Below are 280,376 nucleotides of genomic sequence, written 5' to 3'. Positions count from 1 at the left end.
GCCCAGCGTGGCTGGGACATCTGTCCCCAGCTGAGGCCTCAGTGACACTGAGCCTAACAGAGACATCACCCGCTTGCCTCTGAGAGAGAGAGAGAGAGTGTGTGTGTGTGTGTGTGTGTGTGTGATCACATGCTGTAGGGGTTGTTTTCATGAGGTCCTGGGAGCCCTTGTGAACATCTGTGATCATGTGTGTGTGTCCACCCATCGGATCCAAGCACGGACGTGTGCCTGTGGTGCGCGTGCTTATCCAATTTGGTAGGGGGCATATGTGCGTGACCATGGATGGCACGTCATGAATGAGGACATGTGTCACGGGCCTGTGACCCGTGTGACACTGCCCACTGAGCATGGACCCAGGCCCCAGCACCCACAGGGATGAGGGAGAGGCCCATGCCCACCTCCCCCTACACCTGGAGGCAGGGAGTAGGGACCGCTTTGGAACTGCACCAGCACGAGGCCCACCCTTGTCTCCGCCCGGGTGAGCCCCCTCCCGGCTGTATCTCAGGTCTGCGCCCTCCCTCTAGCTGGTGAGGGGCCGCCTGCAGCCTCCACCTGGCTCCCACCGCTGCTTCGACAGGAAAACAGGGTTCCCGGCCAGCCCCTCTGGCCACCTACCGTGTAGGCATCACTGCAGAGTATGCCAGGTGCCCTCAGCTGGGCTTGGCTGCCTGGTCAGGGGCCAGGGGCCATGAACTTCCCTCTGGGCTCTGATGCCCCTCCCTGGCCCAGGGCTCCTCACTTGGAAGACCCTCTGCCAACTTCTCACTGCCCGGCCCTGGCCTGTGTCCCCATCCTAGGATCAGGGGCCATAAGATCCCAGCTTTTCATCCCCCTGTCCACCCCCTCATAGCACCTGGGGAGACCAAGGCCTAGAGGGGGGTTGTGCCTTGTCCAAGGTCACACAGCAACCAAGTTTCAGAGCTGAGGCCACCTGCCTCCCAGCCCAGCGCTCTACCCCCCCACCCCCCCATCTCACACTGACAGCCGTGGGTGAGAGGGGGCTTCAGGAGCTCCCCCATCCCCAAACTGACCCTCCCCTTTACGGCCCACCAGGGTATGTAAATATCTTTTTTCTACCATGTCAGAATATTTTTTCCTCACTCCTGACAATGCAAAAATGGTCTTCAAAGCACATAAAAAGCACCCAGGGTGAGAAAGCACCATCCCAGGGGAAGCTTGGCGGGCAGGGCCCAAGGAACCCCACCAGGCAGGATGCCTTGGGCCCCCTGCCGGCCCCAGAGGGAGGGGCAAACCCAGCTCCCCACCCCAGCCCAGCCCTCCCCCTAGCCAGCACAGCTGTTCCGCAGAGACACCAGCACTGAGTCCCCCCTCCCTCCTGCAATAATTTGGGGAGTCTCAGCCCCGCCTAGGTGCCGCGGCCAGCTCTCTGCACCACTATATATTATATTACTATATAGCCGAGCTGTTCTTTCTTCCTATGGAAGTCGGAAACATGGTCAGAACACGATCCGGGGAGGACCCTGTCTTCCTCCCACCCCCAGCCCACTCTCACCCAGGTCCTGGGCTCTGATCCTCACCGTCGAGGGGGACACAGTGAGCCTGGCACTTGCAAAAGTGTGGCCCCTGCCCCGAGCGTGAGGTAGCCTTGGGGTCCCAGGATCTGCTTCTCTGTGGTCTTCATCCTGAGTCTTGAACGTACCCACAATGAGAATAAATTCTGCCTCATCTTTGCCTGTGTCCCCCACTTTTTTCCGTCCTTTCAACCTTGACGCCACCTGGTGAAGAGCAGCCTACGCTATGCACCTAGTGTATGCAGTCCATACGTTTTTTTCTGTTCTGGTCTTACCTATTTTGGGAGGTAGGATTCATGCACCCATTTTAGATATAGGGAGACTGAGCCTTACAGAAGTCAACTCGCCTATAAAGTCAAGTTTGTGGGGAGCTGAGTCGGAACCCTGGCTTGTCCAACTCCAAAGCCCATGCTCTTCTAGGAAGCACCCCTACAGGCCCCAAATTCTCCCTCCCAAGATGTGCGGATGGTGCTTAACACTGGAGCACAATCCCTTGCAGGCAGGCATTGCCCTTGCCTCAAGCTCTTTTGTGCAAGAAAGACATTCTCTGGAGGAGGAACACATAAGGCAGGAACATTTCATGGGAACGACTTCTTTGGGACCAAGGGGTCCCTTGAGAGACCTGGGTGCCACAGGGCAGGGAAGGGACAATAGGATGAAAACATCTGCTTTAGTTACATCAGGGGCTGAGGACCCACCTCTGATCCAGGAAAGAAGGGAGAGCAGCAGAGCCAGGACAGTGGCATCTGAGGCAGAGCAGAGCCCAACTATGTCCATTTGGGGAAGATGCCTCTGGGGGTCCTATTGATGAGCAAGCCCTCAAGCTGAAGGAAGATCTTCATTCCTGCACCTCCCTCGAATTGGAAACGTAGGACCGGGGAGAAAACACGTTTGCTGTGTTTCCTATGTTATCTCACTAATAATCACAGTAGCCCTATGAGATTGGTAGTATTGTCTCCATCTTACAGTTGGGCACAGCATGCTCAGAGAGGCCAGTGTCCCAACTGGCAGAACAACCGTGTAAAACTAGACCCGTCTGATTTCTAGCCAGGTGTGTTTTTCCTGAAACTCTACAAGTAAACTCTGTTCCGGGCCTCCCTGACCCCGCCGCCCCAGGACCAGCCATTTCCTATGAGGAAGAACCTGTTACCACATACTTCCTTCCCTAAGGGCTAATCATCAGAGCCTATGGAGCACCTACTATGTGCTGGGTGCCACTGGGAGATACAAAAGTGAAGGCAGACCCTATGCTAAGTGTCCGGGAAAGGGGGCATGCAGAAGGGTTGGAGGAGGTCAGAGGAGAGAAAGCCTGGAGGGCCAAGATTGTCACCAAGGGCTTCTTGGAGGAGGAAGCATTCAGCTGGGCATTGAAGGATGAGAAGGGTTTGGAGGTTCATTTCCCCTGTGTGAGTATGGATGCAGAGAAGAGGAAGAAAGAATAACAGCCACAGAAAAAACAAACAGGGTTCATGCATAGGAAGTCTCGCTGTCATGAAATCAGCTAGTCCCTTCCAGTTTAATCTATATATTTTGTTTCCAATAAACTTCACAAGGGGTTTTCTCTGCAACTTGACAAGGTCATCCCCCAATGTATATGGAATAATAACCTAGAAGAGCCTAGACAATTTTGAAGAAGAGGAGGAAGAGAATGGGAGCCTCACCCTACCAGATATCAATAATTACTATAAAGCTCCAATAATTAAGATAGTTTTATTTGGTTCTGGGAATACAGAAACAGAGAAAAAGAACAGAGAATAATAATGCCTATGGACGGATCCAAATGTATTTGAGAGTTTGAAACATGACAGGGGTAAAGGATAGTCTAGTTAATGGGTGACATTAGGACAATTAAATACCCACATAGAAAAAGATAAAATTAGATCCCTGCTGGTACTATTCACAAAATAAATTCCAGGCTGATTAAAGTTTAAATGTAAAAAGCAGACTATAAAACTTTTAAAAGAAAAAAATAAGACTTTAAAAAAAACCAGGAAGATCACTTTATGACCTTAGAGCAGAAAATAAAAGCACAAATGATAAAGGAAGACACTAAGAAACCTTATTTCAATAAAATTGAGAACTTTTCCATGACATACACACAAAAATAGACTTGTTAGAGCCATGGCTGGGAGAATATTTGCAAGCTGTATACTCAACCAAGAGAGAATTAGCTTCCAAAATAAATTTTTTAACTTCAAAAAATCAATTTACCAAAACATTTAGAAACTTAAGAAAGTGGGAAAAAGATATGAACAGACAAAGAAACAGAGAAAGAAATGTGGATGGCCAATAAAGATATAAATAAGATTCTCAACATCACTGGTTAACATGGAAATGCAAGTTAACAATAACGAGATAGGTATTGCACCAATTTGACTGGCAAACTTAGTCTCTAATGCTGGTATTGATGAAGAAGGTGTTGGGGGAATAGGAATGTTTGTAAACCACTAGTGGGAATGTAAATTGGTGCAACTACTTTGGAGAGCAATTTGGAAACAGTAAATTTTAAGATGAGCAAATCTAAGACCACACAGCTCCACCTTAGTGTGTGCTCAGATTAGGTTCCCGAAGCAGTGCCTGAGATTCTTGTGCAGGTGATTTATCGAGGGAGAACTCCCAGGTGAAAGAGACAGGGGAAGGCAGAGAGGGTGGGAGGAAATGCTAGGCAACGATATGTTCTCACTGGAGATTATCTTCAATCTGATGCCACAGGGAACTCTGGAGCATTAATAATACCACAGAGTGGATCTGCCTTAAAGCAAGGAGGTCAGACTTGTACCCCGTGTCAGTCATTGATTGCCTATAGGCTGCCCCGTTGCGGGAAAGTGGGTGGTGTTGTATATCTTATTGGGTGAGGACGTTCCCAAGAAGGGAGCAGCTATGAGCTCTTGGCAGCTAACTCTTACAGCACTTGCAGGTCAAAGGAATCAGGGCAGGGCACCCACAGTGTTTTCTACACACCCTAGAGAAATTCATACCCACATGCAAAAGGATACATGTCCAAGGATATTCATTGCACCTTGGTATATAATAGAAAAATGAGAAGCAGCCTAACTGCTCTCAGCAGGGAAACAGGAAAATAAGCTGTTTTATAAGTACAATGAAATCATCTACCATAGTTAAAATGAACAAAGTAGATCAACATGTACCGATAGGGATAAGGATAACACAGTATGGAGTGAAAAAATAAATGGCAACCGCATATATACAGTATTATACCATTTTTGTAAACGTTAACATTTTTTTATTACGTTTCTTTATTTTTGAGAGGCAGAGAGAAACAGAGCGTGAGTGGCGGAGGGGCAGAGAGGAAGACACAGAATCCGAGCAGGCTCCAGGCTCTGAGCTGTCAGCCCAGAGCCCAACACGGGGCTCGAACCCACGAACCGTGAGATCATGACCTGAGCCGAAGGCGGACACTCAACCGACTGAGCCACCCACGCGCCCCATGTAAACTTTAAAAACATGTGTAACAATAGAATTACAGGTTTCTAATCCGTAACTAGATAATGACAATACAACAGATAAACATAAACACCAACTTCAACTTAGTTACCTCTGGGGAAGAAGGGCAAGGAAGGAAGGGGTACTGAGCTGTATTGACAGTGTTTTACTTATTTTCCTTTTTAAAATAGATTTCTAGCTGGTGTGTTTCTCCTGAAAGTCTAAAAATAGACTCTGCAAATTTGGTAAAATGTTAACACCCATTTAATCTTGGTGGGCACATCCGTGTCTGTTACATTACTTTATGAATTTTCTGTATATTGAAATGTTTTATGATCAAAAATAAAGATTAAAAACCTCAAGGGTAGAGGTCTGAGAGTCGCCCTCAGGACGCTCAGTGTCTCCTGAGAAACAGGAACGGACTTTGGGTGAACACGCAGGTGTGCGCTGTCCGTGGTGCTGAACCTCAATGGCAGCAGCTGGTGTGCTGCAAAAAAAAAAAAAAAAAAAAATCAGCAGGTCTTGTCAGCTCTCTCTCCAAACTGTGTTCCAGATGTAACCATTTATCCCCACCTACCACTGGTCTGAGACGCCGCCACCACCTCTCCCCTGGACATCTTAAGGGGATGGTCTCCCTGCTTCCTCTCTCACCCCCATAATGAAGGAATCTTTTAAAAACCAGACCATGCCACTTCCCTAATTACAACCTTCCAAAAGTTTCCTATCAAGTTTGTAATAACATCGAAAATCGTGGGGTGTCTGGGTGACTCAGTTGATTGATCAGTCGACTATTGACTTCAGCTCAGGTCATGATCTCACAGATCTCACGGCACGGAGACTGCTTCAAATCCTCTGTCTCCCTCTCTCTGCCCCTCCCTGACTTGTTTCTCTCTCTCTCTCTCTCTCTCAAAAATAAGTAAATGTTAAAAATTTTTAAAATAATAAAATAAGATCCTCACCTGGCCTACAATATCCTACATGATCTGCTCCTTCTGGCCTCCCTGATCTGCCTCCAACCTTCCTCTCCCTCCCTCTAATCATCCTCTCCCTCACTCCTTTTATGTCTTGAACATACCAGGCCTTGGCATTAGCCCTGCCTTTTGCCTGGGATGTTCTTCCATGTCTACAAAAGGTTCAGCCTGAGTGTGGCCACCTTCCACCTGAGTCACATTCTACTATGTTACCTAATATTATTATATTTACAGCGTTTACAGCCAGTTGAAGTTATTTATCATTTATTTACTTGCTTATTTTCTGCTCCCATAATTCAGTAGGATCTGAAGAAGCAGGTACTGCATCTAATTTACTCAGTGCTTTACCAACAGTACACAGCACAGTGATGGCCCTCATTAGTGTGCAACAGATATTTATTGAATGAATGAATGTATATCTTCCGAGCACCTGTTCTGTGACAGACCCTGTATTTGGCAGAGGATATGAAGTCTAGAATAAATAAGATCACTCTTGCCCTCAAGATGCTCATAGACTGAAGAAAACATAGAAGCCAAATCACAGGATCATGGAATGTTGGAATAAGTCCCTTTGCTCTTATTATAGATTAGAGGACTTTAGGGGAATCAGCTTGGTAATTCTCCACACACCACTTCTTTCTTTTTTTTTTTTTCAACGTTTATTTATTTTTTTTGGGACAGAGAGAGACAGAGCATGAGCAGGGGAGGGGCAGAGAGAGAGGGAGACACAGAATCGGAAACAGGCTCCAGGCTCTGAGCCATCAGCCCAGAGCCCGACGCGGGGCTCGAACTCACGGACCGTGAGATCGTGACCTGGCTGAAGTCGGACGCTCAACCGACTGCGCCACCCAGGCGCCCCCACACTTCTTCTTTCTTAAGTAAAGAAATCCAGCCTTGCCCAGGGAGGGAAATGGACTCACTCAAATTCACATGGCATCAGAAGCATAATCTGGCTCTGAGATTCTTCACCTAACTTCCTATAGTTTGTGTTTAAAGAAAGGTCCCCCAAAGCAGTTTCAGACACTCTTCTACTTTCTGGCTATTGGTTGCCCTTCTAGGCACCACCTGCAGAAGAGAAACAAATTCCCATAAGAGTGATTTGAGGAGTAACAGGAAGTCCTCAGGCAGATGGACGCCTTACCTTTTGATCAAACATAACGCCTAGATTTTCACCATTAGGATCTCATCTCTTTGAAGAAGACTTGCTGTCTTTGGATTTCCATGAGAAAATGCAAAATCCCCCTAGAAGAACAACTCTCTGAGCCCCAAGTGTGGACAAGTCCAGCCAAACCTTCTTATCCCTATGAGGGGACTCACTGCGAGAAGAGAATAGATAATATGGTTGGGGGTTAGAAGAAGTGTGGAAAGAGATGCCAAGCAAAACTGGTGCCACCCATGTCTCTTGTCTCATCCCCTGTTCTTACTCCCCCACAAACCCACAGAGGGCCTTCCAGCCATGAGGAAATACCTGCAGACTCATAAATACTCTTGGCCCTCTCCCATGACTGTGCCATGTGCCTCTTCCACTAGAGGAATGTTCCTCCTCTCTTCTCACCCTAGGTAATTCCTATTCATGCTGCAGCTCTCAACCTCTGGGGCCTCTCCCTAATTTAGGGTTGGATTTCTCTCCTTTTGAGGTCCCACAGACCCCAGGATTCCACATTAAAGCACTTATGCTGCACTGTAATAGATCTTCCACCTTCACTGTTGACTGATTAAGGTCAGAACTGTCCCTATTTAGCCAGAGAACCCCAGTGCCCAGCCGAGGGCTGGATCATGGTAAGGATTCAGTGACTGATAAAGGCACAGGCAAATAATCCTTCCTGGATTCTTGGGTATCTGCCTTATTGTCAGGCCAGTTTCTTTCTCCTTCCCTACCATGTGACTTTGAGCATGTCACTTGCCTCTTTGAGCTTCATTTAATCACTCCTCACCTGTAAAATGAGGTCAGTGCTTAAACACACTGCACAGGCTTGTCTTGAGGATTAGAGGATAATATGAAGGTAAGACAGAGGGATAGTGCCTAGTGTTGGTCACTACAGCAAGAGGAGGGGTGACTGGGTGTCTCTGGGATGGTGTAAGGGCAAGGCTGTTGGTGAGTGCGGGTGAAGTCTTGGAAGCAGGAAGGGGTGGAGAGCCCCAGTAGCTTAGCGTCCTGCCTTCCAGGACAGCCCTCACTGTGTGGTTCCTCTATCTCTCACATCACCCAGGGGGTGATGACCTAGACCCATGGTCACCTCTCATACTCCACCCCCAATGCCCAGGCACCTCATTAGAGACACCTCCATCTCCCCCACCTCAGGCTTCTGGAGAAGGGTCAGCTGCTGGTGTGAAATTCACAGTCCTTGGAGAGTTTGTATTTCCATGTCTCCTGTGTTGGGGCTGGTGGAAGGTGATGAATAAAAGATGGGAATGGGGGGAGGTCCTGTGGCTTTAAGAGAAATGTGACGAGCATTTAGAGTGGAGAGATTAGCACAAGAGCTCCTCTCTGAATACCAAAAATAAGGGGTCCAGTATCAAATGCAAAATAAACCAAAATAAACCAGAAAGCCACCATTCTGCTTTGATATGTCAGGGCCCCAACAGAAGAAGGGGACCTGGGGACCTTGGGTAAATGTAGAGAGTCAGGTGAAGGAAGCTGGGAACCATCAGGAAAGAAGTTCAGGAGGACCATGGCCAAGGTGACCTAAGGGCTGAGAACGGGACAGTGAGGGGAGGAGATTCCGGGTGCAGCTCCCTCCCTCCCAATGCTGACATTCTTTTGGGATGCTGAATGTAACAATCACCCCCAACACACACACACACACACACACACACACACACACTCCTGTGAAAAGGACTGTGAAGAGAAGGTTGTCTGTATGGCATTTAATGGGAGCCTAAGTGGGTGGCTTATTGTTATTAATAATAATGAATCACTATTTACTGCACTTTTGTCATGTACCAGACAGTGCAAGTGCTTTCCGTGCATTACACCTTCCAGTCCTCACAGCAGCCTTATGAGAGTGTTATTATTACTATTCCCTTTTCATTAATAAGGAAACCGAGGCACTGAGAGGTTATGTAACATGCTCCGTGTTACAGAGATAATGAATGGTGTCTAGGGATTTAAATGCAGGTCAGCCTGACTCCCTGGGGAGTGGTAATGGTGGGTTGTGCTGAAGGGAATGGTTAAAAATGTGGGCTTTGTCCTAAGCTCAGGAGTCACTAGCAGTTCACTCCTGTATCTGTCTTCTGGACAGTTGCTCCTGGGGGAAAGCATCTAAGTCTCCAAGACCTCATTGGCCATAGAGGATGAGTGATGGGATAAAGGGGTGAAATCTGTTGCTGTATGTTTTTGCTTTGATGTAAGTGGATGACCATGAGAGGTTGTGTGGACATTTTTGTTCACTTGGTGGCATATGGCTGTAGAAAAGGGCACATGTGGCTTTGTCTTCAAGTGTGTGTATGACTGTTGGTATACGACTGCATGTGCATGTGTCTGTGTGAGTATGACTGTGATGGGTAATCATATGCTATGAAACTGAGGATGGCTGAGGTTTACAGATATGTTTTTGTATGTAGAATTCAGTGATTAACATACATAAAATGCACAAATACATGTGATTGGTATAGATATATTATTGTATATATGCTTGTGTGTGTGTGAAGTGTATAAGCATTTCCATGACTGTAACATGAGCCAGTGTGTGACATATGAGTGGTGTGCCTGTGTGTAGAGGGAGGTAGGATCATGTGTGTATGTGTGTGTGTGCCAAGACCAGATGGTCACCTCTGATACCCTCCTCCCCCAGTCTCTTCCCCAGTGACAGAATTGAATGTCTGTCAAAATGCTCAAAATAGAAGTCATTTTGCCTCAGTATAAGGATTCTCAGGAGGGCATTCTGGACATGGAATTTTTAACTGCAGATGCACAGCAGAGTCCCAAAGCCCTGCTTAACCCATGCATTTGGCTCTTCCCTTGAGGTCCTCCCAGTGTCCCTCCCAGGCAAGGCAGACACTCCTGGCTCTATTCTCAAGAAAGACCAAGGCTTGGGGCACCTGGGTGGCTTAGTCAGTTAAATCCTACTGGCTCAGGTCACGATCTCACAGTTTATGAGTTCAAGCCTTGTGTTGGGCTCTGGGCTGACAGCCCAGAGCTCAGAGGCTGCAGCCTGCTGCAGATTCTGTGTCTCCCTCTCTCTCTCTGCCCCTGCCCCACTTGTGCTCTCTCTCTCTCTCTCTCAAAAATAAACATTAAAAAACATTTTAAAAAAAGGCAAGTCTCAGAAGGATTGTGTGTGTGTGTGTGTGTGTGTGTATTCTTCTTCTTATCCTTTCATAGCTGGAGAAACTGAGGCTCAGACAAATTAAGACTCTTGCCTGCAACTTTAGGTCTAAGTTGCTTTCCCCAAAATTAGCTTCCCTAATTTTCTGAGCTTTATGCTCCATAATTTCGCCTAACTCTTGTCCTGGTGAAATGAAGACAACCACTTACTCATTCAACAGTTATTCAACACTTCCACCATGTGACCAGACGTCAGGGTCTGTCAAACTATAACCAACTCTTTGAGGACTAGGCAGTCATCTTCCCCAGACTCTCTTGAGCCTCAAATCCAAGGGGGTACTCTCGCAGCCCCGCAATGGCACGGAGCTGTCCTTGGTACTGAAGCTTCACATCGGGCGTCTTCCAAGGCCTGATCTGGGATCACCTCTGGATTTGGGGAGGATCTGAAGCTGAACTATTGGAAGCATAGAGTCATGATCAGGACAGGTGATTTTCCTGCCATGCACCATTCTGGCCTGGCACATCTAGAGCCTCATCTCTCTTCTTGTCTGAACATTTCTCATGGAGCTTCTTAAAGGCTGGGTAAGGCTGATGCAACCCACATCTTGGTTCAATAGTATTTGCTGGACTGTGCTAAAGGAAAAACAAAACAAAATAAAACAAAACAAAAACCAGGCCCTTGAGTGGGCCCATGGGAGGATACCATGGTGGAGGTGGTCTGGGAGCCATATCAAGGGGAGACCCTAGTGAGGATGTTGGAGCATCACCAATCAATTGTCTTTAGATCCTGGAGAGACCGGCCTGGGAAAGAGACTCCAGACTAGCTCTTCCAAGAACCAGACAGTGGTGACTTCAGGAAGAGATGAGCTTCCCAAAGGTGAGAAAAACAAAACATTCAGTTTTTCTGGGGTAATCATGACAGCAGACCAGCCCTTAGGCACAACGATTACCATTTATTGAACACCTATCATATGCCTGCCACGACCTAGAGAAATATATACCATTAGCCCCGTGTTACAGATAAGGAAACTGAGGTCCAGAGAGGGGAGGTAACTTGTTCATGATCATGTGGCTGGCAAGTAATTGGGCTGAAATGACATCCAGGCACGTGATCCCAACCCTGTGCTGCTAACCTCTGTGCTACAAAGGCTCCCTGAACCTATCCAGAAGGTGTGGAGTTCCTACCTTCTCCCTCATGTCTCCCCACAGCCTTCTCTCAACTCCTTCTCCTCCTTCTCCCCTTGGGTTGAGTTTTAAAGATGAATAAATTCAAAAGGGATGAGGCACCCAGCCCAGAGTGTGGGGCCTGATCAGATTAACACTGATGTTTCTTTCATGAGGGAGGGGACAGTGTTTCTCACCTCCAGCCCAGGGCAGTAGAAGAAGCTGCCTGCAAATCATTAAGGCCTCCTGGCTCTGCAGGCCCTCCGAGCCACCCTGTCCCACCACCTGCCATCACCTTCCCCTCCTCCCATGTTCCCCATGGCCCAGCCACAGCTCTCAGAAGCTCCACCAAGCTCCAGCTGCAACTCCCAGACATCCTGGGGCAGCAAACCAAGCCCATACTTGGGATCAGACCAGAGTCTAGGAGATCCTGGATCTGCCTGTTCCTAGGAGACCTCAGAGAAGCCACATAAGCTTTGGCTTCTCCTCCAGTAAAATGGGGAAGATGCCTGCCTCACAGAGCCTTGGCAAGAGGAGTTAATATATCTAGGGCTTCGAACATAGCTTATCTTCTCTTGGTTAATGATCAACAAATGGTCATTACTGCTACTACTATCATTGGATGGATGAATGGAAGCATTTCTTACCCTGAGTACTGATGACCAAAACAGGACATGGATGAAAATTAAGGTGGTTGGAGGTGAGGCCTATCCATAGAGGAGATGTGTACTCCTAAGGGAAGCCCCCAATTTCTCTCCACCAGTCATGTTTGCCAGGGGCACCAGGGGGTGAGCAGCAGAGATTCTGATGGACCAGGCCCCAGTTACTGGGGATTTTCCCAGTTATTGGCCTGACCTTGTACCTGATATAAGTGGGAATCCCTCAGATGGAGACCAAAGGCATCTTGATCACTGGAAAAGCTGATGCCGGACAATGAGGCTTACATCTTAGGACTAGTAGGTTTCCTATGGTGAACCCCAGGGTCCCACAGACTCAAGGGCACTGACCCTAGCAGCCCAACCAACCACAGAGGAGCAGGGCACACATGGGCTTCCTGTTGGCAGCCTGGCTCCCAGAAGAAAAGATCCCACCACCCTCCTGCTGAGAGCCCTTGGCTTGAGCACTTCCCCTCTCTGAGCCCCTGTTGGCTACTCTGTGAAATGGGGACAATAACAGAACCTATCACATAGGGCTGTAGCCAAGGTGACAGGGTGCAAATGAGACAGGGGAGTAGCAAGACAGACAGCTCCCTCCAAGTCTTCCCGACCCCCACCTTCCCAGGGGTAGGGCCTTTCACTGGGTCTGAACCTCCCACAGACACCTGGGCACAGGTGACCCACAGAGGGGTCCAGGAGTTGCCCCCACTCCCCAACCATGGAGCAGCTCTCAGCAGTGGCTCTGAACCTCCCTGCATCGCGTGCCAGACAATGCATGGGGCTGTGAGGAGGAGGAGGAGGAGGGGAAGAAGCCGGGAAGCCCGAGGCCCAGGGGAGCACCCCGCACGCCAGTCTCCCTCACGTAAGGGGCTTGACATGCAATATGAAGGCATCTATTAGGCCTCTTCCTCCCTCTTCCCCCTCCCCCTAAGCACACCCAGGGAAGCTCCCCAGCCTCTGCTCCAACCCCAGCCTCCCTTCCCTGATGGTCCATCTGTCCATCTGTCCTCTCAGTGGGTAGACTGGTTGCCTGCTCCTCCTTTGCTCTGCTTCCTAGACTGTCACTACACGTGTCAGTCTGCCTGTTGGTTGTCAGGCTTCTTGTGGGTCGGACTGGCTGTCAGTCTGTCTTTCTGTTCGTCTTCCTCTCTGTTTTCCCATTAAGTTTGTCCTGTCAATGGCCGGACTGGCCTCCCATTTCTCAGTCTACCTGTAGCCTGTCATCACAACTGTCAGTCTGTCTGCTTATTAGCTATTCTTTTATTGGCTAGCCTGGTTGCCCATCTGTCTGTCAGTTTGTGTTTTCCTCTGTCTAGGCAGTTGCTGTGTCCTGTCTTCCTATCTGTCTACCTGTATCCACCTTGTGATCTCCACCCCCATTTCTCTCCCATGTGTGGAGCTGGGTTCACTCATCACCAAAAGCCACCTCGCTTGGCCACAAACCAGGGCTGGCTGTCCCCAGAAGAGCAGAACAGGCAGGATGGCACGCCCGGAGCCCCCTCCAGCCCTCCAGCCCTGGCTTGCCCCTCCCCCAGCCTCCATGGCACAGCCTCTCCCTTCAGCCCCACCCTCCTCTCTCCAGCCCTGGGGTGTTAACAGATTTATTGAAAGGTATTTGGGGAAGACTCGGTTCAAATTAATGGCGAAAATAAGGTTTTATGATTCCATTTCAGCTTTATTCCTCTACTGATTTTCTCCATTATCATTGAGCATCAATTGAGAATGGCTGTTCTCTGCAGTATTTATGGTAATACAGGTTAATGTCTGAGTTCGAGGAGCTCAATTAGCAAATTCATGGACAAGGGGGCCCATTTGCGTTTCTCTTATGAGCCCGATGATTCATTAGCCACAGGGAGATGCTGGGTTTCATGTCCGCATACAAAACGCCAGCCTCTATTCTCTCCCAGGCATGTGGTGCCTGGCTCAGAGCTGGTGTTCAGGGAACAAGCGGGTCTTTGTTCCCTGTACCCATCATAGGCCTTGGCACAGAGTAGGCCCTCAATATTTGTTTGGCACTCAGCCCAGAGCACATGGCAGACATCTCTAAACATTAAATAAACCAATTAATCACTTTCTCCCCCGTGCCAGGCCTAGAGCCTAGAACAAAAGAGGTGCTTACTATTTGCTAAAGAAATTGATACACCCCAATCTCCTGTGCCTAACATAGGGTTGCCAAATGGTAAATGCTGGATGAATGTTTGTTGACTGACCAACTGATTGACAATGAATGAATGAATGAATGAATGTCACTGGTCTTTTCCAGCAGCATGGCTGCCTAGATTCCCAGAATCGTATCCTGAGAGTAACTAGAAGAAACAGAACTTCAAGGAGGGCGTCCTAGTATGGAAGATCTAGGGCTGGAGGAGACATGTGGAGTTCCTGTTCCTTCCCTAGGGCCAGACTTCAGGAGGTGGAGCAGCGACTGCCAGGTTTATAGCTTCCGGGTTTGCTGGGCTGGGGCGTCCAGGCTGAGCAGAAGTGTCGCAGGTGGCACCCGCCCATCCTCAGCTAGTTGCCCAGGCCTGATCCTCAGGGCGGGCAAGCTGCACAGAGAGAGAAACCTGGTTCCTGTAGTGCCTTCCCAAGACTGCTCTTGGTGGAGACTCATCTCTTGGTGATGTGGGGCTGGGTGATTGGTCTCATTTTTGCAGATGTGGACACGAAAGCCCAGAGAGGGCAAGTGCTTGTTCCAAAGTCACTCAGCAAGTTAGTGGCTGAGTCAGAATTTGAGCACAGGTCTTGTGTGTTCTTTCCTCTGCTTCCTGCTGCTCCCAGGCCCCACCCCTTGTCCTCTCTGAGCCCCTGATTTTCCACACCCTCCCCTACTAGAATGTCAAGTCAATGAGGGCAGGGATCCTTTCTGTGTTCACTGATGTCTCCCCCATGCCTGGCACTGGGCGAGCGAATTATAGTAAGTGTGCAATAAAGCCTTACTGAATAAGGAGTGAATGGTGAGCCCCATGCCAACCTGTGAGGGCAAGAGCGTAACAACATTCATAGCACCTCCCACTTACGATGTTCCTCCTGTATGTGTTAGACACTGGCATTACTCCAGCCTTCTCTGTGGGGAGAGTGTGAATCCTGTCCTTGTTCTCAAAGAATCTGAGTTTAGAGCGGTGACTCAGCTTGCGCCAAATCGCACAGCTAGTGAGTGGTAGAGTCAGGGACAGGATTCCGACACAGTGCGTTCTGTACCTGAGCCCTGAACCCGTACCCACCGACCACCCGCCCTCTGCACCCCTTGCTTGAAGCTGAGCCCACCCAGCTGCCCACTCACCAGCTCCAGTTGAGGCCGGCCCCTGGAATGACGGCTCCCTGGCCCCAGGCAACCTTCGGGGTGGCCTCCTGGGGCTGAAGCCAGAGCTGTGACAGGGAGACCAAGAAAGGGCAGGCCCAGGGGGGGCGAGGCGAGGCCCTGGGCCGCTCCCTGCCCACACCGCCTGCCTGGGGTCTCATCAGTGTCAGCAGAGGCCTCTCCATGAGATGAGGTTGACACTTCCTGCCATGGGCTGCCTGTCTCTCTCAGGAAGGGGGCTCTAGTGGGAGGGGGTGTGGCGTGAAAGGCAGGCATGACAGCCAGGCCCCGGAGACCGGCCCAGCGTGCCCTCCTTCTCCAAGTGCTTACCGAAGGAAACAGATGCAGTTCCCGCCCCACGCTAAAGGCTCACAAGAGTAGCTGCCAGCATTTAGGGCTTGTGCGTGCCAGGCAGCATGCTGAGCACTTCACGCACATCCTATCCTTTGCCCTCACAGCTATGCATAAAGAAGTCCTGAGGAATAGCCCCATTTTACAGTTAGGGAAACTGAGACTCAGAGACGTGAAATCCATCGCCTAAGGTCACACAAACAGAGCAGTGGATGCAAGCCCAAGTTCTGTTTGGCTCCAAGCTCTCGCCCTTAAACTCCACTCTCAAGAGCGTCAGTTGAAAAATGTAAGTCACATAAACACGGCCTCTGGTCTCTGGAAACCTTCTCCTGCAGCTTAATGAGATTGGGGAGTTAGAAGAAACAGATTCAATCCTGTTTCTACCACAGACTCCCTTGCTGTGTGACCTTGGGCAAGCCACTTAACCCCTCTGATCCCCAGCTGTGACATCCTTAAAATGGAGATCTGTGCACCGAGACGTCTGAGGGATCATCCTGTTCGCCTGATCCCCGGAGGCTCCGCCACCCGTCTCTCTGACTTCCCCGGGCTGAGGAGGACTTTTATATTGAGAAGGAGGAGGTGGCCCGTGGCAGTGAGTCTCAGAGAAAACAAACAGCACAGCCTGTGAGAAGGTCCCAAATTGTGGAGTGGGACAGAACCAGGTCCTCATTAGGGATCTGAGGACCAGAGAGAAGTGACTTGCCCAAGGTCACACCGCACATTAGCATCCAGGAAAGGATTCCCAGGCCAGCACCTTCCCCCACACGGCTGCCACAGCAGCAAAAATGTTCAAAGAAATTTAAAAGCTTTACCTTTGGCCCTTAGTTTTTTTCTTTTTAAAAATCTTTACTCCTTTATCTTTGAAGAGAATAAAACATTGGGGTTCTTGAAAACTCTTTTTTTTTCCGTCCTTTTAAACAAAAAATAAGCAAACTCACTCTAGAAGACCCTGAAGACAGAAATGGCATGTGGGCTTCCTCTTGCCCACCCCCTTCCCCCCCGAGACCGGGCGGCTGTCTCTCGGAGTCCCTGGCGGCTGGCACCGTCATGGAAAGGCCCGGCAGGGGGACTTTCTGGACCAGCTGCTGCATAAGCAGCTAGCGACTTCAGACAGACTGGAAAATCAGGCGCCACTTCAAAGGCTCAATGACAGGCGGCAGCGGAGGTAGGAGCACGGAGGTGGCCTCCCCTGACGACCAGCCATGGAGGGGAGGCACGGAGAAGCAGCCAACAGAAGGACAGGCACCACCTCTCCCCACCAGCGAGGGAGCTCTTACAATATTTGTCCACCCCGAGTTCCAGCGGGTGGATGCGCCCGCTTGGGGGCCGCGGGAGAATAGAGTTCAGGCCTGGCGTCCGGGACAAGGGGGGCCTGACCCCTCCCAGAGCCAAGCTGCGCCTGCGGAGCTGTGGGTCTCTGGCCGAGGGAGGGCGGCTGGGAGCCCTGCGTGCCCCCGCCAGGCGGAGCCAGAGGGTGGGAAAGACCCGGGTCCAAGTGCCACGCCCCCCGCCACGCGTGCCAGGCCCGGCCACAGCCAAGCTTGAGGCCCCACGGTTCCTCTCTCACTTTGCAGAGGAGGGGAAGCTGGATTCACCGACACCATTGAGGCAGGAGGAAGCCCCGCTAGAAGGGGGCGGGGGGCACAGGTGCGTGTGCGCGCGTGCACGTATGTGAGTGTGCGTGCGTGTGCGCGCACGCTCTCACACGCAAGTCTTTAGCGCCACGTCCTTCATACCGCACCTTGCTAGTACTGCCCCATAGCTCATCGCACCCCTGGGCCCCTTTCCCCCTCACTTTCCTCTGTCTCCCTCCCAGCCATCCCAGGCCATGCGACCTCAGACAAGGGACCCCATCTCTCCAAGCCTCAGCTTCCTGTCTGTGAAATGGGACACGTCCCTCTGCCTTCAGGGGGCCGTGGAGATTAGCGAGGCGCGGGAGCTCGTGCTGGCACACACAAGCCCCCTGGTGTCCACAGGCCCTTCCCCTCCACCCTCCACCCTCTCCTCTCCTCCTCTCTCCTTGGTTCCCTCCCAAGGCCTCTCTGTGCCTCTGTTTCCCCATCTGTAAAACAGGGATAATGCTACCTAGCTCCAAGGCTTGTGAGGAAGATTAGGAAAGATGTAGCATTAGGGGCTGTATTCCTAGTCATCCCAATGTCTTAATACTGGCATATAAATGTGAGTAGTTGTTACTGAGTGGGAGAGGGGCATTTGTGTGTGTGTGTGTGTGTGTGTGTGTGTGTGTGTAAGGGTTTGCACCGATCTTAGTGTACTGCAAAATGACTTATTACATACACCTATGAAAACACCACTCAAAATAAAATGTAGAGCATTCCCAGAATCCCAGAATGTTCTGTCTCCCGGTTAATACCTCCCCCTACCACCAGAGGCAAACACTATTCTGTTTGGATACAGCCCGAGTTTTAGTCTAGAAAATCTGCAGGATCAGACTGCACACAGGAGAATGGATTGGACAGGCACAGGTGAGGCAGGGGCGGGGGGAGGAGGGGTGGGTGGAGAAGGGACTAGGGAGCAGGTATCTGGGCAGGGATATAGCAGAGATTGCATTCGAGGTGGGGTGGGAGGAAAACGCTAGCTGCCAGAGAAGGCCCCTAAGCCTGGGGTCTCAGGGGACCCCTTCTCCAGGAGCCTCCCGCTGCCTGAGGGAGAGAGGAAGTGTGCACAGTGGCTCGCAGTCACGTGCCTCTGGGGATTCTGGGCGGGGCTGGCCCAGCAGAGCCAGAAACGTGGGCAGCTGCTGCCCCTGGGCCTTTGATGTGACAGAGATGGAGACACACACACGCCCGACAATTAATTAATTGTGACTTTCACCGTGCAGCGGCCGCTTCCTATTGATCTCCGCCCGTCTGGAGTGAGAGAGACAATTAGGAGGGAGCACAGCGGCGGCAGCTAATTACCCACAGAATGAAAACCGTGCCTTTCAATTTATTAAACTTTTATCACAAAAATAACCGAGCCGCCCCCTCCTGCCGAGAAGCAGAGCGGGGGTGCTGTGGAGTGGCACCCCCAGTTAGCCTTTCACGGATATTAAAGGGCTGGAGAATTGTGACCACCTCATTGCCACAGAAGACGCCACGCACACGTGGGCTCTGGGAAGCAGCCAGGAGAGAGGGGCTGTCATGTCCCCAAAACCAGCCCAAGGCCTGCGGCCTGGGTTCTGAGCAAAATCAGACAGCAGGGTCACGTGAAACCGGGCAGAGGCCTTCGAGGAACCCCGAGGCTCAGATGAGGCTTGGGAATGTCCCGATCAAGCTGCAAAGGCTCTTGGAGTCCAACCGGTCCCACCTCTCCGGTGACAGAGGCAGCCTGGTGTGCAAGTGCCAAGGAGGCATGCAGCCCCTGGTTCAAACCTCAGCCAGGCCTCCTGGGACTTTTAATGCCTACCACTATTTAGCGTCTGCCCGGGAGAGACTACCAGTCCCATTTGACAGATCCAGAAACCGAAGCTCCGAGAGGCAGAGTGCTTGCTCAAGGCCATACACCTGTATGGGCTAAAGCGTAGCTGGAAGCTCTACTCGCTTAGTCTTCCAGCCCGTGGCCTGGGGCAAGTGACACCGTCTCCCAGAGCCCCCATTTTCTTGTCTGTAAACTGGGAGTGATTATATCTACCGTGCACAAAAGTTGTGAACATTTAGATGTTAGAAAAACAGGGGCGCCTGGGTGGCGCAGTCGGTTAAGCGTCCGACTTCAGCCAGGTCACGATCTCGCGGTCCGGGAGTTTGAGCCCCGCGTCGGGCTCTGGGCTGATGGCTCAGAGCCTGGAGCCTGTTTCCCATTCTGTGTCTCCCTCTCTCTCTGCCCCTCCCCCGTTCATGCTCTGTCTCTCTCTGTCCCAAAAATAAATTAAAAAAAAATGTTAAAAAAAAAAAAAAAAAAAAAAAGAAAAACAACCCAACAGGGCACCTGGGTGGCTCAGTCAGTTAAGCGTCCAACTCTTAATTTCAGCTCATGGTTCATGAGTGTGAACCCCGAGTCAGGCTCTGTGATGACGGCGTGGAGCCTGCTCAGGAATCCCTCTCTCTCTGCCCCTCTCTCTCTCTGCCCCTCCCCAGCACGCTCCTTCTCTCTCAAAACAAATAAACTTTTTAAAAAAAGAATAAATAAAAAACAAACAAAAAGCCTGCCCTCCTTGCAGCATGGCCAGCTGCCATTGCCATCAACAACAGGGAAACTGAGGCTGAGATGGTCACTGACCCCAGGCCAGCAGACGGGCTGTAGAGGGAGCAGAGGATTGCCGGCCACAAACACCTCTAAGTCCAGACCTGCCTCTGCCTTTGGCTGACGTCTGTGGGGGACCCTGAGCAAGTTACACACTGGCCAGACTCTGATGCGCTTGGATCTGTCTGGCTTTGGGACGCTCCTTGATAAGCGTCCTCCCACGGAGCCCCACGAGGCAGGTGGGATAGTGCATGTTACAGATGAGGATGCCAACACCATGAGAAGGCGAGGAGGAGGCTGGGCATAAACAGAGCCAGGCGGAGCACCTGCCCTCCAAGCTCCCAAGCCAGGGCCCTTTCTGGCCACAGCTGCTACCCTGGCCTGGCTCTAATAGCAGACCCCATGCCCAGGCTGACCCCAGAGGCCAACCCATGAGCTTTGCTTCCTCTCCTCCCCACCAGGTCTGGCCAGCCTCTGGAGAGCCCCCTGCAGACTCACTCCTACAGGAGGCATGGGAAAAAAGAGAGGGGTACTTACCTCCCTGCCCCAGTACGTGCCCACTCCCCACCCAGGGCATCCCAGCAACAACGGCCTATCTGCCCGGAGCCGTGCAGGTGGAGAAATCAAGCAGGGGCCTCAGAAAGGGCTCCTCAGGAGCCCCTTTTGCAGGGGAGCCAAGGGCTGAGCCAGGGGCTGCTTGTCTCATCTCCCCATCCCTGTGCCTGCACCTCAAGCCCCCCACTAATGCCCATGACAGTCTCGCAGTGTAGGCAACAGGAATCGTGTTCTTCGTATTGCGGAGGAGACAGGGAGACTCCCAGGAACGAAGCAGCTCTCTCAAGGCAACCCGGGTACCTGCTGACTTTGAACGCAAGCTCCTTCTGCAGGCTCAGCCTTCCCATTAATTTGGCCACGCTTCCCTGAGCAAGCACTATATATTTCTTGAATAAATAAAATCTGGTATTTTGTAAGCACTTGCTATGTGCTTGGCGCTATTCTAAAGACATTACCATATTGACTGCGTTCCTCCTCACCGTAATCATGTGAAGTGGCTTCTGTTACTATCCCCATTTTACAGATGGAGTTACTGAGGTGCAGGAGAGTGAGGAATAAAGTAACTTACCGGGTATCACACAGCTAGGGAGGGGCGGGGGTAGGATTTGAACCCAGGTGTCTAGGCTGCTTCTGTGGCAAGTGAGTGGGGGTGAGGAAGTGAGAGGAAAGAGATGGTGGGGGAGGTGCCCTTTATATACCACGAATTGCTTGGGGGAGGAGGAGGGGAGGGTGTGGCAGGGAGGTGATCTGACCGGCCCTACCCTCCAGGATTCACAGTCTGCTGAGGTTTCTATTGGATCAAGGAATTCAATGTCCATTATGACCCTTCCTGAACTGTCATGGGGTCTAGTCACAAGGATCCTCCTTTCCAGGCATCTCAAACAAAATAAGAGTCTCTTACCTGGGGATCATGGGCTAGGCCAGAGAAAAAGGGGAGCCTGTGTCCCCTGTCCCCCTACCGCTGCTCTCCCCCATTTTTTCTCTTGGGGAGGACATAGCTAACAGGCTCTCTTGATGGGAACTTGGTTATGCCTGGGCCCCATTTTCAATCACGCCTTATGGACCAGCTCCTGGGGTGGAGCCAGGGCTCAGATCCCCATCAACGAAGCAAGATGAGGCCACCTGAGCTCTCACCCACCATTTCCTCCCTGCTCACCTCCCTTCACTCTGGCCTTCTGTGCTGGGCCAGCTCCCAGGGCGCTCCCACCTTTACTTCCCCAGGGCTTGTTCAGTTCTAAGCCCCATTCAGAAGAGGAGTACTTAACTCTTGGCTCTGCTGCCTTTTCTAGCTTGAAAAGTCAGAGTGTGGCAAGACCCAGGAAACCACATTACTTCTAATTTGTCGCAGTGGTACAATAAACCAAAGATTCTTTGGTCACCTACACTGGACACATTTTGGTGGGGGGAACTCTCATTTTTGCTTTGCTTCAAGGGGAAATCATCTCAACAATATTTAAAGGAAATTCCCAATTCTGGAAGGGAGGCTGTAGGTGAGATCAGGCACAGATAACAACAGTCTAAGGTTTAAAGTATTCAGGGACTCAAGCAAGGGATAGATGGAGGGTTGCGTACTATAGGGACGGGAGAGGGCAACGGAGGGCAGAGAATGCTTCCCGGAAGGGTGGTTAATTCGAGATGAGCCTTGGGGAATGGGTGGAGAAGGGCAGGTCAGGCAGAGAGGAACCATGACCGCAAAGGCATGGAGCTGACAGGACAGCAAGTGTGTGGTGGGCGGGGTGGGGGTCTGGTTCCTGGGTCCCTGGCAACCGTGGATCCTGGCAAAGCACTGAGGTGGTGGCTATAGTGGGGTCTCACGTGAGGGGTCACTCTAGTAGATACACCCACATTCGTGGCAGCATTATTCAATAGCCAAAAGGCAGAAGCAACCCAAGTGCCCATCAGTGAATGAATGGATAAAATATGAAATATACACACAAAGGAATATTATTCACCTTTAAAACGGAAGGAATTTCCGGCTCCTGCTACAACATGGAGGAAACTTGAGGACGTTAAGGGAGACAAGCCTGACGAAAAAGGACAAATGTTGTATGATTTTGTTTACATGAGGTCCCTAGAGTAGTCAGATTCATAGAGACAGGAAGTAGAATAGTAGTTGCCAGGGGCTGGGGGAGGGGAGGAGAGGAGTTAGTGTTTAATGAGGACGGAGTCTCAGTTTGGGAGGGAGGGAGCAGTGAGGCTCCAGGTCGGAGGATACAAATTCCAACCCCAGACGGGCTCTGGTTAAAGGCAGCCCCAGCATCCAGTCCATGCTCAGGCACTTCTTAGCTGTGGGTTTTAGACAAGTCATTTGCCCTCTCTGAGCCTCTTTTTCCCATCTGCAAAGCAGATAATCCTAGTTATTTCTATTCTTTTTCAGGGTTGTTGCAAGGGCCCAATGAGGTTGTAATAACGGCTGTTTATTGAACAATTGCTATATGCCAGGCACTGAGTAAAGCACTCTATGTATATTAACTTGTTCAATTCTCATGACAACCCTATGAGATGTACTTCTATTGTCCCCATTTTACAGATGAGAAAACCAAGGCTTTAGGAGGGAAAATGCCTGCTTGGCATCATATGATGGGAAGTGGAAGAACTAGGACTCAGACCTGAGTCATGATGAGATCCTATGAATACCCACGAAGGGAGTCACTGCTGCCACCTTCTTCCTCCAACCCTTCCTCCTCCTCCAAGGAGTTTCCCAAGATCCGGCACTAGGGTGGCTCTTGTCTTACCCATTGGGAGCTCCCACCTCTGGTTTCTAGGTGTCTCTGGCACCCCATGACCTGCTCACTTTGGGAGTTATTCATGTATGCCTCCCCCAACAGAATGTAAGCTCTCCAAAGGTGGGTCTGGGTATTTTTCATTGTAGAATCCCGGTGCCCAGCCTGGATGGCGTAGAACTGATGAAAGTCCGGGCAGTGGTGGGGGCTCAGGCCATGGACAGGACCCTGGACAGCTCAGCAGAGATCAGCCACCTGAAGCATTCTATAACCGTGTTGTTATGACAATGACAGTCCTAAACATGAAAAGGAAGAGGGCAATGGCTAAGACTATGAGCTCAGCAACAATATCAATGTCACGCCATTCTACGTTGGGTCCATCGGTCAGGATAAGTAAGTTACGCTGTAGTGACAACCCACACCTCAGTGGCTTGACACCAGCAACGTTTGCTCATCACTCCTGCAACGCCTGCTCTGGTCGAGATGACTCTCCAGGATAGTTGTCCTCCATGAAGACACTCAGCAAGCCAGGACACATGGGTCCTGTGGCTCCACCCTTGCAACACGAGGGCTCTACAACAGCGGCAGGGCAAGAGCATGTTGGAGGATTTGTATCACGGATGTCTCTCTGCTCGATGTCATTGCACAGAACTAGCCCAGACCCTACCTGGCCACTAGCATGGGCTGGGGAAGTGCAATTCACCTGTGTCTCCAGATGTGCAGGAGCTCTTAATATCTCTCCACAAGTGACAGGCATTTCAGACATCACACCTATGACAATTCCAGAACACACACAGTCCTAGGAGAGTAAGTAGAGTCGACACCAAGGCCTTGGACCCTGGAGTCAGATCTGGGTTCAAATCCCAATCCCACTGCCAAACAAGTGATGCCTTGGCTCCGTTAGGTGGTGAGCTCCCCATCACAAGAGGTATACAACAGAAGCTGGACGACCACTTTGGTCATCAGCATCATCATTGTACATTAATGTGTGGTATCTCCCAGAAGATACCTATGTTTTATTTACTTCTAAATTATGTTTTATTGAGGTAAAATTTACATACATTGAAATGCGTATAACTTAAATGTACCATTTGATGAATTTTGGCAAAGGTATACATTCATGCAACTGACACTTTGGTTAGGATATAAAATATTTCTATGACCCAGAAAATATCCTCATGCCCCCTATGCCTGCAATGTTAAAGGGCAATGCTTAATGCTGAGAGATGATGGAGATTCAGCAGGACCTAGACAAGCCGGAAGTGAGCGAGATGCCTGGAGCATAGCATTTTAAGCAGGTGCTCACTCTTGGGGTCGATTCTGCACTTGCACGATCCTGAGAGAGAATGCCTCCGGAAATTTTGGTTTCAGGGAGCTTCACTCTCTTACCGTAGGCCCAGTGCAGAATTTCAGCCAAGACAGGAGACCTACGTGCCTGGGAGAAAGAGGGCCATTCCTGAAGGCTTTCAAGTCATATATCACAAGGCCGACCATGCCCCCAAAACGAGCCCCCAGGGGGACTGGGCCCTGACTAGGCAGCACATGGCCACAGGGATGCTATGGGCATATATATCTTGATGCTTTCTGAAAAGAGTTCCTATTTACTAAACACCTACTAAGTACCAATCATGTTAGGCACTTTATGTATTGTCCAGTTGTCAGTACAAGCCTAAAAGGTATGCGTTTTTATCCCCATCTTTCAACAAGGAAACTGAGGCTCAGGAATGTGGAAGTGACTTGGCCAAGTCACATAGGTGAGGACCAGCGGGACCCAGATTGAAAGCCAGTCCTCTCTGAGCTCTGAGCCCGTTTCCCCTCCAGCCCCCCGCCGCCCCGCAGTGCTCCAGACACAGGGGTGCTGGGAACCACGAAGGTGAACCCCCACTCCTACTCTGACCCCTTCAGCCCCCCTAAACCTGAAGGATGAGGTCCCCAGCCGCTCGGGCCACGGGCCACCGTTCCCAGAGCCTCTCCTCTGCAGCCAGGGGTTGAGGCTCTGGCGGCCTTTCCCAGGAGCCCAGAGAGGTTGGTTTGCATACTACTTAGGAAACGCCTTCGCTTTTCCCACCTGCAGCAAACTCCAGACTGATTAGTTCTCCCCACATTGGAGAGTTAATTACTCTCCCGCGTAGACCGGGTGTTTATTTGTAATCAGCAGAGGGCTGGAAGAGGGGGAGGAAACAGGGCAGAAGCAGCTGTCGTTAGCCTAAATTCTGGAGCAGCTCTGCAGGTGGAAAAATGAGTGTGAGGAGCTGGAGCACCCCAGACCTGCACCCGTCCCGGCTCTGCGTGGGGGCTCGCCATGTGACCCTGGGCATGCCCCGGGTCAGGGAAAGGAGACAGGGTGATTGGTGGTTGGACCTGAGCTCAGGGGGGTGTGGGACACAGTGAGCTGCCGGAGGGACAAGAGTCGGGCCTCAGAACATCACAGTGAAGAAAGCAGTGCCCAGAACCCAGGAGCCTGGGGAGGGAAGGGACTGAAACAGGACACTGTCTATTCCAGAGACCTTCCATCTGGAAGGCGGGGCTCGTGGGTGGAGTCCTGGTCCCAGAGACCAGAACAGTAGACCAGCTCTGCTGTGTGACACGGGGAACCCACTGCCCTCCCTGAGCCTTGGTCTTCCCATCAGTGGGGCTAACAACCTGGCAGGGAATCATATGAGCCAGGCAGGGGCTGCGAAAAACATAAATCTCTACTCAAATGTAAGAAATATTTCTGGATTCCCAGGCTGGAAATGTCTCATCCCCAGGGGAGATTTAGTGACCTTCCCTCCCTCATGCCCCCAACCAGTATATCTGGACTTGCCCCCCTCTCCTGCTTCATCGAGGCCCTTCTAGACCCTTCAGCCCTCGATCTCTGCTTGTCAGATGCAGAAAGGTCATGTCCAAAGGTGGACCCAGCCAATGTGTCAAGGTTGGAAAGATCCTCAGTTGCAGTCAGAGCTCCAGAAAGGTGCTGACCTGCCTGCCTGGGTCACCTGGGGTACCCATGATAAACGCGGAAGCCAGAGGTTCTGAAGCAGTAGGGAGGGGTGCAGTTCAGGCAACGGTATCCATAACCGGCTCCTTGATTCTGACCGGAGAGAACCACTGCTTTGGTTCAACTCCACCTTCCTTTTTTTTTTAAAAATTTTTTAATGTTTATTTTTGAGGGAGGGGGGAGAGGGGCAGAGAGGGAGAAGGAGACAGAACCCAAAGCAGGTTCCAGGCTCTGAGCTATCAGCACAGACCCCGAGGCAGGGCTCAAACCCATGAACTGCGGGGCTCAAACCCCCAAACGACCTGAGCCTAAATCAGAAACTCAACCCACTGAGCCACCCAGGCACCCCTCCTCCCTCTTTTTTACAGATGGAAAGACAGGCCCAGAAGGGTGGTTTGTCCGATTGCACCCAGCAGAGCTGGAAATAGAACCCAAGCCCCCTGCCTCCAGCCCACTGTGGCCTCTCCTGATGAAAGTCTGGGGCAGGAAGAGAGACCCCAGAGGACAGCCTGCTATAGCAATGATGTAGGGGTCACGGTGGAGAAACCTGGCTGGGGTCCTTGGCTGGCCCACAACGGCAGTAACGGGGACCCTAGGCAGGGACAAAGGCTCATGTTCACCTGGGAGGCAGAGAGGAGCCATTCCTTCAGTCCACACTTCTTTCCCAAGATTGGCTTCCTAGTGATTCTGGGAGATGCAGGACAATGGCCACCAGGCTGTGGACCTCTGTAGCTGCCAGAGAAAATATAGGACAAATAGTTTTTAGTACAGGTATATCCTATGCATCCTGGTATTTATGTGAATTCAAATTTAATTGAACATCCAGTATTTTTATTTGTTAAAATCTGGCAACCCTGGACTCATGAGCGAGTCACTTCACCAGTTTCTTCACCTTTGAAAAAGAATCGAAATGCTACCCTGTTAGGATACTGTGCAAATTAAGTGGGATGATATACGTAAAATGCCCATCCCAGGGGAGGTAAATTTGTGACAAGGCAAATCTTGCCTTCAGAGTGCCCCTACCCAATCCCCTTCTCCTCCATGCTCCTCTCCCTTTCAGAGTCTCTGCTGTAAAGCCCCGATCCCTAGGGTGCCAGTGGAACATTTTCAAAAAGGTTTCTGATGTGGTAGAAATAACTCTCCACCTACTGGCTGTGTGACCTTATAAGAATCACTTACCCTCTCTGAGCCGTGGTCGCCTCATCTATAAAAGGCGCTTGTCCTAGTACTAGCTGCCTGGAGTTGTCTCTGCAAGCCTAGTGGTTGGGCTTACTAAGGAGTGACAGTTAACGCCTTGCAAACACACCAAGATACAGCTCCAATTTCAAAACACCCCAAGACTGATAATTGCAGAATGGGTAACGTTGGATGGGGGAGATCACTTCTGCATGGTTGGGGGGGGGCACTTTCCTTGGCCAGTCTCATGCAACCCTTGCATCTATGTGAGCTCCTTGGGAGTGGGCATCCCTCTGGCCTTCTAGGTGCCAAGTCCCCCTGCGGTGGGTCCCCATGGCCCTCAGGACCCAGGGCCAGACCACCAGAAGGCAGAGGCTCTAAGTCCCACAGCCTGCTCTGTTTGTGTCCCACACTCTCTTAATCCCCTTAATCTTGTCACCTCTCACCTACCTGCATGCTTGGTGGCTTCCATTAACAGCTTTCCTGCCTGTCCCTGTTAGATCTTCCTGTCGTGGGGAGCTTCTCCCAGGGTTCCCCCGGGCCCCTCCGGGCGTCCAGGATGCTGGGCTCCAGCTGGTACCAGCGTTGGAGGGGGCTTGTTTTCTCCCTGTTTTTCTTCACCCTTCCCCAACAAAATTGCTTCTGCCTTGTTTTGGCTCCCTTTCACATTTTCTTTCCCAAACTTCTCAACTGGCCACTGCGCCCCAGCCCCCTGACTGGCAGGTAGGGGAAGAAGGAGACAGGACTTTTGCTAAGTGCCTGCCCCACACCAGGGACAAGCTACACCTGTCCCAGTTTTGAGGGGCCAATTGCCACCCCAGACACAGGAGTTCTCTCATGCAAAAGCACATACCAAAAAGAGGGCAGATGCTGAATTTGAACCCATGCTGCCTCTCATCCCCCCAACAAATTATTTGTTGTTTACAATCCCCTCCGTTTTTCAGAAGACAATCCCCCAAAGCGCTTTTATCTGCCGAGAGAGGCAAAGAATAAAGAGTGGGCACTGGAGAGGAGTGTCAGCCTCTGACAGCTCTCCCTCCCCAATTCCCAACCCTCCCCCCAACCTCGCCAAGGAGAAGCCTGATCTTATTGGGTGGGCAAGAAGGAGAACACGAGGAGAGACCCGGGAAGGCCCAGGAGGAGGGGAAGGAGTTAGCCCCCCACAAAGAGGTGATTAAGGCCATCTCCATAATAAAGAGCAAGGGGAGTAGAGGGGGAGAAGGAGAAAAAGAAATTCGGGCGAAGAGGGTCCAGGAGGTTTGTGTTTTTTTGAGGGAGGGGGTGTTGAAGAGAGAGGTGTGAGGCAGGGGAAGGGGAAGATATGGGCGTAAACGCAATGCCTCCTTCGTGGTGCTCGAACGGCACAGCAGAGTGGATGGCTTGTAGGCTCAGGGGCTGGACAGGCGGGGGGAGACTTGTACCAGCAGGTTCTCCTGCAGCTTTAGTCATCATGACCAAAAATACCCACCAATGGAGAAGGGTCAGATAAGGTGTGATAAATGCATACAATGGAAGAACACTATTCGGCAATAAGAAACGAACAGACCCGCCACCACACGGATGAGTCTCCCAAGCATATGACAAGAGAGGAGCCAGCACGAAAGGACACACACTGAATGATTTCTCTTTACATGAAGTTCAAGAACAGGGAGAAGTGACCAGTGGCGACAGAAGTCAGAATGCCCTTCGCTTTGGCGGTAGGGGGCGCCCTAGGCAACCTGCTTGGGTGAAGGATGTGTTCGTATCTTGATCTGGGTGGTGGTAAAGGGTATGTATTCCTGCGCACGGAAAGCCGCTGAGCAGTGCGCTTAAGATTTCTGCATTTTACTCTATGTAAATGATACCTCAAATTTTTTTAATGAAAAAAAAAAAAAAAGAAATACAAGGACTTCAGAGCCACGTTTTATAACAGCTGACTGTCTGCATTTTGCCTAATAAGATTCAGAGAGAGAGAGTTACAAATACCAATTTAAATAAGGTAGAGGGGGTACCGCCCTCACTTTACGTCCTCAAGGGGCCTATTTCTGGAATGAGCGTGGACAGGGAGACCCGAATGGACCCGCCGTCCCCAAGTGTGTCCCAGATCCCATGAGCACCCCCCTCACCCTCCCCACCATGGTCGAAACACGTCAGCACTGTATGATTCCAGTCTTCAAAGATTCAATTCCTGCTCTGGGGCGGGGGGTGAGGGGGATATACATTAGCCAGCTGGTACCCAACTGAAGAAAGAGAACTCTGTTCTAAGGTCAAAGCCAAAACTGACAGCATAGGGCTATAGAGAAGTGATCATATGGTCTCCCACATGCTGCATTCCCAAGATCGTTTTCTCCAGTGGTAATACTGACCATTTACAATTTTTGCCTTATATGCTGATTTTTGGAACCCAAGCAACTCTCGGGTGAGAAGTGACTCTACCATAAAGAAATGGAGATTTTGGTTCTTACTCGAACTCCTAACTAGACCTGGGCCTCATGGATTGTGACTCCACAGGCATTACAGGGCGGGGGCTCTCATCCCTCCCTCTCCTGCCTCCCCTCCAGGAGTCCGAGCTCCGGGAAAAGAGGAGGAATACCATCCATCCCCTCTGGTTGAAGGTGTCCCTGTTGTGACATTCACAGGGCTATCGCTGACCTGTTTACTTTCACACTAATGATATGTTCATTACTATCGATGACTTTTATTTTTTTGGCAGTGTTTATACTCTTGCAACAGCCTGATAAGTAAAATCATCCAACACTTGGAAATAAGGCAAATAGATAACCAGCATCCTTTCAAAGTCAAATTAAAACATTGTCTAACAAGTCCTCCTAAGGGTCATCTCACACTCTAGGGGAATGTCACTTCACTTGACTTATTATTTACTATTGATCAGGGTCCAGGCTCTGTAAAGATCGCTGTTGGCTGGTAGAAGACTGATAAGTTACAAATCATTTTTGGCCAGTGAAGAAATCATGCAAATGATTTCTTTCCAATAGAGAAGACAACCCCCCAATGTTACGATTTTATTTTCCTATAAACATTAACCAGTTTTGCATCTAACTTAGCAAGCTTATGAATATTCCAGAATTCTAGTTTTGGGGTTATTGTTGGTTTTGTTTTTACTGAATCTCTCTTTTCTCTCTCTCCATATATAGGTACATATAAATATTTTCTGCTCACATCCTTCATTGAACTAGTTTTGTTGTCCTGCCGTTTCCTTCATTAATAAGCTGGGGAAAAAAATCCATTCACGTGTGCTCACTATGTGTTTCTCTAAGGATGGTGTATTTAAAGTTTTGAAAACTATGCTGTGAGAAGCCTTTCGCAGTGTTTGGTTTTTCCTCATACCAACTCTGCTACTTTCTTTGTGACCTTGGGCAAGTGTATCCGTCTCTGGTCTTTATGTGACGTGTGATATTTCTTTTTTTCGAATTGCTTTTTATTTAAAAAAATTTTTTTAAGTTTATTTTTGAGAGAGAGAGAGAACAGAGCACTAGCGAGGGGGGCAGAGAGAAAGAAGGAGAGAGAGATACAAAATCTGAAGCAGGCTCCAGGCTCCGAGCTCCGAGATGTCAGCACAGAGCCCCATTTGGGGCTCGAACTCATGAGCCATGAGATCACGACCTGAGCTGAAGTCAGACGTTCAACCGACTAAGCCACACAGGTGCCCCTCTTTTTAATTTTTTTAATGTTTATTTACTTTTGAGAGAGAGAGAGAGAGAGAACACGCGGGGGAGGGACAGAAAGAAAGGGGCCAGAGGGTCTGAAGCAGGCTCTGTGCTGATAGAAGAGAGACCGATGTGGGGCTCGAATTCTCGAGCCGTGAGACCATGACCTGAGCCGAAGCCGGACACTTATCTGAGCCACCCAGGCGCCCTGACATGTGATATTTCTGACTCCTCTTGCAGGAAAGCAAGGCTGACACACTATGATCAAAGAAGATGGTGCTGGATCAGGTGTCACAGACCACCTGGCGCAATCTTCCTGCCTCCCGCCACTCCCTCGCCTTGCTAGATGGAGAAGATGAGGCTCAGACTGGTTAGGTAACTTGCCCAAGGTCACACAGGTATTGTTCATGATGATGACTTATTTTAATGTGGTGTTTGATAGCATCAGCTTCCCCAGAGGATCCTCAGCCACCCAATGAGGAGCCTGTATCATCCCTGTTTTACAGATAGAGACACTGAGGTCTAGAGAAATGATGTGGTTTGCCTAAGGTCACACGGTGATTATATGTGGGCATGGCCCATGAGATTCCGTCTCTCCTAACTTCCTGAATCCGTGGGGGCAAGAGAGGGGCTGGCAGGAGTTGCTCTGGGCCCCCACACTCTTATCCAGAGAACCCCCATTTGTAGCTATCGAATACATACTGGGGGTGCCACTCAAGATTGCAAATGAAAAAGGAGTCCCAGAAGCTTGAAAATGCCGGCCCTAGCCCATCTGCCCAGGTCAATAGCCTTCCATTTTCTCCTCTTCCTCTTCCTCTTCCTCCCCTCTTCCCTTTGGTAAAATACTCAGGAAAGAAAACACACACACACACACACACACACACACACACACAAACCCAAAAACCAAACATGATCATGGGAAGAAGCAGAAAGACATGGTCAGCCGAGGACTGAACACATCGGTCTCCAGTCTAGGAGAGACAGAGTAGCTCAATCCAAAGAAGAGTGTTCCCAGGTCCAAGCTGGTGAAGTGAGATGGGCTGACAGGTGGTGAGCACCCTGTCAGCATAAGTAAGTAAGGCTAGATGATCTGGCCAAAAGGTAACAGTAATTCTCTAGATGGTAGAATTCATGGGCTTTGTTGCTGTTTTGTTTTAAATTTTTTAAGTGTTTATTTACTTTTGAGAGAGAGAGGTAGAGTGTGAGTGGGAAAGGGGCAGAGAGAGAGGGAGACACAGAATCGAAGCAGGCTCCAGGCCCTGAGCTGTCAGCACAGAGCCCAATGTGGGGCTTGAACTCACAGACCGCGAGATCATGACCTGAGCCGAAGTCGGAGGCTCAACGGACTGAGACACCCAGACACCCCTGTTGCTGTTTTTTAAATGTCGATAAAAGCTAATTATTAAATGTTCACCATGTGCCAAGTTTTGTATGTACTTTATGTCATTAAAATGTTATAATAATCTGATCACGTAGAATCCGTCGTTCCCAGTTTATGATTAAGAAAACTAAGGCCCCGTTGGGGTGCCTGGGCGGCTCAGTCAGTTAAGCCCCCGACTTCAGCTCAGGTCATGATCTCACGGTTTGTGGGTTTGAGCCCCACGTCGGGCTCTGTGCTGACAGCTCGGAGCCTGGAGCCTGCTTGGGATTCTGTGTCTCCCTTTCTCTCTGCCCCTCCCCTGCTCATGCTCGGTCTCTCAAAAATAAATAAATGTTAAAAAAAAAAAAAAGTTTAAAAGAAAAAAGAAAACTGAGGCCCCGGGAGGTTAAGTAACTCCCCAAGGGCAGCTAGGAAGTGGCAGGTCTAGGAAGCTGATTACTGAGCTTCCCATCACTACCACACTGCCCTTTGTATTTTTCTGTATTTTCCAAGCTTTTGACGATCAGTCCAAGTTCCTGACTTTTTAAAAAATTCCTTCAGCCCTGATGTTCTCTGCCTCTCTGGTTCTCACATCCCCCCAGTACCCCCCCCCCCCCACACCGTCTCCATCCCTGCAGACTCCTGCCTTGCAGTCCCTGCCCCCATGCCAGCTGCGGCTGGGGTAGGACATTCAGTGTCCCAGTCTTGCTGAGGTCTGCTCAAAATGTCCCTGGTAGGCTTCTGACCCCTGGGGCAATGCTGGGGGCAGGTCCAGGGAAGGAGAAGGGGAAGTCAGAAGGGATGTGAAACTTGGCCACAGCCGGACAGGCGCCACCCCTGCTGGGTGTCCCACAGGGGTCCCTGGGTGGAGGACAGGAGCATCCAGTTGAACTGACTGCCAGCTGAGGCAGGTGAGGCCCTCGCCTGAGGGGGTGGGGGCCCGGGGAGCTGACCTAGGAGGCTGGACAATCGAGGCGGGAGGGAGGGAGAACACTGCCAGCCGGTTCTGTGCCAGGACAGAGTTGCAAGGGGCACTGATCCAAGATCTGGAATAAGTGAGTGGGGGGCCCTTTATTCCTTGGGTTGGGGAGATGGTGGGAGGTGGAAATATAGACACATCAGCTCTAGCCAGAGTTCCTAGGTTTCGGCCCCCCCAGAACACAGGAAGCTGGGGAGAGGCTAGGGGTGTCGGAGCCAGGAGAGGGGTCCCCGTAGAGGGTACAGAGGGTGCTGAAAGGGGCCGAATGTGTAGGGGAGTGAGCACATGTGTTGTGTCAGGGGGTTGTGAATCCTCGTGTGTATGCACAGCTCTGCCATCTGGGTGAGAGAGTGTGAATTAAATAAGGCGTAGGCGCTCAATAAATATTTGTTCAATGGGATTGATCATCGGTAGGAGTATATGAATGTGTGTGTCTGGGGGAGTGAGAGGTGGAGTCTATTTGGGTGTCGGTTTGGGCTTCCAGGAGCGTGCAGTGGATTTTGAGTTCGCTCGCCGTGGTGTGCAGGTGTGGGATGAGAGGCTGTGTTTGTGTGTTTGAGTATGTAACTGTGTGGGTGTGCTCAGCTATGTGTGTGTGTGTGTGTGTGTGTGTATCTGGGCAAATTTCTGGTTCTGCGTATATGTGCGGGGTCCCTGGAGCTGGGTGGAAGGCAGACTTCGGAGGCCCTCGAGGGAGCGTATGTGCCTCGGTGGTGGGGGGATGTGTACAGAACATTGTGGGCGTAGGGTTCAAGTGTATGAGTTGGGTGTGTGTGAGGGTGTGACGCCCACTCTGGCCCATGTCTCCACAGTGGCATCATGGAGGCCCCATGGGGCTGGCTGGTGGTCTGCGTGCTGGCCACATCCCTGACCTTTACAGTGACCCAGGATGTGTGCCGAGCACCAGATGGGAAGGCCGGGGCCCCAGGAGCGCCTGGCCGACCCGGACGGCCAGGCCTCAAGGGGGAGCAAGGGGAGCCAGGTGAGTACCTCCCTCTGGACCCCAGCCCCTCCTCCCTTGGCCTGGCCTGGCCTCCAGGGTGGAGACTTGGGGGTGGCACCAAGAAGCAGGAATCCACCTGGGCCCCCATGTGATGCCTGTGCACTCTGCACTTGGTCCCAGAGGCTGAGGGAGCCTAGTCTTCTCTCTGGACATGTCCCCAGGCTGCCAGCCCCTCCATATCCCCCTCACTGCCTGGGTCCTCTTTCTTTCTTTTTTTTTTCTTTTTTTAATGTTTATTTATTTTTGAAGGAGAGAGAGACAGAGAGTGAGCAGGGGAGGAGCAGAGAGAGAGAGAGAGGGAGACACAGAATCCGAAGCAGCCTCCAGGCTCTGAGCTGTCAGCACAGAGCCAGATGTGGGACTTGAACTCATAAACCGTGAGATCATGACCCAAGCCGAAGTCAGACGCTTAACTGAGCCCCTCAGGCGCCTGAGTCCTCTTTCTTTGGCCTCACCTTCCTTCCCTGGAGGATGGACCACTACAGGCGATGAATGAGAAAGGTCTTGGAAAAGTGCACACTCCTGGGCTGTTGTTAAGTTACCAGAATGAATAAGGTGCTAGCCTTTAGACTCAGGAGACTTTTCTTGCTATGTAACCTCGGGCAAGTTACTGGCCCTCTCTGAGCCTCAGTTTCCTCATCTGTAAACCGAAGAAATAACCCCACCTGGCACACAGAGAGGATCGACGAATGGCAACTATCCTTTCGGCTTCCTTCCAGCCCCCCACACCCAACTCTGTCCCTGCTTCCCCATTGCCAGCCCCTTTTGGCATCAGAAACTCACAGTCTAGAAAACAGGTTGGGGGTGAAGGAGAAGGGAGAGGAGGACGTGCCCAGAGTGGGAGAAGGAAGTCTCAGGGAATTCTCTTGAGCCTCCCAGTCGGCACCAGCCCAGAAAGATCTGCAGAGACACTTGCAAGCATTTGCATCCAGGCGTCCTAACCCTAAAGGGATCGGGGTCAGTGGCCTGGCAGGATGTGGAGTTCACGGCCGGCCAGAAGCACAGTGGACGAGCCAGTGTCCTGCTTTTGCCAGGACCTGACAACTTCCCAAGTGCCTGTTTGCACTTCTTTCCACTTGATAGATAAAGAAGCTGCAGCTCAGAGGTTGGAACATTTGCCCAAGGTCACACAGCCAGCCAGAGTCAAGGTCTTAAAGGCCCAGGCACTCCCCCATCCTCCACTGCACAGCAGCCGGGCCATCTCCCAGCTCCCATCTCCCTGAGGACTAGGGAACACTGGACTCTCACTCCAGATCTGGCCTTTCTCCCCCACAGGGGCACCTGGCATCCGGACGGGCATCCAGGGCCTTAAAGGAGACCAAGGGGACCCTGGGCCCCCTGGAAACCCTGGCAACATGGGCTTCCCTGGGCCCAGTGGCTCCCTGGGTCTCCCTGGCATCCCGGGAGTGAAAGGCATCAAGGGCAACCCGGGCAACATCAAGGACCAGCCACGGCCAGCCTTCTCGGCCATCAGGCGGAACCCACCAATGAGTGGCAACATCGTCATCTTCGACACGGTCGTCACCAACCAGGAAGGCCCGTACCACAATAACACGGGCCAGTTCATCTGTGCTGTGTCGGGCTACTACTATTTCACTTTCCAGGTGGTGTCCAAGTGGGACATCTGCCTGTCCATCGTGTCCTCTGGGAGGGACCAGGCCCAGCGCTCCTTGGGCTTCTGTGACGCCAACGGCAAGGGAATCTTCCAGATGGTGTCCGGGAGCACGATTCTCAAGTTACAGCGCGGCGATCGGGTCTGGATCGAAAGAGACCCCGCCCAGGGCCGGATTTACCAGGGCCCTGAGGTGGACAGCGTCTTCAGTGGCTTCCTCGTCTTCCCATCCATCTGAACCAGGGAGGGAGCCTCCCGACCCTGGCCTCACATGCTTCCTTTTCTGTGTGACTCTGGCCCATTCACTCCACCTCTCTGGTTGCTATGGTCTGCTCTGCCTGGGGGTGCTGTTGCTCGAGCTGCCTGAAGGGAGAGGGCTGGCTCCCGGGGCCCCTAGAACTCGCCGCTGGCTGCACGCTGTAAGGAGACTGATCTCTTCGAACCCTTCCTACAATAAATACCCGAGGCCGTGTCTGTTGAGCGTCTGTTGAGTTGCTACACTGGGCACTGGGAGGGAGCATAAGGGCGACGGTTACGGAGTGCTTACGAGGCAGGCCTGTGTTTTGTATTTTACAGCAGGTATTTAGCAGGTCCTGGGAGTCCTAGGACCTAGGGCCACCACTTACTGGTTGTCCAACCACGTGCATATTATATAACTTCAGTGAACTCAGTTTCCTTGTCTGTAAAATAGGAATAACAACAGCACCTACTTCAAAGGGTTGTTGAGAGGATTGAGTGACTTAATATATGAAAATTGCAGAGCCGTTCCTGAGTCAGAGTAAGGGCTGAGTAAGTCCTAGGTATTATTATGCTTTGTTTAATCTGTACAGCTGAGGGGTGAGGTGGGTATCACGACCCCATTTTACAGATAACGAAGCAGGTTGGAGTCTGGGGCTGGATATAAGGCCCAAGGTCAGCGTTTAAGTAGAGGAGCTGGGGTCTGAACCCAAGTCTTACTAGCCAAGTGAGGCTAGTAAGGCTTACTTACCCTAGCCTGCGTGTTTAACCGCGACCCTTGCCAGCCTCCACAGCCACAGCCTGACACGTGCTTTCCAACCTTGAACCAGAAAAACATGGGCAAGACTCAGAGAGGGGTGGTAATCGGCCCAAGGGCAGCCAGCAGTCCTCCCCAAAGCCAGGTTTCCTGAGTCCGGCCCTGGGCTTCCACTCAGGCAGGCATGTGAGGCTGGGGCTGCTGCTCGCTGGGCATCCCTCCCGGGCTGCAACTGAGAAGGTCTGGAATTCTCATGGTGCCTTCCCAGGGTCCCACTTAGCCTGTCCAGGAACACTCGGAAGCGAGAAGCCTCGCTATGTCCTCCGTATGTGAAGACAATAAGGAGACCGGGAGTTCAGTCCTAGGCTGTCCAATGCCCTGCACATTTTCTCAAAGGAAGCCATCTGTGCTTTGTGCTGTGCGCACATCACACACCTGCACACCACGCACACCGCACACCTGCAACCCATCTTCCTCAGGTTGCACGTGACCCACATTCCCCCATGGAGACCTACTTCCCACTGAAACACGGGCACAGGGATCCTCTTCTTCGGTGCACACCAACCCAGGCCCTTAGATACACTGTGCACACCCCTGGACGTGCACACTAGTTACACCCTCAAACCCACAGTCGTACTTGGGATACAGGCGACACGCAGGGGTGCACGTCCTCCTCACTCTCCAACACGCACATGCCTTAGAAATGCCCCGGTTCTCCCACCTGCTGACCCTGTCACACTCACACTGGGCCATCCTCTGAGCCACGGGGGCCATGTCTCCCACCCACTAAATGACACACAAGCAGCCTGGGAGTCCTCACATGCCACCCCCTCCCCAGCACCCTGACCTCTGACATACACCCAAGACCCTCTCCTGGGGCTGCCCTGCCCTGCCCCGACCGACAGCCTCTGGGGTTTGGGGAGAAGAGAGTGACCCCTCTGTAGCCCCAGCATAGTGCTGGACTCCTCACGGCCTCTCTGCCTCCTTCAGGCCTCCACTCTGCCCCAGCTCTCTGCCTCCTTGCCCAGAACACACTCTCCCACGGACTGGGAAAAGAAGCCCATCTTTGTGTATCTACGATGGGCTGGACATTTCCTAGCCATTGATGCATCTAATCTCAGCAATCCCTCTTCACTGGTTCGGAGAAAGGAGATCCCTATCCAAGGTCACACTGCCAGAAAGCGGCAGGACCTAGATTTGAACCAGCTCTGCCTGACCCCAAAGTGGAGACCTCCTTTCCTTGCAACGGGACTCAGAGATGTCAGGAGTGCGGGCCCTGTAAGTGGTGGAAGAGACCCGGCTACAGAAATGTGAGTGCAGGGAGTCTGGCTGCTCCTTATTCTAAATTCCACCCACACACTGCACACCCTGCCCGCCCTCCCCCTCACTGGGCAAATCACTGGCCAGGCTGGATGGAGGAACGGGCAGAGCTAGGCTGGGCCTGGCTGCTGGGGCAAGGGCGGGCTGAGCGTGGGCTGAGGCTGCCACCTGCTGGACAAGACAGACCCAGGCGCAAACGAGATGAGAACTGAAGATGGGAGCCCCAGGTGCCATTCGGGTCCCCCTCCCCGCCCCCCTGCCAGTGCTGTGTCTATCATTTATGCTTTTCCCAGCCCTCCACCTGCTGGGGACTTTCAGGGTCAAGGACATTCACATCCTTGTGCTCATCCCACACTCTGCAGCCCTGTGCCACAGGGTAGAGGGACAGACTGGGAAACTGAGGCCCTGAGGGTCAGTTGGTGAGGCAGGGACAGAGCTCTGAACTCCTGCTCATGCCCGGCACCAGCCTAAGCCCTGTACATGCATCATACACTGGGTCCTCACCACTGCCCTGCATGGGAGCTATTGGAACCCCTCATTCACAGAGGGGGACCTGATGCTCAGGAAGGTCAAACCCCTCACCCCGAGTGACACGGGTGGCAAGTGTGGGGTCAGGGCTGGAGCCCTCTACTGCTCGATAGCCCCTTCCTCTTCTGAATCTCATAGGAGGAGAAGAGGAAGAGAGGAGAGGCGCCTCTCTCGGCTCTGCCCAAACTGGCCCCAACCAGCAACGCCTCACCAGCTCCCACAGGCTCCAAGACCAGATGCAGGGGTGCCAGAGGCGGTGCGGGCAGGGAGGCTGGGATCGTCAAGGGCCCCAGCAAAGGAAGAGGCACTGACATGCGAAGCCTGGGCCTCCCCCACCACCCAGTATACAGATGGGAAGGCTAAGGCCTGGAGGAGCCAGTGGTTTGCTGAGGGCCTCAGAGCAAGGGAGTGGCAGGGCTGGAAGATCTGAGGCCACTGACTCTGTAGCCAGAGTCCCACCACAGCAGGCTGCTTGCCATCAAAGCTTGTCCATCCTGGGTGTCCACCTCCAAGTATAACCAATGGAAGGGGCAAATGGAAGTTTCTAGAATAAGGCCTGCCACTTGACAAGTGCATATGAGGCTAAGCAGAGGCTAAGCAGAGCAAGACTTTGGACCCCAAGAATGGATTTGCTGTGTGACCTCTGGTAAGGGCTTTCACCTCCCTGGGCCTCAGTTTCCTCATCTGTAAAGGGGGAATTATAACTTCCTCCTAGGAATATTGTAAAATAGCTGAGTCTCAGGCACTGTAAATGCCAACATATAGGGATGGGCTGAACTGGACACACACACACACACACACACACATGCTTCAGCAGATCCGGGGGAGGGGACATTTCCCCTTTTCAGACGCTCATGATCCGGGGCGGGGGGGACACAGGGTCAGCCTAGCTCAGTACCGAAAAGAAAGTATTGAGTCAGGAAAAATGATGGGAAAGGGGATGTGGGACTGGGGGCAGGGTGAGCAGAGGGGAGGGGGCCGCCCAGCCTGCTCTGGGCCCTCTCTGCTGTGTCCGCTCTGACACCGTGTCCTCCAGTCGGGGAGAGGGGAAGCAGATTTGAGGATACCTCTGTGACCAGACCAGAATCCTGCCACCCCCAGGTGAGGCCAAGACCCCGGCTGAGAGGGAGCAAATGGCAGTTTCTCCCTGCTACCTCCCTGAAACATGGGGACAGCTTGATTTGTGAGAGGAAGGAGGGTCCCCATCACTGCTGAGCTAAAGGCCCCGGCTCAGAGAAGAGGCCCCATCCTCCATCCATCCTGTGGTCCCAGGACCCAAGGGGCAAGAGGCCTGGGGAAGGGACCTATAGGCTCCTGAGGGCTATCAAAAGACCAGCGAGGAGGGTGAGTGAGGGGCCAGGGGGCCAACTCAGCTCTCTCCCTACCCAGATCCTTCCCCAGGATGGACACGGTGTCCAGCTCCCGGCCCCCCCTTGGACTAAACCTGCTGGTGCTCTTGCTGGTGTTGCCACTTGGGGGCCAGGCCAGCACAGGCTGCTACGGGATCCCCGGGATGCCAGGCCTGCCGGGGGCCCCAGGGAAGGACGGACACGATGGCCTGCCGGGGCCCAAGGGTGAGCCAGGTGAGTCTGCTGGGCTTCTGGGGAGGGGTCACCTAAGACCTGGGGGCAGCAGGCACAGTGTGCATCTGACGCTAACCTGGGGGAGAAGGGCAGCGACTTGTTGGCGAGAAGTACAGTCCCTACGGACGCACCTGCTCCCAGGACAGAGTCCAGCTTTCCCAGCAGGTGTAACCCCTCTTTTCTCAGAGCCCAGGCCTTGGTCCTCCATATTCCCCTCTCTGTGCCTCAGTTTCTCATCTGACAACAGGGAGAGAACAAAAGCACCTGCCCCAGAAGGTGGCAGGGAGGATCACAGGAGATGACCCACCTGAAGACCTTTGACAAACTCTAAAGTGCTGTGCTGTTTATTACAGCTCCTCCATCCATCACCTGCCCTGCAACACGGACCCCTGGGGGGGGGGGGGGCGGGGCCCACGTAGAGAACGTCCACAATACACAGAGGGCCGGGCTTCAGTTCCCAGCCCTACCACTTCCCTGTGCAGAGCGCCTCAGTCTCCTCATCTATAAAATGGGGAGATAGTACCTACTGCACGGGGTGCTGTAAAGGGAGGATTAAGTGAGTTGCTACTAAAGCAGCATCCAGCACATGGTAGGTCTCAGTAAGTGTAGGCTCTGCGTGGTATAGCTGTTGTCCTCACTGTTTTTATGGGAGATCTTTGCTCACCCGTCACCCTGGGATCCTGGATAGTTGGGCCATGGGGAGTGAGAAGTCAGGATTGCAGATTGATGGGCAAGCCCTAGCATGAGCCAAGGGGGCTGAGAACACGAAGGGGCCCTGGTGCTGAGCAAGCACCAGAGTCTGGGGGCGACTTGTTTGTCAGAAGGTGCGTATCCAGGATGCAGCGTGTCTGGAGCCAGCGTGGGTGAGACTGGGGTGAGGTTGGACAGAAGTGATGGGGGGGGGCGGTTGGCAGAGGCAGCGGGGGTGTGGGAGGCCGGTGGCAAGGAACGTCCTTAGGGATTTCCCCACTGTCACCTTCTCTCCTGGCAATAGAATGGGATTTGGCCAACATTCCAGAAGGAATTCTCTAATTCAAGGTGAGCCGGATAAGGCTCTCGGTTCTGCCGTCTTTTGAGATCCCACACCGCACGCTGCCTCTGGTCATCTCACAGCTCAGTGGCGGATGGCCACCAATTATTGGGCACCTACTACATACCAGCCATGGTTCCAAATGCTCAGCACATGCTTACCTTACAGGGTAGATAAAATTGTTAACTCTGTTTTGCAAGTGAGAAAACTGAGGCCAAAATCCTTTTTAAAAGTGCCTGACTGCCATTTTACAAATGTCAAACTTGAGGTTCAGAGAGTTGGAGGAACTTGCCCAAGTCACACTGTGGAATCCTGTCCTGCTCCAAAGTGCCTTTAGTCACTACCTTCCCCTGCCTCTCAGGCCCCTCCCCAGTGCATGTCCTCCCCGTCCCAATCAGTTGTCTGGAGGGATGAGACATGGCCCTGCATCACTGACAACCGTCACCAGGAGCTGACCCTATGGAGCACTTCCTACGAGGTGCCCAGCACATGCCTTCTCCCACTCCAAGCTCCCAGAAGCTCTCTGGGATCTCTATTATATCCTTTCCTCAATTAGGCAAGCAGAGGCCTGGGGAGGGGAGGTCACCTGCCCAGGGTCACACAGCTTTAGCCTGGATCTGTTGGATCCTCATCCCCCTCTCCTAACCCCGGGACCGAACAGGCTCACAAGCCATAGAAGATCTGTCACAAATAGGTCTACACAGACACCCAACCCTAAGGAAGTAGGAAGCGGCCATGAGGGCTGGCAGAGTCGGCCAAAGAGGGCTTCCTGGAGGAGGAGACTAGAGCCAGGCCCTAAAAGATGAGTACAGTTTGGAAAGGGGAGAAAAATCTCACAGAGGCTCAGATAATCAGGGCTGTCACAAGAATCACATCCTCTGACTGGGACTCAGCCAGACTTGATTTTCGATCCTGACTCTACCTCCTCCTGGCTGCGTGGCCTTGAGCAAGTCTTTGGCCTCAGTTTCCTCATCTGTAATATGAGAGAAATGGAACCAGCCCAGGCGTCATAGGGGCTCCAGTGGGCTGAATGGGGCCGGGGGAGCTGGAGAAATCAACCCCCTTGGTGGGGGCCACTTCTGTTTGGGCTCCATCCAGTGATTCCCATGTGCTAAGCCGGCCTGGGGTGGTTCCATCTCAGGAAGGGATACAGGTTTTGTGGGGCTCTGAACCTTATAAAATATTGAGGCCTCTCTTTAAAAAATAATACAAAATTATAGGTACATTTGACTGCGGGGAAGGGGGTGGTGACACAAATCTACACGTGCTACAAGATTGTACTAGAACTATACACACACACGTGCAAATGAATGCACGTGCAAAGTGGATCGTCCAAAGGTGAGTTTTCCCGTTTTGATATCGTACTTTAGTTATGCAAGATGTGCCGCTGGGGAAAACTAAGCAAAGAATACATGGGCTCTTCTTGCCCCCCCCTTTTTCTTGGCAACTTCCTGTGAATCTATAATTATTTCAACATAAAAAGTCGACAAAATTTTAAGAGTAATGTTAGGCAAAGGGCCTCGAAGGGGCCAGCGCAAGTTAATGCGGCCTAAAGAATAAGTTTCATGAGCTTTCCAGGAAATGGGCCTCCGACCAATCTTCTGATTTTTGTCAAGAAACACTCAGAAGCAAAACTGTCAGGTGAGGTTTGGATTTGTTAACGTTGGGCTCTAAATAAAACGTTTAAGAAAACACCGTGCAGGCCACACAGAAGCTCTCTGAGGCCACACGCTGGCTGTGGGTTGACAGTCAAGGCCTCTGACGTGCTCTCTGAGACCCTGCCCGGTTCTGACACCTCCTGAGGCTGGCGAGTCCCACCCTCTCCACCGTAAATGTGGAAACTGAAGCCAAGAGACAGGGGAGCGTCTTAGCGCTCGGAGAACAAGTCCATGGGGGAGGCCGGACCCCAACCAGGGCCTCCTTCCAACTCTCTGCACGCTTACCCCCAGGTGATCCAGTCCATCTGGAGAAGGACGTTCCAGAGACCAAACTCTGGTGGCACGTCCCCTGGAGGACACCCAGGGTCCCTGTTCCTGTCCCCTGCCCCATCACTTCCTTCCCACCTACTCTCTCCCCAGGAATCCCAGCTATCCCTGGAACTCAAGGACCCAAGGGTCAGAAGGGAGAACGCGGCACACCTGGGCATCCCGGGAAAAATGGCCCCACGGGAACGGCTGGTAGTCCAGGGGTTCCCGGCCTCATGGGACCCCCTGGAGAGCCGGGCGAGGAGGGCAGATACAAGCAGAAGCACCAGTCTGTCTTCACGGTCACACGGCAGACATCCCAGTACCCCACGGCCAACAGCCTGGTCAAGTTCAACGTAGCCATCACCAACCCGCAGGGCGATTATGACACAAGCACCGGCAAGTTCACCTGCAGAGTCCCGGGTCTTTACTACTTTGTGTACCACACGTCGCAGACGGCCAACCTGTGCGTGCTGCTGTACCGGAGTGGTGTCAGGGTGACCACCTTCTGTGACCACCTGTCCAACAGGAAGCAGGTCAGCTCGGGCGGTGTGCTGCTGCAGCTACAGGCGGGTGAGCAGGTGTGGCTGGCGGTCAATGACTACAACGGCATGGTGGGCACCGAAGGCTCGGACAGCGTCTTCTCTGGCTTCCTGCTCTTTCCTGACTAGGGCAGCCAGGCCCGCTCCAGGCCCGGGGCCGCCCCGCTCCCCTCAGCTTCCCTGCAAGAACCGCTGTGCCCAGGCCCTTCTCCCCACCTGATGGACTCCTCCTCCAGGAAGCCCGCCCTGACGCCCTTGCCCCAACTTCTCTCCCTCCTCCGAACTCCTTCAGGAGTCACTGCTTTGAGACTTAACCAGCACCCTCTAACACTGTCAATGGTTTTTTTTTTTTTTTCCAAGTCTCCGGAAAGGCAAGGTGATATATAAATAAATAAATAAATGGAAAAATGTGGCACGGTTCAGGCTTCTCACTGCCAAGTCCTCAACGGAGCAGGCCTCTTCATCCTCAGCTTTGCACCTGTCACAGCCACCCATGGGCTCTAGACTCAGACAGAGCGTCCAGTTGGTGTTCAGTTAAAGGTTGGTGCCAGTGTTAAGACACTCAGCGTCCTGTGGCCATTTCAGAGAGGGATGCTCCAGTGTGATTAAAGGCTGCAAGAGGTCCCCAATGTGCCATCTGTTGTCACTTGTTTGGGTGACGTGCTACTGTCATTAAAGGTATCTGTGCTCACAGGCAAACAGGAGTGTTTGAATTCCCAGGCCTATGTTGACCTATGCTGAAGTTTGGAAGCACCTGTGGGCTCAGGTAAGCCCAATGTAGACAAAGAACAGATCTGTAATGGATTTGTGCCCAATGAATGAGTTAATGGGGGTGAATGAATGAATGAACAGTGGGGAAATGAGTTACTAAAAGCAGAGCAAATGAATGAGTGAATTTAAAAAATCTTAATAGCTTGTATTTATTGAGCACTTACTATACCCCAGGCATGATGCTAACGGATCTATTAAGTCATTAATATTCATCACCGTGCTCTGAGATGGGCATGAACCAGCAAGAGAGTGAGACTCTGTCCCCAGTTTCACCCCGAATACTGGCAAATTCTGGGAGCCTCCAGGAGATCAACTAACACCACTGCTGCCCACAAGCCACCAGGCTTCCCCTGCAAGGTTCCTGACGGTTGGGCCCAGCAAGTATGATCCTTGCCGGAGGACCGGGAGGTTAGACACTAGCCACAGCACTTCCACTGTGGTGACCACGAGAAGGGCTGACAGTTCAAATTCAAAAATGATAGAAAGCATAACGTTCCTGTGCAGACTGCCAGTCCAGCCTCGGAGCCCAGGGAGACCCAAAGTTCGCTCAGGCGTAGGAGAACCTGCCTGGACCTAGCTGGGATCTCAGCTTGGTTCCACAAGGCCCCGTGGAGCTCACAGAGGCACCAGCCCACTGAGGTGGACTGAACAACAGGCGGCTGTGGCCTAATTCCATGACTACCTCCGTCCACTTTGGCTCCTTTGGTCGTGAGAGGAGGCATTTCACACCCCCCACGCCTTTGCCATGATCCTGCACAGCCCCCCCCCCCCCGCCCTCACACGAATCCTCATCCACCTGGACAATACACACTCAACTGTCAGGGTTCAACACAAAGATCACCCCTCCTCCACGGAACCTTCCCCAATTTCCCATTTGTGTCCCCACAGTGACCTCCAGAGCCTTGGATCACAAACTCCTGTCTTTTTAGAGCCTCGGTTCTCCAATCTGGTGGCACAGCAAAATCATCTGCAGATTTGTTTACAAGAAAAAAAAAAAAGATTTCTGGAATCAAGGCTTTTTTTCATAAAAGTTTGCAGAGGACGGGGATATGGGTGAGTAGGTCGTTGGCCAGGTGAAGTCAAAGCACATAGTTCTCGGGGCGCCTGGGTGGCTCAGTCAATTAAGCATCCGACTTTGGCTCAGGTCATCATCTCTGGGTTTGTGAGTTCGAGTCCCACGTGGGCTCTCGGCTGTCAACGCAGAGCCTGCTTTGGATCCTCTGTCCTCCTCTCTCTGCCCCTCCCCCACTCTCAAAAATAAATAAACATTAAAAAAAAATAAAGCACATGATCCTCTAGCTGGTTTTCAGACACTCACTCACTGACACGTCTGCCCTCTCCGCTGGACGGTGAGTATCCTTGAGGTCACTTTGATAGACGCCTAGCACATAGGAGGGGCATGGGAAATACCCCAGATGGGAAGGAAGAAGGGCTACACACACACACACACACACACACACACACGAGAGGGAACAGAGGCAAAGGCCTAGGAACCCAACCTGGTTCACGGGGTGCCTCTGGCCGGGTCGCAGGGCCACTCTCTTCATGACTCTCCTCCATCAACCACTTAGCAGTCTGCCCAGCAGTGCCCTGAGTGATACATCTTTCCTCTCATTTCTCTTTTGTTTAAAAAATCAATACACCGTTTATGTGGGCCACAGTGTCAGATCAGAAACCTGTACTTTGGAAGCGACAATTTTTTTTTTTTTTTGCCATTTTTGTTTTCCATAATTGTTTCCTTGTTGTTCTCTCTTTGTCAGGAGATACAGGCCTTTGAAAATGCCAGCTTGTCTGCTGGGCTGAGGGAAACCTGGCGAGGGTTTCTAAGGGGGGCAGGCAAGGGAGGTTGGGACAGGGACAGGAAAAAGACACGCCAAGCTGCAAGGAATGCCTTTTTGACCACAAGATGTGGAGGGTTTATAAGTTTCTTCTTCCACCCTGGGTAGGGATCATCCCCCCCCTATATCAGGGATGCGAGCAATGATTTCACAGATACAGAGACCAGCTGGCTCCTACTCAGGGGCCACGGTCAAGGGACCCCTCTGCGCCTGGTCCCTGATCCACACTTGGCTCCCCATGCTCCCAGGCTCCAAGAACTCGGCCTTCTCTTCATAAATATAACACTGTCCCCAGGTTTGCATTGGGGGCCTACCAAAAGCTGAGCCCTGGACATGCCAGGTTACCTCACTGGCCCCCCACAACCCATGCCCCCACATTCATATTTGGGAAACTGAGGCCAATAAATGTGCCTGAGGCCACATAGCTGGAAAAAGGCAAAGCTGGATTTAAACTTGGCAGGGGCTGATTCCAAAAGCCCATGCCCATACTCTGCTCCCTGCTTCTTTCTGTTCTTAGTCTCAAACTGTCTACCCCAAGTTCAAGCTCACCTATTCCCATTGCCATTGGGAACCCACAGAAGGACCCCGGACCCGCAACCTACGAATCTACAATTTTCTAGGTTCAGAGACCAGCTGGTACAGAGTTCCACCCTTCTCCCTGCCCAGAATACATTGCCTTTCCCTCCTCATCCAGCCCTAGTCCCTTCCCGTCTATAGTTGGCTGAGCCCAGAGACCCTTTGGTTTTATCAAATAAGTCTTTTCCTTCCCTAACACCCACTGCAGGTAACACTTAATTTCCATCAATCAGCATCCACAAGCCCAAAGATATTCTATCTCCAAGCACAAGTAGGGCCCTCCTGACCTATGGCAGTTCCTGGTGCCAGCTGGGCAACCATCCCTGTGAGGGGCATCACGGTGCCTTAGATGCAGCCTCTGCAAACAGGCTGAGAGTCTGGGGCCAGGGGTGCCTTGCTCTGAGGCCTGCACCTGCCCCTAGTATGAGGTGTGGGCTCCGGCAGTCCCCTCCTTTTTCTGACATTTGTCACAGAAGCCATGAAACCACTGTGTCATTCAATGTTGAACACCAGTCTCCCCAAGTAGAAGCCATTCCCCCTGGGGACAGGAGCCATGGCTGGTTTGCTTGTGGGTCTGTCTCCAGCACCTAGCACAGAGAGGCTCGTGGTAACTATTTATTCTTTCTCCCCTCCGAGCCTCAGTTTCCCATACATAAGGTGAAGGGAAGGAGCTGGGTGACCTCCAAGCCCCTCTCCAGCCCTGCCTTGGTGTGATTCCAGGATCAACAAGCAATAAGCCCCTGCCTCTGTCCATTATTGTCATCAGCGTCGAGCCCTGCTGGAAGCAGAGGAAGGGCTATAAATAAATAATAACCACATTTAAAATTCATTATTAGATAATTTTCTGAGAACAGGGCAAGAGCAGAAGTACAGAATGGGAAGAGGCAGAGAAGATGAACCCAGAAAAGGGAAGCCTGAGACATGGCGTGATATTAACAACTGACATGTGTGCTGCACTTTACGCTTTACTCTCCACGATCCCAGATGAGCTCCCCAGTGCCCCATGCCGTCTATAGAGCAGGTATAGTCCCACCACAGAGCAGAGGAAATGGGGGCTCCCTTGGGTTCTCTTGGCTGAGAACATTTAGACCCCCGTTTGAGACCTTAGGAATCACACTCTGATGAGTGGCAGAGCCAGATCACGGATCCAGGTTCCTGACTCCAAATCCAGTGCTCAGGCACCAGGCCAGCCTTGTTCTCGTTTCAATGAGGAACAGCTACGTCTGCTGTAGGGGATCACAAGGTCAGGGGCCTTGGCACGCAAGCCACCGGTTGTGGACATTCTCCCAGGACAGACTGTTCCCCCAACAGCTGCTGAGCTGGCGAAACCAAAGTGGCCACCTACCCACCACATTTACAGTAAACCCCTCCACATTGCAGAAATGCGGCCTGAAACTGCCGGATGGGCTGAGAGTGGAGGGGGCCGTCCTGCTGGGCCCATGGGAGGGGGCCCTCAGGGGAAGGCCCTTCCTGTCTCTGGGGAATGGAACTTCCCCTTTGGACCGAGAGCAGCAGGCTCCTGGCTCCCAGCCCCACTGCTGCCCAGCCGAGCGGCCCCACAGGACACGAGGTTCCCAGGTGAGGACGGGGCTCAGGACCTGGGGGGACTGGCCAGCCGGACAATATGGCGGAGGGTGATGATTCCCAAAGTGTAGACTTTGAATCTCTGCCTTGGGCGATTAACAGTGTGGACCCCCAGGCCCAACCCCAGACCTGGGGAGCCAAACTTCCCGTGGGTGCACTTGGGCATCTACTATTGCCCGGGACCCCAGGTGATGGGAGCAGCCTAAAATGGGAGCCACCAACATAAGGGCTTTGGAATCACCAAGACTCAAGCTGAGTCCTGCTTCTGTGTCTTAGATGCTGGTGACCTGGGGCAAGTCATGTAACCTCTCTCGTCCTAGACCCTCTCTGGGAATGATGGAACCTCCTAGGGGCCCTAGGAGCCCTGAAGGAGATTAAGCTCACCCAGTGCTTAGCGAACTACCTGGTTCAAGATATGTCAGAGGCCGAGGTGGAATTAGAACCCAGGCCCCCCTTCACCCAGCCCAGCACTTTTCCAGCACCTGCCTTCTCTCATTCGCTCTCCGTCTGCTGAGAATAGCTCAGCTTGACTCTCTCAAGGAACGAATTTGCCTCGTAGGTGGAGCTGCGATTAGTGGTTAGTTGGTCTGATAACTAATTGCATGTTTCTAAAGGCGGGCGTGGGATCAGACACCACACTAGAGACCCCATTCCTCTCAGATGCCATCTCTTGCCATCCTCTGGCGGTCCTGTGGGTAGCAGTTAACTCTGCCAAAGAGGCCCAGAGAGGTTAAGGCACTTGTCTCAGGCCATACAGCGAGGTGGCAGTTTGAGGTCTCGTCGGTCTGACTCCAAGTCGGGGAAAAGGAGCTGTCGGGGCTGGAAGGAGAGGGGAGGGCTGGCGACATGGGAAAGATGTGAGGGGCAAGGCCGATGGTGGTGACGGATGGCGAGGGCAGGGCTCGGACCAGATGCCCAGCTCTGAGACTCAGCGGCCCCTGAGATGCATCTTCCCACTCCCCCTGCCACCTTCTGCTTCCCTAGGAAGCCTGGGTCTCACCGTGGGTCTGGACCCGCTGTCCCCATCGCCCCGACCCCCTGTTTGCCGCTCTCCACCCCTGGGCTGTACCCACCTGAGATCTCCTCTCCCTGAGCCCTATCTCCCACAGGGGCTGGCCCCTGCTTTACTTTTCCAACCATCCTCCGTCATATCCCAACGCTTGGGGATTCCTGGATGGCAGGGATAATACAAAAATAGCGAATATTCCTTTAGCATTTCTGGCGTGCCAGGGCCTACATCATCTATCCTCCCACCAACCCTATGTGGCAAGGATTAGTATTATCCCCATTTCACGGAAGGGGAAACTCGCCAGAGAGGAGAAGCGATTTGCCTGGGGCCCTCCCCTGCGAGTGGACCCTGATTTGGACCCTGGAAGCCCGGCTGTCCTTCTGACCCCAGAGACCTCTCACCACCGCCTCTGACACATCCTGCTCTCTGGGCAGCAACAGCAGCAGGAACAGTAACCATAAAATAGCCTCCTTCACCGAGCGCCAGCCCCGTACCCAGTGCTGCTCAAAACACAGCCACTCATGAGCCCCCGTCAGGCTGTCTGGCTCCAAAGCCCACGTTTTAAACCACCAGGCTTAACAGCCTCCTAGCAGAACACCCTGTGAGTTTTAAGGTCTAGTGGACGTGGTAGGTGCTCGGAAAGGCTGGTTGGAATCCCAGCCACGAGGCAGCTGTGTGACCTTGATGGAGGTTCCTGCCCTCTCCAGCACCCAGTTTCCCCATCTGTAGAAGGAGAGAGCCGGGGGCTTTATTGGGGCGGGAGGGGCTGTTGTAAAGACCACATTAAATGAGATAGTAGCACATAAAGTATTTGGCCCAGAGCCTGGCTAAGTGCCCAATGCATGGATTACTGAAGTTGTCAAATCTGTCATTTTGTAAAACCTCCAGGAACGGGTACTTATGCAAAGATAATCGTTTTAGGTTAAATTTATATTATGTGAATGTCACCTCAATTTTTCAAAAAACTTTGGACTAGAATGTTAAGAGCCCTTCCGTCTTGAGAATCCATGCTGAGGGGCTCTGGCTGTGCCGACCAACTCGGTTCTTCCTAGTTCCCTGGTATTCGGGAGGGGCCGGCCCTTCCCACTCGCCGGGGCCTGCGGAGGGACCTGAGAACATCCCATCAGCAGAGATGGCCTGGGGTGCTGGCAGGGATACCTGCTTCAGAGCCAGACGGGCCTGGGTTTGAATCCTGGCTACCGTCCTTCCCGTGTGACCGTGAGCCAGTGTCTTAGCCTCTTTGAGCTTCAGGGTCCTTGTCGGTATGAAAATAATAGATTTTTCCAGGCAGGGCCGCTCTGAGGATGTCAAGTGGCCCAAAGCCCGCAAATCACAGCCTTGACCTCCCATCCCTCTGACCCCTCACTCCCCTCCAGCCTCACTGGCCTCCCAGCTGGCCCTCGACACTCCAGGCTCTCTGTCCTCCCTCTAGGCCTTCGCCCCCACTTCCTTTCCTCCCAGAACACTCTTGCCCCAGCCCTTTCTGAACCTCTGGGTCCTGGCCTGAACACCACTTCTCGGAGACGCTGCCCCCATCTAGAAGACTTTCCTAATAGGAGGACTTCTTCTCCCAGAAAACCATCCACTGCCCCTCAAGCCTGGTTACTCTGCCTCCAGGCACCCCTACGTTTCTCACAGATCGCTCTGCACTGTCTCTCTTTCCATTTACTTGAATGTTGACCTGTTTACTGCCTGCCTTCCCCTCGAAGGCCAGCTCCGTGAAGGCAGGGGCCGTATCCGTCTTACCCCAGCACCCAGCGCGGGGTCCGGTCTGGTAGCTGGGACACGCTCGGTGAACGCACGGACGAGCGGATGCATGAGTGAAGAAACGCGAGGAGTCTCCATGGTGGTAAAACCCACTCCACCTTCTCCCCCCACCCCTGCAGGAGGTAGCTGAGTCGGGCCAGTGATGAAGACCGTGAGGGATGGCGTCTTAGCATCCCTGCTGCTGCTGCTGCTGCTGTTCCTGTTTCTGCTTGAGGTCTCTTGGGCCCAAAGCAGCTGCACCGGGCACCCGGCCATCCCCGGCATCCCGGGCATTCCCGGGGCACCGGGCTCTCCTGGCACACCCGGGACCCCAGGGATAAAAGGAGAGAAAGGTACTGCAGGCTTTGGGGTTACTCCCATGTCATCGAGCCAGGCCCTGTCTCCTGCCCCCCCAGTCACAGCTGCCTACCTGAGAGATCGCACAAGCCCCCACAAATCCATCGGCTTGCCAAGGCCCACCCCCCACCCCGACCCGTGCAATGACTCCGCAGGGAGGGGGTTCTGATTCCTATTTTACAGCCGGAAAAACTGATGCCCACGAAGGCTACCAACATGCCCGAGGGAGCCCAGTAAATGTTGAGGCTGAGATCAGGCCATGGCTCTCTTACCCTTAACTCCGGGTAGAGAGACAGAAAACCACTTCCGTGGCTGTCTCCCCGGGAAGTGGCTACCCAGCTCTCAACTATTTCCTCACCCATACAATGCAGGCAGATACTTTGTGGGGTTGTCACAGGGTTCAAAGGAGACTTCCTGCCATGAAACCCCACCCCCACCCCCACCCCCAGAAAATGCCGTTCATCCGTTCACTTAACCAAAACCAACCACCGTCCTCACATAACCGCGTGTAACCCACACAATCTCGCAAACTACCATCATCCCCATTGTACAGAGGAGGACGCTGAGTCCCGGAGAACGTGCCTCCGTCAAGGTGACCCGATGAATAATGGCAGGTGGGGCAGGAGGACATCCGTCTGTCCCCTGGGCCTGTGCTCTCAGCCACTATACTCCACCACTTTACTGGAAAAGAGGTTTTATCTCGCGCTGTGCCGAACCAAGGGGCAGCGGCTGCTTGGAGTGGCCGTGAGAAGGCTTCCAAGCCCCCCTGGAAGCCCACTGCACAGGAAAGAATGCTGGGATTGATTAAAGATGTCTGCCCTGGGGGAGCGAGTGGAGAGGGATAGCACATGTGCCAAGAATTCATTATCCCCGCTCCAGGCATTAAGCCCGAACAAGGGAGCCTGGATGAGCTGGTGAGGAGGGCAGGCCCAGCACTTTCCCTAAGGAGACACCACCCTCCACACCTCGGGCGTCAGTTCCCATTGCTGCCAGGCACATCGCAGACTCAGAAAGCTGGGCTGGAAGGAGAACCCCCACCGCCAGGGAAGCTGAGGCCCAGAGAGAAGCAGGGACATGTCAGAAGTTACACGGCCAGGCTCCCTGCCTCCCAGCCCGGGGCTCCTTCCGTGGTTCTCTGGCCCATCATTTCTCCCGTCTCTCCTTTTCCAGGGCTGCCAGGGCTGGCTGGAGACCATGGCGAGTTTGGGGAGAAGGGAGACCCAGGGATTCCTGGGAATCCAGGAAAAGTAGGCCCCAAGGGCCCCGTTGGCCCCAAAGGTGCCCCAGGGCCCCCCGGAGCCCGCGGCCCCAAGGGTGAATCGGGAGACTACAAGGCCACACAGAAAATCGCCTTCTGTGCCAAGAGGACCATCAACAGTGCCCTTCGGCGGGACCAGGCCATCCGCTTCGACCAGGTGATCACCAACCTGAACAACAACTACGAATCTCGAAGCGGCAAGTTCACCTGCAGGGTGCCCGGCATTTACTACTTCACCTACCATGCCAGCTCGCGAGGAAACCTCTGCGTGAACCTCATGCGGGGCCGGGAGCAAATGCAGAAGGTGGTTACCTTCTGCGACTACGTCCACAACACCTTCCAGGTCTCCACGGGCAGCATGGTCCTCAAGCTGAAGCAGGGGGAGAACGTCTTCCTGCAGGCCACTGACAAGAACTCCCTGGTGGGCATAGAAGGTGCCAACAGCATCTTCTCTGGGTTCCTGCTCTTCCCAGATGTGGAGGCATGAGCTGTGGGGCTGACTGCCTCCCTCCCCAACCCCGCCCCCACCAGCAACGCTCACGTTACCCCCACCACTCCCCCACCCAGCCAAAACACACAGAAGGGCTCCATGGATGTTCCTGAAAGAATGAGTAAATAAAATTTTCAAAGGCCAAGGAAGTGGTCTAATTCAACTCTGCGTCCCAGCAGCCGGCACATAGTAAGTGCCCAGAAATGCTGCTTAAATGCTGGTTGGACGACTGTACAACCAATAATGAATGAATGAATGAATGACCTCTGAAAACAGAAACTGTATCTGACTGGAGGTGACTAGAGAGCCAGATTCTGTGCCCAGCTCTGTGACAGCCACATAGTGGAAGACGGGGAGGGAACACCAGCTAGGGAGCAACTTCTATGCTCCAAGCACTGGGCTAGACCTTTTCACTCTCTCATGAACCCTCACCCTCATCCCGGGAGACAGGTTGCATTGCACCCAGTTTACGGAGGAGAAAACTGAGCACCGGAGGGATGAAGGGACCGTCCTCAATCGCACAAGCAGACCTGGCTCTGTCCACTGATGACCCGAGACCTCTTTCGAGGCAACATATCGAGTCAGCCACTATAAGCTTCCTGCTTACAACGTCACATACCTCGCCCCCGCCAAGGGATCCAGGGGTCTTCCTCCAATGTCTTAACTCACCGTGAAACCAAGACCCTTCCCTCTTGATCCTTCCCACATGCACCCCCCCCCCAAACCTTCCCAGCCTGGCATGAGCTCAGCCATCCCGTTAGAACCAACGCCCTAACTTTCAATAACCTGCTCAGTGACCTTCAGCGGTTCTCCACTGCCAACCGGATATAGTCCCAGCCCCTGAGCCTGACCTTCGAGGCTCTCCACGGACTGGCTTTCCAGTCTCATTCCCTCTCCCGGACAATCTGACTCCAGACCCCTGGGCCCTCTGTCTCCCAGGAAAATCGTCCCACCTCAGTGCCCTTACACTCCACGGTTCCATTCTCCTCTGCCTATCTTACCATCCTCCACAGTCTCACTCAAGCCACATCATCTCCCTGAAGCCGGGCCATCCCCGCCCTCACTCTTATCTCTCCTCTGACCTCACCCAACCCCATTCTTTATGTGTGCAGGTCTGAGCACATACGGCCTGCATCTGGTTTTCACGAGTGCCCACGCCTTCTGCCCCGCTAGGCGGGAGGCTCCTCACCCTGTCCACCTCTCAACCTCACAGAGCCCGATGTGCACGGCGGCCACTCCATAAAGAAGCGGTGCCTCGTTGGCCAAGTACACGGGCAGAGGCCGCTCCAGAGTTCCGACCCCCACCTGCTCGCTGCAGCCCCTCCTACTAGCCCCAATCCGCCAAGACCAATCCTGACCTGGGGTAGGAGGGATTTAAGGCACCCTGGCCTATCACACAGGGTCACGGCAACCAGCCGGCTCGGAGGCTGGCCTGTTTCTCAGGACGCCGATCATTGGGTGCAGCTCCAGCCTATCTCCTGGGCCTCAGGCCTGGCCTTGATGACTCGTTCTAACCCCAGACTCTCCAACAGGGACCAGGAGCCTCTACTCCAGGGCCTGGGCCTTCTTTCTGCTGTTCAATCCTTTCGGTACAAACCATCGTCTTGGCCTCTGACTCGACTCTATAATAACCACACCGCAGCCGAGTAACCGTGCCCTGCTGCATCGCGTACATCAATTCATCCAGTTTCCCCCGCAGACCCTAGGAGGTACAAAGTACTGTCGCCATTTCACAGGTGGGAATTTCACAGAGAGAGCAAGTGACTTGCTCAGGGTCAGTAGCTGCAGGTACACAGCGGGGATCGGAGTCTGCTTCTGTTTGTCTCAAAGCTCCTGCTGGACCTGTAGACCCCCGGCCTCCTTGGCGACCCGCAGCTGTTGGGATCCCCTTCACGGAGTGAAGCGTCCTCAGTCCCCCAAGGCCCTCGCCCAAACCCATCGGACCTTAGGGATTCTCGAGCCTTGGCAGTTGGCTCTGTCTGTACGGCCCTTGCTTCACCCCACGGGCGGACCTGCCTGCTGGTCAAGCTGGTCTTGTTGCAGGGACCCAGGCAAAGCCGGCCTTGGCCAAGAAATAAGCGTCTGTCTCCGGTGGTGCCTCAAGCCAGCTGGCCCTCCCGCAGCACCTACTCTCCTCTGACTCCTGACCCTGCCGCCCTTCCCCCACCGGAGCCACCCCCTCCCCAGGCAGGACCTTTTTAACAGGGGCCCCTTTTGTGCCCTCCTGCTCCCAGATCTGCCAGAAATCCAGGGCTCCTGCAAGTCCAGCCGAGGACATGTTAGCCGGCCATACCTTACTTCACCCAAACGTGAGCCACAATGCTCTGAGCCGGCTAAGAGGAAAGGGGGAGGGGGTAACGGGCAAAGAAGAAGGAAGGTGGGGGCTTTGCGAGCAACAGTCATCACCGCCCACGCGGCACACTCACGTTAACTCTTGTAAGCTTTACAATTATGTTCCCCTTTCACAGATAAGAACACTGACACACACAGCAGGTAAGTGACTTTCCCCACATGGCGCAGCTAGTAAGTGATAGAACCAGGATTCAACGCAGGGCAATTCAGCCCCAGAGGCCGCGGTGTCGGTCGCTGCTCTGCTGCAGCAGGTGGGAAGCATCCTGGCGGGTTGTGTAGAATAGCAGGAGCGCCAGCTCTTGAATCAGACAGACGCAAGTTCAAGTCCCGCCTGGGCTTACAGCTAGGTGACCCCGCCAAGTGATTGTCCCAGTTTCCTAATACGCTCTTACAAACAAACAATGTGGCCAAGAGCATCCTCACACGCATCCTTGATTCTTTTCTCAGATTAAATTCCTAGAAGTGGACTCCCTAAGGGCAGGGCTGTGCAAACTTTGAAAGCTTTGAAATGTGTTTCCAAATGGAGGGACGGGCAGGCAGTTAAGGCTGAACATGCCAGGCCGGCTTCAGGCCTGCTGCCACCAGGGGGGAGCAGACACGGAGAGAGGGGCAGCCTGGAAGAGGACAGGCGCACCCCGCTCTCAGCCTGGGCTATGGGTTTCCAAGGTGGGGCAGAAGGTCGGCTTTGAAGACCCGTGTCCTCAAAGTGGTTCCAGCACCAGCATCAGCTGGGGGCTTGTGAGAAATGCAGATTCCCGAGCCCCAAGCCGGCTGACTCGGAAACTCCGGGGATGAGGCTTGCAGTCTGTGTTTCCACAGCCCTCCCTCCAGGTGATCTTGATGGCGCTAAAGCGTGAGAATTACTGCTGCAGACCAGGGGTGGCCAAACTTTTTCTGTAAAGAGTCGCACAGGCACTATCCCAAGCGTTGTGGGCCATATAGTCTCTGTTGCAACTACTCAGCCCTGCTTCTGCCTGGAAACGGCCACAGATAACATATAAACAAATGAGGGCGGCTACGTTCCAATAAATCGTTACATACACTGGCATTAGAATTTCACATTATTTTCACATGTCACGATCTTCTGATTTCTCTTCATCCATTTAGGGATGCAAAAGCCATTCTTCGGTAGCAAATTGCACACAGTCTGTGGGCTAGATTTGCCAACCTGCTCTAGACCCAGGTATGGTTCTAGGCTTAGAAGAAGAGGAACAGAAACTCGAACCCACAACTCCCTGACTCCCAAGCCGGTGCACCTTCCATGAGGCTAGTCTGCAGAATTCCAGCCTTGCGACATTGACAGAAAAACTCTCTGGGTCTTCTTGCCCTTGTCTGTAAAATGTGCATTGCAAACCCCTGTTCTCCGGCGAATTACTTAACCTTTCTGGGTACAGTTTCCTCATCTGTAACATGGGGGTGATCATCATATCCACCCCAAAAAGCTGATAAGGGTTGAAATGAGATTCTATGTGCAAAGCCCACGGCACACAGGAAGTCCTGCACAAGTATTCGCTCCTGGTGGGTTGTGATGGGAACTGAGGTGCTGGAAGGGGCAGGGTTCCTCAAACTTTAATGCGCACCTGGAGGCAGTAAAACGCGTATTCTAATTCGGGAGTCCTGGGAGCACTCTGGAAGTGGCCAGGGCTCGGAACACTGGTTCAGCTCGCTGATAGCCACGAACTGGAATTCTTTCACACATGGGCAAGCACTTGGTGATTAACCTCTTACGGTTATTGCTGCCACTGTGGTCGTGGTGATTATGTTCTGATGGTGGTGGTGACCGAGTTCACAGGCAGACAAAGGAAAGGACAAAGGGTGGGCAGTCGGCTTCCTGCCACCGAGCGCTGCGGGCCTCGCCCCGTTTCTCCTCCACATCCTCGCCTCTCTGGTCTCCTGCTGGCAACAGGGCACCAGGTGCCCTGCCTTAAACCACCCCTCACCCAACGCACACACAAACACATGCCCTCCTTATAGAGCAAGCTGCAAGCTGCGTTTATTTTTGCACGTAGCCAGGAGGCGTTCTCAGAGACAACCCTGTTGGCCAGATGCAAGAGAAAAGGGGGGTGTTTGTTCAAGAAATCCAGCAGGGCCCACCCACAGAGGGACACCCACAGCGAGGGGACCCGGTAGAGCCGGAAGCATCCCGGATGGCTAGTCAAGAGCTCCCACTTCTGGGCTGGCCTCAGAACCTGACTTACTGTGTGACCTCAGATGAGTTGCTACCCCTCTCTGAGGCTCAGACTTCCCCACAGAAGAGCAGGGTGAACTAGATCAGCAGTATTGGGCTCGCTTGAGACAACACAGCTCCTCAGGCCCCCCGCCCCAAACCTATGGATCAGAAACCTAGCGGAGCTCGTGATACCCTTAGGACAAGGGGGAAGAGCTCTGACAGGGTCACGCCCAGGGAGGAAGCTGGGGCCACGTCCCCCAACACACCTCACTTATCCGACAGCCCCACCTATGCAGAACACAGCGAGGCCACAGGAGGGAACAGAGGAGGCCAGACAGGGACATGTCACAGCCCAGAGAGCCCAGAAGATTGATGTTTATCGGATGGATGAATGAAAAGCATGGGCGTATGGATTCATTAATTGATTGATGAATCTTTCTTACTCCAGAGCATACAGGACTCGAAGACAGATATACATAATATATGTTCAGTAAATAGTCCAGTGGAAGGAAGAAAGGCAAAATGGGAGGAATGTCAAAATTTTGTCCTGCCTGGAAGGAGAGGCCATGTAATAATGTTTCGTGGGCCCTTGGCACAATTTGGATGGGAAGGCTTGGCCTCTCCAGGGGAAGCAAAGGCAGGCAGGGAGAAAAGTAACCGAGGTCATGAACGGGCCCATTAAATTCTCACAACAACCCCCACCCCGACATGGGTGCCGTTGCCCCCATTCAGAGACAAGGAGACTACGGCTTATTCCCCAACCCCGAGGCAGCAAACGGAGGCTTGAGAAACCTCCAGAGGGATGCACCTGCCGCAGGCATGCAGGTCTGTATGGAACACAGTTTCCTGAGGGCCTCCTTCCTCGCTTCCGTTCTTGACCTTCCTGCCTCCCCCACCTTGTGTTCCCGCTGTCTGTCCCAGAGTCTCCTCCTCTGTGCCATCCTGTCTGTGTTGGCCCCTGTGAGCTCTCACAGCATCTGGGGAGCAGGAGGGACGTGAACAGGCTGACGGCAGAATGAGGGCAGAAGAACCAAAGCACCTGCCGTGTGCCGGGCCCCGGGGCCCTGTGCTCTGTGTACCTTCCCTCACTGGCTTCTCACGGGGGCCCCACCAGGTTCAAACCCAGCCTTGCTGATGGACCTTGGGCACGGAAGTTACCCGAGCTCTGAGTTGTTGCTTCCTCAGCTGTAAAATGGAGCCGGATTAGCTAATATTGGTGCGAGCACTAACGAGCCAACGTTTGTAAAGTGCCTACCTGGCCCATAGTAGGCACACAGCCAAGAGAGGCTGTGACAAAGAACCACGTGGCACACCTAATACATAGTAGGTCCTCAACAAACGTTAGCACGGTCACCTGTAAAGTGAGACTGGTGGTTTTTGTGAGGTTCCTGTGGGTGAGCTGCAAGAAACAAAAAGCTCCACAAACGGGAAGGTTCTGAGTCGGCCGGTGGCTAGGGAGTGTGGGCTGCACCCGCCGTGGTGCAGGCCTGTCTGTGGGCTTTGGTTCCTGAGTCAGCACCTCTGGGGCCACTCTCCCTACAGGCCCGGGTGTCCCTGAGAGAAACAGCTGGGCCCTTGTTAAAAAGGAGTCTGCACACCTTGTTAGGAACACGGCCGCTAATGTGACTAAAGACGGTACATAAATGTCAGCTCTGCCGGGACCCACCCCGGCTGGTTTCCCGGGGAAGGAGACCTGAAAAATAGGTCTTCGTTCCTAAGTCCGTCATGGCTTAAGCCGTGGACAGCTCGTACACAGCGGTTTGTAGGGAGAGGAGCTGGTGCAGAGCCTGTGAGGAGCAGTGAGCAGGGCGGTCTGCCTCCAGCCAGGAGATAAGAGCGTGAGTTGGAGTCACCTCTCCCCTTAGAGCCTATGTCCTCATCGCTCAGATGGGGACAATTAAAAAGATAAAAGAAATTAAGAAGATAAAAATTACGGTTATAAGGTACCCAGGGTAGTGCCTGGCACAAAGGAAGGGCTCACTGCAAATCAGAAAAACAAAAACACGGACGCTGGGAAATCAAGCTGCACGCTTTGTATGCAGAGGTGCTCAGTGAATATCCGTTTAATTGGATCCAAACTAGTAAGGACTTTGAGATCCTCATGAAATGACATTAAAAACAGGTCATGGGAGGGAGGGGGCTCCTGGGTGGCTCAGATGGTCGAGCATCGGACTCTGGATTTAGGCTCAGGTCATGATCTCATGGTTTGTGAGATTGAGCCCTGAGTTGGGCTCTGTGCTCACAGCATGGAGCCTGCTTGGGATTCTCTCTCTCCCTCTCTCTGTTCCTCCCCTGCTCACGCTCTCTATCCCTCTCTCTCAAAATAAATAAATAAAGTTAAAAAAAAAAAACAGGTAATGGGGGCAGATAAGGTTCAGAAGCACTGGTCCCAGAGTCATTGACTTGCTGTGTGACCTCTGGTAAGTGACTCTACCCTCTGGGACTCAGCTTCCTCATCTGTAAAATGGGGGGCTTATCCCTGGCCTGCTGGACTCTTTTGGAGCACTGTGATTAAGCCAAAGACTGGCCTGCCAGGTCCTTCCTGGCCCTGATGAACAGGGCATAGAGCGTGCTTGGATTTTGGTGCTCCCCAGGTCTGGGTTTGAATCCTGACCCCCTTCCATGGGCCACGGGACTATGAGCCAGTCCCCTCACATCTCTGGGCCTCCATATTTGCATCAGCAGGACTGGGCATTTAGATATTGCCAGGCCCCCAGAGACAGCCTGGTGTAGAAAAAGAGCACTGGACTGGCAGTCAGAGACCTGGGTTCAAGTTCTGACCTGGGCATCTACTTGGCATGTGGCTTTGTGAACCACCCTTCCCCTCTCGAGCCCCAGTTTCCCAATCCGCAACACAAGGAGGCTAGCCCAGATGATCTCTAGGTCACCTGAGCTCGGGCACATCAAATTTCTTCCAGGACGTGAAATTATGGTTGGGATCGGGCTATGGGGAAAAGGCAGTTTAATGATTAACCAAAGGGCAGAAATGCGTGGCAGGAGAAGCCCCCGGATGTGTTTGGAGTTCCCCCAGCAGCGCTGAAAGACACACCCAGAGCAAGGAGTGAGCTCCCTGTGGTACAAGCCCAAGTTCCAGATAAAGGAGGAAAAAAGCTCCAGATGAAGGAAGAAACCTGTATCCCCGACCCAGGAATGGCGGGATGAGGGGAGGGGAGGGGAGTGAAGATTCCATTCACAAACTGCTTCTTAATTTCAGAAGAGACAGCTAGCATTGTCTGGCTCCTCCTTTGTTCCAGGCTCTGTTTTCAGCACTTTCTATATCTTTGCTTATTTAATTCCCATGCGGCACTCACTGGTATTGTGTCCATTTCACAGCTATGGAAACTGAGGTAGAGGGAGACTGTGTAACTTGGCCAAGACCTCATAGCTAGTACGTGGCAGCTGCGACATGGACTAAAACAGTGTGGCCCCTGAGCTGCTCTCCAGAAGTATTGATGATGAATCATTTAATGAGCACCTACTGTGTAACAGGCTCTAAATATTCATCGTCATAGAATGATCTCTAGTCATTGTAATTGTAAGAGCATCCTTATGAAGATGGCGTTCCGTTAATCAAATTTTGCCGACGAGGAAATGAAGGCCGAGAGCGATGAAGTGTCTGCCCCTCATCAACAAGCTGGAATGTGGCTGAACCGGGATTCTGACCCAGATCTGTTTGTGTCCAGGGCCTGTGTCCCTTCAACGCCACCAGGCTGGACAAGACGCCTCCCCAGAAAGCCTGAGGGGGTGCTAAAGCAGGTATCAGGAGAGACACAGCCATGGCTGTGTAGAATGTGATGAATGCCCTTCAAGCCTTACCCCAGGGCCAGAGAGGAGGGCCCGGGGCACAGCCAGGTGATGGGGAGACCCCCACAAAGGAAGTTGGGAACTTTGAAGAGCTGCTGTGAGGTTCACACAGCATCAGTCATGATGGCAGGTGTCTTCATTGAGTGCCTGCTGTGTCCTGGGATCACACTACATTCTTTGTATTTGTTGTCACTGAGTTCTTATCTGTGATGTATTATCATCCCCATTTTATGGGTAAGAAAACTGAGGTGTAGGTGGAGTCGTTAGTCCAGGGGCACACACTTAGCAGAAAGCAAACTCAGGTCCCTGTGTCACAAAGCCAGTGTGTTTCAACAGGGCAAATCTTCCCTCCCAAGTTCAAGTGTTCATCAAAAGCACAAAGAATCTGGGGCATGGCCAGTACCCCACAACGTGGGAGCCCATCCTGCCCCCTTCTGGCTCTCTCTCAGGGCCGTCAAAGGGTTAACTTCCCTACAGCCCCTCATCATCTCTGTCAGACCCATCCTCTCCCCCTGCATTATGAGGACCAGACCAGCTCCTTGCTCCCGGCAGCTGATGGGTTCTCTGCTCAGTGGTTCGCGCTCCAGATATTAAATTACTCATAAAATATTTGGCCTGTCCCCAAAGTGGCTGCTGCCTCCTCCCTGCGCCTGCCACTCACCCCCCCCCCCCCCCGCCCAATCCGACCAGGTCAAGTTCTTCAGTGTGGGGAGGAGGCTCAGAATATGAACCGAACGTCACACAGAATCAGTCTATGCTGGGAAATCGGGGAGCCCAGGAGGGAGGAGGCTCTGGCAGGGCTGGGTATTTTCAGGGGCTGGAATCTTGTCTGTGACCCTCATTCTGGGTTCCCCAGGCCTGGCCTGAACAGGCCGCTCCCCCAAATCCTCATACTGAAGGGTATGAAGAACCCCGAACTCCTGACCACCCCAAGTCCCTCAAGGCAAGGCCAAGGGTGACCTAGAATAGGCTCCCATTGTCTGAGGGGCAAGTGGTCTCGCCTCTTCTCCTCCCTCCCCCACTCGGTTGTCATGGCAACCACTGTGGGGGGTGGGAGGCTGGACCGCTCATCTCCTGGCCAGGCTACCCAGCATGCTCTGCTTTCACCCAGTTTTCTCCCTCGCTGCCCTTCGGCAGGCAGGGGGGTGGGGTCAATCCTGCCCTGTCACCAGCCTACGGAGGGTTCACATCCCAGGGTCACCACCTCCAGTCCTCTGCCTTTAGGCGGGAGGTTTTCCTGCACAGCCCTCAGGAATGGGACTTTTGTGAATGTGGTTTGACAGAGAATGATTTGGGGGGTCTCTTTCGAGCCCCCTGGAGTTAATGAAGTCAGTTAAGCCCTGGGATTAGAAGGTCGGGGTCATGGGTACAGCCCATGTTTGCAAAGTAACACCCCACCCCACCCCTAGCTCCCACCAGCTGTTTCAGAAATGCCTGATGCTGGTTGTCTAGGGAACTGGCGAAGGAGTGTGGATGGGGCCTGGCAACCCCATCCCAAGTACCACAGTCATAGTCCCGTAGAGCACACACCCTGCGGCCTGGCCATTGGGAGCCTCACCTCTTTCTTCCTGTCCAGCGGAAGACATATTTTCGTAATAGTAGCACCTGTATCAGCAAGTTCTCATCACCCCGGCTTAGGGTTTCATAAATTTGACACCCAAATAAAATTGGGCTTTGGCCTGTATCACAGCTCCTCGTTTCGGGGTACACCGCCACCAGGTGGCAGTAGTCACTGCCGAGGTGTAAGGTTTCCCTGGGATTCCAGAAGGTGATTTTCCAGTTTATATTCCTCCACCGCAACCTATAAAATATAATGCTGTTGCTTTTTTTTTTTAACCTTTATATTAAGGTTACAGGATTTTATAAGTAGCCGAAGTGAAGCAGACTTTAAACAAACTACATTTTGGCATTTAACAGCAGAGAGCACAGACTCAGGAACCAGACTGCCTGACTTCCAACCCTGGCTCAGCCACTTGCTAGCTGTGTGCTTGGGCAAGTTGCTTACTCTCTCTGTGCCTCAGCGTCTTTCTCTGCAAAATGCAGATGATAAAAAGTATCTCCCTCATAGGGTTGTTGTGAGGACTTAACAAGTTAATGCACGAAGTGCTTAGAACGGTGCCTGGCCCCGCATTAAACTCTTAAAAAAACGTTGGCTATTAATATTTAAAGATGATGCATGAGAGCAAAGTTTCAAAAATAATTTGTATTCTGAGATTCATAGGCATACCGTTCTCTATTCGGTCTTTTATCTGGTGATGTGTTGCAGGGTGGCACTCCCAGGCGTCCACACTCTGCCTGGATCCTGCCTCCAGCTGGCTCAGCCCCACATTCAAGACCATAGCCTAATGCTTTCACCTCCTAAGTGTCTGTGAGACCCGGCCTGTCCGCTCCAGACTCCCTGACACCCTAATCTCACTCCCGAACCTCTGCCACCACCCCCTGCCTCTCGCCCTGCTCCGTGCAGAACCCTACCTCCTCACTGTGGCCACAGTGATTTTTCTAAAATAAAAGTACTCCCCTGCTCAAATACCCTGCATGGCTCCCCAGCACCTCAAGAATAGAAGCCCAGGCTCTGTAGCTAAGTCTCGCTCTACTCCCCTTCCCATTCCAGCCTCATCTGCCTCCCTTTGCTGTGCTCCTGCTCCAGCAGCCTCCTTGCAGTCTCCCAAAGCCTCGGGCTCTCTCCAGCTCTGCAGCCTATGCGGGCACGGCTCCCTCTTCCCCCATCTCCTCTCTCTCTCCCCTGCTCGCTCAACTTCAAGACCTGGCTCCTCTCTCTGCTTCTCTGGGCAGTCTTTCCTGATCCCTCTGCAGCCTCCAGACAGGGTGAAGACCCTTCTTTGCCTGTCCTGACCTGTCTGCCTACCAGAAAGGGCCCGTCTTAGTCCATCTGTGCCCTCGGACATGCCCTGCACACAGCAGGCCCTCCGTGAAGCTCGGGGGAACAAACCCAGGATGGCCAACCCATCCTATTCAACCTAAAATGTCCTCTTTCCCATTTTCTCTGTCCTAGTACCTTCCGTTCATCCCCCCGGGCCTGGCTGAACATCACCTCCCGGAGCCTTTTGGTAACACTGGTCCACAATTTTATCCCCGCGTGGAATATTTTACTCCCTCCTCCAGCAGGCAGAGGCAATAGGCATGAACTCAACACCTATAACTCCATAGCTGAACCCCCAGGCCCTAGAAGACTGCCCGGCACACACTTGGGGCTCAGGAAACTTATGTCAAACAAACGACCAGACAAATGACAGGATTATAGACTAGACCAATGATTTTCAACTGAGGTGATTTTGCCCCCCAAGGGGCCATTTGGCAATGTCTGGAGACACTTTTGTCACAGCAGTTGGGGGCGGCGGGTGCTGCTGAGATCTAGTGGGGAGAGGCCAAGGATATGGTTAGTCCTCCCACAATGCACAGGACGGCCCCCACAGCAAGGCATTATCTGCCCCAAAGCGTCAGTAGTGTTGAGACTGAGAAACTCTAGTCTGGAGCCTGTTACATTCCAGTCTCTCCCCCTTGCACACGGAGGGCCCTTTCTCTGTTTCCTCAGCATCCACCAGAAAGTAGGGGCTCAACAACTTTCTTAAATAAAAATTTTAGGGGCACCTGGGTGGCGCAGTCGGTTAAGCGTCCGACTTCAGCCAGGTCACGATCTCGCGGTCCGTGAGTTCGAGCCCCGCGTCGGGCTCTGGGCTGATGGCTCGGAGCCTGGAGCCTGTTTCCGATTCTGCGTCTCCCTCGCTCTCTGCCCCTCCCCCGTTCATGCTCTGTCTCTCTCTGTCCCAAAAATAAATAAACATTGAAAAAAAAATTAAAAAAAAAATAATAAATAAAAATTTTAAATACATTCTCTCCTCAGTGAGATACTTCCTGTCCCTTTCCTCTCCCCAGCTGCCACCTCTCGCGTGGAGCCTGGTCTCAAACGCGGTCGTCAGGTGCCCCTTTCTGGGGCCCCTCCCTGGTCTCCAGGCTTCAGCTTCCCAAGTGCCTCCAGCCTCTGCTGGCCCCAATCTTTCTTTTCGGAGGTTCCCCTGATCCCCACACCCAGGAGGAATGAGCCCGCGGAAAAGGGAGAGCCCATTTCCGTGACAGAAGGGAGCTTTGCTGGGTGCTGGGGGCCCTGGGAGCAAGAACCGGTAGGGCACTGGCTTGCTGCGAGACTTGGCTAAGTCCTAACCGCTCCGGGCCTCAAACTCTCAGCGAGGGGACGAGAGGGGACGCGGGCCCTCTCTGGACCTGCCCTAGGCATCTTCGTACTCCCTGCGTGGGAGAGTGCTTTCCGCTAACCGCGGGGTGTAGCCCAGGACTTCTGGTCCTTCCCAGAGCCTGGGTGCTCCGGCGCACATGGGGTGCCGCCGCCGTCTCCAAGGGCGCCGCTGTCAGCTGTGACCCCTGCGCCCCGAGAGGCAGTCAGACAAGCGGCCTTTGTGGTCCGGGCGCGGGCGGTCGCAGGGAGCCGCACAAAGGGTGGGAAGAAAGACGCCAATCCTCTTAAGGCCGGCGCTGCGCTTTCCCACTGCGGCCCATCTGCTCCCGGGGAGCCGGGCAGAGCCTGCCGGCCCCACGGCAGAAAGCAAGCAAAAGCTGCCCAGGAATGAAAGACGGGCCTGGGCGGCCCAGATCCCCACGGCAAACACAGGCCTGGCCCGGGGCCTGGGAGGGGGCAGGGCCGAGCCGAGAGGAGAACGTGCTTAAAAGCACCGCCCCAGGAGGGGGACCCGGGGCTAATCCCCGCCTGCCCTGTGCCTTCCCTTCCCACACCCGCGCACCGCGCTGCGGCCAGGGACAGGGGTGGGGGGAGGGGCTGCGATCCGAGGTCCTCCCTCCCGTGCCAGGCTCCCAGTGGGGGCCTTTAAATGCATCCCTCGCGTTTTCCTTGCAGCACCCTGGCCTCAGCAAGGCTGCGCTGGCCCCACGTCACCCGGCTGCTACGCGGCGGGAGCTGGGATCTCAGCTCGGGGCTGATTCTATGTAAATTCAGTTATACGGGCTCTCCAACAGGGGCTCAGCCAGAGCTCTCCAACCACCTCCGGTTCTCACGGCAACCCTTAGACAGACGGGGAAACTGAGGCCCAGGGGAGGAAGGTGATTTGCCCAGCGTCACAGACCTGATGAAGTCCTGGCTCTGCCCTGCCCTCTGGTCTCAGCCCCCATAACTCCATGTGCAACCTTGGGCAAGTTGGCATCTATGAGCCTTACCCATAAAGCGGGGATAGGGTTAACCGCCTCATAGGGCTGTTTCGAGCCTTAAATTAATTAAACCGTTAGTTACAGTCGCTTAGGATGGTGTCTGGTTCACGTTTAAGTGTCCCACAGTGTTAGCTATTATTGGTTGTGTTCGCAACAGTTTTGAGGAATGGACAGCTGTTATTATTTGCCCCGTTTTGTTGATGAAGCAGTTGAGGTTCAGAGGGGGAGGGGGGGATGAACTTGAGGGTAGGAACAAAACCCGGACCCGAGGTCACCTCTCTGGCTGCTTGTGCAGAGCCCCCCAGAGTTGGGGTGGTGCTGGGGGGAGCCCCGGCTTCAGACCCGACCCGGCCCTGCTGTCTCTGGCTTACATCCTCAGGCTGGTCGCTGCACTCCGCCAGCCCCGCTCTCCTCAAACGTGAAGTGGGCACCTGCGGAGAGGGTCGTTCTGAGGGCTCGGTGAGACGGTGTCTTCAAGACTTTAGTTCCAGGCCTGGCACACAGTAGGTGCTCAATACTGGCAGCCACTGTGGGTATTAAACGGCCCAGAGCAGGATGGATCCCAGAATGGGAAGAAAAGAAAACGAGCTTCTGCCTGTTGATGGCTCGCCCCAAACATTCATCTTTCCCACGGTTGGGATTTGTCTGCGGCAGTGAGGGCGGAGCCGGGAGAGGGGGAAGGAGGCAGCCGCTGAGGCCCAGACTGAATCCCTTCCGGGAGGGGGGGCCTGTGGACCAGATGCCCCCACGTCCCACTTCCCACCCGGGTGAGGCCCTGAGCCCAGAAGCAGTGGACTCCAGGATATCAGAGGCCAGATGCTATCCTCTACACAAACGCACACCCCCAGCCCCACTCTGACCGTTTTACAGATGCTAAAACTGAGGCTCAGGGAAGGGGCCATGCCTCTTGGAAGATCACGCAGCTCCTGAGCGCAGCCCAGGCCTCCAGCCGGCCTCTCCCCTCCCAGAGGGGATCTGGCTCTGGATCCGCAAGCCTCCCTCCATGCCTTGCCCACTGGGGAGCCACCCGGGGCTCTGGTTGAAACTGGCTGAGAATGCTGTCCCAGCCTGTCCACTCCCCAGCTCCAGAAGTGGGCTCTGCTAGAGGATGGAACCGAGTCCGTGGTTCTCTCCTCTCTCTCTCCTCTCTGCCTCCCCTCCTGCTTTCTTTCCTACCATTTTTTTTTTAATTTTTTACATTTATTTATTTTTGAGAGAGAGAGAGAGAGACAGACAGAGCACAAGTGGGGGAGGGGCAGAGAGAGAAGGAGACACAGAATCCAAAGCAGGCTCCGGGCTCTGAGCTGTCAGCACAGAGCCTGACGCGGGGCTCGAACTCACGGACTGTGAGGTCATGACCCGAGCCAAAGTCAGACGCTCAACCGAGTCAGCCACCCAAGCGCCCTTCTTTCCTACCATTTTGCGGCTTGCTTTCCACTTCTCTTTCTCCTCTCGCACACCGTCTCTCCTGTCTCTCACGCTGTTGTCCTCTCTCTTTCTCGCCCTGCCCCACGCCTACCCATGGCACACTTTCCCCAGGGAACCTGGCTGTGTGTCCCTTTCCCTGCACCAGGGGCTCTCCTGAGAGCTCCCCAGACTGGTCGTGTCCCTCTGGGTCATGGTTTGAGGCCAGTTCCAGCCTGCCACCAGCCCCAGGCAGCTCTTTGCTCTTCTCATAGGCTCTCTTCCTCTGAGCACCCAGCTGGAGTGCGTGGCCTCGCAAACATTTTGCCCCCAACAACCGAGGCCACTGAGTCATTTGAGACGTTGGATAAGAGCTCTATTCACCCTTGGCAATGGTTCTTCCTCCAAATCCTGGTGTCTCTTCCAGCCCTCTCTGGACAAACCTCCCGTGCCCTGTGCCCCCAGGAATGCCCATCTCACTCACCCAACCTGACCTCCTGCCCAAAGCTCTCAGACTTCCCCTTCCCAGAGTACGGTGAGCCTTTGGGTCCTCACTCTGATTCACCCCAAGATGTCACCAGCTGACCACAGCATTCTCCGTTAACCTTGGCCTTGGGGGTCACGGGAATAAGGGAGACTAAGAATTAAGCAACCGAGGTTCAAATCCCGCCTCTATCCCATACCTGGTTTAGGGGATGAGACAAGATACTTAAGTCTCCTAGCCTCATTGTTCCTCCTCAGTAATGTGGGGATAATTGCTGATTTGTAGCTGAAATTTAAGGAGCAGATATTGCAAAAGAAGCCGGGGCTAAGGGGACACTTCGCTGACTCCATGGATTCGCTAATTTACATACAACAGAGTGTCTGCTTAGCATGAACCCTTTATACTTATGGAGAAACTGAGGCCGGGAGAAGGAAGGCCACCTGCCAAGGGTCCAACAGCGAGCAACAGCAGTGCCCAGACTTGAATCCTGGCCTGGCTCTTAGCAGTGACTCAGTGCAGACTATCAAAGACAGCCAATTCCAGAAGGGAGATCAAAGGCCTGCTTCTTTATTCACAAAGAGAAATCCTCATTAAAACATGGCCAACGGCTGAGGCAGCCAGGGAGACGGGCCACGTATGCACAAAAAGAGAATTAATGATCCCAGGCAGCCCGTGCTGAGCGGCAAGGGAGCCATTCAGAGAGTCTGAGCTGCAGAGAGCCAGGGTCAGGGTGGGGGTGGTCTGGGAGGGCTTCCTGCAGGAGGAAAAGACTCAGGCCAGCCTCATGGGGAAAATAGGATGTATGAGAAGAGGTGGCTAGAGCCACCGTTTATTGAACACCTACTGTGTTCTAAGCACGGAAAGGATGTGGAGCCTATCCGCATTTCCAGAGGAAAGCACTGAGAGTTGGGGGATTGGTCTGAGTGACATCATTGGGCAAAGCCAGGGCCAGACTTTAAAACAGGTCTGGGGTCCCCCACACTTTTGAGCTGTCACCACTAGACTGTGCCGCCCGTGTAGGCATAGTGGGTGCATCTAAGGATGAGAAGGGGATGGGAACATGGCCTGTCACCACAGCAATTTGTCAACGCAAAATGCCTGGGAAGGGCCTGGCTGGAATGGCAGGTTGGTGCCAGGCTGCGAAAATGTTCTCCGAGAATGCCAGGTGGGGGATTTGTGCATTCACCCGTTCTTTGATTTGACCAAATGTTTCATGAGCATCTACTATGCAACAGGCACTGTTCCAGATCCTAGGGACACAGCAGTGACAAAAACAGATGATGCCTGGCCTCACGGAGCTGACCCCTTGGAGAGAAGCAGGGAGAATGAACACACAAATAAGTAAAATCACTTCAGATACTGTATTGATCTCCTAGAGCTGCTGCAACAAACTGCTGCTGACGGGGTGACTTTGAACAGCCAGAGCATATCAACCCCCGGTCCCCAAGGCCCAGAGTCTGGAACTGAAGTGTGGCGGGTCGTGCTCCCTCTGAAGACCAGGGAGGAGCCCCTCCTTGCCCCTTCCAGCTTGTGGAAGGCTCCTGGCCTTTCTGGGCTTGTGACAGCCAATCCCTTCATCTCTCTCCAAGCCATCCCTCAAACGTCCGCCTCTGTCTTCACACGGGCTCTTCTCGGTGTCCTCGCCTCTTCTTATAAAGATTCACTCCCTTTCACAGAGGAGGAAACCGAGGCTCAGAGAGAAGAAATGACTCACTCCGGGTCACACAGCCAGGAGATTGGGGCCAAGGTGGAAGCCAAGTCCGATGGATCCCCAAGTGCAACGTGGGTACCCTGGCTCTACCCTGCGTGTCAGGGGGGATGGACATTTGTTACTTCCGGGCGGGGAAGGCCTTGGGCTCCACGGGCTTCAGCCTGAGGGAATGGCTGTCACCCGCCTGGGGTCTAGCCCCTTCTCCTGGCAGCAGCCTCCGGGTTTTCCTTGGGGGAACTCCTGCCCCTACTGGCAGTCCATGTAGTTTGGGAGGGGCTGACATTGCTGCCCCCACCCATCCCCCCTCCTGCTCCAAAACTGAGCGCGCATCCCGGGCCGGGCCAATCAGCACAGTCCATTATTCTTGGGCCATGCTCTCCTGTTCAAGACTTGACTCATGTCAAGGCAACAACAACAGTCTGTCCAGAGTTTTGTGCACAAATATTGAGAAAAGGGAGTCCTCTTTTCACTTGGCTCACTAGGGAGGACGCCATCTTGCCAACACATGGGAAGACACTGTGTGAGGACAAAGCCCTCGGGGAGGAAAATTGAGGCAAGGTGGCTGCTGATGTCACGTGAGGGCCTGGGTCCAGCTGCGTCAGCGTGGGGCTAGCGCACGGGCAGAGCGTGCCCCGTTGCCTGAGGAAGGACCAGGGCAGCCTGGGGTTGGCATTCTTATGACCCAACGCAACCGTAAGAGACCCCACAGAACAGTATCCGAGCGGAGAGCTGAGGTCAGGCGCACAGCTTCATGCTGGAAGGGCCCACGCTGGGGGTAGCTGGCCCAGCTCCTGCCTCCACCTGGCAAGGTGTCCACATCCTCAAAACGCAGCAGCGATTCAAAGATGAGGAGAACCGGGGCGCCTGGGTGGCTCAGTCGGTTAAGCGTCCGACTTCAGCCAGGTCACGATCTCGCGGTCCGGGAGTTCAAGCCCCGCGTCGGGCTCTGGGCTGATGGCTCAGAGCCTGGAGCTTGCTTCCGACTCTGTGTCTCCCTCTCTCTCTATCCCTCCCCCGTTCATGCTGTGTCTCTCTCTGTCTCAAAAATAAATAAACGTTAAAAAAAAATTAAAAAAAAAAAAAAGATGAGGAGAACCGTCTCTAGTCTCTTCATCACCGAAGGCCTGAACGTGCTCCTCTCCTGAATCTCCCCCATCCCTGGACACATCGGGCACCCCGTCAGAACCCCCACCCAGCTTCTGGACCCCCAGCTCACCCTTCACTGTGTCCCCTCTGAGCCCTCACTAAGCCTCTCCTTGGCTGTCCCGCGGTGGAGTTGGTTTGGATTATGCATTGCTTGCTCAGCAAAGCTGGGAGGAGACAGACCCCCACAGCCACCCCCCATGGTGGTGCTGGCAGGCTGGGGAACAGGATCCAGGCCACACCCCCCTTACCACCCCCTCCCCTTGGTCCCAAAACAGCAGTGGGTGCATCCCAGCTTGGAGACCGTCCCCCTGGTCCTCGGTGACACTTTTGCTCCCACACCAACCCATCCCCTCCAAGGCCCAGGTGCCAGTCTGTGGATACTGCACGTGGGGAACCACACTCAGAGCCCCAAAAGTTCCAAACACGATTTATCATCTCCTCCCCAAACTTGCTTGTCCACCAGAGCCCGGCTCAGCAGCCAGCACCCCAGCACCTAAGCAGGTGCCCAGACTATGCATGCCAGCCCCAGGAACACCTGTCAGCCCCACCTCTTCCTCCCTGTCCCCCGGGGCCCTCAGCCACTGCTCTGCCTCAGCTCCCGGGAGTGGGGGGATGGGATACAAAAGCCACCTCCTCACTGGCCCCTCTGCCTCCAGGATGCCCTCATCCATTCATCTGCCTCAGAGTGTGGATCCCCAAGACCCCTTCAGGGAGTTTGTGAGATCAAAAGCTTTTCATGATAATAAGCCAGACATCAAAGAGATCCGCAAGAATGTAAAACTATGCCGCTCTGCCCACTAAATACTTTTATATTGGAAAGGACAGTTACTTTTAATTAAAATATATATATTATTGGGACTCCTGGGTGGCTCAGTGGGTTAAGTGTCTGGCTCTTGGTTTCGGCTCAGGTCGTGATCTCACGGTTCGTGGGTTCAAGCCCCACGTCAAGGCTCTACACTCTCAGCACGGAACCTGCTTGGGATTCTCTCCCCCTTTCTCTCTGCCCCCCCCCCCAAATAAAGAAACCTTAAATATATATATTATTTATTTTAATGTGTAATGGGTTTGTTATTGCTACTTTGAAGTGGATGAATAAGTAAATATTTCTAAGTTTTCTCAGTTACTAGATTGACCCAAGCCCCCTGACCTTTTTAAAATTCCTCAAAGGTACCATTCCCTCTTTTGTCTTTCGATCTCTGCCCACACTATTCTCTCTGCCCCCAGTACCCTCTTTGTCTTTCATCTGGCTATCACCTACTCCCTCTTCAAGATTAGAGTCAGGCATCACTTCCTCCAGGAAGGCTGCCCTGATATCTCTCATCTCCGCTGGTGGGCTTCCACTACCCTCACGCTGCCTTCTTTCTTTTTCTTCTTTTTCTTTTTCTTTTTTAATTTTCTTTTTTCTTTTTTAAAATTTACATCCAAATGAGTTAGCATATAGTGCAACAATGATTTCGGGAATAGATTCCTTAGTTCCCCTTAGCCATTTAGCCCAGCCCCCCTCCCACAACCCCTCCAGTAACCCTCAGTTTGTTCTCCATATTTATGAGTCTCTTCTGTTTTGTCCCCCTCCCTGTTTTTAGATTATTTTTGTTTCCCTTCCCTTATGTTCATCTGTTTTGTCTCTTAAAGTCCTCAGATGAGTGAAGTCGTATGATTTTTGTCTTTCTCCAACTAATTTTGCTTAGCATAATACCCTCCACTTCCATCCACGTAGTTGCAAATGACAAGATTTCATTCTTTTTGATTGCCGAGTAATACTCCATTGTATATATATCCCACATCTTCTTTATCCATTCATCCGTCGATGGACATTTGGGCTCTTTCCATACTTTGGCTATTGTTGATAGTGTGGCCATAAACATGTGGGTGCACGTGTCCCTTCGAAACAGCACACCTGTATCCCGTGGGTAAATGCCTAGTAGTGCAATTGCTGGGTCGTAGGGTAGTTCCATTTTTAGTTTTTTGAGGAACCTCCAGACTGTTTTCCAGAGTGGCTGCACCAGCTTGCATTCCCGTCACGCTGCCTTCTTTCAAGGTACCTGTCACCCTTTATTGAAAGGGTCTGTTTTGGGGGCACCTGGGTGGCTCAGTCAGTTGAGTGTCCAACTCTCGATTTTGGCTCCGGTTGTGATCTCACGGTGGTGGGATCAAGCCCCGAGTCGGGCTCTGGGCTGAGCGTAGAGCCTGCTTGGGATTCTCTCTCTCCCTCTCTCTCTGCCCCTCCCCCACTCGCACGAGCGCACTCTCTCCCTCTCCCTCTCTCTCAAAATAAATAAGTAAACATCAAAAAAAAAGAAAAAGAAAGAAAGGGTCTGTTTCAGTGCAGTCTCACTCCCCAGATTACGAGCTCCTTGCTCATCTCTGTACCCCTAACCCCTGGCACCGGGCCTGGCACTCGATGGGTTCTCAGTGAATCCTGCAGCTGAATGAATATCAGAGTCAGGTGGATAGATATCGGTGGATTCAGATTTTCTAAACCTGTAAAGTCATTATGACTATTAGCAATGGGAAGAAACGTGGCGATGATAGGATAGACTTAATCTCAGAGCTGAAAAGAGCTGCATAACTGACTCATCCAGCCTCCCCATTTTACAGGTGAGAAACTGAGGCTCAGACAGGAGGAGTTACTTACTTCGTGTCACATGGTGGCATGAAACACAAGGAACCTTTTTATTCTTGACTCATAGCCCTGCATCTCTCTCTGTCGACTCACGGGACCCCAGGATCATGGGAAACCTCCCTCACTTGAACATCAGAAAACTTGGTGTCCATTCTTGGCTGTCCCTAACTTGCTTGGGGAAGAAGCTCCCCACCTCTGTGCACAATAAAGGGCTGGATAGATAAGCTCCAAAATATTTTCCAGTAGAACTGACCAATAAGCCTAATAACATGTCCAACATCCTACAAAGAGATACAAACTAAAACAACAATGAAACAAAAAGCAGTAATACCCAGTGTTGGCAGGCATGAGCTGAAATTGGCACTCTTGATATTTTGAAGGTGGTGTTCGTCAATACCGTCGAATCCTGTAGCCATAGTCTTTTAAATATGGTATGCATATCCTTTGGCCTCAAGACTTCACTTCTTGAAGGTTATTCTGAGGAAATAATGAAAAAATTGACTTCAAGAATGTTTTTTATTGTTTATAACAGTGAGGCGGCAAATAAGAGAGAGAGAAGAAGTGTCCAATCAAAGGACATTGGTCCTGTCAATGGCCAAACATATACACCATGGAATACTCTCCAGCCACTTGCACTGATGATGTAGCAATATATGTATGCATATATGTATATGTATATGCATATATGTACCCATATATGTATGCATATATGGATGTAGAAAAAATGTCGACTGGAAAAAGCAGATTATAAACAACACAGGTAACACATTGCTGTTAATGTTGTTGTTTTAAAATGTATGTTTGAAAACAACAGGCAAAATATTCACTAAAACGTTAAAGGTGGTTATCATTGGATTCTGGGAGTATGGGTGGTTTTTAAAAATATATGTATACTGGGGGGCACGTGGGTGGCTCAGTCAGTTAAGTGTCTGCTCTTGATGGCTCAGGTCATGATCTCAGTTTGTGAGTTCAAGCCCCACGTCGGGCTCTGCGCTGACAGCTCAGAGCCTGCTTGGGATTCTCTCTCTCTCTCCCTTTCTCTGTCCCTCTCCCTCTCACACATGCACACATGCTCTTCCTCTCAAATAAATAAATAATTATTTAAAAAAAAATATATGTATACATATACTGTCTTTCGGAGTTGTTTTGCAGTGGTTGTGTATTAGTTGTGAAATAAGAGAAAAAATAGAATCGCGTCCCTTTCACCTCCGAAATTCTAGGATGGGGGCCCCTCCTTGGCTGCACCCTCATTAACCTCAGCTCCTCCCTTCCAGCCCTCCTGTGAATCAGGCCAACAGAAGTCATAGTCGACCAAAGAGGAATGTGGATTTGGTGGGGGGAGTGCTGTGAACCTTTGGCCTGGACGTGAGCAGTGGAGGCTGTGGTGTGTGTCATATATGAGAAGGCCCTTCTGTGACGCCAGAGGCAGGAAACCAGGTGTCAGCGGAGACAAAGGAGTCTTCAGTGAGTGAAATGGGACTTGGAGCAAAGCCCACTGGGAGGGATCGGAGGGGGGCCGCCCATCTAGTCAGCCGGTCCGAGAGGGGGAATTCCAATGTCGGGAGCATCCTAGGGTGATTTGGCTGTAAGGGCTTCAGAGCACTGCTGTTCAGCACCCATTTTTTGCACTCGGGAAACCGAGGTGCAGTAAAGTAAGTCTGAGATACCTTTCGACCTGCCTGGGCAAGAGGGGCCCCGTCCTACACCCTGTGAGCAGTGTTCCTCAAACTACTATTACAAAGGACCGTTACGCTTTTTAATGATTCTTTTAATATTTTTTTAAGCTTTATTTATTTTGAGAGAGAGAGATAGAGAGAGAGCACAAGCAGGGGCAGGGGAGGGGCAGAGAGAGAGAGAATCCCAAGCAGGCTCTGCACTGTCAGCACAGAGCCTGACGTGGGGCTGGAACTCATTGTGAGGTCATGACCTGAGCCAAGATCAAGAGTCAGATGCAAAACTGACTGAGCCACCCATGCGCCCCAAGGTGGTCAATTTTATGTTATGTTTTCTACCACACACAAAAAAATGTTTTATAAATCGCAATGATATAGATGCACTTTATATAGATATATAAAGTACTCTTTTGAAATGACAAGGGAAGCCTGGGTGGCTCAGTCGGTTAAGCATCCACCGTCAGCTCAGGTCATGATCTCGCAGTTCGTGGGCTTGATCCCCACATTGGGCTCTATGCTGACATCCAGAGCCTGGAACCTGCTTCAGATTCTGTGTCTCCCTCTCCCTCTGTGCCTCCCCTGCTCACACTCTCTCTCTCTCTCTCTCAAAAACAAATAAACATTTTTTAAAAATTAAAAAAAAAAGAAAAAGAAATGACAGTCGATGCTTCACAAAGCTATGGCACTAAAATTGGGCAAGAAATGAAAGAAACATATCTGTCTTGGAACATTTTATAAAATAATTATAAGAAGAGGGATTAGTAGAACCATCAGCGTGAACTTGGAGGGAGCACCCCTGCTACATGGCTAGGGAAGTTTTTAAACAGTCCGGGCTCCTGCCCGGCGCCTGCACCAGCCACAGTCTACCAGACCACATGGGAGTAGCACAGAGTCCCCTATGTCGCAAATGCAAACGATTGATTAAGGAGCACGTGGAGCCTGGGTCACTTGGCACTCCGCGCCCCCCATCGCCATCCACATCCGCTCTGGTGACTGATGCTGCTCAGGCCCCAGGGAGGTGAGAGAAACGCTCTCTGCTCGTCTCTCGCTCTGTGTCCTCGACACAAAGGATGGCGGCATCCAGATGCTACCAACGCTTGTGGGTTGTGGGGCGGCCGACGTTGCAGGGGGACGCTACGGTGGAGAGCAGGGAGGCTTTCGGCAGTGTGAGGAAAGCCTTTGCTCTTAGGGAAGAGAAAAGATCAAACAATTAACTCGTTAAGTCCTTCCTCTTAGCACAGATGCCATCAACTTTCAGTGGGACCAAGCGTGATTTCCTTGCTTCTCTTCGTGTTCCCAGTTGTGGTTCGAGAGGTAGTCAAGAAGGGGCCCGGTATCTGCCAGAGTTGCACAGGGCAGCTGAAGAACATTTTACAATATCACAATATTAAGTAATTCCTAATACTCTTTTTTTTAATGTTTATTTTTGAGAGAGAGACAGAGAGTGAGCAGGAGAGGGACAAAGAGGGAGAGAAGGAGACACAGAATCCGAAGCAGGCTCCAGGCTCCGAGCTGTCAGACTCACGAGCCATGAGATCATGACCTGAGCCGAAGTCGGACGCTTAACCGACTGAGCCACTCAGGCGCCCCGATTCATGATACTCTTAAATTTGGATATCTGCAGGTCCAGATGTAACATGCTTAAAGCATGACACCAACTGCCTTACATGATTATTGGGTCTAGATGTTGCTTTGACAGAGAGTAAAAATCAAGATGCACTTGATAGGATTTATATGAAGAACTTCAACTGTTTGTAATATTTTCCACAATAATCATAACTTCGGCAAGCCCATTACAACATTTAAGCTTGCCATGCAAAACTCACGGCTCATTTCCTAATCTAAATATTGCTTCAAGAATAGTATTGACTATGACAATTCGTTGCTACCTTCTCAATGGAGCAAGTGTTTCCCAACTGAAATTAATTAAAAACCATCTAAGAAAGACAATGACTTGAGAAATGTTGTCTAATTTCACAGGACTATCGACAGAACAGAAATCATGTGAAAATCTTGATTGTAACAACACAGTTACTGACTTTTCTGAAATAAAGGCAAGAAAAGCAAAACTGATAGAATAAATATATAATTTATGAATCATGTATTTTTTTTTTTGTTATCACTCATTCAAATATCATCAGCCCCTCCTCGAGAGACAACCCAGACATGTGCGGTAATAAGTCGGTCCAGTAATCTTTGAGATTTTGCTGACTTTCAGTCATATAGCTTTACACATATTTTATATTTTGTTGTAATGAAGGTATGTTTGTCATAACTCATTTACAGTTGATTGGTTTGATTTCCAGCTTTTCAATGTTCAGATATATGGTAGGAGGAACTCCACTGGTATCTTGCCCTGGACCCCGCGAATGTCTGGATGAGTTCAGCCAAGGGAAGGCTCTGGCCCACACATGAGCCAAATGCGTCGTCTCTCACTCAAACGTGCATTTAATGAGCACCTGCTTGTTGCTAGGTAGGGTGATTAGGCCAAGGTGTGCAGGTTCTAGCCCCTGTTCTCGGGAGTACAGTGGCCTATCGTGGAGCCCAGAAGGACCTGCGTTCAGTCATTGGAGCACCTGTAGGAGATATACGGCATATGGTTCCACACACAGCAGATTTTCATTCAAATGGACCAGGGCTGAGGTCACGTCCATCACCTCCTTGCTGAGTGGCCTTAGGCCAGCGTCTCCTCCTCTCTGAGCTTCGGTTCTCTCCTCTGTAAAATGGGGATAATGACACCTACATCCTTAAGTTACAAAAGTTAGATGAGATTCTATGTGTGTTTTCATTATTACTGTGTGACAAATTATCCCCCGATCTTCATGGCTGAAGATAACAAACAGTTAATACATGGCAGTTTCTGCGGGTCAGGAACTCAGGAGTGGTTTCGCTGTGTGGTTCCATCTCAGGGTCTCACCAGGTCAAGGTCAGAACATTGGCAGCGCGGGTGGTATCACCGCAGGCGGCCAATGGCTGGACCCTCAGTTCCTCACCACCCGGGTCCCTGATATGTACCTGAGTGTCCTCGGACATGGCGGCTACCTTCCCCCAGAATGAGTGATCCGAGCAGGAGGAGAAAGCCAATGACCCAGTCTCCAGAGTCACCGGGCATCACTTCTGCTTTGCTCTAGGAGTTAGAAGCAGATCACTAAGTCCTAAACCACCCTCAAGGGGAGGGAATTAGCCTCCACCTCCTGAAGGGAGGAAGACCTAAGAATCTGGGGACATATTTCTAAGCCACAACAGCGTGAAAATGCTTAGCAGGGGATCTGTGAGTTCTGTTCGCCGTGAATGCCATAATCCTTTGCCGTGTTTATATTTCATTTTACAGTTAACAACAGGGCTCCTCGCATCCCTTACGATAGTTAATGTTCAGAAGAACCTTTGGTGCCATTATTTCCATTTCACAGGTGAGGAAACCGAGGCTCAGGGAGACGTGATTTGCCTAGAGCCACACAGACTTCTGCGGCAGAGCTGGGGTTGGAGCCCAGCCCACGGTCAGCCTGGGAGGACAGCAGCAAGCCCGGCTGCTGCTTCTGTTGCTGCTTCCCCACAGGACAGAGTTCGAGGTCTGTATTCTGAAGTATGTGGGGATGTTTGAGAAGCCACAGAAATCTGGCCAGCTGCGGGCAAGGCAGTGACTCTTCCAAGGAGAAGAGGATGGCAGGGGTCTGGTGAGCACGCAGGAGGAACAGGACGAGACAGGGTGTGGCTGGCACAGAGAAGCTGCCATTAGAGCATGAGGTGCTGAGGGATGCGGGCGGGAAGGGGTGACCAAGAGAGGTCTTGGCAGGTGTCAGCAGCACTTGAGGGCAGACGGATGCAAGTGATCACATGTGAGGGTTTGCAGCAGGCTGAGGGGAGGCTGGGCAGGCTCTGGGGTGGGGCGGTCCAGGCCACTGCCCTAGGAGACAGTCCTCCCAGCAAAGGAGGGGACAGACCTTGAGGACAAGCCTGGGGCTTGGAGTGAGGCTCACCGGAGCTGTGTGCCCTTGGGCAACCTCTAAACCTCCCTGAGACTCCATTTCCACAACTACGCGGAGACAGTGACATCCCCTGAGCCCCTCCTGGTGTCCCATCCCCAGAATAAACACATCTATCAGGAAGCCTGTAACACACTGCGATGCTTGCTTTCACGGGGCGGGAAAGCCTAATTGTCTGGAGCCGCGCTGTCTGTAGGTAGCTACTAGCCACATAGGGCTACTTAAATTCAAATATAGGGGCGCCTGGGTGGCTCAGTCGGTTAAGCATCCGACTTCGGCTCAGGTCATGATCTCACGGTCCGGGAGTTCGAGCCCCGCATCAGGCTCTGGGCTGATGGCTCAGAGCCTGGAGCCTGTTTCCGATTCTGTGTCTCCCTCTCTCTCTGCCCCTCCCCTGTTCACGCTCTGTCTCTCTCTGTCTCAAAAATAAATAAATGTTAATAAATAAATAAATAAATAAATAAATTCAAATATAAATTCGGTGAAATAAAATTAAAAATTCACTTTCTCCGTCGCAATCTTCCTACTTCAAACTCTTGATAGCCACATGTGACTTAGTAGTACCATACTGGACCGTGCAGAACGGGACATTTCGTTACTGCAGAAAGTTCTATCGGGATAGGTCTAGAGCATCAGTGTCCACGCCACGTATGTGATTTTAAATTTTCTGGTGGCCACGTTAAAAAAAAAAAGCTCAAGCAGGTGAAACGGAATTCTAATAACATTTTATTTAAACCAGTATATCTTGAATATTATTGCAACATGTCACCAAAATTTTAAAAAACTATTAATCAATGAGGTATCTTACATTCTTTCTTTCTTACCAACTCTTGGAGATTCAGTGTATATTTACCTTTATGGCCTATCTCAATTCATACCAGCCACATATCAATTGCTCAATAGCTCGGGTCACCTGGGGGGCTCAGTCGGTTAAGCGTGTGACTTTGGCTCAAGTCAGGATCTCGCGGTTCGTGGGTTCGAGCCCCGCGTCGGGCTCTGTGCTGACAGCTTGGAGCCTGGAGCCTGTTTCAGATTCTGTGTCTCCCTCTCTGCCCCTCCCCGGCTTGCATGCATATGCTCTCTCTCTCTCTCTCTCTCTCTCTCTCTCAAAAATAAACAAACATTAAAAGAAATTTTGCAAAAATAGTTCATGTGGCCTGTGGCCACCACGTTGGACAAAGTAGCAGGAGCACACAGGCCCTGGGGACCTGCAGAAGCATCTGCTGCAGTGCTGGGTGACCTTGGGCAAGTAATTCAGTCTCTCTGGGCCTCAATGCCTTCATCTGTAAAACGGCGGTGATATTCTATATGTGATATTATTACATGGGTGATATTATATTCTATATGTGATACTATTGCATTATTATTATATCATTATTTTAGGTATAATTATTACACCAGCCAGTGATTGTTGGGAAGACTGTTGAAGAGCATAAAGCCTGTAGCACAATGCACGCTACAGGGTAAGCTTTTGATAAATGCCGCTTGTGGTGGTGGTGGGGATACTGTCACAGTTCTGACTATCCCCCCAGGCTACGTGTTGCTGGAGGGCAGGACCCAGGGTCTGTTCAGCCTCCCTCCCCACCCCCCAGCCCCCCAACAGCCTACCCCTTGTCCCGGCACCTGACCCAGAGCTCCCCTCTCTGTCTGGGCCTCTCTCCGTGGTCAGACAAGTGTGAAGGCCGTTTGGCTTTCGTGCCTGTCCCCACCCCAGGGTCTAGCTCGGAGCTCATGACTCAAGCTCAGCAAACATTCTCAGCCCGTGAGGCAGTTAGTGGTTCGGAAATATGTTCCCCTGTGTGAGTGGGGGCTGGGAGGGAAGAAAGTTCTGGGCTGGCAGACACGAGACCTGCTGGTAACCCCAGTTGCTACCTTGGATGGGTTATTTTCTCTCCCTGGGCCTCAGTTTCTCAACTGTAAAATGGGCAGTTCAAACCTGATGAATGTTAGGGCCCTTCTGTGGCATCCAAACAGTTGGTAATGAGGGCCCCTGACCAGCCAAGCTCTCCTCAGAGGTGAGAGCATAACAGATGTGTCCCTCCTTACATATACACTCCTGGGGATGCCAGATTAGGACACCCAGTCCCTGCACTCTGAGGGAAAGCCGAGCCCAGACCCCAGGTCTCCTGACCTCATGGTATCTGCCACCCCCTCCCTTGACTGAGGAGGGTGAGAGAAACGTGATTGCACGGCCCACACTCAGAAATCTGCTGGTCATTTCAGTTTGGCCGCTCACCAGCTACGTGATTTTAGCAAGTTTCTTAACTTGCCTCAGTTTCCTTATCCATAAAATGGGTGCATTAATACACTAATGGTGTATTAAGACTTACCTCACAGGACTGCTATGACCTTTAAATGAGCTAATGTACGTAAAGAGCTCAGAACAGTCTCAAGCTCCTACAAGTACTCTTCAAGCGTTCACCGTTACATTATTGATCACTGTTACGTGCGTGTATGTGTGTGCATATAGTTTGCTGTCATGTTATTGTATTATTTATACTACTGCTGTTATTATATTACAAGAATTATTGTGGCATTCACTCCACAGGGAACAGGTGGAAGAGGAGAGGCAGAACTGGCACTATTTAATGCACTTTGTATCTTTCGATGCGCACATCAACTCCATGATGGTGCTGTCCCTGCCCCCATTGCATAGATGATGCTAGACTTTGAGGAGTGAAATGGCACAGCCAGGGCCACACCGCCAGCAGGGTGCAGAGCAGGGATTCGAACCCAGTTCTGACTCCAAGGGCTTCACCCTTTCTCCTCTGCTTCTGTCTGCTTGAAGAAGAACTAAGCTCTGAGTTCTCTGGCTGTGCTCCTGTAAGGATGATCAGTCCAAACTCCTGTCTGCCGGGAAAACCTGCCTCCAGATTCCCTCTAGAATTTCTGGCCCTTGGCTGGGCTCTGTTAAGTCAGGGTCCCTCCAACTGCCTCCCCAGGGTCCCAGTCCCAGCCGTGGCTGAGTTGGGTGTTTTCTGGACAGGACTTTACTGCAGCCAGAACCACCAGGAGCTCAGAAAGCTCCCTTTCTATGGCCTCATTTGCATAATCCCCACAATCCAATGCAGACTCAGCTTCTCTTTGTGATATTAATTATGTGGAGGAAAATGTCCTGGGCAGGGAGGACTGGCTCCTGATTTTCAACCATTGTCCCCTTATGCTCGCCCCTCCCAAATGTGCCATGGGTATGGTGCAGAATCGGAATTCAGGAACAAGAGGTTTGAACCTGCAGCCATGTGTCCCTTAATTGTGTGTTCCCCTGGGGCTGCTTGGGCCTATGGAGCCACTGGAGGAAGGAAGGCCTGGCCCCTGCTCAAAGATCAGCGATCGGTGGATGTTAAATGTTCAAATGTGTGATAAAACATACCGTTTGCATTTACAAATTAATCCCAGAGGAAAATAATAGACTATTAGTTAATAGGTAGACTCGACAAGCTGGCTGCTTTCCAATGCTATCTCGGGCAGTTACAGTGCTGAACTTCACTCAGCCTTCACAATGGTCCTAGAAAGATGAGAACCACCTGCCTGGTCTCCTTGCCCCCCGCCCCAGCCCCCCGCCTTGAGCTCCTTGTCCCGGCCCCGTGGTTGGAAGTCTGAAGCCAATTGCTAATTCTATTCCATAACCCAGGGAACATCTTATCACTAACTTGCTGTGTGACCTTGAGTGAATCACTCTCCTTCTCTGAGATTCAGTTCCTTCATTTATAAAATGAGAGGGGTGGAGAGGCTGATGCCAGGCTCTCCTGAATTTAGAAATTCTCCAGTTCTAGGGGTGCTTGGGTGGCTCAGTTGGTTAAGCATCCAACTTTGACCCAGGTCATGATCTCACGGCTCAGGGGTCTAAGCCTTGTGTCAGGCTCTGTGCTAAAAGCTCAGAGCCTGGAGCCTGCTTTGGATTCTGTGTCTCCCTCTCTCTCTACCCCTCCCCAGCTCGCTCTCTGCCTCTCTCTCAAAAAATAAATTAAATAAAATTAAAAAAAAAAAAAAAGAAATTCTCCAGTTCTATCCTCATCCCCGCTTGTCCTGAGGCCCATCATGAGAACCGTGTCTCAGTGTCTGTCCATGGGAAGTCTGGGAAGGCTGAGAAGTTTGGGCCCCAGATGCCTGTTTCTATTTGGGCTCAGAGAAAAGCACCGGGAGATCCAAGTTCTGGTCCTGACCCTGCTCCAACCCACCTGAGACCCCGGACAGCATGAGACCCAAGGGCAGCAGGACTTTGAACTGGCCAGGGGCCTGTGAGGTGGCATGGGTACTCTGCCCATACTGGGCTGGAGGGCTGGCTGGGCCAATCTCAGACTCTCCCAAGAAGCGTGGAGTCGGGCAGTCAGGGTGGGTGTAGAGGGGGACAACTTGCAGAGAGAAGGAAAGGCACAGAAGCCTCAGGCAAGCACCCTGAGAGAATTCTTTGAGGGGCGAATGGGATAACATTTGCAAAATGCCCAGCACAGCCCTTGGCAGCTATTGTCGTTATTCTCATCATCTCAATGGTTAGAGACGCCTTAGATTCTGAATAATCACAAATCATGTTCAGGCCTCCTGAGGCTTTTGCTAGGTTCTATTAAATCCTGATCACAGAGGAGAGATGCCTGGTTTTTGATTGCCAGATGTGTCCTGAGTCAATTTCTTGCAATCCACGGAATTGTCACAGCTCATATGTCGTCACCACCTCCTGGAAGCATACCTGCTTGTCATCATCCTCCCTCCTCTTCAGCCAGCCACCCACCCACCCATCCACACGTCCATCCATCCATCCATCCATCCATCCATCCATCCACTCTCTTGGTTGGTAAATACTTCTTTAACACCTCCTTGTGCCTGGTCCTGTTTCACTGTGAACCAAGTATAATCTTTGCCCTGCTGGGGCTCTACTCTTCCCCAGGAACCTTTCCAGAGAGCTGGGCTACACCTGGTTCTATGACTTCTTCTGTTCACGTACAATGGTTCTTAAAGAATGCCTGAGCCTTCTCTGTGCTCCCCCAACCCTAGTGCACAGCCCAGTCTGGGTCTTTTCTGATTCTACCTGGAGGAGAGCAGCTCTCCTGGCCTTCAGTGGCTCCACGCCCAGTGCCCAGCTCACCGGCCCAGCAACCCCACCCTGCTGCACCTCTGTTTCCAGGCACCCACCCAAACAGCCCTTTCAAACTCTAAGAAAAAGGTAAATTGGGAAACGGCCGGCCAGGTGAGCTGCGATAAAAACCCTGTGTAGTCTTGAGTGGCGCAGAGATCAAAGCGTCCTATATCAGGCACGATGGGCAACTGTAACAGCCTTTTGCTTGGATATGGCATCCAGGTGAAGGCGGTTTCCATCTCCTGGAGCCTTTTATGTCCCAACAGGGCCCCTGCCACAAGGACACTGAGGCCCAGGATGTGACAACCACCCAAAGTCATGCAGAAAGTAAACGGCGGCACCAAGACTTGAACTCAGGTCTCCTAATATTTAACGTGATGCCTTTTCAAAAGGGCTTCAAAAGGGCCTTAATCTGGGGGTCAGGAAACCTGGCTCCCAGCCCAGCATTCATGAATCTGTTGAGTGACCGTAGCTAAGTCACTTCCTCTCCTGGCTGCTGTTTCCTCCACCATGAAATGGGGAAGGCTGCCAGGCTTGCCAGATTGTCGTGGGGATCAAAGCAGATGATGGGTGGGAACAGGCTTGCTGGGACGGGCTGACCACTGCAAGCCATAGCCACCTACCCGTACCAGTATCCTGGGCTATGAACTGGATGAACTGGGTGATTCCTCCCCCCACCCCCCAGCTCCCGGGATGAAATGTCTCTGGCTCTAAGCAGTAACTCCTGAGGCTCTTGGGTACTGAGTAGCATTTTGCCACCTGCTCCCAAGGCCAAGCAGGTTCTTTCTGCTGCTGGGAGAGAAGCTTCAACTCACCATAGCAAGCAAAACTACTCAGTACTCGTGTGCCAGGCCCTCTGGGGTTCAAAGGTGAACAGAATGCAGTCCACCCCCAAGGGGCTTCCTGCCTAGAGGTAGTATGAATTAGCAGGGGAAGGAAAGTCATGTCCTACAGGTACCGGACAGTGGCAGGCATTTTGCATTACGCCCTCTCATTCTGTCCTCATAACAGCCCTGTAAGGATTAGGCCCACGTTGCAAATAAAGATACTGAGGCTCAAAGGGGTTAAGATTACACAGTGTTTGAACACATACCTCCCCCAGCTCCAAAGTCCAGACTCTTCCTAGCCCATGAGGCTGCAAGGATGAATGCAAACGGGTGTGTGCGATCAGCACACACACTGGGGGGAGTTGACCTGTGGAAGGGTTCCTAGAGGAGGTGGTGTGTGACCAGGCCTTTGGAAGACGAGTAAGATTCGGAAGACAGGATGGAGAGAACGTGGTCCGGTGCGAAGCTGTGTATGAGAAGAGCCCGGAGGGGGGCAAATGGAGGGTGATCCTGGAGCACTGCCGACCTACGGTGTGAAGACTGGGAGACAAGACTGGGGAGGTGGACTGGGTCCTGTCTCCCAGGGACCTTAAATATCAAGCTGCAGAGTTTGTGTTTACTTCAGGAAGCAATGGGGAACCTTTGAGGACTTTTGAGCAGGAAAGTGGCTCCACTGAAAACTTAGAGTTTTAGGAAAGCCTTCCAGGGGCTGGAGGCCTATGAACAGAGACCTGGAGAGAGGGGATGAGGCTAAATAAGCTCCACCCCCTACACTTTGCATTTAGCTTCCCTCTGATGTCAAATATTTATTTATTGATTTTTTAGTTTATTTATCTACTGTGAGAGAGAGAGCTGGGGAGGGGCAGAGAGAGGGAGAGAAAGAATCCCAAGCAAGCTCCATGCTGCCAGCCCGGAGCCCAGTGCGGGATTCAAACTCATGAACCATGAGATCATGACCTGAGCCGAAATCTAGAGTCGGACGCTTAACTGACTGAGCCACCCAGGTGCCCCTGATGTCAAATAATTTAAAACACTGACTTCTTTCTGTGGACTAGGCTCTGTGGCATTTCGTGTGATGTCTCATTTCACAACTCTAAGAGATATATACTATTATTAGCGTATGCTACAGATGAGGAAACTGAGGCACAGAAAAGTGGAGTGGCTAGCCCAAGGTCACAGGGTTCATCAAAGGGGGAGCTGGGTTCGAACACTGGCCGTCCCTCTCCCAAAACTACGGCCCTTCAGAATGAGAGCAAGACGGAGGTTCTTCTCCAGAATAGATATTCAGATGACCTGTACTGTGAAAGGTTGGTCACAAAGTCTGGTGGAGACCCAGGAGCCAGAAGGGGACCCCCCAGGACCCCCGCACCTCCTGCCTGGGCCCTACCCTCTGCTGGTGCTCCTGGAAGGTGCATTAACTTCCAAGGCCGCCAGGTGGCAGTGGAGAGACTGGCTGCTGGGAGCCTCAGCCCAGCCCAGCCTCCTCCAGCTCCAAGTCACAAAGACCCTTGGGCAGGCGGTGAGGAGGGAAACACGGCGAGACTTTCAGGGGACCCTGCCCTCCTGGTTGCTCCTCGCCACAAAGCTGCAGCCTCTGTGCTCAGAGGGGCATCCAAAGCGGAGCTGGGTTTGCTGGTACCTTTAGGTGACGTGGAAAGACACAAAAGGTTGCTAGATTTATGGCCAATCCCTTCCCTGGAATAGTACACAGCTGATAGCAATACTGTCGCATGAGCCTTTCTCACAACCCAGGGAAATGCTCGCTGCACAGTACCGAGTGGGTAAAAATTAGGACACAGCCCTGTGCATACAGTAAGATTATAGTTATGTGCAAAATACTTGTGTCTAGAAAAACGCCTGAAAACATTATCAGTGGCTCTCAGGCTGGGAAAATAACGGGTGGTTCTTTGTTTTCCTTCTTAACTCTTTCATGTCTTCTTTATTTTTACCAATGGGTATGTTCCACTTTTATCATGAGGTAGAAAAAGTGTTCTTAAAAGAGAGAGGAAAGACATTAGCCATCATTAAGATTTTTTTTTTTTTTTTTTGTCTTTCAATTGGCACCTCCTACAGGAAGCCTTCCTCCTCTGGGAAGAGGTAGTGACTTCCTCCTCTATGCCCCTTGAGTGTTTGGACAGCCTGTATTAAGGAGCACTTTTTACTCCATAGGGTTATTATTGATGTCAGGGTCTAAATCTATGCTATTCAATATGGTAACCACGAACCACTAGCCACATGTGGCTAAGAGCAGGGCACTTGAAATGTGGCTGGTGCAAACTGAGAGATACTGCAGTATAAAGTATGAAAAAAAAAGTAAAATAGTTCATTAATTGCATGTTGAAATGAGAATATTTTGGATATACTGGGTTAAATAAATATATTAAAATAAACTTCACCTGTTTCTTTTTTTTTTTTTTTTAATGTGTCTACTAGCAAATAAAAATTACATATGGGGCTTGTATTATACCCTGTTGGACTGTACTGGTCTGTGAGTTTCATGAGGAAAGATCTGTGACTCTGTCGGCTCAGGCCCAGGGAGGGGAAAGGCCCTGTCCAAGGTCTCAAACTAGGGGCAGAACCAAAACTTGAACTCCCTGCCCACCCCCACCCCCCGGCACTCGCTCCAGCTGTGGTCTGACCCACAACTGGCCATGTCTCCCATCGGTCCTGCATCTGGGCAGAGAAGGGGCATTAGGATGGGAGTCAGAGACCCAGTTATAATGTCAGATAACCTCTGTCACTCAGCATAGCATGTTTTCTTTTCAGAAAGCCTCAGGGAGAACTGAGGGGCCCAGAACTCGGTGGCATCCCCTGGTATCGGGGAGATGAGGACACAGGCCTTGCTCTTCCCTAAAGAGAAGGGAATCCACAGTCAATCCACAACAATGGAGGATCATAGCTGAAAGTGGCCTCAGAAAACGCACCTCAGCCAGTGCTCTCATTCTGCATTCCTGGCAAGTGGGGCCCAGAGAGGGCAAGTGCGTTGCCCAAGGTCACACAGAGATTCTCTCCTCATAATCCTCAATGGTGCCTCATCGTGCTTAAAATACAATCTATATTCTTTCTCCCTGACCTAATCTCCTCCACACTCCAGTTGCTTGCCATGCTTCAGCTACTCTTCCTAGAAGTTACCCAGTATATTCTCACCTCAGGGCCTTTGCACGTGCAGTTCCCACCTAGTAGACCCCTCATCATCCCGGTTTCAGCTGTCATGTTTATGTTTCAGTCTTCAAAGAGGACTTCTCTGATTCCCCTGGCTAGAGTAGCCCCCTTCCCTCAGTCACCTGAGGTCCCATCCTGGTTTAGTGTCTTCCTGGCATTTATCATTATCTTAATTATCTTGCCCATATGTATGTCTTATACATCAGAAGGTAGGTTCTAGAAGTTCATGGCAGTCCCTACCTCCCCAATGTCCGGCATATAGGAAGTGCCCGATTAATGTTTATTAATCAAATTTGATTGAAAGAGACATGGACAAATCAGGTCACCGAAGGCCAGTTCCAGCGGCACCCCCACCCCTAAAGTCTGCTGTGTGTCCTTGGGTAAGTACTTTTTTCCCTCTCTGGGCCCCAGTTTCCCCTTCGGAAGAATGGAGCTTCCCCTGCTGCCAGGCTGGCTGGCAGGATAGGCTGGTTGAATTAGCATCAGTCGAGCTGATGGGTGTGAACACTGCTTTGTAAACTGTTAAAGCCGTGATTGCAAATGTGAGTAGCTGTTGTCATTAGACAAATGAAGTTAAGCCGTCTCTTCCTCGGCTGCTGAGGGGATCGGGTCAGAGGCTCTCTGGGGCCTCCTGCCCTGCGAGTGTATTGTTCTGAGTCCGGGCACTGCCTTCAGGCAGCTCACAGTCTGCAGGGGTTGCAGAGATAAGATGCAAATCAGAAACAAACAATCTGAGACACCAGCTATGGGCTGTGGGCTGCGTGGGGCTGACCATCATCCTTCAGGAAACAGAAAAGAGCAAACGCTCAGCGAGGGGGTTGGAGGCCAAGGTCAATTAAAGCTCTGTGGGGGGTGGGGTGGGGTCAAATCTCAGCCATTAGAGTGGAGGAGGTGCACAGCTGGGACAAAGGTGCCACTGAAGGCAGTTGCTGGAGACTGGTGAGGAGAGTCCCAGCCAGACAGGATCCCAAATGGGGAATAAGATAATGTTTAGGGAGAAAAAGATGGGAGAGAAGGGAGCTTCATTTTATTATTATCGCTATTTTTCTTTGTAGTCAGTTAAAGCCCCTGGACTGATGTGTATTTAATTACATAATGGTGAAGAAGTCACTTCTCTCTTTAGGCCTCGGTCTCCTTATCTATGTAGAGGGGATGGGGGAAGTTGATAAATGCCTCCCTGAGTTCTATGCATCCAGGAAAGGCTCAAGACGGAACTGAGCTGGGGTCAGAAAGCCTGCGGTTGGATCCTCACTATAACTTGCTGTATGACCTTGGACGAGTTATCTGGTCCAACGTTTCATCCTCCAAAAAGGTCAGCACCTATCTCATAAGGTTGAGAGATTAAGGGAACAATGTATAAACAAAGCTTAGCCTAGTGCCTGGTACCAGATTCACAATTAATGTCACAGCTGTTCCTATTTTGGGTCAAAGAGGGAGGTACCACTGGGGTGGGTAGGCGTGACAAGGGCCCCCAGGGGATAGACACAGCAAAAGAGCTTCATCCACCCAGCACAAGGTAACAGGTGCTCAAGAAACATTAGTTGAGTTGGGAAGGGACAGGGCACCTGGGTGTTGGCATGGGTGAGGGCAGTAGTTCGGGGCAGCTCTGCCCAGGAGAGGGAGTCTTGCCCCAGGATGGGCCAAGCTCAGGGTCTGTCAAACCCTGGGTCCCCTGGAAAGTCTGCCAAGCAAGAGCTGAAAATAAAGGCCAGCCCTACCCCAGCGGATCTTGACCCTGGTCAAGGAGGAGTCTACAGGCTTGGGAGGGGGAAATCCCCACCCCCCAATTCCTTCTTCCTCTGTCTCCTTCCCAAGCAGCCTCTCCCAGCCTTCAGGGCCCACTTCCTCCTGGTGACCTTCCAGGATGATGCCCTTTTCAGTTGGACTCCTGAGGCTTCAAAAGATGACCCAATTTTCCAAACCTTAGATGGGGTCTCAGAGTCCGTGGTGCCCTTTTCTTGGTATGGACTGTAGGATGGGCTCTGAAGGGAAGGGATTGCTGGGACATTTTGCTAGTTTGTGGGACAAAGGGACAGGAGAGGTCTGGGTGGTGTAGACTGAATTTAAACCATCTGTACCTCTACTGGGCACTGACACCCACTCCACAGAGCAGGAAGCTCCTGGTTAAGTTTTGTTTGTCAGGAGGCAGCTAGCAAAGGCCAGGGGCCCTGCCTGGGTGATTCCCGCAGGCCCCCTGCAGCCGGCCCACCATCCGGCCTCTGCAAAGCCTGTTAATGATGATGGTGATGAAGGCTGTCAGAGCAGGGCTGGGCCCACAGGGATGGGAAAGGGGTTGCGTTCTCCCTGAAGGGACAGCCATGCACAAAACCACGGTGCACAGAGAGGTCCATCCCATGGGGGGAAGAAGACTTCCCCAGATACCCCCATCTGCCTTTCCTACCCCCAAACTGCATTAAGAACAAGATGTACAGAGAAAGAGAAACCTAATGTACAGATAGAAGGGTCTGCAGGGAGGGGCTCATGGGCTCGCTCAGAACGAGGCAGGGAGGGTAGGCCTGGGGTCTGTCTGCCAGGCCCGGCCCACCCCTGCAGGAGTGACCCCCCCACCCCCCAGCCCCTCGCGTTAGCGCCAAGGCCCACGCTCCCAGGCAGAGGCCCCAGCCCAGCCCCAGCGCCTGGGAAAGCCGCCTGTTTTGTTCCCATCTCCACCCCCCCTCCTCTCTCTCTCTCTTTCTCTCTCTCTCTCTCTCTTTCTCTTTTTTTTTTTTTTTTTTTTTTTTTTTCATTCATTGCTGTTTGGTCCCTTTCGGAGCCGCAGAGACCTGGGTGGCAGGGCTGAGGCAAGGGGGTGGCACTCCAGGCCCTGACAGGTAGGGCCAGTCTCCGCTTTGGGCAGCCCCTTCCCCGCCCTCACCCCCCCACCACCACCCCCACCCCCCCACCCCCCGCCCCGAGTCCCCTCTCCCTGCCCCTGTCAGCCGCGCCAGACGCTCTCCGGCTTTGCAGCATTCAATAAAAATTCAGAAACATTTGGGCTGAAATCGCTGCTTTATCTGGAGGAGCCACAGCGCCGGGAGAGACCACTGCTGCGCGGGGGGAGCTCGGGGTCTCCGTCGCCCGGACGCGCGAGGTCTCCGCGCATCAGCGCCCGCGCCGCCCCCCGGGCGGCCCCGCGGACGCAGGGGGCTGGGGCTCGGTGGTCGCGCGCGGCCGGCTGGGGTCCCCGGCGCGCGCGGGGGGCGGCGGCCCGGCCAGGCTCCCCCCGCGCCCGCGGCTCAGGTGGGCCGTGCCCAGCGCTGGCGGAGCCCGGGTCCCCGTTCTGCCCGGGCTGGATGGCTCATTCTGCTGGCTGCGCGGTGGCGGCGGCTGTGTGTGCGCCGCGCCTCGCCGCTCCCCCCGGCCCCCCGAGCCCGGGGCGCGCGCTGCCGCCCGGGCCCCGCGGCGCCGCGGCCCGAGGCCCCGGGAAGCGCAGCCATGGCCCTGCGGAGGCTGGGGGCCGCGCTGCTGCTGCTGCCGCTGCTCGCCGCGGTGGAAGGTGAGCGGGCGGGCGGGCGGGCGGGCGATGGGGGCGGGGAGCGGCCGGGCACGGGCGGCCGCCGGCGCCCACCTCCGCCCCGCGGCCCGCAAAGTTTGCCCGGGGGCTCGCGCCGGGCGCAGGTGGCCGCGGGGAGGTGTGTCCGGCCGCGCCGGGAGGCGCGGGCCCCGCGGGCGCCCGGGGAGCGGCGGGCGCTGATTGACTGTGCCAGGAGGAGGCGAAGGGACCATCTTGCCGAGGCTTTGTAGCCAGCCCGGCGAGCGCCGCCCAGGGCCGGGGGGCTGCCCACGCGCGTTCGCCGCCCCCGGCCCGGGCACCCCCTTCGCGCGGGCCTGGCCTGGTTCGGCACGGGGTGGAGGGGCGCCGGCCCCGGGGCCCGGCGCGCAGTCGGGGCCGGAAAGTTTGGCAGGGAGCAGAGGGAGGGAGGCACCGCGTCTGGCCGGGGTGGGGGCCCGCGCGGTCTGCGCCCCCGGGATGCAGCCGGCGCCCCGAAGAGCGGAGGACTGGCAGAGTGGAAGTGAACGCGCCAGCCCCCCGCGCGGGTGCCTGCCCATCGCCCGCGGCGTACAATGGGGTCCCCTCCCCGGGAGGACTACGGGGAGGGGGGGATGGGTCCGTGGGCATCTCTCCGCTGCGCGGGGTCTCCGGGCACCCCTGCCGGCCACCGCCCCGCTGGCGGCAGAGCTCAGCGTGGCCGCTGGAGCCCCGGGAACTCTCCAGCTGCCGCCAGGGCCGGACCAGATGCTCTTGCCATGTGTTGGCCTTGGCCAGGGTCGCTGGTCCCTCTCCCCACGGCTTTCGTGTGTTGGTACCACCCGACCCCCAAGGGCTCAGGGTGGCTGCCAGGTCCCCCGAGCCGGCTTGCTCTGCGGGGAAAGTTAGAGGGGTCTGGGTGTGTCCACCACAAATGGCCAAGCTTGTAGGGCAAGAAACGAACATGAATAATGGTTCTCATGTGTACTGCACTTTACAGTTTCCAAACCGCTTTACAGTTTATGAAGTACTTCTTACTGCAGGCAGCTCTCTGTGGTTTACAACGTGCTGCACAGTTGACAAGGTACTTTGAGCTTTACAAAGTGCTTTCCCACCCACAATTTCGTTGGATTCCCCAAAATAAGTCTTCCACCGAAGCCAGGTGGGTATGATTCTTACTCCCTTTTAGTAGAAAGGGAGACCAAGGCTCAGAAAAGTCAGTGGCTCACTCATGGCCATTGGGCGATAAAAATAGAACCCAGGTCTGAGGTCTCCCCAGCCTGGGCTCTGTTCATACTGCTGGGTTTCTTGCTCCTCAACAGGGTGACCCCTTCTAGGATTCTGCCACCATGGGCTGAGGAGTGAAGCGTATGCTTCCTCATCTCAGGCCACTTTGGGCTGGTGGGAAGCCCATTCTCAGGCAGCTCAAAAAAAAACCCCAAAACAAAAACCTGATCAGACCGGGCATGGGGCTCTGCAAACGGTGTGACAGGGGACCCTGTGTTGTAACTTTAGTTCTTCTTTGAGTAAATGAGCGCTTTAGTGACCACAGTTTGGAGGGGTGTCCCTAGATGGCAGCCAGTTTCTTGAACGGAGGCAGCTGTCCTCCGGCTCCTGGAGGATTTGGCGGCTGCCTGTGGTTTCCCAGAGTGGGGCCGCTGGGGCAGCGAGGGTGCCACGGGGCCCTGGGTGTGGAGGGCAGCCCTGGGGCCTGGCTGCTGGCGGGGGCTCCCTGGAATATGGCTGAGGTACCACTTACTAACTATGGCTTTGGGGAAATGACTCATGTGTTGGCCCGCTATACATTGGGATGTTTACAGTATTATGGGGAGCTTGGCATAAATATTGCTATTTAGGTTGCAGTCAGCGGTGCTGGAGGGGAAGAAAATTGGCCCCTCTTCACGTTGGAAGAGGCCTGGGTGTGTTTTTAATTACCGTGGGGTAGATGGAAGGCCCACGTCTGTCCGGCCATGGCCCTGGCTGGGGATGGTTGGGATCAGGTGAGCTGTGGCCTGGTGGCACTGTGAGCCCGACACTGGGCTGATCAGCTGCTGACATCACAGGAGGAGATGGCTGCTTGGGCTGCCACTTGGGGGCAGGGTGGGAGGAGGGCACCCCAAGCCTTGCTTCAGGCTCTTTCTTTGTCCCTCCCCCCAACACTAAGGCGTCTAGTCTGTTAGGGGTTAACGAGGAGTTGGCCCATGGATGGGGATATGGTATGAGGTGGAGGTCTAGGGCCCTTCTTCTAATTTACCATCAGATTTTGGGCCAGCTCCTTCCCTTATAGGGGCCTCAGTTTCCCTGGGTGTAAAATGGTCTGGGTGATCTCTTGGGATTCCATGACATGCGCCCACTCCCTTCCTGTCTCTGAGCCTCGGTTTCTCCATTGTTAGATGACGGTTACCATAGTGCCCATCCTCCCTGTCTCACAGGGGTGTTTGTGAGATTCAGACGACATAACCGATGAGAAAAGGCCATGTTGAAGTGTGTGTGGCCTTCGGGGGGTGGACCATGAGGATGGACAGTGCTACTTGTGGCACCTCCCAGAAGAGACGGGGTCCACCTGCGAGCAGCACAGTCTGCCGAGACAGGTCTGAAGCTTGGGGCGCTTGAGGGCTGCCCCTGCAGTTCCCGATCCCCTGAGCCGCGTGGCTGGCGTACCCTTCCCCCCCTTCTCCTCATACCCCGTAGTACCAAGGCTATCCCAAGCATTAAGATCCTGGGAAAGCCCTAGCCTTTGGAATGAGAGAGGGGAGGGAGAGGGTATGTGAATTGGGGCTGCGGGGTTCCTGGGTTAGTATGGTGAGCTGAGTATCTCCCCCCTAAACCACGAGACACCCCCTACCCCCCAAGAGGGAAACACAAGCTTGGAGCATCTGGAATGGGGGCTTAGAGAGGGATGGAAGTGCCGTGGGGGGACACATCCAACAAGAGAAGAGGCCAATGACAGACCAGCCACTAGATGGAATCCAAAGGTTGAAGTGGAGAGAAAATCGGTCTCCGTGCATTTGCTCATTTGATCTCCAAATATTTATGGAGCTTCCTCTTTGGCTGGTGTGGTGCTGGACCCTGGGGCCAGCAGGGAGAGGGGGACAAGCCGATAGAGAAAACAGTTGGCACTATATAATGTGATAAGTGCGTCCCAGAGTGCTGCCAGGAGGAAGTTGTGTGCCACCTGGGGCAGCAGAGGCGGTTTAGGATGGAAGAGGGCTATTTTGTCTTTTACGGCTTTATTCTTTGCTTCATTTTCTCACTGCTTCCTTCTCCCTGCCATGAAGCTTTCACAGCCACCCATCACACTGAAGAACTGTGTTCTCAAAAGTTAAGGAGGGTGCCTTCGGGACTGTAGAGGATGAGGAGAGTTTTACCTGGAAAGAGAAGCAGCCTGTGTAATAAGGGACGTGGAGGCATGATGACTGGGGACTTGCTTGGGTGCACCTGAGGGGGATCGGTGTTGAGGGCAGCCATGGGAGACCAGGCTGAAAATGGAGGGCAGAGCAAGTCCTGAAAGGCTGGGATGGAAGGCTGAGGAATTGGAACTTGATGCTGAGGGCAGTGGGGAGCCATTGAAGGTTCTTGAGCCATTGAGGGACCTGGCTAGATTTGTCTTTTGGAAAAATCACTGACTTCCAGGGTGTGGGATGTTCCGATGAGCCAAACCTGGTCCCACACAGTTAAAAGGGCAGCTTGTCTGTTCCCTACTAGACTGTCAGCTCCCTGAGGGAGCTCACCTGGCTTATTTTTATGTCCACAGCTGTGGTAAAAAGAGCTCGATTCAAATGCCACTTCCCCAGAGGCCTTCCCTGATTACCTCATCTAAAACAGGCTTAGTTCAGCCACTTTTTAACCCACCTTCTTTGTTTTGCTTCATAACACCCATGGCCCCCCGAAAAAGTATCAGAGCTTTGTTAGTTTCCTTGTTTGTGTCCACCATCCCTGCTAGACTGTAGATTCCGGTAGGGGTGAGGGTTTTATCAGCTGCATTTGCTACAGCGTCCCCAGCGCCTAGAACTGTGCCCAGCCCCATGGGTCCCCAGTCACTGAATGACACAGTCAGCTACGGAACATTGAATGAATATGTGTTGAGTGAACGTATGAACGAATCTATCACATTGTGTTATGTGATAAATATCAGGAGAATGATACAGAGGTGAAGGAGTGTGTCTGCCTGGCCAGGGAGATGAAGGAAGTCTTCCTGGAGGGAGAAGCAGACGGGCTGGCTTGAACAGGGACACAGGATGCAGTTCAGCCAGAGCTGAGGATTCAAATGGGTGGAGCAGCAGCTATGTTCTAGACACGAGCCTGCCCTCCCCCCCCCCCCCCCCCAATACCCTTCTTGTCTCTCCCACCCCCATCCCAGCTCTCTACTGGGCCCACCTCTTGAGCATTACCTATCTAAGACCCGGCGACCTTCAGTGGGATTAATTTGGAATTGGTTTTCCTTTTATGCTTGTTTCTTCTGCTTTTCATTTCTAAAGGAGGCTGCTTTCATGTATCCGTCTTAGCCAGGAAATCTGGGCTTAGATTTAAAACCCAAATGCGGTAGAATTCAGAAGCAAGTTGACTTATTCATTCATTCCCCCATCCATCCGCGGGCACCTATTCCATGTCAGGGGCTGGGCAGGGAGAAGGGATTCTAGCTCTGGTGGGGAACAGGGCCAGCCAACTAATAGATAGTGTGGGGTAGAGAAGAAATGCAACGTTTGAGGGCAGTCAGACCTGGGTTTAAATCCCAGCATGCTGTGTGCCCTGAGCAAAGAACTCAGATTCCCTGGACTTCTGTTTCCCCAGGGGTTTCTGTGGATACCCACATAAAGTGCCAGGCACTCAAGCACATAGCCATGAACATGAGATGTTCTTCTTGGCCCTTTGAGTGCCCCTCCCTTAGAGCACCCGTGGGCGTAGTCAGTGATGGCTGTGTCCTAATTTGGCCCCCTTTTTGGCATTTGGATTGTCCAGGCAACGAGTCAACCCTCAGTGTCTCTCTCAACCCATCACTCAGGCTCCCAAAGTCCCCCAGTCTTGGGATAGCAACCGCACAAATGTGGGTGGGGCCAGAGCTCCATCGCTGCCTCCCCGTCCAGGGCCTTGTTGTGGACAAATACTTGGGTTCTTATACCAAGGGAGGGCTCAACATGGGTCCAGAGGCCTCCTTAGGTCTGGGGATCTGTGATCACCCTGAAATTGTAATTGAACACTGGATGTTAATGCAGATTTTCCTAGGAAGAGGGGCCTTAGTTTCAGAAGTTTCTCAGTAATGGTGAAAACGCCAGCCTACACCTGGGCACACAGTGGGGGGCTGGCTACCCCTAACTCTGGAGTTCCAGATTCGCTCCCACCCCGGCCAGCCCTTCTGCCCTGCTGTGGCCCCAGTGCCTCCCAGGGGTTGTCCTTCCTGAGGCTTTTGCACCCCCACCCCACCCCTTCATCAAGGTTTTGCATCAGCCTCAGAGCAGGGGTGTGGTGAGGTTCTCTGGGCAGCTGTGCTGGGCAACTCGGCCACCCAGGGCTCACCTATGGTCTTAGGCCACTGGTCAGACCCCTTCACACAGAGAGACCCCTGCAGAAAGCTGTGGATGGAGCTGGCTTGATAGGAGGCCTGGACTGGGCAAGGCAGGGGAGCCCTTGCTCCCTCCGTGGGTGGAGGGGTGAGATCAGGACATCCTGGCCGAGGTGGGCCTTGCCTGCTTGCCTGACTTAGCTGGGGAGTCAATAGATCAGGAACAAGGCCAGGGAATCTGTACCTTCAGTATACTCCCCTGGTCTTTTCCATTGGGCAGGCAGATTTGTCCCCCAGAGGCCTAAGATAAAACACAGGACTCCTGGGACAGAGGAAGAGAAACCTCAGCGGTAAACTGGAAAAGACTGAAATGAAGTGAAATCAATCAGAGTTAGCAGCACCTGCCCGGGCCGCCTGCCTGCTGGTGAACAGAGAGCCTGCGCTGGGGGAGGGCAGGGAAGAATGTTTGCACAGCTCCCAGGGGTGGGGCGGGCCGTTGTGCCACAGCACCTGGAAGCTTCCTGATTGGGATCAGCTCAGTCTGATAAGGCTGCTTGAAAGCCCTTTAGGGCCTCTTAAGGCAGCTGCCTCCTGGAGGGTGGGAGAAGAGACACCTGTCTCTTTGGCGCCCCTGTGTCACCTGGGGAGCTTGCCCAGGCCACCTTAGTCTGGGCCATGCTAGGTGAGCTTCCTGGAACCATCTGTCGCCTTGCTCCAGCCCCCTGGGCGTGCGGGTGTCCTCAGGGAGGAGACCTTCCCTGCTCCGTGGCCTTGAACAAGTGATGTGTAGAGCCTTAACTCCCTTATCTGTGACTGGAGATGTAAATGCATCTGCTTGTCAAAAGCTCCCGGCAAGGATTAAATGAGATGCTATATACAGTGACCAGCAGTGCAACCTGACCCGAGGCCGGACTGATACTCATTAGTTGTCATTACTATGGAATGTCAGTACCTTTGCTCCCCACCAGAGCACTTCCCACAGTCCTCTAGCTTAGCCCTGACCCCTTTTTCTCTTGCTCTATAAACAGCATAGCCTGGGGGCTACAAGAAGGCCTTCTGGAGTCAGACTGTCCTTTACTGTGTGTCCTCTGGCTGATTACTTAACCTGTCATCTCTAAAGTGGGGATAACAGTAGTTTCCAGCTCTTGAGATGGTTGTGAGGAATGGATGTGTTGATCCCTAAAAAGATAAAGCCGAGTCCATGCCTCAAGTCGATGGTCATTCAGTAAATATGAGCTGGTTGGTATTACTCGAGACCAGCCAGAAACTGGATTCTGAGTAGGGGAATGTGGGTGCTGTTTTACTGGGGGGACTCTGTCTCCGGCTTTCCCTCACGCCTCTTCACTCAACTCTGGGGGAGACCAAAGACACAGAGTTAAGTTCCGAGCCTTATAGGGCAAGGGTCTGACTCTTCCTGGATAGTTGCGAGGCCCCTCCAGCCTCTCTGTCTGGGACCCATCCAGGTTTTCCTCAAAGGCCCCATCCCTGGCCCAGTTCTGCCTCCCTCATCTTAGGAAGGGGGTAAGATCTTCTACAGCTATGCTTTCCTTCTTGACACCAACTTCCATACCGTGTTAATGACATCAGCCATCAATTCTTGTGCCAGACGCTCGATTAAGGGCATCGAGTATGTCACATCTGATACACTTGCCCCAAGAGCCCCACCAGGCGGTTTTATTATTATGCCCATTTACAGATGAGAAAACCGAAGCTCAGAGTTTTGGCCCAAGGACACAAAGCGAGGCAGTGGGAGTCCGGGATTCAAACCCAGGTCTGGGCGACTCCGAAGCTCTTGGCTCTGCACTGCCACTCAAGCCGCTTCTGGAATGTACCTCCCGGCTCAGAGGAAGGGCTTGGCTCTGACGAGGGTCTCCAGGGCAGCCGTCCAGCCTCTGACTCCATCAACATCCTGAGATAATGCAAGCGGGAGGGTTCTGGAACTCACAAACCTGCCATAAAAATGCAATCTCTGTCATAATGGCCAGAATAATGTTGTTCTAACTTAGACAAATCGGGTGTTAACTCGTTACATTGTGAGGGGCGCCTCCACAGAGAACTGAGGCTATGGAACAGCGACAGGGCCATTTGTAGCTCGTACTTCCAAATCCATTCGTTCATCGGGTTTTCATAGCAACCCAGTAAGTGGGCAGGAGCCATGGGGCCCATTGTAGAGATGAGGAAACTGAGGCCTGAGGGGATAACGCTACTTGCCCAAGGTCAGCGGCCAGACCAAGCTTGAAGCCCAAGGCCAGTCTCAATGGCCCAGAGATCATCCATCCAACTTGAATTCCTGGCCAACATTTAGAAATCAAGAGATTTTAGAGAGAAATCCTCTTTCTGGCTTCTGTGAAAAGTCAGACAATCTGGCTTCGCTGGGCCCACGTCCCACGGGGCCACAGTTGGCTGGAGCCGAATCGTGGCTGCCTCTTCAGACAACATGTGAGTGCTAGGGGTAACTTGCTACCAACTTGCATCACACATTTGTGTGACTCTTCTTACCCTTGTGGGTGCAAGTTTTCCTGCCAGATCTGCCCCCCCTCTCTCTGTGTGATCTGGAGTAAATTCCTTCTTCTCTCTGGGCCTCAGCTGCCTCTTCCATAAAACGAGGGGGTGGGACTCGGTGGTTTTGGGGGCCCTTCCAGCTCCAGGATTCAATGTCCAGTGCCAGGCTCCAGGCAATGGAGGGGAGACCTATACAAAGTAACAGGGCTTTGCTCCTGGAAAGTGTATCAGTTATCTTTTGCTGCATAACAAGTCACCCCAAAACTTACTGGCTTGAAACAGAGATCTATTCTTTCTCCTGATTCAGTGGATTGGCTGGGTTCTGCTGGGCGTTCATTGGTGTCAGCTGGGATCACTCACAAGCCCACACTCAGCTGGGTTGTGGGGGAAGGCCCATCCTGGCTTCACATGCCCTCTCTGAGGCCCTGGCAGGGATGGCAGGGGCTGGCCCCATTCCTCAGGATCTCTCACCGTTAGTAGTCCAGACTGGCTTGCCTTCCTTGGTGGCTGGCTTCCAGGATGGAGAAGCAGAAACTTCCCAGTCTTCTAAAGACCCGGGCTCTAACATCACGAAACATCACCCTTGCCGCCGAAAAAGTCATAAAGCATCTCGGATTCATCCAGGCTTCCTCATCAGGTTCAGTGTACAGGAAAAGACACTGGACTTGATTTTCTGCTCAATCATTAAAGGAAAGCCCCACTCCTTCCCTCCTCCCCACCCCTTCCCTCCCTTCTTCCCTTACTCCTTCCTTTTAGCCCTATGTCCAACGTGGGGCTTGAACTCACCGCTCTGAGATCAACAGTCACATGCTATACTGACTGAGCCAGCCGGGCACCTCCGGGAAAGCCCCATTTCTTGGCCAAGGTTTGACACATAAGATTTGAGTCCGCGCTACTCGTAGTGTTCAACACATCTTTGGAGTTGATGCTCAGAGCTCGGTATCCCCCGCCCACCTATTCACCGCGGCACACGTCTCCATGCGCCCTCAGCCAACCTGTGGTCCAGACTTAGGTTCAGACCCCCCTCAATGGGAGGAGCGGCTTTGTGTTTAGCAATGGAAGGCATTGTTGGTGGCCATATTTGGAGACGATCTGCCACAGGGAGTTTATAGTCTGGTGCAGGGGTGCGGGTAACAGGAAGCCCGAAAGCTTGTTCCCTCCCTCTCCACCCCAGCACCGCCTCCCTGCATTGGCTTCCAGTGTTACCTGTCTCCCCTGAGATGGCGCAGTACTCTCCACTTCACCTTATCCCACACCCAGCACAAAGCTCATGATAGGCACGAAATAGATATTTATGCAGTCAATTACAAATAATTGAAAACAGCAGCCGGAAATCATAGCTCTTCAAGATCTGGCGTGAGGCTAGCGGCCAGAGAAGGAGGCCCTGGTCTGGTGGGACCGAATTTGGAGAATGGGGCCAAGGTGCCCCTGTGGCCCAGGGCAGGACACATCACCCCTTGAGGCCTCAGTTTCCTCATCAATACATTGAGGATCGTGATTTCACCCACCTCAGACGGCCATCGCAAGAAGCTACTGTGTTCTCCATTCAACTGCCAAAGAACCCGTAACGGTGTGACTGTGGTTTGTCGCTCCCACCTTGGCCGGGGGCCACCATAGGAGTAGGGAAGCATTGGAGGAAACTACAAAGTCCAGGGGCATTGGCCTGTTGCTAGCAAACCTAAGTTGGGACCGCAGGTTGGCTCAGAGCACTTGGAGATACGTGCCGGGGTGAAGTGGGTGGGTGGGGGACACTGAGCTCTGAGCATCCCCTCCAAAGACCTGCTGAACACAATGAGCAACACAGAATCCAGATTTTATGTGTTAAAGCATTGAGCAGGAAATGGGGCTTCCCTCGGGCACCAGGGTAGCTCGGTCGGTTACCCATCCGGCCCTTGATTTCGGCTCAGGTCCTGATCTCATAAGGTTTGTGGGATGGAGCCCCGCATAAGGCTCTGCACGGAGCGTGGAGTCTGCTTGGGATTCTCTCTCTCCCTCGCTCTCTGCCCCTCCCCCACTCACAGGCTCTTGCGTGCACGCTCCCTCTCTCTCTCTCTCGAAATAAATAAACTTAAAAAGAAAAGGAAAGAAATGGGGCTTCTCTTTGCTGACTGAACAGAGAATCAAGCCCAACATAATACAGATAATAAATTCCAGGAGTAGTGGCCAGAGGACCCCAGACTCACAAGCTGGCCCTGGTTGTGAATGAGTGAGGTGAGCTGGGTGTTAGACGGTAATACCCCAGAGACAGCACACGACCTCTCGAAAGAAGTCAGGTGCTACCCACTCCTGACCGTGTTGCCGTGCCGGAATCAGGGTTCAGTTTTGCCAGATCTTCTGATTTTCAACGTTTTGATATTTATGGAAAAATGAGTTTCTTACACGTTTGCTCCGTTTATCCTAAAATAGTAGTCCTGGCCAAAGCAAACCACGTTTGCTGGCTGGGTCTGGTTCACTGGCGGGCAGCTTACAAGCTCTAGGTTAGGTGTGTTGGGGAGAGTGAAATAGCAAGGGCGTTGTTATCTCCATTCTGTAGATGAGAAACTGGGTTTCTAAGAGCCGAAGTGACTTACCCAAGGTCACACAGCTGGTAGGTAGTGAGGTTGTTGGAAATGCCTCTTAACCTTGAATTGGGGGCATTTCTTTTCCTGTAACTCCCTCCACAGTTCCTGTTTCCTGCCTTCCAGAATAATGCAGAAGCATAAGCTCCTTCTTGCAGGTGTCTGCCATGTTCGAAGGCAGAGGGCGTGTGTTCCACCGGGCTTCTTCTTTGGGGCAGAGTTGCTGAACTGAAAGTACATGGTCTTACAATAGAACCATGCCACGGTGGACCTTTGGCTCTGACTCACGGCATCACCATGGCTCTTTGAACTTACCTCTTTGAGCCTCTGTGAAATGGGGCTAGGACAGTCTTCTAGGAAGAAAGTTCTTAGAGGATTCTTAAGGAAGAGCCAGGAAAGAAGCGACAAGGCAAGCTTCCCAGGCAATGGGACGGCATCTGCAAAGGTCCGGGTGGGAGGCCTCTGAGTGTGTGATGCTCCAGGGAGCTGGAGGGAGTCCCGTGTGGCTGAGAGCAGGGCATGCCAAGCACCGGGGCGGGGTGCAAGCTGCCTGGCCGCAGCAGGGAGAGAGCGTGGGGTCAGCATTCCCATTATGGCGACGACATATGTCCACAGCACCAACTTGTCACTTGGCCTGAGTCCATGGGAAGCCGGAAGGACAAAAAGCATCTGAAACGTGTAAGTGGGGAGAAAGCGGCTTAGCGCACAGTGGGATGCGTCCCGCTTGAATGGGGCTTCTCCGCCTCTCACGGGGAGGCAGAGCCTGGGAACAGCCTCGGCCAGAGCCCGCAGGGCCTTTCTGGAACCCACGAAAGACCGTGGCCCAGGGAGTCTGTTTGAGTCAGGGCCCCGGCCGGTACGTCCTCTTGCGTGCCCCATCAGTGTCAGCTGTCTTTCCCCACGGCCTCAGATGGCAGCTCCTGTGGCTCTCGGGAGGACAGCCGAAAGGGCTCCTGAGCTGCCAAGGAGGCCCTGACGCTGGGTGTCCCCGAGCTGGCCCGGAAGCCCAGCCGTGCCAGCAAAGCTTGGGACTCCCTTCTGGAGCTGAAAGGGTTCTGATGTCCCCTTGGCCTGGGTCCAGGGATGTGGAAGAAGCAGGAGACGCAGGGGGAAGATCCCAGACTTGGGAGATAGGCAGACTGCTCAAATCCCGGCTTCTCTACTTGCCAGCTGTGACACCTTGGGTGAGTCACTTCATCGTCGTCAGCCTTGGTTCCTCATCTGTACAGTGAGGGCGATAGCACCTACCCTGTGGTGCCGTTTGGGGAATTAAAAGAGATAATGTATGGGGGTGCCTGGGTGGCTCAGTCGGTTAAGCGGCCGACTTCGACTCAGGTCATGATCTCGCGGTCCGTGAGTTCGAGCCCCGCGTCGGGCTCTGTGCTGACAGCTCAGAGCCTGGAGCCTGCTTCGGATTCTGTGTCTCCCTCTCTCTGACCCTCCCCCGTTCATGCTCTGTCTCTCTCTGTCTCAAAAATAAATAAACGTTAAAAAAAAAATTAAAAAAAAAAAAGAGATAATGTATGAAAAGTAGATGTTTACCGAACCTTTCCTAGCTTCAGTTTCTCAGCTGTTCCATGAGAATAGTAATAATAATGAAATCAGCAGCTAACATTTATGGAGGGTTTGCTAGAGACCAGGCACTGTGTTTAGGTGCTATTATTACCTGTATCCTACAGACGAAAAAAAAATCAAGGCTTGGAGACATTAAATAATTTGCCTACAGCCATTCGGTCGGTAATGGAGCTAGAATCCAAAGTCAGGGAGCCTGACTTCAAGACAGATCAACAAAGAGCTGATCTCTTTTCTTGTTCCCTTTAATATTTCACACATACAGGGAAGCTGACGGTATAGTAGAATAAACACCTGTGTGTCCTCCACCTAGATTCAACAGTTGTGAACATTTTTGCCGCATCTGCATCTCCTTTTGCACGGGCACGTGTACACACACGTATGGGCGTCTGACCATACGTTATAGACGTGGACAAAGAACTGGTGTTTCCTGAGAATTGATCCAGTGATGTCTGAAGCCCACACTGTTAACCATTCTTTTAGATCACATGTTGAACATCGGCAGCAATGGGGAAGCATACTTCCCCCTGGGTTGCCTCATTCAGTCCTAGTCCTCCCGGGCCTAGGAGGGAGCTACCAGGGTCTTTATCATTTTCCGAATGGGAAGAAAGACTCAGAGGTTAAGTAACTTGCAGCAAAATATGGGGTTGTGATTTATACCTATGTCTCCTTGATAGCAAAGCCTGTCCCACAAAACTTTGGGGGGCCCACTTTTCTCCCTTCCAGATGGACCCCTCTTATAACCACCAGAACACAACCCAGGTCAGCAGATGGCAGCTTGGCTCCCCGCAGGGGGACGTAGTCCTTTCTTTATAGAAATCAAGGGGAAATTATAGAGTCCAGCGGGCTCAGAAAAACTGGGGACTGGTGCATAGTCCACAGTTAACCAGGTGGTTATGAGGTCTCAGGCCTTTGGACTTCTAGAATCCACCATGCTATTTCATGTTTCCCCCTTGCCTGGGCACGCCCATTACTTCTCTCTGGCTAATTTCTGCTGCTTATAAAGACCAAACTTGAGCATTTCCTCTTGTTTGAAGCTTGCCCTGACCTCTCTCTCTGGTCCCTCCTGCTTCTGTGGACAGTCTTGAGCCATCTATCCTTGGTGGCCTCTGTGTTCTTGATGGCACCTTTTTTTATTTTTTATTTTTTTTATTTTTATTTATTTTTATTTATTTTTTACATTTATTTATTTTTGAGAGACAGAGAGACAGAGAACAAGTGGGGGAGGGGCAGAGAGAGAATGAGACACAGAATCTGAAGCAGGCTCCAGGTTCTGAGCTGTCAGCACAGAACCTGATGCGGGGCTTGAACTCACAAACTGTGAGATCATGACCTGAGCCAAAGTCGGACGCTTAACTGACTGAGCCACCCAGGCGCCCCGATGGCACCTTTTTTAAAAAAAAAATTTTTTTTAAATGTTTATTTATTTGTGAGAGAGAAAACTCACGAACTGTGGGATCATGACCTGAGCCAAAATTGGATGCCCAACTGACTAAGCCACTCAGGCGCCCTGGTGGTAACTTGAACATATTACCTATTTTATAATGCATACATTAGACCATACTGTGTACTATGATATAGTACTGTGTCCTGTATCAACATGTCTGGCTTCCCCCTGACCATACTGGGAGGTCCTCAACCATACTGGTTGAATAGTGTACAGCTGGATAAGTGGAGGGCAGCTGAACATTTGGAGTAGTGCTTGAGTGATTGACAGTTGGATGGGTGACTGTCTGGAGAGATAAAGGATAAATGAATGGACAGTTGCATGGATTGGATGGTTGGATGAATAATGGGCAATTTGAAGGTTGGTTGGATGATTCGATGGATGGATGGATGGATGGATGGATGGATGGATGGTGGACAAGATGGTTTGATGAAGACTGGATGGTTGGATGGCTGGGTGGCTGGACAGCTGAATGGCTGGCTGGATAACGGTAGGATAGTTCCGTGTTTTAAATAGTTGGGTGAATAAATGGATGGAGGAATGAACAAGCACCAAAAGCAGAGTTCAGTTCTCCACCTCTCTAGATGCCCTTTGGTATCTGGACTGCGATATTTCCTTATTCTCTAGTTTCTGGCCCTGGAAAGAGCTGGCCAACAGCATAAATCTCCAGGTTTGAGGAAACCTTCTGAGCCATTGACTGTGGATTTGCCAAACTTTCTGCATGGAGGAGTTCTGGAGAAGTTGGCCCCCACACTGAATTTCTGTAAAGTAAATCCTATTTTCCCATTGACTTGGCTCATACTTTTGGAGATATGTTCCTGCTGTCAGGGGCTGGTACTCTCAGAGGCTGGTGACAGGTGGAGGAAGAGCTGGAACTCCCCTGGGCATCAGCTGCCCTGAGCTTCCACTCACTCAACCTTGAGAGCACACTGATACTGGCCAGGAGCACAGGAGCTTGGAGCCAGGGGGAACAGATTTGGCATCTGGTCCCAGAAGCCTCATCTGCCAGTGGGATGCTAAGCTGCTAGGCTTCTGGGATGGCACGCTCAGTCTCCTCCAGACTTATCTGTTTCTGTTCATCTGTCCATACAAACTTCCTTCTTTTCCATATTCCACCTTCCTTCTATCCATCCATCCATCCATCCATACCTCCATCCATCCATCCATCCATCCATCCATCATCTATCCATTTAACAGTCGTTTATGAAAGCCTATGGACACAGAAAGGAATCAAACAGAAATGACACTGTGATGTCAATGAGTTATATCCCAGTAGAAGGTTAGGACAGCTCTCCTCCCTCTTCTTCCTTTTCTATCTCTTCTCTCTCTTCCCTTTCTTGTTCTCTTTCTTCTCTTCCTTCAACAGCATCATCATAGCAGACTCTCCCTACTGGGTCCCTATTACATGCTGGGCACCATCCTGGCTGCTTTTCGGATGTGCTCTCACTGAATCCCCTCAACAACTGTGCATAATAGTGACTAACATTTGCTTTGCAGATGAGAAAGCAGGTTCAGAGATGATGGAACGTATTGAGCGCTAAGGGGAACTGTCTTCTAGCCTGGGCTGTCGGAGAAGGGGTATTTGGCTACATGGGATTTTTGACACACAAGGAATGGAATGAAGGGCATTCTTAGCAGAGGGCACAGCCTGAGCACAGCCCTAGAGGCTGGAAAAGCGCAGGTGTGCAGAAGCCACAGTGAACATAAGTGTGTGAGAGAAATGGGAGGTGAGGCTGGCAGAAGAAGTCTACACCAGGGAAGAGAGGCCTCGAGTGACAAGCTAGGGCATTTGGACTCGGTGCCGGAGGCAGTAGGCAGCCACTGAAAGAAAGCGAAGGCAGGGAAAGGTTCAGGAAGGTGGCTGTGGAGGCTGGCATCAGGGGAAGGATCCAGAGCAAAGAGAGGCAGGCTCAAGGCTGAGAGGGGCCGCGTGCGTAGGTCTGCCCTCAAATAAGCCAGACCCTGGGTGCGGGGCAATCCCGTGCAGCCAGTTACTCTGGCTGTGGGAGGGCCCAGAATGTACTGGGAAGGTGGGCCAGAATGGTGGGGACCCTGAAAGAGTGAGCATGTCAGAGGAGGGCAGCTACCTGGCCCCTTCTTCCTCAACCGGAGCCCTCCAGCTCCCAGAGTGCTCTTTGGGGTCCTGTCCTTCCCCTGCGCACCGCGCCCCCCTCACTTCACCCCTCCATGCCAGGGAAGGGTTGTGGGCATGCTGCTGGGGCTCAGACCTTCCATAGAGCCCAGGCAACCCAAGCAGCACACTGGGAACCACCCAGCATTCAAAATACTACAGCTGGGAGACTTAGGCCCAGAAAGAGACAGCACCTGCCTGAGGTCGCAGAAAGTCAGCTGCAGGCCTGGAACTTGGGGCTAGGTCCGTAGCCCTAAAATTCTTCATGAGGGAGATTAAGACCTTTAAAGTCTTTAAGACCTTTCCTAGCCATAGAGACTTGGATAAATTACTTAATATCTGCCTCTAGCCGTTTTGAAAATGAGGGAGAACAAAAGTAAATAGTGGAGATTTAAAAAGTGACTTAACCGTTCTGACCTTCAGTTTACCCTGCTGTAAAATGGGAATAATAACAACAACAAAAACAAAGCATCGGTTGGTCATTTTTCTGCCTGTAAGAGTGTAAGCTTCGCAAAGGCAAGGATTGTTGTCTCTTGTTTACGAGTGTCCAGCATGGTGCCTGGGACATAGCGTCCGTCATCAGCAAATGAATGAATGAATGAGAAATAGCCATCATTTGTGGACTCCTTGCGGTGTGCCAGACCCTGCACAAAGCCTTTTATGGGCAGATTCCTGCTTAATCTCAGAACAACCCCACTGAGTGGGTATGATTGTCTCCACTTTCCAGGTGAGGAAACTGAGGCTCAGAGAGGTCGTGTATGACTTGCCCGTGGTCACAGGGCTCCCGAGCGATATTGCTGGGATTGAAACCCTGCTCTGTGTGACCCTACGCCATGGTGTCACTGGCCCTGTTTCAGGGCCTGGCACAAAGCAGAGCTGGATGAGTGGTGTCCCTTGCTCTCTTCTCTCTCATTACCCTTCCCTGGACCTCAGTTGTCCTATGTGGAAAGCTTCGGGGCTGCACCCTGGCCCTCTCGGTGTCCTTCCACGGGGACCTCTCACACTAAGGAGGACCTTCCCCTTCCATCCACCATCCCGGCTGACACCTCTCTGGCCAGTTGTCCTGCTGGTCGTGACCAACTCCCAATCCAAAGAGGAAAGGCCTCTGGAGGTTGTTCAACACTCACTTCCCCTCCTGGGATGCTAGCACCTCTGCTGGCTTGCTGAGGGGCCCCAGTTGGCCTCTAGACGGATCCACCTGGATGGCAGCACCCGGTGGCCTTCGGGAGGGGCGTTTTCTCCCTGATGGCGTCCGTCCCAAGGTGCGAGGCTTCAGCTGCACGCGGCGGCCGAGCTGCTGCTCTGTCTGGAGCACTGCTCAGAGAAACAAACACAGCTGTGTTTATTCCAGAAATTACACATCCTGATAATCTGCTCACTCGGGGTAATGCCTCCCAGTTAGGATCACAGGGGGAGCCGCGCCGAGTTTCCTGAGTTTCTGGGCGGATTTTAATTCTCTGTAACAACCGTTCTGTTGGGCAGACCTTGGCCAGCGAGTAGACCTCGGGCAGGAGACACCCAGATACCTTTGGAAGGCTCAGTCCTGAGGGTGCTGGGAATTCTCACCTTTGCCTGAGATGCTGGGAGGAGAGGATATTTTGCCTAGAAGTTCCCAAATTGGGGGACCTGAGTCTGACACCCCCCACACCCCCAACCCTGGCCACACTGGGACACAGACACAGAAACATATGGACCTATGTTAGGAGAATATCACCTGGAATTGGATTTTGAATCCCAGAATGTGTCTCTAAAACATTCCTGTGACTTCCTATTTCTTTTAGGATAAAGACCCACCATTGCCAGGGTCCAGAGGCCCTGCTTGGTCTGGCTGCTGCCCGTTCCCTGTCTTGTCTCTGTCACCCACTCATCTAGGAGTTCCAGCCACTCTGGCTTTTTGATTCCTTAGATTCCCTTCCAGCATTTCCTTTGCAGTGACTGGTCCCTTTGTATGGAATGCTGTTCCCTTCACTAATCACCTGGATAATTCTCACCCATCCTCTACTTTTCCAGGGAAGTTTCCCTGAGTTCCCTGATAGCTCCACAGGTTGATGTTTCGTAGTGTTTGTCAAAGTCATCATTTTCAAATAATTAGTGTGTTTCTGTGCTCATCTGCCTCTCCCACCGGACTGTAAATTCCATAAGAGAGGGGCCATTATTGAATTGCTTTATCACTAGAGTCCCCAGGCCTAACATAGTGCCTGGCCCATAGTAGGTGCTCAGTAAATATGTACTGATTGGAAGAATGAACGAATGAATGAACGAACGGTTCTTGGGTTAAACGAAAGGAGGATGTGCTTCTGTTTGTTCTTTTGGGTGACAGTTGGCAAAGTGCTGTGACATCCGTCATCTCTTTAATTGAACAGACTGGTATTGAAGTCTGCAGGGGCTTGGCACAGGGCCAGGCCCCAGGGTGGGGGTGGGGGACCCAGAGTGAATCAGGCATCATGGGCCTTGTCTTCAGGAGCTCACACACTGGATGTGCACAGCCCCCTGGGAGGAAGAGCCCACTGGGATTGTTCTAGATGGATGGAGGAGGCTTCGGATACTCAGAGAAGGGAAGAAACTTGGTGGGGCCGTACAGTGGGTAAATGGGGACAGATGCACATTCAGATATGGTGGATATCAAGCCTGCCGACCCTTCTCTTGCTTCTCTCTGGCACTCGGATGGGTGTGGCCAATAGGTCCCTGGCCTCTGAGGGTCTGCAGCCTGGTGTCTTGACATCCAAGCCTCTTACCTGTGCCTGTAGGCAGTATGGACTGTGCTGCTGATGGGTGGTAAGGATGCTGAGAAGAAAATTCGAGCAGAGCAGAGGTCTTTCAGAGGAGGCGATGTTTGAGCAGAGGCCTGAATGAAGCAAGGGATGGAGCTCTGTGGAGACCTAGAGGAGGGTGTTCCAGGCAACGGGAGAGTTAGTGCAAAGGCCCTGAGGCAGGAACATGTGAAGAGGCTAGTGCGCTGGAGCAGGAAGGATGGGGGAGGGGCCGGGGAGGAGAGTAGGAGGAGATGACATCAGAAGAGACAGGGGCCACTGTCAGGTGGCAGGGTGGGGACTTGTCGATAGACCGCCCCTGGTTTTGCTCCCTGAGGTGCTTCGTTCAATTTGGGGTAAGGGAGGGGAAGAGAGGAAGCACAGTACGTTTCTTCTCTTCTCGCCCTGACCCTTTACCCCTCCCCCCGCCCCAGGAGGCTCTATTGGCATTTGTGATGCAAAAGTATCTGTCTTCTTGTTTGTAACACAAATTAATAATTTATTGACAACTCGATCCCCTGGCAGCTGCACTGGCGACTCCAGCACGTGCTGGGCTGTTGTGGGGACTGGAAGGCAGGGGACAGGCCTGGCATGGGTGCCGGCCCAGCCTTGATCAGGACCCACAGGGCGACTGCCCCGTGCCTTTCCCTCTTTGGACCGTGGCTCATCTATCTAGGATGAGAGGATGTGACTTGGTACCTTCTGCCCTGGCCAGCATGACCGCGTGGCCCGCATCCTGGGACCGAGGCCCATTAAGCACCTGCCATGTGCTGAGATCTTTGGAGCAGTACATAGAGGACTAAGCCTTGTGGCCCGCACCCACACCCCCCCGCCCCGCCCAGCCCAGGGAGGTCAGTCTCAGCGAGAAGACCCGAGTTAAACAATAGACCTAGGTCCTAGATGGTTAAGGAAAGCCAGGCTGTGTGCTGCCGTGGAGGGCAGCTGACTGGGGGGCTCCCAGCTCTTATTAGATGTGACCCAGGACAAGTTGCATTGCCTCTCAGAACCCCACTTTCCTTGCCTGACGAAGGGGGATAATAAGAGTCTACACGTACCTTATTCAGTTTTGACACATAGTAAGTGCTCAATAAATGATCATCATCACTCCATAGAGGGCAGGACACAGAAGCCAGAGGATGCCTCTGTCCAGGCTGTGCCCGGTCCCAGTCCACATCCAAGGAGATTTTGCCTGATCCTCGGGCCCCACCATAGTCTCAGGGTTTGCCCCCCCGGGTCTCAGACCTTGCAGAGCCCAGCAGCAGTGGCCCGGGAGCCAGCGCCATCTAGAGGAAAGGGCTCCATTTCAGGGCCTGAGAGACATTCGCCAGCTGTGTAATCCCAGGCTGGGGACAGAGCTTCTCTGAGCTCCAGGGGTGATGAGTGTCCCCATCTGTGCGGTGGGGATAATAAAAAGAGCTGCCTCCCAGAGTTGCTGTGGGGATGAAATTTGGAAAGGGCTCGGAGGGTGGGGCTCAGTGCATTCTGGCTCCCTTCTGCCCAGATGTGTGGGCCAGTTGCCTCCCAGGAGTGGGAGCTGAGGGCTGCGGGGCCCTGGGAAAGGTGAGGGGGGCACGGGGAAGGTGGTGGGCAGATGCCTGGAGATGAGAGGCAGGAGGACTTGGGGAGGGCTCGGGGGCAGCCAGAGGGCGGATCTAACAGTTCTCTTTAATTTTTGAGAAAACCTTTCCCCCATCTTCATATAATTAAGAGTATTTTTAAAATGCTGTGTTGAAACAAAAATAGTCCATTTCCATATGACCTCATTTCATTCCACGCCCCCCACCACACACACACACACACACACACACACACACACACACCCAGAAGTTAAAGCTGCCTTTTGTGCCTCTGCTAGAGTGTGTGTGTGTGTGTGTGTGTGTGTATGTCTTGTTTGTTTTTTTTGTTTGTTTTTGTTTTGCCTAGCAGGTAAATATTTAGGGGACTTCCTCTCTATTTTCTGATTTACAATCAGAGGCTCTTGAGGGGCCTTTAACCAAAACTGACAACTGCAGCTCTCTGCAGTTTAAAAGGGGTGCTCACAGGTCCTGTCTGAGTGGCTCTCCCTGGGTGCGGTCCTGGGTGGGGGAGGGTGTCACTGTGACCCACAGCGGGAGGGGGCGCCACACCATCCACATTTTTTTACTAGCAGCGTCTGGCCCTGGACCTGGCACATTCCACACTCAAACTCAGCCAGTGTCTGTGGAATGCAGATGAAGAATGAAGCCCATGATACCGGTGGAGAAACTGAGGCTCAGAAGTGAAAGCCCTTGCCCAAGTGGATTTTTGCTCAGATTCAAACCCAGGACCATCCACCTTCTCTGTGTGCCTTTCTAGTCAGCCCCTTCGTTTTCGGATGGGGAGAGCGAGACCCAGCGAGGACAAAGGGTTTATTGTGCAAGGTCGCAGGGAGATGGGTAATGATGGGAAGGACAGCAAGTGTTAACACGGTGTGGACTTTACACAGTAGGTTCACTTAATAGGCTTGAGTACATTGTGCAGCCTCACTCTGTGCTTAGTGCATTGCCTTGTTGAATCGGCTGTGAGCAGGACTATTATTACCTCTGCCTTCAAGATAAGAAAACTGAATCTCTGGTAACTTTGGTACCTGCCCAAGGCCACGTGACCAGTAAGTAGCAGAGTTGGGCTTTGAACCCATGATCTTCTGACTCCACAGCCCAGGCTCAAAGCTACTATATCAGGCTGGTGGGACTTGGTGGGGACAGAGCCAAAAGGGGAACTCAGGACTCTGGACTCTTGGCCTCCTGGTTTCCAAAAACAAAACTCCACCCAAAAGGCAACCCCCATTAGGAGCTCCTGAGTAGGAAGGACAGAGCTGTGCCCTGGTCCCCCCACTGGAGTTCAGCCTGGGGTGGGGCAGGGGGCTGGTGTCTCTCTCAGGCCTCTTTGTGTGGGGCTTGGGAGCAGCCCCAACAGTTTGCAGGGTCCCTTCACCTCCAGTCTCGACTGAGCCCCCTAACATCCTCTTTTCTTGGATTTTTTTAAATGTTTATTTCTGAGAGAGAGAGAGAGCAAGCGGAGGAGGGGCAGAGAGAAAGAGGGGGACAGAGTATCAGAAGCAGGCTCTGTGCTAACAGCAGAGAGCCCCATGTGGGGCTTGAACTCACAAACTGTGAGATCATGACCTGAGCTGAAGTCAGATACCTAGCCGACTGAGCCACCCAGGTGCCCCCTCCTAACCTCCTCTTGAGACAAGCAGGGCAGGGCTCCCCAAGTCTTCAGATAGAGAAACTGAGGCCCGGAGATGTATGTGCACCCCGGGAGGGTGCAATGGAAACATCAATGTTCTTTGATTGTAGGTCTTAACTTCTTTGGGGTCATGAAGCGCCTTAAGCAGCTGTGAACTTCCCACCTCCCAGAAAACTTCAGGGAACTCAGATGCGAAGCTTCCATTGTAGTGCCCTGTGGTGCCACTGATAATGACGGTGGGGTCCTTTTGCTGCGCACCTGCTTCGCGGCAGGCAGAGTGTTTGACCCCATCTACCCATCTTTTCATCCGGTCCTCATAACAGCCCTGCAAGATGGGAAACTGAGGCTCGGAGAGGGTAGCACTCGCAGCGGGGATTTGAACCAGCTCTGCCCCATCCTGCGGGTTGTACCGTCTTACCTCTGGCCTGGGGGGTGCAGTGCTGCAGCATCCTCCCGAGGCTCCTGGCAGGAACCAGAGGCTCTGAGGAAGTTCAGAGTTCACGGTTAGCTTCCTCTGCCTTTGCAGACGAGTGCTGGCTTACTGGAGAACAGGGGCTCGCTCGGTTGGGGACCGGCTCCTCTCTACCTCCCTGGGAGCTCCCAACATGGTGTCTCTCCTTCTACTTCCAAAGGATCTGATTTGGGGATGGCCCCTCTTGGTTCCATAGAACTGGAATATCTGCAGTTTACGCTGGACTCATTTGGAGTCATCCAGACGGCGGTTTATCTAATTTGGGAAGCCTGTCTTCCCTGAAACTGCCCCTCCTGCCCCGGGACAGCCTACTCATTCTTCCAGGGTACTCAGACAGCTCTTGGGAAAGGAGTCTGCCTGAAGGCCAGGGAGGTGACAAGGTCACTGGACTTGGAGCAGAGCCCCTCATTAGCAGAGCAGCCACGGGAGTCTTGTGTGGTGGTGAAGAGTGTGGGCTCTGGAGTCCTGGTGGACCTGGGTTTGAATCCTGGCTCAGCCGCTCGTGTGCTCTGTTACCTTAGATAGGCCGCTTTCCCTCTCTGAGCCTCAGTTCCCCAACAGTAAAATGAGGGTGAGAATATCGCACAGAGAGGCACGTAGCACCATGTCTGGCCCAGAGGAAGTGCTCGATAAGGCTAATGAGTTGGTCATCATTATTGTTGTCATAAGCAGACGGCGTGTGTGTGTATGTGTGTGTGTGTAAGGGATTGTGCTGGCCAGATCGGTGTCTGCAGGAGGCTGGTCAGGGCTAGGCCCCCCCCCTTTCCTCCTTGGCAAGACTGTACCTGGAGGGGGTTGAGTGAGGAGCAAGCAGGCCAGTGGGGAGGGCGGAGGGTTGGGGACGAGGAGGCCCCTCTTGCCTGGCTGGTGTGGGGAGTGAGGCCCAGGGGCCGGGCCCGAGGCACAAAAGACTCTTCCCTTCAGCTTCCCTCCCAAATAATTCTGGAGGCTGGACAAAGAGTTCCTCGGGGCCCTCTTCCCAGTGCATAAGGAGGGGCTCTGTCTAGTGGCCCCCCCACTCCACCAACCCGCCTTGGTCATCGTGCTGGCCGCAGCGTGATTCCCCGGGGGGTGGGACAGGGCCTGGGAGCATCAGGGGGGCCCTGCAGGCCGCGGTCTGGTTCCCATAGGAGGCCCCTTCACAGCTTCAGCGCAAGGCCCTTTGGGGGTGGGGGCAGCCTCTGCAGCCCGACACGTCTGTGCCGCTGACACTGTGGCAGGGTCACCGTGGATAAAGGCGCTGCCCAGACCCCGGGCCCAGCCTGGAATGGGGCTTTCTTGTCAGAGAGGAGCTTTTCTTCCCAGCACACTGTGGGGCGGCGGCAGGGGGTCACCCAGACTCAGAGGATAATGGAACTTCGTTGATGGAGACACAGGACCCAGCCTGCCCCCTCACTGCCCCTCATCAGAGCTGGGAGAGGGGGGGCTGGGGGCGTCTGGTTGGCTTAGAAATGTCAGCTGCCACCTTGGCAATGGTTCTTTTCTAAGGGAGACTCCCCCTAGAGGCCTCTGGGTATCTGTGAATCCAGCCTTTGGCCGGACTAGGAATCTTGGGCCGGTCATGCAAGCCTCAGTTTCCTTACTTGGCTGGCTTCTGGATCTTGGGATAGTACCCAGGCCAGAGCCAGCCGGTCCTTTTCACCTGTGCTTGCCTTTGTCCCTGGCCATTCCAAACACTCCCTGACACTCCATCCCTACAGCCACCACCTGAGCTCACCCTTCTTCTCCTGGACCGTGTCCGTGATCTCTGGACCCCACGGAGCATCACCACTGAGCCTTCAAAACTGCAGCTCAGACCATTCACTCCCCTGCTCAGACCTCGGGTCCTTCGTTGTCTAAAAAAGCAAAGTTAAACACTTTCTCCTGATTTTGCTAACCCAGCTGCTTGGTGACCTGGCTCTAGCCAACCTCCCTGCCTGTCCTATGTCATTTTCATCCGTAAGCTCTAGGTTTCATACGTATATGTCATAAACTCCTGTGCCCCTAGACCTTTGTTCAGGCCCTAGCTGTTGCCTAGAATGAATGCCTTTCTCTGTCTAGCAAACTCCTAGTCATCCTTCAAGGCCCAACTCAAATGTCCCCTCCTTAGTATATCCTGCTTTGCACTCACCCTCGGTTCTTTATTCACAGCTCCTTTATAGGTGACCTTAAAACACCAAAGTGTAGCTAATTGTGTCCACATCGGCCTCCCCTGTTAGGCTGGAATGTAGACACTTTCCAATCTTCATCATTGGGCTGCCAATGCCCAGCACAGGGTCTGTTACCAGCGGGCTCTTAAACTGATGCTTTATGAATGAGGGAATGAATGAAGACACTGTCTGCCCATAAAAATAACTTCCTCCTCTATCCTAGAAGCTTTTACAACTCAGCGTGACGCCCTCTCAAGACCTTGCAAGTGGGAGGAAGTGATCATAATACACAGGCTGTTCCCAATGCATCAAAAACTAGGCGGAACCCAGAATGATACTGGAGCTGGGTCTTGGGCCAGAACAAGGTGGCTTTTTTATCAGCCCAGCCCTTCAAAAGCTCCTTGAGTTCATGCCCTGCCTTCAGCAGGACCTAATGAACCCATTTACAGGTGAAAAATACCAACTCGTCTCAGAGATGAGAAATCCCCACTTCGGGGCTGGAGGGCTTCTTGGGAGCCCACCCGGGCCCAGCCCCCTCTTTGGGGATGATTTTCACAGAAGCACAGATGGCTTTATTCACTTGGGAGTCTGGTCTTAGCTTTCCTTCCTCTCTTCCCTTTATCATTTTCTTGTTCCTAAATATGTCTGTCTCTATCTGTGTCTGTGCCAATGATCTTTCCAAAGCCAGGAGACCTCAAATGTTCTTGGTCTCAAGCCCTCAAGCATCAGTGGTGAATAATGATAATGGTCACTAGAGTAATAGTTTCCATCTCTGAGCATGCTGGGTGCCAGGTGCTGTGCTGAGCTCTGCCGGTACCCTATCCCATTGCACCCCCCTCGCAGCTCCTGGGAGTGGGGGCTGCCATCATCCCCGTATTGCGGCTGAGAAAACCAGGGTTTACAGAAGCAAAGTCATTTTCCTGAAGTTGCCCAGCTAGTAAGTGCAGAGCCGGGGTTCAAATCTCCGTATGAGTTCCTTGCACTTTTCTGTTCGGGGACCACACTGCAGCTACCAACCCATGCGTTTATTCACGCAGTAGCTATTGAGGGAGTCTGTGTGCCATCATCAATCACTTTGGGGCTTTTTTGTTTGTTTTTTTGAAAGAGAGAGCACGAGTGAGCAAGGGGCAGAGAGAGAAGGGGAGAGAGAGAGAATTCCAAGAGGGGCAGGGGGGAGGGAGAGGGAGAGACAGAGGGAGAAGGAGAGAGTATGGAGCCTGACTGGGGGGGGGGGGGGGGGGGCTCGAGTTCACCTGATAACAGGGCTCGAACTCACGAACCGCGAGATGACCTGAGCCGAAGTCAGATGCTTAACCAACTGTACCGCCCAGGTGCCCCCCTGTTATCAGTCACTTTGATCCTTTAATCATGCCTTGCATTCAACAGATGTCTACTGAGGATCTACTATGTGCCAGGGCTCTGCTGCAGAGGTTTCCAGGGGAGAGGAGATTAGAGTGAGACCTGGTGATTGGTAGAGAGGAGGAGAGGTATTCTCAAGCCCTGTTGGAGGAATCCCTCGGGCAAGGCGTCCCCACAGTCTGACCGTTTGGGGATCATGCCCTCGACATATCAGGAGTGAGAGAACATGTGGGAGTCTTGGCTGGCATCCTGAGGCATTTTCAGAGTTTTGGAATCGGCCCCCATGGCTTCTAGTCTTAGCTGCCACCTTTTCCTTTTCACTACGTCCCCCCCCTCCCTAAGCCTCGTTTCTGAAATGGGCTGAACTGCCCGGCTCACCTGGCTATTCCAACGCCCCAAAGAGCCCATCTGGATGGAGGGCCTGGCCCCGTAGGTCCCACCTACGCCAGTCTGGGCATGTGTGCTGTCACATATGGATGGCCCCTGGGGAGTCAGCATCAGAGAGACTTGTGTGAGCCCACCCGGCACAGCAGCCCAGCCCCAGAGCTGGGAGTGGAGTGCGGGCTCCCTGCCCCCACGCCCAGCCTGGCCTGGAATCAGACTTGGATTTGATGAGTGATTCATAACCTGACGCTGCAGAAAGTTTGCTGGGCCGCAGAAGGGCTGCCCGGGGTTTGTGGTTTTGAACGCAGAGAAGAATTCCCTCATCGGCTCAGGGTAGGATAACTTACTTGTTGAGAGAGACATTTTCACAAAATAAATCCTTAGAGAAACCAGGCGCTGAGGCAGGGAGGCCTGGGGAGGGATTATCTAAATAAACCCCGTTTTTGAAGCCTCAGGCCCAAACGATCTGCCTGAGCCTTTTGTTGTTTCCTTGTACTCAGCGTGAGGTCCCCAGGGACCCTGAGATCTTTTTCAATGGTACCAATGCATCCAGGTCCTTTCCATCTGGGTGATGCCCCCATCATTTGGCCTCACTATAATTCTCTTCGAATAGGGTTACTGGGGTATGGGTTTTTTTTGGGGAGAGGGCAGGCATAGGTGTCATGATTAGTCTCATCTACTTTTATTTTTTAAACAAGGTTGCTATTCATATTTTGGTCAGGACAGTTCTTTTGTGGGACTGTGCTGCCCACTGCAGAATATTTAGTACCCCAGGCTCCCCCGTGTAAATGCCAACAGCAGCCCTCCTTGTGCCTCCACAGTTCTTAAATGGTGGCCCTGTGGCCCCGGGGTCCTGCAAGCTAGCCGGTGGCCAGTGGCCCTGCTGTGGAGTCAGGAAGAGCAAGGGTGCCCACCTATCATCCTTACAACAACCGAAACCAAAACGGCCTCTGCACGTCTCTAAATGCCAACCAGGGGGCACGGTGCCCCGTTGAGACCCACTGCCCTCGTCACGGCCTCGCGTCCTGCCCCCCTTCATGTCTTGCTGTTCCTTTTACTCAGCCTGCTTTTCACATGGCCTTGCCCCTTTGCTCCTGCTGTTCCCTCCCCTGGAATGCCCTTCCCGGCCCCCTCCATTCCCTTCCAGAGCCCCACCTCCTTAGCCCCAGAAGCCCCTGTTCAGACCAGTCAGCTGCATCCTGGTTCCTCCACTGTTCCTGATGTGTGGCCTTCGACTTTGTCTTCAGCTCTCTGAGCCTCCTCTTACCGATGAGGAGCAGAGTAGAACTTTCTTCCCTTGCTTGTGGGGCGGGGTTTGTGCAAAGCTCTTAATTTGGTGCCTGGTCAAGTAAGCACCTGGTGAGGGTGAGTGGCTCCCACCATGGCCGGGCCTTCCCTCACTGAAGGCGGGGACTGGCACCCCAGCTTATGTACAGGGCTCGCAGCTGCCTGCCTGCCCTTTGGTGGTGGAGGGGGCAGTCCCCCCCCGACCCAGGGGCTCCTCCTACCCAGCAACAACAGCCTGACTGCGTGGGGTGCTATGTGGACCAGTGGGTTTGGGCTGAAGGTGGTCGGTCAGTGGGACTCTTATTCCATCCAGTTGCGGCCCCCCCCCCACCCGCCTGCAAGCTCTCCCTCCAGAAGCAGCCTTGGGAGACGTCTCCTCACTCACCTCGGGGCTGCTGGGACGGGTCTCCCTAAACTGACACCGCGAGAGTCTGTCCCCTCTGCTTTATCCTCTTCCTAAGTAAAACTCCTTAAAACTGACTTCCTAGAGCTGTCTGTTTTCCCTCCCTTCCTGACACCTGGCTGCTCTCCCCCAGTCCACGCCTCCCAGTCTCCCTCTTATCTAAATCCCAAGCTGTCTTGTCTCTCCTTGAGAGATAAGGGGATTCCCTCTCTCTGCCCCCCTTCTCCCCCACCTCCCCAACAGATACCGCACCTCAGTTACACGCTAGGGACTCACTGCCTGACACTTGGAATAGCTCCTGGCACGTAGTAGGCACTTAAATACTTGTTGAGTGAGTGAATGGGCCGTGTGGCCCATCTGTGCCTCCTGTTTGGAGATTTGGAATGAAATCTAAAAGCCTCAGGGAAGGCAGGATGTATTTGCTCTGACAGCCTGGTTTTCTTCCCAGCAAAAAACTTGATCAGTTTCTCGTGTCGGCCCCAGCCGGTGTCATAACAGTAATGACAAGAGCGACAGGAATAGTTAACCTGCACGAGCGCTTAAAATGTGTCACGCGTGGGGCAGTTGCCTTTCTTGCCCATCTGTGAGCTGGGCTCTATTTTTCTACCAGTTTTAGAGATGAGAAAGTTGAAGCTCCGTGTGGGTAAGGCACCTGCTCCAAAAGGGAAATGGTAGAGTTGGGATTTCACCCCGGGTGGGCATCCATGGCCCAGGCACATCATCACTGTCTCCTATCTCCTCTGCACTGTTTTTCCTCAAAAACTCCTGTTACAGATGGGAAAACAGGCTCAGAGAGGAGGACTTGCCGAGAGCCCTCGGGTGAGTGGGTGGTGGGGGCCACGTCAGGGCCAGACCCAGGGCCCCTGCTCCTGGGGTCCAAGCATATCACCCTTTTGGCCCAGAGGCTCCACTGGCTTGCATGGCTCTGGGCTCCTGGTGTGGTCATGTCCCAGAGTCCCTGACATCGAGACTGCTTGGCTGATATAGGAAGGCACCTGGGACGAGACATGTTGGAGACAGACGGCCATTTCTGCATTCAAAGTAGGCAAAGGGCCAGTCAGCAGAGTGGGTGGAATGTCAGTGGAAGGGCTTGGGGCGGGGGCAACACTGGGAGCTGGAGCTCTGAACAGTGGCCCCAGCTCCCAGGCATCCCCCAGAGCAAAAGGGGAACAGTGTTGATTGACCCTCTATTCCAAGTACTTTGATACTGTTTGTCTGGACAGAGAAGTTAAACCCCGACTTTGCCCCAGAGTCCTTGTTCTGTTTCCATCTTGACATTAGCTACAGTCATTTGCTCCGCCAGCTACCAGGAAGCCTTTACTGAGCACAGACTCTGTGCTGGGCATTGCATGCTTGGGGAGGCCGTAGCTGTCAATGACCATGTTAACCCAGGGCTCGGTAATGCCTGGGCTCTTCCTAATGTTCTGATAGGCTTCTGACCTGCAACACCCGGAGGCCACCCTTTCCACACATTTATTTCCTGTGAGACACAGGCTAAGGCACTTCAGCTCTCTGAGCCTCAGTTTCTTCCTCTGTAAAATGGGGTAGTCCTTACTGCCTCACAATACATTTGCAGGGATTAAGGGAAATGAATAAAAGCCCTTCATACAGTGCCTAGCATGTAGTAGGCCTTTTCTTACAGCTCTACAAATTTCATCTGTTTCTGGACCGGGGCCCCTGGCTCTGAGTCAGAAAACCTGACCGGGTGTCTGGGTCAGCTCTCAATGCAGCCACATTTATCCGAATCCCCAAATTGCACACAGGAGGTCTGACAAAGGGTTTATAATTGATTTGTAAGTTTATTTCTAATGGAAATCACCAGTAGGATTGAGAAGAGTCAAATCACCTGTGATTGTTAACCCAATAAATCACTTTTATCCAAAATAACAAGGTCACCCCACACCATGATTTCCCCAAGAAACAGACTGGAGCAATGGTGTGAATAAAATCAGTCATATATGCCTTTGGAAAATAGTTTTGCAGTTTCTAATAAAGCTAGACTCATGCCTTCCCTGTGGCCTGGCAGTCCTGTTCCCTATCTATTGTATGCCTAAAGGAAATGCATGCACATGTTCACCAAGACAGGTATTGGACTAGAATGTTCGTTGAAGGTTTTGCTCATAATAGCCCCAAACTGGAAGAGACCCTAATGCCCATCGGCCGGGTAAATAAATCGTGGTGTGTCCACACAAGAGGATACCACACAGCAGTAAGGAAAGAACAAACTGTTGGTAACACACAGCATCGTGGATAAATCTTAAAATCTTTATGCTGAGAAAAAAGGCACCGAAGAATACACTCTGAGTGATTCATTTATAGGAACTTGAAAAACAGGCAGAGCTAATCAATGGTGATAGAAGTCAGGATAGTGACTATTTGCAGGGGTCAGTGTGGGGAAGGGGACGTGAGGAATGTTCTAGGTAGCAGTAATGGGGGTATAGACGTTTGAGAAATTCATCAAGCTGTACGTGTAAAATCCTCACTTTACTGTGTACAAATTATACCTCAATTAAAAGATAAAAAATCCAAACAATGCTCCTCTCTACTTTCTGATATTGTAACTTTGTGCAAATGACTCCATCTCTCTGAGCCTCCATTCCCTTCGTCTCTAAAAGAGGGTGACAGGGGCGCCTGGGTGGCTCAGTTGAGCGTCCGACTTCGGCTCAGGTTGTGAACTCGGTTCATGAGTTCCAGGCCCGCATCTGGCTCTCTGCTGTTAGAGCAGAGCTTGCCTCGGATACTTTGCCCCCCCCCCACCCCCCCCCCCGCCATCGCCCTGCTCCTGCTCCTGCTCCCTCTCTCAAAAATAAATAAAAACATTAAAAAAAATAAAAGAGGGTGACAATCCGTACTTGATGGGGTTGTGAGAATTTAATGAGATAATTACAGTCCATGCAGGGGCCTGCCCCATAGCGCTGCTCAGCAGCGGGGCCTTGGTGGGGCCCAGGCTGGGCCAGAATGGGTCAGCAGCCGTGAGCCCGGGAGGGGCCTGGCATCTGCCCCTGGATGTTGACTGGTGTGGCTAGTTGGTGTTCATCTGGTTTCTGTGACAATATGCAGCTTATCTTTCTAAGCATGCCCCCCTCCCCATGCACTGCAATCACCTACAAAGTGGGGACACAGTGGGATCAATTTGACCTCTCTGTATGCCACCAAGGCTTGGGGAACAGGACCTCCAGCCACATAGTGATTGGTTCTGCACTCACCAAGATCCAGTAATGACTGAGCATCTGCTGTGGGCCCGGCCTTGAGCCAGGGGCTGAGTTACAGCGGTGGAAAGGCCACGCAAGATGCCTGCCCACTTAGAGCCAGGTGGCAGAGCCGACAGTCATCAAAAAACCTCACGGACGTGGGACAACCACACATAAAACAGCTACTCCAGAAGAGGTTATAAGGGAAGATTAGATCTGGCAGGGAGGCCAAGGAAGGCTTCCTGGAGGAAGTGACATACAAGTGCTGGAGAAAGATGAGCGGGAGCTGACCTGGCTCAGAGGGAGGGGGAGTGCACCAAGCAGGGGACAGAGCTTAGGTCAAGACCCAGTGGGAGTGTGGATTATTGGTGGCCGAGAGGACCTGGGGGAGTGGAAGGGATGAAGGAAGACTTGTAGCCCTTGGTCAAGCCCCACCCTGTACATCCTCATACTTGTAACAATAGGAAGCCATTCCAGACTTTTCTGCAGGAGAGAGAGGAGTTGGTGAAACTGGCCTCCTGACTGACCATGTAGTGTGGGCTGTGCACCATGCTAGACCCTGTGGTTACACTCCTATTCCTGGCTCCCTCTTGCAAGGGGGTCTCACCCCTACCCTTTAAGATGGAGAAGTCAGGTCAGGAGGGTGTCACGTGTTTCCTTCACCACCTTCCAGCTCGGGAGTGGAGGGGCTGGGCTCCAAACCCAGCTCTGTCTGAGGCTGTGTCCACACGCTTCCCACTGTGCCCTTCTGATGTACAACAGCCTCAGGGTGTAGATCCCTTCACTTCTCACTCAGTCTTGCTTTCCTCCTCTCTGGAGGGGGGGTCAGGACCAACCCTCTCCTTGGGGGTGTCATGCAGTCAGATGAAATAAAGGATGAAGTGACGGGCAGTCAGCGTGGGTAGAGAGCCCCTCAGTCCAAGCCTCTTATTTTATAGAAGGGGAAACTGAGGCCCAGAGAGGGGGATGGGCTGGCCCCAAATCACAGAGCCAGCTAGAGGCCGGGCTGGGATTGAGACTCAGGTTTCTGCAACGGCTGCTCTATACCAGGAACACAGGTGGGGCAGGTAGGGAGGGAAAGAACTGTCTTTTGCTCTGACCTGGGTCACTGGGCCGGGGCCCCAGTGAGGCCGGCTGGTGTCTGTCCGTCATGGTCAGAGCAGCTGTGGATCACAGATAGGCCCAGGCCAGGTTAATTGCATTAATAATAGCTAAAATGTTCTAACCACTTTCTTTTTTTTTTTTTTTTTAATTTTATTTATTTTTGGGACAGAGAGAGACAGAGCATGAACGGGGGAGGGGCAGAGAGAGAGGGAGACACAGAATCAGAAACAGGCTCCAGGCTCCGAGCCATCAGCCCAGAGCCTGACACGGGGCTCGAACTCACGGGCCGCGAGATCGTGACCTGGCTGAAGTCGGACGCTTAACCGACTGCGCCACCCAGGCGCCCCTCTAACCACTTTCTATGAGCCAGGCACTGTGCTAATTTCTTTTACTGAATTACTGTAGTCAGAGGTTACCCCCTAGCAATGAAGGGACTTGCCCAAGGTCAAACTCTGTCAAGGCCTGTGGACTCTGGACTGACCAGGCTGTTCCACAGGCTCTGTGATCCTGGTAGGACAAATTGGGAGGCGTTTGGGATCCTCCAGATCTCATCTGCAGACACCCCCACAAGGGGCAGGGGCTCTGAGAATACTCACCCACCCACAGGAGCAAAGCCAACACCTCAGAGTGATGACATGTGGCCTCTGAACTGGCATTGCCAGTCACAGAGACCTCTGCCAGTGGGGGTGGCCCGTAGGCAAGCAGGCAGGTGAGCTGCTGGGATTCCACTGCCATCAGGGGAGTCAGATGTGACCTGTCTCATCACCTGGAATGAACTCCTTTGCTTCCTATTGTCAGTGGCACGAGCTCTAAAACCTGTCGTGCTGTGGAGCTGAGCCAATATTCAGGAGAGGAAGGACAGGGAGGTTGGCCAGGGCCCGCTGTGCCACCGGCCTGCTGTGTAACTTTGGGCAAATCACTTCACCTCTCTGTGCTTCAGTTACATCGTTCGGCAGAGGAAGATAATCACACTGCTTGGTAGACTTGAGCAAAGCCAGTGAAAAAACATGAGTAAGAGGCCTGGGGGAGCAGCACGGTGGCTAGCTGCCGTTGTGACTTCAAAGCTAAATTTCCTAGTTCATATCCTTGCTCCAGAATTTGCTAGCCACTTGAGCAAGTGACTTGATCCTTTCTTGCCTCAGTCTCCCCATCTGTAAACTAAGCAGATAATCTCATCTCTTTCACTGAGTCACTTTGTTATTTTATTATTATATTGTTTCCATGCATAAAGCTCTTAATGCCTGGCACAGAGTAACCACTCGATAAGTTTTGACTATTGTTCTTATTTTCCTTCCTCTTCTCTTCTCAACCTGCTTCCTTTCTCACTTTGGCTGCCAGGAAACTCAGGACAAACAATGTTTCCTGATTACAGTCACTATCTCATCCCAGACTCATGGAACGATTCTTTTGCCCTTACCTCTAAGGGTTTGGGGATGCTTTTTTTTTTTTTTTTTTTTTTTTTTTTTTTACGTAAATGTAATTTAGCTGCCCTATATAGTTTTTTTTTTTTCAACTATAAACTTCCCTCAAATTCTTTATAGAAAGAGCTGAGTATATAGTATTTTATAAAACGCGATAGGTTAGGCTACACATGTCATGGAGCCTCTTGTCTGTGTGTCCCTTATTGTCGGGGCCTGTGACTGCTGGTTACCAGCACTTATGCTCTGGAAAAAGAGGAACGGAGGGCAGAGCCTGGGACACGCATTTTCTTTGGAGTTCTGCCTCCTCACACTTCCGAGCCCGGGGCTGGGCATGTCACAAACCTCCAGCAGAGACGTGGGTGTGAACCAAGGTGTTCAATTCTGTGGGTGACAACAGAAGATATTTTTAGTTGTCTGACATCACAAATCCTGGCATGACATCTGCTCCCACCGAGGAAAGTTGTCCCCGTTGTTCTTTGTTCAGAGAAGGTGAAAGGAAGGTATGGGGCCCAGGATGGAGAGAGGAAGGACGCTACCTCCTCTCTGTCCTCGGGGCATCTTAGGTCCACTGGAGCCATTCATTCATTCATTCATTCATTCAACAAACATTTAGTCAGCCAGCTGGGTCCCTGCCCTCATGGAGCATTCAGAAAGACAGACGGAAGGAAGGGTATGAGGAGGGGGGCACATGGTTGGACATAGGACTTTTTTCTCAAACTTGGAGTTTATTTGTCACAACGGTCACTACCATTTACCGGGCGCTCTTTTTGTGCCTGGACCTTTGCTAATCCCCTAATCTGCGTTGCTCAGCTACCTGCACTAACCCTCTCAGGTAGTTTTATCCTTATTTGGCAGATGAAGAAATGCAAGGGAGCCTGCGGCAAGTCAGAAGTTCAAAGTCCAGAATCCTCACTCTTTAACTCCTCCTGGGTCCCACCTCCCCATGAAAAGAAATGCGGTGGACGTGGACGGTTTAAATGGGGCCGACCAAGAAAATGCAGGGCAAATGCAGGGCGGGTGGTGGCGGTAGGGGTGGGAGGGTCTCCAGCGGGCAGGGCAGGACCAGGAGGGGAGTGGGGCAGAGGGGTGCCGTGGCCCGGACCCTTGTGTGGCATCAGAGGTTTGCACCCTTCTCTCCATCAGAGCCGGACTTGGGACAGACGTGCTTTAGTCCCGTGTTTACCAGGGTGTCCAAAAGCACAGACTCTAAGGGGAACACGGAAACGGCATTAAATGACACTGAATCACACCGTAAGAAAGTTCCCCTTCCTTTCTCCTCCATGCCTGCTGATTACTCACAGAGAAAGTCTCTGTTTCCTGCCAACATGTCTCTAACACCTCTCTGACAGCCCCTAATCTCTCTTTTCAATAGGGAAAAGCAGGCCTCAGGCTCAGACCCTACTGGGGGGTTGGAATGCTAGGGCGTCGACTCGTTACCACTGTGCATAGTTCGTGTACGTCTTTTTATTTAACAGACACATATACAGCACTTACTAAATACCAGTGCTTTGCAAACGTAAACTCCTTTTATCCTCATAACAACTTTATGAGATCAACATTATTATTATCTGCATCTTACAGATGAAATAGGCGGAGGCCGTGTTTTCAAGCACCTCGCCAACTACTTCTGGTTGTAGGAATCAGCACTGGCTTTCTTCTAGTGCCAGTAGCAGCCTGCCTTTTCCTTTACTAGAGGAACATCTTTCAGTAAAGAAATAGGTGAATCAATTTCAAAATAAAGCCTAGCTCAAGTGGTTGCGTGGCTGCGGCCAAGGTCCCCAAGATAGTTCAGGAATGACTGAAGTTTGAGAAACTCTGGTCTAGTCCAAGCCCCTCGTAGACCAGGATGGGGAAGCCGAAGCCCAGAGAGGGGACAGGATCCGCCCAAGGTCACACAGCAGGTGAGCCTGTAAGCCACTGGGGCGGGTGGGGTTGGGTTCTCACCTGCCTCTCCCACCTGCCTGCTTCCCTCACACAGGCACAGGGGCTGATGGGGCACCAGGTGGCGGGAGTGCCAAGGTGCACTCGCCTACCCGGAAGTGTCCTGGTAACACAATCCCCACGTCTGCTGTTCCCGGCACAGACAGGCCCTCACCCCTTCAGCATCTTGGCCACCGCTGAGCTGACTTTCATCACATTCTCCACCTTCTTTCCCAGAACTCGTCCCAGCCTGAGTGCGGAGCTCTGTCCTCAGCTACGTGTCACCTTCCCACCTTCATACCTTTCCAGAAGGTCCCACAGCCTCTGCCTTGCGGAGACATAGCCGACCTGGGTTCCAGTGGTGGCCCTGAGAGGGACGCACTTCTAGCAGAGGCTTAGCCCCCCTGGGCGGTGCCATCCTCGTATATAAAGTGAGGACGAACAAGATAAGGACAGTTAGCGGGGAGATTGCCTGAGGTGAAGTGTGCCTGCCACACAGAAAGGCAGGAATGGCTGTCACTGCTCAGCTCTTTCAGAGTCACTGAGCCACAGGGCCACCTCTGTCCTTGAGGGAAATAAGGCTCCACTGAAGGGAATGAATTAGGCTAACTGTCCCCATCACAGAGCTGAGAAGACCTAGGCCCCAGGTGGGGCCAGCTTCTCCCCAAATCAGGCAGGGGTCTGGATGCCTCCCTGTGGGCAGAGGCCCCTCTCATAGGCTGTGGATCCCGGCCGTGGCCTTGGGTGGGTCTTTCTCCTCCTTGGCCTCAGTGTCCTCACCTGTCACATGACACCTACCACACAGGGTTATTTTGAGACTTATGTGATGAATGTTCTCTGTAATGCCCAAGGGACTCTGCATGCCTTGTGTGGACAGAAAAATCACCGTGCAACATGCCTACCGTGCAGACAGGACATACAAAGGAATCAAAACCCCCTCTTTTGGTAAGAGTCTCCAGAAAGGGGCCAATGGAATTGGATCTGGGCCGATACTTGGTTTCCCGTTCATTTTTCCAGTCCACAGTCATTGTTCACCCGCAACTTGGGTGAGACCTAGTGGTGTGGAAGCAGGAGGCTGAGCTCCAAACTCCAGCTGTCCTGGGTTTGCATCCCAGCTGCCCAACTTTCTGGCTGTGCGACCCTGGGCAAGTTGCTTTGCCTCTCTGAGCTTCAGGTTCTTTGTGTATAAAATGGGGACCAGGTCGTTGTGGGGATTAGATGAGTCGATGCGTGTGGAAAGCTTGGTGTGCATCCTGGCCCATGGGGGACACTCGCTAAATGGTGGCAGTTCTTGTTGTCATATAATTACTACACACTGGGCCCTCCACTAGACTCTGGCCGAGTCAAGTGGCTCGGCAGACATACAAGTCAATCAGTCCCATGCACTGGTGGAGGAAGCCCAGGCACCACACCCAGCCTGGGTGGCCAGGGAAGGCTTCCCGGAGCCCGGTGAGGGGGGAAGGCAAGAGCACAGCAGGCAGAGGGATCAGCACTTGGCGTCTGGACGGGGAGCTGCCTCTGCCTTGGGCCGCACTTGGGCTGCGTGTGGGGGAGAGGCAGGAGACAAGGCTGCTGAGTAGACGCCCCCCCCCCCCCCCGGGGACAGTTTGTCGAGGAGCTTGACAAGGTTAAGGATCTTCCTCGAACATCCTTTTACTTCCCCTCAATAACCTGGTGCGGATCTATCATCCCCGTATTTATCTAAACCCTTGCCGGACCCATTTATATCCTCAGACTCTCCAGCTTCTCGGCATAATGAGCTCCAGATGTGGTGAGGAGGCCTTCCCCAAATCTCTGCCTCGAGCCCAGAGGGTGCTGGGGCTGGGGGGACGAGGGAAGGACTTAAGTCTGCTCCCTGACCTTGGCTTCATCCTTACACGGGCCTAAGACACTGGGTCAGGGTCAGGGTGGGGGCTTCAGGTTGGAACCTGAGCACTCTGTATGCCGGGGGGGTCGGTGGGCTCCTCAGGGGCACCCCCCGAGATGTTGGGCCCCCTGTGGACACCCCAGGAGAGAGGTGGGGCAGCCGGGAAGCTTGTGCAACCCACAAAGATAGCAGGAATGTCCCCAGACCAAACCAGAATGTGAGGGCTTGAAGGGACTCAGATACCTTTTTAGTCCTGTGGTTCCCAGTTGTCGGTCTCCATTTCTACCCACTCGAGCCATGTTCTCACTGCTGTTCTTGAAATGACTCACTTCTCTGTTTACTGGAGTGAATGTGTTAGAAGGAAAGTCCATATCCCTGGGATAAATGAAACACCAATATCTCTGGACACCAACAGAAGGTAACTAACTATCAATACAGCAGAGATGGGACAAGATGATTATGGGCCAGCTCCAGTCTGGGGCTTGCTGTCTTAGCTGGGCCCTGGCAGAAAGGAGGGGAGCCTGGGGCAGGGTTTAGGGGACCAGACGGGCACTGGGAAGCTAACTTGCTACTCGCTGTTAAAAAGACCAGCAGTGTTCCAGGGAGGTGTTCAAGTCTCAGCAACCCCCAGTGGAGACTTCCTCTTGGAGGTCAGGGAATTGAAGAGAGCTGGACAGGGAGAAATGTTCTCACCGTGCAGCGTTCCAGGAAGCAGTGTCGGGTCCCACTGAATCCTCTCGCAGACTGCGCCTGGGAGAAGCAGGTCCAGGGGAGCAAAAGGGGGCTTGTCCAAGTCACGTGGAAGCTGGAGGAGCTCGGTCCTCCTTTCAACTACACTGACCCGCCTGCCCCAAATTCATAGTCGCTCACTTTTACAGTTTTTTGAAAAACAAACACAGGAGATATTTTTAGATGGATGCAGGAGAGGGGATCCCCAAAATTCAATAGGCAGGAGGCTGCCTTCAGCAAAGCTGTGGTCTATGGAAAGGACAGAACCTCAGAAAGAAAGGCTCATCTGGCCCCCCTCCCTACACCCCACCTCCTGCCTCCCTCCACTCAGCTTAGTGTCCTCAGGGCGACTCTGAATTCTTGCTATTAGAGAAAGGACACAAGACAGAGTAGGGGGCCATCTCATTAAGCTTCCAGAAGGCTTTCTGGAGGAGGGGCTTCCTGGGGGAGCTAGGTGCCCTGGGTTCAAGTTTTCATTCTGCCCCCGATTGGTGACACAACCTTGGACAATTACTTCACTGTGCCGTGCCTCAGTTTTCTCATCTGTAAAATGGGGAGAAGATAGTGCCTGTCTCATAGGAGCATTAAGATCAAATTAAGTGATACGTGCAAATGTTTCCAGCTGTCCCGGCACAAAGCGCTATGTGTGTTTGCTGATGTGATGCTGGTGCTGGTGACCCAGCAGCACAGGCAAGACAGGAAGGAGACTAACATTCATCTAGTCCTTCTGAAGGGCCAAGCACCATGCCTCTGATTTGCATGGCTCATCCGATACAATCCACACAACTCTAGAAAGGCAGCTCTTTGTCCCATAAGAAGATGGGGCTCCAACCTCATAAGTGATGTGCCCACAGTCACATCACTGTGGGGTGCAGCCCACATCCGGCTCTGGGCACACAGGTATTCACTACCTGGCCTTAGGCAGAATGGGGAGGTGGGAACACGCAGTGAAAGCGGGGGTGGGGGCGTGGGGGGGAGGAACCAGCTGAGTTGAGGGCCCCTGGGGTGGGGGTGGGGAGACAGCAGGATGAAAGGGCCCCCAGGGCTGGCTCAGGAATTCCGGGGGAAGAAGTTTGCACTTTCTCCCACAGGCCCTGGAGAGCCACCAGCAGGCCATGAGCGGGGAGTGACATGATAAAAGGGGTGTTCGGGGAAGGTCTGTGTGGCTGCGGTTTCAGGATGGATGGGTGGTGGAAAGGTCCAGAGGGGAGGCAGGAAGCTTAGCTGGGCAGCTGGACTGGAAAGGTCCCTTGAGACAGGCACAGGCAGCCTTTAGTCAGAGTGACCCCTAGGTCGCCGGGGGCAAGGCCCAGCTGGGTCGGGGCCTGGGCCCGAGGTGCCGAACGGGCCCTAGAGACCGAACCCTCCTTCCCTTTGCCAGTTTGCGGCTTTATCTGGGAGTCTCTGGAGGGTGTCCCGGCTGGGTCGAGCAGGCCTGGCTGCCTGCAGATTTATGAGGTGTGGGGGAAGTGGGCCCGGGCGGGCGGGGGTGGTGGGTGCGGGAGACAAGCCTGTTGGAAGAGGGGCAAGTGGGAGGATGTTCTCCAGTCTGTGGACGTGTTCTGACCCCACTTCCACCTCGGAACCCAGCTGGCCCAGCACAGGGCACGACCCCATGCTGTTCCACCCACCATTCCTCCACCCCCCGCACCCACCCCCACCTGTTGCCTCAGTTTCTCCTCACAGACACCCTGAGAGGTGAGTAGGGAGGGGCTGCATATGCAAATCTTAGGGAAGCTGCCCCACACTAGGTTCCCAGTCGCCAATAGAAAGAATGTGCTGGAACCTTCTGTACCAGGGTCGGAAGATGTCCGTGATAACGTTGAGAGCAGGTTACAAACAGTATGTTGAGTATGAGTTCATTTGCGACTTTCAGAGGAATAAATATGCATTTATGCCTCTCGGTATACATTTGATTCACAGGAAATGCCTCAATGATACCTAATTGTGACTCCCTCTGGAGAAAGAGCTTTGACTTTCCATTTTCTACTCTTCAATGATGTTTCAGTGTCTTATAATAAGCATATATGTCTTTCACTTAAAAAATGGTTTTAAAATTCAGAGTCATGGTAGGGTGTGATGTCAGAGAGAGAGGGGAGGACCCTCTCCAGGCTCTGGGTGATGGGTGGGCTGCTGCTGCCAGGGCCTGAGGGTGCTCAGGGTTTGGGTCATCCTGTCTCTGCTGAGAGCCCTCCCCTGACCACCACCCCCTCCCCCGACCACCACCCCCTCCCCCCACCCTGCCACCAGACCCTGCTGACCCACATGCAGACAGGCTGTAGGGAGCATCGAGGTGAGTTGGGCCAGTTGAGGAGGCTCTCCCAAAGGCAGTGGCCCTTGAAGTATGGTAAGATTTGACTAGATGGGAAAGAGAGCAAGGGTATTCTAGAAGGACTGGAGCAGAGTGGAGTCTGGAGTCAGGTGTGAATGCAAACCCTTCCTCTTATTTACCAGCTATGGGACCCTGAGTACATTTTGTCATCTCTCTGAGCCTCAGTTTTCTCATCTGTCTAATGGGGATCCTCTCCTAAGTATTACTAAAATAAGGCTGTGCCCACGATGTGTAAGGTATTATATATATTTTTTTAATTTTTTAATGTTTATTTATTTTTGAGAGAGAGAGAAAGAGCGAGCATGAGTGGGGGTGGGGCAGAGAAAGAGGGAGACACAGAATCCAAAGCAGGCTCCAGGCTCTGAGCTGTCAGCACACAGCCTGACGTGGGGCTTGAACCCATGAACTGTGAGATCATGACCTGAGCCGAGTCGGTCCTTTAACTTATTGAGCCACCCAGGCACCCCTGTAAGCTATTATTTTTAGGTCTGGGGATCCCCAAGGCTGGGGATGACCTTGCAGAGCTTGAAAGCACCTCGACCTGGAAAGGCAGAGGGTCAGGATGGACTGTGTGAAGGAACATGCAGGGGAGGCAGTTCCTTCTAGGAAGGGCTTCCTGAGGCAGCTGGACGAGGGCAGAGAGCTTGGCTGCACCTTGTGAGAGCACCGGGCAGTCAGTCCTTGGATCAGAGCCCTGCAGGTCCAGGTAGCCACTGGCAGCTGGCACTCATTTGCGTGGGTGCTACCTCGCGAAGGCGGGGGGTACATGACATCCTCAGGGAGGACTCCATGGTGCCCACCCGCTAGGTAGCCAGTGGACACACCAGAAAATTGAAGCAGATAAAGAATATTCCCTCCTCAGGGCCTTTGCACTTCCTCTTTCTTCTGCTTGCAACATTTTTTTCCCGTTACTTTCCTGGCTCACTCCCTCACCTGCCACAAGGCATCCTGAAAGGGCATAGCAGAACCGCTGATCCCCACGGGCCTTGAGCAAGACCCTTGGTCTCACTGAATCAGTTATGCCGCCTGTAAGACGAGGACACGAGGCTTGTTTCCCGTGTGCCCCCGTGCACCCCTCAGTTGCGATACCTGTTATCCTTTATTGCACCTAACGGAGGTCTGTCTGCCCCACGCTCTTCCTGTCCCCACCTCCTCAGAATCTGCACTGCCCCAGGGGCTGGACCACATTCCTCCGGCAGGAAGCAGGCATATAATAGATGCTCAGTGAAGACCTGATGAATGAACGCACGTCCCTGTTGCAGGACTGTTGTGAGAAAAGTACAAGACTATGAAGGGGCAAGTGCCTTGTGAACTGTGAAGTGTTGTGCCATCACCTGTAAGGAGTCTTGTCTTGGCCCCTGGCCACACCAACCACACACCCTCCATGGCTCTGCCTCGAGGGGCTGCCCTTCTATGTGCCTCCGAGCATTTGGGCAGGGAATGCAAAGCATTTTCCACCCCCACCCCCGCTGTGTTCTGTGACAGCACTTTAGGGGAGGCGTGGGGAATACTGTTCTCACATGGAGTAATTAGGAGCTCACCTCCCTTGATGACAGTGGCACCCTCTGGAGGGGCCCCCTCACCACAACCACACTTGCCTGACGGCTCCTGCAGCCCATGGCCTGCAACGCCAGACTTTGGGCCCAGCTGACAGCAGGCCTGGGTGTGTGCGTCAGCAGCAGGGCGGGGGGTTGGGGGGTGGTGGGGGATGTCCTTCCAGGACCTGCCCTAAGTCCCACCCGTGCAACATTCGCTTTGCCCATCAACCCAAGGCTTATGTGCTTTATTTACAGTTTTCAAAATGCATCCACATCCTCTGATTTGCTATAGATGACACACTGAGGCAGGTGAGAGAAATAGCATGATTCACCCATTTTACAGCTAGGTAAACTGAGACCTGAAGAAGCTCATGCTTGGTTTATTCAGACAGAACGGAATTTGACCCAACCCTGCCCTCCTAGACCCCACAGTTTGGTGGGGGTGGGGCACTCAGAAACCATTATAACCCAGCATGAGTGCAGGGGTGGGGACACCCAGAAAGGGGGCTGAGGGAGCCCAGGAGGTGAACTCTGAGCCAGGTCCCGAAGGATGATCAGGTAGGGTGGGCTGAGCTAAGGTCAATTCCGTGCATGGCAGTGCGCGTCTGCTTTTTAAGGACAGGAGCGGTTGGTGTATGGAGTGGGAGGGGCAGGTAGGAGCAGGGCAGGGAATGGCAGGAGCTTCATTCTGGAAGCACGGCACCAAGTGAGTTCTCAGCAAGTGAATGGCAATGACTGCCAGTCTCATTTGGACCGCCATCCATCGTCCTGGGGAGCCACTGACAGTCCTTGAGTGACAGGGTCTGAGTTGTGTTGTGGGAAGGGATGCTCTGAGGAGGCAGGGGCAGGGTCTTGATCAACATCTATTATGGGTTTCCTTCTCACAGGTCCCCGCCCCACCTGTGCCCCTCTTCCCTGGCTCCAGGTGGCTCTATCCCTGTCCTTGGGGACCAGCTTCCCATCCTTCCCAAAGCCTTCCAGGAGACAGCTGGAGCTGAAGCCACCGTCTTCCTAAGTGCAGGCCGGTGGGCTCATCCAGCTGGCTGCCTCGGCATTACCTGAGAAGCTGGTCAAAAACACAGGTTCCCAGCCGTCAACTGCCAGCCTCTCCCAAGATTCTAATTCGTTCCATCTTACGGGGTCAGGGACAGCCAGGATTGGTGTTTTTAAAAGGCACCTGAGTCCACTGTGATGCACAGCCAGCTGCTACCCTGAGCTGCCACCCGATGATGTTACAAGCGTCACAAATTACGGGAGTTAAAAAACGAAGAGTGGAAAGAACCTACCCAAATGTTAGCAGTAGGTCGTGTGGGGGTGGGGTGGAGGGACAACACAGGGGAGATTATGATCTTGTACTTTATATTTCCTTCTGACTTTTCTACCTTGTCCAAACAGTCTGTGTAATGAGCGTGTGTTGTTTGTGAAGTGAGGAAAATAAATAACAGCGTCTGGACAGGAGCAGTTTGGAGAGGGACAAGAATGAGAACCGGAGATGTGCCCGCACAGACCTGGGTCAGTGGCCGGCTCTGCCCTTCCCCAGCTACTGGGCTCTTGATCTCCTGAGCCTCCACGTCCTCATCTGTAAAATGGGAATAGGAAATGCTCAAAGTGTGGCTGGAAGTGTTCGATAGGGGGATTCTCCACGGCCAGCAATTGTCCTTCCTGCGCCCGTCTGTTACACCTCTCTTGCCCTGGCAACGGTGCCCCTCACACTGGACAGACACCCTTTGCTGCCAGTGTCCAGCTGGGACCTCCTCCCCTGCTCTAGCCCAGACCTTCGTAGACTGTGGGGCCGGCAGGGGCTCTGGGAGCCGCCTCAGCCCTCCCTGCTTTACAGCTGGGGAAACTGAGGCCCCCGCGGTGGGGGGGGGGGGGGATGTGCACGCGCCTGCTGCACGCCTCCCTCCCGGCCGGCGCCTTGCTCAGTGCGTGAGGGGCAAGTAAGTCACCATCTGTGTTTTCCAATAAAAGAAAATGAAAATTGAAGCGCATTAAAAATAGCTCAATTGGGATTCCGAGCGGGGCTCTGAGGCTGTGACAGAGACGCCCAGCCTGCCTCCTCCCCCCTCCCAGCCTGGCACCACCGGCATCGGGAAGTCATCTGAGGCGAACGTCTTCTAGGAGGGGCCAGGGTGCGGGCGGAGTCCCCATGAGTACCGAGGGTCGCTGGGGACCCCCAGTTCCAGCTTCCCAGCTCTCAGCTGCTGGCGTCCAGGATCATGGGGTCCTGCTGCAGGCAGAAGATGCACTTAGAGCCATATGCCATCCCCTGGGCAGACTCCGGATCCATCCACCCCCAGGTCCCCGGGGCATTCAGCTGGCACCCCCTGCCTCCCACGGATGTCCCTCGAGGGAGGCCCTGTGGCTGAAAGGAAGGCGGACTCCCCTGAGGGGTAGAGACCTGGGTTCGCCGCCCACCCCCCCGCTGCTGCACTGACTCTCTGGGCCTGGAGCAAGCCAGGAGCCTCTCTGGGCCCATCCTGTCCTCTGCACAGCAAGGATACTAACAGAGGCCCGGGAGCGGTGCAGGAGGGGGCTCCTGAAGCCCAGGGTACTGGTTGGGAGTGAGCCTGATTCAGGAGTGTCCTCCGAAGGGATGTGTCAGAAGACAGAATAAGAGGACAGCTCTCAGCTTGGCGCTTGCTTTGGACAGGGGCTCCGCAAATGTGGCCATTACTGGTATTGTTCTCGTCCTTGTCATTTTCTGTGAAATGGGAACGTGATGGTGAGCTGTAGGAAGCCTGAGTGAGGTCACATGGGAGAGGGTTTTGCACGAGCCACAGCTGCTTACCATGAGGACGGGCTGGCACGCGTCCAGGAGCCCTAGTTCCGCGATTCTCAGAGCGCCTCTTCCTCCCCAGAGGGGCCCCGCTCTCTGAGGGTCCTCCTGCACCTGTGACCTCAGCTACTGTGCAGACCTCTGTGAGGCAGACAAGGAAGCACCGTTCGTACCCCGGAGGCCCAGAGGGTGCTGGGGCAGGGAGTAGTCCCGGGTTTCGCAGCCTGGCCTGCCGCAGAGGGCCGCTGCCTGGTGGGACTGTCAGATCCTTACTGCCTGGGTGCAGACAGCGAATCCAGAGAAGGCCGGTGCTGCCCACGCCTGTGCCTGTACTTGTGGAAGCCAGGTGGCCTCGGGCAAGTTGCTTCATCCTCTGGGCCTCAGTTTCTTCATCCGTAAAACGGGGCTAGGTAATAGCTCCCAGGCTTTGGGAAGATTGGGTCCTGGGCAGGGCTTCGCACATGGTAAGTACTGGAAAGGCAGTAGCCCCAAGAATGGCCCATCCCTACCTGCTCTCCTGTTAGTCCAGAACAGACACTTGCCGGGTCCACCAGTGCCCAGCCACATGGGACCGGCATTTGCTCTGCCACAGCCTCAGGTCTCTCCAGGGAGGACTGGGAGTGCTGGAGGGAGGGCTGTCCTCCACCAGCCAGGAACCCTCACCCCCACCACCCCTCTCTCAGCAGAGGGCCTGGGCCTTTCCTCAGTGGTGGGAGTAGGGATGGAGCAGTGGCTGGTGTGCAGGAGATGAGCATTTTCTCCATTAAGGATGGTGTAATAGTTTCCTATTGTCCCTGTAACAACCACATCTTAGTGGCTTAAAACAGCACAACTTGCTGTGTTACAGTGCCGGAGGTCAGAAGTCAGAAGGCTTCACTGGGCTGAAATCGAGGTGTCAGTGGGGCTGCATTCCCCCAGGGGTTCTGGGGGCAAATTCATTTCGTTGCCTTTTCCAGCTTCTAGAGGCCACTTCCTTCGTTGGCCTACAGCCCCTCTCTCCGTCTTCAAAGTGCATCACTGCGCCCTCTGCTCATATTCTCCCACCTCTCTAGCTATGACCCTCCTGCCTCTCTCACAGGGAATCTTGGGCGCCTGGACAGTCCAGGAAACTCTCCCCATCTCAGAATCCTCAACTTAGTCTTGTTTGCAAAGTCCTTTTTGCTATGTGAGGTAACGGTCATGGGTCCTGGGGATTACGGTGTAGACACCTTTGGGGGGGTCCACAGTTCTGTCTATCACTGACAGGAAAGCTACTGAGCGAGTGCTTTGTGCCAAGTTGTGTAGAAATTGGGGTTATAGTAACGACAGCCAGTATTTTACTGAGCACTTACTATTTATGGCCAGGCGCTGGGCTAAACATGCCCTGTGTGAGGCATGATCTCACTAATTGTCACAGCCACCTGCAAGGTGTTAACGCTCTTCCCGTTCCACAGCTCAGAGAGGGAAGGAAGTGGCTTGCCTGAGGTCACTGGGTTAGGAAGAGGGGTTCAAATGTAGATCTGACTGCCGAGTCCGTGCTGGAAGCTCCCTGGGATGTGCACATATGCTGCTTCCCTGGGTTTGGACCCAACACCTGGGTTCTGCACCAGGCGCCTACTCTCCTGCCCCTCTGGTCCCACATCCCAGCGTGTGCTCCTCACCTGATGACAAGCACCAGGACTGCATGCCCAGGTACCCTTCTAGCCAGTCTGGGTGACTCCAGGCAGGGGCTGTGGCCACACAGCAGGTGCTCAGGGAGGGAGCCATGTTGAAATGGGAGGAGAGAAGATGGGTGGGGTGTTGGGAAAGGGGAGTGGCTGTGTGCCTGAATAATTCTTTTTTTTAAATTTTTTTTAATGTTTATTTTTGAGAGAGAGAGAGAGAGAGAGAGAGAGAGAGAGAGAGAATGAGTGGGGGAGGGGCAGAGAGAGAGAGGGAGACACAGAATCCGAAACAGGCTCCAGGCTGTGAGCTGTCAGCACAGAACCCGACGCGGGGCTCAAACTCACGGACCGCGAGATCATGACCTGAGCCGCAGTCGGAGGCTTAACCCACTGAGTCATCCCGGCGCCCCCTGAATAATTGTGTGTGCCCAAGTGGGAGGTGGAGGACTAGGAGCCAGACTATCCAGGATTGGGGTCATGAAAGGAGTTTGGGCCACACGGTCCAGAAATCAAAGTCTGCCTTCCTCACCAGCTTTCAGGGGGTCTTGGCCCACAGACTGACTTGTCCTCACTGAGCTTGATTCTGGCTACACCACTGGGTGGCCAACATGCAGCCTTGGCCCAGACCTCTCTTTCTGAGGCTTTTTGTCTGTGGAATGGGACCGCTATGGCACTCTGTCCCCTGGAAGGCCTTCAGGAGGCTCCAGCCCATTGAAAAGCCTGAATCCGTGCTGTGAGCCCTGTGACTCTCTACTCAGTCCTCAGGGCCCTTCCCCAGCTCCGTCTTTCTACCTCTCGATGGGCTTTCTGAGGCCCTTCTCTAGGTCTGTATCCCTCACACGCTGCAGCCTCAGTCTTCCCATCTCTACATTGGGCACTGTCTTGTGCCTCAGCCTGTGGTGTGAGCCCTTTGCAGCCTCTGCAGGACTGAAAAGGTGCATCTGTCTGTCCTCCCAGCCCCCATGCTAGCCTGGTCAGTGCCCTGAGGAAGGGACAGAGGGAGAGAGGCCCAGGAGCGGGAAGAGAACGCGTGTCCTCCGTGTTCATTTAGTCACAGGCTCAGGGGAGGAGGGTTCCTGAGAAACTCCCTGTTCGTGGCATCCTCCATCAGGGTCTTGCCGCCTCCCTGGAGAGCTCAGCTGTAACCAGCGGGAAATGGGACAGATAATTGCAACTTTAAATAAGGCCAAGTTAAAGCTCCCTGCCAGGCCTAGCACGGGGGACTCTCTGAGCATTGATGGGAGGCAGCGGGAAGTCCCAGACAGCGCTCAGAATCCCCATGCTGCCACCAACTCCCTAGTGACCACAGGCAAGTCACCGCCCTTCTCTGAGCCTCAGTTTCCTCATCTGTTGAATGGGGACCAAATGGCATCACCTGTGGGGAGGAGCTAGCATAGTGCCCGATACACGGTAGGTACTCAAGAGCTGGAAGTCTGGACTATGATGATTATCCCTGTTCAAATGCAGCTGCCCACCCCACCCTACCCAGAGTTTCTCCGGGAGCTGTTCTCAGTGCCGTTGGCCCCTGGCAAGGAGGGGTGATAAAAACTGCAACCGACCCCTCCCGAGCCAAGGCGACCGTACTAGCCCTTGTGCTAAGAGCTTGGCATCCATACCTGCGAGGAAGGCTTGTTCAGTGCTCCCATTTCTCAGATGAGGTCACTGAGGCTGCAGACCTGGGGTGGGTGTGGGGAGGAGTGGGCCAGCAGGGAAAGGATCAGGAGCTCCAGTCAGTATCCCGTCCTAACAGGGTGCACACCGGTGTGGGGAGACACGTGAGGTCCCACATCCAATTTCTCACTTATAGCAGGAATTCCTAGGCCTGCTCCCAGCCTCAGCGCCTCTGCCAGGCTGCCCTGAGCTGCCGCCACCCCGATGTTCCCGGGGAGGAGGAGGCCCGTGTGGGCCTGGGGGATTGAGAGCTGACCAGGGCAGGGAGCTGGCCGGAGTGTGGCCAGCCGACCTGCGGTTTCTTGCTCCCAGATGGCCAAGCCAGGCGGCACAGCCAGCGGCTTGGGAAGTCTGCTCCTTGGCTCAGCTCTGAGGCAGGCCTGGCCTGTCGTGTTTGTGGGCTCGGCACGGGCCATCTGCTCACTGTCTGACATCGCCTCTCCGTGTGCCCGGGGGGCAGCTGCTATCTCCTGGTGACACCGGACACGAAAGACCACGATGTTCCGCTCAGCAGCCAGCATTGCAGGACCCCTGCCCCATCCGAATAAACCAGCTAGGAAGGGGCATCAGACAAACTCCGGTGAGTTGTTGCCCAGAGAAAGGCTAGGTTACCCGAACTGGGGAAGGGGTCAAGGATGGTCAGGGAAGGCTTCCTGGAAGAAGAGATGCCTGAGAAGTCTTCAAGGGTAAAGAGGAATTTTCCAGGTGAAGGAGGAGGGCATCCTAGGCAGAGGAAGTGGCTTAAGCAGGTGAGGGAAGGAAAAGGAGAGTCTAGCATGTTTAAGGAGCTTCTCTCTTCTGCCCTGGCCTCGCTCCTGCTGTCGGCCTGCCTGCCTGCCTTCCTGCCCCCATCTTTTCAGAGAAAGTGTTCCAGACAGGGGTATGACCAAGAGCAAAGACTCGGCAGTGGGAGACCTGAAGGCCTGGACTCCGACAGTGAGCAGGCTGGCCTTGGAGGGTGGAGGGAGGGGCAGCTGGGGTCAGAGGCCAGGGCCAGCCCATAGAAGGCCTTGAATGTCAGACTGGTCTGGATCATCCCTTCAGGACAGTTGGTGGAAACATCTCTGCCTGGCCCATCAGCACCTGGTCAGTTTCCCAGGGCAGCGTGGGCCTGGAGGCCTGTAAAATCGTAGGTGGGGAAGAGGGGCCCTTCCCTCCCAGCATTGTGGCCAACTCCTCTTGGAAGCCTTCCATGACTTCGTGAAATGAAATGATCTCTCACATGGAAGAGAAGTCTCCTTTGCCACCACCCACTACCAGAAGCCCAGAAAAGCCCATTGCAGGTGACGTGACAGTCACAGCCCAACTCGGGTACCGCCTGGAGCAGGCAGTGCCCTCCACCTCATACTCTGCAGGCTACAACGGCACCCACGAGTTGTGGTAGGAAGAGCAGAGTGTTAGGCGGCCTTGTCCCCTGCCCACCCACCCTCCCTGGCAAAGGCTTCCCACCTCTGGATCAGATGATGCCTACTCCCCGATTCCATGCCACCACCCTCGGGCCTGGAAGTCCCCACTTCCTGACCCCCCGCTCCTGCTCAGCCCTCACCTGAGACTGTATAGACTCGCCCAAGTTTCCTTGGAGCCATGAAAGGAGTTTGGGTCATGCAGGTCAGAAATCGGTCCACTTCCTCACCGACTTGCGGGAGATCTCGGCCCCCTAACTTGACCTCACTGAGCCTCAGTGCAAAATGGGGATATGATATCTTTCTTGAAGGTTTTGGAGAAGCCTGGATGAACTCAGTCCATTGCTTGGCATGGTGCCTGGCATAGAGTAGATACTCAGTAAATGGTCTCCATGGTGATGGGGATGCTGGTGATGGAAGTGGGATTCCCTGTATCTGGTCCAGGGTGCCCCTCCCCCCGTGTCTTCTCCACACAAGAACCCCCTCATTTCAAGTCCTATTCCTTTCCAGGCCCTTCCTCTGTCATCAGTCCTTCTGTGCACAGCCATGCCAGGAGCCCCAGCAGCTCATACCAGAAGCTCCCAGGCCTGACTCTTTGTCTGGCATCATCTCTCAGGGTGTCAGAGGCCGCGGGTAATGAATAGTAACTGATGACGAAGACACGGAGGCTCTGATCACAAAGACAATGACAGGAACTTGTTGGTGGCTCTCCTGTGAAACATTGACCCGTGAGAAAATGCCCCAGCAAAGCCATGTCTGCTTAACCGCCCGAGATGCCAGGCACGGTTGGCAAGTGAGCCCGGGGACCGAGAGGGAGCAGTGGAGTCACACTGAGCAGAGATGGTGCTCTGGGGGTCCTGTCACTGCACCCAAGCTGCCCAGGGCCACAGAAGCAGAGCTGGAGGGGAGTGTTAACACAGGAAGGATGCAGGCATTTTGGAAACAGCTCCTCTGAGACAGCAGCTGCTCTCAGAATGAGCAAGAGCTTTGGAGCCATCAAAAGCAGGGTGGACGGGGCGCCTGGGGGGGGGCTCAGTCGGTTAAGCGTCTGGCTTCGGCTTGGGTCATGATTTCGCGGTTCATGAGTTCGAGCCCCGCATCAGGCTCCATGCTCACAGCTCGGAGCCTGGAGCCTGCTTCAGATTCCGTGTCTCCCTCTCTCTCTCTGCTCCTCCCCCACTCATACTCTGTCTCTCTCTCAAAAATAAATAAACATTAAAAAAAAATTAAAAAAAACAAAAAACGGGGTGGAATTTGTACTCTGCCCCCGACCAGCTGTGTGGCCTGGGACAGTCCTCTGCATCTCTCTGACCCCTTGGCTGCAATTTCCTCATCTATAAAATGGATCAGTTACTCAAGAGAATGCAGTGACAACTGAATCAGGCCACCCTGCTGCCCTCAGGATGATCTTAGCCTGGCATTCAAGGCTCTTTGTGGTGTCTGGAGTGCTCTTTCTCCTAGGCCTTCCTACTCCCTCTTGCGGTTCCCTGTAGGGGCCATGCACATTCTGTCCTCCCAACCTTTGCACAAACTATGCCTGGAACGCCCTCCCTCCTCTCTTCCCCTCCTTCTAGCCTGGCTGTCTCCTCTGTATTTGGGGTTCAGGCCAGGTGTTACCTATTTGGGAAGTCTCCTGTGAGTTTGTCTCACATCAGAACATTTCTTGAGGTCAGTGACAGTATCTGATTGTAATTCTCCAGTACTTAGCATGGGCCTAACACGTAGTAGGTGTTCAGTAAATACAGGGAGTGGTGGATAGATAGATGAGTAGCAGATTTTTAGAGATATAAGTGGTGTGAATGGAAGGACAGGTAAGTGAACAGTCAGGTGGATAGACAAATGAAAAGAAAAGCAGAGAGGGAGGGAGGTTGGTTCATTGGGAAGATGGATGGGTGAATACCTAAGTAGGATGCTAGATGTATGGGGGAGCAAATGGATGGTGGATTATTGGGGAATGGAATAATAGACTGATGGGTGGGGTAGGTGAGAGGGAGGGAGGGTGGATGGATGGATGGATGGATGGATGGATGGATGGATGGAGGAATGGGTGGGTGGATGGATGGATGGAGGAATGGGTGGGTGGATGGATGGATGGATGGATGGATGGATGGGCGGGCAAATGAGTGTGTGGATGGCAAGAAGGCAGAATGATTCCATAAATATTTGCTTGGATTTGGTGGTTCGGTGGTTGGATGTGTATAGAATGGGTAGGTAGATAGATGGATGGGTGGGTGGATTGTTGGGTAAGCGAGTGCGTGGATGGATGGGTGGAAGGATAAGGGTGTGCAGGTGGGTAATTAGGTGGATGGGTGAGTAGATGGCAAGATAGTTTATGGATGATTGCAAGGATTGGATGGTTGGAAAGATGGATGAGTGGGTGTGTAGGTCAGTGGGTAAATGAATGAACAGTAAAATTTCATGTGGCTAAATGCCTGACATCTTGCCCAGAAGCAGAGGGGTGGTCTGGATTCTGGGATTTGAGTTAATTGTCCTTCACTGGGAGAAACCAGTGCCAATTAGGCAAATAGATCCAGTCCCAGCAGGTCCTGGAGCAGGCTTGCTAATTGACTCCAACCTGACAGACCCTGGCTTGGACTTACAGTGGCCTGTGTCTTATTGATTTGTAATTTACACTCCACACACATCCAGAAGGATTTGAGGTGACGTAATACTCAACCTGCATGCAGTAGGACGGTTAAAAATTAACTGAGAAAGCGAGAGGCTGCCTCGCAGAGGGGTTAAAAGCATACCTGCGTTCAACTCCTAGACCTGCTGCTGACTGACTGTGTGACATTGGGCAAGTTGCTTCACCTCTCTGAAGCTCATTTTCCCATCTCTGTAGGAAGACAGGGAGGAAGGAAGGGAAGTTGGTTTAATGGAGCAATGTGTGAATGATGAACAGATAGCTAAGTGGGATGCTGGATGTAAGGGTGGGTGGGTTATCGGGACAGTGGAATGGAAGACAGACAGAGAGGGTAAGTGAGAGGGTGGATGGATGAGTGGATAGAGGGGTGATGGGTGGGCAAGCAAGTGGGAACAATAATAATTCTATCTCATGGACTGTTGCGAGGCTCCGAGGAGTGACAGCACAGTGGTTGGCACTAAGTAAGCACTCGGAATGATCTAGTATATGGAGTTATCTTGATCCGAGCGACTATCTCCCAGAGGAAAAATCCAGACACCCAGACTCACGGTGTAAGCAGGAAAGAACATTTGATGTCTGGGAGGCTGGGGGTAGGGACGAGGGAGAGGGTCCGATGGTTTTAAGAACAAGCGAGACTCAGCCTCACCCACAAGGTGCTCACGGTCCAGTTGAGCTGGTGAGTGAAGGTCGCAGGGCAGGGTGACAAGTTTCCTCTCTTTTTGTTTGTTTATTTTCTTAATTTTTGTTACTGAGGTCTAGTCGACATTCTCGCCTCTTCTTTTAAGTGGCCGTGACAGTTGTTCTCAACTAATTGGTGACCGTTACGATCTCGTGAAATGAAGTCTAAAAGCACTCAGCCCAGCACCTGGCACACCGTTGTTGCTCAGTAATGCCGACTGCTATCGCTGTATTTTTATTACCTGCTTATTAGGTGGGAAGGGTCTGTGGATTCATTTAAGTAAAAGGGCTTATTTTAAAGATTGTAAATCATCGGGTAGATGCTGAGGCAGCCTGGTGTGTCAGGAAGGCTCAAGGGCAATAGATTTGGATTCAATTTCTGGTCTGCTGTGTGGCCTTGGCCAAGTCACCTAACCTGTCAGAGCTTCGGTTTCCTTATGCATTCGGTGGGACCAGTAACAGGCATCCCTCAGGGTTGTCGTGAGGACTAATGAAGCTCTTATGTGTGCAGGGCCCTTCCCGTCCCTGCCTCCCTTCTTCCCCTTCCCCAGCAAGCCCCGGTGTTCATTTACCGCCCGCCCCACCCCCAGCCACCCCTTCCCAGACCTCCATCCATCATCCTGTCCTTTGCGGAGGTTAAGTGGGTCCCCAAGCAGCGAATCCAAACTCTCCCGAAGCCCCTGCCGCACAATGCGGCCCGCTGTTAGCGAGCAACCCGGCTGGCCCGGAGGATTGGGTTTCAGCCGGGCGGCCGGCGCTGGCGGATGCCCAGGCCAGCAGCGGGCAGGCGGGGGACAGAGTGGAGGAGCCGGCGTCGCGGGGACTCCTCCGCCTGAGCCTGAGAAAACAAGACCAGACTCCAGGCAGGCAACCGAGGCAGAGAAGGGCCTCTGAGCGGCAGGAGGACGAGGAGGTCCTGGGGCAGAAGGATTTTACATTAACTCGGTCCCCTTTCCGTGAGCCTGAGGGCGGAGCAGGGGGGCGAGCTGGAAAAACAACGTGCTGCCTGTTGGCAGGTTTCACCTTAGAAAGTCCACGGTCTTCCTGGAACCGGCTCAGGGCTTCTGTGGCATGGCCACCCCCACCCCACTCGCCTTGCTTTGGGCTGAGACTCTCTTCGCAGCTGATCCTCACTGGCTTTTCAGAGGAGAGGTCTTGGGGAACCCAATGGGCTGCTCTGGGTTCAAATCCAGCTCTGCTTTCTGGCTATGTGACCTTGAGCAGTTCTCTCAGCCTTTCTGAACTCGGTTTTCGCATCCGTATGATGGGCACAACAGTGCTCGCTTTGCAGGGTGTACAGAGTGATGGGCTCAGGGTCTGTCACCCAGGGCATCGTACACGAACCCGTGGTTTTTCCCTCCCTTTTGTGAGGCGGCATAGCCTGGTGGTTTCTGGGTCACACCAAAGGGGTCAGATCCTGCCCCGCCCCTTATGGTGCCTGGGGGAGTTCCTGATCTCTCCAAGCCTTGGTTTCCCCATAAGGTTGCTCTGGGGCAACAGTGAGCCAGACAGTATTGATGAAGCACCTGCCCACCGTTAGCCTCCACGAGTGTTAGCAATTTTCACTGTTGCCTTTGCATGACCTGGCCTTCGCTTGTTCGAAAAACCTTTTGCACCCAGCGCCTCCTTGAATCTTCTAAGCAGCCCTGTGAGGTACACAGAGCAAGGATTTTGTGATCCCCATTTTACGGATGAGGAAACTGAGGCTCAGAGAGGGGAAGTGACTTTCCTAAGTCACCCAGTTTGCCAAAGTCCTTGAATTCCTTAGTTCCTGCCTGTTGCCTCTTCTTAGAATTTCTAACATGGATGTGGACCATGGAAAGAATGCTCCAACTCCCAGCCATTGATTGCCTGGGTATGGCCCCATGGTAGGGCAGATAGGCCTGTGTTCGAGTAACCTCGGCCCTATTAGTCCTCGACAGGGAGCAGGTGGAGCTGCCAGAAAGGGTCCAGAGCAGCATCTGTTGATTGGGTCATGCACCACGCTGATTTGCTGCCTGGGCTGTGGTCTACTGGCCAGTCTGGGGCAAAGACCCCACGGAACAACTGCTAGGTGTCTGTCCATTTTCAGGATAGACCATATTCTCATGTCCATTTTTTCGGGACAGACCACATCACTACCTTACTCAGGAATCTTCCATCGCTCCCCATTGCCTCTGGGACAAGCTCCAAACTCCTTAGCCCCGTATCCAAGGCCCTATGAGTTCTGGCCCCATCCCAAGCTACCATATCCTTCCATGAAGCATTTTGCTCCTACCACATGGGACAGACACCCTAGCATGGTTGAGGGTTAAGTACTAATTGGAGGCAGACACAGATGCACCACTTCCTGGCCATGCAAACCTTGAACTATCTCTCCTAACTTCAGCTTTCCCAACTGTAAAGGGAGATAATAAAGTACCTACTTTACCAATAGTTATAATGAAATGAGATCATGAATGCTAAACCCTTAGCCCAGAGCTCGGCACGGAGAACCAGTCCTCAGGTTTTACTCTTATCCAAACTGCCCCTGCCTCTGTGCCTTTGATGCTGTTATGTGCCCTGTACATGGCATGCCTTGCCCTCTTCTCCCAGCTCAAATGCCACTTTCCCAGGGACACCTTTGCTAATTCCCTGGTCAAAGCTAACACCATCTTCCTCTGGGTTTCCTGGCCCCCAACCGGGACCAGCATTCTCACCCTGCCTCTTCTTGTAGAAAGTTCACGTGCCAGGCACTAATCCAGAAGATCCTTGAGAGAAGGATTTGCTGATCCGTTTCAACATCCCCAGTGCCCAGCACAGGGCCTGGCACTCAGTAGATAGGGTAGATATTCATGGAATGGCCAAGATCTTGTTACTTAACCCGGGAGAATTCAGGGACAGGAAGAAAGAGGCTTTGAGTTAAGTTTGGGAAGAGAAGTTAGCCTGGCTAACCAAGCTGGAAGGGTCAGGCATTCCAGGCAGAAAAACCTAGAATGGTCAGTGCACCAGAACCACGTAAACGTAGTGCCTTCTGATGGATGGCTGGACACTAGAGACATAGGAAAGCCCGGCTGGAAGGTAATTAACTGGCCTGGTCAGCAGCGGGTGCCTTAGGGCAAGGAGCTAGGACTTTCTGTTACCAACAGGTGGGAACTCCAAAGGGCATTAAGCTCAGTTAAGGCATAATTAGACATGGACTTTAGAAACATCACCAGCTGCCATGTGGAGGTCAAATACATCTACCTCGAGCCAGAACAGTTCTCAGTGCTAGGGATACAGTAGTGAAGGAGGCAGGCACAGAGCTCCCCCAAGAATGGGGCCCTGGGAGACGGCAGATCAGCAGAATTGACTTACATGATGTCATCTAATGTGCATGTGACCCATTTTACAGATGGGGAGCCTGAGGGCCAGAGAGGAGCACAGACTTGCCTGCAGTCACAACCTAGAGAGGGCCAGAGCCCAGGTTCTAGCCTGGACAGTCTGAGCCCCACCCCCTTTTCTTTTTCCCCTCCCATCCTCACTCAGGCCCACACAGAGGGAGAGAATAAACACATGCAGAGAACCCTAGTAATTGTGTGTGTGTGTGTGTGTGTGTGTGTGTGTGTGTGTGTGTGTATTCTGTTTTTTTAAGTCTTTATTTGAAGCATTCTTAAAAATCATGCAGATGTAGAATGAGACAGATGTGGTTTCAAATGCTAGCCTTGCCTGTGTGCCCTTGTGAAGCCTGCTTCACCTCTCTGACCTCAGTTTCTGCATCTATAAAACGGGGTTAAAAGCATATACCCCACAAGTTGTCGAGAGCCTAAAGCCGTATTTAGAGTGCCCATCTCAGTGCCCAGCACACAGTAGGTACCTAGTGAAAGTTCTTCCTCATGTCTTTGGAACTCTCACACATTGTCATTGGTACGAACCAACAGTGTCTGTGGCCCTAGAGAATTATCCGGGGGGGGGGGGGGGGGTCAGACAGAGCTGACCGGGGGTGGGTTGGGGAGCAGAGAGCGACCACTTGCCCCAGCCTGAAACGGGCCGATGGAAGCATCCGCCAGGGCCTCGTGCAGCCACCCTCCCGTCGGCTCAAGACTAACGACTTCAGTGCGTCTCCCCTTTTAGCTCAAATATTTCTGAAATGCACACTGCTCGTTCACACATAGCCAGAGGGGCCAACGGGCCTCCCCAGCCTGTGCAGTTAGGGCCTCCTGATTGCTTTCTTCTGTGCAGTCTCCAGGAAGGGGGTGTGGGCGCAGTGGGGCCAGGGCCAAAGCCGCTGCCATGGCTCGAACCCTGTTTTCCCACCGAGGAAGGCTCTCCGAGTAGGTGGCTGCAGGCCTTGGTTCCAGCTTCCTCCTGTATCTGTCCACCCAGCCTCAGTCTTCTCATCTATCCATTGGGATTTTTTTTAATGGTCACTGAGCGGGGCGCCTGGGTGGCTCAGTCGGTTTGGTGTTTGACTTCGGCTCAGGTCATGATCTCACGGTTTGTGAGTTCGAGCCCCGTGTTGGGCTCTGTGCTGGCAGCTCGGAGCCCGGACCCTGCTTCGGATCCTGTGTCTCCCTCTCTCTCTGCACCTCACCCATTCACGCTCTGTCTCTCTCTCAAAAATAAACAAACATCGGAAATTTAAAAAAAAAAAAAAAAGGTCACTGAATGCATTCAGGGCTTGGAAAGCAGACATATCCATGGGAGTGCCTGGAGACGAGTGAAAGGGCAGTGTTAGGCAGGGTGGGGAGAGGGTGGCACCTGAGAGGCTGGCAAGGACGTGGGCAGGGGATGTGGTCCAGCCAGGGGGCCTCGGAGAGCTGCTGACTGTTGCTGTCCACCCTTCATTCTCGTTCATTCCCTTCATTCTCATTCATTCCCACCGACCATGCCATATCGCTCACCTCCTTTGCCTCTGCTGGCCCCTCCGTCTCCCATGCAACCCCTCCTGCCTCCCTTCTAACTCATTCTTCAAGCCTCCATCGAGAGTCACTTTCTCCAGGAAACCGTCCCAAAATCGAGCATTTTCTTCCACATGCAGTCCCCTACCCACACCACCCCATGCACATCCCTGTTGCAATGTTTGTCACATTGTGTGGTGATTAATTATCTGTGTACAGCGAAAAACAGCCTCCCCTTACATGAGGGATTGTCATTGTCACAGAGGGGATGGGCTGGGGACATTTCTAGCACTTTAGAGGCAGTTCGGTGCAGTCTCGCGGTCCCCAAAGTGTGGGAAGTGAAATGATGTTAGGTGGTTTGCAGATGAATGTTTTTAATTGTAATTGTCCTGTGTTTATTTTCCTTCTTTTTATGGCAAGTGATATTGGTTTCCCATTTATAATAATAACTTTTTCCTCTTTAAAATGCCCTTAAAAAAAAATGCCCTTAAAAAAAAAGAGTCATCTGGAAGAATAGTAACTAAGTAATAGTACATGTTATAGGTGGAAATGGCTGATGTCATGAATGTTGTTCTGATGGAGCAGAACGCTAGCCTGGGGGTGGGGTGTGATTTCAGTCTTTGGCTGTCGACCTACTATGTGCCGAGCCCTGTGCTGACTCTTGGGGACAGGCAAAGGTGTGGAGGGGGAGATGACTAGAAGGAACCACATGTTTGGGGACTGGGGGGTGAGAGGACACCAGTCTATGCAGCTGGAACACAGCTTGTGAACGAAAGATGTGTGCCCTCGGGCAAGTTCCTAAGCTTTTGTAAGCCCCGGTTTTCCCATCTGTGAGTGGGGCATCGTTGGGCATTTCCCAACTGTGTTGGCAATGTTGGAAGAACATTGGTGAGGGTCTCTGGCTCCTAACAGACAGGTAGGTCTCTGTCTCAGTAAATATGAGTTCTCTCCCTTTGCAGATTTTTGGATTAGAGGGGGAGACGTCTGAGGTGAAGGGAGAAGGAAGGGAGAGAAGGAAGGAAGTGCTGGTGGTAGAAATAGGCCTGGCTTCCTAAACCCACCCAGGTTCCTGAGCCAGGAACTACTAACTCCAGATTCCCCGGGGAACTGAATGTGACTTTTGTGCTTGGTTTGAGAGGAACAAAGAGGAAACTCAGGGCATCCCAGGAAAGCAGCGTCAGACGAACCAGGAAGGGTTCCCCAGAGGCCGTGGTGCTGGAGCAAGAGGCTGATGTCTGTCAGATGTTGGCAAGCACCGTCTGGAGTGTGGGGGGAGCCTCTCGGACCCGCCTTCACTTTCAGGAGCCACCTCATGAGCCCAAAGGAAATGGCGTGTGTGCAGGCACTGGGTCAGCCAAAAAAGCACCACACTCAGTCTGAAAAAAGACTAACTGGCACTTACCGACGCTCTGCTTTGTGTTAGACTCCAAGTTAACCCTCTCCTCTGTCCTTCAGTCCTCGGCTACACTCAGAAGGTACTATGGCCATTTTCCAGGTATGGAAACTGAGGCTTACGAAGGTTACAGGTCCAAGGTTAGAAGGCAAGTAGGAGACAGAGCAGGTGTTGGAATCGAAGCCCCTCTGACCTCCTGACCCTTAGTTTATCTGCTCTGCCTCCCTGCCTTTTGTGCAGAGGGCGGAGGGAGATGTCAACACTGGAAAGCAAGAGGCTGAGACGCTGCGGGGAGAGCCCCCGTGGGTCACCTCCTGCCATAGCCCCGAGGAGTAACAGCTTTCCCAGAGGCAGGCTTCCAGGTGAAGCCGGGACAGGCATGGAGAGATGAGAGCCCCCTGCCTCCGTCCCAGGAGACCTGCAAACTTCACACTCCCTCTCAGCCCCTTCCTCTCTGTGAACCAACCAGCAAATTGACTGCTGGCCTTCCGGGATCCTTCCACCTCCCCCCTTGCTAGTTCTAGGTGTAGGGGGAGGCAGAGGGGAGCAGTAGAACACCCACCCCAGACTGAGCTCCCTGGGAGCCCGGAGTTTGAGCACCAGCCTGCAGTCTGTGACTTTCCGCAAGTCGTTTGCCCTCTCTGGGCCTGAGTTTCCACCCATACAATGAGGATGTCAGCTCACAGCCCCTCCTCTGGGCCGTGGAATCCTCTAGTGCTTGGCCTCTGGGTCAGCCCAAGAATCCAGCCAAGGGGTGGGGCCACCTGCTTGGCAGGCGTGCCTCCCCCACCCGACCCCTTTCTAGTCCCAAGCAGAGTCTCCTCTCCCTTGTTCTGTGCGGCTCCCAGCAGCTGTTCCTCAGGCCCAGGCAGAGAGCCCGGCTTGGCGCGTCTCTGGCTGAGGCCGATGAGAGAAAACAGGTTAAAAGTTCAGCCCTTGTTCTCTCCAGGAAGAAAAATCTGTAGCATTCGGAGTGTGAAAAGGAACCCTTTTTTCAGCTCCAAAGCAGCACAATAGAACTTCCCTCCAATTTGCCATCAAAAAGACACCCTTGGCACTGGACTCCACCGTCCCTGGCACCCCTCCTCTCCCCTCACCAGCCCCCAGTGCAAAGGGACGTAGTGGCCGCAGACATAAGCCACAGGCGGTCACGGGGACACTGTTGCATCCTCTGTTGTCAGCTCGTGGGTCTGAGTGGGGTCACCTCTGGCTGAATGCTTCCTCCCATCCACACCACCCCACCGTAGTTCAAGACCTTGTTCCTCCCATTTCGACCTTCACACCTTTGACCTGGGCAGTGTGCACCCTGCCCCAACTATCCTCACCCTAATTCATCCAGCCCAGGTTATCCAACTAAGTCTCTAGAAGTTTATAGGGTCGGAGGCAGGAGATCTGCACCTCCCACTCTGCTACCAACTCCTTTGTGATTTTTATGAAGTCTCTTCCCCTCTCTGTGCCTCAGTTGCCCTATGTCCAAAATGAAGCAGTTGGCTGGGCCAGAGATAGCATCTCAAATGGCGGGTGTCAGCTTCGTGGCACACTGTGGTGAGAAGCATCGTGCGGCCACAGAGTGTGGGCATTGATTAGTGATGTCTGCTTGGGCACGGAAGTGGAGCATAGAGGCCAGCACACCTTACCTACTCCTGCAGAGCTAGGTGGTAAGGAAGGTCCAGCTGTGAGCTTCTAGGTCTCTGTGCCTACTCTCTCGTGGCTGTTATGTGTACATGGCTCGTCACCACTACTAGACTGAACAACTCCATAGTAAGGTCTTGCTATTCACCGTTTTCTCTCCCAAGGTACCCACTGCCTGGCACAGAAGGGGCATCAGGATATATTTGTTGGATGAATGCTTGAAAGGGGCCAATTTAAATCTGCTCAGTGCCTTGCAGTTCAGCTCCAAAAGTGTCTTGAATTCCTTGTGGCAGGGAAGGGGGAGTGGGAAAGGGTCCTAAGCCTTATCTGGGGGTGAATAGGGCTCTTTCTAGCCCTTGGGGGTCTCCTTTGTCATAGGCTATGTGGCTCCTTCCTTCCAGCTGCTGGAGAGAGGAGAGTGGGCGAGTCGGGCCCTGGCTGGTTCAGAAGCTGATTTGAGTTTCCTGAATCCCCAGAGGGCAGGTGATAGACTAGACTCACTTGGCACAGTGCTCACCCTCAACACCCCTCCACTCCTAGGGCCCTATCCTAGGGGCACAGTTGACCGAGGCCTAGGGGAGGGAGCCCCAGTGTGGAGACACTCTAGAGGACTCTAGGTGCCTGAAGAAGGGGGAAGGTGTCCCTGATTGGAAGTGTGGGCCAGAGAGCCAAGGTAGGGTAACTAATGGGGCTCAGCTGGGACCAAAGAGAGACCTTTCTAAGGCCCACATTTCAGTTTTTGAGAATTTGATGCAAGCTGAAAAGCAGACACCCTAAGTTTTACATAAAATTTCAAGAGTTGCCTGGTGGACTCCCTGAAGCCCACCCAGGAGACTCCAGGTTAAGACCCTAATCCACCAGCGAGGGAGGGAAGTGGCAGTGGCAAGATTGGTGGGACATGATGGGCTCACAAAGGGCATGACCCTGCGTAGAGGGGCTGGAGCTGGTCTTTAAGGGGGTGGGGCCTGGAGGAGCAGCATCAGACGATTGGCTGGGGCATGGGAGTGGGTGGGATTATGGGGCGGGACAGCCAGATGATTGATTGCCGCAATAGAAGTGGGTGGAGCTCTGTAAAGAAGGCCCTTGAGGGGTGGGGGTCTTGGGGTGATTGACAGCACTCAGTAGGTGGGCGGCATTGACCCTTTGCTTTCCTCACAGAAACGCTGATGGACTCGACCACAGCGACGGCAGAGCTGGGCTGGATCGTGCATCCTCCATCAGGGGTGAGTCAGTGGTCCCCAAGCCCTGCCCAGTCCCTCAGAAGACCTGGGGTTTTGCTGCAGGGCCTGGATGCCCCCTAAATTCCATCCCCTTTCCCTCTTTCAGGGCCCAGGGCTTGCCTCTCATTGCCCCACCCTATTGGTCCCCTACTATTTGGAGTGCCGGTTACCATAACAACATGTTGGATGCTTTCAGCCTTTATCCCATGGCATCCTCGGGGCAAGGCTGAGAAGCAGGCATTCACATTGACCCCATTTTGCAGATGAGGAAAGTGAACTGTCATTTTCTGAGCACCCACTTATCATATACTGTATCAAGGAAGCACGTTTACACACATCTTCTCCAATAATAAGGGGAGGAAACACCTCAATTTTACAGGTAAGGAAACTGAGGCTCAGAGAGGTGTAGCCGCCTGCCAGGGCCGTTACACCTAGTTAGTGATGGGGCTCAGGTTTGTGTCCAGGGCTGTGACCGAGCCTTCTGTGTACCCATAACACAAGGCTTCCCCCAAAATCTCTCTGACCACTTCCATGGCCCCCCTACTTTCCTGGGGCCAGTGGTTTGAGCCCATGTAGGCTGTGAGCCCCTCAAAAGCGAGAGCAGGCACAATCTGAGATTCCTCTTTCTTCCCACACCAGCCAGCCCAGCGCTTGCATACAGGCTGTGGGGTCAGACATGCCTGAAATTCTGTCCCAGCTCTGCCACTCACCAGCCATGTGATTTGGGGCCAGTTCCTTAGCCTGTCTGAGCATCAGTTTCCTTATCTATAAAACGATGTTGGTCATGTCCTCTGCGCAGGATTGGTGTGAGGTTTTCCCGCACGGCGTCTTGCACGGTGCCCGGTGATAAGTAGCTACAGTAGTCCCACCATCACCATTGTCCTCGCCACCGGTTTTCATATCATTCCCTCCTCATTCCCCTGGGTCCCCACAGCCCATCTCTTCCCTCCCCGCCATCCCAGCGCCTCCACTGGGACTCGGCCGCTGCCCCAAGGAGCTACATCCCCCCCACCCCCCACCCCAGGCCTGTGTTCTCAATAGGCAGGGCCCTAGGGTCAGGCCTCTTTCTGTGGCTCTTTCTTGTCACCAATTTTCCATCTGCGAAGGCGGCTGGGCCCACAGCCCCACCCTATCAGTAATGAGGCCAGGCTGGGCTGCAGGGCCCCCGGACGCAATTATTTGGGGTGTTTAGGCTGCAGGGCCTCCGCATGTTAATTAGAGAGAGGGGAGAAAGGCAGAGTGCTCTAATTAAGTGCTCTAATTAAGTTCTGAAGAAGAGCAGTGGTTGTAACAAGGGGCTGACTTTGTCACATGGTGCCACCAAAAAAAAAAAAAGAAGCAATGTAGGGAGCTTCAGAGCCACCACTGACATAGAGGCTGGCCTAGCAGGCTCCAGCTCGGCCTTCCCCACGGGCACTGGCCTTTCACAACATCAACCCTCCCCAGGCCACTGCACTGCCCTGCACAGATTTGGCCCAGATATCCGAGGGAGGCCAAAGGACAAGGAACACCGACTTCAGGGTGACACCTCTATACCACCACCTGCCTCCCCCTCCTCCACCCAGCTGGGGAAATCGAGGCCCAGCAAGGAGAAGTGACTTGCCCCAGGCCATACATCAAGTTAGCAGGGCAGGGGCAAAACCCAGGACTCCTGGGGTACTTGTGGGTCCTTGTGTTTCGAGGCTGTGTGCACAAGTGCAGGAATGGGCCTGGGTCTGTGTGGCTTGGGTCAGATGACCTCACTTCCCTGGTCTCTGCTCCCTCATCTGTAACATGGAGATAATAATATGCACCACGTGTGACCATAATGACAAAGAAATGAGGTCCTCTTATAGCACCCACCCCAGGCCGGCATGGCTAGGAGGGGGTGCTCTGCTGTTGGGGCTCTTTTGGGTCTACCCCAGGTAAAAGCAGCCCAGTGCCAAAGAGAGGGGTGCGTGGCTACTCTCAGTAAGCTTTCGGCCCCCCTGGGGAGACCAGGCCGAGAGGGCCAGGAGTACTCAGCCCCCGCCCAGACCAGGCCGGTTGTCCCCAAAGACCCAAGGGAGAGCCAATGAATGCAAACACCACAAGAGGTTCCAGAAGGATGGGCAGAGAAGATGAGAGGGTTCTCGAGGAGGGCACAAAAGTGTGAACAAAGGCTCAGCACGTGAGGGTTGGCCTGTGAGGGTGTGTGAGGAGACGTGTGCCCCGCACCCTTCATCCCCAGCTTTCCGTGGCCCTGCCCGGTGCCACCCAGCAGTGGGGCTCGGGAATCCCTTAGCTGGGTGTGCAAGAGCCAGGCTGGGGTCCAGGGAAGGTGCTGAAGCACATGCCGCAGGCAGGAAGGGAGTGAGTCTCCCTCCAGGAACCATCTTAACCACTTTAGGCCCCAGAACAGACCGCCCGTCTTCCCCATCATGGGGGTGAGAGCTCTTCTTCTGTCAGCCTGGGAATCCCCTAGGGTAAGGACTGTGTCTCCCAGATCGGAATAGGAGCTCCCAGTAGGCAGAAGTTCTGTCTCCCCCATCAGACTAGTACTCCCCAGACACAAAGCTATGTCTGCTCTCAGCAGAGGAATCCCTTCAGGCTGGGCCTCTCCCTGATTTTCCTTCCAGGTGGGAGCTTCCCAGGAGCGGGGGCCATGTCTCCTTTATTGCCCTGGAGTGAGGGTCACATCGCCCGTATAAATCAGGGGAAAACCAAGAGCAGCGTGTGTGCCCTTCCCACCAGACTGGCATGTCTCCCTCACAGTGTGGGGAATTCCTGGGGGCCAAGTCCATGTCTGCACCTCAGCTTGGGAGTTCTCTGATGGTACGACTCACGTCTCCATCATCAGACTAGAAGATGCCCGAGGTAGAGGCTGTGCCTCCCCCGTTAGACTAGGAGGCCCCCAGTGGCCAGAGTCCTATTTGCACCCAGCAGACTGAAGGGTTCCCTAAGGCAGGGTCTGTGTCTCGCCCATAGACAGACGATCCCTGGGGTTGAGCCCCATCTCCCCCACCTGACTAGCGTTTCACCCGCAGTGGGAAGAGGTGAGTGGCTACGATGAGAACATGAACACGATCCGCACGTACCAGGTGTGCAATGTGTTTGAGTCGAGCCAGAACAACTGGCTACGGACCAAGTTCATCCGGCGCCGTGGTGCCCACCGCATCCACGTGGAGATGAAGTTCTCCGTGCGTGACTGCAGCAGCATCCCCAGCGTGCCCGGCTCCTGCAAGGAGACCTTCAACCTCTATTACTATGAGGCCGACTTCGACTCGGCCACCAAGACCTTCCCCAACTGGATGGAGAATCCATGGGTGAAGGTGGACACCATTGCGGCCGACGAGAGCTTCTCCCAGGTGGACCTGGGTGGCCGGGTCATGAAGATCAACACCGAGGTGCGGAGCTTCGGGCCGGTGTCCCGCAACGGCTTCTACCTGGCCTTCCAGGATTACGGTGGCTGCATGTCCCTTATTGCCGTGCGTGTCTTCTACCGCAAGTGCCCCCGCATCATCCAGAATGGCGCCGTCTTCCAGGAGACACTGTCGGGGGCCGAGAGCACATCGCTGGTGGCTGCCCGGGGCAGCTGTATCGCCAATGCCGAGGAGGTGGACGTGCCCATCAAGCTGTACTGTAACGGGGACGGCGAGTGGCTCGTACCCATCGGGCGCTGCATGTGCAAAGCCGGCTTCGAGGCCGTGGAGAACGGCACGGTCTGCAGAGGTAAGGACTGCCGCAGTGGGGCAGGTGCCCCTGCAAGCGCGTGGAGTTGGTATTGGCTGCGGACCTGGGCCTGGGGTCCCAGGCTGGCAAGGGCAGTGGCCTGGAGCCGACCGTGAGGCGCTCCTTGGCCGGGTTTCCAAACGTGCAGCCACTGTTCGGTGTCTTGGAGGGAGACATTTGAAGAGCGCGTCTTGAATGGCAAGAGCATGTAAGGTGCTTTTCGTTGGTGCCAGGATAGACGTTTCTCGTTTTAATTATTACATGACTATTAACAGTGGCAAGTGGTGCTGTATGTCTCCATCTGCGAAAGTGATGTGGTTTCCTTTTTGCGGAAATAAGTCACAGTAAGTAACAGTTGTAAGTTCAGACTTATTGGACTTTGGCTGGATCGGTCAGTAGAGGCCAGGTTAGATTGAAGTGACCAAACAATAGACGTTTATTTCTTGCCCAGTGCAACCTGTCCCTCATGGGTCGGCTCCAGGATTCCTCCCTCTGGGAGCCAAGTGGGTGGAGGAGCCGCCATTTGCAATGTTGTGATCACGAGGACGGAAGGAAGCAGTGTGAGCTGGGTTGTGTGCCGGCTCTAGGGTTCTGCCTCAATGGCTGTGCACACTCCTCTGGACACTTCAGTGGCCAAGGCAAGTCACGCACTTACTTCCGATCCTCGCAGGTGGGGAGGTGAGCCGGCCTCCTGACCACCACTTCTACTGTGGGCCGAGCACCTTCTAGATCTAACTCCTTTAATGCTCACAAGAGCCCTGTGAGAGAAAGTGCCATTTATATGAAGACATCGAGGCTCAGAGAGTGAGTGGGGGAGCCAGGAGTCTTACCCAGGCAGTGTGATTCCAAGCCCACCCTTAGCCACCGTGCCACTTTGGTTAACTTAAGGAAACGTTCTAAGTCAGCAGTGGTACGGGTGGTGTTTATTATGGTGAAGAATCGTGGAGGTGGTTTGCAAACCTAAGAAGTTTGTAAGAGGCGGTGCACGGTGTTAGAAGGCTGTGAAGGTAGACGGACCTGCGTTCGAATACCACCCCTGTTATGAGCTGTCTGTCCTATGCTGAGTATGAAACCCTCTTTCATAGGGTACTTCCGAAGACTCAACAAGTCAAGACTGTAAAGCATCTATAATGACTTGCAGTATACAGTAGGAGCTTAATAAATGTTGACTAAACGAGACGTGTACAAAGCCCGACCTGGTGCAGGTACTCTACAATGTGAGCTGTGATGGTGATTTAAAGCCCTATTTGATTTAAAGCCCAATCGGGTCCCGGGGTCCCCCATGTGCCAGACAAAGAGTCTGGACCCTATTCCAGGGTCCCTGAAGCACCAGTGAAAGTGTGGCCTGAGGTAGCTGCAGTGACCCTCCCCTTTATAAAATGCTGTCACATCCGCTGTCCCTGTTCCTACCCTCCATGCTCTGAAGCAGCATTTTAAAGGTGCCTGGGAGGGCACGTGGGGTGCAAGAGACAGCAGCAGGAGCCTGTGGGGAAGCAGCAGCCGTGTTCGCAAGAGGTGGTGGCTCTCTGGAGTGGGCATCCACTGTGCAGGGAAGGAGCCAGGCTAGAATGAAGGGGTGTGAGGAGGGTGAGTGAGAAGGATGGCATATGCAGGAAAGGAGGAAACAGTGAAGTCCGGCTTGCAGGGAGGTGATGGTCCTGGAAAAGGACATTTGGGGAAAAAGGCTGGTTTCTGGGGGAAGATAACAGATCTGGCTTTCTATACTTGAATGTTGAAAGTGCAGAGCCTCAGGAGGTGGCGGGCCATGTGGGCCACAGGGCAGAATCAGTCACTCCTCGCTCATTGTTTATTCACTCATCAAACCTCGCCCGCGCCTGCTCTGTGTCAAGGCCTTGTGCTGAGCGTCGGGTGAGACAGACAAGAATGTGGCTGTGGCCCTGCCGTCTAGGAGCTCACGGTCTAGCAGGGGACGCAGACTGTAAATGAACAAGGGAGGGCATGCCTTTGACTTACTTTGATTGGAACCGCTTGGGTTGCAGTGGGCACAGAAAGAGAAGGGCTTCCCAGAGGATGTGACATCGGGGCTGAGTCTTGGGAGAGGCATATGTTGACTGGGTGGCCCAGGCCTTCTGGAGGATGGATCTACAAGGATCTGGGGACATGAAGCACCACGGGTTAGGGGGGACTGGTACAGCATCTGACCTGGCTGTGGCTGGGGTTCTGGGAGGGACAGAGGAAGAATTGTCACCGGAAGGTGCCCAGATGAAAAGGTGCACTAGTCACCCATTGCTGCATAACAAGTTGCCCCAGAACGTCACAGCTGAAAACAAAAGCATTTGTTTTTCTCAGTTTCTTAGGCTCAGGGATCCAGGTAAGGCTTCGGGGGACTTCCTCTGGTGCAAGGTCTCTCCTGGGACTGCAGCTACGCTCTTGGCCGGGGGCTGCGGTATTATCTGATGGCATCACCGGGGAGGGGTCTGCTTCCACATTCACCTGCATGGTTGATTGCAGGCTTTGGTCCCTCGCCACAGGGATGCACATGGGCAATGGCTTCCCCCAGAGCGACTGACCTGAGAGCGTTAGAGAGAGCACCCACAACAGAAACCACAGTCTTTTTATGACCTCATCTCAGAAGTGACATCTCATTGCTTCTGTTGTATTCTCTTTGTTAAAAGCCAGTCACCCAGTTCAGCCCACACTCCAGGAGAGGGAATTACGTGAGGTGTGAGTACCAGGAGGTGTGGTCACTGAGGCCATCATAGAGGCCGCCTGGCACAGGCAGGTTCTCCAAGTCCGAGCTTCTCCGTGCAAGTAGGCCCCGCCCCCCTCCAGCCCACCTCCCCAGATCTACGGCCAGCCTGCCTGCCCCAGGCCCAGCCTAGCCCAGCTAGCCACTGGGTGTGAGTGGAGGCCAGTCAGGGTGTGATTAATGAGCTCAGGAAGCCAGAAGGACACCAGCCGATGCCGTGGCCTGTGCTGCGGCCACCCAGATGTGGGGCTACTCCAGCGCAAGTCCCAGAGGCACTGGTCCCACTGGCCCGGGATGTGTAGGGCTGGTGGCTACAGCTCACATCTGAGTGGTTGGCGACATGCTTTCTCAGTCTCCAGTCTCCAATTCAGGGATTCTTGGCCTTGACTCTGCCTCAGAATCCACTGGGAAGTTAGTTAAAATGCAGATTCCTGGGTCTGGTGCAAACCTCTACCCCAGGTCTGATTCTGTGGCTCTGATGGGCCAAGAATCAGCATTTTTACTGTTTTTTTTTTTTTTTTAATTTGGAGGAAAGAGAGCACAAGCAGGGGAGAGGGGCAGAGGAAGAGACGAAGAGAATCTTAAGCAGGGTCCACGCTCAACGCAGAGCCTGATGCAGGGCTTGATCCCACAACCCTGGGACCATGACCTGGGCCAAAATCAAGAGTCGGATGCTCAACCAATTGAGCTATCCAGGCACCCTAAGAATCAACATTTTTAAACAAGCAGCCCTCATGTTTCTGTAACAGGACCATTAGCTCAGACACGTGGTGTGGTAACATACCCTTGGTCAGACAAACAGGACTTCAAGCCAGATCGGTGACCGCAGGCCCAGCCTGGGAACATCCACCCTCGGGGATGGAAGGGGTCATTAGCAGAATCTACAGGAGAGTGTGGTTTGGGAAGATCCATTTAATATTGAGGCATAACTTGATAGGAAAAAATCCATTGCTTTGTTAATACAATTGGAGAAGATAAGGCCGGATAAAGTCTCCTTGACAGATGAGAAGTAAGTAGATGAGTCCTCAGGGGAGTGACAGCCTTCCTGGGAGGGTGAAGGGGTGGGGGGGACAGACAGTGGTGGTTAACGAAAGGTTGGGAGTTTCCAGTGCCCTGAGCGTTTCACCAAACAGCAGGCCAAACTGACTCAATCTGACCAACCTCCTCTGGTGCCTACTGTGTGCAGGGCGTAGTAGAGAAGGGAGGGGCCTGGAGAAGCCAGTCAACCGCTCAACAAGCATATATTAAGTACCTTCTGTGTGCCGCTTAGCCCTCCAGCAAATATAGAAGGCTCGACTTACCATGGCCCGACTTACAATTTTTTCAACTTCCCACTGGTGCTCTAGTGAGACACATTCAGCAGAAATTGTACTTCAGATTTTGAATGTTGATCTTTTTCTGGGCTGGTGATAGTTGGTTTGCTACTCTCTCCTTATGCTGGGCAGCCAGCCACACGATCATGAGGGCAGACAAGTGATGCAAGAACAATCATTCTGTCCCCATGCAACCATTTTTTCCTGCTTTCAGTACAGTATTCAATAAATTGCATGAGATATAACAGGCTTCGTGTTAGAGGATGTTGCTCAACTGAGCACATTTAAGGTAAGTGAGAGTAAGCAATGTTGTGTGGTAGGTTGGGTGCATTAAGTGAGTTTTCCACTGCCAATATTTTCAACTTGCAGTGGGTCTGTCAGGATGTAACCCCATCGTCAGTTGAGGCAGATCTGTATGTATCGGGTACCATCTATGAGCCAAGCCCACACCGATGCTGGGAAACACAGAAGCGAATGAGTTTTTAGTCTGAGTGGGTGGATGGGAGAAGACGGAGGCGAAAAGTTAGTGAGCAAATAAATAAAATAGTTATGGGCTGTGATGAATGAAAGGGGGGGAAAGCTGTAGCAAGAGAGAACAAAGAAGACTTGCTTTAGCCAGGTGGGCCAGAGAAGGCTTCTTGGAAGAGGTGTCACTTGAGGTGACAGGGGCCGCCCTGGGAAGGCTGGCAGAGAGCACCTGAGACACAGGGTTCGGCTCACTGGCTCCTGGGTGAGCAGGGGACTCAGACACATGGAGAATAAGGCAGAGTATGGTCTTTCCAGAAATGAGGTCCATCCAGTCAAAGCACTTTGAGAATATGAGAAAGAAAGCATCTTTTCTGAAGAAGGCTTCAAGGAGGAGGTGACATTTGAACTGGGCCCTGAAGAGTGAGTAGGATTTGGATGGGTGAAAGGAAGGAGGTAATTGTAGGTCAGGGAACGCACTGCATGAATAAAGGCCCTGAGGTATGATGGTATAGGGTGTGTTTGGGGGGTGTCCTGTGCCCTACTGGGTGCAGGTGCTAGGGTGTGACTTCTCCCTGTTCATTCCTCTGTGCACTTTTTATTGGGTACCTGATCGGGACCTGCACTGGGCACACAGCTGGCAGGTGAGGGACTCTGGGGACTTCCTTCACAAGAACTCTGCCCCCTCTCCTACCCAAGTCCCCAGTCTCCGCAACATCATGGTCTCCACTGGGGCTTGCCGTCAGCAGATCTGCCGGCGGGGTTGGGCTGGGGGCAGGAGGGGGGCCCTGGAACTCCTTCCCTGCAGCGGCTGCTCCCCGCAAGCTCCCAAGTCTGTTTCTTGACTCTTTCCAGATGTTCATGGGCCTCATTGTGAATGTGCTCCTGCCTCAGTTTCTCCAAGTTTGTCTCTGTATCCCAGTTTCTCTTGGTCTCTCCTTCCCTACCTCAGCTCCTACTTGCCCCTGCCCATCAGATCCCCCGCCTAACCACTAGTGGGGACCCTGCCCTCCTCTCTCCCAGCAGCAGACCCGCATCTATAAGGGATCTGGAGGCAGTTCCACAGTGATCGTGATTGCTGTGTACTGTCGGGGTGTAATGGGATTTTTAATATTTAGCTTGGACAGGGAGAGGGGCTGTGAGCCAGCGGGGAGGGGGTGGGAGTGGGGGGCGGTTGCACGTTCATGTTGATCCTCTGGCTCCAGCTTAGACTCCCAGTTCCCAGCTGCTGGGCTTCTCCCAGCCTCTCCCTCTCCTCCACCCTGCCCTGCTTGGCAGCTCCTAGCCCTGCTACCCACCCACCCCACCCCCCACCTCCCCAGCCGTGACCTCTCCTTGACCTTGGCCTTGGAGACCTGGTTTCAAACCCCAGCTCTGACCCTCTCCCAGCCTTTGTTTTCTCATCTGCAAAACAGGATCAACAGAAAGGCTGCTGTGCAGAGTAAATGAGAAAATACCTAGAAAAGTGTTATAAAAATAAAAACAGGGACTTCTATGAACACCGTCTTCTGCTGTGAATGTTTTCCTCCCCCCTCTGATGAGCTTTTGATTTTGAGGAAAAAAAAATGTTTCCTTATCACAAAAGCAATGTAGGTCATTTGTGGAATCTTTAGAAATTACTGATAAGCAAAAAGGAGAAAATTAAAATCACCCAGAGATAGTCACTGTCACCGGCTGGTGGAGATCCTTCTAAGTGTATTTACACATATTGATTTATTTTTTATTTATTTATTTTTTGATGTTTATTTATTTTTGAGAGAGAGAGAGAGAAAGAGAGAACGTGAGCAGGGGAGGGGCAGAGAGAGAAGGAGACACAGAATCCAAAGCAGGCTCCAGGTTCTGAGCTGTCAGCACAGAGCCTGACGCGGGGCTTGAACTCACAAACTGTCAGATCCATGACCTGAGCCGAAGTCAGACCCTTAACCGACTCAGCCACCCAGAGGCCCCCCGTGTTGATTAATTTTAAAGAAAAAATGGACTCCTGCTAAAAATACACAAAGATTTTTGACTGATTGATATTTTACAGACACTTGCCCATGTCATGTTAGATCTCTGGCATCATTTTGGAAGGCTCTTAGAATTCCGTAGGAAAGATGTGTCATAATTTATTTGCCAGTCCTCTGTTGTTCGACATGTAATTGCTGGCCATTTTTCGCTCTTAATGAATGCTGGGATGCAAGTTATTGTCCCTGTCTCTTTGTGCACGATTACTGATATTTGAGTAGGTGTGTTTCCAGATGTGGAATTGTGGGATCAAATGCTTTTTAGAGCTTGACACACAGGGCCAAGTTACCCTCCAGAGAGGGACCGCTCAGGTACCCTCCTGGCAGCAGACTTACACAGTGCCTGTTTCCCCACATGCTCACCAGTAGGAGATATTATGCCTGTTGCTTTGTTTTCTGTTTTTCTCCCAGAATCCTGTGCTCCCTCAGCCAAGGTAGGGAGGGGCCAGGGGTTATCTCTGGGCCCTCAGGGTTGGGTCCTGGGCCAACCTCAGGGTGGCCTCCTTCATACCCTGCTTTCAGTTCCAGCCCTTCCCATAGAGGCTGGACCAGTGGCCCAGATGCGTCTGGCGAGTCTGTGGGGTAGGGTGCGGTCCGTCTTGGGGTGAGGAGGAGGGAGGCCTCCAGCTGGCAGGGCCTGTGCTGGCTGGGGAAAGGGTGTGAGGGTTGGAATGCTGGGTGGGAGGAGAGGCCCAGACCCCCACACAGAAAGTTCTGCTACATCTCTTCCAGGGCAGGGTGGAGACGCCCAGCTGGGGGAGCGGGAGGGGTAATAGGCATCCCCTCCAGACCCCCAGGCTCAGGCCAGGCCCAAGACCACACAGGCCAGCCTTTTGAAAAGGGGATTGGAGGGGACCTTGGCCAGCACACTCAGGCTATTCAGTTCTCTGCTCTTAAAAATTGAAGTTCCCCTTCCCCTGTGCTCTCAAAGCATCTTTGTTTACAACCCTCCATCCATCTGTCCATACACTGGTTCACCTGTCCAGCCAGCCAGCCATCAGAGAGTCACTGAACACCGGCTTGTGGCTTTTTTGCTTCTTAGAGAGGCCACCAGGAGGCTAGCACATATTGAGTGCCTGTCATGTGCCAGGTGCTGCGCCGGGCATTGGGGTTTTTGGAAAGGTCAGTTATGGGCCCTGCCCTCACAGACCACCCAGTCTAGAGATGTTGACAGACATGCCTGTAGGTAGTGAAGGTGGAAGCAGACAAAGGCACCCAACCTACCTAGGGAAGCATCAACCAGGGCCTTGGTGGTCAGAGGAAGGCTTCTGGAAAGAGGAGCTGTTTAAGTGGAAGCCGAGTGAGGAGCAGGAGTTAGCCAGGTGAAGAGGAGGAGGTGCAAAGGCCCTGAGGCAGCTACAGTAGATATTCCTAGAAAGGAAGGGAGGGCCACTTCAGCCCAATTTCCTCTCTGGGTCAACTACATGGAAGGAACTGAATATCAGGGCATGGGATAATATAGTCTCCATATCCCCTCGGGGGTCTGGGCAGGAAATACTGAACAGTTTTGTCCTGCCGTACTCATAACAGCTCCCCAGGTACCTATTGTGCACCAGACCCTGGGCCAGATGTGGGGACTGTAGAGAAGATGAAGGCCCTTCTTGCCTTCCTAGAACTTCCGGGGGGGGGGTGGGGGTGGGGAGATGGCTCCTTCTGTTACTATAGCCTTGAGGAACTTAGGAAGGAGTCTGGGGAAAGCTGGGGAGGCCCCCTGGAGGAGGAGCCATTTTTCCAGGGCTTTGGAGATTGAAAGGAACGAAAGGCAGGAATTAGTCCAGAAAAAGATGGTCAGAAATGATACTTTTTTAACCCTGGCCTCTTGCTGACATCCCCTCCCCCCCCACCCCCCCCACCCCCCCGCCCCCAACAAGGTGTAGCCGGGTGGGGGTGGGGGTGGGGAGAGGAGAAATGTAGGCCAGAGGAGAAGGGTGGAGGGACTTCCAGGCTTTTTAGCTCCACGCCATCAAAGGGCCGAGTGAGGCAGAGGCTGCAAGGAATCCTGAAGGCTAGGCAGTCCCTCCTGTGTGCCCAGTGCTGTGTTACACGCTCCAGGATCTTTTCGAATCTTCTGTTGATATCATTATTAGCTCCATTTCACAAATGATGAGACTGAGGTCCAGGGAGGGTCCTGTGCCCAAGACCACACAGTCAGTAAGCAGCGGAGGCAGAATGTGAACTTGGCTTTCTGCAACCGCTGAACAACTGATTAACCAGAATGCGGTGAGGCCTGGATATACTCTGTCCTGCCCACCTCCCAGATTGCTGAGGGGCCCCGGAGGTGGTGGCGGTGAAGGGCTTACACTCAGGACTGTGGGGCCGCCCTGGTGGGACAATCTGAAGGGCTTCCTGGTAGGAGAGGGAGGCTTGTGGCTGGGCCTTGAAGGACGAGTTGCTTTCATATGGAGATGCTGGGCACAATGGAATGCTGTCCCAGAGCAGAGATTCAGGGGTGGAGAAGCCCTTGTGGGTCTCTTCTCATGCTCAAGGGACAGAAGACCTCCAGGAGGGACATGCACCCACCCCTCGTCTAACCTCTGGCCAAACAGAAGAGTCTGTTTGCTCCCACACAGCATTTACCGAATGCTCACCTCGTCTCTCAAACTGCACGGTAACCTTGTTGAATGTCCCCAGCGGACTAGGAAGCAGACTGGGGCCCACGGTCACACTCCTCGGAGGTGGCAGGGTAGGTGTGCGTTCTCATGCCCCCCCCCCCCCCCCGCTTCTGATTCCTCCCACTTCTTGGAGGTGGCGAAAAGGCTTTGTGGCAGGCACCCAGTGCTCGCGTTTGTTAGGAGCTTCCTGTGGACCAGGCAGCTCTCACTCTGGGTCTCAATGACTCTCAGTCCCCCCTGGGAGTTAGGCATCATCATTTCTGTTTTACAGAGGGGAAACTGAGGCCCAGAGAGAGCAAGCAGCTTGTCTGAGGTAACACGGTTACGGAGGGATAGGACTGGAGCGCAGGCCCTCTGACTCTGGAGCCCCTGTGCTGTCCTCTCTCGGCCCCAGACTGGCGTGGGACCCTGAAGGCACCAAGGCCCATGGTTTGGTCACAGGCTGCCTCCACAGCGCTCTGGCAAGACCGTAAACAGCTGGGGAAGCTCCCCTCCCTCCAGCCGCTGCCTTTACATCTGGCTGGGCTTCGGGATCTGGCGAGAGAGGCCCGTTTATTGAGGAAGTTTATGCATTTAACAGTTTAAGCCTTTCTAAGCCTGTGGTACAACAGGATTTGGGAGCCGTTAACAATTCCGTGTGGTTAAGAGATTTTCATTGCTCTGCGGCAGCTGGCTCAGGCCCCACAGGCCCCATTCTGGCCTCCACCCCGCCCTGCAGGGCACCCCCTCCCCGGGGCCCTTTGTCCTCAGCCCCCATCCTGCTGCTTCTCCCTGCTCCCTCCTCCTCTGAACCTTTAGGTATGAACTTTGACCTCAGAGGAGGAGCAGGCCCAGAGAGGGGAATTCCCAGGCCTGTCAGCCAGGGCCACACAGCAGGTAAGAGGCTTGAATTGACCTGCCTGGAGAAGCCCAAGGCCTTTCTCCCACCCCAGACTGCTTTCCTTGGGGGACATCATATTGTTAATTCCTCACCGGCAGAACGGACAGAGCCCCTTTGAGACCACCATGCGTTCGAGCCCTACCAAGGCTTTGGGCAGAGGGGGTGGGGTGACTCATTCACCTTGTCAGGTCCAGAGCTAGAATCAGAACCCAGGCCTCCTAAAGTCCTAATGAGAATTCTTCACACTATACCAAACTGGTGGGGTTTTTTCCATAGCTTGGGGGGGAAATGCCATTTGTAATTATAATGTCTTACATATGCACAGTATTTATTTACTTACACCCTTCCTTGTTCCAGAAGAGATTAGAGGCTGCTTTTGTATAGCATTTGGTCTCACCCTATGAGATACTTTGATCTGCATGATACCCACATGAGAGAAGCAAGGCGAAGGTTATTATCGGCATTTTAGAGACGAGGAAAACTCAAGTCAAGAGAGGACCTGACTTCCCCAGGGCCACATTACACTTTGGGCCAGAACCGGAACTAGATGACATGGGCTCCCTCTGGAGAGACAGACAGCCTCCACCCTTGGCCTCCATATCTGCAGGCATGAGACCCCGGGGCCCCCCCTGAAACTCCACAGGGGACCTTAGTCTCCATCTGGGTGGGAAGAGGTGGTCCACCCCAGGGATGAGTCGCTCGGAGCTCGGATGCAAGGTTTGGGTGAAAAGGAACGTGGGGGTGAGTTTGGTGGGATGTGAACTGGCTCCTGAATCCTGAAGATGAAGCAACCCAGGGCCGGGGGACCCACCAGGGTCTCCCTGAAGGTCAGTCGGCCTTGGGACTCCTCCTCTGTCTGGTATCTCGGGCCCTTTGCTTCTTCCTCAGGCCTTTCCAACCTTTCCCCACTGGGTCCTGTGGAGGTTGCATGGTGCTATTGTTTTCATCACATGCATTTGTTTCCTGCTCATGGTAACTTGTCTGCCCAGCCAACCAACAGGCCCACAAATGCACACTCGCTCCCATTGCACTGGTGTCCAAACAGCACGCCCGCTTTGTCTCCTGTCCTCTCTGCTCCCTCAAGTGAAGGGCCCAAGATGACTGATCAGCAACTTCATGGTTATGAAAACTGAGGCCCCAAGATGTCAAACGAAATGGCCTGTCCAGGGACACAGCATTCAGTCAGGATTCTACCCGAGCTCTCTGTACCTCCTGCCAGACCCCAGCTATAGATAACAAAGACAAAAGCCCAAGGAGGAAGGGACACACATTGGCAGGTTGAGCACCTGCTAGTCACCAGACCTTAAGCCCTAGGCTTCGTTTGGAACACTTTGCTGAATCCTGTGTTGTTTTTTTTTTTAACATTTTTGTTTTTTACAGCATTTTGCTACTTTTCTTTCTCTTCCTTCCTTCCTTCCTTCCTTCTTTCTTTCTTTCTTTCTTTCTTTCTTTCTTTCTTTCTTTCTTTCTTTTTCTTTCTATCTTTCCAAAGAGAGAAATAGAGAGCAAGCAGGGAGAAGGGCGGAGAGAGAGCAGGGCAGGGGAGTGGGGAGTCTTAAGCAGGCTCCATGCCCAGTGCAGAGCCCCATGTGAGACTCAATCCCACAACCCCAGGATCCTGACCTGAGCCGAAATTAAGAGTCAGATGCTCAACCAACTAAGCCACCCAGGCACTCCAGCTTTACTGAATCCTATAGATCCCAGAGGTTGGCTATAGGTAATATTCTCATTTTAGAGAGGAGCAAGTGGAGGCGCAGAGAGGTTAAAACCACCAACCCGGGATCACACAGCTAATGGATCGTGCGCCGGAAATGAAATCCAAAGCTGTCCTCTTCCCCCTGGAATATTTGTACAGTGTTTCACTGTTAGTAACATTTTCTCCCACTTCTTACTTCATTTGGTTCTCAACAAACTAGGAAGTAAAAGGATGTTACCCCCACTCTTCAGATGAGGAAATTAAGGCTCAGGTGGTAGAGTGAGCTGCCCGAGGCTCATGGCTGGGAAGAGTCAGAGCTGGGACCACAGCCAGGCCTGTTGGACCCTGATGCCCAGGCTCTAACCCTCCCAACCCCCATCCTCTGCTCAGAACCCCCTGACGCCCCTCTTCTTACACCGAACAAAAGCCAAGGTCCTAAAACTGGCCCACAAGGCCCTACAGACCTGTCGCTCCCTTCTCTCTCTCCGACCAGTCTTTCTTCCCAGCCTCCTCCACTCCAGACACGCTGGTCTCCTTGGTGGTTTCTTCTGCCTGGAATGTTCTTTTGTCAGGTATCCTTCTCACCTTCTGCAGGTCTCTGCCCAAAAGTCACCTTCTCACCAAGGACCCCCCCCCCCCCATTGCCCCAGTTTTGAAAAGAGTGCACATGGGTACACACACATGGAAACATGCATCCCGTCCCCTTCCCTGCTTTATTTCCCTCCGTGACCCTTCTCACCGTCTGACATACTGTTATGTTCACTTGTTTGTCACTTCACTACTTGTCTTTCCCAGCTGGAATGTGTGCCCCTTGAGGACAGGCATTTCTGTCTTCACTGCTATTTGCAGTCTCTAGAGTACTAGGATCTATTCTAAATAAAGATTTATTGCAGAGCCCCGCTCCCCCAGTCTCAGAGACCATACCTGCCAAGCTTGATGTTCATGAAGACACCAACAAAGACCCTTAGTGAGGCCGGGCCTCTTCCGACCACCTCCAGTGGGCTCGGGGGGGACCAACATGGCCGGGGCGTCCAGCAGGTCTCTCTGCGGTTGGGACAGGTGTTTGTAGGCATGGATGGAGGGTCCTTATTCTTGATACTCAGCATTTCCCATACAATCCCAAATCCTTCTTGGAGCTGGGGGTCTCAGAGAGCATGTTCCCATATTACTTGTGTTCATACATTATTAAGCATAATTCCAGCCCCTGTTCCCCAGCCTGCGCTGGCCTGACAGTGTTTGTACTTGGTGCACAGAGCCTGCTGGGGCGCCCATCTCTCTCCAGGAGCTTGTAGGAGTCTACCGTGTGCTCACGAGTTTCCTGGTCTTGGGTTCAGATCTTGACCCTGCTGCCTGACTCACTGGGTCAGAGCCACTGTTTCCTCATTGTGAAATGGGGCCTGCAGTCCCAGCTTCATGGGGTTTGGGAGAGGTTCAGAGGAGTTAAGGGCTCAGAAGACAGAAGAAGTTGGGGAACGGAGGGGGTCCTCCTGCTCCAGAAAGCAATGTTTCTCAGGCGGGCACAGTCAGTGCCTTGGCAGAGCTCCTGGGGAGCAAGGCTGTGTATACATGTCTCTGGGGGTAAGGCTTGGTTGATAATCCTCTCTCAGTTACAAGCAAGTCTGGGCAAACAGCAGGCGCCTAATACGCGCTTGTGGAATGGCAGCGTTTTGACCACATAAGGTACGTTTACTGAGCAGCACAAGAGCAGCTCACAGAGTCAGGGTGCTTGGGTCCAAATTTGGGCTCTGCCCTCCTTACCCTGGGATCTTAGCACAGCAACTCCCTCCCCTCCTGCCTGTGGGGCTCAGTGTCACCGTCTACAGAATGACTCTTACGCACTCTGATTCTATCGGCCTGGTCCTTATGGTGCCCCTGGTGAGGCCAGCAGGGCAGCTGTGACATCTGTGACATGAGAATCGTGACCCCACCTTGCCTGCCAGGAAGGTTTAGCAACATCGGTTAAGGGCCAGCTGCCTATGTGCAGATACTGGCTGCAACATTTACTCCCCATGTGACCCAAAACAGGTGACTCACTTTCCAGAGCCTTGATCTTCTCATCTACAAAGTGGGTATGTCAGTAAATGGAGTGTTACGGACGAGCTGTGAGGACTCAGATAATGAGAGTATTGGGCACAGCACCCAGCAGGTGGCATGTGGTCAGTGCTGATCCTGGCCTGGAACTTACTATCTAAATGCTTAGGGTTGTCACCATCCCCTTCTATAGAGGAAGCAAGTGAGGTTCAGAGAGGGCAGTTGACTTACTCCAGGCCACACAGCAAGGAGGCCCCATAACCTTATTGTGTAGTAGATCTGACTAGTGGGCTGGGTAGGACTTGGGGGCCAGTCAGAGCTCTGCCCCCCTCTATCCCTCTGTCCCCAGCAAATTCTGGGGCCAGAGCCTCATGTTACCTGGCTCCTTCCAAGAAACCAGACTCAAGTTTCTTCCCTTAAAGGTGTTGCCATCTGTTTAGCAACATTTTAAAAACCTAAGAGTGGTTGCTGGCCTTTTTGCGCTGCCTGGGCGGCCGAGCAGCTTTGGGAGCCCCACATCCGTATCCCTGGCAACCCTAGCCCTGGGCTGCCCTCCCCCCACACCCTGCTGTCAGAGCTGTCTGTCTGTGGGAGCTCCCTGGAGGCCTGAGAGGGATATGCATACACACATGCAGGGTCCGTGCATCAGGGCAGAACATCCTGGCTTGCCTGCGTGCATGTGTGTGTGTGTGTGTGTGTGTGTGTGTGAGTGTGTGTGTGCACGCACGCACGTGCGTGTGCGCTAGGTCCATCGGGTGTGTGAGTGTTTGCTGGGCCTGCTGGGAGTGTGTTTGTGTCTGTATGTGCACAAGTGCGCCCACTGGCCCAACCTCCACGTGTGTGCCTGGAACGTTTCTGGACATAATGAGCAGGTGCGTACATTTCAGGGGTGGGACACATACGTGCCTTTGTCTGAGCAGGTCACCCTGGAGCCCACTGTATGTGATTATTGTCCCTGTATTTGTGTGTTCCTCTGTCCCTCTGACCTGTGTCAGCATACGTGTGTGCAGCGGAGAGCATATTCATGCATGTGCTAGATCAGCTGGACCAGTATGTGTAAAGGAATGCGTGTGCCACGTGAAACAAGTGTGTGCGTCCATCCTTGCTCGTGAGGGTCCCTGTCTATGTCCTTGGGTGTGTGCATCGCGGGTCAGGTCGGTATGTGTGCTTTTGGGCACATCCACCCACAGGAGATCCAGCCAGAGTGTATATATTCATGCATACCCTTGAAAATGGGTATTTGTGAGCATGTGTGTGTACATGCTGTGGAAGATAGTGGACTGTGCATGTGTGTGTGTGTGTGCGTGTGTGTGTGAGTGTAATACAGACACACACACACACACAGTTTCTGGGGGCCGGGATGTCAGGGCCATTGATTTTTCTGTCTCTTAGAAATTCCCTTTGAGGTCCTCTTCATGTCTCTTTCATGAACCAAAGTCAGCGGTTGCAATGCTCTTAAAGCAAATAGGGACCGTTTTGTAGGAAGGCCGGCCTGTCCGCCTCCCTGCTGGTTGTGCAGACAACATGTACATGCAGACGCTGCTTATCATTCATGGGAAGAGCATGGGGGACCCTGGGGGGGATTCAGTGAGAGTGCTGAGCTGGGGTCAGGGTCCTCGTCCAGGCTCTGCTGTTCCCTTCACTTCCTGGAGCCTCGAGTTTCTGGTGGTGGAAAAGGCTTGATGACGAAGTCCCCGCCCAGGCTGGGGCTTGTGGTTCCTCTCACATCTGTCTCGGGTGTTATGTTTACGCAGCACTTTCTCTTTCTTCCTGGGAGAGAGGTGGCGTCTACACAATATCCCAAAGGCGGGGTCATGGACAGGCCGGTGGAGGAGCCGTGGTTCTTCTGTGAGAGAGGGAAGGGCACACATGAACTGTGCACCCCTACTGTGCCCTGGCCCTGTGCTCCAAGGACTTGGCTAATGTCACTTCTGTGTCACTAATGTCACCAGCTGCTGCCCTCTGTGGCAGCTGGTGTTACCCTTATCCCGCAAAGGAGGAAACTGAAGCCAGAAAATGGCAAAGACTTGCCTGAACCCCACTTTGGGTAGCAGGTGGCAAGCCAGAATTGGGACCCAGGTCTGTCCATCTCCTGAGCCTTCCTGCCACATTCCAAGAACACTTCCAGGCAGGAGTAGGAGGCCAGGCCTTGAAGGATGCCCAGATGCCCCCAGAGGGCAGGATGGCACACAAGCCCAAGGCGCTATGGGAGCGAGGGGAGGAGTGCCAGGCTGGAGGAAAGCCGGGCCCTGCGGTCTCTGCTGTCTGCTCCGGCTCTCCCTGCCCCTTCCCCCTCCAGATGGGGTCCCCTCCCACCCCTCGAGCTGCAGTCTTTGTGGCCCGGGAAGAATGCCTCTCTTTATCTCCCCAATGCCCCTTCCCTTTGATTCTCTTCTCTCCAGCGTTTCTGCTGACCTCTGCGTGTTGGGAATCCAATTAGAGGAGCGGACAGAGAGAGTGACAGCCGCGCGGAATCCCGCCTCGGCCCCTCTGAGCACGCCCGGTGGAGCTGCAGGCTGGCGGGGCCTGCTTGTCATGCGGGCCCTGCGCTGGGCTTTGTGGGGATTAGCTGCCGGGGTGGGGGTGGGGGGCACTCTGCAGATGGGACCAGAAGTGACACTGGTGAATGTCACGTCCCAGTGGAGAGTAGAGGGAGGCCCCGCTGCTCAGTGCAGAATCCAGCTGGGGGAAGTGGGGGGAAGGGAGATGGGAGGCAGGCTGGCTTGGTAAGGAGTGGCCACCCTGACCTGTGGGGGTGCTTGGGGAAGTGATGGCCCAGTTGGGTCCTTTGGTTCCCCGTTTGGGGCCTGGAGGATCAAGGCCCAAAGCTACAGTAAAGTAGCGCTGGCCACCAAGATTGGATCTGCCTACTGTGGGAGACGATACCAGAATGTCCACATAGGAGGGGACTTGGGGGTCAGTGTGATTGCAAGGATGGGCTATTGTCTTAAAGTTTCTTTTCCGTAGGATTGGCTGGGGGAATCCCAAGTACCGAGGAGGGGGCAGCCAATGAGAGATGGTATCTAAAGAAACAGCCACCACAAGCCACTCCTTGGCATGGCTACCAGGCTAAGAGCCACACCCTGCCCTTCCCCACCTGCCACCACGAAGTTATCCTCCTGCTTTACGGCTAAGGAAAATGAGGCCGGTGGGGGCAGAGCTGGGATTCCTCATTCCGTATCCCTAACCCGTGTCACCCCGACCCCATCCCCAAACTCTTGATTGAGCAGAGTCCCTATGTCCCCTCCCCAAGGGGGGATACCTGGTATCTGAGGAAGTGGATTTGGGGCCCTCAGGGAAAGCAGCAGCCTCATCCGTGTCCCCAGGAGCACCAGACAGAATATGGTCTGACCCTCTGCCCGTGACCAGCAAATGCCCCAGTGCCTCTGGAAATGACCAGAGCCTATAGTGCGCTGGGCTTGAACGCAGGGGGCGGATCCGACATGGCCTCTGCTCCCAGGAGCTCATAGTGGAGAGAGACCAGGAGAGATGAGACCCTGATGCCCAGATGATGGAGTGTGTGCAGGGGGGAGCTGAGGACTGTGAGAACCCATAAGACGGCCTGGAGGGTGGGTATGAGACCACACTCAGTCTGGGAGTCCCGGAGGTCTTCCTGGAGGAAGGGATACCTGAGCTAAGACCTGGAGGGTGAGGAAGCCCTGGATGTCACAGGCCTGAGAGGCAGGGCAGGTGTGAGGCTTCCCAGAGTGGGGCACCTGCCCACGCCCATCCCCGCCCTCATTCCACAGCTGCCTGGGCTGGGCAGGGCTGACCCACCTCCCACCCTAGTGACCCAGTGGGACTGCACAGCTGTGGCTGCCTCCCTGGCCTGCCAGACTTGGTGGCTTCTGGATGCTCAGCGTCTTCAGTACAAATCACCACAGGGTGAGACTGGAGAGCCAGGGGAGTCCCAAGGTGGTCCCTGGCCAGCAGTAGTGGTTAGGAGGCCACAGTGCCTGAGAGCACACACTGTTGGAGAACCAACATTTCTTTAGCCAAGCCCCTTACATGCACTACTCCTCATCCCACACCATCCCCAGGGAGTAGGAATCGCCATCCTGTTTTACAAGTGAGAAAATGAGTTCAGAGAGGCAAAGGGACTTGCCCCAACTCACAGAGCAGGGTAATTTATGGGACCAACCCTTAAGCTCAGGACCCCATAGACCCTCCAGGCTGCAGCCATCAGTGCGGCTATGAGTTTGTCGGGTTGGTGATTCTGGTTCACTCCAGCACAGTGGCTAGCACATGGCAGGTGCTCAGTGAGCGAGTGGTGGGTGCTTGAGTGGATGGATAAAACATCAATCAGTTGATCAATTCTCCCTTACTTGGTACCTTTTTTTTTTTTTTTTTTTTTTTTTAATCACAAACTACACCAACCCCCATCCTGCCAGGGAAGGCCATATTAAATATGAATTAATCTTTCAGCTCAGTTCTGGTGAATACAAAATGAGAAGGGCATGTGGACTCGAGAGAGCAAGAAAAGACACCCCGTCTGCTTCCCACACCTGCCTGGGCCTGAAATGCACATGCACACCCTGAAACACACACGTGCAGCCACACGGACCCACTCACACCCTCCCTCACGGCTGGTGCCTCAGGCTAGGACAGCAGCTCCAGTGACAGCCCCTCTGGGGACCTCATCCCACCCCCACCCCCAGCTCCCAGTAGGCCTCACTGGGCTCAGCCCTGGCCTGCCAGCCCTTTCCTGCAGCCGCACACCCGCCCCTCCCCTCCCTCTGAACTTGACTCCTCCCCTGCCCGCCTTCTTCTTCCCCCCTCCCTCCCATTTGTCCCTCTTTCCCCTACTCCTGTGTTTTCCTCCTTTCTTCTTCTCCTCTCTTGGGGTCTGCCTTGATCCACCTTCTGGTCTAGTCCTCTGTCTGCCCTTCCTGCTGTGCCGTCTGACCATCCTCGTCTCTCCATCTCGCCTCCTCTCAACCTGACTCACCCCTTCTCCTGGCCCTTCACCACTTCTTCCCTCAGGCCAAGGGGACCTCTTGCCCTTGCCTGGAAGCCAGGGGCCTGGTGAGCTGGAGGCTGGAGAGCGTCCTCTACCCAGACCCTCAGGGGTCAAGCAGCGCCCCCCCTTCTCCCTTAGGGGAGGGGCATGGTGCACATGTATACATTGGGGGAAGAGAGCCTGGCTGCCTCAGTCTCCTCACCTGCCAGCTGGTGGAATCATCTGGCCAGGCCGAGCACACTCTCCTTACTCACCAGTTTATTTGCTGTACACACTTACTGAGCAGCCCCAGCCCCATGCCCAGCCCAGGTGGGGCCTGGGAGGAAGCCAACCCAGGCTCCACAGGATTCACAAAGCCCTGGTTCAGATTTCCTCTATGCCCTGAGCAGGTGCCTCCGCCCCTGAATCTCAGTTTTCTTGTCTGTGACATGAGGACAAGAGAGTCGGCCTGGAAGCGCTGTGTGAAGCTCGCAGCACTCCGTGTCTCTGCCTGACACACAGGAGGTGCTCTAGGGTGGCCTTGGAAGACAAGCGAGAAGTTCTGGGCTCTCCCAGCCCCGTGGAAGGCAGATAACCGGGAGAATTCACCCCTTTGGGCTCTGAAAAGCTGGGACAGCCCTCTGCCCCTGAGGTCAACACGGGAGAGCAGGTTGAGGGGTGGGGGTCGGGGGTCACAGGGAAGAGGTCAGCCTCAGTCCTGAGGGATGCTGCGGTGGAGGCTTCGGTGGGAGCCATTGCTGAGGATGCAGACTAAGGCCCGGTTGGCATGGAGTTTATCCGTCTGCTCTTCTCCTTCCCACCAAGGCTAGATTCCCGCAGGTTTGGATTGGTGTCGCCTACAGGTATGGGATGAGTCGCCCTGCCCAGAGAGTCCACATCATCTGACGTGTGTCAGGGGGGCTGGCCCGTTCATTCTGAAGATACTTCAGAAATTGGGTTCTGAAGGGTCAGAGTAGTGTCCTGGTTTGGCATGACCCCCCATTTGTGGGTCCTTGAGTCACATCCATCCTCTCTGAGCCTTAGTTTCCTCATCAGGGCCTTTGAATAGATTAAACAAGGGGCCGCGGGCCCCGAGTGGGTGTTGGGTAAACCCCCAACCTCCAGCAGTGCCTGTCGTGTGCAGATTCCAGACCTGCCCTCCCCTTGTGGCCCGACTTGGGCCCCCTCTCTTTCAGGAACTGACCTCCCCTCCCACTGCCTGAAGAGTCTGGCCCCAGGACGCTGGTGCCCTCCGCCCCCTCCCTCCACCTCCCTGCGACCACCCAGCCCAGCCAGCTGGGCTGGAGGCCATCAGAGGCTGTGAGCAACCCTCCCCCCACCCCACCGCACCCACCCTGGACCCAGGGAATCAGCAAGCCTTGGAGTGTGGGAGGAGGACAGAGACTGTGATTCTATCGGGTGGGGGTGGGGGTGAGGGCGAGAATCAGGCAGGTGTGTGCATGTGCGTGTGTGAGAGCAAGAGATCGCCAGTGCACGTGTGCCTGCTGGGGAGGGGGCTGCAGATGTGTCTGAGGACCCGGGAAGGCAAGCCTGGGAGAGAGAAGACAAAAGAATGGAGTGAGCTGAAGAAGCCGCTGGGCTGGGAAGCTGAACCCATTTGTATGCAGCAGGAGCAGGAGCCCAACGAGGCGGGCTCTTCAGAGGAGTCTCAATTCCCAGGGCACTGGAGGGATCACTGAGACGTCTATGTCTGCAGAGCCTCCCTCACACAGCATCCTGCCCAGCCGCAATTGCCCAGGTGGGGAAACTGAGGCAGGGAAGCCACACAGCAAGTGCCTGGCAGAGCTGGGACTAGAACCCAGCCAGCCTCCTAGACCACGGTTCTCCTCATTTCGCTGACTGCCTCCGGGGACTCCAACTAGGTAAAGAGCTGGATAAATGAAGGAGTGAATGATGACAGTTGATGTTTATAAAGCACACTGGTGGGCATTTTGTGATGCCTCGGTAATCCTCGCGCAGCCCGTAAAGTCTGTGCTGTTTTTATCACCCCCCTTCTACAGATGGGAAAATTGAGGCAAAGAGAGATGAAGTGACTTGCTCAATATCATACAGCTCGTAGGCAGCAGAGCCAGCGTTCAAAGCCAGGCCGGCTGGTGCCAGAGTCTGTTCTTTGCAGTCCCTGTACCACGCAGCCTCTTAGAGTGTGAAGTCCTTGAAACGCAGGGACTGTCCATCTCTGTGCCCCCAGTTCTGAGCAGCGGCCCGGCGCATGGCAAGTACTCAGTGATGCTTGTTGAGTGAGAGAGTGAGTGAATGAATGAATGAATGAATAAATGAATGAGTGAGAGCCAGCTTCGCCACAGGGACATCTTCCCAGGCCCCGGAGCCCAGCCCTCTCATCACGGCCCTACTGCGTGTGCTTGGCTCCCACCCCCACCCCCACCAGGCAGGTGTTGGCTGTGCCCTCCACGGGGCCAGGCCCCATGGGGACAAAGCGGGGGGCGCGCCTGGGCGGCCCAGCCTCTGCGTAGGCTGAAGCTGCTAACAGGCTGGAAACCTCTTTTGTCAAAGCCTGCACTGCCTCCAACCTCCTTTAATTAAAGACAATCAGTGCTTTCAGCCCCTCTGCACAGCTCAGCTCCCCTGTTTGCAAACACACAGCTGCGGGAGCTTTGTGGGGCCCCCCCTCACCACCGCCCCTAGCCCCGCTTCCCCAGAGACACACAGAGGTGCCTTTATTATCAGCACTCGGGCTGCAGCACCAAGAGGCGGGCGCCTCACGCAAGGAAAGGATGTGAGCACTTTCTAGAGAGGCTGGGCAGCGGGAATTGCTGAGGATCCCGGGGTGGCCTGTCACACGTGGGCCATGGGCCTACTCGATGAGGAACAGCCTATGGGTGCCAACTCCAGCTGGGTGCCTTCCAGGGACCTGCCACCTTCCTTTGTCCCCCTCAATCTCCTTGGTCCTCTGGGCCCTGCTTCTTAGAATACAAGCTCCCCATGTGTTTTCTTCCAGAACCTTGTCTCTGATCTGGGCACTGCAGGGCACAAATGTTGGCCCTGAGTGCCACCTAAAGAAGGAAGGAAAAGGGAGAAGTGGCTTCTATGGAACACCTGCTGTATGCTAGGACTCTGAGCCAGCACAGCATAATTCTGAGGTATCCCCATTTTATAGACAGAGATGCCAAGGCTCCAAATGGCTCGGTAACTCAGACACAGCAGGAAGGAAGTAGCAGAACCAGGAATGCAAGGCCAGGCCTTCTGACCTGAGTGTACCAGTTAGATCTAAGCATACTTAGAGGCCCAACCTCTTGGGGGTCAAAGGGTCATCTGGTCCTGCTCCCCACCTGCCTCGGCCCCCCACGGACTGAGCCTGTGCCTTGTGCTGGGCAATCTATGGTTTTTTCTGGGTATTGAAGCGGGCACAGACATGGCTGTATCCTCCAGGAGCTCTTAGTCGAAGGGAAAATGCCATGGAGGAGAGACCCGTGTCATGGTGTTGCCCTGTAATAGCAGAGGACTCTGCAGAATTCTCTGGCAGCACAGAGGTAGGACTGACCGTTTGCAGGGAGAAGTGGGAATATTTGAACTAATGCTCAGGGATAAATAGTTATTCTCCCCCCAAAAAAGAGAACAGTGGGCAAAAGCATCCTAGCCAAGGGGCAGGGCCATAAAAGAAAAGCAAATTTCCAGAAAGATGAGCCATTCAGGCAGGAAAGGGATCACTGTGCCCATTGTGGCCGAGGGGTCGGAGGCCCAGGGGGGCTGAGTGACTGGTCTAAGATCATACAGAAAACTAGCGCGAGAAGGGGAGCCTGTCCCCCGCCCCCATGCAATGCTGCACCCACCTCTCTTTCTCGGCGCTTTCCAAAGTTCTGAATTGACATGTACTTTTGAGACTATTTAATGAGGGTCTTCCCCACTAGATTTTTGATGCCAGTGGGAATCCATGTCTGTTTTTGCTCACCTTTGAATCCCAGGGCTTAACCCAGTCCTGGTACCGAGCAAGAGCTCAGTGTAGTATCTGCTGAGTAAATGAAATGTCCCAGTGAAAGCGTGTGATGGGTCTGTGGGCTTCCACTCTCCCTTTCGGGCGCAGGACAGACATCACAAATCCATCACCTCACTCCTCCACCCTGTGCAGAAGGGCTGCAGGCGGACCCCTCAACGCTGGCTCAAGTGGTAACACGCCCGTGTTACCGCAGAATCAAGTCCAGGCTCACGGTCTGCAGATGAGAACTTCCAGGTAGGATGATTTCAGATGGAGCGGGAGGGATGATGATAATAATAATATTAAGAGCTTAGCATTTACAGAGTGATTCCCACATGCTGGACATAGTTCTAAGCTCTTAGGGTGTATTTGATTCCCACAGCCCCCAGTGACCTGAGTCCTCGTCGTCGTCCTCCTCCTCACTTTCCAGAGGGGGAAGCTGAGGCACAAAGCCATTGAATAACCAACCCAAGAGTACACGTCACTAATTTGCAGGGCCAGGGTTCGAACCCAAGGAGCCTTGCTGCAGGGCCCCACTCAACCACTACGCCACACTGCCTCTCTTGGCAGTGGGACCCCCTGGACCCCAGAGCTCGCCACCCTGAGGGCTGCTGCGTGTCCAGCCTCACTGTGAGCCCCCGGCTTCCCGCCCCTCCAAGTCGAGACCCGAAAGCTGAGTCAGAGCCGGCAGGGCCAGGCCGGGCCTGGGATCCATCCGCCTTTCGGCAGCTTCAGGCCCACTTCCTCCAGCCTGGACTGCTTCCCAGCGGTGCTTCTTGCAGGCCCTTTCAAGTCCCCTGGCACCTCCAGCCCCACTTCCTGCGACCCCTGGCCCGGGCCTGACCCGCTTCACTCAATTTCCCAAGATGAGTTGCAGAAGCTGCGGGGTCTGTATGCAGAGACGGGAGAATTAACGAGCTGCTCCCCGGCAGTTGGCGGTTTCCAGGCACCAGCTGGCCTGGAGTATTTACTCGGCACCCTCAGAGCAAGACAATTAAGCAGAGCTTAGGCTGGGGTGCAGAGATGTCTACAGATCAGACCAAAACCCTTCTAAGATGTTTTTCCAAGGGATCAGTGCTGAGAACAAGTTTCCAGGGAACTGGGGCCTTTATTCGTTCTTCCTAGTATATGATGTATTAATACATATAACATATTTTGTGTGTGTGTGTGTGTGTGTGTGTGTGTGTGTGTGCGCGCACACATACATTCATTCACTTAGCATTCTCTATGTGCCAGTCTCCTCACCTGGGTTACTTTATTCAACCCTTGCCGTTTTCTGCAAGGTGGACAGAATTGTTCCCATTTTACGGATAAGAAAACTTGAGGCCCAGCAAGGTTAGGAGACATCTTCCAGGTCCCACAGGGGAGCTGGAACTTGAACCCGGGTCCATCTGACTCCAAGGTTCTGCTTCTTACTGTAGAGTGGGTCTCCTTCCCAGCCTTTGAGTATATGCGCCAGGTGCAGAGAAGAATATGAATATGAGATCGCTTCCCTACCCTGGGAAGTGCCATGTTAGAAATACAGTATATGCTTTACAATACATGAGCCCAGGAAGGTCTGGTCAGTTCGAATAGGATCCTGAAGGTGGGCAGGGCCTCACTGAGGAAACCTTGTTTTTGACTGGGAAGGCTGAATAGCAATCTGCCAGGTGGAGATGGGCCACAAGCATTCCAGGCACAGAGTTCAGCATGAACTCTCCGGTGGGCCGTGTGCTGGGAAAGTGGCGCCCAGTTTGGTCTGGTGTCCGGTGAGATCACTTGGTGGGAGTGGGGGGTGGGTAGGAGCTGAGAGAGAGAGAGAGAGAGAGAGCGCAGAGAGGATGGCGGGACAGATGGTTAAGGACCTTGAAGGCCTGGCTAAGCAGTTTGAACTGGGCACTAGCCTAAGAGAAGAGGCACAGGGCTGGGAGTAGGAACCCCGCTGCTGCTGATACATCCTCCAACAGGACAGGCCCACTTCCCCACTCAGTACCACACAGCTGCTTCCCCGGGCTGCTGGCCTTTCTCCTGTTCCCTGGGCCTCGCGGTGGCCAGGGGGAGGAACAAGCTGGCTGCTTGGCCACTGAGCCACCTCCTCCTTGCTGTCTTCCAGGAGCTACAGATCCACCTGTCCTCCCTCATTCCCCAAATCAGGCCACTACTAACTCACTCTGACCCTGGACATGTCACTTCTCTCTGGCCCATAGTCTCCCCAAAAGCCAAAGAAGGGACTGACCCAGAGGTCTCCAGAGACCCTTACACCTCTGGATCCCAGAGTTCTTGGAGAAAATGGGTAGAAAATTCTGCCTCTTGGGAGTTTCCCAGTGGGCGGGGAAGGGGGCAGGGAGTTTAGGGACTTCCCGTGACAACTGTCTCCAGCAGACCTGTCAAGGCAGGAGGTTTGTCCTCCAACCTCTCTGCCTCCCTGACCTACCCCATCTGGGCCCCATCTTATTCCTTGTCACCTAATCTCCCCTGAGGTGTCACTTAGCCGCCGTCATCCCACCCCAAAGCTGGATAAGCTCAAATGAGGGACTTTCAGACATCCTGACACACCAAAGAGGGTATATATTTAGGCAGGGGCCTGGCAGCCTCAAGTCCCCCTCCCCAGTCCCACCCAGGCCCACCCAGCCCTGAGTGGCCTCTTTTTTAAAATGTCCTATTTCCTGTCTTTGGGGTGAGGGGTCAAGGGCCTATAGTGGGGAGTCCGAAGAAACAGGGTCGGGTCTTAGCTTGATAGCCCACTTGCTGTGTGACGCTGGGGTGAGTTCCTTGTCCTCTCTGAGCCTCCGTTTTCTCATGCATATAATGATGGGGGTGGGATCAATGAATGGTCCTTAGCCCCAAGCGAGTGTGAGAACCCCCCAGGCCCCAAGCCCATCTCTGCTGCTCTTGGTCTGAGGGAGGGCCCGGCTGTCCTGTGCTTTGTGCACCGCTTCCCTAGGAGAAGGGCCAAATCCAGCTCGGACACTTGGGAACTCTGCTTCTCCGTTTGACCTAGCTTTGACCCCTCGCACCCTGATGACCAGGACCACAGAGAAGGTGGCGTCAGTCCCGCCACACTCCGGGTGTCCAGGCTAGAATGCCGTCTTTTGCCTCACTTTCCCTCTCAGTACGGCTGGTCCCCCAGCCAGTCTGTCCTCAGCAGTAGCCTGGCCAAGATAAGGAGCTAAAAATAACCCTGCCCGGGCACTGGGAGTGGAGGGCAAAAACCCTGTATACTCTGGAGCACCTGGGGGGCTCAGTCAGTTGAGTATCCGACTTCAGCTCAGGTCAAGATCTCGCGGTTGGTGAGTTCGAGCCCCGGATCAGGCTTGCTGCTGTCAGCCTGTCAGCACAGAGCCTACTTCAGATCCTCCGTCCCCCTCTCGCTGCCCCTCCCCCACTCGCTCTCTCTCAAAACTACACAAACACTAAAACAAAACAAAACCAAGAAACCATGTCTGCCAGGCCAAGGAGGATAAGCCTGCAGAGTCGGGCCCGGGCTTAGGCTCCACCCCGGCCCTGCTTAACTGTACAGTCCTGGGCCGACCAGCTCTCCCATCTCCACGCCCCTGGACGTTTGTCGTAATGCAGGCATGGCACCTGCCTCTCTGGATATCGGGAGGAGCAAGAAATAACAGCGAATTTAGGCGCCACCTTGCCTCCTGGCCCCAGATGTCCTGCCTGGAAGAGGAGAGTGGACAGCCTTGTAGGAAGCTGGGAAGCAGCAACTCTGCTGAGGGAGGGGTCACTGGGGGGCCCTCTTGGGCCTACTTGGGGATTTTCTGCAAGTCTTCCACTCAGAGTGGGCAGCAGTAATGTCAGTGAAATCATGGAACAGATTTTGTAAGAAAACTAATAAGGAACAGAGGGGATGGAAATTATGAGCCCTTGGAAACCAAGGGGGAAGGGGTACGGGGTTGGTACTCAGAGGTGCCAAACCCACCCAATTAAGTTGGGGGGGGGGTTCTTTCAGAATGAGGGGAGTTGGGAGTGGGGGCTGTGGAGAGTGAAGTGCTTGTAAGTCACAATGAAATGGCATTGCCAATGAAGACAGGGCCAGCCAGTGAGGGAGAGGGATGTGGCATGGAGATGAGAAGGGCCTCCCAAATCGCTGGATCCTGGCCTCAGCCTCTTTGAGCCTTGGTGTCCTCATCTGTAAAATGGGTGCGCAGATTAAAGGGAACACGCCTCGTGTCACTGGACTCCATGATCAGCAGCTGGTATTGATCTTCTTTGTGGGTGGGAGAGCTTGTGATGCTAACCCAGTGTGAAGCTTTGCAAGTAAGGGTTCGATGAGTGTTGGTAGAATGGCCAGATTGTTGGATGCTGGATTGGTGGATGGACAGGCTGATGGACAGACAAAGAGAGGAAGGAATGACTGCAGATCAGACTTACTGGGCAGGCGTAGGAGCTTAAATCTGCATTGTATGTTTCTTTTATTTCCCCCACAACCCCCTAGCCAGCTGCTGACATCTCTACCCTTTTAAGTGATCATGTGTAATTAATTATAATTAGGCATATTATGTATTTATGTCTTGGTTCAATATTATAATCCATTGTATTTCTTTAATTAAAGCCCCCCACCCACCTAGTACCTTTCTGTTCATAAAGCATGTCCACACCCACGAACTCACCTTACCCTCACAACAACCTATCGGGCAGGTCCTCTTCTCCACCTTTTTCCAGGAGAGAAATCCAGGCTCAGAGAGGTTCAGTAACTTGTCACAGGTCACCCAGCTCATAAGTGGCAGGGCCAGAATTCAAACTCTGGGTCTTTTGTCTTCACGGACACTGTCTACTGGAGTGGATCATTCTGGATGGGACATTCCAGGCAGTGTGGATCTGACATGAAGGAGTAAAGGAGGGAGAGGGAGCCACTGGGGGCAGGGTCAAGAAAAAAGGGGTGAAGTTAGGTAACACAGGTCAGAGGCTGAGGGGATGGGGGCAGCTCAAGGCCTGTTCCAGGGTGTGATCTGTCTCTGTGAGGGCAAGAGGGGCCTGTGCCGCAGGAGGTCGACCTGAGGCTGCCGTTTGAGGGCGTGTTGGTGGAGGGAGAGGAAAGAGTGGTGGTGGGCCAGCAGCAGACCCTACAGGCCGCAGGAGATGGGCGGGCACGCCCACATTTTGCTGGACAAAGTACATGGGTGCCAACATCACTGTCCACTGGCCACGTGACCCCAGCAAGTGCCTTCACCCCTCTGAAACATGGCTTCTTTCTCGGCAAGATGGAAGCTACGGCAGAAGTCAGGGAGCTTAGCATCCAAGAGCCCTTTGCACAGAAGCGCTCAGGGCACCCTGGCTGTATCCCCATCAGTTACCAGTATAAATTCCACTGCCATCACCTCCAGCCTCCACCGTAAGATATGCCCCCCCCCCGGGCACTCCCCAGACCACACCCCTAGATCTGGGGTTCAGAACCCATAGTCACGCTGTTTATTCATTTGCTGTTATAATAGTAAGTGAAGACCTGTTGAGTGCCAACCTCGAGCGTGGCCCGGTGAACATAGCAGGGCACCAATGTCAGTTACTCCGGCTCGTCTGGGGGACGAGTAAATGGACTATTGCAGAGTGTGAGGAGTGCTGACGCAGGTAGACATACAGAGTGCCGCTGGAGCAGGAGGAGGGGGCCCCCCCCCGTGCACCTCTGCAGGGGGGCCGCCGAAAAGGAAGGGGGAAATGGAGGGAAGCCAGCACCTACTTTGTACCATGCTGTGCCTGTTCTATCCATCTCGCAGTCAAGTGCCCTTTATGGTGCATCATTATAGCCTCCTCAGGCCCATTTTCCAGATGAGGACACGGAGGCTCAGAGAGGTGAAGGCACTTGCTCTGAGTCACACAGCCAAGAAGCTGACCGCAGCTGAGGCGTGTCTACCTCCAGACCTACCAAGGTGGGGTGGGTGGGCCCGAGACAGGGCCCAAGGGCACTGTGAGGAAACAGGAACTCCGAAGCCTGGCAGATCAGAAGCTGTGTCCTCGCCAGGCCCGCCGCGGCCACTGGCCAGCCGCGGTTTACAAGGCACAGGGCTGGCCCGAGATGTGTTGCCTCGCAGATGCGCGACGTCGGCTCATCTGGGGTAAGTTTGCGTCTTTATGAGTGTTCTTCAAAAGCCCAGCTCGGTTCCATGCCCGTCACCATGGAGACGGCTCTGGGTGGCTGAAAGCGGCTGCCCTCTGTGGCCGCACGGAAAGGCTGCCTGCCAGGTGCCGGGGTCGGCGCCATGCTGGGTGGGGCACCCACAGAGGCCTTCCTGAGACATGCTTGTTGAGGGCCAGAAGCGGGGGTTTGAATCCAGCTCCCACGAAAAACGAAAAGGTCGGGTCCCCTCTATTGGCAGTAGAGCCCCGTGGGCTGGGGGAGAAGCCGGGGGGTGGGGGGCGCCTCTCTCGGGTTCCATGTGCCTCCTCTCCCCGGTGAAACAGTGCTTTTTCCCCAGCCCACCGCCCTTGGACTCTGGACAGGCTAGAGACGGGGAGGGGAGGGAACTGGGTTCGAATCCCAAAGATGGCCCGCACTTCTATACACCCTAAAACTCTCCCACAGCACCCCTGTTCCGTAAGTGGGGAAACCAAGGCCCAGAGAGAAGTGATTTGATTGAGGTCACCCGGCAAGGTAGACGCCACATGAAGCCTTGTCGCCCCTTCCTCTGAGTCCAGTGCTCGTTCTGGGCCACCATGAAGCTGCTCAGTCAGACCTAAGGTGTGGCCGGGCCCCGCTGCGGGCCAAGGCCAGGGTGCAGCCAGCTCACATTTGGAGGAGGGCTTGATGGCTGGGAAGACGGCCGGAGTCCTGCCTTGGCCCTGGGCCCTTCTTGGCTCTCAATTTTGGTCCAAGTCTCAGGGGCTGTTCAAAGATTCCAAAGGCATTTGAACATTTTGGAAGCAATTTGTCAGTCCTGGAAGCTGTTTGGAGGCTCCAAAAACTATTTAAAGTTTCCAGAATCTGTTGTGTTTACAAAGGCCGTTGTTCATGGTTTGCAGTGCGGTTTGAGGTCCTGGGCGAAGGTCCCCGACACAGTGTGGGGGTCTGGGGCCGCAGGCATGCCGTGAGCCCTGGTGGGCACTGGGGGTGGAGCTCCTGGCAGCATGAGCCCCCGGCGTTCTCTCCCGGAACCCATCCCGTGAAACCACTGAGTCCACTGGAGCATCTGCTCTTCTGAGGAACAGAAGGAGTGTGGGTGTTGGCAGCAGGGAGCCGGAGTTTCAAATCCAGCTTTGCCACTCACAGGCTGTGTGACCTGGGGCCAATTACTTAACCTCTCTGGGCCCCCCTTTCTCCCATCTGTAAAATGGGGGTCAGGCCGCTTGTTCCGCAGGCCCGGCTATCCCCCTCCCATCCCGTCTCGGGCATTTGTGGGATTAGTCGGAGCACAGCCCCCTCCAGGGCTTGTTGACACTTGCTCCTGGATGTGATTTACTGGTCCCTACCAGGGTGGGAGCCTGATGTGCAGTAACAGCACCACCAGCCCTCCTCAAACCAGGCCTTCCTGAGCCTGAGGCCCAGCCCACCTGTGCCCGGCCACAGGGGAGGGGCCATGGGCTGAGCCGAAGGCCCTGGTTGACCAGAATGTTCCTACCTGCCCGTGTCCCCATGGAAGGTTCTCTCTGGTCACAGCCCCCGTCCTGCTTCTTGGCCTCTCCATACCACACTGCCAGCCCTCGTGTTCCTCCTTCCTTTTGAAAACAAAATTTCTTGTATTGTTCATTTATTTTTGAGAGAGAGAGACAGAGACAGAGCACAAGTGGGGAGGGGCAGAGAGAGAGAGAGAGAGGAAGACACAGAATCCGAAGCAGGCTCCAGGCTCCGAGCTGTCCACCCAGAGCCTGATGTGGGGCTCAAACCCACAAACCACGAGATCATGACCTGAGCTGAAGTCGGAGGCTCAACCGGCTGAGCCCCCCAGGCTCCCCCTTCCTTCTAATTGTCATCGTTGGCCCGATGATCCCATCCCCACCCACCTGTACCTGATGTCTCAGATAGCTTTCACCTTCGTCCAGGACTTTGTTCATGCCATTCCCTCTGCCCCGAATGCCTGTTTCCACCCTGACACGTGTGCACAGACACACGCATACCCCATGGCCCTCCTGGATCCCCTGGTTCCTTCCCCAGTAGCATCCATGGCCTCTGTCATGTCACTGACCACAATGGTGCAGTCCACTCTCTGAGTCTGTCACCTCCTTGGCTAAAATCCTTACTGCCGGTGACTCCCCACTACACCCATGTGGGGTAAGCCTGGGTGTGGCCCAAGGTCTGAGTAGGCCTCTTAGGTGCGGTGTGACCTTGGGCAAGCTAGTGGCTGAGCCCTGCTGAGCCTCAGTTTCCCCCTCTGTAAAGTGGGGATGATAAGTCGTGCTCTGCTCAACTCCCAGGGTTGTTATGCCGGTCACTTGAGGTGATGGATAGAACGGAATTTATAAACTCGGAAGTGATGCGGCTGGTGGGGGCTGAGTGATTTGCCTAAGGTCATCCTGGGGAGGTAGGTGCCAACCCAGAACCGCAGTCCGGGGCTCCTGTAAGGACGTCGATGGGAGCTTCTACCCACCGGAGTCCCGGGCCGTCCTCGGGGCCCCTCTGAGAAGCTTTACTTCTCTCCAACTCCCTGACCCACTTGCGGAGCTGCGAGTGGACAGGCTGGCTCCCAGCTGGGACGATCCGCTCGCAGCTGACTGATGCACGAAATGCATCGTGCCTTCCTGGGAGACGGGAAAATCGATACTGCGGAGGACGGGCCGCCTCGCTCGATGCCACAGCCAGCCCCCGAGGGGGAGAACGGGCCAAGAATAAATAGGGCCAGCCCTTCCCCTCCACAGGGTCAGTCCAGGCCAGACCGGAAGGGTGTGGATTTGAGGTGCTACCTGTGGCATTGTCAGCGTTGTCACAGCAAGCAAGTGACTGTGCCACACAGTGTTTTCTCAGCTTGTTTGCGTTTAACGTGTGTTAACTCATCGGACCCTCACAACCACCCTCTGAGGCAGGTACTAATATCCCTATTTTAGAGACATAATGTGGCACAGAAAGATTTAGTGACTTACCCAGGGTCACACAGCACGCAAGTTTCCCAGTCAGGATCAGAACCCACACCTGCTTGGCTCAAAGTCCATGCTGTTGCAAGGGTATTCTGCCTCTTTAGTCATACAGAGCACTCTGTGGCCACACCCTCCAACCCCCCCCACCCCAGGCCCCTGCTCACTCAGAATGCCCGCTTGGGGCCTCATCTCCAGCCCCCTCTGTACTCTGGGCACTGGGACTTAGGCTCCTGAGCTACATTTTCAGGGCTTGGAATGTGCTTTGGCCAGGTTCCCCTTGACAGGTTGAGGGACGCGCCTACCCCGCCGATGCCCATACTCAGCCTCATGCTGCCAGAGCTCACAGCAGGCGGGTTAAAGGTAGGCCTGGCCCCCAAGGTCACTCTGGACGTGAGAGGTCCTGTGGCCGACGTGGATTCTCAGAGGCCTAACCCCTTGAACTGCAGTGACCTCAGCCTCACTGCCCATCTGCCCCAGGAGGGCATGCCTGTAGCCAAGGAGGGGCCAGCCTGAGGCTTGCCAGCTCCGTACCTCACAGGTGAAGCAGGAGAAAATGCAGCCCTAGGCTTCCTGGGGTTAGGTGGGGAGCGGGGACAGATAGATGGTCAGGGCACAAGATGTGGGGCTGCTGAGTGGAAAGGGCCTGGCCCTTCAGTCTTCTCCCTAAGTGGTAGGAAACGTTGTAGGCTTCTGGGTTAAACCCGGCTGGGCGCCTCCTGGCTGTGTGACCTTGGATAATACACTTAACCTCTCTGAGCCTCATGTCACCTCCCTTTCAGCTTTCCCCCAGACCGCATGGCTCCTCCCCACTCAGAGTCAGTGTGCTCACCCCTTCTGTCCCTCAAGCCCAGTGCCCTTGGCCAGCCCCCCATTTCCTCCTCCCTCGGCCACACCCGAGTCCTCCTCCAGCCCTCCTTCACCACTACCCTACCATGCAGTCGATACCAAATCCTGTCCGTTTTCCCTACTGAATATTGGCGTAGCTCCCTCCCCTTCAGATCCCTCTACCTCCCTGCTGTGGTCCAGGCCTGGTTGTCTTTTCTCCTGGATTTGTGCCGCAGCAAGCAGCCTTCTGACTGTTCCCTGCCTCCCCCTACCTCCCCTCCGGCAGTTCCAGAACCATCTTCTTAAAATGGAAAGCTGGTTGTGTTATGTGTCTACCTAACGCATCCTGACTGCACACAGAATAAAGCTCAAACCCCTTCCCATCCTAGACGGAAGGCCTGTCACCGTCCTGGCCCCAGCCCCCTCGCTGACCTCCTCTCTTAGCGCCCCTCTGCCTCCAGCCACACTGGGCGGCTGGCTGTGCTTTGGTCTACCCCTGAGGCTTTGCGCGCACATGCTGTTCTCTTGGCCTAGAATTTTCTTCTTTTTCCTCCCTCCTCCTCCCCACTCGTTTAACACCCACTTATCCTCACCTCCTCCAGGAACCTTCCTTAACCACCCCTCCCCAAGACTGGGATAGTAGGCCATCCTGAGCTCCCACACCCCCGTCATAACCACTGTCCCTCTGAATTGTCATCGTCTGTTGACACGTCTCTCTGCCCACTAGACAGGACCCCCATCCCCAGGCTCAGAGGTGGCCCCAGTGAGTGAGTGTGAATGTCCTCCTCACCCGAAGCGTCCTGTCCCAGGGAAATCTCGCCTCCCAGTTCCTCCAGGGCTGTGCTGGGAGACCTGGGGCCAGTGCCTTCCCCTGACCGCCACTGAGGAACTAAAAAGGTGAGGCTCAACTAGATGGCCGCTCAGGGCCCTGCCTCCTCTACAGTTCCACAGTGTGGTCTCCCATGATGCTCCTGGCTCCACTGCTCTGTGTGCCTTTTCATTTGGTCTCTGGCCACCGCCTCTCACAACTTCTGTTTCGGCCTCTCTGGTGACCCTTTCTCTCCCTCTCTGCCCCCAGACTTCCTGAGAGGACTGAGGCCTCCTTCATGCAACCCCAGGTCCGGGTCGAAGGGCAGACCTGGAAGCCTCCCCGATCCCCCTACCAGCCTGCCATCTGCACAGCCCCAGTAGGGCCATTAACTCACTAGGAGTCAAACGAAGCCATAAATAAGTAAAGGGGTGAGGTTCCCAAGGGGTCTCAAGCCCAGCTGGCTGCCCCATCTCTGGCCAGATCTGGGGTCCGACTGCCCCAGGACGGACTCGGCCTGACAGATCTTCACATGTCATCACTGTCCCCAGAGAGTGATGGGGAAGTCACCAGGCCTCTCCGGCCCCCATTAGTGTCAGTAATTGCCAATCAATTTCCTGGGATCCTGGTGGGGAAGAGGCCCCTGGGTGTCTCCAGTGGGGAAGCCACATCTAATGGCTTTTATTTGGATTGCTGCAAATTGATTGTTTTTTTTTTTTTTTTTTTTTTTTTTTAATGGAGCTTTGGTTTTTCTCCCTGCATCCTAACCACCCCCTCAGGGCTAGTTAGGCCAAAAGATGAGTAATGGCATGACTTTACTCTCCAGAAGAGCCAGGCACAGGGCTGATCATACCCACACTGCTGGTGGCTCGTCCATCCGGCACTTCCTAAAGCCTCAGCCGCAGGTCCCACTTCTCCGGGAGTGATCCCCACCATAGGCCTGCTGGGTTGCCAGCTGGGACCTCACCACGATGCTACTGTGACCTGCATCACCATCCCCAGGAAAAGATGAGGCTCGGCTAAGATCACACAGCTACTAATGGTAAAGTTGAGGTTTGAACCCAGCGCTTTCTGGACTCAAAGCCTTCATCTTGCCATTCTTACCTGTACCTTTCCATTGTGTCACGTATACAGAGATGAGGGTTCCCGTGAAAGCCAGAGATACAAGAGTTACGGCTCTCGTGGGATTCCTACGGAAGAGACTGGCTGATGAGGATAATACTGGCAACGACACAAGCAGCTGTTACGTACTGAGCCCCTATTTATGAAACAGAGACTAGGCATCTGTATTTCATTTCCTCCTGAGAAGTATGCATCGCCATAACCATTTCAGACTGGGAAACTGAGACTCAGAGGTTAAGTGACTCGCGTCAGATCACTCAGATTGTTGGTGTTAGAACTGGGATTCAAAGTAGGTTTGTTGGAATCTACAACATGTGCTTTTAACCAGCTGTTTCAGTTTGGATTGTGAATGACAGAAAACAAAATAACAGTGACTTAAACAAGATAGGTGTTTATTCCTCTCTCTACTAAATGAAGTCCCCGGTAAGTAGCTCAAAGCTGGAATGGCTGTTCTACCATCACGAGGGTCCCACGCTCCCTCTGTCTTGGTCTCATGATCTGAGTTGGCTGCTAGAGCTCCAGCCATCACATCCACATCCCAGGCAGCAAGAAAGAGGAGAGGGTAATGACAGACATGCGTATTTCTTTTAAGGACATTTCCTAGAAATTGCACCTACCATTTTTGTTTCGTCTCATTGGCTAGCACTAGATCACACTCAGGTGCAAGACGGGCAGGAAATGTAAACTCGATTCCAGGAGACCATGTGCCCAGACGACAATCAGGGTTTGTGATTAAGGAATGAGAGGAGATCAGATTTGGGACAATTATTAGTGACGTCCATTAGCATCACTCTAACTGCCCCTCTAGATATATAAACAGAATTTTATAGCACAGTCTGGAAAGCCACCAAACCTAACTTCCTGGTAGCCCCAAAAAGGAGTCTAAGCTCAGAGAGGGGGGGTGACTTGCCCAGGATTGAGCAGAAAATTGTGGCAGAACCAAATTCAGAAGCCTGTCCTAGTAACAAAACCCATGCTCTTGGTACAACACCCTGTGTCTGTCAACATTCCGGGACCTTTCTTCTGGTTCTTGGATTGTTCTTCTCATTTTCCCATTTTCCCCTCTCCCTTTCTGGGGCCTTTGGTCAGTGGCACTTTGGGACCTCTTTTAACCCCTGGATTGAGTAACAAAGAACTTTATTCTGTTCCCAACATCTGCACCAAAGATGACTGACCTTGGCCCTTGGTATTGTGGTCTGAGGATCTTGAAGATCTTTCCTGCTCTGACAGTCAGTTTATGAGATAGTCAGAAGCTAACGGCAGCTTTTGCTTAGCAAATGTAAATCTAGTGACAGTAGAACTGTATATTCCTCAGCATGTGAGGCTCCAGAGGCAGTATTTGTGTCTGTGTGTGTGTGGGGGGGGGGGGGGGGGGGGTGCTTGTGGAAGGGGCAGCAGATGAGGGATGAGGGGTAATGGATGAGGTCCTCAGACGATGCTGGGAGGAAAGAATAATCTTTGTTGGGCATTTACTGGACACCAATACAGTGCTGCAATAAATGCAAATGGGTTATATCTCCTAATAATAGACAATGACTCTTCCATAGGGCTAAAAATAGAATAAACCCAGCTACGTGTTCTTTTGGAAAGACATCTAAAGCAAAATGATGAAGGATCAAAAGTGAAAGGATGGAAAAAAGGCCTCCCAAGCAAAAACAAATGCCAACAACAAATTAAAAATCAAGACAGGAAAAGAAAGCAGGAGTCGCAATATCATCATCATCCCTCTTTCACAGTGAAGGCTCAGAACAGTAAGGTGACTCACTTGGAGTCAGGTCTCCCCTACATGGCAGAGGTGTGATGTGAACCTGGGTCTTTCTGTCTCCTAAATTCCTACTTCCTTGGGAAGATCTAGTTGCCTCCAATAAAGCCGACCAGTGTCGTGACCTTGACCTGATGGGATACTGATCTGGAAGTCCCTGCCATTACAGAGAAAGGCTGGAGCAGGCAAGAGTGAAGGGAAGGCTGAGTTGGCCCGGAGGGACCAGCCCTGGGCAGAACATGCAGTGGCCTCGGGGCCAGAGCCTGGACTGACTCCCGGAGTGCCCGCCATGCCCTGCTCTGGCCCGCTGTCAGCTGGTTCCAGCATAGTTCCAGGCCCAGGGCCACAGAGACTCCCACCCCTGCTTCCCAATTCCTACCTTCAGATGCTGGTAGGGATGCCTGGAACAGAGCTCCCTCTGCCTGGCAGAGGACAGCAGGCCCGGGGGCCTCCGAGAGACAGTCTGGGAACAGTCAAGGCTCATCCCCCAGATGAAAGCCCCTGAGCCCCGTATATAGTCCAGCCAGTCCCAGAGCAAGCCTGAAAGTGGGGCCAGAGGCAGGTCCTCACTGTTTCCTGGGAAGAACTGGGCAGGGGACCTGGGTTGCACAAGGCAGGGTGCGGTCACACCCCAGCTGGCACCCCCACCAGTCCTGGACAGCACTCTCCACTGCCTCTCTCCTTCAGGCTTGGCACGTGCACGGAACATGCGAATGGAGTTGGGCTAGCCTCCACTCCGCTAACCCTGCCCGTCTGTCCCAGCTCAACGTGGGTATCACCTCCTCCAGGAAGCCCTCAACGACCCCTCCTCACTCCTGTATTATAGTAGACCCTTAAACAACACGGGTTTGAACCATGCAGGTCCACATATATGCAGATTTTTTTTCTGATAAATACAGTACAGTATTTATACTCTCTCTTCCTTATGATTTTCCTAAGAACATTTTCTTTTCTCTAGCTTACTTCATTGGAAGAATACAGTCTGTGACACATACAACATACAAGATACGTGTTATTCGACTGTTTATGTTACCAGTAAGTCTTCCGGTCAACAGTAGGCTGTTAGTAGTTTCTGGGGAGTCAAAAGTTGTACGTGGATTTTTCTATTGTGCGGAGGATTGGCGCCCCTAACCCCAACCAGCACCGTGGATCTTGACCTGAGGAGTGTGGATGGGCTTTCAGGAGGTTTGTGGACTCACTAGAATTGTCCACAGAATGTTTTCTGGGTGCGCTTAGGTGCATTTTTGGGAGCAGAAGTAACAGCTTTCACCGTGTTCTCTGGGGAATCACTGCTCTAGACTGTGTGCTCTTATAGTTACGAACCGTGTCTGTCGCCGTATCCTCAAGTGGTCTGTAATAGGCAGACAATACAGTAATTGCTAGGGGGGATGAATAATTTGATGGATGACCTCTTTCTGCCTTGGTTTTCTCATCTGCGAAGTGGAGATAAGGGTAGGGATCCCACTGTTTCAGCTTTTCCTCATTTCTATATTCCTTCTCTTGTCCTACTGTGTAGCATAGTACCTGGCACACAGTAGGTGTTCGGTGGGCATGCATGAGAGGAATGGATGGTGGGTGATTTGGTAGGCGGGTAGAGGCATCGGTATTTAGACGAATGAATTGCGGTGAGTGAGTGAATGGGGCGGTGGCTGCTCTACGTGAACATTCAGCAGATGTCCTGGTACGTTTGTTGGATAGATGGCTGCATCAGTGGTTGGAAGGTTGGCTGGTTGATGGGTTAACAGAGTGAGTGGATGGATCAATGTCTAGATGAATGGATCAGTGGAGAGAAGGCTAGATATTTGGGGGTGGGTAGGATAAGTGGGTGGGTTTTCGATGAGGGGATCAGTGCATGGGTGAAAAGGATGAATATGTGACTCAGTGGCTCACAGATGCATTTGTGCATGGATAGGTAGAAGGAAGGATGGATGGATGGATGGATGGATGGAAGGAAGAGAGGGAGGGAGGGTGGATGGTAGACAAATGGACAGATGAGTGGATTCACACATGGATGGATGGAAATTGTAACCAAATGTTGATGTGTGCAAATAGGAGATTATGGGAGAACTGATGGATAGTTGGATGGACAGACCGACGATTGGAAAAACTAAAGGACAGATGGATGGAAATTGTACACAGAATATGTGTGTGCATTTGTGTGTCTGGGAGGTCATGTTTGGTGGAGGGCCTAAAGGGTGGGTCGGTGTGTGGAAGGAAGGAAGGGAGGTGAGGAGGGAGGGAGGAAGGGGGAATGGCCTCCACATAACCGAGACCAGAGAGTGATGAGGCAGGGACACGGGGTTCCCTGTGCTCCAGGCTGGCTTGCGAAACACATAAGCCACCTTTCTTCCAAAGCCTCCATGTTGGGCCCCCGCTGAGCTCTTCCTTCCCGTGGGTTCAGGGTGTCCGGCGACACCAATACCCAAGCTGATGGAGGACGGAGACAAAGGGAGTGGGCAGACACCAGGGCCAGAGGGAGGGAGGGAGGGAGGGAACATGGGTTGGGGCTTGAGCCGCCAATGGGCAGCCGCCCATTTACTCAGCTCCCGAATGAAGCCCCGGAGAAGGGCTGTTCATATTTCTCTCTTGAACGGGGAGCTGACATTAATGAACAGCTAATTAACATCTTGGAGTGCGATAGTTCCAGTGTCAGTGTCCCTAATTAGTCTCGCGCTAATCTGCTTTAATTAACTGTCCCTGTCGTGGTTTTAATTTAATTTTCAGCTCCTGCCCAGAATGGCAGCCCGGTGAGCATTCTGTCCCAGGGCTCCTCTGGCCAGGGCAGGGTGGGCTAGCCGAAGCCAGGTTCCCAGGGGCATTGCTAGGCGGCCCAGGGTTGGGCTAAGCTGGGAAGAGAGAGAGCCTGGCCCTGGGGGCAGAGAACCTGAGGACTGGACACTTTCCTCCCCATGTCAAGGGAGTGTTCTCAGGTCACCAGTGGCTCCCAGAACATGCATAAGTCAGGAGCACAGCCTGTGACCATACCTCAGTCTCAAGCAGACTCCATAAACTGACCACACTTTCCGGACATGGGCTCTGCGTTCAGAAAGACCTGGATTCTTATCTTAGTTCTGGTACTTTTTAGCTGTGTGGCCTTGGGAAAAGCACCTGACCTCTCTGAGCCTCTGTGAAATTGAGCTGATCACCTAGCTGCTGCACCCTGTTCCCCACAAGGTTGCAGTTTTTCGGGGGTGAGCTGCACGCCTAACACCCTCGTGGTCCAGGCAGAGCCACCCATTAGCAGAAATGGAGGGGACTTAGAGCCCACATCGGGTGAGGAGAGCACCGGGGCAGGAGTCAGGCGGCCCGGGTCCCAGTCCCAGCTCTGCTACTAATCCTTCAACCTCTGGGCTTCTGCCCCGCTCCCATCCATAAGTTGGTAGAGGCAGGGGAGGGGAGAATAGGATGCTCTGAGCCCCCTCATGCTCTGACGAGGGTTGAAGAATGGCCATGCAGCTGGCTCAAGGAACCCAAATCTGGAGCAGGAGATCTAGGTGGGAACTGGGTGCTAGGGCCAGCCTGGGGGTCGGGTGAGGCCTCTGAACTTTGCCTTGCAAAATAGGCACCACCAGGGAGGATGTGTCTGCCTTGGTTACGAGGTCCTGCTGCAGGTGGGAAACAAATCAACACGCCTGCCCCGTGATGGGAGCCAGAGAAGCATCTGCCAAGATAGTTAAACAAATGAGGATCGTCTGAGGGGAGGCTGGCAGGTGGCAGAGGATATGGAGAAGAGTGAGAAGCTGAGTCAGGACCCCTCATCCACCCTGTCTAAGGAGCTAAGAGTGCAGGGCAGGAAGTGGGGACTGAGGCTCGAGGAGTGAGGAGGCTCTCTCTGAGGCAGGTATGCCAGCTAAGGAGTTCAGCTGTAACCCTGAGGGTACTGGGGAGCCATGGCAGGGTTTTGAGCAGGAGTGTGGCATCATCAGGAGATTAGCTGCTGGCAGGGGGTGAGTGAAGGGGAGAGAATAAGGGGACAGGAGGCAGAGAGGGCTGCTATGGGACTGCTGTCTTGCACCAGGCAGTGCAGTCTTGCAGGGGGCCGAGCAGGCTCAAGACTTCCAGAAGCAGCTAGCTAATGTATGTAAAGTGTGTGCTCTTTAGAAAAGGCGGGCAGCGCCTCCCTCTCCCTATGGCCTTGGGCTTAATGAATATGTTCTGAGTTTCTTTGTGGCAGAGGTTGGATCTCATGCTTTCTCACACGGGGTCTGCAGAGCCCAGGATGGGGTGCCCCACATGTATTTCCAGGGGTCTAGGAATTGTAAGAGAACTTAAAATTTGTGTTTAGATTTTAATGCTGTTCCAAAAAAAAAATTTTTTTTTTCCTGTTTTTGACCACTTGTCAAGCAGCGATAATTTCCTGGTGGTCTCACGCAATGGGAAGGCATCCTTGTTACCCAGCCTGGCATCTGAGGTCTGGAGAGATGGTCTCCAAGGTCCACAAAAGAACATCCCCCTTTCCAAAGGGCCTGAGCCTTGTCCAGCTCTGAGAAATGCTGTCAGAGCGTTTCCCTCAGGACAGCGAGCTCTTCCAACACCGAACCTATTTCTGGCTTAACTCTGCGTCCCCATGGCCCGACACAGGTCTGAACCTAGGGAGGGTCTGTGAATTGAGGTGAATTCTCTCTCTGGATGCCCCACAGGCCCCCTCCCCCTGCCTTTGACCTCCAGTTGATCTTTGTTTTCAGTCCAGTGGAGCTAAACCAGTTTTTCCTGAAATTCTCAGTAAATTAGTGTGGAATTCAGAGTTCCTGCGCCTACCCCCACCTACACGCTGGTGCACAAAACTCCCATGAAAGGAGAAAAAACCCCTCACCTTTCTCTACTCCTGCCCCCCGCCCCATGGCAACCCTGCACATTTCTTCAGGTCCAATTCAGACCGTGCCACCTCCAGAGAGCCCTCCCTGGTTTCCCCAGACAAAGGTGTCAGTCAGATCTTAGACCTCCTTGGAGCACGTGCTACTCCCTGGGCCACCGGTCCTGTCCTGTGTTGTCTGCATTCGTGTCCAGGAATGGAATTGCTCACATCTCTGTGTCCCTTACTCCTGCCTGACCCCCACCCCTCCCCCACCCAGTACCTGGCTCGCGGCAAGGGCCCTGCGGAGCAGGTGGAAGACTGATCCCTCACCCCTAGGCTGGCAGACAGACGTGCTCTGTGAACCGTATTCTTGGCAGAGGGGCAGGTGGCCACCAGCCTGGCTGATAGTGTGGTGGCCATGGGGGTGGCTTTGCTGTCCGTCAGGCCCGGGTTTCAACTGCAGCTCTCCCCACGGTGTGCTGGCAAGTTTGGGCTGCATCTCTTGAAGTCTCTGTTTTCTCATCCGGAAAACGGGTAATGGTAACACTCACTCACTCCTGGCGTCTCTGTGAGGACTTCATGGAGGAAATCCACGTAAGGGCCCGGGACGTCGTAAGTGTTCATTAAAACCAGCCCGTGACGTGGTGGCATGGGGAAGCACTATAGCTCCAAGCCGGAGCCCCGGCACCCCCGTATGTGGGGGCACGGTGGTTCCCATAGACCCAGTGTGGAGTTAGAAGAAGCCTAGTTCTCAGTTTAGGGGCATAAACCCACCAAAAGGTGACCATACCCTTGGCCTTGGCCTTGGCCTTGGCCTGTGGCGCTGTAGCATGAGACCTCCATGCCAGGGACATGCACAGAGATACCCACAGAGATGGACCAGAGCTCCACACATAAGCACCCACCATCGTGTGTGCATGTGCACACACATACCCAGAATAAGGAGAAGGAGGCCACTTTTGACGACCGCCAGGCGAAGACAAACATTTCACAGCAGGAGCTGGGGGCAGACAACTCCATCCTGCCGTTTCCCCTGGCTCCCCAGGTGGGTTTCAGCCACACCTGCTCAGTTCTCTCTAGGTTGAGCCAGCCTCCAGGGGGTCATGGCTGTTGAGATCTCCTCTCGGCACCTGGAGAGGAAAGGCCACCAGGGTCTTAGCTCCGCGGGGATTTGGGGGTCTGCATGGTAGCTTGGCTGTTTCTGACTTGGGGCTTCTAGGGGGTACACAAGCCTGTGTGTGGACCCTCGTGGGGCGTGACAGCAGGGCCTGCACTGCTCCAGGACCCTCCCAAAGACAGGGACAGGGAAACAGCCCAGACATCCAGGCCTACTCCAGAACCCTCCAAGCCCTGCCCACCCCACCTCAGGAGCCCCTGAGGACTCTTTCACATTTGCACCGATGAACTTCTAGTTGACCTGATCCTTGTCCTGGCAGCAAGAAGCCAGAGGGTCCAGACCCTGGAAGAAAGCAGGAGACCTTGCGGAGGGACCGTAAGTGCTGCTGGAAATGCAAACAGCCAGGGGCTGGCAGTTGGGGAGTGTAGGAGGTCAGGCAACCCAGGGTCACAAGCTCCCAGGATCTTTTCTGTCACTGCCCACTACGGCTGCAGAATTGTGCGGTGTTAAAAGCACAGTCAAGCAAGAATTTTAGAATGTTACAGGCCTGGAAAGGTTATAATCATAGCATTATAGAATGTTGCAATCATGTAATCATAGAAGCACCAAGAAGACTAATTAAGCATATAAAACACTAAGAGGCAAGAGTTTTAGAACGTTGCAGGCGTAAAAAGGTCATAATCCTAGAATGATAGAATTTTACAACTGTAGAATATTAAAAATTCAGCTTTACAAGCAGGAATTTTTAGAATGTTACAGTCATGGAACTGTGGCCTGTTACAGTAAACACACACACACACACACACACACACACACACACACACATACACGTAGAACATTCACTTGTAGTCTTAGGAATATTCTAGAATGCTAGAATAGTAGAAGGGCGTGGTCGAGAATCGCAGAATGTGTCAATCTTCAGGTGTTCAAGTGTCACACTCAAGAATTAGGGAATGTGAGAGCTGGGAGAACATCTTACGTGTATCGTGCCAGATGCCATGCAGAGCACATGACACCCGCTAACTCATTACCCCTGACGGCAGCCATGAAGCAGCAGCTCCAGGACAGGCAGGGCTGGGCTGGGAGGCAGGAGCCTGGCTGGGCCAGCCTCCCGGGCGCAGAGTCTTGGCAGGGAGCGGGGGAAGCAGTTGCCTGGGCCCGTGCTTGGCCCCTCGCAACCCCCAACGCATACCCAGAGCAGGGGAGCATAGGACGGTGTTTCTCCTTTCGTTAAAGAGTCTAGGCCTGCTGGGTCCGCTTCCTGTGTGTGGGCAGGGAGCCTGAAGCCTCATGGGGTCAGCTCTGCCGGCCCCACCCAGATTCCTGGCCAGGGTGTGAGGAGCCATGGGTGCGTGATTCCCAAAGGCCTTCTGCCACCTGCCCTGACCCTCACCTTCCTGTCTGGCCCACAGGTGATCAGATTGATCTTCACCCGACACCCTTCCTCCATCTTTCATACATTCGAATAACCTTTCTCAAATAACCTTCTAAGGGCCAGGCCCTATTCTGGGACACTGGGGAGATGGATGTGAGTCAAAATAGCCCCTTGCCCTAAGGAGCAGAATGGTGGAGGCTGTTTAGAAAAACAGAGAAAGCGCTGCGGCGTCAGAGGCGGGAGAAATGGCCAGGGCATCGTGGAGGCCTTCCTGGGGGCGGGGCTGGGTCTTAGAAATAGGCAGAATTTGGATATATAGGGATGGTGGTGAGGGCATTCCAAGCAGAGGAAACAGAAGGAACAAAGGCCCAGAGACAGCTGTGTGTGGGATGTGTTCAAGAATCATCGGGGAGCTTTTGCTCAGGCAGTCTGAAAGGTGCCAGATGATGGAAATGCAGCAGGAGAAGTAGGTTGAGGCACTGGGTGGAGGCTTTGAGTGCTGGGCTAAGGGAGTTTGGGACTTGTAAATGGTGAATGGCTCTGCAGGTTCATGACAGTGCTTGAGTTTGGCTGGTGGGAAGGAGGACCAGAGCTTACAGTTTGCTTTTCCTTTCTTTAGAAATGAGAGACTACAAATTCCTTCCCAGGACTGGTGGGCCAACCCTGGGCTGGGCTCCAAAAACACAGAGAAAGGGCTTTAGCGGGAATTCTAGGGCTGTGCTGAGGGGTGCTGGCTATGTAGCTTTTGTCCACGGAGGCCGGCCGCAGACACCATACTCTGAGGGGGGGTGGGGGGGAGGTGCTCAGCCATTGAACAGGTCCCACTCGGGGACCGCACGATTTCTTCCAGTTCTTGGCAGTCTCTGCGGTTGTTTTCTCAGAGCAGGAGGCCATGCACACACAGAAAAGGGCCAGACAGCCCTGTGCTCAAGTCTCAGGCTGGCCTCACATCGCTGAGTTAGTTGAGCGAGTGACATTACCTTCCCATGCCTCAGTTTCCCAGACTGTAGTGCAGGGCTGATGACCGAACCTCACCCACAGGGTTACCAGGAAGGAATGGATGCCTGGCCCCCAAAAGGCTTGTGATGCATGTCTGTTCCCTTTATGCCAGCAGTCCTAGAATCGGCAAGAAACGTTTATTCCAACCGCCCCATTTTACAGGTTGGAAAACTGTAGCAGACATCTCAGAGGTAGAATGGCCAATCATTTGGTTGCCCAGAGCAGGGGAGCTAGGTGAGTGAAGAGGGGTAGCGTGAGCCCAAAATCTGAACTCAGGATGACAAGACAGGCAAAAACCCCAGGGCTCCGCGGATGAGCTCAGCAGGCACTGACCATGCCTTTACAGGTCCACACTGACAGCGTCTCCATTCTGTCCAGCAGTCCCACGGGCCGGCAGAGGGGGGCACTGCAGGGCGAGTGAGGGGCATTAAGTGAGGCGATTTCTGTAAAGCACCTTCCAGAATGTCCTGCACATGGTAGGTGTTCAGGCCCTGGGAGGGATTATCGTCAGGGTAAGTGAGCACTAGTTACAAACCCAAACTGAGATGGAGTGACTGCCCCCTGCTAACCCTACCCCTTCTAAATGGCAGCATTCTGCACGAAAACTCAGCTGCAGGCACTTTGCACGCTCTTTAGAGTAATGACATTTATCTGTTCACCAAATAGTTAACTGAGCTCCTACTGTGTGCCAGGAAACCTACTGGGCCTTCTGCATGAATCATCTCATTTAAACCCAACAACCTCATGAACAAGCCCGCTATTATTTCCACTTTACAGATGAAGAAACTGAGGTTCAGCAAGGGTGTTGCCTGAGGCCACAAAAAGCAAGGCAGGAATCCAAGGCTTTCCGAATCCAGAGCCTTAACCCTACACCACGCTGTGCTGGCAGAGATACCAAGAATTGCTGACTGAGAGGTTTAAAGGGAATGTCCAAAATGAACGCTGAAATCAAATCCCCGTGGTAGCTATTGATGGGAGGTGCTGATCTGGGCTCCCTCAGGAAGGTGTGGAATGTTGACACCATCCCCTGGGCTCTTCGGGGACTCAGGAGGACCCAGTCTATGTCTGGGCTGGAGACTGAGGGCTGACCATGATGGGTTCCGGAGGGGGGCTATCCACCCCCCCTAGCCAGAGGCAGCCAGGATTCCATTAACCTGATTCTCTGCCCCACATAAACCTGCAGAGGGAGCCCCAGGAGGGTGGGGAACTAGGGAGGGGAAGAATTGGGCTTCCCCAGGCCCTGAATGAGGCAGCCAATGGCATTAGTTTCCTCTCTTGCCGTCCGGGAGGACCTTCGAGGCCCCTGGCTCTTTGAACAGAGAGTGGGGAGAGGGTTGAAGTGCTAGAAATTAGGGATAAGAGAATCTAGGCTAGGGTATAGCAGCAGGGGCAGGGGAGAGGCCATCCAAGCACAGAGCCCTGAGTCGCCGTGCCTGTCCTGCCTCCTGTGTGGCCTTGGATAAGTCACATCACCTCTCTGATCTTTAGGTACTTCCTTAGTAGTAAGGGCGAACCAGTGTCACCTCTTTATGCTGGGCAGAAGCAGCTCCATGCCAGACACATAGTAGGTACTCAAGAAATGGTGGCTGTTACCATTGCCATGACTTTAAAATTGTGACCCCAGTATAGTTCTTCTCAGCTTGTCTGGCACATTCACATCCATTTTCTCATTGGAGTCACAATATTTCTTCAAAGCGGGCAAGGATTCTTACCAGACAGGTTAAGGGACTTGGTCAGAATCACACAGTTTGTAACTCTTGGGCTGGGATGCAACCCACTGATGCTCATAGAGTGGGCCACCCCCACCAGGCCACTCCTCTCAGGAGTGAGGTCAGGTGCCTCTTCCTTCAGGAAGTCTTCCTTGACCACACAGCCTGGGTAAGTACACCTCTTCTCCTACAGCCTTCCAGGCTTCTTCTGTTAGAGCATTTATCAGACATCGTTTTATCACAGTTGTTAGGTACTCCCACCTAAGACTCTGAGGGCCCAGCCCATGCTTTTTATAGAAGGGAAGGGGCCGCAATAAATATTTTGTTAATGACTGCAGCTGCTCCCACACTGAGGGGCATGCAGGTCTACGGAGAGTCACATAGAAGTATTCGGTCCTGCATGTACACAGTTACATGCATGTGGGTTGGTGAGTACACATGTGCACAGATAAAAGATGAACTTTCTGGAATGTGGTAGATTGAGCTGATGTGGATGCTTCCCGTCTCCCCACATGCATACAAACACACAACAGTACCAGAGATGATATTGATGCAAGCTTGGAAAAAAAGGAAAATCCTTGGGTGACTTTTTTTTTTTTTTTAATTTAGGTTCGTTTGTTTTTTTAAATAATAGGTAGAACAAAAACACAACCATAAAATGGAAGACGGGAGGAATAAGATTGGCATTAAAGCATGCTAAGATTGTTTGGGATATCAAGTAACTTTTGACCTTGTTGAGATAAATGTGCATGTTAAAAATGTAAGGGCAGCCATAAAAGACTAGAATATATAACTGCTGAACCAGTAGAGGAAATTAAAAGACCTAAAGGAAATTCAAGCAATTCCACAGAAAGCAAGAAAGGAAAAAAGGTTTTAAACTGATGATACACAGGGCTGCCTGGGTGGTTCAGTTGGTTAAGCGTCCAACTCTTGATTGCGGCTCAGATCATGATCTCACGGTTTGTGGGACTGAGCCCCTCCTTGGGCTCTGCACCGACAGCACGGAGCCTGCTTGGGATTCCACCCCCTCTAAAAATCAATAAATAAAATATATTTTTTAAAAGATTTAAACTGATTTAAAGATTAAAACTGATTTAAAAAAATTTTAAAAGATTTCAGGGGTGCCTGGGTGGCTCAGTCGGTTAAGCGGCCGACTTCGGCTCAGGTCATGATCTCGCGGTCCGTGAGTTCGGGCCCCGCATCGGGCTCTGTGCTGACAGCTCGGAGCCTGGAGCCTGTTTCAGATTCTGTGTCTCCCTCTCTCTGACCCTCCCCCGTTCATGCTCTGTCTCTCTCCGTCTCAAAAATAAATAAACGTTTAAAAAAAATTTTTTTTAAAGATTTTAAAAAGATTTAAATGATTTCATCATTTATGATGAATAAAACACATAAAATAGTATAAATAAAGTCAAATACAATTGGCCCTTGAACAACACCAGGGTTAAGGGCACTGACCCTGCCTCCTGACACACAGTCAGAAATCTGCACATAACTTTTGACTCCCCCAAAACTTAACTGCTATTAATAGCCTGCTGTTGACCAGAAACCTCATCTATAGCATAGTCAATTAACACATACTTTGTACGTTATACATAATATATACTGTATTCTTACAATAAAGTAAGCTGGAGAAAGGAAAATATTATTAAGGAAATCACAAGGAAGAGAAAATTCATTTAAAGTACTGCACTGTATTTAAAAGAAATACACATATAAGTGGGCCCCACACATTCCAACCTGTGTTGTTCAAGGGTCAACTGTATATTTGTAATCACAATGAATAAAAATGGATTAAACTCAATTGTTTAAAACCAGAAATTCTTAGTTTAGTTGAAGAAAAATTCTATCTCTGTTTGCAAGAGACATACCTAAAAGATAATGATGCACAAAGGGTATAAGTAAAGGGACATAAAACAACACATCAGAAATTTTTCTCTGTAATAAAACTGATAGCAAGTAAATATTAGGGAATAAAAAGACTTTAAGAAGCATTATTGGGACACAGAGAGTCATTACTAATGACAAAATGAATAATTCACTAGGAAAATATAATAACCCTGAATTTGCATGTACTCCCAACATAGTTTCAAAACAGTTTTTAATATATTTTTTTAATGTTTATTTTTTGTTTGAAAGAGAGAGAAAGAGAGCATGAACAGAGGAGCGTAGAGAGAGAGGGGGAGAGAGAGAATCCCAAGCAGGCTCCACACTGTCAGCACAGAGCCTGATGTGGAGCTCAAACTCATGAACCGTGAGATCATGACCTGAGCTGAATCAAGAGTCGGAGGCTTAACCGATTGAGCCACCCAGGTGCCCCAGTATCAAGACGGTTTTTTAAAAACACACGAAATGTTGTATTTGCAAGAAGCAATTGTCGAGTTCACATTCTTAGGAAGATATTGTAGCATAGCTTTTTCAGAAATTAAGTAGACACAAATTATTAGGGTCAAAGGACCTAAATATAAGAACCTTGAATCCAGCAAATAAACACTGCACATTTATTCCTGACACACACACATAGGGCCATGCAGACCCATGGACCTCTCCCTGGATGTATAGGCACACAGGGACAGAAAGCGACAAGTACACAGGCACAATTGCAGCTCACGCCAACAAAGACACCCAAAAGTGGGAGGGAGGGTGTATGGTCAGGTATTTAGCTAGCCAAACACTTACCTGGTCCATGACCTTGGACAGTTAAACACCCTAGCTGGGTCTGTTTCCTTACGTGAAAAATGTAGATTAGCCATCAGCAAATAGTAAAGATCCAGAGAGTTAATATATAACCGAACTCTGCCATTGTAGCATAAAAGCATCCATAGGCAATACATAACCAAATGGGCATGACTGGGTTCCAACAAATTTTATTTTCAAAAACAGGTGGCAGGGTGAATTTGGCCAGCGGGCCGTGGTTTGTCCACCCTCGATGTAGAAGAAACCATTTGCCTTGCCAGGATCAGGGATGACGTAAAGAATAGTAATAGAAGCAAAGCAACTTCTATAGAATGAGCTCAATAGACAGCCTCTCAGAGGGACATCACATGAGGGTGTGTGCACACATATACACGTGTGTACAAAGGCACATGGCCGTGTGTGGATCTGTTTGCGTGTGGATATATAAAAAGTGAGGTGCACGTACGAACACATTTTGTGCACAAGTAGACGTGTATGTGCACGAACATGTGTTTTTACGTGTAGGCAAGACTTTTATAAAATGGGAAAATAAAGGGCGCCTGGGTGGCTCAGTCGGCTAAGCGTCCAGCTTCGGCTCAGGTGATGATCTCACGGGTCAGGGGTTCGAGCCCCGCATCGGGCTCTGTGCTGACAGCTTGGAGTCTGGAGCCTGCTTCAGATTCTGTGTCTCCCTCTCTCTCGCTGCCCCTCCCCTGCTCACACTCGGTCTCTCTCTCTCTCTCTCTCTCTCTCTCTCTCAAAAACGAATAAGCATTAAAAAAATAAAATGGGAAAATAACATAAATCTCATTGGGCAGTAAGGATAAAATGAGAGGCTGCCTGGCACATAGTAGGCATTCAGAAGTTAGCTTTTATTGTGCATGGGAACAGGTTCTGGAGAAACGGGTACGTGACGCCGTGCCCGCTCACACACATTCACACACGTACCCATAACGCCGTTTTTGTGAGCTTGTTTCCAGAGGAAAACTGGGCTAATGAGGAGGTCGTCTTCGTAGCCAGCAGGTGCCCAGAACAGCCCTGACGGGGATGCAATTTAGCTTTCTCCTGAGATGTTGGGCAAATGAGGAGAAAGGCGTTTTAATCCCTTGTCACGTCTCCAGGGGCTGGAGGACATGTGCTGAGTTGGAATTTTTCAACTTCAGCCTTTTTTTTTTCCTTGACACATCCATCCCAGAAACATCTGTGAGATAAAACAGAGAAGGTCTTATGAATTCAGCTCATACTCGGCCTGTGCTCCCACCCCGAGCAAGCGAGACATGAATCACCGGCCCGGGGGCCCAGCAGCCCCGCAGAGAGCGGTCTCTCCAGCGGAGCCCTGGCCTTTCCTGAGTAGCTGCTTTTGATTTCCCCGAAGCCTTCTGATCGTCTACACTCACAGAGCGTGTGTTGTCCGAGGGGAGGCATGCTGAGTGCTCGGCTCACATACCAGCGTGGGGGTCAGCCACTCGTTCCCGGGCTCGGCCAAGTCCTGCTCTGCACCGGGCACTCGAGGCACAAGGATGAACGAGACACGGAGTGAAGGCTGCCTTGCCCTGAGCCCTCTCTGCCTGGGCTCACATTTTGTCTCACCATTTCTGTACGTTTCAAGAAAATGAGGGGATTTCAGAGCTGGTGCCAGCTTGTAGATTACACTCAGGGCCCGGGAGGGGGTGTGATGAGCCCTCTTTCTGATTTCTTCTGTCCAGTGACCTACCCCATGGGGGGTACCTGTTATGCTCTAGGCCCTGTACTGAACACTAAGAAGGATAAGACAGAGCCCTGCCTTTAAACGCCAACAGTCCCAGGAGGTGGGTAGTCCAGGGCACTGATAAGAAAGGCAGAAGGTTTTTCATGTTCTCAGAGATACAGACAAAATCCTAAAGGGGTGCAGGAGGTAGGAAGAGACACACAGAGACACCTACTTTCCCTGGTCTGGTCGGCCGCTGCGTGGGATGGGGACGATGTGATGTTTACAGAGCCATAAGTTTATAGGAGCTGCTCCACCTGGAGGGTCTGGGTCTCTGACAAGAAGGTGGGAATGGGAGAGAAAAAAGTATCTCTGGTCCTGAAGTATTTATCCCTAGGCCTATTTTACAGATGGGAAAGTAGAGGCCAAGTAACATAGCCAGAGTTGTAGAGTATTTAGAACAAGGTAAAACCAAGCTTGTAGGGAGCAGGAAGAGAGGGGAGAGTGTAGATGCCAGACCAGGTCTAGCCATTTTCCCGTCTGCTCCCGGGTCATCACTGTCTTCCTGAGGACAATTCCGGATCAGTCCTGCCGTGTGGCTGCTCCCGGGCAGCTTTTCACCTTAGCCTTCCCCGCCTCCTTCCCAGAATCCTTAGCAACAGACAGGCAGCGTGAGAGGGGCAGGAATGCCCCCCGCCCTTGGACAGGCTGACTCCTGTTTACCCAGCTGGTGTGAGCCCAGGCCGGGGTCGCAGGGAAGACCCGGGAGGCCTGTCGTCCAGCTGGCGCCCCGCTGCTCAGGTCTTATGACCCCTCTCTCCCCTCCAAGGCCTCTCCCTCAAAGATGTGACCCAAGGTGGGGCTTGGCCTCATGGAGAGGAGAGCTTGGCTCCCGCTACATCGCCTTTACGTCTCTGCTCTTTCATTTTTACTGAAAACACAGAGGTGGCCTTGAGGGAAGAAGTGCTGTGGAACAGAGGAGCTGGTTAGGAAGGGGCAGGTGGATAGAGCATGAGATTTACCACAGAAGACCTGGGTTTGAGACCCAGCTCTGTGCGACCCTAGCAAATCACATGTCCTCTCTGAGCATCAGTGTCCCCATCTGTCGACTGAGGGTGAGGGTCAGCCCTCCCTCTTGCCAGAGTCCTTATGCAGCTCGAGCCTAATAATGATCGTGAAAATGCTTTGTGGAGTCAAAATGCAACACAGCTCGAGACTGGGACCCTTACTTGATGGGCGTCAGGGGAAGTATCTGTTCAGATAGGTACGTGCAGCCAACCAGGGGCAGGAACAACAGGCCTGGGAGTCAGAAGACCCAGGGACTAGAGCAGGCTCTAGTTGACTCTGGGCATGAACCTTCACTTCACTTCTCTGTTAGCCCCACCTTCCTCATATTTGTCTGCGTGGAAAGGCTGTTCTCCCTACAGTCTCACAATGACCAAGGAGGACTATTCATCTGACCAGCATTTACTGAGCACCTGCTATGTACCAATCCTGGGCTAGGCTGGCATGTGGCTCTTGTCCCCGAAGAAAAATAACTCTAGAAGAAGACGTGGGGCTCAGATCTAAAGGGTCAGATATAATTGAGTCTAGTCCCCTCATTTTGCAGACAGGAAAAAACAAAAACAAAAACAAAAACAAACAAAGCCTTAAAGTAGAAAATGGCTTTCCCGGGATATCAGAACTGGGGAGTGCCATTGCCATTCCTACCTGATGCCAAGCCAGACATTGAGACTCAATCATTATACTCTTCCCACTAAATCCAGGGCCACTTCAGGATCTTTCTCAACACAACACTCTAGAAAGCTACTGATCAACGGGATGAAGTTGGAGGTCAAGACCAAATCATTTGCATACCAACCCTGAATCCTCATCTTGCACTGGTCTGAGGCCATTTGACCAGAATCATCCATGTAGGGACTCACACCTAGGTGTTCTCACCCACTCTGCCTCTCCATCTATTCCAGAAACCAGCTTGTATTGAGTGCCCACCATGTACCCAGCTTTGCGCTGGACTCAAAGACGAGTAAGGTCTGCTTACAGGCTCATAGTCTAGTGTGGAAGAAAGCCGAAGGGAAAGTAATTATGGGGGGATAGTTGAGATACACACATATTCCTGTGGGAACTCAGAGAAGAGAGCAACCTGATGGCCCAGGGACAGGGTTGGGGGGCTAGGTGGTGATTGAGGAATACTTCCCAAAGTGGGGACGTGGTAGGCAGCACTCAGCCAGCAAACACATGACAAATATGAGGTCCAATATAGAGTCCAGATACATTTGGCTTCCTAGGGGATCAGTGACATCTGTGGCCTAAGAGATTGTAAGAAAGTGTTGCAGGAGGAGCCACTGACCCGATGAACAGGAGTTTGCAATGTTGACAAGGGGCAAAGATGGAGCTTAGGAGGAGTGGCTTAGGGGGGAGAAGGGGAAGTTTCTAGGTTGCTTTCTTAGTTAGGCTGAAAGCCAACAACATATACTGTCAAGCCCCTATTGAACTCACCTGTGCACTCCTTAACTTGTGGCCCTGATCAGACTGCCTGTTATTTAATGGAGGTAGGTCTTTCCTGGCTAGACTGGAGCCTTAATAGGACAAAGACTGGGTCTCATTTCTTACTAGCTAAGACTTGAAACTAGCCCTGGCATAGTGCGTGCCTGGCTCATAATGAGTACTCAATAAATCTTGGATGGATGGATGGATGGATGGATGGATGGATGGATGGATGGATGAGTGGGTGGGTGGATGGATGGATGGATGGATGGATGGATGGATGAGTGGGCAGGTGGGCGGATAGGCAGATGGATGGATGGATGGATGGATGGATGGATGGATGGATGGATGGATGGATGAGTGGATGTATGGGAGAGTGAGTGGATGGATGGATGGATGGATGGATGGATGGATGGATGAGTGGATGGGTGGGTGGATGGATGGGTAAGTGGGTGGCTGGGTGGATGGATGGATGGATGGATGGATGGATGGATGGATGGATGGATGAGTGGGTGGATGGATGAATGAGTGGGTGGGTGTGTGGGTGGGTAGATGGTTGGATGGATGGATGGATGGATGGATGAGTGTGTGGGCGGATGGATGGATGGATGAGTGGGTGGATGGATGAATGAGTGGGTGGGTGTGTGGCTGGGTAGATGGTTGGATGGATGGATAGATGGATGGGTGTGTGGGCGGATGGATGGATGGATAAGTGGGTGGGTGGATGGGTTGATGGATAAATGGATGGATGTCCATGGAACCTCTCTAAGTCTGTTTTCTCCTCATAGGGGAAATAGTGCCAACCTCACAGGGATATTGTTAGGACTCAATAAGACGATGCAGCTAAAACCCTTAGAATAGTGCTTGATGTTCAAAAATAATATTTATTGAAGGGATAATGATTACCTTTTAAAGGTAATCTCAGCAGATAGATCCTGACTGATGAATTTTGCATGTGCTCTCTGCCAGGATGCTTTAAAAAAAAAAAGGAGGGTGCCTGAAGTTATTATTTGTAACAGTTGTTACAAATAAAATTCGGTGATTCCCATCGGGACAATAAGACCTTGGCTGGGAAATCGTACAAGTCCCTGAGAACGTGGAAGAACAGACCTAAGCACGTACTCTGTGCAGACACACTGTTCTAAGTGCTTTACTCATAGTAACTCATTTAACCCCCGCAATGACCTTACGTGGTAGGCCTTGTTATTATCTCCATTTCTCATATGGGTAAACTGAGACACAGAGAGTAAGTTGGCCAAAGTCACACGGCCAGGACATGGTCTGACTCCTAAGGCCACTTTCTTAACCACTTGTTGAGAAGCTCTCAGTCCAGTGGAAGAAACAGAGCAATACACTAGGTAGCAGTACCTAAGAACAGGCATTGTGTCTGACCTCTTTCTGTCTCAGTGGCAGGTTCTCAATCACTGTCTATGGAGTGAATGAATGAACTAAACAATGAACGAATCTGCACTCAACCCACCCTTAGAGCATTGTGACAGGCTCTCATAGTGCTATTGATCAGTAGACAAAGGGCAATGGCTAGTGCCTAAATCATCTGAGATGGCTATGTCATATCTAAGTGAAGGCCATGGTCCGTTTTAAAGCTTGCTTAGGACACGTACTCTGCTGCCCATTCCTGTCTGTCGCTGCCCATGTGTGGCCTTGTCTGTTATTCCTCTGATCCCAGCCAGAGCCTCCTGCCATCATGTCAGTCTTTAGAGAGCAGCGGGGAGCCTGGCTGGAAGACGGCCTTGTGCCAAGGAGACCAGGCTCAAATTGAAGCCAGAGGTGGACATCCTGGCCCGCTTTCTGCCCCCGCCATCCATGTGACCTTAGGCAGTCACTTCTCTCTCCGAGCCCCACTGTCCTCCTCAGCCCCAGGGGGAATAGCAATAACGTCCCTCTCGCAGGTCCTTGTGAGGCGCACCTGTGGCCACGCTCAGGAACCATGGAGACAGGAGGTGGGGTTGTTCTGGAAAGTTGTGATTTATCGTCTGGTTTCAGGAGCGAGTGGGTCAGTCTTGAAGGTGGGAGCAGTAGGGAACCATAGGAAATATGAATGGCCGTCCCCGGGGCCCTGTCAGCCCCAAGGTCACCCCTCCCGTACCTGTCACGATGCCTGAAATGTCCACCATTTGACTAACTCCTGGGATGGAGGCCTGGCGTCTCCGGGAGGGATCCTGTTTGAATGCACACAGTGTAACTTTCTGATTCCCTGGCGAAGACGCATCCTCTCTCGGCCTGGGCCGAGTTGAGCGGGAATGAGACACAGCTGGGGGCAGAGGGCACACACCGGGGTGTGCTGAGACCTGAGGCCTTGAGCAGGGGTCCTCTGGGGCCTTGGGGCAGCCTGGGGAGCCACATGCCTGGGGCTGGGTGAGAGGTGACAGGAGGACCCTTAAAATGGGGCAAGGAACTGCCGGGAGCTGTTTTGCTTTCCTTTCAACTTTCTGCCCAGAGAGGAGGTTCCGCCAGCCCCCCGGGCACCTGTCCCAGAAGCCTAATTACTGGCTCTCGGTGGGCAGTCAGCTCGCTGATTGAGAGTCCTTGGGGAGAAGGCACTGCTGAAATGATGTAGTGCTCTGGAGGAAACACCATATTCCTTCACAGAAGCGGAGCCTGGTGTCTCCCCTCTCGCCCCTCTCATTCGCATGGGGTGTTCCCAGGGGCAGAAGAGGTTGCTCTTGGGCCCTCATGACACCTGACCACACCTCCACCCACACTGTCATCACCCTGTCCATCCCGTGTCACCTCTGCCTGGACCACAGCGCAGACTCCCCGCTCTCTGCACGGCCCCCTCTCCACCCAGCAGGCAGGGACCTGTTCACACAACAGGTCCCTTTAGAGCCCGGCGCAAGGCCTTTCCGTTGACTCGGAGTCTGGCTTCATCTCCTGTGCTTCAGCTCCCTCCTCCCACCATGCCCTTCGCTCCCCTTTCCAGCCACACAGGCGTCCTTGAGGCTCTTGACACAAGGGCCTTTTTAGTCTCTCCCGAGGAAGGGCCTTTGCACGTGCTGTCTGCCTGGAATCCTCTTCCCCATGGACTCCCACTACCAAATCTTCTCTGCCTTTGGGTCTCACCTCCTGTGTCACCTTCTCAGACAAGCCCTCCCTTACCACCCCGGCTAGAGCAGTCCCCGCTCAGCACCCTCTAGCACGTCACCCTGTATTTATTTGCTATCTGTTTCTTGTCCATTTCCTCACTTGATTAGACGCTCTGCGAGTAGGGAACTAGCTTGCCTTGTTTGCTGTCGTGTCCCCAGCGGCCAGAACAGTGCCTGGCACATAGTAGGGCTTCAGGCCTGTTGAATGATCCCTAGAGGAGACACACTAACAGGCACTTGACAAGTCCTGCCGGGCCTATGGCGTCATCCAGCTGTAACTTCATTTTGTCCTCACAGTATAAAACCCTGCAAGGGTGTGTCCCCATTTTATAGCTGAGGAAACTGAGAGCCCAGGGGTTTAAGCAACTGTCCCAAGGTCACGCAGAGAGCAAGAAGCAGAGGCCCAGATCTGCCTAAGTCTCTGCTTTTACCACTGTGTTATTAAAACAGGTGTGGGGCACCTGGGAGGCTTAGTCAGGTAAGTGGCTGTTGATTTCAGCTCAGGTCGTGATTTCATGGTTTGTGAGTTCGAGCCCCACGTCATCAGGCTCTGCAATGACAGCATGGAGCCTGCCTGGGATTCCCCGTCTCTCTCTCTCTCTCTCTCTCTCTCTCTCTCTCTCTCTCTCTGCCCCACCCCTGCTCAAGCTCTCTGTCTCTCAAAATAAATAAATAAATAACTTAAAAAATTTTTTAATCTAAAAAAAAATTTTTTTTTAATGTTGATTTCTGAGACAGAGACAGAGCATGAGTGGGGGGGGGGGGGCAGAGAAAGAGCGAGACACCGAGTCCGAAGCAGGCTCCAGGCCCTGAGCTGTCAGCACAGAGCCCGACGTGGGGCTCGAACTCACAGACGGTGAGATCAGCACCTGAGCCGAAGTCGGTCGCTCAACCGACTGAGCCACCCAGGCGCCCCTTAAAACATTTTTTAAATAATGAAACAGATGCTATTACCCCTGTTTTACAGACAAAATAACGGAGACTCTGAGAGATGTCCCCATGGCACCTAAAGGCCTCAGCCAGAAAGAAGTGAGGTTGGGATTTGAACTCCAGTGCTGCCTTGTCTACAGGGACAGAGACGGCCGGACCCAGCCGACTCGCTGTCTGTTACATAGGAGCTTTTGGACTAGAGGGGGGCCATCTGGTTTGGCAGCAGGATCCAGGGCACGGAGCACCCCGTTAGGGAGGGGAGGACAGTAAAGCAATATCTAACACATATGGAGCATTTACTGCTGGGGTGCAAGCATTCCAAAAGCTTCAGGAGTGTCACCCATCTTCTTGACAACCTTAGGAGGGAGATAGCTCTATTGCCCCCATTTTGCAGATGACTCAACTAAGGCACAGAGAGGTTATGCAACTTACCCAGGGTCACTCAGCTAGGAAGTGTTGCAGCTAACCACTGCATTGTACTGCCTCTCCGAGGAGACAAAGAGGGATAGGACCCCAGAGCCCTCCAAGGCTAAGAAGAGAACTCCAAGCCTGGTCAAGTAAACAAAGCCTGCAGCCCGGAGCCGTGGATTCCCTCGGCTGTAAAACAGGGCCAGGAGTTCATCAGGATGTTGTAATGAGAGGAGATGACAGAGCTGAGTAAAGCCCGCCCCCCCCCCCCCCCCCCCAGTCTGGAGCCCAACCCCTCAAGTAGTGAACAAGCAGTGGGCGAAGGAGAGCACATGATTTCCACCTCAGCTTAAATCTCTGGGCCACCACTCGCTGAACCAGTGGTGCTGGGCAAGCGATTTACCTCTCTGTGCCTATACTCCCCCATAAGTGAGGATAATTATAGTATAATTTGAGATTACATAAATTAATCCACATAAGGTACTTAAAACAGTGCCTGGCCTAGAATAAGCTCTAAGTGTGAGCTGTTATTTATCAGAAGCTTGCAAATGTTAAAATATTAGTTCTGGCCTCTCTTGTAACCAAGGAGACTCTCTCCAACAGGGTTGCCATGAGGTCAGAGAAATTAAGGTAGGAAACTGTGCTCTCAAGCCCTCCCTTGGTGACAGCGTGGGCTATCTCTGCAGGCTGCCCTTCAGCAGAAGTCGCCTCCCCGCTCTACATCTCCAGTCTTTACCAAGGATGAGACTCCTTGCCTGTGGGTGCTAGAGCTGTATGTCAAATTTATGAGCTTTCAGAGACAACCAGGTCTCCCCATTTTTATAAAGACTGAGCGAAGAGTTTATGAGATTAGAGGTTTGTCATCATCCTCTGCTTTGGTGTCTGTCTGTCTGTCTCTCTCTCTCAGTTTCCTCCTCTTTTAAAAATCCAAAGTGCAAGCTGGGAACAGCAGCCCCAGACCCTATAAACACACTGTTCGAATAAAGGACATATTTAGGGGAGGATGGAGCATCATTTAAAGGTGATCACTCTAAAATGACCACGTCTGGGCAATTTGTCATGAGGTATTCTGGCTGTTGCCAGAGATCATTTTTTCCTGCAAATCTTGCTGTTGGCTCATCATTTTCAACTTTTGACCTTTTAAAACTGAGGTGTGGGATTTTTGTAAGCTTTGGGGATGCGGTGGTTTTAAAATTACTTTTTAAAGGGGCACCTGGCTGGCTCAAGTCAGTGGAGCGTGCGACTCTTGGTCTCAGGGTTTTAGGTTCGAGCCTCATGTCGGGTATGGAGATTACTTAAAACTAAAATCCTTAAAAAAATAATAATAATAACTTTTTAAGAAGCCATCTATCCCCAGGAAACTCTGGGATTAGACTCGAAGGAACCCTGCAGAGGAGGTAGGATCCCTGGGTCCCTGTGCTGCCATGGGGGACTTTACAACCCAAGAATGTTCTAGTCCAGGGACTGGGCAGGCTTCTTCCCGATTCTCTGAGGGTTCACAAACCGTCATGCCACACGCAGGACTACTTGACCTGCAGGTGGTCCCGGAGGCATGGACGCAGTCCTGGGCGGGAGGCTTGTCACTGTCTGCCCCTGCTTGTCTCTCCAGCCTCATTTCCTGCACCCCTGCGCTCACAAATTCAGGGCTCCACCTACGGCCCTGAGTCTTGCTGTGCAGTTTCTCATCTCTACTCTTTTGCAGACTGTTTCTCTGCCCAACATGCCTCTCTTTTCACTCTTTTGTCCTTCTTTGTCTTCTAAGATAGCTCGAGTGTTAGCACCTCCAGGAAACAATGTTAAGGTCCCTTCTCTGGGCTCTCGGGCCCAGCACCTCTTCCCCGCCATGCATGCCTTGGCACTAATCACACACTGTGTGGAAACTGCCTGTCTACTTGGGCACCTTCCCCACCAGGCTGGGAGCCCATTGAGCTTTGGGTCCCTAGGCCCAGCCCAGGCATGAGCCTGGAAGACGTGAGGCCATGTGATAGTTAAGACCCCGCCTTTGGACTCACATGGAGTTCTCCACTGCTGTCCCCGCCCCCCGCCCCCAGCCCTGACACTGCCTGTGGGCTGGTTATGTATCCTTACTGAACCTTAATTATTTCTATAAATGGGACTATCAGTGGTACTTACCTAGCTGATAGAATTACTCTAAGAATTGTTGTTGGGGGAACCTGGCAGGCTCAGTTGTTACAGCATGTGACTCTTGATCTTGGGGTCATGCGTTTGAGCCCCATGTTGGGTATAGAGATTACTGAAAAAAATAAAATTAAAAAAAAAAAACTGTTGATGAACACTAATACACTCTATGGTATTAACTCTGAATCTTCACAAGTTAAGTCCTATTGGCGGACCCGTTTTCCAGATGGGAAACTGAGGCACAAAGAGAAGGTCGGTAACTTGCCTAAGGTCAGTGGGAAAGCCAGAGTTCAAGGCCAGATGGACCCTGACTCCAGAGCCCGTACCCATGACCACTATGATGCATGGCCTCCTAAAAACTTACATGAAGCCCTCAGCCTGGCACACAGTAGGTACTCAATACAGAGAGTGGCTGCTGTTGTCACTTAAGAGTTGTTAATAGCTCCATTCAGTTTTTAGTTGATTTTTACATGGAAGAGGTGGGACTGGTCACAACACAGGAAGAAGGGCTCGAGAGCTGGGGGAGGGGAAGATTAGGGGGAAACAAGGAGAGGAGATGGGGAAAGAGTGGAGACTGGGGGGTGGGCCAACAGAGGCCAGAGCAGCAGGGCTGGGGCATGAGTTGGCGAGGGCCTCGGCAGGCTGCTGGGAGGAAGGAGCCCAGCGCACTGGTGTGGCCATCTGAACGGTAACACAAGACTGCCACTGGCTTTCCTGCTCTTGGAAAATAAAAGCCCAAACTCCCATCACCGAGCACACAAAGCCCATTGTGGTGTAACCCCAGATCACCTTTCTTGTCTTATATTTCGCCTTTTCCCCAACACATCCCATGCCCTAGCCACCCTGCCCTGCCCTTCACTCCTCCATACCTTTGCACACACTATTCCTCTGCCTGAAATGCCCTTCGCTTCTCCTGGCCCTGATGGACTCCTACTCATCCTTTAATACCCAGTTCAAATGGCTTGAAAAACCCTCGTCAATACCCCTCGCTGATCATATTCATTCTTCCCTTCTTGAAGTGGACTTCAAGGCTAGGGACTGTGTCTATTGCCCAACACAGAGCAGGACACAAAGTCACTGCTTAGAAAAAAAAATTGTTGGGCTTTTTTTACTGAGTAAATCCATCCTCAAATCAAGGACGGACCCTAGTGAAACCACACACATGATCTCAAATCTCCAGTGTCCAGGAGAGCTAGAGCATTAGGGAGAGAACTCATCCTTCCCAGGGATCCAGATAAGAGAATGTTCTGGGGCCAGTGGGGCTCGGGAACTCTGCTGTGGGCCTAGAAAATGTTGCTTGGGAGAATTCATGCCTGGGACCCCACTCCAAACCCCTCCAGCACAACCCAGAGATGGCTGCAGTCGGAAAACAAGCCGGAAACGTGTCCACTATCACTCAATGGACCTCCATAAAACGTGGAACTCAGGACTGACCCTCCCTGAGCAACAGGGAGGATGCTGGGCTATCACTCTACTTCTACTCTTACAGTGTAAGACCACATTGGCTTTTTCAGCAGCTTTTGGCTTGTGGTCAACTCAAACCCCCAGATCTTTTTCACTGGGATAGCTGCCAAGCCACATCTTGTGCATTTGATTTATGGCTTGGGTTAGCTGAGGCCCACTCCTGCTCCCCAGAAGCCAACAGGAGGAGACGACGGTTTCTGTACCCCTAGGAAGGAGAGCGATTGCAGGCCCCCAACCCAAGAGCCTCAGTGTGAGCGTGGGCAAGCTACCCCTCTCCCTGTTTGTGTTTCTAAGCCCTTTTCCTTGAGGCATCAAATGCCGGGACCTCTTGAAGGGGATTTTCATTAGCATTCAAGTCACAGGCCACCAGGGCGCATGCAGACCAACCTTTGGGTTACTGGGGAAAACACCCAGAAGGTCAGGGAGAGAGGGGCAGGTATCGGAGGCTCAGGCTCCTGAGCTGGATGTCCATATGCCCCAGGGAAGGCCCCTCGTTGCTCTGAGCCTCTGTTGCTGATCTGCGGAATAGGGGTGACAAATCCCAACCCCGTGGCATTGTTAGGGCAGAGGTGCCCAAGCAGGAAGTGCCTTCACAGGCATAGTAGGGTCTGTGTGGGGTCATAGATAGCTGGGGCGGAGTGGGCACCAAGTGCCCCATAACATCTGGCTCTTCCCCCATTACAGTGAATGAGAAACTGAGGCACTGGGCTTGCACCACCTTTGCAAATTTTGCTCCCGCTCAGCCAAGTGTGCTTCTCTCCCCAGGGACTGTCTTTTTAAATGCCACTTTCCAGAAAGGCCACAGTCCCTACCGAGACGCCCCACACCTGCCTCAGCCCGTGGCTGTCACGTTCGTGGCCATCACAAACCGTGTACGGTGTTTATGTTTGTCTGGTGCTGTCCTAGACCCTCAGCATCACGAGGGCAGGGCCCCCGTCTTCCTCGTTCTCCGCTCTTCGTCCCCGGCCTCAGCACGGCCGGGACTTGGCGGTGTGTGGAGAGTGACTGTGAGAGTCTCTGGAACATGCCTTTGGACTTTGGCTACAAACCCAAGTTGCGTTAAAGAGAAGCGTATTTATTTCCCTGCGCCACAAACAAGGTCACTTCCCCTCCCTGGGCCTCTGTTTCCCCGAGCTGTAAAATGAAGTGTGAAATGAGAGATTGAACCAGCTTTTCTCCAAAGTCCTTCTAGCCCTAAAGACTCTAAGTGAGCACAGAAAGGGGGAGAAGATTGTATTGAATTGTATTGCCTGTTGGGTTGAAAAAACCAACTTGTGCCAGGAAATCTCTCTCACTGTGTCACTTTCTCCACTGGCCTGGAAAAAAACTGCCCCGTGCAGGCCCAGGCCTGTGGAGCCCACACTGGAAAAGTCACAGGCCCCTCCTGCCGTGGGCCCAGGCGAGGGGGCCCCCGAAAGGTGTGTGGTAGCTGCTTCCCCGGGGGGTCCAGGGTTTGTTGCCTTAACCGGGCGCACAGAGCAGGTAAAAAATTCCAGACATGTTCTCCGCTGACAGCTAATTGTGTCCTTTATTAATGACCATGGCTTTCTTGGGGCAGGTGGGCGGAGGGAGGAGGCCAGTCTCAACCCAGGGGGCTCCCTCAGGTGGAGCTGATGACCGCATTTCTGGATCCCATAGAAAGGGAAGTGCTACATGAGGTGACCCTGAAAATACACCCCCCCAGGCTGGAGAGGGGAGGGGGCTTTCCTGGCTCCCCAAGCCCCAGCAGGGGCGGCTAGGCCCACAAAACGAGGCAGGGGTTTTGGAATCTGGCAGACCAGGTTCGGGGACCTAAGTTGGCCTCTTAGAACACAGCCACCGAAGTACAGTGGAAGGCCTGAAGGGGACCCACAGGGGGGCTGTGGTCCGTGGGCAGCTTGGGAGATGCTCTCCAGCTCCATCCGGCCATCAGCCCCTCATGGTACCAGGACTGGGCCCACAAGGCCCTTCCTCAGTGACCCGCTACACCACCTGTCAATACAGCAGCCAGATGTGCTGGGGGACTTGGGGCTGGCCCTGCCAGATGTGTCAAGCTTTCCAACACATCCGGCTTCCCCTCCGGCACATCGTGATGATTATTTAACACTTGCTTTTCCAGCATCTGTGAGTCCCGAGGATTACAGGCTGGGAGGCTCCAGCGTGCCGATCCAGCTTAAGGTCTGGGGGCCTGGAGTCCACTGCTCATCAAAGGACCTGTTTCCTCAAGGACCCAGTGAGGACCTTTACAAGCCCTCTTGCAGTGATAGCCTAGAGCTGGAGGGAGGGCTTTTGTGGAGCTCTGTCTGTTCCCCACTTTCTCATTAGGATCCCCTGTTAGCCTGGGGAGGAAAGTGAGGTGTGCAGCATTGACCCCATTTATAGATGAGGGATATGGGGCTCAGAGAGGGACACAGCGAAGAAGTAGCTGAGCTAGGACTTGAACCAGGCAGAGGAAACAGCATGTGCAAAGGCCCTGAGTCCAGAGGAGGCCTGATGTTTCCAGGATAGCCAGGAGGCCAGGGCAGCTAGAGTGGAGGGAAAGTAGTAGTAGGAGGTAAGTTCAGAGAGGTGAGAGGGGTACAATGACATCGCACGGAATAAAATACCGCGGATAAATTAAGCCCGAGAGCTAAAGGGGGCTTTGGTAGGCTATTGGTTTTCAGTCAGAGTGAGGTGGGAGCTGTCGAAGATCTTTGAGCAGAGGAGCAACACGCAGTTGATTCCTGCTCTGCAGGATCCCTCTGGCTGATATGTCAAGAACAGAGGCAGCCAGAGGCGAGTGGAGAGGTAAGAGGGCAAAGGGGGAAGGCCAGGAAACCAGGCGGGAGGCTCCTGCAGTGATCTCACGGCCACCACCCCTCCGCCCCTGTCTCTTCCCTTCCAATCTCGGTGTCAGGATTCCTGGGCTGCAGCCCAGTCTCCGTCAGCCACTAATTTGCTGGGTGACTTTAGCCAAGTCACTGGTGCCGTCTAGGTTGTGTATTCTGTAGTCATAAAATGAGGAGCTTGGACCAGAAGATCGCGAAGGTTCTCCTGATTTCCGGTGACCCAGACCCCAACCTGCCTCTCCAGCCTCATCTCCCACCTCTCCCAGCTTCGAACTTCATGCTTCAGTGACCCTGAAATATTTGCAGTGCCCCCCCCCACACACACACACCATGCCATTTCATGCCTCCGTGCCCGTGCCCGTGCACAGGCTGTCCCCTCTGCCTGCAATGCCCTTTCCCGCCATCCACCCTGCACGTGGAGAGCCATGTTCTTCAGCAGATCTCAAGCTCAGGTGGCATCTCCTGAGGCTTCCCCTGACCCACCCACCCCCGCCTTCCTCAGCGACCCTGGGCACTTGGAAGGGCCATCCTGATCTCCGAGAGACATTAGAATAGAGTGGATGTGGACTCAGAACTGGCTTCAAATGCCACCTGCGTCTCCGAAATCACCTAATGTTATTGAACCTCTGTTTCCTCATCTTTATTTTTTTAATTTCTTTTTTTTTACATTTATTTATTTTTGAGAAACAGAGTGAGACAAAGCGTGAGCGGGGGAGGGGCAGAGAGAGAAGAGACACCGAATCTGAAGCAGGCTCCAGGCTCTGAGCAAGCGGTCAGCACAGAGCATGATGTGGGGCTCGAACCCACGAACTGGGAGATCGTGACCTGAGCCGAAGTCGGACGCTCAACCGACTGAGCCACCCAGGTGCCCTTCCTCATCTTTAAAACAGAGATTATATTTCCTACTCCCAAGGTCAAGGTGAGGATTCAGTAAGAATGTAAAGCCCCTAACCCAGTGCCCAGCACGTAGTCACTGTCCGGGACCTGTGAAGCCAGATTCTAGCTGCAGAGACTGGGCTGTCGAATGAAGATGGGGGTGGCCCTGGACAGTGTGGCCCCAGATTCCTGGAATGGCCCCGGCCAGGACTCCAGGACAGCCTCCCAGCAGCCCCACGGCTCAGGGGCATTCCTGTCTACCCTTCCTGTCACCAGCCAGTCCCTCCGCTCACCTCCTCCATCAGGGCCTGGTCAAAGCTGCCTGCCTGCAGCCACTCAGCACTTGAAAATGTCCTTAATTGCTTCACCAGAGTGGGGAGTCACCCTGCAGGCAGATAATTAAAAAGTTCAGAGCTTGATTAATTGGGAGGAAATTGGAGGAATGGGGCTGCCTGCGGGGCGTGCGGGAGCTCTCAGCCCCTGTGTGGGGACGGCACGAAGGGAGGTGGCCAGAGCCGGGACCTGTGGCCCGAACATAGGATCCAGGGCCTGGACAGGCCAGGCGTGAAACCTGCCTTTGCAGGATATGGGGTTCAGGGAGTGGCTCCCCAGGAGACCATGAGCTCCACTCCTACTCCACACACACACAAATACAACTAGGGCGGAGAGGTCAAAAGACACAATGGTCATGGAAGTTCTGATTACTCTGGCTTTGGGGCTGTGGGACCTACAGGCCTTCTAGCCTGTCATTCAGTGAGGTGTCCAGAGGGCCTGCTCTGTGCCAGGCAGCGAGCAGGGCAGGCACGGTGTGGCTGCCTCATGATGCTCACAGTTGGGCAGGTGGAAAGGTGGGAGGTAGAGACAGGTATTAACCAAGTGCCAAGAAGCAGGAAGGTGGGATGGCTTGAGACCCCATCCCTGGGGCACAGGAAAGAGCTCTGGGGGCTCTGACTTGGTCTGGAGAGCTCTGGAGGCCTAGAACAAAGTCTCCAGTCCGCCCACCAGTTGAGTGACCTTGAGCATAAGATTCTGTATTTCTGAACCTCAGTCAGTCAGTCAATACACACTTCCTGAGGCCTTCTGTCCGTCACCTCTCGGCCACTGGTGCTGGGGGGTTCCAGACATTGTGGGTACCTGCTGTCACCAGGCTCAGGGCCAAGTGCAGGAGGCAGACACTTACAACCATTTAATCATGCAGCAGCAGAGGCAAAGTGACAGTGCTTCAGGAGCATGGGAAAGAAGTCCCAAACCCAGGCCTGGTCCGGGATGGTATCCTAGAAAAAGGCCAAAAGGTGATTTGGGTGGAGCCGAGCTGGAAGGATAAAAAGGAGTTAGCCAGGCTGGCGCTGGGGCAGAGGGAACGGCCTGAGCAAAGGCCCAGAAGGAGGACAGAACACAGCTGGCGGGGGAGCTGGAAGCCGCCGGCTGCAACTGGGGCCCAGGGTGCGGCTAAGAGGTGCCAGGAGCTCCGGCTGGCAAGGTGGACCATGGAGGGGAGGCCAAAGCAGGCTGAGCTCGCCACAGGCACAGGGATGCATTGAAGGGTCTCGAGCAGAGGAGGGACGTCACAGATGGCCGGTGTGGAGGCTGGCTTGGGGAGGCCCTGGGATCCCCCCCTCAGGGAAAGAGGAGACGTGTTAACACAGTTCCTGCCGCTGCCTTCTGACTTCTGTCGTCCTGCCAGCTGCTGGCAGGGATCCACAGAGCCCAGGTCCCGGCAGGGGCAGGCTGGGGTAGCCTGGGCATGTGGGGGAGTTGGGGGGGGCAGTGGAGGCAAGATGACTGACATCCCCTGGGTGGTCCCAGTAGGAGCTACCACAGCAGGGGAATGAGCCTGAGGCGCTCCCTGGACTTAACCTGGCCAGGCAGGGCCCCCCTTCTCAGGGGAGGAGACAGGGAGAAAGGTAGAAGATGGGGGGGGGGGCACCCTTCATCAAGCTGGAACACTGAGAGCCTCGGAGACAGGAGTTAGGAAGAACGGTGGGTCACAGCCTCTGACTGACTTTGGACGAGGCATTCCTCTCTGTGAGCCTCAGTTTCCTTATCTCTAAAATGGAGACAACACCTCCTACTGCACAGGGTGACTGTGCAGACTGAGTGAGGTTAGGAACTGAGGAAGCTGCTGGCCCAGCACCAGGCAGGTGCCTGGTAGGTACACAGTGGTGGGAAGTCCCTCCTAGCCCAGAAGCTTGCCACCGGCTTCCAGCGTGGCTGTGCCCATGGCACAAAGGATCAGGCACCCTGCCCAGTTCAGTCCAGGGGGACTGACTCCACTGGTTTAACCTCAGTCGCAAGAGGAGGAAGCGTGCAAAATGCAAAAGCCACTTTGCATGAGGAAGACCCCCCAAACCCCCCTTGCTCCACCACGGGAATACCTCAAGTTCCGCTCAGACATAGTCACAGCACAACGCCCTGAAAATACGCAGATCGGTTGATCCACAATTGAAGAACGTAGGACCCAGGACTGGGTGCCTGAGCCTGGCCATAGCCGGAGTCCCACACCTGGGAGAGGCCATAGAGGCCAGCCCAGAGCGGGCAGGAGCCAGCCCAGAGCTCTGTGGCCTGGGCTCACAGAGCAAGGGGAGCAGGGAGCCACAGGGGCAGCCTAGCCCAGCCTCCCCTCTCTGGGCCCAGAACTCTCCGCCACCTGCTCAAACTCCTCTCCCCAACCCAAACCCAGAACTTCTTGGAGACCCCAAGGTAGGAAAGTGAGCCGGCTGCCCTTCCAACCTGGCACTGCTGAGCCTGGAGCCCACTCCCTCTGCCCAGAGTGGCCAGCAGTCAGGTCTGGTCAGGGGAAGGTGTGCCGGCCCCCTGCTCAGTCATGACCTCTTACAGGCAGAGCCTGGGCCTTTGTCTCCGTGTCACGTGCCTGGCACATAACAGGGACTTAATACATGCCTATTGAATCAATTCGTAACTCAGCATCTCTCCAACTGGACACAGACTCCTGAGGGCAGGGACCACCACATCTTTTTTGTCTCTGTACCCCCAAGGCCTGGCACACAGCAAGTGGGGGGCCAAGAATGAATGGAGATAGTAACAGCAGACACTTGTGGAGGGCTCAGTGCGCCCTAGGCAGGCACTGCTGCCCGTGCTTTTTCTAGATTAACTCACGTACTCTCCCCACCAAATAGAAGGTCGGTGTTATCATTCTCCCCATTATACAGACAAGGGTGCTGAGAGTGAGGTACGTTGTCCCTGGTCACACCGTTAGCCAGAGGCAGGCCTGGGATTCAGCCCGGGGAAGCCGGCTCCACGGTCCACACCCAGGTTCCGTTTCATCAGACCTCCTGCTCGGGCGCTCGGGAGCTAGAAGGCGAGGCCGCCTCTGCCCGGACAGAGCCCTCTTCTCTACGGGACCCCCAGGGAGGCAGAGAAGCTCCTTCCCCACCCCCAAGGCCTGGCACTCTGGGCCTGACCGAGCATTTGACTCCACCGTGGCATCAGTCGTCTGGGGATTAAATCGGAGTCTCTGGGAAGACAGCAAAGGAGCTGCAAGCCTGGCAGGGAGGCTGCAAAGATCACCCAGTGCCAATTAGCGGCCCCGCCGTGCCAGGTCCAGATGGAGCCCTGCCTCGGCCTGACTCAGGGCTCACTCGGTCAATTATCACCTATCCCGGAGCCCAGGGGGCAGGTGGGGAGAAAATCTGTTTCCCCATAATCCTCCCTCCCTCTCCCGGCCAGCTGCCATCCCTGCCTGGGGTTGCCTGGCCAAGGGATCTGGGCGTCTGCAGAAAGTAGGCGCTGACTGGCTGCTTTGGTCCCAAGTCCCCAGGTGTGTGGGGCCAGGCTTCGCCTCTGTCTTGCTGAGTGACCCGGCAAGCCCTGTCCCCTCTTAGGCCTGACGACAGGGTCTCCAGTAATGACGTTCAAGCCGCGCGATAATTTCTCCGTCCAGGAATACCTGAGCGCAAGGTTTTTGGAATCCCACAGACCTGGGGTCAAACCTCAGCTCTGTCATTTAGTAGCTATGTGACCTCGGCATCGTCATTTCACCTTCCCCCTTGCCAAGCCTCAGTTTCTTCGTGCGTAAAAGTGGGGGGGGGGGGTGTGATAATGGTACCGCTTCAGTGGGTGGTCAGGTGGATTTAACAAGAGATTCTGTGCCAATCACTTGCACCGGCCTCAGCACCTGGAAAGCACATGATAAATGAGAATTATTACCACCCTTGCACCCTGGTGAGTAATAATAGCTAACACATATATGGTACAGAACTTGCTGTGTGTTCTGTGTGGATATTAGCCCACCAAACCCACAGCCTCTGCTGTTGAGCCCCCCACCGTCCACTCGGGGAGACAGACCTGCCCTCAGCTAGCAAACTGAGCTAACTGAGCACCAATTATGTGCCAGACCTGGCACTGGGGATGTGGAGACTGAAGACCCAGCCCCTCCCCCAACCAGGGTCCATCCACCGGGGAGCAGCACACAGATAAGTGGCAGAGGGGTGAGGTCCGTGGCAGGATGGAGCTGGTTGGTACCAGCCTGGTTTCCAAGAGCCAGCCATGCACACTTCTTCCCAACTCCACGTTCAGTTATCTCAGACTGGTAGCTTGAAATTTGTCCTAGTGGGAGCTTTGCCACCGAAATTGACAAAGGTGACCAATCAGGGCTTCCCGCCCCCCTTCCCCGCTCCAGAGGGCCATTGAGCAGGACATCACTGCCCAGAGAGTGTGTCTGATGTGCCACAGTAGGGGTCTGAGGTGTCTGCTGTAGAGAGTGGAGGCCGGCCTCCCAGAGGCGTCCATATCAGAACCCCATCCCTGATGGGCAGAAGGACATTCAAGCAAAGGGGCCCTTGCACGTGCAGCCAGGGCATCTAGGGAACAGCAAACAGGCAAGAGAGGTGACCAGATGGGGCCAGAGAAGTGTACCAGAGGATCAGGTTACCAGAGACCGAGGACGTTTCTGGGACACGGGACTTCCAGTTTGAAAAGCAGGATGAGTTGTCACCATAAGTGGACAGCCCCCTGGGATGACCCATGGGGATAGAAGTTGGGAAGTGGAGTGGGATCTGAGCAGCCACGGAGCCAGGTGAAATTGACATGGTGACAGTGGCACTGAGCCTGGCATTTGCTTGGCCAAGTATTTTCTCATGACACCCTGTAAGGGGCATATTCGTTTATGCAACAAGTACATGAATTGAGCAGCTACTATGCTCCCACCACTTTGCCAGGAGTTAGGGAACCAACGAGAGAGCCAGACAAACCTAGTTCCTCTTCCCCTCTGCAGGCACTTCCCAGGCAGGGAAAAGACATCACACATGTTTATAAGCTGTTTTCTAATATAATTACAATTCGAGATGAGTGTCAACAAAGGAAACAGACTGAGACAGAGAGTAATGAGAGAATCACTCTGGCCAGGGTGGTCAGGGAGGGCCTCTCTGGGAAGTGACATTAAAGCTGGGGCCTATTGGGGCGCCTGGGTGGCTCAGTCGGTTAAGCATCCAACTACACCTCAGGTCATGAACTCGTAGTTGGTGAGTTCAAGCCCCATGTCAGGCTCTGTGCTGACAGCTCAGAGCCTGGAGCCTGCTTTGGATTCTGTGTCTCCCTGTTCCTCCCCCACGTGCGCTCTCTCTCTCTCTCTCTCAAAAATAAATAAAGATTTTTTAAAAATTAAAAAAAAAAAGAAAGCTGGGGCCTGAAAGAAGCAGGTCAACCATAGGAAGCAGAGACAGTGCTCCAGGCAGAGAGACAGCATGGCCAAAGGCCCTGAGGCAGGGGCACTCTTGCCAACCGAGGGGCTGGAGTGCAATTGAGTGAGAGAAGTGTCCAGAAATGCCAGGAAGACCACAGAGCCAGCCTGGCGGGCTTCTCGGACCAGGGCTGGGTGTGGGGTGGTTCTCAGTGCCACGGGGAGCCACCTGTGAGTTTAAAATAAGCAGAGTGTGGTGGGTCCGATTCATTCAGATCTCTCCAGTGAGTGTGGGGGATTAGAGGGGAGGCAGAAGTGGGTCAGGGAGAGCCACGCAGAGACTCTGACTGCATCCATACCTTGCACGTATCATCAGCCCCCTTTCCGGAGGAGGGGACTGAGTCTCAGAGAAGGCACCTGTCAGAGGCATGGCCTCCAGGTCCGTTTTCTTCCCAGTTCTGTGCGTGAAACCCGGATGTTGGCAGGACTGAATGCCTTCCCAGCTGAGAAGCTAGGAGTGGCACGGCCCCTAGGGCACTGGGCACTGAGGGTGGGCCGCGGTTCCTGACCTCTCTGTGGGCAAAGAGGTGGCGGACCAGAGCTGAGGGCCTCCGCCCGCTCACACACTATACCTGGTATGAGAATCTGCCTCTGCTGCTGAAGAGCCAGGTGTGTCTGCCCCTCTTTGGGCCTCAGTTTCCTCCAACGTCGGATAAGGGGGTTGCACTGGACGCTTTTGCAGCTTTGTCACTTCGCCCACCCGTCACCTGCTAGGCACCCGGCATCGGACTGGGAATTCACAATCCAGCCAGGCACTTACAGATTCATGCCTAAGTAAGCAAAACAGGCACTTCTGGGACACCCGTTGGTTAAGCCTCCGACTCTTGGTTTCAGCTCAGGTCATGATCTCCCAGTTCATGAGCTCGAGCCCTGCATCACACACTCTGTGCTGACGGTGCGGAGCCTGCTAGGGATTCTCTTTCTCCCTTTCTCTTTGCCGCTCACACACCCACACCACACACCCTCTCGCTCTCAAAATAAATAAATAAACATTAAAAAAAAAAAGAAGAAAAAGAAGGCTTCCCTCCAGGAAAGGCTTCCTGGAAAAGGGTACCTAAGCCAGGTCTTAAAGGGGTGTAGGAGTTTGATGACAAGGGGAAGGCATTGCAGGGAATGAGGGCAGGGTGGACAGAGGCCGGAGGTGTGGAGGCAGGCCTGGGGCAGGCACCACATGCAGTGGACTGTGCGGAACAGCACAAAGCTCAGGGTGGTGGGCGCTGAGAGGCGGGCAGGTGCCAGCCCTGGGGGCCTGGGGGCCCTGAGCAGTTTGGGGAGCTGTTGCGGATTTTTTTTTAATAGCAGTTTTATTGTGACGTGATACACATACCATAGAATTCAGCTAAATTGTACAATTCAGTGATTTTTGGTGTATTCATAGAATTGTGCAACTGTCACCGCAGTCAATTTTAGAACATGTTCATCACCTCAGAAAGACACCCTCTTGCCCATTAGCGGTCACTCTCCATTCTCTGCTCTCCCCTGTCCCTGGCAACCACTAAGCTACTTCTGTCTCTAGAGATCGCTGTTCTGGACACTTTCAGATAAAGGGAAGCATACAACACGTAGCCTTTTGTGACTGGCTTCTTTCACTAAGCACAGTGTTTTCAGGGTTCATCCACGTTGTAGCACGTATCAGTGTTTTATTCCTTTTTACGGCCAAATAATATTCCATTGTGTGCCACTGTGGATTTTTAAGTGGCACAAAAAGGTTTGTGCTTTAGAAAGCTGGCTCTGGAGGGTGGGCAGGAGGAGGCCAGATGGCCATGAGAGGCAAAGGAATAGGTAAGAAGAGCTTTCTGGATGCCCGCATGGGTGCAACAGTAGGAGGGAAGAGCCAGGACGGGGCACTGCTGAGTGGAGGGAAGACCTGATAATTGGCCGCAGGGGGTGAGGGGAGGGAGGAGGCATCCAGGGTTCCGGGGGACTGGGTGGAGAGGGACGTCACCTTGCAAGACGAAAGAGTGGGCTTTGTGAAGCACGGTGCCGAGAGATACAGAAACCATAGCCGCCCAGTGAGAAGGCGAAGGGTTGTCCAGCCGGACACCTAAAAGAGGGAAGGCTTCTGAAGGAGGCAGCCTGGGGAGTCTGAGATGGGGCCAGGATGTGGTGACTGGGAAGGACAGCCAGGAAGGTGGCCCAGATGGAGGGGCTGGCACGGCACAGAGGAGACTGTGGGCAGCCACTCACCAGCCAGGCCCCGGGAATTACCAGCAGATGGGAGAGATGTGCTAAGCTGGGCCGGCTCTTGCCCGAAAGGGAGCCAGGAGGGTCCTGATCTTGGGATCAAAACTTTTTGGCATCTATTAGGATGGTCCTAGACCCCCCCCCCGCTTCACAGGAGCCCTGTACCCCCACTTTACAGCAGAGGAAACTGAGGCTCAGAGAGATCAATCACTTAACTAGAGCCAGAGCTGACTGGATAGTGCCAAAATGGCACTCTTTATCCAGACAGCAGGGAAACTCTGGTGCCTGAGAGGAAAGTAAGAAGGAAGGAGGGTAGGAGGACTCAGGACCCCAAAGCCAGTGAGCCCAGAGAGCTCTGGGCACCTGCCCAGGAGCTGCCAATCCCTGCTTAGCACTCACAGACCTTTGACAACAATGCAAGTTGCATAAGGGCAGTGTAGTGTGGTGGTTAGGGAAGCCTCTAGAGTCAGACCACCCAAGATTGAATCTCAACTGTGCCACGGTAAGCTCACATCCTAGCAAATTACTTCACCTCTGTGCCTTCATGCCTCCATCTGAAAATGCAGGTGATAACACTCCCTCCATCACAGGGCTGGGTAAGGACTGGATGAGTTACTATGGGTTAAGTACTTAGAACAGTGCCAGTATTTAGTAAGTACTCGGTAAGGGCTGCCTGGGTGGCTCAGTCAGCTAAGCATCCAACTCTTGATTTCCACTCAGGTCCTGCTCTTGTGGTTTGTGGGATCGAGCCCCCCACATCAGGCACTGTGCTGAGAGCACGGAGCCTGCTCAGGATTCTCTCTCCCTTTCTCTTTCCCTCTCTCTCTGCTCCCCCACCCCCACCCTGGCTTGCTCTCTCTCTCTCTCTCTCTCTCTCTCTCTCTCAAAATAAATAAACATTTTCAAAAACTACTCAGTAAATGTTGGCTGTTTTGTATTTACACTCTGAAGGCCTGGTATCCCCAGCTGTACAGCAGAAGCCCTAATAACTCCCCAGAGCGCTCAGTGTCATCCTCCTTAGTGTCACTATGGCCTGAATGGTTATGTCAAAGTCCTGACTTGGCCCTTGCCTGGCAGTTTCTTAAGGACTGGACTGGAGCTGACTCTTCAGGATCCCCACAGGGCCTGGTCCAGGTGACATCAGCCAGTGTAGTTGTCTGTTAAGTCAGTCGCCACCTTCTGGAAGCCCCCTCCAAATGGCAGGTAAACTAGGACCCCAGGGGGAGGGTGCTGCTTCCTAGTGTCCCAGGGGGACTTGTGTGTGGCTTATTTACTGCACGCTTGTGTCATCCAGCAAAGCCCTGAGATTGTAACCACAACCTTTCCCCACCCCCATGCCAGACACTGGCCATTGCATGGAGTCCGCTTTCTGGGCTAGATGCTCTCTCAGCAATGAGAAAACTTTAGCTCACAGAAGGTGAACTACTTGTCTGAGGTCACCCAGCAGATTGGTATTTGAACCAGATACCGTTCAATAATGCCAGGAATTATTCCGGGCATTTTTGCCTAAATTAACCAGTGTAATCCTCACAGCAATTATAGAACATAGATGCTGTTGTCCCCATTTTGCAGGAAGGAAATAGCTTAAGCGACTGGCTCGAGGTCATACTGCTGGGGATTGGCCAAGCAGCCTGCACACCAGCCACCGTTCTTCACTGCCTTCCTACTCGCACGATCCCCGAAGCCCAAGCTCTTCCCGCTTAGGCAAGGCAACTTCAAGCAGTGTTAATGGAGCATCTGCTGAGTGCTGGGTTCTGTGCTGGGCACAGGGGAAGGAGCCGTGAATCAGACAGGGCTCCGATCCTGAGGGAGCCAAGAGCACGGCCAGGGGACCCCTTGATGAATAATTATGGCAGGGGAGTAAAGCTTTCCGATCTCAAGTAACAGAAGCGCCAAAGAGGGTGGGGTCTCCGAGGCTGGAGCCGGTTGAAGACTTGAGAGGAGGGCAGTTTGCTAAGATGTGAACTTGGAGGATAAGCTTGGAGACTGGGGCTGGAAAAATAATTGAGGGAAATTTATGTTAGCCATTTACATATGAGGAAAGTGATGCTCTGAGAGGCAGAGATGGCTTGCCAAAGGTCACACAGCACACAGGCATGGAATGTGAGCGTCCCTGGCCCGGGGACAGTATAGCCGCATTTCATTCCAAGGAGGAACTTGCCTCTTGCAAAGCTCTTCCCCATCCGCCTTCTCAGTTACCCCTTCCATGATCCTCCCTCCCAAGATCACAGCAGAGCTGGGATTAGGAACCCCAGTAAGCAGGAGAAGAAACAGGCCAGGAGAGGGACAGGGCCTGGACCCCAGGCCTCCCGATTCCCAGCCCAGGGCTAGGAGGAAGAGGGTAGGGTGGACTTGCACACTGGTCCACATAGGACTGGTCATTTCTTGTAGAACCTGAGCCCTGAGCTGCAGGGCCTGAACCCAGATCCTGAGCAGTCCCCCCAGAGCAGGGAAGAAGGCCGAAGCCTCTGGAAGAGCCCTCTTAGATGAACATGCCCATCAAGTGCAAACACTTCCCTCCTCAGGCTGTCCCTGGTATTGCAGGCTCCGTGTAGCGAAATAAGTTGATCAAACACCTGCTGCACTAACAGCTAGTACTCATTGGGCACCCACACTGTGCAAGGGATTCCCCCAATGGCTTTCAGAAATAGGTCTTGGGATCATGATTTTACAAATAAGGAAACTGAGTCTCAGAAAGCGTAAGCCGCTTGTCCATGGCCACACAGCTAGTAAAAGGCCCATCTGGGACTCAAACCCAGTCCTGTCCACTTCCAAAGTCAGTGTTCTTTCCTGCTATACCCACGTCATCTTTCTACACGCCCCGCACTTTGCTACTGTAATGTAATCATCCTCAATCATCTGGAAGCCAGGAATCTAGTTACAAGAATCAGGGTTCGGCCAGACATTAGTGAGCAAGACTGGGCCATGGGCGCTTCCCCAGACCCCTTCAGGGTCTTCGGAATAAGTCAGGATTGACCCTGGAAGCTGTGGCTCAGCCAACCTGGAGTATTTGAAGAAGGATTGCTAGGGGCCCCAGCTGAACCCATAGACAGCTTCAGAGACAAGATGCCAGGTAGCCTGGAACCTTCTGGGCACAGAAGGGACTGCCAGGTTGGAGCCTGGAGGCCCCCAGGAGCTTTAGGAGATGGGACTTCCCAACAACTGCACTTCGCGGCCCCTCCGTGATGCCGTGTGGCGTCTACGAGAAACTGCAGGGTCTCTCCATGCCTTGCGACCTCTGAGCCCTCCTCCGGTTTCTCCAGCAATTCTCCTTGTCTTCTGTCCCAGGTTGCCCTTCCGGAACCTTCAAGGCCAACCAAGGGGACGAGGCCTGCACCCACTGCCCCATCAACAGCCGGACCACTTCCGAAGGGGCGACCAACTGCGTCTGCCGCAACGGCTACTACAGAGCAGACCTGGACCCCCTGGACATGCCCTGCACAAGTACGTTCGGGGCCTCTCGGGATCAATGCCGGACCGAGTCCCGAGTCCATGTGCAGAAAGCTCAGAGCAAGGGCTGGACAGCCGTCGGGCTGCAGCCAGCCTTTCCCGAGAGGGGAGCAGCCAATCACCTGATGGGAGGGGAAATGAAAAGCTGTTTGGAAAAGGACCATCCCGGGGTGGTTGTATTGCCAACAAGCAGCTACCATGGAGCTGGCATCTGGCTCCTTACCTCCTCCTGCCAGTCACATGGAGGATAAAGTCAAGGTCTCGATTCACAAAGGGACAGTAAATGGGAGGCTTGGCAGAAGGAGAGCCAACCTGGTGTCTGTGACAGAAGAGGCTGCCCGGTGTTCTAACCTGGTGGCGGCCGCCTGAATCACAGGCCAGCGTTCTCAAAGAAAGGGGTGACTACGGGGCCAATCTCCCCACCCCTGGATCAGACAGGAATGGCATTCAGCTGCAGGCGACAAGAGAGAGAGCTGACCCCAGTGACTTAAACCATAAGGATTTATTCTCTCACTTCGCAGAACCCCAAAGATAGGTACCCCTGGGATAATTGTGGCAAATCCGTGAAGTTCTCTGGGACCCGGCTCACTCTTTCTGCTCTGCCACCCTCGGCATGTGGTTCCTCTCCTTCGGGTCACTTCCTAGTCCAGCATTGCTGCTGAAGCTCCAGCCATCACACACATTCTAGACGGAGGAAGGAGGAAAGGGACAAAGGCACATTTTATAGCTGTGCCCTTTTAAGAAAAGGTCCTAACCAAAAAACCTCTGCCGTATCTCAGTGGTCAGCACTTAATCACAGGAGGCTGGGAAATGTAGTCTTCTGGCTGGACATATTGCCCCCCCCAAATAAAATCGGGGTGCTATTAGGAGGAAGAAGGGGAAATAGATATCAGGTGGGTGTAATTCCCAACACAAAAAGACTGGTCCTGGTCCCGGTAACAAACACCAAGGAGGTTGGAGTCCAGGGAGAAAGGGTTAAGCAGATGTGCAGCAAGATGAGAGTTATATTCTAGAAGCATCTCTCTGATGGGTGGAGGGGAGAAAGGATGCGAAGGAAGCCTTTGAGGGCCTGGGCTGGAGCCAGGGCAGTGGGCAGAGAGCCGTCCCTTGGGGAACGTACCTCCACAGCCCCCCACTGACCAAAACCTCTCCCCACCCTCAGCCATCCCCTCCGCACCCCAGGCGGTGATCTCCAGTGTCAACGAGACCTCCCTCATGCTAGAGTGGACCCCGCCCCGCGATTCAGGAGGCCGTGAGGATCTCGTCTACAACATCATCTGCAAGAGCTGCGGTTCAGGCCGGGGCGCCTGCACCCGCTGTGGGGACAACGTGCAGTATGCGCCCCGCCAGCTGGGCCTGACCGAGCCGCGCATTTACATCAGTGACCTGCTGGCTCACACCCAGTACACCTTCGAGATCCAGGCCGTGAACGGTGTCACCGACCAGAGCCCCTTCTCGCCTCAGTTCGCCTCCGTGAACATCACCACCAACCAGGCAGGTAAGCATTTCAAATGCACGCCCCGGGGGCGGGGCCGCGCCCTGCTGTGCAAACCAGTATCCCGCCAGCCCTCATCAAAGACCCTCTCGCCCCAGTGGAGTGGCTTCTGCTTTTCCAAGGCTGTACTCACCTGGGAGGGTAAGCGTTTACCTGTCCGTTGTCGTGGTGTTCATAATAACCGCTGTCGTTTGGTGGATGTGTGTCGTTGAAGGTAAGTGTGAAGCTGCTATAACAAAAAGGGTTCAGTGGCTTAAAGTTAACACAGAAATTCAGGCTTCTCCCCTGTGAGAGTCCACAGGTGAGCAATCCAGGTTAGTGGGTAGATCGGATCCACTTGGAGACTCGGGGGCCCGGGTTCTTCCGTGTGCGTCAGCGGCCCCCACGCCCCCTGCCTGTGTGCACGACCGACGCTGAGGTGCAGGCCTGTCTGTGCTCCGGCCTGCGGGGAGGGTGGGAGAGAGAGGACGCAGGGCCACAGTAATGTTCCAAGCCGGGTAAGCAGGAGTGGCACCTGTCACTTCTGTGCACCTTCCTCCAGAAAGAGCTTGGTCATGGGGCCTCACCGAACCACGGAGGAGGCCAGGGGATGCGACCCCTCGAAGCCTAACTTAGACCTCTCACAGTGGGCGGTGGGGACACAGCCAGGAGACATCTAGCAGTTTCCACAGGTGTCTTCTGTGAGCCTCCCGCCCCCTCCAGTTCAACTCAGGCAAACTTTCCTCCCTCAGCTCACTTTTCATAATCCTTTCTAGGACCCCACGTCACACCATCTTCTGCCCTACTTCCCTCATGGCAAAAAAAAGTTGCCAAACAAGGCAGTCTCACCACTGCTGCCATTCCTTCCTCAGTCCACTCCACGCAGGCTTCTGGCCCCTTCTCTCCACCAAGACCACTGTCCTCTGGGTCGCCAGTGACCCCCATGTGCCCAGGTCCAGGAGACACTTTCCAGCCTCATCCCCCAACCAAGGGCCACATGAGATTTTCAAGGACCTCATGGGACCTATAGGCTGAAAACTGAGTGTGCCCCTCAGTTATTCAGTCAACAACCCTTGCCCAGCTTCTGCCGTGAGCATTGTCTGGGGGGCCCTGTCCAAGGAAGAGCCAAGGGAGGCCAGGCTCCAGGAGAAAAGGTGAGTAGGCTACCCACCTTTTCCTTCTGATGTCAAGTGAGACACACACAGTAAGTGCACAGGGGATCCAGAGATATAGGTCTAGGGAGGCTTCCTGTAAGAGGCAGGATTTGATTTGTAGTTTAAAGGACCAAAAAAATTTTAAGGGAGTGATAGAAAGAAATGTCTTATGGGGCGCCTGGGTGGCTCCATCAGTTAAGCGTCCAGCTTTGGCTCAGGTCATGATCTCATAGTTTGTGGGTTTGAGCCCCACATCAGGCTCTGTGCTGACAGCTTGGAGCCTGGAGCCTGCTTCATATTCTCTGTCTCCCTCTCTCTCTCTGCCCCTCCCCTGCTTATGCTCTGTCTCTCTCTCAAAAATAAATAAAAACATTAAAAAAAAAAAAAGAATGAGGAAAGGCAGGAGCAAGAACATGGAAGGAAAAGGGGCCAAACAGCTCTACTGGCTGAGGGGTACTTTCTATACATGACCTCCCTGCATACCCCCGGCCTCCTTGAGTAGAAGACATCCATGCCCCCATTTGACAGATGATGGTCAGAGAAGTTGAGTCACAAAGCAGGAAGGGTAAGAGACAGGAATTAACTAGGACAAACAGATTGTGCTTGGGCACAATCCAGCGTATGTCCGAGGACACTGGGTTTGATGGCGTGTGAGAGCGAGTGCATGTGTAAGAATGTGTGGGTGCGTCACTGTATGTGTTTGGGCGACCATGTGTTTATGATTGTGATTACATGTTCTGTGGCCATGTGGCTTCTTATTTATACATGCATTCATGAGCATGGGTGTGTCTGAATGGGAGGGGCTTGGAAGGGGGTGTGTTTTAGCACGAGTTTATACGTATGAATGTGGCCCTGCCTCTCTGTGTGTTTGTGTATGAGAAGGAATATGGTTTTGTTTGTGAATGGTTGTGGTCTCACTGTGGCCAACAGGGCATATTTGTGAGCATGTGCCTGCAGTTCTTGTGGGGTCATGGGTGCATTTCAGCCCCACTCAGATTGGGGATCCGGATGGAGCTGACGCAAGGCAGGCAATCTGAGAGAACCAACAGCTGTTGGTAAAGACACCTCACAGATTATGAAGCCTCAGCTGTGAGGCTGTCCAACTGGACAAAGCTCTGAGGTAGGGAAGCCCAGGCTCCTGGTAGAGGGGGGAATGGAGGTGGAGGAGAGGGAGTTCTTTCCCTGGCTGTAGCAGCCTCCCTTGGACCTATTTGGGAGCCCTGAGGGAGGCCTACTCAAGAAGCCTCAGCTTATTAGCTGCAAGGAGTAGAGTCTGGCTGCTTGAATGGGACCCTAGTTCCCAGAGATTAGAGATGGAACAGAGTGGAAGTGAGAGGCTTCCAGAGGAGAAGGTGCAAGGGGGAGCCCTCAGGATTGAAAGACAGATGCAGTGAGAAACAAGCACTGGGTTCAAACCTGAGTTTGAATCCCAGCTTTGCCATTGATTGGCTGCATGGCCTCGGTGTATCAGTCAGCTATTGCTGTAACAATGCTGCATAACAAAACCACCCCAAAACTTAGTAGTTTACAACAATGAACATTTATTTTCTCACTCACTAGTCTGTGGGGCAGCTAGGGTTTAGCTACTCTGCAGCAGGGCTCTCTATTCTGGGCAGGACTCCAGAATGTGGGTTGGATTCAGTCTGTTCCATATGTCTCCCATTCCCCTTGGACCGGCAGCCACCCAGGCTCGTTTCTCTTATGGTGAATGCTGGGAGCACAAGTGGCCGGGCCAAGCCATGCCACACAAACACATGCCTCTGCTTGGGACACAGTCACCAACAGCAAACGAGCCCTGCAGAGTTACTTGGCAAAGGGTGTGGGTGCACAATCCTGTTCCAAGAGGCAGAGCTGAGATAACTGATCCAACCCATCACACTCGTGAAAATCACTGCCTCCCTCAGGGCCTCCATTTTTCCACCAAATTGTGCATCAGAACTATACGAGAGCTTTTCCAGAACACAAGTTCTTGGCCCTACCTCAGACCTGCTAAATCAGAATTCCTGGAGTGGGCTCTAGGAATCTGCATTTGTAACAAGCGGCTCAAGTATTCCTTACCGTGAGACAAACTCGGGAAACCTGGGTCTAAGCGAGTCTAAGCCCCTGTATGTCCTCAAAGCCCTGGGGCTTTCTAGATCACAAACACCCTATGTCCCTCCTCTTTGTTTCAAGCCCCTTGACAAGCTGACTCTCTCACAGATGGTCAGAGCCCAGCTGGGGCCTGTGCAGCCACACCACGCCCTCAGCACATTATCCCCATTTGCCAGATAAGGAAACAGAGACCCGGAGAGATAGAGCCATTTATGCGAAGTCCCACGAGTTAGTGGCCTCAACTAGGATATAAACTCAGAACTATGTGACTGCAAATCTATACTAGAGAAGACACAGTTCCTGCCCTTGGGGATTGATGCCCTGGTTGGAAAGACATGGATACAGCATCTACATTAAAGATGGAATGAATAAGGGCCCAAGGATATATATGGGGAGGTGAGAGAGATCGCAGGCAGGAAAGATCATTTCCTCCTGGAGAACGGGAGGAGGGCAAGTCACGGAAGGCTTCCTGGAAGAAGAGGCATTTGAGCTTGGCTTTGGAGAATGGAGAAGCTTGTAAGAAAAAGAGATGGAATCCTGCAGGGAGGAAGGTGTCCCAGGGGAGGGAAGTGCGGGAGGCAAGCCGGAGGGAGAGTTCTTTTTGTTCCTCTGCACGTGTTCCCTCTGCCTGGATTGCTTTTCTCCTCACTCTTCTTTCAGACTTTAGCTCATCTTTATTGGCCTTCCTGACTTGGTCACACCCCCAGCACCATGGCCCTCAAGCTTCCCTGGTTGAGATTTTAGCCTTAGGCCTTTGATCGTGGCGTTCCTGTCTGTCTCCCCCGCCATCAGCACGTGAGGGTACACAATGGCTCTGCTTTTCCTCACCACGGTTTTCCCGGCACCTGGCCAGGGGCACACCACAGTGAATGCTCAGTGAACATTTGCAGAAGGGCTCAGGGAAGCATGGAGTGAGGTGGGGTGTAGAGAATGACGATAGGCTGGAAAGCAAGGCTGGGGACTTGGTTTCCAGACAAATGCATTCAGTGGTCGGTTTTAATCAGACCCTAAAATTCAACATATAAATATCTAACTCATTGCCTTAAAAGGAAAAAGTATTCTTTTTGGGCAAGTGACTGGGCCTTGCTCACACTCCCTTGGCATTCACTGGGGCCAGAGCTGCCTTCTGACTTCATAAAGCCGTCATGCACCTTCGAACCACACTCCGCCATCCTGGAACGCCTTTCCGCCCTGTTTTCTCGCGTGCTCTCAGGGCCCCCTGGAGAAAGGAGGCCAGGCTGGGCCGCACATCCCCACTTGAAGGAGGAAGAAACAGGCACGAGGAGAGGCCAAGCATGTGCCCAGGGCCACTCAGCTGGGAAGGGGCAGACGCAGGATGCAGCCTGCCGTCCAGAGTCTGTGGCCCTCGACACAAACAAGCAAGACAACCCGGGGGATGGGAGGGAGGAGCGCGGGCATCGGGGCGGGCGTCCGAAGAGAGCCTCTCTGTGGTGGTGGTATTTAAGCGGAGATCCAAATCACAAGGCGGTGACGGCCTTGCAGACCCGGGGCGCGTGTGGCACTTCTGTAACGTGGGGCTCGTCCTCAGGGACAGCGTCCAGTACTCTTGGCCGTCCTCCGGGGGCTGTGATGGATACCACCTCACCCGGAGCAAGCTCCGGGCAGCCGTGCCCCTGCCCAGTTTGAGACGGGCCGGGAAGGGGGCACACAAACCTGGCTTAGGATCAAGCCTGGATGCTCGCTGGCGCAAAGCCTTAGCCGAGTCACTTAGCCCACATCTGAACGCATCTCCTCGTGAGTGTCACCGCCCCTCCTTGCGGGACGGCTGGGATGTTCTGAGGTCATGTCTCAAGGTGCCTCCCAGGCTGCCTCCCAGGCTGCCCGCCTGCAGCAGGCAGAAAGCAGAGCTCGTCTTTCATTCACCCGGGTCATAATAATGGCTCGCATCTATCGAGTGTTTACTGTGTGCCAGTCCTTGGCGGTGAATCTTCACATCGACTCCATGAGGTGGGTCCTCTTCTTATCCTGTCTCATGGGTGAGGACAGTAAAGCATCGGGAATATAGGGACTTGCCTGCAGTCACCAGGCAGGCAGCGGCACAGTGAGTAACGTCACCGCATATTTGGGGCCCCGTGCTGGCCGGACTGAAGCTTCTGCAGAAGTGGGGCAGGCTGTGCGCATGGGCCCATTCACACCACAGCCTGGCTGGCAAATGCAGTCTTTGGCATCTCCTATACTCAACAGTAGATTGGCCAGTTAGGAAGCGCCCCTGTTGTCACATCCTAGCGGGTCGTGTGGGCAAAAATGCGTCCTGGGCGCTGAGCTCGGCCCTCGTCCCACACCGCGCTTTCCGAGTTGTGTGACCAGGCTGCATGGGAGACGTCTCTTCTCCGAGCCTCAGTGTCCTCACCTTCAAAATGGGTATTGATCTATCACTGCAGCTTTGCCAGGTGGTGTCCGGATTAGCAATCGTGTAGACAGAGCGCCTAGCACACGGTAAGTACGTGGATAAGACATGTCAGCTAGGCCTCAAACAAAATCGGAAGGTGTCTCAGTTTCCTACTGGTGCTATGACAAAATACCACAAACTCAGCAGCTTAGAATGAGACACAGCTCCTGCCTCACAGCTCTGTAGGCAGAAGACTAGTCTGGATCCCTTCAGGCCCAAATCAAGCTGTCGGCAGGGCCACATTCCTTTCTGACGGCTCTAAGGGATGATCTGTTTCCTTGCTCGGTCAGGTGCCAGCAGAACTCAGTGCCCCGGGACGGTAGGAGCGAGGTCTCCCTTTCCTTGCCGGCTGGCAGCTGCCCTTAGCCCGCAAGACCCTCTCTCCAGCCCCTGCACGTGGCCCCCCCAACTCAAAAGCTTCAACAGGGCGTCAAGTGTCTTCACGCCCCAGCTCTCGGGTTCTCTGACTCTCCGCTGGGAAACGTTCTCCTCCTTTAAGGGCTCAATAGATTAGATTGGGTCTACCTGGATAATCCAGGATAATCTCCCCATCTCAAGGGCCATAACCTTAATCGCATCGGCAAAGTCCCTGTTGCCACGTAAGGTAACATATTCACAGATTCTGGGATTAGGATGTGGCTATCTTCGGGGGTCTGCCTGTCGTCGAAGGTAACATAAGCCAAATTAAAACACATCAGCATCGGCAGGGGCCCTGCAGGGCAAACCTTTTTTTTTTTTAGAGAGAGGAAGACCGAAGCCCAGAGAGGTTCCTAAGTAGCTGTCCAGGATGACACAGCAGGTCCGTGGCAGAGCCAGTCTCCAGACCCTGGCCCGGTGTCACGGCCCCTGCCCGTGACACCACTCTACATGGCTTTCTCATGGAAAGACTTTCAACTTTCCAAAGCCCCTTCTGCCAGCGTGTTCTCCTCTGATCCTCCCGCCCTCCTGGGAGGCGGGCATACAGTGGCTTCGTCTCTAGAACTGGCACGAGCGTGTACTCACCTACTTCTCTTCCTGGGGGCCAAGAGGATCAGAAGGAGATATGGGCCAAGAGAGCCCCCAGTGAGGCCCAGGCCTGGGGAAATGAAGAGAGAGGGAGAGGGCACTTCCCTCCCCAGGCCGAGCCCTCTGCACGCATCGGCCTCTTTGATCCCCCCAAGCTTTCTGCGGGGAAGGCACTGCTGGTCTAGAGTAGCAGTTAAGATTGAGTTTGGCTGCATATAACAGGAAGAAAAGTAAGAGATGCTGTTTGACAATCAACCACAACACCAACGGCATAAAAACAAGCATTCACCTAGCTCACAGGTCTCCGGATTAGCCAGGTGGGTTGCGGGGTGGGGGGGAGGGGTGGGCAGGCATATTCATACGTTTGCACTCCCTCTACTCCGGGGTATTTGGCAGCTCTTGGGATATTTTCAGGGCCTTATGGCATGTTTGAGGTTGACTGCTGTCAGACTGTCAGGATGGTCCTGGCTGGGACAACAAGGGCAATAACTCTGTTCTCTGTGTCTCTTCTTCATCAGGTCGGCCTGGGCATGTTCTGATGGCAATCACAGGGAACCAAGATAGCCAGCAGATATATGCAAGGGCTTTTCAAGCTCTGCCTATATCATGTTTGTTTATATCCCATTGGCCAGAGCAAGTCACATGGCTAAGCCTAGAGTTGGGGGGCAGGATTACACAAGTTATAGGGCAAAGAGTATAGATACAATGAGGTGGTTAATAATACAACCAATCTACCATCGTGGCTTAGACAAAACGGAGGTTTATTTTTCTTATATGTAAAGGATGTCAGAAGACAGCAGTTTGGGCAACTCCATGGAATCCTGATGGATCCAGGCCCCCCAGCACACAGCCTCTTGTCCTTTATAGGCCAAAATGGTTACAAGAGCTCCCGCTATCACAGCCATGTTCCAGGCAGCAGGATGGAAGAAAGAGAGTGAGAAGGCTCTTCCCTTTGAAAAGAACTTCCTAGAGGTCCCACATACTACATTAGCTTTATGTCTCATTGGCACACATATTGTCACGTGGCCACTTACAGCTACTACAGAGTTTAGGAATATGTAGTCTTTTATTTGGGCACAATGTGCCTAGCTAAGAACCAAGTTTTGTTAATTTGACAAAGAAAGAATGGGTATTTGGTAGGCAGTAAGTCATATCTGCCACGTCCCATTTTACGAGTGAGGAAGCTGGACTCAGAGTGAAAAGTAACTTGCCTGAGGTCACACAGTCACCTGGGCATTAGAGAGCTAGGCTCTGAACCCTGAATGCTGCCTCTTCTCCCTTCGACCACCGTCACCACCATCCAAGAGCCTTTCTGAGCTCTCAGCTACTCACAGGGCTGCTTAAGAGTCTGAACAGCCCAGGGGCACCTGGCTTGCTCAGTTGGAGGATCAGGCGGCTCTCGATCTCAGGGTGGTGAGATCGAGCCCCACGTTAGGTGTAGAGCTTACTTAAATTAAATAAATAAAAATTAAAAAAAAAAAAAAAAGAGTCTGAGCAGCCCAGACAGCGACATATGGCCGACGTCCCGTGGCCCCTTACTCTGGACCAAGTCCTATGCTAAGCACTTTACATGCTGGTTTTCATTTAACCTCCCAACATCCATGCCATGGTCCCCATTCTATAGAGGAGAAACTGAGGCACTGAGGGGTGAGATATGCTGCCTTGGCTACCGGATTTGAAGCTTGGGCTGTCACCATCTTGCTAGTCCGGGTGCTGGGGTAGGACTGGGTCCCACTCAGCAGCCAGAGGTAAGATCAAGGCTGTTCAGCAGCCCCCTAGGAGGTGGGCCATTGGATGTTTCCACCATACCAAGCCCAAGGCGTGGCCTTAGCCTGCTCGGATCGTGCTTATGGCTCCCGCCAAGTACTCAGGGAGAAAAAACCAACCTGGGTGCCTGGGTCCTGATCCCACCTGATCCCACCTGGGTCCTGATCCCACCAGCTAAGGTACCATGGGCAGGAGACTTGACCTGATTCTCGCTTTCCTCATCTGTGAAGCGGATGTGATGAACCCCACTCCATCTGATTGGGTAGCACCCAGCAGGTGCTGTTAAATCTATGCCGAATCAAGGGAAGAATGAATGTGCAGATGAACAGCCACCCTAGACAGGAGCCTTTCTCAGGTTCAAGGAAAGAGATATTATCTCCTGGACCTGATTTTTGTTGTTATGGGTTTTTTTCCCCCAAAAATATATTTCACAAACTGCTACTTCCAAAACACATTAATAGCTGTTATGTGAAAAAGAGGCTCTAAAGCCAAATGAGACCTCAACCACCCGGTTAACCGCGTCTCTCCCCTGCAGGACTTCTCAGAGCCTTGAACAAAGGAGTGTGCCGTATGAGTGTAGCAGGGGTCTAGAACTCTGTGTTTCTCTGACTTTCTTGGCCACAGAGCTCCTTTGCTTCGTAGAAAAGTGCCACCTTGGCACCAGTTCCCAACTATTCCTTCTTTTCTGTCCACAGCCCTGTTTGGTCCCATCAGAAAGAAACGAGGCCCATTTTCTGGACGTGTTTTATTTGTGGAAATTGTGTTGTGACAGTTATGATCAAGCCACCCAGAATTGCAGTTAGATTGTCAGGAGTTTACTGTATTGCTACAGTCAAAACAGCTCTCCCATTATCCACCGGAAATTCTAGGAGTCTTGTCACGGGGAAGGTGTTCCTGCTAGAGACCCTGGAGAATGCAAGCACAGTAATAATTGACTGTTGTGGCATTGTTGGCTGCCTGGTTGGCAGGAGGCTCCGTGTGACATCGCAAGTGGGCAGGGGCTCTGAGGGAGAGCCAACTGCCCATCATAGAAGCTGCGCTGCCTTCCCCCGGCCGCTGCCGGAAGACATTGCTCCAGGTCCCAACCCCCAAGGTCAGTGACTCAGACAGCCTCCTGAGGGTGCCAGGAAAGGTGAGAGGCTGCCCTTCTTTTTCTCCTTCCTTCCTCCAGTATATTGATGAATGCTTCTTCTGAGCCACACACTGTTCCAGGCACGAGGGATAAAGGGTTGAATAAGAGAGATGAGATCCCTGCCCTCAGATAGTGTTAGTGCTACAAAGTAAAGAAAGCTGGGGGGGAAGGCAAGTGACGGGGGGGCAGGGTGGGTGGACAGGGAGTGCTCTCTGAGGAGGGGCGGTTTAGCTGAGATGTGAGTGAGGAGGCCATGGAGATCTGGGGGACGAGGTGTCCAGGCAGAAACACTGTGGGGCCAACGCACACATCATCAGAAAAATGATGACCTTGGTGTGATTGGAAACAGAAAGGCGGCCAGTCTGGGTGGCACTTGGGAGTAAAGGAGCAAGTTGCAGGTAGCTGGCAGGTGCCGGGCAGGTGGGCCCTGAGGCCACGTGGGGCATCCGTGCGTCATTCAGGGGGTGGTGGGAAGTCAGGTGCAGTGAAGACGTCACAGATGCAGCGGGATCTGCTACTGGGGCTCGGGGTGGGGTCTCACCCTGCCAGTGCTCAGCGCCTTCTCCCCACTGCTCTAAGCTCCCGGCGTCTCCTTACTGGTGAAAGGGGAAAGGCCAAACACACTCGGGGGTCTCCTTCCTGCCTCAGAGCTCAGGGCTGCGGAGGTCAAGCTGGGCAAGGTCCAAACCCACTCCCTCTTGAAGTAGCCAGGGTCACAGGCCTCCTGTCTTCCTGCCCATCAAAGGCTCCCGGTCCCAGAAGGCTCTGAGAGGCCACCTGACTCAACCCCCTCGTGCCCTGAGAGGGAGACGGGGCACATGCGGAAAGCACTTCCTCAAGTCTCAACTGACGAAGGGACTGGACACTCCCCCAGGGCTCGCTGGGGACAGCAGGGCCCCTGACCACCTGCTCCAGCCAAGCAGGCCCTGCCTGGCCAGGCTCCCCTCTTCCCCTCTCGGCCACAAGCCTCTTTTGTGCTTACTCCCTGGGGCTCCATCTCCTTGCAGGGGTCACAGGGCACCACTGACCCCAGCCCCCTGCCGGTGTGCCCTGCTGGTAATTGAAAATACCATAATTCCCTGAAGACCAACTTACAGGGAAACCTGATACCCCAGGGTGGGCGGTGGACAGCAGGAGGGATGGGAGAACATCCAGCTGTTCCCTCTTCTCCGCCATTAATCCCCCTGGATTCCAGGAGAAAGGCCAGCCCCGCTTGGCCCCCACTGGCCCGCCTTGATCATCTTCCCAGCAAATGCCGCCTCCTTGCCACGCCCAGGGTTACGGGACTTATGGGATCAGAGCCCGGGTTAGCTGCCTGTAACCCAAGCCTGCCGGCTAAGCCCCCCAAGCCCAGACCCCCATGGCTGTGTGGGACCCGCCCCCATAACAGCTGAGCTCCCGGAGCCGAGGAGGGCCGGGCGGTGGTGGGTAAGGTGAGTCAGCGGGAGCCGAGTGGAGTTAGCTTTGCAGCAACAGGATGGGAGTCGGCCCAGGATGTCCTCAGAGGCCCTCTGAAGTCCCCTGGTTTCCAGACCCCCCTGCTCAGCCTGCATCAGCTGCAGCCAATAGAAGGGAAGGGTGTGTTGGACTTGGGTGGGCCTGGGTTCAAATCCCAGCGTCACCGCCTGATAACCGTGTGACTTTGGGCAAGCAAGTTACTTCCTACCGCAATGCCTCCATTTCCTCTTCTATAAAATGGGTATAGTAAGAATACCAGCCTCATAGGGTTAGTATGAGTGTTAAAGGAGTTCACTATGTAACGCGTTTGGAAAAGCACCTGGCATAGAGTGAACAGGTGAGAGTCAGGTGTGGGCCTTCCTTACGTTTTTCCACTGGGCGTCATGGGGCATACAGGCATTGTCGAGATAACGAGCTCGTATGTCATTTGAGGAGCAGGTTGCCACTCCTTCTGCAGCCCTTCTGTGGCTCCCCAGTGCCTTCAGGACAAGGCAGGCTCCTGGGCAGCCTACAACTTCTTGTCCCCCTGCTTTAAGACCCTCCAGAGCTGCAGGCTCCAGAGGGAGTTAGCCTGGACTGATGAGAGGGGCAGTCTCTGCAGATGCCAGGCCGTGAGAAGTAATTTGGTGGATGGAAGATCTACTCAACCGGGATTCAGATGGTCGGAGATCTTATGCCAGCCCCTACCTGCTGTGTGATCTTGGATAAGTCACTTTCCTTCTCTGGTCCTACATCTACTACTCCTCAAAGTGTGGTCCACAAACCAGCAGCATCAACTTCCCGAGGAGCTTGTTAGAACCGTGAATCCTCAGGCCCCACCATGTATCTTGGTTTGGGGGGTGGGGGGTGCCCAGCAATGTGGGTTTTAACAAAGTCTGGTTATCTCCTTATCCCCCCTCAAGTTTGAAAAGTGCAATCATCTTTAGGGATGGGAGGTGAAATCACAGGGAAAGAGGGGAAGGGAACAGCTTTGCCCCTTCTCAGGCCTGCATCACCTTGGCCGAGTCCTGACACCGGGGCTGGGACCCAAGAGCTCCAGCCTGGAGCAGACACTCGTTGTGTGAAACAAATATGCTTTCTCCCCTTAGGCTGCGAGTGCCTGGAAGGCAGGGACTCTGAGGGTTCCTCTCTTGGGCCCCAGAACCCGGCGTCATGCTGGCATCATAGCAATTCTGTGAATTGACATCTTTTTTCCAGCTTTATTGAGATATTATTGACATATAACATGTGAAAGTTTAAGGTATATGATCTGATGTCTTGATACATGTATATATTGCAAAACGATTACCACAGTAAGGTTAGTTAGCACCTCCATCCGACCGCTCACGTAACTGCCATCTTCGGGTGTGTGGTTATAACACTTAAGATCTGCTCTCTTTACGACTTAACTGTTACGCACTACAGGATTGTTTATTATAATCACCAAGCTATCCGTGAGCTCCCCAGAACTTCTTAGAGCTAGAAGTTTATACCCTTTGACCAGCATGTCCTGGCCCACAGCCCCTGGTACCACCCTACCCAGTTGAGATGTTCGCTTGTTTGTTTCTATTTGTTTGTTTGTTTGTTAAGGAAGTTTTACGCCCGATGTGGGGCTCAAACTCACAACCCCAAGATCAAGAGTCGCGTGCTCCACTGACTGAGCCAGCCAAGTGCCCCTGGAAATGTTTTTAATGATATCTCCCTCCTGCTGGTGCCAGGCACCGTGGTGAACTCTGTACACGTATTTCTCCTTTTATGCTCATAGCATCATTGCCAGGTAAGGGTCCCCATGTGACAGGTGTGGAAACTGAGGCTCAGAGAGGTTGAGAGAGCTTGCTGAAGGCCACGGCATGGGGGAGGGGAGGGATGAGGATTTGCCGGCAGTCCGATTCCACCCTCCGGCTCCCAACCACCAAGCCGGACCCCCTTCCTGGGGCTGGATTGGAACCTTCCCACCAGGGAAGATTCTACAAGTCTCCGCGGAAAGCGCCAGGTGACTGAGTTCACGTAGTTGTGGCTTAATGGCAATACTGCTCACCCAGGCTTGTGGGTGCTGTGTGTGTCCGATGCTGCACAGATACGACGGACGTGCAGTGATGGCACACTGTCAGTGGAAGCGGGCTGCAGCAGGTGGGAGAGGAGGGTGGACAGCCTGGCCTCACGGGGGAGCCGGGGCCTCCGGCAGTCCAGAAGAACAGGGTGCTCAGCTCCACACAGAGGCAGCTCCGAAGGGAGAGACGGGGCTGGGCTGGACACGGGGTCAGAGAATGAGGGCACAGTTGCAGGGACTGCTCTGAGGGCCAGCAGGGAGCATAGCTGGGGGCAGGGTAGCTCAGCTCCAGGCCCAACTGAGCTCGTCACTAGCTGTGTGACCTTGGGGAAGTCACCATGCTTCTCTAGCCTCAGTCTCCTCTTCTGCAGATTGTGGATCTTAACCCCCATCCCACATTGTTGTCGAGAGAACCGAATCAGGTGACACGGGGCAGCTGCTCAGTGCACAGTGGCAACACCCCAGTGACCCTGGTGAACGCTCACAGCCACGCTGAGCTTTGGACAGGATCTCAAACACCCGCTCCCCACGACAGCCCTCAGGGGGCACGTTGCCCTCAGGCCCATTTTACAGATGAGGAAACTGGGACACTGAGAGCTCTGACTGCCCCTCCTTTGTGCTCTGACAATTAACCTCATCAATTTCTGGTGAGCATTTGGCCGGAGCCGGGCTGACGGCTCAGTAGCAAGTGCTGTACTAGTGAAGAGCCTGAGGTGCCGGGTTCAAGTCTAGCCTCCACGGCCTTGCTGCATGACCCTTGAGCAGACTATGCAATAGCTCTGAGCCTCAGTTTCCCCCTCTGTAAACTGGGGATACTAATAGCCCCTAGCTAATAGGGCAGTTGTGAGAATTCTCTGCTTCACCTATGTTAATAGGCGTAAAGAGCCTGGAACAGCGCTGGGAACAGAGTAGGGGCTCAATAAGTGTTAAGTTAGTGGCTTTATCATTGCTATTATTATACACATCTGCACAGCCCTGAAAGTCCTTCAAGCGACTTCGTGGGGCAGGAGAAACATCACTTCCCGTCGCCAGGCATCTGGTGAGAATGCGTTGCTTTGCGCGGCCACTTACTATCTGGATAGCCTCAGGCAAGACACTTTACTCTGGTTCTCAGGCTTCCCATCTGCCAAATGGGCCGAAGGAGGTCTGCTTCCTAGGCTGTTGTGAGGATTAAATGAGGTAATATGCACGTCCACATGGGCATAGCACAGGGCCCAGCGTGTAGTAGGGCCCCTTAGCTCACGTTGGGGTCTCCTGATTCTCTGGGAAGCAATAAGGAAGACAGAGTACCCCTGTTTGACTGAGGGAGAAACTGCAGGGAGCAGGGGCCTGATCTTCCCAAGAGGCCTGCTGCCCCAGCAGGGCTAGGGCCAAGCTGAGAGCCAGACAGCACTCTTATAGTGCAGAAAGAACAGAGGCTTGTCAGCGATGCCTGGACCAAGCTCCAAGTCAAAGGTCACAGTGCTGCCACCCTGTCTCGGGTGTCTTGGGTCAGTTTCCCACAGGTACTTGGCGCTGGAGGGAAGCCAGACCCGCTCAGACTCACGCTGGCCTCTGGGCTGATCCAACTCCAGGCGGAGGGCTGCCCAGGAAGAACAGGCAGGCAAGGAGCGTTCGAGCTGCAGGACCCCAGGGACCTTCCAGCCTGTTCATGGTCCAGAGGAAGAGGCCAGGTCCAGAGGTGGGAGATAGCTTGCCTAAGGTCACACAGTCAGCGAGCAGCAGGCCAGAGAGCAGAGCCTGGGTCTTCTAACCAACACCCCGGGGAGGAAGGGACAGAAACAGAGCAGCGACTGGGTGAGCTTCGGGTCCCGATGAGCTCCTACCGGCTGCTACTCCACACTCAGATCGGGACAAAGCCGCTGAGAAGCAAGATTGGGGTGAGGGGGAAAAGGGTCCCTCTCACCCTTCAGACACCCTGGTGTGGGCCGAGACAGGGCATCTGCTGGTCACACACTTGCCCAAGATGCTCCCTTCACCCTGGTGAGTCCTCAGCCCCTCCCAAGACCATGAAAACATTGAGCCCAGAAAGGCAGGGAGGCTCACTGCAGTGAGGAGTGACCGCCTAGGGAGGGGCTGTGTCAGGAATCCACCCCTGCTCTGTCCAATCATGGGGCAAACACTGCATTAGCAGACCTGGGTTCAAATCCCAGCTCCCCTGCTGAGGCTGTGGGGGCGCTGGGATCTCAGGAGCCCCTTGCCCCTCTGAACTTCGGTTTCTTCCCCTGTCAGTGGGGCTAATACTGCTCCCTCACCAACGGTCAGCTCAGGAGACACATGTGAAGGGCCCAGGGCCGTGGTTGACACATAGTAGGTTTGGTCTATTTGAGAAGGAGGCAAGAGACACGGGCCTGGGTGCCTCATGAAGTCAGGAATCAGTAAAAGAGCTGTGTGTTGTGAGCTCCCCATGTGATCTTGGGCAGCTCACAACCCTTCTCCGGACCTCAGTTTCCACATCAGTAAGATGCAGGAATGAGGTTAAGTTATTTCTCAGAAGGCTCCAGCACTAAACAAGCCGCCCCTGACTTCCTGTCTCCTTGGTTTAACCACCCTCCGTGATGGCTCTAGCAACACTAGGGGGAGGGAAGGAGGGATTGATCTTATTGAGGTTTACATCCAGTTAACCATTTTTTTTTTTTTTTTAAGTTTGTTATCTTGAGAGAGAGAGAAAGTGCAAGCAGGGGAGGGGCATAGAGAGAGGGAGGGAGAGAAAATCCCAAGCAGGCTCTGCGCTGTCCTCACAGAGCCCGATGCGAGACTCGAACTCATGCCCCACGAGATCATGACCTGAACCAAAATCAACAGTTGGATGCTTCACCGACTGAACCCCCCAGGCCCGCCTGCAATTAACCATTTTAATGTGTACAATTCCGCGGCGTTTAGTACATTCACAGGACTGTGTGACCACCGCCTCTGTCTAGGCCCAAAACATTCTCATCGCCCCAGAGGAAAACCTACGCTCAACATTCTCTGTTTCTCCCCTACCCTCAGCCCTGGCAACCGCCAGCTGCTTGCTCTCTGGATTTACCTGTTCTGAATTATTTCACATAAATGGAATCATAAAATATGTGACCTCTGTGCCTGTCTTTCACTTTGCATGTTTTTGAACTTCATCTGCGTTGTAGCACGTGTCAGTACTTGCTTCGTTTTTATGGCTAAATACTCTTCTATGGTATGTGTATACCATCGTGTGTGTGTCCGTTTGTCTGTCGGTGGGCATTTGGGTTGTTCCCCTCCTTGGGCTGTTGTGAATAATACTGCCGTTATGTGTACTGACATAGGAGTGCAAATGCTGGGTAATTCTACATTTAGCTATTTTTTTTTTAATATTTATTTATTTTTGAGACAGAGAGAGACAGAGCATGAATGGGGGAGGGGCAGAGAGAGAGGGAGACACAGAATCGGAAACAGGCTCCAGGCTCTGAGCTGTCCGCACAGAGCCCAACACGGGGCTCGAACTCACGGACCGCGAGATCATGACCTGAGCCGAAGTCGGACGCTCAACCGACTGAGCCACCCAGGCACCCCTACATTTAAATATTTTTAAAAATTTTTTTAATGTTTATTTATTTTTGAGAGAGAGAGACAGAGTGCAAGTGGGGGAGAGGCAGAGAGAGAGGGAGACACAGAATCCGAGGCAGGCTCCAGGCTCTGAGCTGTCAGCACAGAGCCCGATGCGGGGCTCGAACTCACGAACCGCAAGATCATGACCTGAGCCGAAGTCGGACACTTAACCGACTGAGCCACCCAGGTGCCCCATTAACTTTTTTTTTAAGCTTATTTATTTATTTTAAGAGAGAGAGAGAGAGAGAGAGCGTCCACGAACATGGGGGAAGGGCAGAGAGAGGGAGAGAGAGAATCCCAAGCAGGCTCCATGGCTCAGACCTACAAACCGTGAGATTGTGGTCTGAGCTGAAAACAAGAGTCAGACGCTTAACCACCTGAGCCACCAGGCACCCCTACATTTGATTTTTTAAGTAACTGCCGAACTGTTTTCCATAGTAGCTATGGATTTATTTTTATGTATTTATTTTTGGCAGTCATTTTTCTTCAATGCTGAGGGCGCATAGTAGGCCCTCGGTGCACATTCGCTGGAGGAACAAACGAATCTCCCACCCTCTCTGCTCCCCTCTCCCAGAGCCCCATCACCATGTCTTGGGTCTATAAGTTCCCTAGTCCAATAGACTGTAAGTTCCAAGAGAGAATGAACACCTTTCATCCAAACACTTTGAGCCAGGCCAGAGAAGGGCCCAGTGCATCTGTCTCTCACTCGGTGCGGCTTGAGCTCCCCAGGGATGACCAGAATTGTCAGTGTCTGAAATCTGAAGGTGCAGCACCCACGGCCCTGCACAAGTCCTGCTGGCCCCCGTCAGCCCCCTAGGCAGGCTGTGTGACCTCAGCCAGATGCCGTCCCCTCTCTGATCCCACACTCTGTCTGGGCACCTCTAGAGTTGGGACAGAATCTGTATGTACCCTCTCACTGCTGCTCCTGACCCTTGGCCTCTGACCTGTCTTCCAGCTCCGTCGGCTGTGTCCATCATGCACCCGGTGAGCCGCACGGTGGACAGCATCACCCTGTCGTGGTCCCAGCCTGACCAGCCCAACGGCGTCATCCTGGACTATGAGCTGCAGTACTATGAGAAGGTACCTGTGCTCCTGGGCCCACTCCCCACCTCCACACCCCTGGGCCTGTGGTTCTACCCTCCTCCGAGACTGGACACCCTGGTACAGCAGAAAGAGCACTGGCCTCAGAGTCAAGCTGCCTGGCTCAATTCTGACTCCAGTCCTCCCCAGCTGGGAGACCTCAGGCAGGTGCCTTGACCTCTCCGAGTTGCGCTTTTCTGGTCTGGGGCATCAGGCCAGCAATCTCGGTAAAATGCAATGGTCGGGGCCCTTTCCTCACCAGGACCCCCTTCCTCTTGACTTCAGTGGGCCTGATGTTCTGAAAGAGCTGGTTTCCCAGAAAGCTTCCCCCATTCTGAAGCAGAGATTTGAAAGTGCTCCAGACAGCTCTGTACGGGGCAGGAGTGGAGCCTCCTCCCCATGTTGCCCTGATTCCAGCTGAAACACTTGTTTCCATTTGCCTGGATGCCACTTGTAGCGGGAGAGAGCGGTTTCTCTTTGAGCTTTTAATTCAGACCTTTAATTCTCTCTCAGGGACCCCTAGGACCCAGGGACCAAGGGTTAGAAGCCGCTGGTGTCGTAGAAGGAGCATTGGACTGGGAGTGAGAAGCCATAGGTTCAGGTCCCAGCTCCAACCATAACAGCTGTGTGACCTTGGGCAGCCATCTATCTCTCTCTGAGCCTCAGTTGCCTCCTGTGTCCAATGCAAACAAGATTGCCTCTCTTGTTGGCAAGACTGGGGGCTGCACAGGTCAAGGAGAAAAGGCAGGGACAGTACCCAGGATGGCTCCCGGCCCTAACAGAGTGTACTTTCCTTCCTCCCTTCTGCCCTGCCTTTTGCATGGTGGGCAAGAGCTACACAACATGAGGCCAGGCGAGGCCAGTACATTTGAACATGGGGCCTGCACGGTGTAGGGGCCAGGGGGTGGATGGAGCAGCTGGACATCAGAGGCTCAGAAAACTCTCTCTTTTTGAGTGGAGACTTTTCTTACCTGCGGCCTAAAGCATCAAACGGCCACAGAGGCTGGAAGAGCCCCTGGGAAAGGTGTCACTTGGATCTCATTCAGACTAAAGTGTAAATGACTACAGAAAGTGCTTTAGTTGAGGGTTGGGAACTGGAAATGAATAGAAAGTCTCTCCGTAAGGGTTGAGAGGAAAAGAGGTGGAAACAGTACCAGCCACCACTGCTGGAGCCCAGCCTTCGGAGGCCCAGCCCCGCCCTTCCACTCTGCTAACTGCCGGCTCAGCCAAACTCTGGTGAGCCTCAAGACGTTTTCAAACACCTATCCAGCCTCACCCAGCCGGTCTGTGATTGCTTGTTTCCTCGCTCATCCTTTGCTCTAGGCAGTGCATTCTGAGAAGCCAGGGACCACATCTGTCCCATTCACCATCTTCTCCCCGATACCCTGGGCCCAGCACCAAAGAGACACTTGAGAAATATTGGTTGAATGGATAAGTGAATGAATGCCCTCCCACGGCCTCCAGAGTGGGGACCTTGCCTTACCTCTGCCATTTCCCCAGCCTGGCACACAGTAGGTGCTCACGAGGTGCTGCTGGATGGCCCAAGGTGAGGACAATGTGAGGGAAGCAGCCCCACCCCTCACTGGGCCCTGGAGGGCCTTGAAGGAGCCAGGCATCCTGTAGCCTTAGCCAGACCAGCTGCTCCCAGGCCCAGGAAGCCCCAGGCCCTACAGAAGCCAGCATTTCCACCCCCTGTGGCGGGGACAGTTCAGCACCTCAGAATTCAAGAAAGAAAGGGGGGAAAAAAAAAACTAATTAAGAAGCTTTATGATTAAACGAAACTGAAAGTGTTTGTCCCCAAAGACTAGAGCGGAAATGAGGAATCCCGGCGCGGGTCCTGCCTACGACCCATTTCCTACCGAGGCGGGAGGGGCTGTGGAGGCTGATGGAGGTGTGAACCAGGAGGCGGCTCTGCCCTACTTTCTGCCGCTGCCCCGCATCCCCAGGCCCCTGCCGAGGTGGCAGGCCCAGCAAGCCCTGCAGCGGCCGCGGCCACCACCTGTTCGCGTTTCATGAGCACAGAGCACGTGCCAAGCACGCCACCTCCGTCGTCTCGTTCCTCCTTGCAGCAAGGCCATTCGCCCCCCTGGACGGGAGTGGAAACTGAGGCACGGAGAAGGTGTGTGACCTGTTCAAGACCACCCAGCTGCTAAGTGGCAGAGAAAACAGGATTTGGGCCTGCGTTCTCACTCTTCGCCTGGCTCTCCGGCTTCCTCCCTCCCCTTTCACCCTCCCAGGGGTGCTTCTGGGATGACTGTTAAAGGGTGGACAGGGCCAGGCTCTGAGGGGGGATCTTAGATACACATGGCGAGAGAGGGACAAGCCTCAGGTACAGCTGTGATGAGACATGGCGCTGCCCTGTCAGCCCCTCCTGCTGGGCCTGGGGTGCAGTGAGGGGCAGCCTGGAATCCGCCAATGGGAGAAATGGACACTGGTTCATTCAATATTTGCTGTCACCAACTTTGGGCTGGGCCCTGGGCTGGGTGCTGGGAGTACTGAGATTAGCCAGACATGCCCAGAGGCCTCAGGGCCTTCACCGTCCAGGGGAAAAGACACCTCCAGACACAAATAGCCATGAGACGGGCGTGACACAGTCACAGAAGGGCAGGCAAAGATCTGTCAAGGCACCAAGGAGGGACCCATGGTCTGAGTATAAGTGAGGGGAAGTCTTCATTCCAGTGACATTTGAGCTGAGCCTCAAAAGTTGCTAGGAGTTCACCAGACAGACAAGTGATGAGAGCAAAGTCATTCCAGACAGCAGAAACAAGACACGCAAAGGCCCTGGGGCAGGAGAAGGCAAGTGTGGAGGAGCAATATGAACAAGGGAGAGATTAGCGGGGAAAGAGTTGGAGAGGGAGGCAGGGCTGGGTTGTGGTGGGCCTTCCATGCCTTTGGAGTCTGGATTTAATTTAAAGTACTATGGGAAGCCGGTGGAAGGTTCTGGAATGATGTGATCTGACTCAGATTACGTTTAAGATCCCTGTATCTTGCTGTGTGGAAAACAGAGTATAAGGGGGTCCTGGAGACACAGACCCTTTTGAGGGCTCTCGTGGGACACCGAGTGAGAAATGATAGTGGCATGATGGAGTAAGGGCCAGCAGCACAGATGGTGAGATTCAGACAACCTTTTGAAACTCAGGGGACCAGGGAAGTGTGAAGGACAACTCCCAGTGGATGGTGGTGCCTTTTCCTGGGGCCAGTGTGGGTTCGCGATTTGTAGGTGTAGGTATGGTGCTTGCCAGGAGTGGAAAGGTATAGCCAAGAACAGACAGGAGAGTGTGCAGAGGAAAAAGAAATGGACGGATAGAATCAGGAGAGTGTGGCAGAATTAAGGGGAGAAGGAAAAAGGAGTTGATGAAAATGTCAGAGGAGATGCCAGCACAGGGGTAGGAGCAGTCTCGGTCCCCAACCTCTCAGGCTTCCTAGGTCAACCTGGCTGTCCCATCAGGGAGGGACCTCCAGGATGCAAGATGGCTTCTGACAAGTCCACAGCCGGCTCTTACCTAACACTTGGGAATCCTCCTGATGCCTGCAATTGATCTCTTTAATGAATGCTCCAAATCTTCCCAGGTAGGGAAGTTAGGCACTGAGCCTTGCAGTCCCGTGTGGGCCCCACCGCCACTATCTTTTCCTTCTTTAGAAAGGGCTCTTTTTGGAGCGGGCTCTCCATTTGGCCTTTCCCCAGCTCCACTGGGATTTCCCAACCTGCCCGGAGCCCGGAGCTAAAAAACCACTTTGCTGGAAGGCTCCTGGATGCCGCTGACAAATGGTGTTGGCCAGACCAGGGCTGGCTGTTTCCATCGGTCCCAGCGTCCTGGGGGAGGTGGCCTCCTTTGGCAGCTGCACCAAAGCACACAGGTTCATGCTCCCTTTGGCTCCCCCAGAGCTCCGGGAGAAGATTCATTTGTGAGGCCACCTATGGCAGACAGGTCCCTATAGGCTTCATCGATTGGTGTTTATTCAACAGAAATTTTTAGCTGGCAGAGCAAAGGGGAAGAGAAGGTGGGGGAGGCGGGGATGAACAGTGAAAGTCCAGGCTGCATAGGTCTCTGCCCAGTGTACGTGGAGTGGTACCTACATGGAGAGATCTCTTCACTCACTCATTTATTCTTGCATCCATTCATCCATTTAATGACCATTGAGGAAGGCTTGCTCTGTCATGGCATGGATAACTGTGATGGCCAATGTTTGTGAAGTCCTTATGTGTACCAGAAACGATACTAAAAGCTTTGCCCGTTTTTTTTTCCTGTTGAATCTCCATACCCACTCTGTGTGGCCTATAGTATTTTATCCCATTTTAAAGATGAGAAGACCGAGTCTCATAGGGCTTAAGAAATGCTCCCAGTGCCTCATTGGCCCATAGTCTTGGGGTAAGGATTTTTGAGCTGAGGACTGGTAGATTTCATACTAGATGTCTTCTCCTAACCTGTCAGTGCTTAGTCCTTATTCAGGTAAAGGTGTTCCAGCCACGAGGGAGGAGGTAGGGGACTCTAGAGCAGCTCCTTTGTGCCAGACACTGCCTGATCACATTTCATCTTTACAACAGCCCTGGGAGGTTGGCATTTAGTGTTCCTTTCCTGAAGTAGAAAACAGGGGCTCAGGGGAGGGAAGAGTCTTTCCCAAGGTCACAATGCAAGCAAGTGGAAGAATCTGCCTTTGAAATGACTTCCCAATCCCCCGCTCTGTCCTGTTCCCGCTTTAGAGAAGGGATCTGCTAGTTTCTTTCCTCAATCGGAGGCACCTGTGCCACTGGCTGTTAGCTTGCATCGCCATCCTACAATCTGGAACTTAAAACTTCCATCCTCTCTGAGTGGACACCCACCCACTCAGGCTGCAGAATCCGAGCAGATTCCGTGTTGGCTGGTGGCACCTAGTGGGCAATCTTGGTACTGCAACCTGGGTTCGTAGGTTGTTGAATGGTCTATCCTGTTTTTCATTTGTCGCTGGCGGTAGTTAGTGAGCACCTACTGTGTGCTGAGCCTGGGGGTCCCGGAGATGGATGGGACAAGGTGTCTGCCCTCAGGAAACCCACAGTCCTTAGAGAAGACACGTGCATATCGGAACAACAGGTGGGAGAGGAGAAAACGGACCTGCAAATCTTTTCTGGGACATCTGGGAAATCTCTGCAGCAAATGTGGTACTTGTACTGAGTCTTGATGAATAGGGAACTGCCAGGCAGATGGAGAATGGATATTTCAGATAGAAGAAACAGCACTTGCAAAGTATCAGAGTGTCCAGGGAAGGTAGGGTTGCCAAATAAAATATAGGACGCCAATTACATTTAAATTTTTTAAAATAATTTTTTAGTATAAGTATGTTTTAAATATTGCATGGGGGAAACTTATACAAAAAAAACCACCCTATTCATTGTTTATCTGAAATTCAGATTTAACTGAGCATCTTGTATTTTTATTTGCTAAATCTAGCAGTCCTACCAAGAAAGGGAAGGGAAGCATTTGGGTATGACTGGAGCCTGGAGGACCCTTGGGGGGGGGGGGTGGCAGGCAAGACTGGCAAAGGGCAAGTCATGAAGGGTCTGGAAAGCCAAACTAAGGAGTACAGCCTTTACCCTGGGGGCATTGGAACAGGTCTCTTTGTGCAGGCCTCTGTGCTCAGTCCAGGGAAACAAAACACAGCCACTTCCTTCAAGAGTTTACAGTCAAGATTGTGAGATCAGCCTGAGCCCAGGATAAGGGGGTGGAACGGAAAGCCCTCCTGGGGCGTCCACAGCAAGTGCTCCAGGGCTCAGAGGAGGGGAAGCACATCTGGCTGAGAGGTCAAACAGGCTTCCTGGAGGAGGGGGCAGAGGAGCGGACTCAGGAAAAGAGGCTTCCTAGGTGCTGCTGTCCCCTGGGAAGGGTGAGGGGGTTGGGAGGAGGCACTTGCAGATCAGCCCTTGTCCAGCCCCCACATCCCATGTCTCACCTCCTTGCCTTTGCACCTGGTGCTCCTGGCCAAGAATGCCCTCCCGCTTTTTGACGTGGGTGACTTCTGTTTGTTCTTTAAAATTCCATTACGTAAGCCCCACTCTGCAGATAGCTTTCCTGGACTTCACCCGATGTCCCCCACCCAGGTGAGGTCCCATGTTCATTGTGCTCACACTACCAATATCCACGTTTTATACATATGGATTCATTTTATTCTCTAAACAATCCTCTGAGGTAGCTGCCATTATTATTGTCCCCATTTTACAGATGAAGAAAAGGAGGCAAGAGAGGTTAAGAAACTTGCCCAAGGTCACAAAGATAATTAGTAATAGAGTCAGGACTTGAACCCAGGAAGTCTGGCTCCAGTTTGTGATTTTTTTTTTAACATTTGTTTTAAGTTTATTTATTCTGAGAGAAGGAAAGAGAGCATGAGCCAGGGAGGGGCAGCAAGAGAGGGAGAGAGAGAACCCCAAGCAGGCTCCACACTGTCAGCACAGAGCCCAATGCGGGGCTCAGTCTCACCACCCATGAGATCATGACCTGAGCTGAAAGCGAGAGTTGGATGCTCAACCGAATGAGCCACCCAGGCGCCCCCCCAGTGTGTGATCTTAACTTCCATGCTATGATTCCTGAAATAACATTGCGCCCACTGAATTTAATTGTCTTGAGAGAGTTTTTTCAAGGGCTCTGTGCATTGCACGTGTGTATGATTGGCACGTACAATCGGGTGGGCATTTTTCTGCACAAGGGCTCCTAGCTTCCATCAACTTCTCAGAGGGGTTCATGATCCTCAAGGTTGAAGTCTCCACACTGTTTTCCTGAACTGAGCTCTGTGAACCCAGTGCCTGTGCCTTAGTCCCTTGGAGTCCCCAGGGCCAAGTGCAAAGAGGGTGTTTGGGGAAAGTTTGAAGGGTAGCTGACAGATGCCCGAATGAGCATCATCTAGATTGGCAGACAGCTGCATCCAACTCAACCACATCCCCATTCCCACAGCAGCTAATCTGTGCCTTGTCCTGTGCTCCTTGGGTCACCCTGGGCAGTGCTCAGGTCAGAACTGGCATTCTGCGGGGTGCCTGGGGGGCTCAGTCGGTTAAGTGTCCGACTTTGGCTCAGGTCATGATCTCACAGTTCGTGGGTTCCAGCCCCGCGTCTGGCTCTGTGCTGACAGCTCAGAGCCTGGAGCCTGCTTCCGATTCTGTGTCTCCCTGTCTCTCTGCCCCTCCCTCCCTCACACTCTGTCTGTCTCTCTCTCTCAAAGAATAAATAAACATTTAAAAAAGGGGGGGCACCTGGGTGGCTCAGTTGGTTAAGTGACCGACTTGAGCTCAGGTCATGATCTCACTGTTTGTGGGTTCGAGCCTCGCGTTGGGCTCTGTGCTGACAGCTTGGAGCCTGCTTTGGATTCTGTGTCTCCCTCTCTCTCTGTTCCCACCCTGCTTGCAGTCTGTCTCTCTCTCAAAAATAAATAAAGATTTTTTTATAAATAGAAAAACAAACAAACTTAAAAAAAAAAAAAGAATTGGTATTCTGCATCTCTCAAAAGAAAGAACATTAGGTCCTGGGTACTCAAAGCCTTGGACATTAGAGGTAGCTCCATGTACTCCATTGTTTTCTTTTTCTTTTTTTTTTTTTTAAGCTTATTTATTTTGAGGAGGGATGTAGGGGCAGAGAAAGAGAGGGAGAGAGAGAATCCTAAGTAGGTTCCACACTATCAATGCAGAGCCTGACACAGGGCTCAAACTTACAAACTGTGAGATCATGACCTAAGCCAAAATCAAGACTCAGATGCTTAACTGACTGAGCCACACAGGCACCCCTACGAACCTGCTTTTGAGTTCCAAAGCAGCCACCAACTAATATGTGACTTTGAGCATCATTTTCCCTGTCTGGGCCTTAAATCTTGCCTCACTCGAGTGTGCTGTGGCTGAACAGGGGTCCTTGCACTTAACCTATCAAGGCATAGGGCAGGGAAGTAGCTGCGGAAGTGGGTAAGGGAGGCCCTCTTCCTGCTGTCTCCCAAGAACTCACAACCTAGACCTCAGAGTCTGCACATAGTGACCCCTCAGCATCTGTGTATCAGTCAGCTATCACTGAGGATAATGCTGCAAAATACACAATCCCCTAAATACGATGGCTTCCAAGTGACTATTTTTCTTGGTCATTGGTTGGAGTCTGCAAGTCAACTGAGGTGGCCCTGTTTCAGCATAGGAATTAGGTCAAGATCTTCCTTACATGTTTCTCATTCTGGAACCAGCCGCTACCCAGGTTAAGTCCCATCATGGCAGAAGGCAAGAGCACAAGAGGCCAAGCCAACTCAACAAACACATATAAAACCTCTGCTTGCATCATGTCCTCTAGAATGTTCCATGGGCCAAAACAAGACCATGGACAAATTTGGCATCCACAAGGAAGAGAAATACACTCTGCCTTCTTTTGTGGGAGGTGTTGGGAAGTCACATGCAAAAAGTGTGGGTGTGCAATTTAGTCACAGGGAGAGAATGAAGAATTGGAAACCACAGATGTTTATCCAGTGACCAACCCCCCCCCCCCACCACAAGTGGCAGGAGTGGGCACTGGGCTCTGGGCCCACCGTGGGCAACAACCTTGCTAATGGTCTTCTCTGTTCCTCGGCAGGAGCTCAGTGAGTACAACGCCACAGCCATAAAAAGCCCCACCAACACGGTCACTGTGCAGGGCCTCAAAGCCGGCGCCATCTATGTCTTCCAGGTGCGGGCACGCACTGTGGCAGGCTACGGGCGCTACAGTGGCAAGATGTACTTCCAGACCATGACAGAAGGTAAGCAGCATCCAGAGGGCAAGAGGCGGGCACTGACTCCACAAACAGAATACATGTAAAGGCAACTGCTCCTTCAACGTGCCTTTGCACAAATTAGAAAAGGCGCCCCCTCTTCTAGATGTCAACCTTCCCTGCTGGTTGGGAACCAGTCATACAGAGGTGCTATTTTCTGTGATTTGGAAAGCATAGGGGCCTCCATTGCTATCGTGTCAGACACTCCCTTTCACAGGACTCTCAGGAGCTCAGCCCTAACTTGCAGACACACTCTGAGCAAGTCACTTCCCTTTTCTGGTCCAAATTTTTCTCATCCACAAAATGAAAGCATCATATTCAGTCTTTGAGAGCACACCTATTTCATCCGTACACTCCTCCAATGACTTGCAGTTGGATTGAGAAGAATTCTAAAGTTCAGCAGCAAGAAGTGCTGGGATGGATTAGTGATGTCTGCCCTGGACAAGAAAATGGGAGGTTGCAGCCCATGTGCTGTGTGTCTCCCATTGCGGGACCACATGGTCTCTAAGTACCCTTCCTATTCTAATAGTCTTTGAGGAACAGCAGAGTTAAGAGTACGGGCTCTGATGCCAGCCGGACAGTGCTGATTCAGCCCTAACTGTGTGTCCCTGAGCAACTCACCTTACCTCTCTGAGTCTCCATTTTCTCATCTATAAATGGGGATGATAACAGCTATCTCATTGTCAACATCATCATCATTATCAAATTAGTGTACAGATGGGGGATGGATATCTGGAACCTGGCACAGGGTTGGCCGTAGCTCTCACATGTAGTTAGCGCTCGCTAAATCATAGTTAATGTCATAGTTGTCACTGCTGTGAGTCTGGGAGCCCTTTCACCAACCAATGAAGCCCCAAGGCAGCTTTCCTTATAACCAGACTCCAGCATCCCTTCTTAGCATCAGCTTCAATCACTGGCCATGGGCCTTGGCCTTTGCCTAGCTGAATGTCTCAGAGGCTTAGACCCATGAATTCTTGTTTTATCACAAAAATTCTCCCTAATGGCTTTACCATCTCTTCCAGGACGCTAATGGTACCTCCTCTATAAAGCCCCACTTCCTCGTGGCCAGCATTTTCACCTTTGTAGACCTCTTGCATGCCGGATGAGTGTCATTGACCTGGAGCCTTGGGGGACTGTCCCGAGATGCTTTCCTTACTAACTCAACAAATATGTGCTGGTGCTAAGGACCCAGGACTTATCTGCTCCCTGACTTTAATGAGCTCCTGTCTGGTCATGGAAGTACATGAGAAGTAATAATAATAAAATTTAAAACAATGATGGTGTTGATGGCATTGAAAATGTACTGAGTGGTTTCCAAAAGCCAGACCAATGCTGAGTGCATTTTATGCATTATCTCATATAAGCCCGTGGCCTTGGGTCAAACAGACCTCGGTTCAAATGCTGGCTTTGGCCACTTTGTAACTGTGTGATCACATGCAGGTCATGGCATCGCTAAGTGTCGCTTCCCACATCTGTAAATGGGGTGACCTTCGGCACCGAATCACAAGATTGTTCTGAAAATCAAACAAGATACATAACATACTTAGCACAGTGACTAAAACATAAAATACTCAATAACAATAATAGTTAATATTTACTGAGTGGTTGCTACCTGCCACATGTCCTTCTAAGTGCTTTACACAACAATCCTATGAGCTAGGAACTGTTAATCTCCCCACTTTACAGATGAGGAAACTAAGCCACAGAGAGGTAAGTCACTTTACCAGAAGTCACAGATAGTAAGTGGTACTGCCACTTAACCCAGGGAGTCTGGCCTCAGAGTCCGTGCTTATAACTGCCTCTCTGTAGTTATAAGTCAGCTTCTTATCATTGTTGATTTTCACATCAACATTGAGGTATAATGCCCATTTTATAGATGAGAAACTGAGGGTTGGAGCAGTCCATGGACTTGTCCAAGGTTACCTCTGAGCGAGTACCGGCCAGTTCTCCATCTGGGCATGTGACAGGTGCTCTATCAGGAGCAGGAACAGAATCTGGGGATCCTAGGAGACCCAGCCAGGTGGGGAACATTAGGACTCCCAGAGCCAGGCTGACAACAACGTGCTTTCTCCCCCAGCCGAGTACCAGACAAGCATCCAGGAGAAGCTGCCACTCATCATCGGCTCCTCGGCGGCCGGCCTGGTCTTCCTCATTGCTGTGGTCGTCATTGCCATTGTGTGTAACAGGTGGGTGGGTGTCTCCAGCCCCTTTCAGGGCTGGCTGAGCATCTATTCAGCCATGCCTGAATAGCGTCTGTGAGCCAAGGAGATATTCCCATCATCCCCAGGGCCAGGGAGAGGCTCGCACAGGCCTGGATACCCTCCCTCCTACCTAAACGGCTGCCATTGGCTACATCCCTCTGGGCTCAGAACATGACTACATGTTGAGGCCCCTACATGACTAGGGCCACAAGTGGGGTGTCAGAGGGGAGGTTGAGGAGCTCAGATAAGGCCCACTGGCTTTGGTGGCAGGAAAGACAGAAAGGATGTAGATGGGAGGAGGTGGGGGAAGGGGAAGGGACATCCCAGGTGGCCGGCACAACATGTGCCCAGGCAGGAGGTGGGACTTGTTCCTGACTTCTGCAGGGCATCATGCAAAGACCCTCTCTTCCTCCTTAGATCCCCACTTTATAACAGACTGGGCTGTAAGGTCAGATGGACAGAAGCCCCTGGGATGTCTGGGGCCATGGGCGATAACTTTCAAAGGGCTTGGCTGGAGAGGGGATGGGGAAATGGTGAGCCTGGATTTGAGGTGGGAGAGGTGGGAAGGGATGAGGGCGGCCAGGAGGGGTGAGGCTGCTAGGCCGGGGGCAGGCAGGGAGCCCCCTGGCAGGGGTGTGGTTTTGAGGGCCTGCCCTCCCTCTTCCTATCACCTACTGTGGCTCCCAGCTCCCCGGGGGCTTCCAGGTGGCTCCAGCCCTTTGCTCTTGTTCCAGAAGACGGGGGTTTGAACGTGCTGACTCGGAGTACACGGACAAGCTGCAGCACTATACCAGTGGCCACAGTACGTACACCCCAGCTGGGCCGGCGCCCTTGGGCCCCTCACTCTTAGTTCCCAGCAGCCTCCCCAGCCTCCTTCCACTGCCTCCCCACCATGCCGCAGCCAGACTGAACGTTAGGCTGTTCCCCGAATGGGCCAAGCTCACTCTTCCCTCTTAGCCTCTGCACATGCTGCCCCCTCTGCCTGGGGCATCCCCCGCCTTCTCTTAACCTGTGTGACTCTCCCCTCTTCCTCAGCCGCGGCACATACAAACCGCTCTGAGCGGCCTCCCCGGACCCCACCCCCCCATCCCGCCCGGGCTTCAGGGCCCCATCTGTGTTTGCACAGCGCTCCCTTACCTGGCCGCACCGTGATGGCCGTTTCCTTGTCTCCCCAACAGTATAGCGGGAACATCTGGAGACCGGAAAGTGTGTCTGACACTCACTGCTGCCCCCCAACACCAGCACACTGCCCAGCACATAGAAGACATTAGATACATATTTGTACAATAAACACATGAGTTAAATTAGATGATGAGGACCCCAGGCTCTGGCCCAAGAGGTGACTCTTCCGGTAGCCACTTCAGGCACTGTTTTAGGTGCTGGGGATACACAAGTAAGCAAACCACATTTCCCTACCCTTGTGGAACTTATACTCTGGTGAAGGGACAGGGAACAACAACAACAAAAAACACAGGTAATAAATGAGAAAAGCGCATGATGTCCTAGAGAAAAGCGCATGGTGTCCTAGAACAAAAGGCAAAGTAGAACAGGGCGATGGATCCAGAGTTGCAGGGTCAAGGCTGCCTTTTCAAACAGGGCAGTCAGAGTTGGCCTCAAGAGGGTTTCAGGTGAGCAAAGACACGAACAAGCTAGGGGCGTGAGCTGCGTGGATATACCTGAGGGAAGGGCCTCCCAGGCAGAAGGAACAGTCAGTGCAAAGGCCCTGAGGCTGGAATGTGCCTGGCAGGTTTCAGGAACAGCCAGGAGGTTAGTGTGACTGGAGCAGAGTGAGGAGGCAGGAGGGGCAGGTATGAGGGGTTGCAACATGCAGATTCTTGTCCGCCATTGCAGGGCCTTGGTTTTTATTCTGAGTGAAATAGGGAACCTCTAGGAGGGTCTGAACCAAAGACTGACGTGCTCTGAGTTACAGTTTTGACAGGACCTCTCTAGCTGCTGTGTGGAGAATGGACTGAGGGGGCTGGAGGGTGCCAAGCAGGACAGAAGCAGGGAGACCTGAGAGGTGGCTGTTGGAATAATCCAGGGAAGATATGTGGTGCCTAGACCAGAGTGGAAGCAGTTGGCGGTTGGATTCTGACATTTTCCAAAAAGTAGATGCACTAGATTTCCTGCAGGATTGGATGTGTGGAGCGTGCAAGAAAGAGCCGAGTCGAGCAGTTCTAGATATTAAGCCTCTGGGTAACAGTCAATTTAAAGGAAAAGTTCCTGAGCTTAAAAAATCATTTTAGACATAAACGTAAAAAATAATTAAACCATTAAAATTTCCAGAAGACAATTTCGGTAACTATGTAATGGATATGTGGATAGAAAAGGAGTTTCAGGGCACCTGGGTGGCTCAGTCAGTTGAGCATCTGACTCCTGATTTCCGCTCAGGTCATGATCCCAGGGTCATGGGATCGAGCCCCGCTTAACATTCTCTCTCTTTCTCTGCCCCACTCCCCTGCATGCACACTCTCTCTCTAAAATAAATAACATGAAAAAAATTATAAAAAGAAAAGGACTTTCTAAGCATAAAAGCAATGGAAAGCTCTGGAAAAAAAAAAGGCAAATTTAGCTACACCAAAATAAAAAATTCACCTGTACATTAAAAATAAAAGTCATAAATTACATCACCCCCTCCTCTTCCCCAAGTAATGAAATCATGGTTGTAGATATAGCTAAATGCATACAGTATGCCCAGGAATTGTTTTCATGCGGTACATATATTTGTTCATTTAATCCTTATAACTGCCAACTTTGAGCATGAGGGAATTGAGGCCCAGAGAGGTCACAAAGCAGCTCAGGGCCAGAACGGAGGTCCACACTCCTCACCACACCGTGCTGTCCACACCTGACTAAGTGTGGACTAAGGTGGACGAAGCTGGACGAAGGTGGCTCACATGCTTCGTCACCTGGAGCCATGTGGAAGCCTCACTATTTAGAGTGTGAGTGGGTAACAAGGAAACAGGTGACAGCAGGGATTTATTTTTAAAATAGAGCCCAGGATTTGTTCATGGATCAACATGTTCTAAAGCTCAGACTCCTGCTCCCTGAATCTAAAAAGGACTTTGTTTTTTTCAAAGCCCTGCCAGCCTTGGGGTCCCACACCCCCCGGCAACCGTGTGTCGCCGGGACAGAGGAGGAAGCTGAGGCCCGGAGATGTGTGTGACTGGCTTGAAGTCACCCTCACCGGCTCATATGTTCCCTCGTCCAGCAGGTGCTGAGTGAGGACCAAGGTCCATGGTACCTGGATGTGGACCAGAGGGACCAACCTGGTTTCTCTTCCCTGCTCTACCACTGGCCAGCTGTGTGACCTTGGGAAAGCCATCGAACCTCTCTGAACCTTGGCATCTTTATATGGGAAGTAGCAAGAATGATGCTTCTTTCACAGAATTGTGAGGATTAAATGAATTAATGGATATTAAAGTGCTTCCTAATAATATTTAATAATAGCCAACTCTTCTCTATAGCAGGTAACAATTATTCGGCGCTTTCTATTTGCCAACTACGATACTTAGCCCCTTAAAAAGATTCTCGTTTAACCCTTGCAGTCCCCTTATGAGGTAGGTGCTATTTATGATCTCCGTTTTATATGTGAAAAAAAAAGTGAGGCACAGAGAGGTTAAGTAACTTGCCAAAGGGCACACAGCTGTATCAGTACAGTGGTTGATCCTCCGTTCAAACTCATAACGCAGCTTTTTTGTGACTATTATTACTGGCATATCCAGAACTCAGACCTGGTTTCTGAATGTCTGGTTCTTCCTCCTTCCACTTGAATTTCCCATTTGGGTCCAGGACAGCGGGTCCTGACAGTCATAAGTCATCCAAACAGCAGACCAGTATTTTCTGAAGACTCTGACTGCAGAGATCCTTATCCAACTTCAGTTTAGCAAATACCTGTCCTGGGAGCCAGGCCTTGAGTAATCACCTTCCATTCCAGGAGACAGGATGGGAAAGCACCCAGAAGAAAATAGTAGGCTGGCAGTTACAAGTGTCAACTCACAGCCAGACGACCTGGATTCAGCCCCCAACGGGCTGTCGCCTTGGGCAGGCCATCTAAACTTTCTTATGCCTCAATGTCCGCATCCAAACAATGGGGATAATATTAGGTTGGACCCAATGAAATTGCCATGTTTGTAGGTCGTAAACAGCCAAATACTAACAATTTCATATGGCTCAGCCTAATAATAGCATTTACCTGGCAGAGTTGTCAGGAGGATTAATTGGATAGACGCCTGTGAAGTACCCAGAACGGGGCCTAGTGCCTGGTGAATCCACACTGAACTGTGAGTAGATTGTGTTATTAATGGTGAGGTGAAACCAAAGGGTCACAGAAGCAGAGACAGTTTTACTCAGAGCCATACAATCAATAAGCGTTTATTAAGCATCTACTGAATGCTCCTTCACTTGTGTACTATAGAGAAAACATTCTAGAGCGAGGGCTCGTAATTGGGGGTTCACAAACCCCAAGAGCTTCAAGGGCCGGTGAGCATTCCAAAATTGTATGCTGGGTATGGGAGTGTGACACACACGTGAATAATTTTCCAAGGAGCAGATCCATAGCTTTTGGCAAATTCTCGAAGGTATCCATGACCGCAAACAGGTGGAAAGAGAAAAAAGGACATTTCAATAGGTAATGCTATTATTCTTTCAGTAAGCATTTCTCGAGCCTGCTCTATGGGTCAGGCTCTGGCATTTAGCATGAGCTAGAGAGACATGACCCCTGTCCCCCTGAGGGAGAGAGGGTAAAGCAAGCCCTCACAGGCAGCAGAGTGTTCCAGAAAGGGGTGGCAGGAAGCTGTAGACATGCATATCCGGCAGACCCCATAAAAGAGGAGAGCCATACAGATGTCACGGCCATAGGAGTGGGTGCAGAGACAGGGCTTCGGGAACCTGAAGAGAAAGCATGGATCTCCACTAGAAGGATCCAGGCAGGCTTCACGGAGGAGGTGGCATTTGATCTAGACACACAGAGGAAGAGAAGTGCATTCCTGGTGGAGGTAACCACATGAACAAAAGCACAGAGTACAGAAATGATCAGGTGTGTGGGACCTCTGGGTAAATACTTCCTTTTTGCTGTAGAGGATCAGGGAGCTGAAGTTGGAGCCCAACCCAGAGAGTTTGGAAGGCCAGATGAAGGCACTTGCCTTTGTTCTGCAAGCAATAGAGAGCCCTCCTGACCAACACTCCTGGCCAAGGCTTGGGGATGGCATGTGATCGGCTGACAGTGCCCAAGTCAGCTTTGAGCTCCTGCTCTGCTTCTCCTTAGCTCCCTGAGCTGACCCATTCCTGTCCTCCCTCCACAGCTGGCCTGGCGGAAAGGGCTTCCCCCAGTTCTGTCGGAGGGAGGTTGAAAGTCAGTCACCAAGAACCACAGGCCAGGCTCAGAGTTTGAGCAAGAAAGGGAGCATCTCCCAGGGGCTGATGTCCCCAGTCTGAGGAGGGCTGACTTAGAGAAGGGGTCACGGCTGAACAGTCCAGGAGGAGGAGAAGGCATGGACCAGATCTGGTTGGATTGCATCTGGGAGGCCACGGGCATGATGATTAAGAGTAGTGGCCCTTGGCTCAAATCTGACAGGCCTGGATTCAAGTCCTGGCTATACCATTTTCTAGCTGTGTGGCCTTCGGTAGATTACTTAGGCTCTCTGAGCTGCAGTTCCCTCATGCATGAAATGAAAATAGTGATCCTTTCCTCCAAGAGTTGTTGGGTGCAGAAAATGAGATAATCCATATAAAGAGCCTGCCCAGTGCTGGACACAAAGGGTCTTTTTTCTCTGTCACATGGATTCTGCTCAGCTCTATAGACACTGAGTGTATATTCCATGTAGAACTTTATGCATTATTCTAGGGGAGAGAAAAACGAGGAAAGACCATGCACCCACCTACCCCCTCCACCCAGGCTCCCACAGTTATAGGTGGTGGTTCTTAATTTCTTTTGGGGTCTCAGGCTCCTCTGAGTCAGCTGAAAATTTTGGATCCTATGGCCAGAAAAACACAAATATGCGGACACGTGTGTATATAAAATTATAAAACAGAAAAATCTAAACTCGGGGATGGATTTGGGGAGAACTTCAACTGTCACAATATTTATTTCCATAATTTTTAGACTATAAATAAAGAGTATGAGTCACTTTTCTAATTCAAAATGGTAATAATAGGGGTGCCTGGATAGCCCAGTTGGTTAAGCGTCCCACTCTTGACTTTGGCTCAGGTTATGATCTCACAGTTGTGGGTTCGAGCCCCACGTTGAGCCCCACTCTGGGCATGGAGCCATGGAGCCAGTAAGATTCTCCTCTCTTTCCTTCTCTCTGTCTCTGCCCCTCTCCCCCACTTGTGCTCTCTCTCTAAAATAAATAAATAAATACATACATGCATACATGCATACATGCATTCCATTTGGGAGGTTACCAGACTCCCCTGTCCCACCAAACTCATCCTGGGTCTGTCAAGTGGTTCACAGACCCAAATGAAGAAACCTTCACCTAAAGCGCTAGACAGGGACCCCTGGTTGGCTCAATTGGTAAAACATGTAATTCTTGATCTCGGGGTTGTGAGTTTGAGCCCCATGTTGAGTGTGGAGATTACTTAAAAATAAAATCTAAATAAATAAATTAATTAATTAATTAATTAGTTAATTAAAGGGCTAGACAAACACCTACATAAATAATCCAAAAAACAGCTAATGTGTTAGAACAGTAGTTGGCAAACTTTTCTGTAATGGACCAGAGAGTAAAAATACCATAGGGTCTCTATTGTTAACTACTCAACTTGGTCACTGTAGCTGAAAGCAGTGCCAGGCAAAGGAATGCACGCAGCTATGTTCCAATAAAACTTTATTTACAAAACGGTCAGTGGGCCAGTTTGCCAACCTGTGTGTTAGAGGTTCCAATTTTAGATTCCTGGAATATCTGCAACAGAAACAGAGTGATCAACTAACATGTCTAAGGTCACACAGCTGAGCAGCATTGATGCCCCCATTCACCAACCAGCCAAGCCTTACTATGGTCCAGGGACTCCAGCTCCCTCCTCCTAGAGTTGCTGCCTCCAAAGTCGCTGCCCCTGGGGCAATGGAGAATGTGGGCAGGGAGCTTGGGAAGCCAGAGGGGGCCTGGGCAGCAGAAGACGAGTTATCTGGGAGGGAGAATATGGGATTGATCACCTTTCCCTTCCTTCCAAGTGTTTTGTTGGCTCAGTGCTAGGATCAGAATTAGGTCTTTGATACCCAAGTTACATCCTTAATTTCTGCATCAAATAAAAAAGTACACCCAAATCAAGAATCAAATTAATATGCCCCATGTCCAGCCACATGCTGATCACCAGGAAATTTGAGATCCGGCGTGGTTTAAGACTAACTAGTGGGGGACCTGGGAAGTGGGCCGAGTGATGGGTCCTTCGACCCTAGTGAGTAGGCAGCCCCTCCAGGCTCTGGGGCCTGCCTGGGAGAGCTGAGGCAGCCAGGAAGTTCCCTGAAGGGAGAGGATGCTTAAATTAAGCCTTAAAAGACAGGGAAGGCTCCTTAGCAGCTGCCCAAGAACATGGACTCCTGCCTCCTCTTTCTGTATATCTTCCAAATCTCTCTCTTCCTTCTTGACTTCCTCTTCCTTTTCTTTGCACCCCCTGATTCTCTAACACAAGAGAGACAAACCTATCTATCCTTTTATGCCCACACCCATAGTAGACATTGCTAAACAACCCTGACAGTCTTTTAGCTCCTTCAGGAAGACATTACGAATCAATTAGAGTTGGAACAAGAGCTAGAACCTATTTGCTCTCTCTGCCGAGCTCTCTGTTCTCCTCACCCTTCTACTCAGCTCAGTGCCCATCTGCTCACCGAGACTCAGAGAGGTCAAGTAACCTGCAAAGGGTTGCCCAGTTCCTATCGGGCCATATGGGAGTGTATTTCCCTCTACAGAGGGACTAACCGTAGCCTTTCCATTTGTCCACATCTTGATTCTGTGCATGTGACCAAGCCTGGTCTTGTCCCCCAGTGACCCCAGGCATGAAGATCTACATCGACCCTTTCACCTATGAGGACCCCAATGAGGCAGTGCGGGAGTTTGCCAAGGAAATTGACATCTCCTGTGTCAAAATTGAGCAGGTGATTGGAGCAGGTAGGTGGTGGGTGCTCTCCCAGGTACCATGGCCTCAGCCATGAGGGGGGAGTACTCTAGGGGCAGAGGGGAGCATGTGGGGTAGGAGCCTCAGAGGACCCTCCAAGGCCTGAAGGTTCAGAATAGCCAAGGTGGAAAAGCCCTCAAGGGTCATCCAGGAAAACTACCTCATCGATAGATGAGGAAACTGAGGCACAGGGCTGGGAAGGAGCTTGCATATCATGTCAGAGATCGAGCTAGGTCTAGAACCCAATTCTCTGGACTCGGTCTAGTGCTGTGTCCTTCCTGTCCCTCTCTCCATCCCCCCAGGTTCCCCTACAGCCTTACCCCATACCCAGCCAAATACCATGGGGCAGCTGTGGAGAGTTTACTGAGACCTTAGGGGCCCCCACATTCTACAAAGGGGTTCTTTGTCAAGAGGATGAGCTGATCACTGGGGAGAAAAAGTTCATTCAGGACCCAGGAATAGAGGTTACAGGGAGTGGGAAGGTGACATTTCCAGCTGGCAAGTGACATCCTGCCTTTCTTGGTGTGTGTGTCCCAGGGGAGTTTGGTGAGGTATGCAGTGGCCACCTAAAACTGCCAGGCAAGAGAGAGATCTTTGTGGCCATCAAGACGCTCAAGTCAGGCTATACTGAGAAGCAGCGCCGGGACTTCCTGAGCGAGGCCTCCATCATGGGCCAGTTCGACCACCCCAACGTCATCCACCTGGAGGGCGTTGTCACCAAGAGCACGCCTGTGATGATCATCACTGAGTTCATGGAGAATGGCTCCCTGGACTCCTTCCTCCGGGTAGGGAAAGCCAAGAGTTCCAGGGGCCCATGGGTGGGGAGGAAAAGGAGTGGTGGAAATAACTTCATGTTGTCAGAGCCTGACGGGGTCTTGGGGAAAACCTGTGTCAGGAGGGGCTCGTCTGCTGCCTCTTTCCATCCTCTGTCCCCCTGAACCAGGTAGCGGTCTCAGAATCCTTTCAATCTAGGAAACCACAACCAGTCCGTCAAAGTTAGCACACAGCCTGAAATCCGTTATCATCGATGCTCTTAGCCAACCTTCTCATTATGCAGGAGAGAAAAGTGAGGTTCAAAGATGGGTACGGTTTGCCCAGGATTACCTAGGGGGTCAGGGGGAGAGCCAGGACTGGAGCCAGGTCTCTTGAACCCTAGTCCAGGATTTTCACCAGATTTTGGATTTCTCCAAAGCCATATGGGCTAGTGGGAGGAGTCCAGAGCACAAGGCCAAGAGAGGAGAGTTTTCAGACCCCCCCAGGAGATCACAGTTAACCAGCTAGACAAAAAGCATAGAAACGTGCTGCTAGACTAGTTGCCATTTAACAAACGTTTTTAAGCACCTCCTATGTGCCATGCACATACCTCTGTGCGCCTTCTTATTTAACTCAGACAGCCCTGGGAGATGGATATAACTTATCCCCATTTAATACACAGATGAAGAAAGAGACTCAAGAGGTTAGGTCACTTGTCCAAGGTTGCACGGCCAGCAAAGGGCAGAGCCAGAGTCAAACCAGCTGCGTCTACTCCAAAGCCCATGTTCTTTCCCCCACCGTGAAATTGGCCTCTCGTGGGCCTCTCTCAGACCCCCAAGCATCTGAATTCTTCCCACAGGGAGCATGAGGCCAGGGTAGCAGGGTCCTGCTCTGGTTTCCTGTTGTGCCGATGATCCAGAGCTCTGATTGATGCCCTCCCATTCACTATGTGTTTTCTCCACTTCTCCCAAAGCAAAATGATGGGCAGTTCACAGTCATCCAGCTGGTGGGCATGCTCCGGGGCATCGCGGCTGGCATGAAGTACCTGGCAGACATGAACTACGTCCACCGCGACCTGGCCGCCCGCAACATCCTCGTCAACAGCAACCTGGTCTGCAAGGTGTCTGACTTTGGGCTCTCACGCTTTCTGGAGGATGATACCTCAGACCCCACCTACACCAGCGCACTGGTAAGATGGAGGCAGAGAACAACAGGGTCATGGTGCCAGGAAAGAGGACATACATAGGTGTCCATCTCTGCCTACAATACCTTTTCACTGACACCTGCTCATGCCAAGCACTGTGCCGGACCCAAGAGACATAGAGGCATAAATCACAGTTTCTGCCCTCTTGGAGCCCACAGGCTGGCAGGGGACACAGATGTGCAGAGAAACATGGGGTAACAGAGCTCTAAGTCAGGACACCAGTCTTGGGAGGCCCAGGAAGGCTTGCTCAGAGGGGGTGAGATGTGAGCTGAAAGCTGAAGGGCCAGTAACAGTTTGTCAGATGCCATGTTCTCAAACCAAGCTGTGACTGGAACACAGACCCTAAGAGGGGAGGTGGTGGGCAGTGAGACTGGAGAGGCAGGCAGGGCTGATTTTGGAGACCTGGAATGCCTAAACTCAGGACTGTCCCCTGCTGAAGAGTTTTAAACGGAAAGGAGCAAGACGAAGCCCCCGCCCGAAGAACTCAGAATCTATAGCATAAGAAGAGGCAAGCACACAGGCAAATGATTTCATTACTGCTCTGTATGACAAATGCCTCCCTGACAGAGATCGAGGACCCAGTTGGAGGATTAAAAAGAGTGAGCAACTCCTTGGCACTTGGGACTTAGGGAGAGACTTTCAGAGATACTTAAAGGATAGGAAGGGGTTTTCAGACAGCAGAGTGAGGAAAGGCATTTCATGCAGAGGGAACAGCACGTGCAAATTCTCAAGGCCTAAAGTAGCATGGTGAGTTTGAGAAAGAATGAGGGGCTTCGTGTGACTGGTACGCACAGGGCATAGGGTGAGGAATATTGAGAGCAGAGACCACATGGATCAGCCTCTCACCCATTAACTTTCCTCATTGTGTTCCCCAGGGTGGGAAGATCCCCATCCGCTGGACGGCCCCAGAAGCCATCCAGTACCGGAAGTTCACCTCAGCCAGTGACGTGTGGAGCTATGGTATCGTCATGTGGGAGGTGATGTCCTACGGGGAACGGCCCTACTGGGACATGACCAACCAGGATGTGAGTATCCAAGGGGGCTGGGCAGAGCCTCTGTGGCCAGCCAGATGGGAGGGGAAGATCCAGAATTCCTGGCCTTTTTCTGATCTCCCAGGGAATGGGAGCAAGGTCTCTGAGATACCGGGCCAAGGCAGCTCCCAGCCCAATGGTGGCTGATTCAGATGTCTACACAGGACCCTGGACTCTCCAGAGGTCAAGAGCAGGAAAGGCCTACACATCCACAATTCGGCAAATCTTCAAGATGCCTTCACTTTGTGGTCAGCCCTGAGTGAGACTATCTCAGGTGTTTTCCACATAACTGGGGGACAGGACGCTTATTCCAGGAACAAGATGTTGTCATCAGGAACTTTATGATCAGCTGTTAAATGGGAGAAGGCAGGTGTCAAGTCCTGTAGGTGTTGAGGCAAGGGCAGCATGAAGAAAATCAGGAAGTCTTCACAGGACAGGTGGGATGCTCACAGTAGTAGGACTTGGAGACATGAGGACTTCAAATGGGAACGATAACCCGGGCAAAGGCCCCGAGGTGGGAACTGAGGGATCATATTGGGGATCGGTAGAGAGGAAAGATGATCAGAAAGGTTGATAAGGTTCAATAATGGGGTGTTTGAAAATCAAGCCAGCAAATTCTGATCTACAACAACACAAAACGGGAAGGACTTGAAGAAGCTTCTTGAGCATGGAGGGTGACTCACGGTCCAGCTAGGGAAAGTGATTCTGGGCCTAGTGGCAGGACACATTGGAGAGAGGGGGTAGGCACCCAGGTTGCAGGTCAGACTGAGGCCATAGACGGTGGGAACTCAGGTGAGGCCCGTCCTTGGGGCTGTATCCAGGAGGTGAAAGCAGTTGCCATGGCAACCAAATAGGTCTTTCCTGCAATACAGAGTGGGGGGTGGAAAGACAGGACAGGTTAGAGGCAGATGCTCTTACCCCACCCACCCCACCGACTCTGCCCCTGTGTTGTTTCCAGGTAATCAATGCCATAGAGCAGGACTATCGGCTGCCGCCACCCATGGACTGCCCAAGCGCCCTACATCAGCTCATGCTAGACTGCTGGCAGAAGGACCGAAACCACCGGCCTAAGTTTGGCCAGATCGTCAACACGCTGGACAAGATGATCCGAAACCCCAACAGCCTCAAAGCCATGGCACCCCTCTCCTCCGGGTACGGCTCTGGTCTGGCCCCACTCCCTCCTCCCAGTATATCTCCACCCCATCCCCAGCCAGCCCTTCCTGTCTCCAAATCTCCACTCCCCCAAGCTCCACCTGCCTCGGGCAGATGATCTACACTGCAGCTCGGGGTCAGGGAAGGCCAGCACTAATGTTCACTGGGCATTTGCCCTGCCTTGGGGGTGTGGAGGAGCCCAGGACACAGAAAAGGAGAAGGAAGCGGTAAAGGTGGTAAAGGAAGCACTTTTTTTTTTTTAATATTTATTTATTTTTGAGAGAGAGAGAGAGAGAGAGAGACAGAAACAGAGAGAGAGAGAGATAGAGCACAAGCATGGGAGGGGCAGAGAGAGAGAGACAGAGACACAGAATCCAAAGCAGGCTCCAGGTTCTGAGCTGTCAGCACAGAGCCCAACACGGGGCCCCAACTCTTGAACCCCAAGAACGTGACCTGAGCTGAAGTCGGCCGCTTCACCGACTGAGCCACCCAGGCGCCCCAGGAAGCACTTTTTAAAGCATGGTCAGAGACCTACCCTATGACCCAGCAATAGCACTGCTAGGAATTTATCCAAGGGATACAGGAGTACTGATACATAGGGGCACTTGTACCCCAATGTTCATAGCAGCACTCTCAACAATAGCCAAATTATGGAAAGAGCCTAAATGTCCATCCACTGATGAATGGATAAAGAAATTGTGGTTTATATACACAATGGAATATTACGTGGCAATGAGAAAAAATGAAATATGGCCTTTTGTAGCAACGTGGATGGAACTGGAGAGTGTGATGCTAAGTGAAATAAGCCATACAGAGAAAGACAGATACCATATGGTTTCACTCTTATGTGGATCCTGAGAAACTTAACAGGAACCCATGGGGGAGGGGAAGGAAAAAAAAAAAAAAAGAGGTTAGAGTGGGAGAGAGCCAAAGCATAAGAGACTGTTAAAAACTGAGAACAAACTGAGGGTTGATGGGGGGTGGGAGGGAGGAGAGGGTGGGTGATGGGTATTGAGGAGGGCACCTTTTGGGAGGAGCACTGGGTGTTGTATGGAAACCAATTTGTCAATAAATTTCATATATTAAAAAAAAAAAAAAAAAAAGCATGGTCAGAGAGGACAGCATTGAAGAAAAATTACCAGAATCTTGGTTGGTAGACATATTCACTGGTCACCAGGTTTCCTTCCTAGCTACCCTCACGCTCAAACCTAGACCCTCTCACTTACATTTGCAGCCTCCCCACCCCAGCCACGCACGTGCACACACACACACGCACACACACACACACACCATGGCCCACACTCAGGTCACCATCCCTGAATCAGAGAGACTGTCAGCTCCAGTGATCCGGGGCTTGTCTTCTCCTGGGGGTCCAGGGCATGCTCCATCAGACCCGAGGTCACCACTGCCTTGCTTGGGTGGCGGTCCCAGACCCCTGTCTCTCCTGGCCTTGTACGCTCTTTCTCTCCAGGACACTATCACACAGGGTTTCTGAGGGGTGTCCAGCCAGGTGTCTTCAGGATCCAGGGCTGGCTGTATCCAGAGACTCTTTGGGCCCAAGTCCTTCACCTGCCAAGTTTTTGTGGCCAAAAATTTGTGTTTGCGTCTGCCTGTCCATCCCCACCGTGGCCCTGCGTCAGCTACTCCTGACTCTCCGGATAAAATCACTCTGAGCTTTTAACCCCGTGAGAGTCATTTCACTCTCGCGAGTGCCACCAGCCTTGTCTGGACGTTGGAGGTGCAGCCCATAGCTTCCTACAGCACACCCAGCGTGGAGAAGGATGGAGGAAATACGGAATAGTAGCACACTTAGTCCTGCGCACTTAGACTCCTCCCTCCTGCAAATAGGAGGCTTGGAGAAGCGTCTCCCTCCTCACCGTGGTGGTCCAGCCTTCCAGGGGTCCCCACAGAGGCTTCCCTGGGTTTTCCAGGTGGCCTCAGCGTGGAGTCCTGCACACACACTCACTCTCACATAGCCACACATATACGTGTGCTCATTTACATAGGTGCAAATTCACACCCACTCTCACACAGAAATACTCGCGTACGTATACATTCATTCACCTTTGTTCACGCAGATGGATACCCAGGGGCAGGTACGCAGCCCACGGGTGTGCCCACACCCATGCTTACCCCCGCCCCCCTTCCCAGCTCATGCCCTGACCATCTCTGTTGCCCACGCCACCCCCAGAATCAACCTGCCGCTGCTGGACCGCACGATCCCCGACTACACCAGCTTTAACACCGTGGATGAGTGGCTGGAAGCCATCAAGATGGGGCAGTACAAGGAGAGCTTCGCCAATGCCGGCTTCACCTCCTTCGACGTCGTGTCGCAGATGATGATGGAGTAAGTGCCCGGCTGCCTCCACCCACCATCATCAATACCCCTCCCCACCCATCCCACTAAGTAGGGGGCTCTGGAGGGCGAGGGACAGACAGTGTCCAGTAGGGATGTGTGGGACAAGATGGCCAGCTTGGGGTCATATTCAGAACACCACCCAGGTCTGCCTGTGACCGTGGGCCAATCAGAACCTCCCTCAGCCCCAGTTTTCTTCTGTAAACGGGAGATTGGTAGGACGATCAAAGGGATATAAAGTGAGCAGGCGCTTCATAAGTGCAAGTTCCCTCCTCCCTCCCCGCAGCAGGGGAGACCAGTGCCCCCTGAGTGTCCTGACTCCCAGTCACGTGCTCCTTCCAAGCCCAGCCCATCACTCCTGCTCCAGACATCCACCCACTCACCCCCCTCCCTTGCTCTCTTCAGCAGGACACCCCTGGAGAAGCCCAGACAGCTCTCTACCTGGCCCAAAGTCCCCTCCATCCCCACATTTCCTAACGCACATGCTTCTCTCCTAAAGGGACATTCTCCGGGTTGGGGTCACCTTGGCTGGCCACCAGAAAAAAATCCTGAACAGTATCCAGGTGATGCGGGCACAGATGAACCAGATCCAGTCTGTGGAGGTTTGACATTCATCCGCCTCGGCTCACCTCTTCCTCCAGCCCCCCCCCCACTCTGCCCCACACGCCAGCCCCCTGGTTCTCCGTCCACGTCCACCGCAGGGTCAGCCACCTGCCAGGAGGCCACGGGCAGCAGGAAGAACCGAGCAGCGCTCCAGCCACGAGACGTCACCAAGAATATGTGCAACTCAGATGATGGAAAAAAGGGAACGGGGACAAAAGAAAATAGATCCAGGGAGGGGGCGGGAAATACAAGGAATATTTTTTAAAGAGGATTCTCATAAGGAAAGTGATCATTGTTCTTAGGGAAAAAAAAGAAAAGAAAAGAAAAAAAAAAAAAAAGGGCTTGGGAGATCCACGCGATTTGTCCCAATTGGAGACCAAAAGCAGTTTCTCTCCAACTCCCTCTGGGAAGGCGACCTGGCCAGAGCCAAGAAACACTTTCAGGAAAACCAATGTGAAGGGGGAGACAGGGGCCACCCTTCTCTCCTGTCCCTGGGCTGTTCTTCCAGGCCTCACTCAACAGCCACACGGCAGGCAGACGGGGCAGGCGGGCGGCCAGGCAGCCGCCACGAGAACCACTCGGGGAAACTCCACTCCCGCCGCCACTGGGCAAACAGAAGAATTTTTCTGTCTTTGGAGAATATTTTAGAAACTCCAATGAAAAAAGACTTGTTTCTCCTGTCGGCTCATGGGGCCGAAAGGGGGCTGTTGTCTTCCTCGGTCGGGGAGACCACGGGGACACCGGCAAGGTCAACCTTCCTGAGGATGCATAGCCCTGCCTGCAGGCCCGATGCTGCAGTGACGACAGGATTGCTCCTGCATTTGGGTTTGTTTACAGCAATTCGTGGACTCGGGGGTATTTTGGTCAGGGGTGGATTTGGTTTGGGGGGTTTGTTTGTTGGGTTGTTTTTTTTTTTTTTTTTAATGACAATGAAGTGACACTTTGACATTTCCTACCTTTTGAGGACTTGATCCTTCTCCAAGAAGAAGGTGCTTTCTGCTTACTGACTTAGGCAATACACCAAGGGCGAGATTTTATATGCACATTTCTGGATTTTTTATATGGTTTTCATTGACACTCTTCCCTCCTCCCCCTGCAGAGAG

The 280,376-nt window shown here is 53.0% G+C and overlaps 4 protein-coding genes across 8 annotated transcripts; all 4 read left to right on the top strand.

The window, feature by feature from the left end:
* Positions 1–33,055: 33,055 nt before the first annotated feature.
* C1QA (complement C1q A chain) lies at positions 33,056–36,366 on the top strand. Of its 3 annotated transcripts, none has more exons than XM_047873782.1 (3): positions 33,056–33,211; positions 34,092–34,261; positions 35,558–36,366. In XM_047873782.1, exons 2-3 carry the CDS (start codon positions 34,099–34,101, stop codon positions 36,130–36,132), a joined length of 738 nt encoding a protein of 245 aa, XP_047729738.1. In that variant the 5' UTR covers positions 33,056–33,211; positions 34,092–34,098; the 3' UTR covers positions 36,133–36,366. The 3 variants fall into 3 exon arrangements, with proteins under 3 accessions (XP_047729738.1, XP_047729740.1, XP_047729739.1); XM_047873784.1 differs by having other exon boundaries at positions 33,124–33,207; XM_047873783.1 differs by lacking the exon at positions 33,056–33,211 and adding an exon at positions 33,240–33,355.
* A 3,323-nt stretch (positions 36,367–39,689) lies between these two features.
* C1QC (complement C1q C chain) lies at positions 39,690–44,267 on the top strand. Its single transcript, XM_047873432.1, has 3 exons — positions 39,690–39,837; positions 40,126–40,319; positions 43,428–44,267. The coding sequence occupies exons 2-3, from the start codon at positions 40,139–40,141 to the stop codon at positions 43,982–43,984; spliced, it is 738 nt and encodes a 245-aa protein (XP_047729388.1). The 5' UTR covers positions 39,690–39,837; positions 40,126–40,138; the 3' UTR covers positions 43,985–44,267.
* A 4,194-nt stretch (positions 44,268–48,461) lies between these two features.
* Positions 48,462–53,629, top strand: C1QB (complement C1q B chain). The gene is made up of 3 exons (XM_047873542.1): positions 48,462–48,618; positions 51,520–51,732; positions 52,907–53,629. Exons 2-3 carry the CDS (start codon positions 51,543–51,545, stop codon positions 53,479–53,481), a joined length of 765 nt encoding a protein of 254 aa, XP_047729498.1. The 5' UTR covers positions 48,462–48,618; positions 51,520–51,542; the 3' UTR covers positions 53,482–53,629.
* A 38,872-nt stretch (positions 53,630–92,501) lies between these two features.
* Positions 92,502–279,595, top strand: EPHB2 (EPH receptor B2). Of its 3 annotated transcripts, none has more exons than XM_047873614.1 (16): positions 92,502–92,583; positions 154,199–154,263; positions 157,266–157,950; positions 233,797–233,952; positions 235,121–235,456; positions 252,998–253,122; positions 261,684–261,846; positions 263,936–264,044; positions 264,797–264,861; positions 272,045–272,167; positions 272,712–272,959; positions 273,901–274,116; positions 275,007–275,156; positions 276,121–276,314; positions 278,506–278,661; positions 279,170–279,595. In XM_047873614.1, the coding sequence occupies exons 1-16, from the start codon at positions 92,523–92,525 to the stop codon at positions 279,276–279,278; spliced, it is 2,961 nt and encodes a 986-aa protein (XP_047729570.1). In that variant the 5' UTR covers positions 92,502–92,522; the 3' UTR covers positions 279,279–279,595. The 3 variants fall into 3 exon arrangements, with proteins under 3 accessions (XP_047729570.1, XP_047729569.1, XP_047729568.1); XM_047873613.1 differs by having other exon boundaries at positions 264,794–264,861; XM_047873612.1 differs by having other exon boundaries at positions 92,522–92,583; positions 261,777–261,846; positions 264,794–264,861.
* The last annotated feature ends 781 nt before the right edge of the window (positions 279,596–280,376 follow it).

The sequence above is a fragment of the Prionailurus viverrinus genome, chromosome C1, assembly GCF_022837055.1.
Source record: "Prionailurus viverrinus isolate Anna chromosome C1, UM_Priviv_1.0, whole genome shotgun sequence".
Lineage (NCBI taxonomy): Eukaryota > Metazoa > Chordata > Mammalia > Carnivora > Felidae > Prionailurus > Prionailurus viverrinus.
Note: the sequence above shows the minus strand (reverse complement) of the source record. Positions and strands in the feature narration are given on the sequence as shown.

Bases quoted from the DNA above. Each gene is read 5' to 3' on its own strand.
- C1QC (XM_047873432.1), top strand. From the start codon at position 40,139: ATGGACACGGTGTCCAGCTCCCGGCCCCCCCTTGGACTAAACCTGCTG. The intron at 40,320-43,427 runs GTGAGTCTGCTG...CTCTCTCCCCAG, and splicing joins GGGGCCCAAGGGTGAGCCAG to GAATCCCAGCTATCCCTGGA.
- C1QA (XM_047873782.1), top strand. From the start codon at position 34,099: ATGGAGGCCCCATGGGGCTGGCTGGTGGTCTGCGTGCTGGCCACATCC. The intron at 34,262-35,557 runs GTGAGTACCTCC...TCTCCCCCACAG, and splicing joins GGGGGAGCAAGGGGAGCCAG to GGGCACCTGGCATCCGGACG.
- EPHB2 (XM_047873613.1), top strand. From the start codon at position 92,523: ATGGCCCTGCGGAGGCTGGGGGCCGCGCTGCTGCTGCTGCCGCTGCTC. The intron at 157,951-233,796 runs GTAAGGACTGCC...CTTCTGTCCCAG, and splicing joins GAACGGCACGGTCTGCAGAG to GTTGCCCTTCCGGAACCTTC. The intron at 272,168-272,711 runs GTAGGTGGTGGG...TGTGTGTCCCAG, and splicing joins TGAGCAGGTGATTGGAGCAG to GGGAGTTTGGTGAGGTATGC.
- C1QB (XM_047873542.1), top strand. From the start codon at position 51,543: ATGAAGACCGTGAGGGATGGCGTCTTAGCATCCCTGCTGCTGCTGCTG. The intron at 51,733-52,906 runs GTACTGCAGGCT...CTCCTTTTCCAG, and splicing joins AGGGATAAAAGGAGAGAAAG to GGCTGCCAGGGCTGGCTGGA.